Below are 270,074 nucleotides of genomic sequence, written 5' to 3' on the forward strand. Positions count from 1 at the left end.
GGTCCTACCAAGGATGCACCAAACTGGTCCACAGGGAGGTTATTCTGTCCAAAACATCATCCCTAACATTTTAAAATGAGAACTCCTGTGCTGACTCAGGCTGGTGGATCCCTTGCCGGTGCCTGGGTGAGGCCAGCCCTGCACCCACACCTCTGGGCACTGACCCACATCTCTCTTTCCTGTGCACCTCTGCAGCACAGCGCACCATGGGCTACTCCGCGCCAGGGGCCGTGGTGGCCGTGGTGCTGAGCAGCACCTTCCTCATCAAAAGCATCTACCACCGCCACGGTGAGCAGAGATCCTCCAAGAACACAGCTCGTGAAATCCCCACATCCCTTCAATTCAGCTGTTGGACCTCCAAAAACAAACCCAACAAACCAGGAGATTCGGGGAAGTGAAATCTTGGCGGGAGCAAAATCCGGTTTCAACATCGTCCACTTATTTTATTTTCTATCTTTTATGTGTTTGTGCTTTCATGGTGGCAACCTGCCTTCCTCCTTTCCCTGCCCCTGCTGTTCTCTCCGGCAGCAGAAGAAGGATGCACGAAGTTCATGGACGTGACCATCCTGGTGTGCACCGCAGCGGCCGTGACGGCCCTCCCGCTCCTCGCCATTGGCCTCTGCTGTAAGTCTGCTCCTCCTTCCCCCTCCAGCCCTTCCCAACGCCTCGGGGTCCCCATGCCACCCAGCAGCCATAGGAATTGTTTAAAAGTGGGATATTCAACTTTTGTGAAGCCTCCGTGTTTAATGGTTCCCGCTGTTTCCCTCCCCTGGGAAGCCCCAGGGACTGTACCCCAAATACAGCATCCCAGGGACTGTATCCCAAATACAGCACCCCAGGGACTGTATCCCAGATACAGCATCCCAGGGACTGTATCCCAAACACAACACCCGAGGGACTGTATCCCAAACACAACACCCGAGGGACTGTATCCCATACAACACCCCAGGGACTGTATCCCAGACACAACACCCCAGGACTGTATCCCAAACACAGTATCCCAGGGACTGTATCCCAAACACAACACCCCAGGGACTGTATCCCAAACAACCCCCAGGGACTGTATCCCAAACACAACACCCCATCCTTGGTGCCTCTCACACCTTCTCCTGATCTGGGGACAGATTTGTCTTTTGCGCATCAAACGACGCAGGGCTGGAGCAAGGACTGTGATGTCTGTTGGATGGACAAAGCCAGGTAGGTCCTTTGTTCCTATTTTTCACATAAATTCCTATTTCCCACATGAATTTGCACATCTTGAAGCAAAAGAAGCGGGATATGGAAACTATCCTGTGTTTAAGGCCCAGAGCCCAAGGAAGATCCAGCCCAGCACTGCCCTCTAGCCCCTAGGTTCTTGCTGGGTTCAGGGGGAGGCTCTGGTGGGGTCCCCATCCAGCAAAGCACTTGAGAGCCCACTCAAAACTCCCCTTTATGGCCTCAACCTGAAGGTTTTAAGACTTCATTCCTCCTGGATTCATGGATTAACAGAATGGTGTAGGTGGAAAGGGAATTCTAAGATTATCCAGTGCCACGCCTGCCATGGGCAGGGACAACTTCCACTGTCCCAGGATGCTCCAAGCCCTGTCCAGCCTGGCCTTGGGCACTGCCAGGGATCCAGGGGTAGCCCCAGCTGCTCTGGGCACCTGTGCCAGGCCTGCCCACCCTGCCAGGGAACAATTTTGATGCTCAACATGCCCCTCCTCCTCTTCCTTCCAGGTCCTTCGAAATGTCTCAGCCAGGCACCAAGGACACCATTCCCTGCTGAGATCCATGTGGGTGTCTCTCACTTCGCTAAGCCAGCCCAAGCCTTCCCCCAGGTTTAGTGCGTTCAGGAGTCTCAGTTTTGGTTCCTCCGTCATCTTCATAATAAATGTCCACGAAATTAACCTGATTCTGCCTTTTTTAATAATAAATCAGACCCAGGGGAGATGAAATGCATATTTCCCCCTTTCTTTCTGCAGAAAACCAAAGCCTGAAGTAGAGAAGCCCCTTTAGCAGCAGCTGCAGGAGTCTCTCACTGGTTTATCTTTATTTAATGTTTACAACAATTTAGAGCTATTTGTGTAAGATATACCTGGGAGTAGCATGAAATACTTTTCTGGGAGTAACCCTGTAGTAACCTGAAATAGATTCTGGCTTTACCAGTAGTAAAGGCGGAGGAAGGACATGAGGCACAAAAACCAGGGTGGGAGGAGGTGGATGCTGTCAACAGCTCTTCCTCAGGTCCATCCCAGGGCGTCTGACACTCTCTGGGATTTATTTACCCCGTAAATCGTACTCAGCCTGTGCCAGGGGCTGTTTGTCCCGGCTGTCACAATGCACTGAGCTCTTTCCTGCAGCCCAAGGGAGCCTTTCCCAACCACAAACAGCTCTGAGCACAGCCCTGCACCCAAAGGCCCCCAGATGAACCCCAAACCTCCCTGGAAAGCCCCCCTGGGGCAGCCCTGACCCAGCTCCTTCAAGGCAGCTCCTCCCCAGGCACTGCCAGGGCAGCTGCCAGGCTCCCATGACTCAGGGAACGGGGCCAGGTTAAAAATACCCTCACCCAGATTTGGAGCAGAGTTGTTGGGCTGTTCTTAACCCCAGCTGAGTCCCTCAGGCTGTCATTGCCACAGGAGCAGGTGAGGGAGGGGATGGGGATGCAGGAACCCCATGAGGGGAGAAAATGATGTCCTCAAGAGGGAGGGATCATCTCCCAGAGCCGGACACCGGGACAAATCCAGCATTCCCAGGTCTGCCACCAGCCACGTCCCACCAGGGGCCGATTCCTACCCCACTGCTACCCCAGGCTCCAGCTACCCCAAGGGGGCATTTCCCACCCCAAACATCACAGCAATACCCTCTGGGATAACACACACTCTTTATTAGCAGCAACAGACATCAACAAAACACAAAGTCTCCAAAACCATTCACAGACAACTCCCCAAAACATTTAGAGAAGTATTTCTTGTAAAACGTGTGGCTACGTTTTACACCCTCAAGTGCAACAGAGAACATGACAATCTGCCCTGCAGCTTCCAACAGGGCTGGAATCTCATTTATTCCACCCAAACTCCTCTGCTTCCTTTAAAGGCTCCACAAAACCCAAGGCTGAGATGGCCCCTTGCTAACAGCCCCTGATCTCCCAGTGATCTCTCCCAGAATCTTCCAGTTTGCTTTTGACAGGTCCCCAGCCTGCTCCAGAGGTGCTGGGGACTGGCTCAGGGAGGGCCCTGGACCTGGGATTTCCCCCTCAGATTAAAAGGAGGTGCAAATGTCCCAGGGTGACCAACAGTGGGGTCCAGCACCTGGGAAAGCATCAGGTCTCTCTAGGCTGGGGATGCCTGCTCTGCCTCCAGGCTCAGCTGAAGGAGTAACATCCCCTCCACAGCAAAGCCCAGGAGAGCCCTGCAGTGGCAGCACGGGGAGGGACAGGACAGCAGGGGACAGGAGCAGGGCTCCCTGCATCTAGCCAGGCCAAGGCTGATGTCACCCACAGGAGCAGCAAATGGGAAGGACAAGCTGGCACCAGCACTGGCACTGGGAAGAGGAGAGGATGTCCCCAGGGATATCCCCAGGTCCTGCAGAGCCCAGGGCTGGAAGAGATGGGCTCAGGAGCATCCCCACCTCAGCCAGCTGCAGGGATTTCCTTGGGATCTGCTTTCAGGAGCTGAACTCCTTTGCTGCTCCCCCATTCCCTGCCAGATCCCGCTGCCTCTGCTCCCTCCAGCTGCACACCCAGCACAATCCTGCCCTTTCTCCTCCCTCCAAGGGTCACACGGAGCAGGATGCCCAGAGCCTCAGCCCCTGAGCCCCCTGGCAAATCCCTGGCACAGCAGGACACCGGGAGGCCCCGGGGAGGCAGGGCTGGCACTGTGGCACCTCCCAGCAGCCCCAGGACTGTGGATTTGCCCAGCGGGGACAGTGGCTCTTTCCAGAGCCAAGAGCCCATCGAGGCCTCTGGAGGAAGCCAGGAAGGATGGAGGGAGGGAGCAAGTACATCCCTCTCCCCAGGGATGCACAACAGGAAGATCAGGACAACATAGAAATAGGCCAAACCAGTGTTTTCCAAAAAAATATTTGCAGGTTCTGGCAGCTTGAACATTTCACGAGTGAGCCCAGGAGAGGCTGGAATGGGCTGGGATACCTGGCACTCCCAGCAGCACCCATCAGCAGGGTCACCAGGGAAGGGCAACAGCAGGGCTGACCCAGCTCTACCTGCAAGGAGAGAGGGCCTCAAGTGAGCCATGTCCTGGGCACCTGGAACCCTCCAGGGCCTCAGCCAGCTCAGCGTCCCACAGTGGCAGTGGCAGCACCAGGAGGTCTGGACTTCTGTCCTACTCCAGATTCCAGGAGCCACCCTGGCCAATTTATCTGTCTGGAGTTCCCTGGGTTCTGGCAGCACAAGACACCTGAGAGCTCCTTGTTCGTAACCCGCCGCCTCATGGGATGGGTTTTCCATCCTTATCCTCTCCATCCTTACCCTCACCCTCCAGGAAGCTCCAGTGAACAGCCTGAGTGTGTTTGTGGTCACAGAGAGGGAGTGATTTCTGAGAAAATCTTGAGAATCGCTCACTTCCCAGAAACCTCCGGAGTATTCAAAAGCCCACCCATTATTCAGAGCTAAGGTAACCAGGAGTGTCAGGCTCTGGGTGGAGGAATCAGGAATATTTCCAGAGTGGGGATTAAATAGAGGGGACAGCAAACCCTTTGAGCCTCCAGGGTGGGAGAGCAGCCTCTCACTAGAGAGGCTGGAATAGCGCCCTGAGCTCGCCTACTTCTCCAGCTCACTTGGATCCAGCCAAGGATAAGTTTGGGCTGGTAGAGAGAAAATTTTGGCTGGAGCAAGGGGGCCACCCCAAGAGGGGGCTGAAGGCATCTTACCAACAGTTGTCACATGAGTTTTCCTTCTCCCTTCTCTGGTACCAGACAAAGACACCTGGGGATAAAGCAGCAGCATCAGAAAATCCCAGAACTGTTTGGGTTGGAGGGACCTTCAAAGCCCATCCAGTTCCAACCCCTGCCATGGGCAGGAAGAACTTCCACTAGCCCAGGCTGCTCAGAGCCCCACCACCATCATCATCAATGGGTCAGCATGACCTCCTTGGACTGGGGACACCCTGCTGGAAACAGCAGCTGTGACAAAACCCAGCCCCTGCCCACGGGATGCCAGGGTGGGAGAGCCAGGTCCTGGCAGGGATGTGCCACGTGGGACCCTTTCACCCACCTCTGGTGGCCACAGCACCCACCAGCCAGAAACTGGGCAGAGTCACCTCAGCACCCACCTGCCCACCCCAGCACCCACCTGCAATCAAGCCGATGATGACACAGGTCATGACCACAGGCAGCACCACGTTGGTAGAGTCTGCAAAGGGGACAACACAGAGCCTCTGCACCAGAGCAAATTTAACCTGAATTTAACCCACCCACAGCCTCCCAGCAAACCTGCCTGCTCAGCACAGGCAGGGAGAGAGAATCTGTCTTGGTTTAGAGCAAAATTTTGGGAGAGAGAGAGAGAGAGTCTCTAGAGGGGCTCTAGTAGGAGGATAAATTCAGTCGGCTCTTCTTCTCTACAACTAGTCTGGGAGAAAATACTTCTTTGAAGAAAAGTGGAAAAAAGCTGTTTATTAAACAATAGAACTTAACAATATTAAAACAATAAAACTTTTTGCTGCTTTAAAAGAGATGACTAATTGAGAAAACTTTTCTTCGGTTGCAGCTTAGCTTACTTAGTCTCTTATTAGTCTTTCTGGTGCTGGAATTCTCACAGGCCAGGCCCGGCCTGGCCCGGTGGCTACAGGTGTGAGCTGCCGGTGCTTTTCTGGGTGTTCAGTTTAGAGCAGGTTTTAAGAGGTCTAAAGAAAAGGAAAAGAAAAACTACAGTCTAGGGACTCTTCTTTTGCTTCAGCTAGCTAAAATTAACTACAAGTAAAAGGAGAGCTTTTTGTCTTGCTGTTTGTTTGTTTGCAGACAACACAGTCTTGGAGCAGGAATGTGGGGGAGTAAGTGTAATGTTTGAGCGAAAAAAAAAAAAGAACTGTGCGATTCTTCTCTCTTTCTTTTCACTCTCTGCAACAAGTCTTAAAGGTGCAAAACTTATTATTATTCAGCATAAACTAATGAGACGATTTGGGGATAAAAGCATCATATAGTCAACTCAGGACATTCTACTTTTTATCTCTATATCGTCTGCTTACTACTAAAACTAATATAAATTTAACTCTACAAACACATACATTATACATCTATTATACAGCTATACACAGACAATGGTAACAGCATTTAGCAAACAGTGATATTTACACATAGGTCTTACTTAACAATCAGATTTCTTTGAGGTACACATCGTGTTCTCTTATCTCTTTGCATTATCTACTATGTGTAACTTGGTCTTTGAGCAAAAACAACTTTACGAATGGGTTTGTCTGTATTCGAGGCAGAATTAATCTAAACTGTCTTCTTTAACAAACTTTTGACATGTACTACTGGGACTTTGTCTCTATTTACTCTATGCAAAGACTTAGATTGGGCAGGGCTCACTCGGTTAGTAGAGCTTCGGGTATTAACTAACTAGGTGGCTTTTGCTAGATGCTGCTCTTAGTTTTTGAAAGATCTCTTACTTAATGCTTTCAATGTGGTTTTTAACAGTCTGTTGTACTTCTCTACTTTGCTTGCAGCTGGTGCGTGGTAGGGGATGTGGTACACTTACTCAATACTATGTTCTTTAGCTTAGGTGCTGATAAGGCTGTTCTTAAAATGAGTCTCGTTGTCTGACTCAATCTTCTCAGGGGTACTATGTCTTTACAGAATTTGCTTTTCTAGGCTTAGGATAGTGTTACGGGCAGTGGCATGAGGCACAGGGTAGGTTTTCAGCTATTTAGTGGTGGCTTCTACTATTGTGAGCACGTAGCGCTTGCTTTGGCGTGTCTGGGGCAGTGTGATGTAGTCAATTTGCTAGGCTTCTCTATACTTGTACTTAGACTACTGCTTACTATACTACAGGGGCTTCAATCGCTTGGCTTGTTTGATGGCAGCACATGTCTTACAGTCATGGATAACTTGAGAAATACTGTTTATGGTTAAATTTACTTTTCGGTCTTGTGCTTACTTATAGGTGGCATCTCTACTCTGATGGCTTGAGGCATTGTGGGCTTATCGAGCTAGGAATAACTCTCTTTTATGTTGCTAATCTAAGTCTATTTTTGACACTTCTATTTTTGCAGCTTGGTCTACTTGCTCATTATTTTGGTGTTCTTCATTAGCTTGACTCTTGGGGACATGGGCATTAACATGACGGACTTTCACAGGTAGCTTCTTTAACTGAGCGGCAATGTCTTTTTATTTATCAGCAGCTTAGATCGGTTTTCTCTTACGCTGCTAGTTGGCTTTTTTCTACTTTTCTAGCTATCTCTACAGTGCATTGGCTACTATCTATGAATCAGTGTAAAGGTAGAGCTTTGGCTACTTCTCTCTCTCAGCAATGTCTAGGGCCAGCTGAACAGCTTTGAGTTCAGCAAGCTGGCTTGATCTACTTTCTCTTTCGGTAGCTTGTGCAACTTGTCGTGTGGGGCTCTATACGGCTGCTTTCTACTTTTGGTTCATTCTCACAATGTGGCAAGAACTATCAGTAAAAAGAGTGTATTGTGTATTTTCTGCTGGCAGCTGGTTGTATGGTGGAGCTTCTTCAGCTCGTGTCACTTCTTGTTTTTCTTCATCAGTGAGACTAAAATTTTCACTTTCTGGCCAGTTTGTAATTATTTCTAGAATTTCAGGGCGATTTAGCTTTCTAATACGGGTGCGCTGTGTGATAACAGCAATCTATTTGCTCTATGTGGTGCTGGTGGCATGGTGCGTAGAGGGAACTTTTGCTTTGAACATCTACTCTAGCACTGGTAGTCGGGGTGCCAGGAGGAGTTGTGCTTCTGTGCTTATTACTTCTGAGGCAGCTTGGACTCTTTCATAGGCAGCCAAGATTTCTTTCTCTGTTGGAGTATAGTTGGCTTCAGACTTTCTGTAGCTTCGACTCTAGAATTTTAGCGGTCGGCTTCGAGTTTCACTAGGCACTTTCTGCTAAAGGCTCTAGGACAAGCTATGGTTCTCGGCTGCAGAGTAGAGCACGTTCTTCACTTCTGGTCCCGTCCTGACTGGGCTAAGGGCTACTGCATGGGCAATCTCTTGCTTGATTTGTGCAAAGGCTTGTTGCTGCTCTGGGCCCCAGTGGAAAGGGTTTTTCTTGCGGGTGACCAGGTAGAGAGGGCTCACAATTTGACTGTACTCGGGAATGTGCATCTTCTAAAAACTTATGGCACTTAGGAAAGCTTGCGTTTCTTTCTTGCTGGATGGTGGAGACATTGCTGTGATTTTGTTGATGACATCAGTGGGAATCTGACGCTGTCTGTCTTGCTACTTCACTCTCAGAAACTGGATTTCTTGAGCAGGTCTTTTGACTTTGCTCTTCTTGATGGCGAAGCCGGCTTTTAGGAGAATTTGGATGATTTTCTCCCCTTTTCTCAAACACTTCTGCTGCTGTCTTCTCCCACACAATGATGTCATCAATATATTGCAGATGTTCTGGAGCCTCACCTTTTCCAGTGCAGTTTGGATCAGTCTATGGCAGATGGTGGGACTGTGCTTCTACTCTTGGGGCAGTCGATTCCAGGTGTACTGCACACTTTTTTAGGTGAAAGCAAACTGAGGCCTGCATTCTGCTGCCAGAGGAATGGAGAAAAATGCATTGGCAATGTCAATAGTGGCATACTACTTCGCTGCTTTGGACTCCAGCTCGTACTGGAGCTCCAGCATGTCCGGCACAGCAGCGCTCAGCGGTGGAGTCACTTCATTCAATGCACGGTAGTCTACAGTCAATCTCTATTCTCTTTCAGATTTACGCACAGGCCAAATGGGGCTGTTGAAGGGTGAATGGGTCTTGCTGACCACCCCTTGGCTCTCCAGCTCACAGATCATTTTGTGGATGGGGATCACAGCGTCTCGATTTGTTTGGTACTGTCGGCGGTGCACTGTTGAGGTGGCAATCAGCACTCGTTGCTCTTCTACTTTCAAGAGTCTTACTGCAGATGGGTTTTTTGACAGTCTAGGCAAGCTGTTCAACTGCTTGACACTTTCTCTCTCTACAGCAGCTATTCTAAATGCCTACTTGAGTCTCTTTGGGTCTTTGAAATACTCACTTCTGAGGAAGTCTATGCTTAAAATGCATGGGGCCTCTGGGCCAGTCACAATAGGGTGTTTCTTCTACTCATTTTTAGTCAGGCTCACTTTAGCTTCTACTAAAGTGAAATCTTGGGATCTCTTTGTCACACTAGCAATAGAAATAGACTCTGTTTCTACATGTTTTGATGGAATTAATGTACATTGTGCACTAGTATCAACTAAAGCTTTATACTCTTGTGGTTCTGATGTGCCAGGCTAACGAATCTACACAGACTAGAAAACACGATTTTCTCTAGCTTTTACTTGGCTAGAGGCAGGGCCCCTCTAAGCTTGGTTATTTTTCTTTCTCTGGGCATATGCCTTGGATGTTTTTTCAAGGAGATTGGACATGTCATCATCATCATACCTGGCAGTTCGGCTACGGGCAACTGGAGCTGCTTTTCTTTGGTGGAATTCTCTCTCTTAGCTCTGTCTTCTTTCAATTCACGCACTCGTCGTGCCAGAACAGCAGTAGGTTGTCTATCTCACTTCTTCATGTTTTCTCTACAATCACGCAGGTAGAACTACAACTCAGCTCGTGGGGTGTACTTTCTCTCGCTATCTGGGAAACGTCTGCTTTGGATACTAGAACTTCTGATCTGTACTGCCGAGATTTGGAGAAGGTCTTCTTTAATCTCTTCTCTGAGCTTCTTGTGGTTCTCTTCTATCTTGTCTTCTAATTTCTGCAGACGTGATTCTACTGCTGAGATTCTGGCATGTGTTGGGCCATGCACAGCGTCTGCATATGCTCGGAGCTTCTTTGCCATATCTAGTACAGTCTCATCCCTCTCATCCCTCTTCATTATGGCTAAGGCAGAAGCGTATTCATGTGGCCCAAGTCGTACAAGTTTTCGCCACATCACAGACGTGCATGGTACTAAGTCTGGGTTCTTAGTTGTTACATCATCTGAGAAGATAATCTCTGCTACTGCCATTTCTCTTAGGCGTTGGATCTCTTGCTCTATGGTCTTCTACTGTGTTTGTTGCATATAAAGATTATCTGCACACAGGTATCTTTGTGCAACACTTTCTAAGACCCGTGCCCAGAGGCTCTGTGGATTAGCCCCCCTCATCATTCTTTGATCGATGACAGGGTCTTGTGACAGGGATCCCAAATGCCTCGCTTCAGTGCTGTCTAGAATTGTGGCCTCACCTGCAGCATCTCAGAGACGGACTAACCAACTAATTATGGATTCGTCAGGTCGTCGGGTGTAATCCTTCCATAGTCCACGAAGGTCTTTCAGGGAAAAGGACTCAATATTTGCATTGGATCTTGCACCTGCTGCTTTGACTCTTGATTTTATGTCAGGAGGCATTGAGGTTCTTTCTTTTGTATTATTATCTTCATCATCTGCTGGTTGGTTGGTTTTGTCCGTGCATTTCCCACTTCTAGTACTGGTAGCAACAGCCATTGGTTTGGCTGCTGGCTTTGGCTCACTATCTGGTTTGGCAGCTGGCTTCGAGCCTGGCGTGCTGGCTGCAGCCTGACTGACTGGGATAGCTGATTTATCTCCCTGCCCCCCTGCTTCTGTCTGCTGCCCTACAGTATCTAACAGAGTGCGATAAGCATAGGCCAGGGCCCAGCTTATTGCAATTAGCTTTTTCTCGTTCGAATCGTCATGGCACTTCTCCTTTAGGTATTTCCCCACTCAGCTGGGTTCTGAATTTGTTCCCATGGAAAATCTCAGCTTACAGGATCAGAAAATTCTTTCAGGGTTTGGCTTATATTTTCTTATTCTCTACACTACTCAGGATTTTTTACGCTTGCATCTGCTTCTGGGTCAGGGGTCTCACTAACTTTTCTGGATATCTCAGCTTTCATTCTAGAGAAGCTGCAGACTATATAGAGGAAGCCTACCAGATTAAATACCAGAAAGATGGTCTCTTTAACATTCAGGGGAAACTGAACATTCTCAAACAGTGACATAACAGCTTTAAAGGAGAAGAAGGAAAAGAAAGGCTGGAAAGCTTTATTTTCGGCTCCTCCTCTAACAAATTGGGTGCAATTACTAATAAATTCTCAAAACATACTACTGGAACTGGGAGGCAGGGTAGGACGAAACATATCGTAAACAGACGCTAGCATCTTTATAAACGCTCTATAAATCATTATTACTAAGGCTAGCACTAGAGCTATTTTAATTTGTGCTCTTTTACTGTAAAAATTACGTATTATGGACAATAATCTAAGTGACTAGAATGGTATTGAAACTTTAAAAAGGTCTAGAGACTAGAACTACATGAAGGTCTCTACTGCAAGAGATGTTACGAATTCTAGCAGCATGGCTATTGACTGCTTTAACTCACTAGCTAACTAACTAGTGCACAACTAACGCACACAATAAGCTTTTTTCTACTTTCTCTGGCCCCGTGTTGGGTGCCAAGAGATGTATCTGTCTTGGTTTAGAGCAAAATTTGGTAGAGAGTCTCTAAAGGGGCTCTGGTAGGAAGATAAATTCAATCGGCCCCTCCCCCCCACAACCAGTCTGGGAGAAAATATTTCTTTGGAGAAAAGTGGAAAAAAGCTGTTTATTAAACAATAGAACTTAAACAATATTAAACAATAAAACTCTTTGCCGCTCTAAAAGAGATGACAAACTGAGAAACACCCTGTTTCTGGGTTGCAGCTTGGCTCACTCAGTCTCTTATCAGTGCTTCTGGTGCTGGAATTGTCGCAGGCCAGGCCCGGCCCGGCCCGGTGGCCACAGGTGTGAGCTGCCGGTGCTCCCCTGGGTGTTCAGTCCAGAGCAGGTTCCAAGAGGTCTAAAGAAAAGGAAAAGAAAAACCACAGTCCAGGGACTCTTCTTTGCCTCAGCCAGCTAAAACTAACTAAAAGCAAAAGGAGAGCTCTCTGTCTTGCTGTCTGTCCGTCTGCAGACAACACAGTCCTGGAGCAGGAATGTGGGGGAGTAAATGCAGTGTCTGAGGGAAAAAAAAAACCTGTGCGCTTCTTCTCTCCCCCCTTTCACTCTCTGCAATAAGTCTTAAAGGTGCAAAACTTATTATTATTCAGCATAAACAAATGAGACTATTTGGGGATAAAAGCATCATATAGTCAACCCAGGACAGAATCCCTTTTCTGGGGCTGTCCCCGTTTTTTCCCCGGGCAGGGGAAGGAATGCACTCACGGTGGACCTTGAGCAGGAAGGAGGTCTCGTTCTGGCTCACGGCGTTGCTCACCACGCAGGTGTAGTAGCCGCTGTCGCTGATGGACACCCGCAGGATGAAGAGCGTGCTGTTCTCCACAAACTGGATGCGCTCACTTCCCACGAGCAGCTGCCCATTTTTCTTCCACCAGTAGGCGTCTGCCATCCCGTGCACCACACTGCAAACCAGTTCGGTGTTGCCTCCTGCCTTCACCAAGGAGTTGCCCACAATTTGTGGCGGGGACAGTGGTTCTGGGAGAGGCAGAGGCAGCATCAGCGCTCAAAGCCATGGCAATCCCGGCTCCCAGGCACGGAGGAGGGCTGGTCGTGGCACCCACCACTCACCCACAACGTGCAGATAGAACCAGGCCGTGGCCTCCTCCTGGGCCCTGAGGCGGTACAGGCGGCTGTCCCCGTGCTGCAGCACCAACTGCAACGACAGGTTGGACTCGTTGAACGTGGCGCGGTTCTTGTAGAGCCGGGACACGTTGAGGGGGTGACGGAAGCTGTAGGTGAGGATGACCCCCTCCTCCGAGCCCACTCGGTACTCCCAGGCCACGGCCCGGCTGCCCCGCAGCGCCGGGGCCGTCAGCAGCACGGTGCAGCCCACGGCCGACACCAGGCTGCCCACGGCCGGGCGCAGGTCGGCCGAGTAGCAGGGAGCGAGCGTGCGGGCTGGAAGAGAAACAGGAGTCACCCCACAGCCGCGGGGATCCCACCTCATCCACCTGGGAGGTGCTGCAGGAGCCCTTCCTGCCTCAGCTGTGGAGGGAATTATTTATAGAACCATGAATCATGGAAGGGTTTGGGTTGGAAGGGACCTTAAAGATCACTCAGTTTCATGGGCAGGGACACCTTCCACTGTCCCAGGCTGCTCCAAGCCCAAATGTCCAAACTGGCCTGGAACACTGCCAGGGATCCAGGGGCAGCCACAGCTGCTCTGGGAAACTTCTGCCAGGGCCTCACCAGCCACACAGGGAAGAATTTCCCCCAGTATCCCATCTAACCCTGCCCTCTGGGAGCGGGAAGGCATTTCCCGTTGTCCTGCCCCTCCATCCCTCGTCTCAAGCTCTCCTGGAGCCCCCTTAGGCCCTGGAAGGGGCTCTGAGGAGCCTGGAGGGGCTCTCCTGGATCCTTCTCTTCTCTGAACACCCCCAGCTCTCCCAGCCTGGCTCCAGAGGAGCTCTGGGCCTCCGAGCAGCTCCGTGGCCTCCCCTGGGCTCTCTGCAGCAGCTCCAGGTCCCTCCTGTGCTGGGCCCAGGGCTGGGGCAGCTCTGCAGCCGGGGTCTCACTGAGGGGCAGAGCGGCTGAATCCCCCCCTGCCCACGCTCCGGGGCTAAAGCCGCGTTGGCCGGGCCCTGCTGAGCTTTTCACCCACCCACAGCCCCAGATCTTTCAGCAGGGCCATGGCAATGCTCCCTCCTGCTTTAGGGGGCACAGACGGAGCTGTGGGACCCCCGGGCACAGCCCCCCCCGCGGGCCCCTGCCGGGAACCCGCGCTGAGAGCCGAGAAAAGCCGCAAGTCCCTTCCCGACCTTCCCCTAAAAGCTTTTCTCCGGGATTAAGGCGTGCCCGAGCCTGGAGTCGCCTTCGCGTCTTAAATCAGGCGCCAGGAAAAGCTTCCCAAAGCCGGGAGTGGCTCCATGAGGGGGGGGACAGGGGGTCCCGCCCGCCTCCCCCCGCGGCCCAGCCCGGCCAAAGCTGCCCAGAACGGCCGGGACAGAGCCGGGCACCCGGGCGGGACCGACCGGTCCCGGCCACCCCGGCCCCGGGGCTGACACTCGCCTGTGACCCCCGGGGCGGCCGCGGCGCTGCCGGGGGCGAGCAGGAGAGGGAGGAGGAGGGGGACGGGGAACATCTGCGGGGCCGCCGGGCGACAGCTCCGCCACCAGCCTGGGGCAGCTCCTCTGGGCGGGACCGCGCGGGGCCTGCCCTCCGCCCCCGGCTCCTCTTCCCCTCTCCTCCCCTCCCCTTCCCTGCTCTCCCTGCCTTTCTTCCCTTCCCCTCCTCGCCTACTCTCTTCTTCTACTCCTCCTCCTCCTCCTCTTCTTCTCTTTTCTTCCCGCCTTTCTCCTCCTCTCCGTTCCCCTCTTCTTCCCTTCCCCTCCACTCCTTTCTCTCTCCCTCCTCTCCTCTCCCTTGCTCCCCTCCTCCTCTGTTCCTCCTTCTCCTCCGTCCCTCTGCCCTTTCCAGGACTTCCAAACCCAACCCACAGAACCCCCCCCAGGTGCTGCCTCCTCCCGTCCCTCCTCTACCTGTCACGGTGTAAAACCCCCAAATCCCAGCTCGAGGGCACCGGGGGAATGGCCTCACCCTGTCCCCTCTCCTCAGGGTCCCACCTCAGCCACAAAAACCGGGGCTTTAACCTGGAGCAGCCCTTCCAGCTCCCGGCAGGGCTGTGGGAAGGACGGGACATGGCTGGGGCGCTGCTCCCGCAGGAGATTCACCTCGGAATCTCCAGGCGCCATCGGGACAATGTTTTTCTCCTTCCCCAGGAGGTTGGGCAGCTTGGGAGGTGCTGGGGGCTTTGTGGCAGGAAAAAAAATAAATCCCATGGGGAGGTTCTCCGGGAGGACATCAAGAGGAGGAACGGGGACACAGGTGTGGGCAGGCAGGAGCCCACGCAGCCATCCCAATCCCACTAGAGGGAGCGAGGAGATCAGCTGCGCCAGGAGCCGCTGGGACCGGGGAGCCCAGCCCAGGGAAGGAGCTGCAGCAGAACTTGCCTCTCATTGCCTGTCATTGTGTCTGTCACTGTCTGTCCTGTCATTGCCTGTCATCCATCGCCGCAGTGCGGGGACGCTCCTGGCCGGGGCGTGGATGTCTCGGGACCTGCTGTCCTGCCTTGGGACGTTCCAGAGGCTGCTGCTCCTCATTCCTCCTGGGAAAGCTCGCGGGTCCAGGGTTTTATGGGGCTCCTCCATCCATCCCTTCCCTGCCAAACTCCCGCCAGCAGCACAGGGAGCGCCCCTGGGTCCCCACAGGGCCCTTCTGCTCCTCTTTTCCCTCTCTCCCTATGCCTTGGCTCCCAACCTCCACCAGCGAGGGGCCAGGAAGGGCTGTGAGGATCAGCTTGTGCCCATCCAAGCCAATGCCACCCAACCCTCCATCCCTCCAGCTGGCACGTGTGAGGCTGGAGCAGCTCTGAAGCAGCTCCGATGCCACCAGGCAGGGAATGTCTCCACCTCCTCTGTGATAACAGGGACAAACAAACGCAGCCCACGGGCAGGAGACAGCCAGGGAAGGGCTGGGGTGCTCCCAGGGTTGGAGGGAGCAGGTTGGACGCCTGAGCCTCCCACTGGAAGTGTGGTGTGATGAGGAAGAGGTTTTTCCCAAAAAACATCTCAGCACAGGAACCGATGGGTTCTGATCGAAAGACAAACATCTGAGGGCACATTCCAGGGAGGTTACAGCAGCTCCTGAGCCACACGCGATGACTTCACGCCGCAGGGGCTGCTGTTTCCTGAGGGAGGACCGTGTGGTCAGCCCTGTTCGGAGTCATCAGCCGCCGGAGCCAGTGCCGGGCTGGGCTGAAAGGAGCCGGCCCTGGGACCTCCCCGGGAGGAGCATCCTGCACTGATCCAGCTTAGGGGTCTGCCTTGGCCATCCCAGGAAACGTGGAGAGCAACTAAAATTGCACGTTCCACTACCCGGCCTGAAGCAAACTGAAGCGAACCCAAGGGACGGGCTGGGAAATCCCAGACGCAGCTCCATGTCCGTGTCGGCATCTCCTGCCGAGTTTCCCCCATCCCAGCCTCACTGAGAGCACCAGGAAACCCCAACAAACCCCTCTCCTGCTCCCCTGCACTTGCTCTGCACCACAGGCACTGAGGAAACAGATTTCCAGGCTCTGCCTGACCCGGCTCTCCCAGTGCACAGACCAGGAAACATTAGAAGTGAAAAACAACTCCTCAGCCAGGATTGAGGCATGCTTTTTCCCCTGGCCCCCACCCAATTTTCTCTGCTCAGCTCCAGTTCTGGTCTGCCCTGACTCACAGACAAACCTTCTCTTTCCAAGAGAGCAGCCCCAGGCTCCAGTGTTCTGATTGCTCCTGGTTTCCCTCTGCCCCTCAGCAGAGCTCAGCCGTGCCCCTGTCCCATCCCACGGAGCTGCACAGAGAGCAGTGGTCCCAGGTTCCTTCAGCACAAACATCTATGCCCCAAATGGCAAATCATAGAATTGTGGAATGGTTTGGTTTGGAAGGGATCTGAAACCCATCCCATTCCACATTCTACCCCCTGCCATGGACAGGGACACCTTCCACTAGAGCAGGCTGGCAGCTGTTCCCCAGGTGTCCCCTTTGCAGCTCTTCCCCCCTCACCTGGCTCAGCAGGTCCTGAGCCCTTTTCCTGAGAACAACCAGGAGGGTTGAGTGTTCAGGGGATTTTTTTAGACATAATTAGTCACCTCCATCCCTCCCTCCCAGATCAGCCCCCTTCCCAGACTCCAAGGAAGACATCTCGCCTGGGGAAAGATCTCCGTGCCAGGGCAGGGATGTGGCTCTGGCACTGGGTAGGCACTGAGCTGGCAGAGAGGCAGGGAAATCAGTCCTGAGCCTGGCAGACGCTTTGGGGTGGGAGATCCCCTGCTCTGAGCCCCTGGGGCTCAGAAGAGCCCCGGCTTCATGGTGCTTCTGGGGACACTGCAGGGTCAGATGTCCTGGGGAGGGGACAGCCCACGGGGCAGCCACCTCCATGATGGTCTGGGGGCTGCTGAGCTGGCTGTGGCCTGGGCTGAGGCCACCCACCCTCCCCTGGGCCCAGCAGGACAGGAGGGAGTGGTTCTGCAGGGACACCAGTGCTCCTGTGCTTTCTCAGGTCTCACTTTCATTTCACAGGTAACAGCACTGGGAGCCACAGGCTCACCTGAGCATGGAGCTGCCACGGCAGCACCAGGGAACAGCAGCTTGTCCCGCCTTCCTGCTTTCCAGCCTGCTCCACGTTTCTGTTGTGGAGCAATGGGAATGTGACCCAGCAGCAGCACAGAGCCTGGGGCTCAGCAGGGATGGACAGCCCTGTGCCCAGCCCAGGAGGGCAGAGCGGGCACAGCCCCCCCAGCAAGGCCTCCAGGAGATGCTCAGCAGCTCTTGCCCCCCTGTCCTGCAAACCTGCACCTCTCTGAGCCTTTGCTGATGGCCAGAGCTGATGTGAGGCCCATCATCAAAACCTGGTTCGGGTCGTGTCCTCCAGCCCTAAGACCCTCTGTTCTTAGCCCCGGAGTCTTCTCACCTGGGGTCACCCCAGCAGCTCCCACACTGTCCTGTGATGGTGGCATGAAGCATATTCAGAAATCATGGAATGGCTTGGGTGGGAAGGGACCTTAAAGCCCACCCAGCGCCACCCCTGCCATTGCAGGGACACCTCCCACTGTCCCAGGCTGCTCCAGCCCCAGTGTCCAGCCTGGCCTTGGGCACTGCCAGGGATCCAGGGGCAGCCTCAGCTGCTCTGGGCGCCTGTGCCAGGTCTGCTCCCCTCCCAGAGAATATGTTCCCAATATCCCATCCATCCCTGCCCTTTGGCAGAGTGAAGCCATTCCCTGTGTCCTGTCTCTGTGTGCCCGTGCAGTGACACTCTGGGGCTCTCTGGGGGCACGCACCGCCCCCGCGGCCCCGCTGCCTCCCGGGCTGACCATCGCCGCCGGTGTCCCCTCGGTGGCCACGGGAGACCCCGCCCCTTCGGCCCCAGGCCACACCCCCAACCCCGCCCCCCGCCCCGCCCCGCCCCGCCGTCCGTCCGTCCGTCCCGCCGCGCTCGGGCCCGGGGCAGCGGGACCGGGACCGGGCCGGGCCATGGCCCCGCACCCGCCCGGCGCCGGGCAGTACCTGCGCTCCGACAGCGGCGGCTCCGACACGCCCATGCTGGCCGAGGGTGCCGCTGCCGGGCCCGCTCCCGGTCACTGTCCCGGTGCCGGTGCCGGTCCGGACGGCGGCCCCGGTGCGGCGCGGGGGCAGCGGCGGCGGCGGTGCGGGCCGCTGTGGGGCAGCGTGGCCGTCATGGCTATCCTGGCGCTGCAGATCGCCTCCACCACCGGCCTCTTCGTCTACTTCACCATGGCCATCTCCAAGGTGAGCTTTGTCCCGGGACCGGAGCGGGGCTGCGGGCCCGGGAGTCCCGGCGGCTGCGGGAGGGCTCTGCCCGCTCCCGGCCCTCGCTTCTGCCCGTCGGGCACGGCAGCGACCGGCGCCGCCTCGCCGCGGGTCCAGGTGCGGGCTGCGGGGCGGGCACTGCCCCAGCGCCCCAGGGAGCCGCGGGTCCAGATGTGGATTGGGGGTGGGCACTGCCCCAGCGCCCCAGGGAGCCGCGGGTCCAGATGTGGATTGGGGGTGGGCACTGCCCCAGCGCCCCAGGGAGCCGCGGGTCCAGATGTGGATTGGGGGCGGACGTTGCCCGAGCTCCGCCCGGAGCTGCAGATCCAGCTGTGCAGGCGGGGGCGGAGGGGTGGACACCGTCGCCGATGCAGATGTGGAGAGACGGCGCCTTTGTCCGGGCCCCGCCTGGAGCTGAGGTTTGCACTGCGAGAGGGGGGCTCTGCCCTGCGATCCCATCACAGTCTCCAGCTGCAGATGGGGTGCGGAGGGACTCCCCTGGCCTTCAGGCCCCACTGACCCCTGGTTCTGGCTTCATCTCTCCCTCCTCCCATTCCCATCTCCCCTACACTCCAGGACTCCCAAATACTCCTCACCCCCTTTGTGAGATGCTGGGAGCCCCATTCCAGCAGCTCTTTGCTCGCTCCAGTGCAACCCCACCAACTGTGCTAGGATCCCGCCATTCCCACCTCCCACGGGGTCAGTCGAGCAAAACCACTCCCAAACTTGGCCGTGACGGTCTGATCCTTTCAACAGCCTCGCCAGCCCCTCCCCTCAGGGCTGATTCCGACCCACAACAACCCCTCAGCACAGGGAGGGAAACGCCAGTCAGGAGATCCGTGAGTGGGGGAAATTCGGGGCTGGCAGCAGCTCCGTGGAAGCCGCCCTCATCCCTGAGGGTGCGGCAAGAAAAAAAAAAAAGGGTCCTGCAGTGCCAGACATTCCACAAAACACACCAGAGACAGGGGAGAAGGAAAAGCCCTGCCACGGATGCAGGGGGAATAAACAGCCTGTCTGGATCCAGCGGAGCATCCTTCGGAATGGGCTCCGGCCCTCCTTCGGCCTTTGTCTCCATCCCCGGGTCACATGAGGTCCCGCTGTGAGGCATTTACATGAAAGGCGGGGAGAGGAGGGGAATGGGGAGACACTGCCCCAAGGAAGAGGCGGAGGGAGGAGAAAACCACTGTAGTGGAGCAATTTGGGCTAATTTCAGCGGCCGGTCACTGGATCTGTGCTGGGAGTAGGGAGTCAGTTTCCTGGAGCCCCTTCAGGCCCTGGCAGGGCTCTGGGCTCTCCCTGGAGCCTTCTCCAGGTGAACACCCTCAGCTGTCCCAGCCTGGCTGCAGGGCAGAGGGGCTCCCGCCCTCGGAACATCTCCGTGGTTTTCTCTGGAGCCGCTCCAGCAGCTCCCCGTGCCAGGCTGGCCCCGGTTCCGCGGGCGGGCTCCCGCCGCAGCCGGCCCGGGGCAGCGGCCCTGCCCGGACACGCACCCGCCGCGGGCATCCCAAGGGAACAGCCCCATCCCGGGGGAACGCGCTGCCACCCGGGCGGGCAGGTGTGTGCAGGAACAGCCTGCGAGCCCTCCCGCTGCCCTCCCGCGGGGAATGGCCCGGGACAGGGCCGGCCGGGGGACCAGGAGGGCAGAGAGGAACCCAGATCCTTCCAATCTGACCTCACAGCGCTGTGCTGTGGGTACAGAGGCTGAACTGATCCCAATATCCTGGTTGTTCTCTGAGCGCCCGGGTGCTGGAGGAGCCGGGCTGAAGGCGGCTGCCCCTGCTCACACCCCGGCAGGATCCCGGCTGCTCCCTCGCTCTGTCCCGGTTTGCCATCACGCTCTGTTTCCATCCCAGCTGAAGTCCCAGGCTCCGGGCAGCGCAGAGGAGCTGCGGTGTCTGCAGGTGCTCAATCAGCAGCCCGAGGGCTCCAGCCTGGAGAAGCTGAGCAGCAGCCAGGGCTGCCTCAAGCTGGCCAGCACCATCAAAGCCTATGTGGCCACGGTGAGCCCGGGACCGGGGGCAGATGGGGAGCTCCTGGTTGTCCCCGTGCCTCAGTTTCTCCATCCGCCTCACGAGAGCAGTGGGAGGGGGGAATAGCCAGGATGGTTCAAGGTGGGAGCGGGACTCAGGCCCTTCACAGGGAGGAGGTGTCAGGGCCCAGAGACAGCGTGACAGGGGAGGTGATGGAGGCTTGGAGTAGGAGCTCAGGCATGGGGACCCCCCGTGTAACCTTTAACCAGGGAACTTTCTCTTCTCTGTGGCACAGGTGACCGAGAACATCATCCGCAGGAGCGCTGTGAAGGGTGAGTCCCTCCTGGGCCAGAGCCTGACCCTTGGGAGCTGTGATCCATGGAAACTGTGACCCGTGGAAACTGTGACCCATGGGAGCTGTGATCCAGGAGAGCTGGGATCCATGGGAGCTGTGATCCAGGGAGCTGGGATCTATGGGAGCTGGGATCCCAGGAGAGCTGGGATCTATGGGAGCTGGGATCCCAGGAGGTCAGCAGGGGGTGGCAGGGGCAGTCACTCCTGGGGCAAACTCCAGTGCTGTAAGCTGGGGCAGGAGAGGGGGGAGCCAGGATTGTTACTGGCCATGACAGGCACATGTTCTGGGAACAGGCTGGGGGACAGCCACGTCCATTTGTCTGGAGGCTGGGGAAGCAGGGCTGTGGCACTCACAGATGTGTTGGTTGATGATTGACAAGACTTTTCCATCCCTCAATAACCTTTTCCTCTGGTGGGTCAGTGGGGCATTCCCTGCCCTGCTGGCATGGGGCCGGGTGGCCCCACACTGTTCTTACAGCATCTGTCCCTTTCCTGCAGAGGCCTGGCGGAACTACTTCAACACCTCAGAGGGGCAACTTCCTCCCAAAACAGCTGGGAAGCCCTCAGCACATCTGACCCTCCGCCCACAGAGCCTGGCTCAGGATGGTGAGTTGGGGAACCCCTCTGGGCACTGCTGGCTCTCCAAGATGGGAAAGGGAGAGATCAAGGGGACCAGGACGGTTGGGCAGCTGATGGGGAGAGGTGTCTCCTGTTCACTGCAAGACCACCAAGCCCCAGCCCTCCAAGGTGGATGAGTGGGAAGGAGTCAGAGCCACCCCGTTCCCTCGTGTGACCGCGTCGGGTCGCTCCCCTCAGCGACTCTCCCTTCCCGCAGGACGCTCCCAGCGCTCCGGGAACCTGTCCCAGTCGTGCCGCCACGCCATCACGCACTGGGGGCACGGCAGCCTCGTGTCCCACGTGCAGAACATGACGTACCGGGCCGGGCGGCTGCGCGTGGAGCAGCCGGGCAAGTACTACGTGTACGCGCAGATCTACTTCCGCTACCGCGGCGCCGGCCGCGACTCGGGCCCGCAGCTGGTGCAGTGCATCCAGTGGCAGCCGGCCCACAGCCCGCCCGTGCTGCTGCTCAAGGGCGTGGGCACCAAGTGCTGGGCACCCGAGGCTGACTACGGGCTCCACGCGCTCTACCAGGGGGGACTCTTCGAGCTCAAGGCCGGTGACGAGCTCTTTGTCTCCGTCTCCTCCCTGGCCATCGACTCCGGTGACGCAGCCGCCAGTTACTTCGGGGCCTTCCGGCTCGACCTGTGACACCGCCTGCGCTCCCACTTGCCCCTGGATTGTGGCCAATGGCCCGGGGTGGCACAGGATTCTTATGGCTGCGTTGTCCCTTGTGGTGAGGGATGAGCCAAGAGGGGCACAGGGCTGGCTGCCTGCAGGGCCCTGCTGTGCTTGGTGCCACCCTCCAGCCGTCAACCAGGAAGGGTCTCCGAGGGCCTACAAAGGACAGGCACAAGGAGGGACATCCTAGCCCTGGTGGCACAGCACCTCTCTGCAGCAGGAAAGGCACCAGGGCCACATCTGCCGCTGCAAGACAAAGTGTCCCCATGGCAGGGTGACATCCATGAGTCTGATGCTACCTTGGGCAGGGCTGTAGGTGCCAGGACCTGGGGCTGGAAGCGCCCTGGGACACAGGGCTGGCACCCCTGGGGCACACCTTGTGGGGATGGGGCAGGTCCAGTGTCGGCCTCTGGGAGGGAATGAAGGAGTTTCAGTTTGGGAGAGGAAAGCCTGGGGCAACAGCAGCGATGGTTGCAGGGAGGGCAAAGGGCAGGACCGTGACACTGCAGCAGTCGCCAGCCCTGGCACCACACCTGGCACGTGGCACTGGGGCACGTGGTGACCGAGCCAGGCTGCACAGGACCAGGAGCTCAGCACGGCTGCTGACCAAGCACCTCTTCCCGTGTGGATTTTGTCCCCTCCAGCCCTCACGGACAGCGCAGTCCCCACTTCCTCACACCTCCAGCCCTGGCAATCCCCGCAGGATTCCAGCTCTGGGTGAGCCCAGTGGTCACAGCAAGACCTTGGAGGGACCAAACCAGCCCTGGGGTGATGGATGCCAGCCCAGAGGCCAAAGGTGGGTTCAGGCAGGGCAGAGCAGGGCCCAGCTGGCTCAGCCCATGGACACTGCGTGGGCACAGCCCCCTTCTCCAACTCCCCCTGTACTCTCTGTATCCTGTTAAAACTGGGGGGATTTACACAGTGGCAGTGTGGGCTGCCACAGGCATGGGGCTCCCGGGGACGACGGAATAAAGCCTTGTACTCCAGCGCAGGTCTGGCCCCTTTGCACCCAGGACACAGCCCGGACAGGGTGGACCCAGAGCCAAGTGGAGCAGGGCTGGGGCGCTGCCAGAGCTTCAGACAGAGCCCAGCAAAGTCTCCTGCTCATCCTGCACCCACAGCACCTCCAGGGGCTCTGCAGCTGCCAGCCCCCACGGACACCCGAGGCAGTCCCAAGGGGATGTGTTCCTGCTTCTCAATCCAGAGCCTGCATTCCCGCTGGACTCAGCTCCTGCAGAGACCCCATGAAATCTGAGCCCACCCCAGTTCCTCCCCTGCACCCATCAGCTCCCAGGGGGTCCCAGTGCTCCTCCTCTTTGAGTCTGGGATTGCCGAACCCAGCGCAGGAGGCAGCCCGTCCCCGGGGTCACCGATGGGCTGTTCCTGGGCTGTTCCTGGGCAGCTCCTGCCATCCCTCCTGCAGCTTCCCAGGCCTGACTGCCGGCCGGGGCTGGGGGCCGAGCCAGGCAGTTCCCACATCCCCCCACCCCCAGCTGCTGGGCATTCCCACTCTCCAGCCCCCATCTCCTGCGGGCCCCTGCCACAGGGGGGTTGATACAAACCCCACAGCATGGTGCCACCCTGGCCCTGCACACAAGCACCTGGACCGGCCCCCATGCAAGGGAACATTCCCCAGCTCATCCAAAAGCTCATCCAAAGCCAGAGAGCACCAAGAACAGCCTCCTGCAGCCTCCAAAGGGGTGACAGGGCTGATCCCCCCTTGGCAGGGCCCCATTTTCCCAGTCCCCTTGGAGGGATGGAGGGAGCTGAGCCGAACTTTGGCTCTGCAGCGCTTGGCCCTGGAGCACACTGGGCTCTTGCCCAAAGCCAAAAAAGCACTCCAAACCCCTCCATTCTAAAACCATCCCCTTTCCTCCAACTCTCATCCCCCCTCCTGCTGTCCCAGCCCCCTCGGTGACCCACAGCAGGGTCTTGACACCCTGAGGTCTCAAACAGCCGCGGGAGCACCGAGCTCATCCCGCCTCTGGCAGCAGCCATGGGAGAGCAGAGCTGAAGCAGGGAACAGGGGCTACAGGAAATGCAGCAGGTGGTTCCAAGATTTCCTTTGAAAGGGAGTTTAACACGGCCCAAGGGAGCCAGCAGAGGCTGTGTTTGCCGTGGAGGAAGCAGGGAAAGCAGTGAGTGGGGAGAGCTGGGCTCGGTGCCAGCGGGCAATGGCCCACCCCGCTTTCCTGGAAAGGAGAGGGCTCGTGGGTGGGTGGATGGGAGAAGGAGAACTCCAGCAGCATCAGGGCAAAGAGCAGCCTCACCCTGTCTGGGGAGAGCCCAGCTGGAATTCCTCACTGTGAGGAACTGGCACAGGTTACCCCGCGAGCCTCAGCCCCTGTGGCCCCTCTGCCTCCCCCATCGCCCTCCCTGTCCTGGTGCTTCCAGCAGGAGGACTGGACACCCCCAGCCTGGCCAGGGCCGGGCTCCCACCTGGACACGGGGATTGGCCACCAGCAGGAGAACCCAGCAGCATGAAAACCTGGCCTCCACAAAAACTGCCTGAGGCACCTGTGCCAGCAGTGCCTGTCCCAGGACGTGCTCCAGGAAAGAAAGAACAAAGTGTGGAAAGACCTGGATGAGGACACACCACTGTTCTCTGACTAAGGAAACAAAATCTGCTGTGCAAATGGAGTAAAATACTGAAGACTTCTCATACAAATTTTCTGTTATTGTTAAAATTGTTTATTAGAAATTACAATGTACTATTTTAATGCGTGTATTGCTGACAAGTTCACTGTAACTCCTGCTCGAAAGCGAAGTCAATGGTCCCTAAACCAACTCTGCAGCCTCCTCTGCCAGCACCTCCCTCAGGCTGGGGAGAGCCAAAAGAATAAACAACTCCCCATTATCCCTTCTGACCCTGTCCCCCAAAACCGAGTGCTCCAGCTCCCCAGGCAGCAGCACATCCCTACAGTGTCCCTGCAGGGACAGAGCCTCAGAGCCTCCCAGCCCTTCCTTAACACCTCAAGCTGAAGGAGGACAGGGTCAGAAGGACAGTGGGGAGAAATTCCCTGTGAGAGAGGTGAGGCCCTGGCACAGGTGCCCAGAGCAGCTGTGGCTGCCCCTGGATCCCTGGCAGTGCCCAAGGCCAGGATGGACACTGGGGCTGGGACCAGCCCGGGACAGTGGGAGGTGTCCCTGCCAGGGCAGGGGTGGAGCCAGACGAGCTCCATGGCCCTTCCAACCCAAACCATTCCGGAATTCTGCGATTCCCTCCTGCTCTAACCCAGCCTAGGAGGTGGGGGGGTGATTGCAGCACTAATAAAATCTGCACACTGACCTGATTTCCCATGGCCTCACCCTGTGGATTCAATCCAGACACAAAGTGCTTCCTGCAGCTGCTGCCAAAGGACCCTCTTATCTCCACTGCCGTGGAGCTGCTTTTACCTCAGCCCAGGGCATTCATAGCCCTGAGCCTTCGTGTCTAAATAAATCCTGGGCCAAAGGCTCTTTTTTTCCCTTCTTTGTTGTTATAAACCAGCTCATCACTATTTCCAAATCTCCATCCCTGCCCAGACACGATCTCGTTTTACTTTTAAGTCCCCAGCCTGGCTCGAGTTCACAGAAGGGAGAGGAAATCCACGCCGAAATCCACGTCACCCCGGCAGGAAATCATTCCTTGGGACACTGTAAATAAAGCACACAAAGAGAGGCAGCAGCGGGTGCGGTGTGAGCCCAGCAGGGCCCCTCGCTCTGCCCCAGGGCACCTCACCAGCCACCGCTCCCCCGAGGGGAATTCAGCCTGGAAGAAGAGGGGAACAAAACAGAAGCCTCTTTCCTACAGCACGGAGGATTCATGGAGCTGCGGGATGCTCCCTAAGCCCTCAGGAAAGCATTGATGCTGGGCCGCTGTGAGCGGGCAGGGGAGGCTCAGCGCATCCCTGGAGCAATCCCAGACGCTTTGGGTCGGAAGGACCTTGAAGGGCCCTTTAGTGCAGTCCCATCCCAGCCGTGCTGCTCCCAGCCCCTTTCCCGCGGCCCCACTGAGACCCCAGGGGGAAGAAAGGGATTTCTCTCCTTTCCAGGAGCAGTTGTTGTTCCCGGGGCAGCCCGTGGCTCCCAGCAGCAGCGGGGCCGTTCCCCGCTTCCCTCTCGCTCTCGGCAGCCCCGGCCCCGCTGTGCCCGCGGCGGAGGGAGCGCAGCACAAGGGAAGGAAGCGCCGAGCCAGCCCCAGCCGGGGGCGCGCCTCCCGCAGCACTCACCACGCTTTCTCCTTTTATTCCCCCATGAGACAAGCTGGAGACATCGGGAAGGAATAATTCCACATTTAAAGAAAATTCCTCATTTTTTGTCCTTTTCAAATCCCTGCATTATTCCGCAGAACCAAGAAATCAGACTGGTTTGGGTTGGCATTTAAAGATCAGCTCAGCGGGAGGCTCAGAGTCGGCTCCCCGCAGTCCCATCCTGCCCTTGCAGCATCCGACAGCCGAGGGAATCCAGCCTTGTCCCAGAGAGGTCACCAAAGTCTTGGGCCATAAATGGGATATTGCAAACCCCCCCACCCCCCGGTCCTTCCAGGTCACTCATCCAGCGGATGCAGTGGATGGACCCCCCGGCTCTGTCCTGCATCCCGTCTGTCTGTCTGCCGAAGGGAACCCCAGGGCTCCTCCTGGAGTGAGGAAATGGAAGAGCAAGAACTGGACTGGGCAAAGCCCCTCTCAAGAGCTGCAAGTTTGGCACCGTGAGGACTCCAGATCCTGCTGGCACCCAAAGGGAGCCTCCCTAAAGCCCGGCCCTACTGGGCTTTCCCTGCCCTTCCCACTCCCACCCTCCCGGACCGGACTTTCTCCAGACAGCATCCCCAGGAAACCTCTCCCACTGAAAAAACCATCCATGGGACAGACACAGCAGCAGCTGAGGAGAGCCAGGAGCTGCTGGGCAGGTGTTTCCTGCCCCAGGCTCCCATCCCCATTTGGCAGAGCAGCTGCAATTCCCTCTGACAGCTGCTCCCTGCCCTCCTTCCCCAGGAGCAGCTGGAATGAGCCAGCAGCCAGCTGGGATGGTCCATCTGGGATAACCCTGCATGGATGGGGTTTCCCTTTTGGCACCTCACCTTTGCACTGGCTGCTGCAGCCTTCCCACAAGGAGAGGAATCCACTCATGGATCATGGATCTAATTGAAGCAGGACCACATTTCCCAAAGCTGGGACCCTCCTGAGGATGGGAAGGCGAGGAGAAAATAGAAAAGCTTTGTGTTTCTGGTATCCCAGGTGTGCCACAGGAAGAGAAGTACACAGGACAGGCATTCCCAGAAAGGAGCTCCCAGGGGACTGGGAGAAGGCAGCTTCTTCCCTGAACTCAGCCCCAGCTCCCAGGAGCATCCACCTGCCCTCCAAACAGAAAAAAAGGGCATTTAAAGGCACAACTGCTGCTGGCATGGGCTGAGGCAAAACATGAAGAATTTCAACCATCTCCTGCTGCACAAAACCAACACAGACCAGTCCAGGCATTTATTTCCCAAGCAGAAGGAACTGGATCCATCAGTGACATCTCAGGTTGAAGCAGCTTTGAGCTGTACAAGGATTGAGACATCAGGTGGAAGCAGCAGAGCAGGGACTGGCTGCTGGATGGCTTTGGAAGATCAAGAATCTGGCTTTTGCTCCTTGGAAAGACAAGGAATTTGTTTGTATCAGAGAGATTTTGAGAGGGACCCAGCCAAGTCAAGCCAAAAGTCCCCACTGCCCACAAACATGAAACTGAGGCCAGGATGAAGAGCATCAGTCTTCCAAGGCATCCAGAAGCCTCCCAAATTCCAGTAAATGGGCACAGTTTTATTAACGGCAAAATCATTTGGTCAGCGCTGGGACAGGGACTGAGCACAGGAGGCTGTGGTAGGAAGGGTTTCTTGCATAGCTGTTGGCCAAAGGAGACCTGGGAATTCCCTGCTGGGAATCCAGGGACAGGAGGGAGCAGGGAACAGCATCTGTGCCCCAGGCACCGGGCTCTGCAGTGGGACAGGGTGAGGAGGAGCCACCTGTGCCACATCCAACACCACCGCGTTTGGGGAAGGGCAGGGATTTAGGACTCAGCCTCTGGGATTTCAGTGCTCAAGGGAAATCAAAGAGAAGGAATCCTTGGGAATGGATCAGAGAAAGGCAGCAGGATGGGAAGACACCTGTGAACTCTTCCTATCTCCTCCTTGGGGTTCTTCTGACAAGGCAGTGGCAGAGTAATTAATATATTCACTAATTAATCAAAACCAGCATCTTCCCAATCAGAAACTGGGCCCCATTTTAAGGAGATCTGATTGGGGGGGAGGGGGTTGGTTTGCTGGGTTTTTTTCCTTCTTTCAGCCAAGCAGCCTCAGCCATCTAAATTTTATTTTTCTCTCCCCTATTTTGGCTTCCCAAGGTTGTGATTTTTCCCAAGGGGACAACTGGGAATACACCACCCTGAGCCCAGCCCTGTCCCTTTGCCACCACCTGAATACTGTGTGCAAAACCATCCTGCTCCTTCCACGCCTCTGGAAGTGCACAAACACCTTGGCTTTTCCTCCCCACATTTGTAACAGCAGTTCCAACAAAAGAAGAGGAGGAAATACAATTCTCTAACATTTTGCTTTTACTCCTTCATGGAATCTTTCCAACGCAACTTCACAAAAGCAACGTAAATAAAGTCTCTTTTTTTTCTTCTAAAAAGAAGATCATGTTCCACAGATTCCGTAGTGCAATTCGTTATCTGGTAGAAAAAAAATATCTTCTTCAGCTCCATGGAGGAAAACGCTGGAAACAGTTCCATGGTCTCAATAAAAATAGGAAAGTCTACCCAGGATGGGCTAGAAAGTTCCAGGTATGTGGGACACACAATCCCTACAGTCTGCCTCTAGTTGAAGAGGATGGAATCGGGGTCCTGGTTGGCCATTTGTGCAATGTGCTTTAGTACATCCTTTTTGGTAATGATCCCCAGCAGCTTCCTGGAAAATGAAAAAACACTTTTAACGCACCCACACTGCCAGAACGGGCCCTGGCAGGGCCACTTGAGCCCCTTGCAGGTGCTGAAGAGTCTTTTGGGATTCAAAGTGACACCCCAGAGAAAGTACTGCACCCTTTGAGGGTGGTAAAACACTGACACAGGCTCCCAGAGCAGCTGCGACTGCCCCATCCCTGCAAGTGTCCTGGGCCAGGTTGGACAGGTCTTGGAGCTGGGCTGGATCCCAGTCCCCTTTGTCCTGGGAGCAGAGGGGGTTCTGGCCCCAGGCCCCAGGGCTCCTACCCGTTGTGAGTGACCAGGCACTGGCGCAATCCCAGCTTGCGGAAAATGTCCACCACGATCTCCATGGGCGTCTCGTCTGTCACCGTGAAGGGACTGAGGTCCAGGATGCTCCTGAGCTTCAGCACAGACGGGGAGCTCGGAGGCAGGGGGGGACAGTAGTCCGTGAAACAAATAATTGAGGTGCTCACGATCCCATCCTGCTTCTTCCGGGCGTTTTCTGCAAAGAGAAATATTTGAATCAGTATCAGCACTCTTTTCCTTTCCCAAACAGAAGAGCATTCCCGTTCCTCAGCTCACATTTAATGGCCTTAGAAGTCCTTTCCTTCCCTTTGCCAGAGCTGTTCCCACCCAAGGAGGGTGTGATGGGTTTCCAGCCTTTCTTCTAAGTGAACCATGAAATCATTAAGGTTGGATAAGATCCTTAAGACCATCAAGGTTAACTGTCAACCAGCACCACCACCATGGTCACCACTAACCCATGTCCTCAAGTGCCACACATTTTTTTGAACACTTCCAGGGATGGTGACTCCAGGGCAGCCTCTGCCAGGACTGGGCAACCCTTTCCATGAAAATACTTTCCCCAATATCCAACCTAAACCTCACCTGGGCACAACTTCAGGTTTTGTCCTGTCATTCATTACCTGGGAGAACCTCCAAGATCTCCAAATTTCCACTGCAGGATCAGCACATCAGCTTTGCCCAAAGCCAAGGCTGGTGCATCTCATTGTACTCTGGCCAGGTAAATACAAGCTCTGGAGACCTTTTAATTCCCCAGTTTTTAGAGGAGGTAAATAAAATGCTTTGTACTTTTATGAGTCACTGATTTGGGTCCCATGCAGAGCAGTTAAAGGACGATTTTTAAGCACTCAACGACTGGCACCAGCTCTATGGACGTCATGAGGGTCAGGAATGGAAAACAAGTCAAGTACTGGCCATCCCCCAGACCGTCACAGCAGTGCACACACAGGTACTGAGGGTACCTGCCACACTGCAATCTGACATCAGCCTTCCAAGGCCTCCTGGGAAGGGCCAGGTTCGGCAGCCCAAACACCAGGCTGGATATTCAGAATACTTCAGAATATTTGGAATATTTGATCATGAAAACCCAAATCCCATCCTGTGCATCACTGTGCACAGCTTGGGGACAGGACCACTGTTAATGAATCCCTGGAGATTCCAAGGAACCCAAGTGCAGAAACTCATGCTGGTACCACAGAAGGCAGGCAATGCACATAATATCCTGATGCACTTGTTCCCCTATTTTATTCCATATCGTCCCAGGCAAGCAGTGACAGGGCAAGAGGACACAGCCTCAGACTGTGCCAGGGGAGGTTCAGGTTGGACATTAGCAGGAATTCCTTCCCAAGAAAGCTTGCTAACATTGGAAGAGGCTGTCCAGGGAGCTTGAGTCCCTATCCTTGGAGGTGTCCAGGGAAGGCCTGGATGTGGCACTCTGTGCTCTGGGCTGGGGACAAGGTGGGGATCTGACACGAGTTGGACTCAATGATCCTGGAGGGCTTTTCCAACGTAAATGATGCTGTGATCCTGTGACAAGCCACCCTGTCCTTCCCATCCAAGGCAAGCAGAGCCCACCCACACTGCTCAGGGATGCACCAGCTGGCCCAGCCACCAGCACCAGGAGTGTGTGACCTCTCCAGGTCAGTGACAGTGGCATTAATGACAGCACCTTCACCTGGGCAGTGCCACCCCTCACCGATGGAAATGATGAGGTCTCTCCTGAGGACAAACCCCACCAGGCGCTGGGATGCCCGGGACACCACCACGGGGTAGCCGCTGTAGGTGGTGCTGGTGACGATGGTCTCCACGTCCTCCACGGTCATGGTGTCCTGCGTGATGACCGTCAGCGGAGGGTCGCTCTTGCGCGGCCGCATCACGTCCATGGCCCGTGTCTTGTGCGAGAACTCCTCCTTGGCCTCCAGGAAGGGGTACCCGTTCAGGCGGATGTGGGCGTCGTAGATCCCCTCGCGGCCGATGGCGTCGGCCACCCACTTGCTGGTCATGGCTGCTGCCATCAGGGGCACGATGTACTCCAGCCCCCCGGTGAGCTCGAACATGATGACCACCAGCGACACGGTCATCCGGGTCACCCCCCCTGCCAACACAGCACAGCTCAGTCACCCTGGCACTGGGTCACACCAGCCCCGCCTCTAGAGAAGGGTGGTGCCAGCACGGCTGGACTGCCCCGCTCAGCAGCACCAAACACAATCAGAACAGCACCAAAGCCTCTGTCCTGCCACAGCACCACGTCCTGACATGGAGCTCAGGTCTCTGCAGGGTTTTGTCTTGGCATGCTTGAATTACACGTTTGAGATTCAAGTCCCAAAACTACTCCCAAATATTTTACAGGAGTTTTGTTCCAATATCCATTCCCCAAAGGGGCACAGACCCTTCAGTGCTGCCCAGCAGTAAACAGAAACATTAATGAAGTTGAAGTATATTTATCTTCCATCAATTACATGCAAACAATCCCACAAGGGTCTGGGTTTGAAGGAACCTTGAAGTCTATCTCATTCCAACCCCTGTCACGGGCAAGGATACCTCCCACTAGATTGGGCTGCTCAAACAAGGTGTATCCTCTCTAAAAAGGCCAAAGATGGGGTTTGGTGGCATGTTTTTAGAGGAGAGTTTGTCCTGATAAAGTAGTCCACTAGGACTCCTGTACTATTCCACGGATGAGGGGACTGGGAATTGTGAAAGTGAAGTTCAGTCACATGCACCCAGTCTCTCCAAGTCAGCCAAGAGGAAGAAGCGTTACCGAAAAACAGAGCACTTAAAAGCAGAATTGCATCACGAGATTTAAGGCCAGAACAGGAAGTAAAATGAATTAAAACCCCACAGGAAAATTCAAGTCCCTGGGCAGCCTCAACTGTTCTGGCCCCAACTCAGGAGCTCCCCACTGCAGCTGCTGTGCCCAGCACTGGGCTGGAGATGGCAAAACAACACCACCAGGGTGAGAAACACATGGCATGCTCTATTACAGTTTCCTGGGATTCCTGAGGTGACACCAGCTCTGATGGTCAGTCACAACCACAGCTCTTCAGCCAGGGAATCACTACAGGGTGGACGGAGATTGTCTTTAAGGTCCCTCCCAGCCCAAACCATTCTGTGGTTCAATGATTAAGGCAGGGATAACCTCTAAGATCAGGGAGTCCAACCATTCCCCCACCACAGCACCTCTCCACACGGCCACCACGGCCCAGCCCCAGCTTACCCAGACAGGCGGCGGCGCCCACCATGGCGTAGAGGCCGGGGGTGATGCAGTCGGCGCCCGGGCTGCACCAGCCGCTGAAGATGGCCCAGTCATGGTGGTAGAAGGCCAGCTGCTCCACGGCCACCCCCAGCAGCCGGCCCGCGATGGCCCCCACGGCCATGCTGGGGATGAAGAGCCCCGAGGGCACCTGTGGGAACACGGGGCAGTGAGCAGCAGAGCCCAGGGACTGCACAGAGGAGTGGTGGAACCTCAAACCAGAGTGAGGCAGAGGCTTTGCTGGAGCTGAGCTGGAAGGGACATTTGAAAAGTCATCTAGTCCAACCCCCCTGCAATGAGCAGGGACATAAAAACTGTCCATCAGCTCACACCTGGGAACTACACCTGCAGCTCCAGAGGCTGCACCAAACAACTTCCAAACCCTCTGAGCAAGGAACAGCTCCAACTATACATTAACAAATTAAGACACTGATTGCTTTGCAATTAGCTCTTTCATCTAAATCACATATTTATCAAAAAAGCTTGAGGCAGAACAATTTAGGAGCATTCTGTGTCTGGAAAATGGGATGTGGAACCCTGAGGCACCAGTTTTGTGACTGCATTTGGTGCCCACAGTCAGACTGGAAGGTTTCTACTGCCCTCAGGTCCAAGCAGCAGGACAAACAACTGCAGTCTGTCCCCTTCTGACAGAGCTTGGGGGAACACATGTCTGGTTAGAGAGGAAATAAAACTTTAAGGGTCCTGAAGAGCACGGGAAGATCATGAGCTCCTTTCCAGGAAACCCTCACCTTCATGCCAAAGGTGAAGATTGTGATGAAGACCTTCATGATGAGGGCCAGTGCCAGCTGCCACATGGCCGTGTACACGCCGGGGCCAGCGGCGCGGTCGGGCAGATCGTCCCCCTTGGTGCTGTTGAAATCGTTCACGTACTCGCAGAGCTTGGACGAGTCCAAAATCCCACAGTCATTGAAGAGCTCCGAGATCAGCTCGCTGGTGCTCATCCTGGTGTACTCGTTGGGGAAGGCCAGGATGGCCGTGATGGCCGTCACCACGATCACCTCCAGAACGGGGTACTTGCCCAGACGCGTCGTCTTGCGCCGCCTGCACCAGGCAATGTTGCTGCGGATGAAGAAAGCTCCCCAGAGCCCACCAAATATTCCCAGCAGGATGAAGGGCACCAGCTCCAGCAGATGCCATGGCATGTGGAACTCCACGTAGAAGAGCACGAGGCGGCTGTTGCCGAAGGGGTTGATGGAGCGCAGGGTGAAGGCAGCCACCAGTGCGGCAAAGAAGGAACGCCAGAGGGTCTTCAGAGGGAAGTAGTAACTCACCTGAAGAGGAGAATGAAGCACATTTGGTCACTTGAACACTTAGCATGACCCCACTGCAGGGAGTAAAGCCAGGACAAAGATCCATGAGCACTGGCTCATTCCCTGCTCTCCAGCCAAGCACCCCAGGCTTGCTCTGGAGCTCCAGTTCAATGAGGACTTCAGTGAGTGGGATGGGCCCTGGCTTGCAGCACGTGCATGTGTCCTCTGTGATCCCTGGAGCGACTCACTTGGGTAATAAAACCTGTCACACATCAGCCATGAGCTGAATTGAGAGAATTCTGTAGCTCTGCAAGGTCCAAAGTACCAAACAGCAGTGCCTGCCATCACTGCCACCAACTATTGCTCAGCTGAGCAAATCCATCCCTGCCTTCCTCTGAAATCCATCCCAGCCCTCCTCTGAAATCCATTCTGGTACTCTCCTGAGCTAAACAGCAATGGTCCTTTCACATCCAGATCAACAGATTAAGGATTAGGTGGTCCTTGGGAAGAAAAGAGGATTGATAAACCAGAGAAGCTTGTTCCCACCTGTAGGTGTAGAAGAGATTACAAGTGACCTTGCCCCTGATAAATCACAGTAGTACTAATTACCAAAGAAGAAGAAGAACAGCCCTGCCCTTAATGGGCTGCAGCTGTGAGTAATAAAGATAAGTGTGATAAAACGGGTGGGTTGGCCAGTCAGGGAGAGCCTGGACGAAGAGGATCTTAAGGGAGAAGACCTTGCAGAGGTAGAGGAGCCCTGAGGAAGAAGGAACAAGGAAGAGAGCTGCTGCCAAAGATCTGCTGTGAGATCAGTCTGGGTCTGATAGACTCAGAGCCTGCTGTTGGAGCCTGCAGTCATAGCTGAAACAGGTAAAAGCCTGTGGTCAGAGGCAGCAAGGAAATACTTGCAGTCATCTTCCAGCAGGAAATAGCCAGCAGTCAGAGTCTGTCAGAGAAGCCAACAGCAGGAGTTTGCTGTAGTCACTCAGGATGGCTAAGCTATAAAGAATAATAAACTGGAACCCTTTTCATGTTGTTAAATGAGAGTCTGTGTCTTGGCTCATTTCTACCTCTAACAAGAGATCTGCTGCAACACCCAGGTACCCTGGGACACAGCTGTCAGGAGAATGGACAAGGGAAAATGGCCTCAGGCTGTGCCAGGGGAGGGTCAGGTTGGACATCAAGAGGAATTTCTCCACGGGCTGTGTTTCTAACTCACAGCATTCCAAGGTTACCTCCTCCAGGCTGAAGAGCACTCCTCCAATAGGAGCTCCAAAAGCCACAGACACACCGGCGGCAGCAGCTGCTGACAGCACCTGAGGGACAGACAGAGGCACTCAGACTCCTCAGCCCTCCCAACCACCCCCTTTTCTGGTTTGTCTTCACTTAAGTTTGTACAATGTTTATCTACAGCACAGTCAGCTAGGTCTGACCTGCTTTAAGGTAGCAGGGAAAAGGTGGAGTGAGCCAATTCCCTAAGAAGGAGCTCCAAAAAAATCAGTTATCATGACAGGACCATTTAACCCAAAACAGAACCACTTACCCTCAGCCCCAGAGCCCCAGGCCCAGCTGCCCTCCCCAGACTGGTGTCCCCACGCACCTCCCTGCGCTTGGCCTCGTTCTTGCGGTACTTGGTGAAGAGGTGGCACAGGATGTTCCCACAGCAGCAGGCCACGTGGACCAGGGGCCCCTCCTTGCCCAGGCTCAGCCCCGAGGACACGGCCAGCACCAGGGTGATGGTTTTGATGACCAGCGTCCACTTGCCCAGGTAGCCTCTAATGATGAAACCACTTAAGATAGTTTTGATCTGGAAGTCAAGCACACAAAGCTCTACAGGCTTTCATTCAAGCCCTGGTCAGAGCTCCTGATTTACTGGACGTTCCCAGTCCTGCCCTTTCCTACAGCTTACAAGAGTTCCCCTGAGCTATCAAAAGTGAGAGTCCACAAAAATATCTCTCCAGGCAAAGGCAGGAGCAGCTATCTGAGTCCTTCCCTGAGGGCCACTATCCCTGCTGGAGGAGCACCTGAGCAGTCCCTCCCGCAGCAATGCTGGAACATCTGATTTTCCAAGGGACTGCACGGAGACTTAATATTAGACATGTTTCAAACAGCTTGGAAAAACACCTATGTATGAAGCCATCACCTAAAGTGGAATCTATTATTCCATAACATGGATGTGTAAATTTTGGGTGGTGGATCCCTACCCCGCCTGAAAAACAACCCACTCTCATTCTCACTCACCTCTGGGATCCCTGAGCCACAGGCATAGGGAGCAAAGCCCTTCACCAGGAGCACAGCAAGGAGGGAGAACATCAAGGCCCAGATAACATACATTAAGTAGTTGAGGATATATGCAAAGGCCCCCTGAAACACAGAGGAAATAGGCAAAATCAGATGGTTTCAACTGAAACCACATCAGACCTGGGCACTGAAGCGAGCACAGGGAATCAGCAGGACACCACACAGAGTTATCAGCTAAAAATGGAGGGACCTGCCCTAAGTCTGAGGTTTCAAGGCCAGGTTCCATTTTCTGGGTTATCAACCATGGCATTCTCCCAGAACATTCATGGGCAAAATACCCTCTAACAGCACATCCTGGACACAGCAGTGGCACACTGCACCTGTAAATGTGGCAGTGTTTTGCCTCCCCACATCCTCTCCAAGGACAACACCCACATAACCTGTTTATTGACACCCCTTTAGGGCCCCAACAATAAACCACTGAACCACCCAGAGCTTGGACTCCTGGCATCCCCATCACCCCAGGGATGCTATACAGGCTGGGCAAACAGGGAATTCAGCACCAAAAGCAGTTCCAGGCACCCATCACCTCTCCATGGCCAAGGATCAGTTGGGACCAGCTCTTCCACTCAGGACACTTGTCCCTGTCGGTGAATGTGGTGTTGGATTTCCAGCAGCAGTGCTCATGGTTGAACCAGAACCCTGCCAAACACACTCCTTCCTTCAGATCTGTCATCCAGTGGGCAGAGATGTCAATCAGACCTGCTAAGGAACCTGGTTTAAAGGGAAAAAAACCAAAATAATTTAATGAGCAGACTCAAACACCTGAAGGTCACAGTCTGCCCCACCAATTTTGGACTCGCCTCCCAACACATAGAGCAGTGTGGTATTTCTGCCTACAACTCACTTTTATTCTATGGAGAGCTAAATGAGAGGATTTGCCTAGTTTTGAAAAATTGCAATATATTGAAAAGAGCAAGTCAGGAAACAGAGCGTGGCTGATGATGTTTCAAAGGTTGACTGTGTCCAAACCCTGCCCTGCATCACCAGCAATTAATTCTTCTCAATAACTGTTTGTTAAATACAGCACAGCAGTGGGAGGGCAGAGAGGGATGTCCCACATTCCTGGGGGACTCAGACAAAATGTGTCACCAGGATCCAGGAGCTGTACCAACAACAGCAACACTGTGACAGGAATAACTCTGAATTTGGAGAAAACATTTCCAACCCTAATTTAAAAAAAGAAAAATAAAGGAGGGGAAAGTTACAACTGTGCCAAGTAAAACAAGGCAAGTGGAGCCAGCACAGAACAGAAGTCAGGTTTTAAGAGGAATCTTCAAGTCACTTTTGTTAATAATTCCTCCAATCTCAGAACCCCCACAACAAGGCAGAGGCCAGGGACCTCTAATCCACAGAAACAAGTGGCAGCACAAGCTCCAGAGGCTGCAATAAACATGCAGCAAATCCCCCAGTTAATGACCAACTGGCCAGCAGCCTTCCTGGGTAAACATTAACACAAGATTTCACTCCATCCCTCGTGACAGATGCTTGCTGCTTCCTATCAGGAAGATTTGTATCCAAGTGATTTATTCCCGCTGCCCTGGGCCAAGGTTTGGTTCTAAGTAATATAAGAGGTCTCAGACAGCTGAATTCTGAAAGACACCTGATTTCCAAACACCTCTCCCTTTTCATATCAAAGTATAGACAGAAAAAACCCAAAAAATAAGAAACTTGCCGGCAGCCCCTAAAATTAACCCTTTCAGTACCCATGAGGAGCATTCAGCACAGACATTCCCAGTGTTTCAATCAGCTCTACTTTAATGAATGTTTTTTATTCATTTCAGAGTTCTATGCCAGCAGCAGACCCAGAGCAGTGTCCAGGACATCTCTCAGCCCCAGTTTTGTATTTTGGTTTTGCACAAACATAGGCTCAAAGCACTTAAATAATTCCCTGTGAATTTACAAGGCAGCAGCAGAGTCCTTGGTGTCAGCACAAGCCCTTACTCCAAAATCCTGCTGCTCCAAGGACCTGCCAGGGCTTGGGGAGGAATGGATCCTGATGCTGCAGTGCAGGAATTAGTTTTACCTGGAGGTTTGCTCTCACCTGCCAACAAACCAATAAGGAGCATCAGCAGCCAGCCAGAGAAGGCGTCGCTCACGCTGTGCAGCAGGGCCCAGGTGGACTCTTTGCTTCTGTTGGTGATCTGGGAAAGGGTTTGCAGAAAAAAACCAAAACCTGTGAGGATTCTGATCCACTGTGGCGTAAATGCTCTAAAACTATTTGGTGACACTGTGACTCTGCTTTGAGGAGGGAAAGAAAAAGCACCTGACAGTGGCTGCTCCTACAGCTGCTGCAGCTCTGGGTGTGGGCAGGAGGATCAAGGATCATGGAATCCCAGAACGGGTTGAGTCAAAAGGGACCTTAAAGATCAGCCTGTACCACCCCCTGTCATGGGCAGGGACACCTTCCACTATCCCAAGCTCCATCCAACCTGGCCTGGAACACTTGCAAGGATGGGGCAGCCACAGCTTCTGTGGGCACCTGTGCCAGAGTCCGAACGATACGGACAGAGATTGGGGTCACAGATTTAATGCCAGCAGAGAGGAATGGTCCACCTGGGAACTGGGCACTGGTGGCACTGGGAAGTGGGACTCAGCCCTGTCCCAGATGCCCAGGATGGCTGAGGCCTGTCAGTCTCACTGCTCTTGACAGGCAGACAAAGGGTGACAGAACAGCCATTGTGTGCCCAGCTGCCTCTCCCAAGAGAAACGTTCCAGCTCAGCATCCCTGTGACAAAGCAAGGCAGGAGCAGCCTGGGGACATGGGTGTTTCAGCTAAAGCCCCCCTTGCACTCTGAGCACATTCCTTTGATTGCAGAGTGCTGTAGTCCTGGGAAGGAATTCTGGAAGAATTGAACTCAGTCTTCTCAAACAAAAATATTCCCATAGAAAGAGCACCATTCACCAGTGCAAATGTGCGAGCAGTAAACCAGACTGGTTCTGCTCTCCAAACCCCCATTTGGATCAATCAAAGCCTTCAAAAGAGAAGCAGCAACCAAAAACCTGCGACATGTTGGATTTAGTGCTCCTTTTCCTCAAACTGAAGTCTCAGCTCCCACCCTAAGAGCAATCCCTCCATCCCAGGGGTCTCCAAGAAGAGCCCCCCTACCCCAGCAAGAGTCACACATGAATTGTCCTGCACTCAGAGCCAGCAAGGAGGAGGAGGAGGAGGAGTTTTTACCTCCCTGTGCCTGTCTCGATCCCTGGACTTCTCTCGCACCCAGTCTATGGTGTTAAAATCCTCGTAGGTGCCCACGCCAGGCAGAGGCTCCTCCAGGAAATCCATCATGGTGCTCGTGCCGTTCATCCCTCCTCCATTATATGAGGAGAAGCCTGGTGGGGGAGGAAGGGGGAAAATTGAGCATTTCTTAGTTTTTCCTCTTTTTATAAAAAACCAAAAGTCATTTAGGAGGAAAACCACAGATTTCAATGGAAATAAAGAGCTACTGAGGTGTTTCCTGAGCTGAATACCACGGGCACATGTTTCCAGGTGATCTGTGCCAGGGACACCCTCCCCAGGTTCAACAGATCACCTGGAGATGGGGTTGCTCTTAGAAATGACTGTTCAGAGCAAAGTAAATCACCATCAGCATCTAGATGGTGCCTTTTCCCCAAATCTAGGACTTGCCATAAGGATATTTTGCCATCTGAGGCAAGCAGATGGGAGAGGAGAAAAGGAATATTTAGGACTTCCAACAGAGCTGAAGGGTATCCCAGGCAGATCTGGCAAGGATGAGAGCAGGATGGGCAGGAAGGCATGATGGGAGCAGGGAAACAGGGAAAACAAAGCATCCAATGGGGCCTGGAAAGCAGAAAGTGGTACCAAATGGGGGCTTGGGAAAACACCAAACTGGAACTTGCAGCTTCCCTCAGGTGAGAACTCAGCCAAACAACTGGGCCTCCTGTCTAACCTGTTCCAGCCCATGGAAAACAATGCTTAGGTTGGGTGTACATTCCCCAAATTCTGGTTCTGGAAGACACTGAGTTTTTGCAGTCATTCAGAGGGGAAAACAGAAGAGCAAAAACCAAAATCCAGTCAAAACTGGAAGGTGGGGGGAAGAGGAGGATTAAAACTCCCAGACAGAAGGATAATGGTTGATACTTGAGCATATTTAGCTTGCAGATATCACGGGGGCAAAGGTGTCTCCAGATGGGGAAAATAAAGAATTCAAAGAGCTGCCCTCTGCCCCATCATCTGAAGCAGGAAGGGAAAAGAGCTGTGAAGTCTTCCCAAGCCCATCTCCCAGATTGCCACAGCTGCAGGAAAACAAGATGAGTCATGTACAGAACTGACAGCCACCACAAAATAACCCACTTAAAACAGCTCCTTGCTTCACCTGGGACAAAAACGAAAAGATGGAGCTCTGCAGAGCTCTTCCAAATGCTGAGTGCACAGGCTGTGAGACCCAACTGCACTGGGAGGGAAATGAGGCACATTTTCCGTGAGGAATCCCTGGTTTTAACAGCATTTTTGAGACCAGAAGCTTGGAAATGCAAAATTAGTATCAAGGCTTCCAGAGATTTCCCCACTGAAACATCCCTGCAGGAAACCCTAAATGCTTCTCTCTAAATCTGATGGATCAGAACCTCCTGGAATAAACCATCCTGACAACAACATGAGCAAGGGGAGAACATGGAACACTGAAGTGCCTGGAACTCCTCCTGCCACCTGGCTGGTGCTGCTCCAAGGACATGAGAGCCACGTGGCACAGGTATTCAGAGAACAAGCAGAGGCCCCATGCTGGTCACCTGAACAAGTCCCAGCTGCAGCCCAGAGCAGGAGCTGGGTTTGCTCCCACAGGAATGACCCATCTCCCAGAAGCCCCCCAATCATCCCTGACTCTGTGCTGCAGGCTCTCTCTGGCTATTCCCTCTTTTTTTTTTTTTTTCCCTATCTACTGAATCTTTTCTAAAGATAAAAGATACAGCTGTCCTCAAGAAAAGTATTCATGAAGGAGAGTTAACCAAGCTAATAGAACACCCTGAGAAGCATTTTCCACAAGAAGATGAGATCAGGCACATTCCATGCTCACTCTCCTGGAATGACTGCCCAGACCAGTGACTTTGAGCTGTCCTGCGAACACTCTCCCAGCCCAAAGCTTGCCCTGGAGCACCAGGAACCAGACCCCGAGGCACAAAGCAAGCACAGAGCTGCAATGACAGAGGGGCTGCAAGTCCTGGTACCCCCAGCAAGACCCTGATGGCACCTGCAGGAGCCCTCAGGCACAGCCCCTGTGATCCCATCCACAGCCCCAGTGAGCCCAGGGGCAGATGGGATGGGCTGATCCCACTCCAGACCAAGCAGGTGCAGGTTGGAGCCTGATCCTGCTCTCCAGGATCCCCGCTCAGCCCAGCCTGCCCTCCTACAGCACCAGGATTTTTATTCCCAAAGGAGAATCCCGAGGTCTCCAGCCACAGACAATTGTTCATTTGACAGATGATACTGAGAAAACATCTTTATATTTTTTTTCAGGGGTAATCCAGAACTATGAAATGGCTGACAACCATAAATATTTATAAAGATCTTATTTCCTGCCTCAGCTTGCTGCAAATCAAGGATCCTAGGATTCCCAGATAGGAATAAAGGAGGAATCAGCTCCATGATGAGCCAAAACACATCCAAGATGATTGCACAGATCTCCCTGTTTGTAACATCCACATCTCCAAATCAGAGACAGTGAGTGAAAAGTGACCCTGTCACAGCTCATTTCAAACAGAGATTTCTCAACGTTCTGATCACTCCTCAGAAGGGGTTAATTAATGCTCCACTTCAGACCCTGCTGAGCTCAGGAAAACCAGGCTGCACCTGGTGAAGTTCCAGGCTGTGCCATGTGCCACCCCACAAAGCCACAGCATTTGCTGCCTGTCCTGCCCGTGCCAAGGGGACAGCCACAGCACCTGGAGAGCTCCAGTGGCTGCTTCCCTGCTCCAGCAAATCCCAGAAATGCGGGGGGTTCACAGGGACAGTGAACAAACAAGCATTACAGAGCAGAAATCCCACAGCCCACCCAGCCTGCTCCACCACCCTCCGCCTGGCTCTGCTGCCCCACGGCGCGCACGGACACAGGGACACATTCCCACGGCTCACATCTCCTTCTCCTCCTCACCCCGGCTCAGCCACTGCCCATCCCGCAGGAGCAGCTCCGGGGCTCTGTCCGTGCTGTGGCCGGGTGCAGGGGGACATTCCCGGGGCTCAGAGCGGCACTCCGTGCATCCTCCTCCTCCTCCTCCTCCAGGCTCCTCCTGGCGATCCCGCAGCGCTGCTGGGACCCTCCCCGCCCCTGCCCCGCCCCTGGCGTCAGCGGCACCGTCACCAGGGCCAGCCCCTGCAACGGCCGGGGACACTGTCACCGGGGGGACACTGTCACCAGGGGGACACTGTCACCAGGGCCAGCCCCTGCAACTGCCGGGGACACTGTCACCAAGGGGACACTGTCACCGGGGGGACACTGTCACCGGGGGGACACCGTCACCAGGGGGACACTGTCACCAGGGCCAGCCCCTGCAACGGCCGGGGACACTGTCACCAAGGGGACACTGTCACCGGGGGGACACTGTCACCAGGGCCAGCCCCTGCAACGGCCGGGGACACTGTCACCAGAGCCAGCCCTGCAGCCACCAGGGGACATCTCTGGACCCACTCCCGCAGCTCCAGCTCCTCCCTGCGCTGGGCCCCAGGGCTGGGGCAGCCCTGCAGGTGGGGTCTCACCTGAGCAGGGCAGAATCCCCCCTCCCCTGCTGCCCACGCTGCACGATCAGCCCAGGGCACAGGGGGTTTCCAGCATCATGGTCAGGGCAAGTTGAGCTTCTGATCCACCAACAGCCCCAAGTCCTTCTCCTCAGAGCTGCTCTCCATCCATTCCCCCCCCCGCCGGCTGGATCTGTTCCTGCCATTATCCCAACCCAAGTGCCAGTTCTGCTTCACCCAACAGCCCAGCCCCAAGGATCCACCAAACCCAAACCTTAACCATGGAGGGACACCCAGACACGAGCACTCTGCTCACCACCTCCCACACGGGACACTCCCTGCTCTGCAGCCCTTTCCCAGAGCTCTGCCCCAAGTCACGATGCAGGACAGGAAAGCACATTTATCAACAGTCTCCTGACAGTGGTGGGTCAGTCACTGTGTACTGACAGACAAACCCCTTTCTTTTCCCACCCAGCTGACATTTTCCTTACTTAATAACTCCCGGGAACGCTCTTTGCTCCCTGTCTTTCCAGCAGGCAGGCACTGAATTTTCTTTTGTCCTCTGGGCACAGTCAGACTTCAAAAGCTCTCCCAACACACAGCAGCCTTTATCTCACCTTTATTCAGTGCACACAGAGCTCAAAGGGGCTGGTGATTAAGTTCCTCGGGCTCCAATTTGCTGGTGATAACTTGTCATTCAAGCATTGTCTGGGAGGCTGAAACTCTGCACACTCCCCACATTGACTTTGGTCTCCCTGATAAAAGCTCCCGGGTTCTGTGTGAGGTCAAGGAGGAAGGCGGGTGAAGAAAGCAGGGTAGATGAGCCAGCTCAAGGCTCCCACTTCAATTTTAATTTAATTTTTAATTTGAGATGGAGAATAACTCGCTGCTAAATCCTGTTTGTGCTTATAAGCACCAGGGAATCATTGAGGGTAAACTGGGCACTCAGACCTCTGATTATGGAGTCACAGACAGCTTTGAGTTGGAAGGGACTTAAAGTTCATCTCATTCCACCTCTGCCAGGGGAAGAGACACCTTCCACTGTCCCAGGCTGCTCCAAATCCCAGTGTCCAACCTGGCCTTGGACACTTCCAGGGATCCAGGGACAGCCACAGCCGCTCTGGGTACCCTGTGCCATGGCCTGCCCACCCCCACAGGGAACAATTTCTTCTTAACCTAACCTCAGTCTTCCCTCTCTTAGCTCAAACCAATCCCTGTCACCACCTGCCTCGATTCTTGCCTTTAAAACTCAAGGAGAAAAAACCTTTTAAAATGCCACCGAGAAAAGGAGACCTTCCACCACTGGAACACTTTTGAGTCTTCCTCTGAATGGAGGAGAGAACCTCGGCCACCCCCTCCCAGGCGGGCCCCCAGAGCTTCAGGTTTCACACTGGCACCCCAACATCTGCCAGCAAACATCTGAAGTCAGCAGGGGAAGTTCACAGGGAGAACTGAAACTGGCATTTGGGCAAGAAGCCCTTCCCCCTTTAAAGTTTCCTCTTTTACTTCAGTGTCACCCTCCCCTGAGGACCTGAGCACTTGTCAACAGAGAGAGCCAGGGGAAGCACCCCTTAGAGTTCAGCATATCCATGTGGATTCACCCCTTCTCCATGAATTTCACTGCTCTGACTCCAGGAGGAGGAGCAGATCCTCTGGCCAGACAAGGGGTGGCATGGGAAGCACCAAATCCTCTGTGCTGCCGCACAGAGAGATTCTCTCCACCACAGAAAACCTCCAAAATTACAGATAAGCAAGAAAGGAAGGGAGGGGACAGTCTGTGCTCATATCACAACCCTCAGGAATGGCTGAGTGCTGCAATTTCATGGCACTCACATCCCTCCCTCCTGCCACTGCCAGCTCTTCTCCACAGCAGCTACTTTGGAAAACTCCAGGAAGGATTCTCCTGGAGCCAGAGGATATGCTCCATGTCACAGCCCAGGAGCCACACAGACAGGGACACAACCCAACACGGAATCCTGCAAACTCTTCACCCTGGTGCCAGGAAACACCAGAGCCATCCTGGGCAGAGGCCAGCAGGACCCACACAGCAAATATTCCCATTAAATCCTATCCAAAGCCATCTGGAACAACAGAAAGAGGAGAGCTTGTGGGTGTTACCTCCCATCTCCCTGTCGAGTGGCGGGTCATCGTCGGCCATGGAGAAATCCATGGATGCTCCAGCTATTTCCAGCATATCCTCATCACTGGTGGCACTCTGGAAGCTCCCCCGACGAAAGCCCTTCTGATCCATGGCCAGAGCTTCCAAACCTGCCAGCAAAGGGAAGCTTTTTAGAGCACAAGCAGGAAAACTCATTTTCACACCCAACTGGACTGACACTTGACCCTGGAGACCCAGAGGCTGCACTGCTCTTCCCATGGGAAGGCTGGATGCAGTGATGTCACCTGAAGTTCAGGCTGGAATTCCAGTGTTAGCCAGGGCAAGAGCCACTCCATATATTATTATAATAATAATAATTATTCAATCATTATTAAATAATCTCCACATGTGCTCTCAACAGGTTTGCAACAATTTTTTTTTATTGGACCCCACCAATCTCAAGGAGCTGCCCATGCCACACCATGACAAGAGATCCATTGTCTTTCCTCCTCTTTTCCAGGACAGCAGAGGAAGTACAAAAGCACGAGCTCTGAAAACATAATAATAAACTAAATAGGGGGTGAAAAGTCAGATATGAGCCTCGAAAACAGCTCTTGCCACATGGAAATGGGAATCTTTGCATTTCCATGAGAAGACAGAACCACAGAATGGTTCCAGTTGGAAAGGACCTCCAAGACCATCGAATCCAAACTGCCAAACCCCCACCCTGTCCCCATCCCAGAGCACCGAGTGCCACCTCCAGGCCTTCCTTGGACACCTCCAGGGATGGGGACTCCAAACTTCCTTGGGCAGCCCCTTCCCATGTTAGCAAGCTTTCCTGTGAAGAAATTCCTCCTGGTGCCCAATCTGAACCTCCCCTGGCACAGCTTGAGGCTGTCCTGGTCCTACCGGCCGCACCGTTCTTGACCCAGGCCAGGTTGCCCGCCTGGACTCACTGCTGGCCATGTGCACTTTGCTCTTGCAAACACTGATTTTCTTCCAGAGAATTAAGAGAGAAACCAATTACATAGCTCAGGCCTGTTCCAGGAAGGGAAAACACCAGCCAGCACTTCCCAAGAGGCTGAGTTACACACTCTGCAGAAAACACTTCCTGTTACACAGAAGAGGCCATCACAGCACACACAAAAAGCCTTGGCAGCGCACAGGGTGCTCTCTGCTGAGCCTCACACTGTGGAACACCATGTTCCTTAACTTTTACACCATGTTTTCTCACTAAACAGCCACAGAAGATCCTGGCAAGGGGGGAGACAAGGGGAGCTGGGTGCTTGGGAAGGCACACGAGCAGCTGCACACCCTGAGAGCACACAGACAGTGTGGTCCAGAGAGCCAAGGGCAGGAGAAACCCAGGAATTCAAAGTTATTTGCCAGCTTAACAATGAAAATAATTCAATGGCACTCAAGTGCTGTGATGCTCTTCCAGTAAACTGCTTCCAGGGAGCACAGAAGATCCAGCTCCCAGCCTGGGAGGCAGGAATGGCCCAGTCAGCCTGGCAGAGAATTAAGGGAACTGTGCTTGTGTGTCTCAGGGCTCGTTGCAGCATAACATGGTTTTACAGATATTTTCCAATAAGGCTCGGTGGGTGTAAATATGTGGGAAATGGGGCTAAAATATCTCTGTATTTATACAATCCCAGAATGGCTGGGGTGAGAGGGATCTTGAAGTCCATCCCACTCTACCCCTTGCCATGGGCAGGGACACCCTTCCACTGTCCCAGGCTGCTCCAAGCCCCATCCAACCCAGCCTTGGACACTTCCAGGGATCCAGGGGCAGCCACAGCTGCTCTGGGCACCCTCTGCCAGGGCCTGCCCACCCTCACAGGGAAGAATTTCTCCCTAATATTCTATCTAAAGCTCTCTGGTTTGCAGAGAAATCAGCAGTTCCTGCAGCACAGGCAGAGCAGCAGCACCTCCTGCTCCCCTCAATCCCTCCCTGAGCTGGTTCTCATTGACAGCTTTAAAACCCAAAAGCACAGCAGCAAACACAGCACCTTCCAGCCACAGCAGAGCCCAGAGAATGCTTGGCAGCACAAGAAGGACACACAGGAGGGTAATTCCCTGCTCACTTCTCCTGTCAGATCGAGACAAGACGTTTAAGACGCTTTTTCTTACCAAAACACTCCCTCTACAGATGCTTTCCCAGGCACAAGGAATAAAGTTAAATAAAAATTAGCCCATTTTCATGCTTATCTGGTTGTTCATTTACCCCAGTTCTCCATCGGGCAACAGCTGCCTCTTTGCACAGGCCCTGGCACTGCCAGAACCCCCGGAGCACTCGCACATACCCCAGGACTGCCAGTGTCCCCAGCGCCCATGTGACACCATCCTCCTCCTCCAGCTGCTGCCATCCAGCTCCTCTGCCCTTCTACTCATCCTGGTGCTCCCCGTGGCAGTCAGAGAAAGGGAAGCAGCAAAGCAGAACCCGGCAGGGTCCCCAGGCCACCGCCTGGAAGTGACTCAGTGACAGCGCTGGCAGCAGGAAGCCGGAGCCTTGCTGCCATTTCCAATCCAAAACCCAAGCATTCCAAGGTTTTCTCCTAGCTCCAGGCTGGGTGTCACCCAGATGGGCTCCCTCAGTCTCGCTGTACCACCATGGCAGCAGGGGACGGGACCGGCACTGCAGAACTCCAGCACCCCACACTCACAGCGGCCCTTCCAGCACACAGGCTGGAGGGTTTCCCGGTCACAGCATGGAAAAAGCTCCCATAGCATTTTTTCCTCCTTGTCAGAGGAGAGGCTCGACCCCAGCTCCAGCAGCACCACACGGAAATCACACCAGGAGCACCCTGCCAGCAGCAGGCAGCAGTCCCAAGGAGCCACTCCTGCTGTGGGAAGGAGCAGCTTACCACCTAGTGGCTGTTCACTGGGAAACCAAAACCTGCATCACGAGACTGGGGCTCCTTTAAAGATCAGCAAATCTAAGCTGAGCTTTGACAGCTCAGGGCTTTCCTTCCTTGCCAGCCCCACGTGGTTCTCAGGCACATCCCTTCCCCCAGGTACCAGACCACTGGTGTATAAACTAGGAAAAAACTGCAGAATAAGCCAATTTTAACTGAATATAACAAGAAAGGAGAAAAAAAAAGTAGCATTTGGCTGTTGGGTCAATGCTCCTGGTGCCTGGCTGGGAGCCAGCAGAGCCAGGCTTTCATAGTCCTAGAATGGCTTGGGTTGGAAGGGACCTTAAAGCTCATCCCACTTCTACCATGGGCAGGGACACCTTCCATTATTCCAGGTTGCTCCAAGCTCCATCCAACCTGGCCTTGGACACTTCCAGGGACAGGGAGTCCACAACGTCTCTGGGCAACATCATCACTCTACAGGCTTCCACCAACACTAAAAAATCCCCACATTTCCCATCCTAAACAGAGGAAGGGACTCCATGAGGGTGAAACTGCACTTATGTGTGAACTGAGAGAGCTGGTTTGGATTTTGCTGTATTCCAGCCCTCAAGACATGGAACCCTCTGCAGGAGGAGCTGAACTGAGAAGCCTGGTGCACAGTTGTGCTGCCAAATCAATACCCCAGGGAGGGGCCAGCCCTGTGTCCCCATGCTGTGACAAAAGAGGCAGTGATTTGCCTCAGGCAGTTCCCAAGACAATGTTATTTTCCAAGCCATACTCTCCTCCAATTCCCTGTGCTGTATGAAGCGACCACAAATGGTCCCACATTTGGTAGAGAGGAAACTACACCAAATTTCCAAGGGCCTGGAGTGACAGGACAAGGGGGAATGGTTTCACCCCTGCAGAGGACAGGGTTAGATACTGGGAAGGAATTCCTCCCTGTAACAGTGGAGTGGCCCTGGCACAAGCTGCCCAGAGAAGCTGTGGCAGCCCCATCCCTGGAATATTCAAGGCCAGGTTGAACAGGGCTTGGAGCACCCTGAGATTGTGGAAGGTGTCCCTGTCCATGCAATAGATGGTCTTCAAGGTCTCATCCAGCCCAACCCATTCCAGGATTCTCACAGCTCCATTCCCGGGGTGACGCAGAGGACGCCGGTGCTGCCCCAGCCTCGCGCCAGGGCAGGAGCAGGATCCTGGAGAAGCTGTCCCTGCTGTCCCAGGGGCACAGAGCTGGCCCTGGCACGAGGCTGACCTCCCCAGGCAGCCTCCTGCCCTCGGAGGCTGCTCCAGCACAGGCAAACACATCCCGGGAATGCTGCCTGTGCTGGCCAGGGCTGTCCAGCCACGCCAGCCCGAACAATAGGTTTGAGAGAAACTGGGAATTCTACCAACACAGGCTGAACACAAAGACTTGCATTGTTTTAGGGCTTGTTTGGGGCTCTTTTGCTGTTCTCTGACACACACCCTCAAAGGCCCTGGGAGCCAATATTGCAGGCTCTGCTCTGACATCCCTCCAGCAAGGTAACGGGGCTGTCATACATCAGCAGTCACAGCAGAGAGCAGCACATGAATCCTGTGGCAGTTTGGGTTTCCCAGGCAGCCGGGCTCACAGGGTGTTGTGGGATTCGCTGCCATCCCGGGATGCACAGGCACACAGAGCCCTCATCCTTCCATCCACACCAGGACCACCTCTTCTGGAACAATCCACCATTCCACAGAGCTCCGTCCCTCAGCCCAGGACACTGGAATACTCAAACAGAGGCAAACAGCAACACATCCATCCCAACACCATCCCAGCAACTGCTCCAGCAGCAGGTACAGACCGAGGTGAGTGCACAGATGTGCCTGAAGACACTGCCAGCCCTGTTCAGAATCAGCACCAGTCCTCAAAAGCCAAAATAAACTCTGTTTAACACTAATCCAGCTGAGCTGGGAGCACTGGTACATCACAACTCAGAATCAAGAACACATCTTGATTACTTATTCACAGTTATCTGCCCCATCCATTAGTTTCACCACAAAACCTCTTTTTTTTCCTCCTAAACTTTCCATCTTTACCATTTTAGCTCTCACTCAAAAAGCCACAATCTCTGCTCAGCCACCTCTTCCCAGGAGTTTCCTCACAACTACTGCCAGCTTCCTTTCCTTTTTGCTTAATGTTCTGACTAAAAGCAGCTCAACATGAAAATGCCCAGGACCAAATTTACAGGTAGTTTGTGACCAGTTGAGGGGAGGTTGCTACTGGACTCTAAACTGTATTTTCCAGACGAAATCCAGTTGTTTACAGCAGTTTCCATACTCAAACACAATAACAGCTTCTTTGCCATTCCTAGCCTCTTTGGGAATCCACGATGGTGTCACAGCTCCGTGTGGGAGGATCACCCTGTTTGCCCAGCATACTGTGAGAATTTATAAAATTAAAGGATTTTGGGAAAGCTGCAAAAGGCAGGCCTCAGAGACAGCAGAACTGTGATTAGAGTTAAGCAGTAGCTATGAGATAGGTCAGCAGAAAAATTATGTAAGAAGTAGAACAGTAAGGACAAATAGAACAATGGTTTGTGTATTAACATTTGTCTAGAATAATTGTTTAAGTTGCAGAAAAGTATATTTAGCAAGCTATTAGGAAGTTTTAAGTTTAATAATGGAGCTGTGGGTATTGTGTTTTAAGGCTTACAAACAGGTATTGTATTTGAAATAAGCAAGCATTGTTTTCATTGAAACCACGTGTGCTTATAGCGATTGGATAGAACTACTGTCAACTACTGCTTTTGTTTTGTGTGATTTGTCAAAAAACTTTTAAAGTAAGTTGTATCATTGAGTTACAACAACCAAGTTGCTGTAAACAAAGTTGTTTACAGCAGTTTCCATACTCAAACACAATAACAGCTTCTCTGCCATTCCTAGGCTCTTTGGGAATCCAGGACGGTGTCACAGCTCCGTGTGGGAGGATCCCCCTGTGTGGCTGGTAAGGGATGAGGAGCAGGTGCCCGTGGGCAGCCTGGCCCAGCACACCCTGCCCACGGCCCAGCACCGCTCACCCAGCCCCAAGTGTGACCCACACAGACCAGGGGGCAGCAGCCTGAGCTAACAGGGCTGGTCTGCACCGGGGAGCAGCTGGGACAGGGTCCCGAGGCTGCAGCCCCACCGATTCATCCCAGTGCACAGCAGAGTGTGAAAAGAGCCCCAGCACATCTGCCACAAAAGCAACTGGAAAATGGCCTGGGTGCAAATGAGATGTTAGTAGCTAGAATCATGGAATTCCAGAATGATTGCGGTGGGAAGTGACCTGAAAGTTCATCTCCTGCCATGGGCAGGGACACCTTCCACTATCCCAGGTTACTCCAAGCTCTGTCCAACCTGGCCTTGGACGCTTCCAGGGATGGGGCAGCCACAGCTTCTCTGTGCAATAAGAGAATTCTCTACTTCCCAAATAAGTAAGTTACTGGTTTGTGCATTTGTTCTGTAGTGTTTTGTAAGCTCATTTCCACTTTCCAGGTTATAAATGTCTCTGCTGAACTCACACACTGTCCATTCACCAGCACAGAGGATCTACACCTTTGGATCACATGCCTTACACTTATCCCATTCTTCCCATATCTGCTATGTTTAGTTATTCTCCTGGAATTCAAAAGGATAAAAGATCTGCTGTTACAGATCTAACAGAGAAAGCTGATGCCCAAAACTGTGCCAGACAGAAAAAAGCCAAATAACCACTGTTAAAATACCATCTCACCTCAAAAATCACCTCTTTTTTCCCATTTTTCTTTCTCCTTTAATTGTTTTAAGGACTACCACGGTTACAAAAGCAAAACTTCAACAGATATTTTCAATGATATTTTATAGTCCAGTTTAGTGTCACACTTGCATCGAGTCCCAGCCAGAAATCTGTCATTCCATGCTTTGTGAACACTGGATCTCTTCCAGCAGAACACTTTCCCCTTTTGGTGTTCTTTTCAGGAGACACTTCTCAGCACACCCCAAAATCCGAACAGCACCACATGGAACCAGGTCCAGACTCATGCAGATAGAACTAGGCTCTGCCTCTTGCTCAGCAAGGTACAAAACCCCACCATACCGAAATATGGGCTACAACAGGTTTAACAGGGGATTTTCAGGTGCATAGAGTAGACTGAACACCCAGCTTGCACAAAATCCTAGGAGAGAACAGGCTGGGAAAGCCTCCCTGAGGTGAGGGGAAGGGGAAGAGAGCCAGAGCCCAGGCTGGGGCTGCTGCTGAGCCCCCGGGGAGCCACGTGGCTGACCCGGAGCTGCTGCCAGCTGCAGTGGGAATTACACAGCGAGAGCTGAGCACACCAGGTACAATTCCAAGCCCTCCCTCTCCACAAAATCCATCCCAGCTGCTCAGCACACACCATGGAGATGATTTTATATGTTTTTATCAAACCACAGGATCTCATTCCACTCACAGGCACCTCCCTGACCTGAACTATAAACTCTCCTTCCTTGCCGATGGTTAAGAAACAAACAGAAGTTCCTGAAGAAGGAATGAATAAAGGCAGCCCTTTGGAAGTGCTGGATCACAGCCCAGCAGCTCTGAACCCCACTGCACTGAGGCAGAACAGGCTGGCACAATAGCACAGAGCCAGCGCAGCACTGGAGCCACTCTCCAGGCTCATTGAATTTCCAGGGATGGTTCCAACCTCCTCCCAAAGCAGGACACACATTCCAACCTCACCTTCCACCCGGCAACAGCACAAACTGGGACATTTTGGGTCCAAGTATTCCGGAGGAAAAGCCATGAAGAGGAAAAGGGACTATTAAGAAGAAAATCAGGGATATGATGGAAATATCCCGCCCCAAAACGCCACCAGTGGCTCTGTCAGACCAAAGTGCTCAGCTAGGCTTGCTCCTCTCCCCAAACTCCAGGGAGGCTTACAGCATCCTTTTTCCAACTAAAACACATATCCATCCACAGAGAGCAAGGAATGGTGGCCTAAACTGCCAGAGCACAGGGGGGATATGTGGGATACAGGGAAGAAATTCTTCCCTGTGAGGGTGGGCAGGCCCTGGCACAGGTGCCCAGAGCAGCTGGGGCTGCCCCTGGATCCCTGGCAGTGCCCAAGGCCAGGTTGGACACTGGGGCTGGGAGCAGCCTGGAGCCCCTGTCCCTGGCAGGGGGTGGGACTGGATGGACTTTAAGATCCCTTCCAAACCAAAGCATTCCATGACCTATAAAACCAGGGCTCACAGTCCCTCACAAACACCTGCTGTGAGGCTGTGCTGCAGCAACAGGAGGGGGTTGTTATCCCAGAGGAAACAATTAAAGGCCTGATGCACAGAACCATTCCCACCCATGCTGTCACCTCTGCACTCACACCCAAATCCAAGCTGCTGGACAAACCTGCTGGATGAGTCCGTGACCAGACCATGGCAAGGTCAGTCAGTGCCAGCCCTCACCTGCCTGGGCAGCCTGGGGCTGCAGACATCCTGGCCAGCTCCCAGAACACCCAAGGGACGTGGGGTACTGTGTGGATGAACTCTGTGTGAACATGCTCCAGGTGAGAAATTTGGGGCCAACTTGCCTTCCTTTACTGGCAGCCACATCCAGCTGGAGACACAGCTGGTGCCACCTTGCACAACAAGGAGGGAAGAAGAAAATGAGGGACTGTGACAGAGGGAAAGAAATTATCTGGGATTTTGGGACAGGGGCGGTGAAGGTACATGCAAGGTACAGGAGCACAAATTCAAATCTCAAAAGATATTTTGGTGCAGCCAAGTGTGAGGTCACACTCCCCAGCCCATTCCCTGCCCGTGCACAGGGTGGGGGCCATTCCCAAGGGGGCAGCTCAGCACAGCCAGAGGATGATTTGGCTGCTGCATCCCAAAGAAGTAAAAACAATTTTCTATTCTACACAAGCACCACCCATGCAGCCGTGAAAACAAAAGCAATCCTGGTTTTCAGTCCTTGTGGGAATAACGGGAGTCAGAAGAGCAGTAGTGTCTGCCAGCCATGTCCCCACAGCCTCCCAGGGGCTCCCAGTCCTGTCCCATGGACTCCTGAGCCTGGAACAGAACCACCAATGCCTGGAAAACTCCAAAGTGTGCATTCCATAAACACCTGCTCTGAACAGATGCAAAAAGTTGAATCATTCATTTCATTCTGGCTGCAAAAACTTGAGGAACAAGATCCAAAATTAAGGAAGGCTGTAAAGCCTGGACAAGGCAAAGCTCGCAGCACCCAGAGGCTGGGAACACAGAGTATCACAGGATTCCCAAATTCCAGCTGCTCTGTTTCTCACCCTCTCTATTCTTGGAGGTTTCTCCAGACATGAGTCCTCCATGAGCACCCAAACAGACCCAGAGGGACACCAGCTCCACTCCGTGCACTGCAGCAGGGACAGACAGGAGGGAATCCCATCCCTGTGCTGTCCCACCCCATTCTCTGCCCCCAGCACCGGCATTCCCCACGGAGAGGTCAGCAACCATTCCAGAGGGTCATTTATCCATCCAACAAGCTGTGTCAGTACCTTCTGCCAAGGATCAGCTGATCCTGCCGTCACTCTGGCACCTCCTGAAGCTGCTGGTTGACAAAGAGGGTTTCAGGCAAGGAAGCCCGGCCAGGACACAGGGCCCACCCCAGGCTGAGCCCGCACCTGGCACAGGGGGGCTGCTGGCACTTCACACAGGGGGCTCACAGAGCCACAGAAGGGCTTGGGATGGGAGCGACCTCAAAGCCCATCTCCCACTCCCTGCCATGGCAGGGACACCTGCCACTGTCCCAGGCTGCTCCCAGCCCCAGTGTCCAGCCTGGCCTTGGGCACTGCCAGGGATCCAGGGGCAGCCCCAGCTGCTCTGGGCACCTGTGCCAGGGCCTGCACACCCTGCCAGGGAACAATTCCTGCCCAGTACCCCAGCCCGCCAACCCTGCCCCCCGGCAGCTGGAAGTCACTGACTCCTGCCAGCCACGGGCACGTCCCTGCCCGACGCGGGGATCCGCAAGCCCCGGGTCCCGTCACTGCCCCGAGCTTCTACCACCGCCTCCGGCAAAGCTCCCGGTGCGGCGGCCGCGTTCCTCCCCACCGGGGCGAAGGGCAGAGGACGCGCTGCCGCCCTCTGAGCCCCCGCTGGCCCTGCCCCGGCCCTGTTCCCGTACCTCGGCCCGGTCCCTCCGGCCTGGCCCGTCCCGGGCCCGGCGCCCGCGGCCCCTCCGGCGGCTCCTCCGGCGGGACGGGCGGAAGGGGCGGGGCTAGCCGTGGGCGTGGCCTGTCGAGACCACGCCTCCGCAGGCGCCTTCGAACACGGGCGGAGCGCGCCGCCGCCATCTTGGGTGAGGGCACCGCGCTCTTAAAGCGGCAGCGTCTCCTTCTGCACGGCGGGGACAGTGGGACGGTCCCCGGCCCCGTCCTCGTCCTTGTCCTGCTCTGTCCCTGCCCCTGCCCTGCCCCGCCCTGCCCGCTACCTCCCACCGCTCGCCCCGGACCTCGGACCCCCGTCGCTGTTCAGCCCCACCCTCGGTCCCCCAGCAGAGATTGCCCATCACTGACCCCCCCATTGCTGCTGACCCTCCATCGCTGACCCTCCATCACTGACCCATCACTGACCTCCATCGCTGATCCCCCCATCTTTGACCGTCCCTGGCCTCCCCAGAAGAGACCCCCAGCAGTGATGCCCCCTCCTTGTCCCGCCCTGTGTCCCGGTGCCCCAGCGGCACCTCCGTGTCCCCGTGTCCGTGCCGGGGTCACCAGAGGGCGGCAGAGGCCCGGGCAGGAGCCTCCCGGAGCTCCGTTACCCCGCGGCTGCCTCAAAAGCCGCTGGTTTCTCCTCCGGGTCTGGAAACGTGGCCGGTTCCTCCTGGGAGACCACCCAGAGGAGCACGAAGCCCTAGAGTGATCACAGATCCATGGAATTTTGGGTGTTGGAAAAGTTCTCCAAGATCCCAGGACTGCCGAGGCCACCACTAGCCCATGTCCCACGTGCCACATCGCAAGGGCTGTTTAACCCCTCCGGGGATGGGCACTCCACCACTGCCCTGGGCAGCTGTGCCAGGGCTGGGCAGCCCTTCCCATGAAGGAATTTTCTCAATATCCAACCTAAACCTCCCCTGGCACAATTTGAGGCGTTTCCTTTCGTCCTGCCAATTGTTACCGGGGAGAAGCAATCCCCACCCGGCTCCACCCTCCCTCCAGGGAACGGCAGGGAGAGGAAAGGTCTGTCCTGAGCCTCCCTTTCTGCGGGCTGAGCCACCCCAGCTGCCTCAGCCGGCGCTGAGCTGCTCCGGGGGGAGGAACACAGACCCACAGACCCCATCCCCATTTCCTGCCCATTGTTTTCCACGCTCAGGAGCACCGCCAGAAGGAAGAACAAATCCCCCTGGCTGGATGGAACCCAGCCCCATCCCAGCAAGGCAGGGGCAGCCCCAGGCTGGTCCCAGCCTGCCGGGAAGGCACTCTGTTGAGGGAAATAGGAAACCCTGAAATAGCAGAAGCTGGAAACACGTGGCCAGGGGGAGCTGGCCAGTGTCCCCCCAGCTCCCTGCACAGGCCCTTGGCATCACTCCAGCATGAACCCACTGCCCTCTGCCTCTACTGCTGTGGCAGATCCTCATCTCCCACCCACCTGATGCCAGCAGAACTCGGCCCAAAGCACTCCAGGAGCTCCAGGAGCCATCCCTGAATGTTCTGGGCCGCCCTGGATCCAGCACCCCACTTGGAGAGGGCATCCAGGGGAGAGGTGCTGCTTTCCCTGCTGCTTCCCTGGCTGAGACAAACCAGGGCAACCCTCAGGGAGGACAAAACCAGCTCCTGGTGCAGCCCCTACTGCAAGTGCCGGGCCAGAGCTGCTGTCCCAGAGGGATTGGAGGGGTCTGAGCTGACACAGCAAGAGCAGGCAGGGAGGAGGGAAGGAGGGATGCTCCAGAGCATGCACAGCTGCAGGGATGAGCAGCAGGATGCTTCATCCCCCTGGCCTCTGCACAGAGGGGCTGCCAGCACCGGCCATCCAGGGCTGACAGCTGGAACACAGCTGGAGCCAGCAGAGAGCCAGGGAAAATGGCTTCAAACAGAGGGCACACAGGATATTGGCAAGAAATCCTTCCCTGTGAGGGTGGGGAGCTGTGGCTGCCCCTGGGTCCCCTGGCAGTGTCCAAGGCCAGGCTGGACATTGGGATTTGGAGCAACACAGGACAAGGGGGGAAGGTGAGAAGGTGTCCTTGCTCAGGGCAGAGGGTGGAACTGGATCTTTAAGTTCTTTCCCAACCCAAACTAGTCTTGGATTCTTATGAACATACCCCAAAAAAGTAAATATCACAGCCACATGGGAAAAGAGCTGAACTTTACAGTCTGAAGTATCCAGCTTTACCAGCTGAACCTTGCAATCTAAACATTCCCCACAGGGGTTGGACAGGCAGGACACGAGAGGGACAGGTGGACACAGCAAGGAAGGAGCCCGGCTGGGCATGGTGCTCCCAAAACAAGAACAAGCAGATATTCCAGGTCCAAAGAGCACTGCTGGAGCAAGCTGCTGGCCTCTGGGCACAGAAATCAGGGATTATGGTGAGGAGGGTATTTGCAGGCTCAGCCCCTGCCTGAATGGAGGCTTGGAGCCAGGGAATGGTGACACAGGGCTGGATTCTCCTGGTGTGGGATTAACCGGTTCAGTTCTGAGGTTAATGCCGCTAAGGCAGCAGGGAGCCCGGCCCGGTTCAGCCCCGACCCCGCTGTTCCTGAGCTCGCCCTGAGCCGGCTCAGGCTCGTCCCGTCACACCCAGGGCTCTGTCTGCGATAGGAACGGGGCTGGTGGCCTTAGGGCAGCTCCTGGCGGAGCAGAGGGTGGCAGGAGGGACAGGATGACTTCTCCTTGTCCCATGCCATGCCCCAGCCATGCTCCAGCCGAGCAAAGCTCCAGCAGCCACCGGCTCATCCCTGCCCCTCCCGGGGGACAGGCCGGCCAGGGGAGCAGAACAATCCCGGGAAGTGACCGGACCGGGGGGACACGAGGGGACAGGATACCGTGCTGGCCACCGCCACCGGCATTGTCTCCTTGGATAGCTGCGGGATGAGGTCAGAGGCTGAGCGGGGAACAGGGGCCGGAGGAAGCAACACCAACCCCTGATGACAGTGCCCGCACGCTCTGAAGCTCACCAGGCACTGCGGGGAGGCTCTCTCCTTCCATCCCTGGGGGCTGGGGTCCCTGCGAGGGGGAACTCTCCTGTCCCCTCCCCTGGGCAGCTGGAGGTCACACGGAGGCTCCCCAGGGACACCAGGAGTCGGTGAAGTCCCAGCACTGTGGAGGATCCTCCCAGCCCTGAGGTGCAGCAGCAGCCCCCCGCAAACCCAAAAGGGCCCAAATTCTCCCTGTCCTGTAAATGGGGAAAAATCGCTCCATGATCCAAAGGCTGGAGCCTCTCTGCTCTGGAGCCAGGCTGGGAGAGCTGAGACTGCTCACTTGGAGAAAAAGAAGTTCCAGGGAGAGCTCAGAGCCCTGCCAGGGCCTGAAGGGGCTCCAGGAGAGCTGGAGAGGGACTGGGGACAAGGCATGGAGGGACAGCACACAGGGAATGACTCCCACTGCCAGAGGGCAGGGATGGATGGGATATTGGGAATTGGGAATTGTTCCCTGGCAGGGTGGGTAGGCCCTGGCACAGGTGCCCAGAGCAGCTGGGGCTGCCCCTGGATCCCTGGCAGTGCCCAAGGCCAGGCTGGACACTGGGGCTGGGAGCAGCCTGGGACAGTGGGAGGTGTCCCTGCCATGGCAGGGGGTGGAACAAGACGGGCTTTAAGGTCCCTTTTCACCGCTACCATTCTGGGATTCCAGAAAAATATGTGAGGGGGCTTTGCAGGACAGAAAGCCTGTGACATCCCTGGGGTTAGGCTGTCTCCCAAAATAGTTACAGCCTCTTCCACTGTCACAGCCAGACCGTCTGGACTTCCCCTCCCCAGAGAGCTGAGGTTCCTCTCCAAATTGCAGAGTGGCAACAACTTCCTTTGGGGAACTCTGCCGACTCTTTCTACCCCCTCAGTGGCTGGGGAGATCCTTCCAGGTGGGAACAGCTTCACTGAGCTGCTCCAGTTCCATCAGCCCCCTGGTCTGTGCATGGCAGTCCTGCCTTGAGGGACGCATCCCTCCCTCCCTTTTTCCTGGGGGTTTGAGACTGGGGGAAAGCAGGGGGATACAGGCAGCACCTGTCCTGAGGTGGTCCCTGCAGTGGTGCCCTCCATGCACTACAGGAAGGAGGTGACTGGCTGCCAGCCAGGGCCGTCTCCACAAAGCTGTCACCTCCATGTCCCAGCAGGTCCATCTGGGTCCCCAGGAAGGCAGGAGATCTGCTCCAAGCCAGAGCTGCATCCCCCAGCCTGGAAAAGGGGCTCACAGGGGACCATGGGAGAAAGAGTGTGGGACACACACCTGCCTGCTCTGCCAGCAAACATCCCTGTGGGCTGCAGGGGAGCCACAGGAAGCCGGGCTTGGGGAACCCGGGCTTGGGGGAGCTGGGCTTGGGGCAGCTGGGCCTGGGGGAGCCGGGGTTGGGGGATCTGGGCCTGTGGGAGCTGGGCCTGTGGCAGCTGGGCTTGGGGGAGCCAGGCTTGGGGGAGCTGGGCTTAGGGGAGCTGGGCCTCGGGGTGCCAGGCTTGGGGGAGCCGGCCTGTGGCAGCCAGGCTTGGAGGAGCTGGGCTTGGGGGAGATGAGATTGTGGGAGCTGGGCTTGGGGGAGCCGGGCCTGTGGCAGCCAGGCTTGGGGGAGCCGGGCTTGGGGGAGCGGGCCTGTGGGAGCAGCCGCGGGCCCGCGCAGCCGCCTCACTCGGGTTAGCCACTTCCCGCTGCCGCTGCTTCTGAGCAAACCCCCGGGGGCCCTTGGGGACCGCAGCAGGGAGCAGTGACAGCCTCGCTGGTGGCCCTGTGCAGCAGCACAGCCCCACTCCAGCCTGGCCAGGGCTGCCTTGGATGCTTTTCCTGCTGTGGGGAGCAGGACCCTGGGGAGGAACTGCCTGTATTGCAGGACGTGCGTGTTCGCTCTGATTGATTTTGCAGCACCTCCAGGGCACGTGCAGGGCCACAGAGCCTGCAACCCACAGACACTCTGATCTACAGACATTCCTACACACCAGACCCTCCCTCACGGACCCCCCAGCCCCCCAGCCTTGTATCCCCATGAGTGTGAGAGCAAGGTCAGGGTTCCTGCTAGGCTGCACAACAGCCCTTGGACAACTGCTCCTCCATGGATCGGTGGATGTCACAACCTCCATCTCAGGGCCACTCTGGTGTGTCCCCAAGCTCTTGCTGGGGTTCCCAGGAAAAAAAATCCACCCCTTGTCCCTGCAGAAGAGCCCCTGTGCCCAAAGGGGGTTCTGTACATTGCTTCAGCAAGGTGCAGAAGCCACAGAATCATGGGATCATTTAAGTGGGAAAAGCCTCCCAAGGCCATCGAGTCCAACTGTTCCCCCAGCACAGCAAAAGCCACCATTAATCTATGTCCCCAAATGCCACATCCACATGTTTTTTGAATATTTCCAGGGGTGGGGGTTCCACCACTGCCCTGGGCAGCCCAGCACGGAGGTTTTAGGATGATCTGCTGTCAGCACAGGCTGGGCAGGACAGGGCTGGCATTAGGGCCTCTGTCACCCCATGCATAGAACTGGCACTGTGGAGTGCCCAGTGACACCCCCTGGGCCCCAGCCCCAACCCGAGCAGATGCTGAGGTCTGTGGCACTGGGGCAGGAGAGGCTCCTGTGCTGATGGGACAGCTCAGCCATGGGGCAGCTCCCACCTACCCATCCCCAGCGCAAGGGGCTGGAGGAGCCCGGGGTGACACCCCAACCTGCTCCTGGCAACCCCCACAACAAACAAACGCCCAGAGCGTCACCAGAGCTGTGCTGTGGCTGCGGGGGTTATCACCCTCAGCAGATTTGGGGCTGGAAAATATTTATTTCTGTAGCTTGGCAACATTTGCCACTGCTGCAGGGGTGGAAGGGGGCGAATGGGACCCGGGGAGAGTGACAGCCCGAGCATTGCTGTCATCATTGCTGACCATCAGGACCGTGCTGGCTGGGGTGGGGCTAAAGCCCCTTCCTGCACAGGCTGGGGAGGAGCTGGTGCAGCCCGGGGGCAGAACAGGACCGTGGCGGGAACAGACACCAGAGTCAGAGCAAGACAGCGAGGGCGAAACGCTGACTGCAGTGACTCAGAGGGGAAAAACGCCCTCAGTGACACAGGGGTTGCTGCCATCAGCACAGTGGGACAGTCCCCACACCACCCTGGCTCCAGTGATGGGGGCTGTGTGTCCCCACAGAAGGCCACAGGCAGATCCCTGAGTGTCACAGACATCTCTGGGTGTCACCACCTTGGCACACACTCACTCCCATCTCCTAGCTGCCCCTCGGGGTCCACTGGGGACAGACATCAGTGGTCACATCACACAGCATGGGGATAGCAACAGCCCAGAGCGTCTCCTTGCCAGCCCTGCCCAGGGGCTGCCACCCTCGTGCTGGACCAGCACTACCAGGCTGGGATCTGTGTGTGCTCAGAGCCTCCTCAGCAGCACTGAGTGCTGGGGCTGGCAGAGGGGGTGTCCAGCATCCTCCTGCTCAGCACCCATGCACCAGGGGTGAGGGCACAAACTGAAACTGCCCATTTCCTGCTCAGACAAGCTGCAGCAGAGCCACACATGCCCCTGCTCCACGTGAGGATCACAGGGAAAGAGGGGGACCAGCCACAGGTTCCTCTTCTGTCATCCTGGCACCTCCCAGGACGGGAAACTCCCGGGGGAAAGACCAGAGGGGAATCCCAGGGGGACCCATCATCCCATCCACGGCCAAACCTCACTCAAAGCTCAGCTTGGCAGAGGCTGCAAACCCACATCCCTGGGCCTTGTTCCTGGGCTGCTGACAGGGGCAAGATCCAGGGCAAGTGGCACCAGAGCCCCTCCCTTTGGAAGCAGGAGCCTGAGAGCAGGGCCCTCCATGCCAGAGGGATGACAGGCAGTGTCCATGTCCCTGGGCAGGGGAGGAAGGCACACACTCTGCACCCTCTGCCACCCCACACTGTCCGAGTGCCAAGGGCAGGCAGGACAAGGGATTCCTGATATTCCTCTTTAGCCAGGCTTGTGCTGCTATACTTGCTTCCCTGAGGTTTCCCCCTTCTTCAATGCCAGTCCCACCAGCTGGCAGCCCCAGGCATCCCTGCTCCCACCCCTGCCAATGGGAAAAAGATGGACACAGACAGGCAGATGTTTAAAATCCTGTTCACAGAACCACGTCCCCTTTGTACAGCACAAAACATATTTTTTACAGTATTTACAGCAGCAGCTGAGGCAGAGGCACCTGGGGGGCAGAGAGGGGCCCAATTTGGGGCTCCCCAAGCAAAGCAAAGGTCAACAGTGACAGATGCCACCAAGGAACCAGGCTTCCCATCCTGGAGGGGACACTGAGGTCATGCTGATGTCCTGCAAGCTGATCTTCCCCACAATTACTCTGGGGGCTTCAGCAGCAGCCCAGCTCCCCCCCCAAAGCCCTTGGAGCCACCAGACCCCGTGCAGGGCAGGGCCAGGTCCCGCCCAGGGCTGGCCTCTCCTGGCACTGGCAGGGCCTCGTCACCATCGTCCCGCGGCCGGATCCGTCCCCACTGCCCGTCCCTGTCCCCAGAGCCATCCCCACCCCAGCCAGGGGTGCAGAGGCAGCATCAGGGAGACTCAGGGCTGGGGCTGCTCCTCTCCAGACTCCACAGCACAGCTCACATCTCTGCAGGATGACACAGAAGATGGTGACAGTCTGCAGGGTTAGAGCAGAAATCTGGGGCAGGGGGTCAGCTCTGGTCCCCTCCCTCCCTCCCTCCCTCCCCCTCCCTCCCTCCCTCCCTTCCAGCATGGCTGGGGCCTGCAAAGGAACACTTCCCACCAGCCACCTCATTTTGCACACCAGGGATGGGAACAGATAGCAGAACTGTGTGCTGTTGCCTGCGTGGGGGGAAATGGTTTTTTAACCAGGTTCTCTCTGCCTCCAGCCTGTCACGCTGCAGGAGGAAGTGGCCTCTGCCTCGGTTTCCCCAGCACAGCAGGCACTGGGGAGCAACCAAACTCTCCAGAGCTGCTGGGTACAGCAGCCAAACTCTCCAGAGAGGCCAGAGATGCCCAGCACAGCATCACCCCCTCTCACAGGGACATCCCCAGGCTCTTACCAGGAGGGAAACATCTGGAGGAGGAGAGCATCACCAACAGGCTGGGACTGCCCTCCCTGCTGCCACACAGACCCACTCTCCTCCCTCCTGATGGGGTAGGTTAGGATACACCACAAGGGAAGATCCCTTCTTTCCTCCTGCTCACCTTCCCCCCCAAGTAAAGAGCAGCCTCTGAGCAGCAGCTGGAGGGAGGCCGCAGGCAGAGGAGCACAGGTCTTTGTGCATCTTCCCAAAACCATCACCAGCTCTGCAGGCTGTGCTGCTGGGCTTCACTGCCAGGACTAACCCAGCCTTCATGTCCCCAGTCCCCTCCCCCAGGCACCAGCACTGCGCCTCACTGAGGAAACTGAGGCAGCAGGGAGGGGAAGACACTTAAGCCGCAGGATTTCTTTCCAAGCTGAAAGAGTTAGAAGAGGGAGGTGACATCCATGAGCCCGTCCCCAAAAGGAAGGATGGAAGGGTTCTACCACTGCAGCCAAAATCAAGTCCCAAGCCCCCTGCAGCAGGACCCCCAGGCAGAGGAGGCGCTGGCCAGGCTGTGCCGAGTCAGGGGCAGGGGAGGAGCCCCAGCCCAGGTGTCCCATCCCGTGGGAAGTGCCAGGATCAAGGCTGGGCATGTACCTTCCAAGGCTTTATCCAGGTCTGCGATGAACTCCTCCAGCTCCTGTGTGTCTCCAAGCTTTGCTAGTGGGGAAAAACACGGTCAAGTCTCCCCATTCCCCCTCTCACTGGGGAGAGGAGAGACCCCAACCCCTTGTTCCTAGCACAGCTGCTCCAGCTGTGTTTGTCCCAGCCAGTCCAGCCTTAACTGGGAAAATCCCAATCCAACTTCTGCCCCTTCCAGGCTCCTGCCAGGACACAAGGGCTCATTCCCACTCTGCAGGGCTCCATTGGCACCCCCCTATCCAGGGCTGGCAGTCATTGCCAAGCCCAGCTGAGCACAGAGAAGGAAGCCCTGCAAACCCCTTTGGGTGGGGCCAGGCTCACCTTTGGGGGGATAAGTGTCAGCTGGGCTGTTGAGGCGCTCCTCACTGGAGCTGAGGCTGCTTCCTGGGGACATGCTGGCACCTGCAGAGACAGAGCATCAGTCCCTGGCCTGGGCACAGGCACCTGATGAACACTTTGCAGGAACACGGTCCGATCATGCCCATGGTACAGGGTGGCACACTCTTGGAGACCCCATCTGCTCCTCCCCTGCTTCTAGGAATGCTTGGAAAAATGGAACATTCTTTCTCAGGTCAAAGAGCACCAGAGGTTGTCTGGGCACAGTTACAAGGACAGGGTTATTACAGAGAACCAGGTTATCCCCAGCCCCTCAGGGTCCTGCAGCAGCCTGCCTGGCATGAGGAGCCCTGGCAGATGTTGGCAGGTCCTGGGCCAGTATCCAGGGGTCATCCCCCCATTGCTCATCCAGCCCACCAGGGCTGAGTCAGGCAGCATCAGCAGGAAGATGTGCTCCGTGGAGGAACCACAGAGCTCCCACCCTGGCAGACACCATCCTCCCCAGGGCTCCTCACCCCCAGCCCAGACTCACTCTCCAGCTCATCGATGCCACTGTCATACACACTCTGTCCCGCTTTCCTCTTCAGCTCCTCCAGGTGCTGCTGGTACTGACTCGCAGGGCCCCGGTCAAAGTCCTCCATGACCTCGTCGAACTCTCTCAGCAGCTCACTGAGCTCCTCAGCCATCGCTGGGGGCAACATGGGGGTGTTGGGGTACCCACCTGGCAGGCAGGGCCAGCCAGAGCCTCTCGGGAGCAGCCCAGGCTGGGGATGGGGCAGAGCCAGGCTGCAGGTCCCGGCTCTGCAGGCAGTGCCAGCCCCGCTCCGAGCACACCCGGCTCCTCGGACAGCTCAGCCTTCCCCCCAGCTCATCCCACAGCTGGCCCAGTAAGAGCTGGTCCTACGCAGGCTTGATAGAATCCCAGAAGGGTTTGAGCAGGAAGGGAGCACAAAGCCCATCCCCATCCCAGCCCTGCCATGGCAGGGACACCTTCCACTGTCCCAGGCTGCTCCAAGCCCCAACGCCCAGCCCGGCCTTGGGCACTGCCAGGGATCCAGGGGCAGCCCCAGCTGCTCCGGCCAGGCTGGGGCACACGGAGGAGCGGAGGAGGGCACAATCCCAGGCCGGGGCACTCCGGGAGGCCCGGCTCCATCCCGCTCCCGGAGGGTGCCCGGTGGCTGCGGGGGGACACAGGAGCGGAGCCCCTCGCGGGTTCCGAGGGGCAGCATCCCCCGGTTCGGTTCGGTTCGGTTCGGCACTCACCGGCTGCTCGGCTCCCTGCGCTCCGGTCCCAGCGGCAGCAGCGCCTCCCGCTCCGCTCCCGCCGCTTTTGGTCCCGCACCGGGGGCTGGGCGGGGCCGCCGGGAGGCTCCGCCCCCAAACGGCTGCGCGGGACCGGCGGGGGAGTCCCGGGGTCACCCCCCAAACACCTCCAAAGACCTCCGATAAAACACCCCAAACACCCCCGAACAAACACCTCCGATCAAACACCCCCGAACAAACACCCCGTAAAAAACACCCCCGAATGCCCCCAAACACCCCCGATCAAACAGCCCCGAACACTCCCAACAAACCCCCCCGAACGCCCCCGCCCGGTCTCGCTCCCTCAAAGCCCGGACAGGAGGCGGAACACGGGGGTCGGGCTCAGCTCCGGGGGAACCAGGGACAGACGGCCTCAAGCTGTGCCGGGGGAAGGTCAGGTTGGATACTGGGGAAAATCCCTTCATGGACAGGGCTGTCCAGCCTGGCACAGCTGCCCGGGGCAGTGGTGGAGTGCCCGTCCCTGCAGGGATTTCAAAGCCGTGTGGATGTGGCACTTGGGGACATGGGTTGGGGTGGCCTTGGCAGTGCTGGGTGATGCTTGGACTTGGTGCTCTTGCAGGGCTTTTCCAACCTCAGCGGTTCCACAGTTCCTTCCCACAGGTTTCCCAGAGAGTTCTCAAGCCCAGAGCTCTGTGTCTGGGCCCTGCCATGGATGCTGGTCAGCAGCGTGAGGGAGACGCGGGGGTTTTAAAAAGAGGAGCTCGGGCTCTGCTTTCCTTGCTGTTGACTGTAAACCCACCCACGGATCCGAGCAGCCGGTCCCACTCCTGCAGATTCTCCCGGTTGTACCCCCACACAAGCCCTAGGCCTGGCTCTGCCCCACCGGTCTGAGGGGCTCAAGGGGCCTTTGGTGGGGCTGGAACTAAAAACCAGCCAGAATCTCCCCAACAGCAGCAACTGCCCCCAAAACCAGCAACTGCTGCCTAAACAGCAATGACCCCTCCAAACAGTGATCAGCCCCAAAACAGTAACCAGCTCCTGAGAGCCACCATCCCCCAAAAGCAGACTGCCCCAAACATTCGCCACTGCCCCAAAAGCAACCACCCCCCAGGAAGAGACCCCCAACAGCAGCAGCCCCTCCTGTGCCAGCACTGGGGATCCGGAAGGATCAGGGCAGAACCTTCCCTGTCATTTCTGAGGTGACCCCCAAGGCTTGCAGGGGCAAAGAGCCCGTGAGAACAGAACCTGGAGCAAAAGCCAGCCAGCCCCTGCAGAGCGGGTCCAGAGCAACGCCAAGGCTCCATGAATGAGATGTGCAGCTGGCCGGGCAGGGCGTTTATTTCGTGAGGCTGGAATGGAGCAGCTCCGGCCGAGTCTCGGTGCAGCCGCACGGGGGCCGGGCCAGGCCGGTGCCGGGCTGCCCTCAAGCGGAGTTTGCAGCGATATCGCATCAACGCTGCCAGGGATAAACACCCTACGGCGACTTGGACGGCTCTGTAGCAGCCAGAGAAAGCTGGTGCTTCCCAGGGAGCTCCCCGTGCCCCCCTGCCCCCGTTATGGTGCTGGGAAAGTGAAATCCAGCAGGACTTTTCCTGCAAAGAGCTGCCTCCTGTGTCAGCATCCCTGTTCCATCCTAGAATCATGGAATCACAGAATGGTTTGGGTGGGAAGGGACCTTAAAGTCCATCCAGTCCCACCCCCTGCCATGGGCAAGGACACCTTTCACTATCCCAGGCTGCCCCAAGCCACATCCAACCTGGCCTTGGACACTTCCAGGGATCCAGGGGGCAGCCACAGCTGCTCTGGGCAACCTGTGCCAGTGTTTTACCGCCCTAGGAAGGAATTTGAAAGGCTGGGGGCTGCTCTTGCAGCAGGTACAATCCCACCCAGAGCAGTGGCTGGACACAATGTTGGTTTCACAGCTGACATTCAAGTGTTCCTGTGGCCTCTGGAACCTTCCACAGCCTCATGGTGTCCCAAATTTATCTGCTCCTCCAGACACAACAGCTCTGCTGCTCTGTGGAGCTTATCAGCTCCCAGGGGGTCTCACCAGCTATCTCACAGCACAGGCTCCTCCTGGAAATGCTTCCCCACCCATCCCAACTGTTCTGATCTGCAGGGAAGGGACCTTTGCAAAATAAGAGCCCAGCCATGAGCAGGGCACCTGAGAAGGTCTGGGTGCCTTCATACCAGGACTGGGTGCAGGCTGTGGTGGAATATGGAATACTGGTTGCAGAAGTACTGTTTTGTCCCCAAAAGTGCCCTGCTGTGGCTGCCCCATCCCTGGAAAAGTTCAAGGCCAGAAGGCCAGGCTGGATGGGGCTTGGAGCAGCCTGGTGCAGGGAAAGGTGTCCCTGCCTGTGTCAGAACCTCACCACCCTCATGGGGAAGAATTTCTCTGAATATCTTATGAATATCCCAGTTTCTCTCTCTGGCAGTGGGAAGCCATTCCCCTTGTCCTGTCCCTCCAGGCCCTCACAAAAGCATTTGGGTAGATGGATAAGGTCCCTCTGAGCCATCTCTTCTCCAGGCTGAGCAGTCCCAGCTCCCTCAGCCTGTCCTCCCAGGAGTGCCTGCAGGTGTAGGGATGGCGCTCCATTCCCAAGGGGCTGTGAGGAGGAGGTGGCAGGGGAGGCTGTGCTGAGGACGTGGCAGTGGCTGGACCCGCAGGGAGGTGCCAGCCTGGCAGGTGACCCCCGAGTACAGCTCTGCCCCCAGGGCACCGGCACAGGGGCTGCCCCCACAGTGAGGAAGGGCTGGGTTTTGTGGGAAAAGCTGCCTGGTTGTGTCCAGAGAGCCTGGGCAGGGCTAGATGCCAACATGCAGGTTTAGGAAGGAGACGCTGCTGTAGAGCTCCGAGCAGAGCGAGCCTCGCTCCAGGCTGTGTGTCCAGCCGGGCAGCGCGCACGGAGCCAGCTCCTCCCCGGGATCCTCATGCTCTGGGCTCCTAAGGAAGCAAAAAAGAGAGAGAGGCTGTTTGCAAATGCTTCTACTGCCTACTGCACTCCCAAATGGGCTCAAGCAGTGATCCCAAAGACTGCCATCTCCAGACAGTCCCAAAAGGAATGTGAAGACAAACAAGAAGCTGTAGCGTGGATCACAGAATCCCAGGTTTGGGTTGGAAGGAACTTTGAAGAGCATCTAGTCCATGAGTCACCAGCTCTACTGAAGGCTCTTGAGCATCCCCTGCTTTCAATCATTCCCTACTTCCAACTCCAGGGAGCAAACCCCCTCCTGCATTATGTGCTATGGTGTACCCAGCTCATGGGATGTGAGGTCCTTTCAGCCACCACCTTTAACCTTAGGGAAGGGCACGAGCTCCAGTTCTGAGCCTCAGTGGGACTGTCCCATCTTGCACCCAAAATGTGGAGGTATGGACTGAGCTGGTAGCCCCACACAGACACCCGGGGCAGGCAAAGACTGCAGCGAAACACGGACACCAAGGACGGATGGGGTTTGGAGAAGGCTGCTGGTGGAGCAGGAATCAGTGTGTGACACTGAGAGGCAGGAGCAGGCCAGGGGCTGGACAGGAGCTGTGTGGATACCAGAGAGAGCTCTGGAGAGCTCTGGAGAGCTCTGGAGAGAGCTGGCACAGGCTGGGGAGCAAAGAGGGAGAGCAGGGAGCTCCGAGGGATGGGAAGGATGGAGTGTGAAGGGCTTTTGCTGAGGAGCTGTGACCAGAGCGCTGTAGGAAGCAGTCTGGAGGAAGATGAGCAGGGTGTGCTGTCACTTGTCCCTGTGCCCTGAGGAGCCCTCGGGCACTTACGGCACGTCAGGGAACTTCCTGCGCAGCAGGTACTCGATGACATCGGGGTCTGTCTGGAACAGCCTCCTCAGCACGTCACACTGCATCTCTGGGGACACCTGGGGAGACACGGCCACACCACTTGTGGGGCCACTCTCGGCTGGAGGCTGAGCAGAGGCAGCCAAGGAAGGAGCCCAGGACGTGGTCACAGACCCAGCACACCCCACACACCTCCCAGGGTCTGCAGGATCTCAGCCTCTGCTTTCCCTCCACTATCCCCAGTCCTTTGGCTCCCTGCAGACCACAAAATTTGCTATAAGGCTTCCTGGGGACCTGAAATGTCACATTCCAATAGACCTGAGGGAACTCTTACTGCTGCCTGCGAGTGCCCTGTGGGAGGGTGGAGAGAGGATGGAGCCAGAGCCTTCCCAGAGGATGGGCACACACTAAGGTGTGCATCTCTGACAGGGACAAAATCCTTCCCCTGCTGCTCTTGCAAGAGTTCAGAGGGAAGGAGGGGCTGGAGGGGCTGCCCTGAGGAGCCCCACGTACCATGAACAGGGAGTGGTGGTGCTCAATCAGCCTCTGGAGCACCAGGATTATGGCAGCACTGTCCTCAAAGTTCAGGGCACCAGCATCTTTCTCTCCAGGCTTCTCCTTCTGCAGGATGTTGGGACCAAAGACTGTAGCCAGGTTTGACGCTGTCATTTTATTCCCAGGGATCTACAAGGAAGCACCAAAGGAACCTGTGGACTGTGGGTGTAGTGGCATGGGATGTGCCAGGATGTCCTCACCCACCCCAGGGCAGGAACACAAGGGCGAGGTGAGGGTGAGGTGTTGCTCTGGGTCCAGTTTGGTCCTCTCTGAGCTGGTGGCAGGGCCAGCACAAAGGGCTCGAGGTGCTGGAGCACACACTCATCCCATTCCCACCTTTTCCAACCACAATGATCCCGGGATTCCGTGAAGGATTTGTTTTCTCCCCCAGGCTTCAGCAGCCCCGCTCAGTTGCAGCCACAGCAGCCCGAGCACCTTTCCAGGGCAGCCCTCGGGAGCAGCAGCCTCACCTGGCGGCCCTCGGGGTCCCAGGAGCTCTCGGCGTGCCGGGCCACCTGGGCCAGGAAGCGCAGGAGGCGCAGCAGGGTGTCACTGTGGCACGGGGGCAGCAGGAACAGCAGCAGCTGCAGCGTGTCCAGCTGGGCCTGCCCCTCCAGCGCTGGGGAGAGCAGTGTTAGTGAGGGTCCCAGCCCACCAGGCACTTCCAGCCCTCCTCCACATGCTTGGGAATGAGCCCTGGTGGGAGCCAGGCTGCTGTCCCACCCTTCCTCCCATGGGATGGAGAACCCAGCAAGAGCTGTGGTGTTGTTGGATATTGCACAGCCACACAGCCAAAAATTGTCACAGAGCAGAGGGATTTTTATAGTCCAATTCAAAAGAAATCAAACAAAAGCCCCACCAAATCCACTGATTACAGTAACTGCATGTGGCAGTGCCAGGGAGCACAACACCCATCCCAGAAGCTTTGGAAAAGAAGGGTGGTGAGGAAGGATCCATTCCTGGCAGTCTCCAAAGTCAGGTTGGACAGGACTTGGAGCAACCTGACCAAGTGACCAACATAAATCCTCCTGTGGCTGTGCAGGCTCTGCTCCACAGGTACTCACTGGCTGTGCTGAGGAAGGCTCCATAGAGCTCTCTGGGAATCAGGGAATCAGGCATATCCCGGAGAAACTCTTTGAGCAGGGCAGCCACATCATGAACACTTTGATGCTCATCCAAGAAAACATCCAGCCCTCGGTCAAACTCTTCTCTCAGCTTGGAGATGGAAGAAATGGAAAGGATGAAAATCACAGTCAGTTCTAGTCTGTTTCAGACCTCTCCACACCAATGTCAGCTCTATCCATCCCCATCCACACGAGCCTCTATCCCCCACAAGGCACAGCCAGAGGATGCAGTGAATGCCTCCCTTTACCTGCTGGACTCTTTTCTTGGAGCTTCCAACACGGAAGATGCCAACAGTTTGGAGCCCTGGGGGACAGAGAGGTTAGTGCTGTGCATTCCCACTGCTCCCTGCCACCCTGGCTGCCCCTGGGAGCACCTCAGCACCGTGGTAGGGCTTCTCTTGCATGGCTTTCCCTTCTCCAGGCAGTGAGGAAAAGGAAAGGCTGTGGAGCCATGAGATTTCCTTGGGTTGCCTGTGGGAAGGGAGGAGATCCCATCCCTACAGTCACTGTGAGCAAGGGCTGGATGTGCAGCAGAGGTTGAGGCACCAGGAGATGGTCACTGACACACACAGTGACATTCCCTCCTCAGTGACATTCCCCTCTGGTGCTGCATCCAACCCAGAGGACTCTCCACAGGAGGCCTTTTGGAAGATGCCCTGCCCCAGGACTCACAGAAGCATTCAGGTTGGGAAAGACCTCTAGGACCATCGAGTCCAACCTTCGGGCGAATCCCACGGTGCCCATTAAACCTGGCCTTCCTCCCACCTTGGGGGTGGTCAGGCCAGGATGTCCTGGTGGCCACACACAGGGAGTTTTTCCAGCCCTTACCGTGCGTCTCAAGGTGAGTGCAGCACCTGTCCACAATCCGTGGCACCTGCCAGGTGATGGGGTTCAGGCTCAGCTGTTTCTTCTTGCCACGGCTCCTGCGGGGGTCCAGCTCATGGGGGTGTGAGAGCTGCAGGGCCTCCAGCAGCTCGGAGGCATTGTCACTCAGGTCCGTGATGGAATCCACGGACATGGCCCCCTGTGATGGAGCAGAGGGCATTTGCAGGTGGCAGGAATGACCCCACAGATCCATCACTGCCGTGACCTCACGGGTTTCTGGGAAAGGGCAGCATCCAGTGCCACCCCTGCCATGGGCAGGGACACCTTCCACTGTCCCAGGCTGCTCCAAGCCCGTGTCAACCCTGACACTGCCTGGGGTCCAGGGGCAGCCACAGCTGCTCTGGGCACCCTGTGCCAGGGCCTGCCCACCCTCATGGGGAAGAATTCTTTCCCAATATCCCATCCATCCCTGCCCTCTGCACCCTTAAATGTGCCCCTGGTAACCTCATCTCCATAAGAGCTTTGCTAGTGAGGGTCCTCCCATTCCTCACAGTCCATCTCTGAGGGGGCTGGGGACATCACCATTTCCCCAAGGACAGACTGGGACCGGCTCAGCCTGGGACACCACCCACTCAGTTAGTAAGAAAAAATCCTGGAAAATCCCATTTATTGCCAAATTCCGACGCCCCCATCCCACAGCACCACCACAGCCCATTTTGGGGACCATACCCTCCGCTGGCTCCAGGAGCTCTTGTCCACAAGTGCTGGGCAAAGCGGCTCCTCTGGGCAGCCCCCGTCAGGTGCCCGGATGCAGCTGGTGCCCATTGCCAGCCTCCTGTGCCTCTGGGCCCGGAACCTCGTCACCGTGGCCTCCACCTCCAGGCAGAGGCGGCGGCTCCTGCCCACGGCCTCCTGCAGCTGCCGGCAGGCGCGGTCGTTGGCGATGACCTGGGCGAGCGGCACCCCGAAGGTGTGGGGAGAGCAGTCTGGGGGAACGCGGCAGGGAGGGAATTGCAGCGAGGGATCTGCAGGGATGAACCCGCGTGTCCTGCCCCCAGGAGCCAGGCAATCCCCGAGGGAGCTGCTCCTCCTGGAGAGCAGGAAAGGTGTGGGGGGACCCTGGGTGCCAAAGAGCCAAGGGGGAGGGCACCCCATGGGAAACGGGGTGCTGGGGGGACAGGGAGGAGACACAGGGCCCTGCTCTCCTCTCCAGCAGTGGGCTTGTTGGAGCCCATCCCAGATTTTCCTGGAGTTTCCTTCCTTTGACTGGCTACAGCCCCATGAAGACGCCATGGCATCTATGAAGCAACAACTTCATAAATCACCAAAAGATCCTTTCCAAATTCTAACTGTGAGAAATGGATTTGTAGAGAGTTCTCAGGGCCTAACAGAAGGCCCACACAGTATACATGTGTATGCAAACTTTGAGACAAGAAATGCTGACTTAGAAATACCATGGAATAAGACAGATATTGTTGAGAGAAAAATGGAGCTAGAAAAACTTTCAAAAGATGACCTTACAAATAAGACTAGATACTTTAGAGAAATAAAACTGTGAAAAATGCATTATATTAGGACCCACGAGGGGTAGTTTTGGATGATTAGCTTTAAGGCGTGGCAAAAAGCTGATGGGCCAAGAAACGCTCATAGTGTATTGTAATTAGGAAGTAATTGGTTTCTGATTGTGATGGCGTGAATTATAACATCTGTGCTGTCTCACCCTTCTCATGAGACTGAAAATGGAATAGAAGTTTTTAAAACACCTCTCAGCTGCCCCATCTTGAGATCAAGAAGAGAGTATTGTCCAACAAACTGGTGCCCTGTGTGAGGAGCAGATAACTCAACTAAACTGTCTGACCTGCCAGAAAGCCCCGAGGTCATTTTTGTGAGGTGTTGCTGAGACAAGCACGGATCCTGGGATCATGACTCTTGCAAGAAGAGAGAAGTTGGATTTCTGCCCTTGTCGCTGGCTCGATCAGGACAGAGATCCAAGGACTTGCCTGTTGTTCAACATCAGGTAAGCCTCAGGGAACATGTTAGGACACAAGATGTCCAATTTGCCTAGAGATACTTATAAAACCTTAAAGATCTGGTCAAATATAATTCCTGTAACGTTTCAAAATCTGAGTTAAAGGACTTACTATTATGCATTCAGAAGGGGTTTCCAGCTGCAGATGAAGCTTCTATGTTATCATTCCCTCTCTGGGAACTTTTAGGATTGAAACTATACAATGCTTTTACCACAGACACAGATCAAACAGCTACTAAGTTCCTACCAGCATGTTGTACAATGATTGATATGTTTAAACATTCTACTAAGTAAAATATGAGGCATTAATTTCAGTAGTCTCCTTGAATGGTTTTGTACTGGTGTGGGGAAGCTCATTGCCACCTGGCTGTGCTCTAGGATTCTCAGTAGCCCAGGGTTGTCACTGAGGTCCTTCAGGGGATGCTAAGATAGAACTGGAGGTAACAAGAGTGGGGCAAAATGGGCAGATAGACACATTTGTAGGTGTTCAGCTTGAAAATGCATTTCACACTGCACATACTCCACACACCTTTCTGTCCTTCCAGGCTCCATCAAGCTCGTGCCATTCCAAGAACAGCAGAACTGCTGTGATGAAGCATCCTACTGGATTCGGGTACCTCCCACCCCACCCCACCAAAAACCACCCATTCCCCCTGAGAGCAGGGACCAAAGCCCAGGTAAAAGTGAGGCTGCTCACCTCTCCTCTCCTTCGAGAAGCTCTCCAGCTTCTGCCGGATGGATTTAATGCCTTTGGAGCCTTCTAGGAGGAAAAGGGGAAGGTTCAGCACCAGCATCTTGGGGCTGGCTCAGCATAGGCTCCCTGTCCCTCTGCAGCCTCCAGCCAGGGGACACTGCAGTGACAGCCACAGCCCTGAGGGGATCCAGGAGTGCCCTGGGACACACAGTGGGCAGCAGCTGCCCAGGGACCAGCCCTGGAGATGGACATCGCTGCTTGGAGAACATTCCCAGAGATGGGTACCAACCTCTGTGGGTGAAGGGGTGGAGGGACCCCATGGCTCTACACGAGCAGTGAGACCCAGAAAGGCTTTTGGGAATGTTTTACAGAACACAGACATTAAAAGTTGTACAAAACACCATCACAAATCCCATCCTGCTCTGTAGGACTCCCACCTCACACATCCAGCAGCAGTGAACTGAGAATTCACTCACTGCCCATCCTAAATCCTTCCAGGACACATCACCCTATTCTGGCTCATACTCTTCATTCCTGAAGAATTCTCTTCCTAGGAACAGCTTATATCTACTTGTTTGGGTTATTTTGTAAGACTTAGAGGAAAGCTCTGACAGCTGGAATGAGGAACATGAGTATAGAAGCCAGCATAATTTATCCAGCAGCACACTGACCAACCAGGAAGGAAATACTGGGGTTTGGGGCTTTTTTTGGCACTGCACGAGTCCCTAGAGGAGCTGCTGCTGCAGGGTGTCACTGCAAGCTGGATTACAAACAGTCCAAAATAAAACAAAATAGAAAAGGGATCAGGATGTTTGTGGTCAAAGTCCTCCAGGGCTGCAGCCTGGAGCAACTGGGAGTTCTGGGAAGGAGAGGGGAGCTGACTCTTCATGACGCCGTTTCATGGCATGAAATCTTTGGGATATTAAGTGAGAAGCCAGACTTGGGTGCCACCTCAAGCAGTTGGTGCTCAGTGTGAGGCTGGGCACTGGGAGATGCCCCATCCCTGGGAGAGGATCCCGGAGACCTGGAGCCTCCATTGTGCCCTGGGGTGCCAGGAGTGGAAGGGGGGCTGGAGACCCCCAGGCTCCCTCTGCACCCCCAGCCCCAGACCTGGTGAGCTGGTGGCATCCCCTGCCCTGCTGGGATGCCAAAATACAGCCCAGGGCACAGGAGGCACATCAAATGGATAAGAAGTGGATTTGGGAAGGAGTCTGGGAACCACAACTCTCTGGTTTGCTGGTGGGGACACAGGCAACCCTGAGAACCCTGACAGGGCCTCTGTGCTCAGTTCCTGTGGAGCTCCTAAATTTATCCACCCTTTTATGTGCCAGTGCATTATCCACTCTCCCATGAGCCTCTTTCCAGCATCAGGACGTAGTGCTGGCCATGGATCCAAACAGCAAATCCCGTCCCACCCCAAGGGCACTCAGACAATCCCTGTGGAGACCCCGCCAAGTTGTCACATCTGGTTTGGGTTTGGGGGTTGGAGGGTCATGTTCTCACACTGCTGCAGACACACAAACCCCTCCACAGGCTGATCAGGCCTTCAGGGCTCAGAATAAAGCAGGAATGAGAAACAGAATGGACCAAAATATGTCACAAATGTCTCTCCATAACCATCATCCCGGGCTGTGGTGCGGCGGTGAGCAGCACGAATGGCTCAGCCTCAGCCGCCCTTGGCAGGAGCCTCCTGTCCTTCCTCTCCCATCCTGTCCCTCCTCTCCCCTCCTCTCCCCCTGTACCTCTGTCCAGACTGAGATGCCCCACGGGCAGCCTCTCCTGCAGCTGGAACAGCGCCAGCTCCTGCAGACTGGCCCTCTCCAGCTCAGACAGGCTCTGCAGGGCCACGGGCTGCATCCCAGGGCTGGGGCCTGGCACAGGGGGCGAGCCAAAAGTCCTCTGGAAAACACACCTGTGTGAAAGGAACACATGGCAGCGACACCTGCTTTAGGAGAGAAACTGCTGGGAGCACCCCAGGGAGTCTTTGCAGGAGACATTTGTCCCTCTGTCACCTCTCCAAAGAGCCAGTGGGGCTGCAGAGCCCCAAACACATCATCTCACTTCAACCTTCCAAGCAAGGGCCTTGGAGGGACCAGGAGAAGATATTTAGATTTGATATTGGGAAGGAATTGTTTCCTGTGAGGGAGGCCCTGGCACAGGGTGCCCAGAGGAGCTGTGGTTGCTCTGTCTCTGGAAGTGTCCATGGCCAGGCTGGATGGGGCTTGGAGCAGCCTGCACTGGTGGGAAAGGTCTCTGCATGGAAGGACACAAGCTTTAAGATCTCTCCCAAATTCTATGATTTATCTCTTTTAAATCACAAACAACTGCACGTGACCAGAGGTGCTGAGGCCCTTTACCCCAGGCACAGGCTGGACCACAGACCATGGACACACCCTGGACACCCCATCTCCTCTCCCAGAGCTTTGGGGAGCCCTCCCTGTTGTGTGCAGGCTCTGGGGGAGCCCACACAGGGACCTGGTTCCTCACACTGACCTGGCTGCCTCCAGCGGTGCCACCTCCTCCTGGTGCCACCTGTGCCACCACCCCAGCACCACCTGGCACAGTGCAAAGAGCAACAGCAGCCCCAGAGAGAAGAGAGGACTGAGGTCAGAGTACGGGCTCTGAAAAGAACCTCCCCAAAGAGGCTTAAGGCAAGAATGAAAAATAAATGCCTGGAAGTCTCAAGGGATGCAGTGAGACCCCCAGGAACGGCACAGGGCTCCTGTGTCAGTCTCTGCCCCACCCTGTAGCCCCTGAGACTGGTTCCTTCTGGCCAGGTTTAAAATCTCAGTTTCTAAAGGTTAGAAATTAGAAATTTAGAAATTAGAATTTAGAAAGTTACATAAATTAAAGAAGAAAACAAATATAAAGGAGTTGTTCAGAGTTCCCTGTAAGTGGACACTGAAAAGGGAATTCACCTACATCGAGAATCCCACACTGGTTTGGGTTGGAAGAGACCTCAAAAACCATCTCATTCCACCCCTGCCATGGCAGAGACACCTTCCACTGTCCCAGGCTGCTCCAAGCCCCATCCAGCCTGGCCTTGGGCACTGCCAGGGATCCAGGGGCAGCCCCAGCTGCTCTGGGCAACCTGTGCCAGGGCCTGCCCACCCTAGGAAGGAATTCCTTCCCAATATCCCATCTATCCCTGCCCTCTGTCACATTAAAGAGGTACCATGCAGGGATTTTTATAACTTCCATCCTGCTCCCCTGGGACAGCGTGGGGCAGAAACTCCTTGGCTGTCACAGATGAAAGCATCTCCACAATGCCAGGGACAGCTCCGTGCCTCTGCTGCATCGGGAGCTCCCAGCAGGGCGGGAGCAGCTCTGCTGTGCATGGATGGATGGATGGATGGTGATGGATGGACAAACCCCCAGAGAGACACACTGCAGGGAATTACCTTTGTGCAGGTGAAGCCCCACAATCCAGCAGAGCTCACGGCCACATCCCCAGCCTGAGCAGAGCCCTGGGGGATGCGGCCGCCATGGGGTGAGGAGGAGGAGGAACCCCAGTCAGAGAGGGAGCAGCAGAGGGAAGGCAGGAAGAGAAGGCAGGAAGAGAAGGCAGGAAGGAGAAGGCAGGAAGGAGAAGGCAGGACAAGCTGCTGCTTATCTGCCCAAGCGCAGGCGCCACTCAAGGAGCCCTGTGATGTGCCACCACCACTGGTACTGCCAAAACTCACCCTCCAGGAGTTAACCCCAAACACCTGTCCTGCTTCTCACCCCAGGTGTGGATTTATATCCCTGGGAAGAGCTGAGATGGGGACCAGCACCTCCAAGCCAGAGGCACAAGAGCAGCGTGGGTGTCCCTGCAGGGGACAGGGATCAGTGATCCCTGTGAATCCCATGGGACAGGAGAGCTCACTCAGCCTGGACAGGCACCAGGCTCCCCATAAGGAAAGAAATGCTGGCCCACAGTGGGGGCAGAGGCAGAGCCCCACAAAAATCCTCCTTTGGAGGGGATGCCAGGGCAGGAATCTCTCTAACTCAAAAACAGAACTGGTGCTTATTTCAGGAAATCTCATGGGGAAAGCTCAGTGCAGCTGCCCCCTCCATTCCCAAGGAGCAGTGGCTGCTCCCCCAGTCTCAGCTGCAGTTTCTCTCTTCCCAGCTGGAACAAAGGGCCCACATTTACCTTGCCTGTGTGCTCCTGCAGCAGCACCAGCAGCTCCTGGAGCTCTCGGCTCTTCCTTTGGGACAATGACTTTCACAGCAGCATCTCCTCAAAGGCTCCAGGGGCCCTTCCAGCCCACAGGCGGGAGGAGAAGTGGGGAAGTGATGGAAAGGAGCTGCCACAGCCGAGGGGAGGAGAGAGGGGATGAGAATGTGAATTTTCTGCCAAAGAAATGAGAGCCAGAAACAGCGTGTGGAGAGAGGGCAGGGCTGGATGGAAGGAACTGCTCTTCCCACGCTGGACACGGAGCCTTGGCAGGGATTGCTCATTGCTCAATCCCCTCCATCCTCAGCTTTCCCCGCTCCCATCCATGGGCAACCAGGACACCCCCAAAGCATCAGCTGTGCTGCCAGGTGAAACCTGAACTGGGAACATGCTGCCTGGGCTGGTTGGGGAGGGCCAGTGGATGATTCCCACCTCAGCTCTCCGTGCAGACCTTCCTGGCGCTCCACCAGGGCATCTTCCCTGTGACAGTGTCTGGCAGGGTCTGGCACAGGCTGGGCACATGGATGCTCTCCAGATCCAGGGTCCCTGCAGAGCTCTGCTGTTGAGGAGCTCACAGACCTCATGGGGTGGATCTACAGCTCAGGTTGTTCCCAGAGGGTTACAGACCTTGGAGAGCCTCCCAAACCTCTATCAACACCCAAAATTGGCACTTCCTTGCCAATTAACGCACTCCTTGCCGTGAGCCCTTCGGGGGCCACAGCTGGGCTCCTGGCCCATGATCATGGAATGGTTTGGGTTGGAACAACAAAGAACGCAGCAGGCCCAAGATTTGCCCATAAAAAATGTTTATTCCTTAAAAATACAGCATTCATCTGCAGGGACACAACTATTCAGAGCATTTTTTAAAAGGGGTTTTATCTGCTCCCAGTGTCGCAAGCGCTCAGTGTTGGGAGCAGGGAGAGCAACAGTCCACGTGGGAACAGTCTGGTCCCAAGGGAAGAGCTCTGTCACCCATCCCTGGATGTCACCTCAGCAGCCCATCTGCAGGATGGATTTCTCCTGGGAGAAACCTCAGCCCCTCTGGAAAGGCCCTGGGACAGGGGAAGCAGCAGGACCCTGGGGTGCTCTAGCCCTGAGTCACTTTCACAGCACCAGCCATTGCCCCACAGGTCCTGGCTCCTCTCCCTTCTGCTGCCCCATGGAACAACCTGCCTGGTCTCTCCAACCGCCCCAGCCCCCTCAGACCCCCAGGAGGTGGCTCTGGCTGCCCACGGTGCCCTGGCCCCATCCCAGCTCCCACCCTGCAGCCAACAGAGGCTGGGACCCAGCCAGTCCCCACCGAGCCCACGCCTTCCCTGCCTCCGGGTGCTCCAGCCACGGCTGCTCTCAGGGCTCTGCAACTGTCCTGACTCCTGAAGTTTCTTCCTTCCTTTTCCCAAGGAGAGCTCTCACTGAGTACACACCACCCTGCTCTCTCTCCACCTGGCTGACCCCAAGGGACAGGTGGCACAGGTGCCACATTCCCACCTAGCACAGCAGGGGTGTCTCCCCTGAGACCAGCCTGGCTCCCCCAGTGCCTGGGGAGAACTGGTGCCAGGCTCTGCCAGGGGGAACAACAACGAGGAGGATGATTCATTGGAGCTGGAGGATAAAGGTGCAGGAAGAAATACAAGGGATCTGGAGAGACCTCAGAGCCTTGGGGCGAGTGGGAAAGGGAGCAGGAGCACAGGAAGTGCTCCCCTCTGTCCTTCCTATTGCAGGGAATGGTGAGGGGAGAAACAGAGCCAGCAGGTCAATAGCTGGCTCCAAGCCTGGCTTCACCAGTGGAATTCTAGAGTTTTGGATGAGGAATTGGTTCACACACCATCAGGTCTCTGTGCCAGGTACACAGAACACACCAGAAATGTCTCTGTACTCACCTGGGCACTACCCTGGCCATGGCACAGGGTGGAGAAGCACCGAGGAAGATGACACCAGGGTTGGGAAATACCTGAGAACAGGAACATATGAACTGGGGCTTCTCCCCCAAAGTGAGGTGGGATCAATAGCCCAAGTGAAGGGCACCAACACCTGGGGCGTGGGGAACAAAGAGGAGAGGCTGGAGCTGTGCCAGCTGCCGTGCTGGGAGCACATGGGGATGTCTAGCAGAACAGGAATACTGCACGGGGTGCCTGAGAGCTCTGCAGGTGACGCCAGGCTGGGAATGTGAGGCTGCTGCGGGCAGGAGGATCCAGAGGGCTCCAGGCAGGCTGGGATGGGCTGAGCTGTGCTAGCCTGCACCTCTGCACAGCTGGGCAAGGGCATGGCATGCACTGGGAACATGAAGAACAGGGCTAGCAAGGATCAGGAGCAGAGGAGTCTGTGCTACTTGAGCTTGGTCTCCAAAGCAAAGTAGGTGAAGGAACTGAGTGGTAAAAATCACCAAAAGTCAGGCTGATGTTGCTCTTCTCCACCCACATCCCCTGAAAATTAAACACCCTTCCCATGTGGAAGATTCTGTACAGACTGACCCAGAGCATGAGTGGCACTGCCAGAATCCCCCTCAGCCCCCACACCTCAGCTTAACTGCTAACAGAGAGAACAGCAAAAAAAGAAACAATTCCTTGGCTCAGAGGCCCCTGACACATCTAAATCTTCTCTTTAAACATACCTTGGTTTTTACTAATAGAAATATCCAAAAAATGCCTTTTTTTTTCCCCTTTTGGTGATCTAGAAACCAGAAGATGCCCCTTTGTTGTTGCTTCAGGACAGTCTGTGGCTGTTCCTAGCAGAAGGAAGGTAGAGGAGGAGGAATTTGGGCACACAAGCACATACAACATTGGCAGAACACAGAGTCAACAAGCTGTGCTTCAAAGGGTCAGGCAGGAGCTTTTTTCCCCAAACATATTGAACAGCACTTGCCCAATAACAAATAACTGATCAAAGCAGCTGCAGAACTTGGAAGTTCTTCCCGTGCTGCTCTGGACTTGGTTTCACTTTTACACTTTGTACCCCGAGGCCGTGGTGTGAGGGAATCATCAGGAACAGAGGAAAGAGCATCCCAGGTTTTCTCAGCATCCATATCCCACTGTTTCCAGCGTTAAGTCAAAGCTCAAGTCATTTTCAACCCATCAAAGCCACAAAACTTCCACCTCTTCTCCAGGCTGGCCCCAACCCCGCTCAGCTCCTGCCGGAACGTGTTCTGCAGTCGTGTCATGAGCACTTCCACCTCCGCCGTGCAGATCTGGGGGAACACAAGGAAAACAGCACTGAAAGGGAAGATGGAAGCCCTGATGGCTGCTGATAATTCAAACTCAAACAGTTACATGGCTGAAGCTCATCCAGGCTTTCCCTGAACTCCTGGGGATAATGCTGGGACACCAGGAGCTGTGACAAGAGCTAAGACTGGGGTTACACCACTGCACAGAAGGACCCTGAGGTGAGCCCAAGGTCCTGCCAAGCCACGCTCAGGGCTACAGGCAACTTCTGAAGGGCTCTTCCATGGCTCCAAACCACCTTGGATCTTAATTCTTGTGCTCTCTGCTGATCTTCTTGGTGAGAATGATGGACAGGGAACAGGGGAAAGATATTCCCCTTCCTTTCCTGTTGGCAGCTTCAAGAAATCAGGTTGTACTTCCAAGTACTCCCCCTCCTCCTGCCTCACCTCAGGCCCAAATATCTGCTCAGGGTTAAAAATAACATCCCAAACTAATCTGAGCTCCTGCAAGAGTCAAGGAGGAGACAGAAGAGCTCAGAAGGAACACAAAGGACAATGGAAATAGCTCTAAGTGTGAGTGAACACGAGGAGACTGATGCCATAGCACAGGTTAAATAAAGGGTGGGCTCTGCACAGGGGTTCTCCCAAGCAGAAGCTCACAGAAGCCCTTCTCTGCACTGTGGATACCAAAGAGGAAGTTCCAGAAGGCAGCTGAGTGCTATGATGGCAGTTCTATAGGAGTTCCAAACCAAAATAAAGGGAGCTGGTGGCCCCACACACAAATTTCAAGCTAGAATGAGGAGATAAAATTATTAACTCTGTCTTTATAAGGCTGGAGTGAGCAAGGCCAAGGAGCCATGTTTTCTTAGGAAAGGGTAAACTAAACACTCATTTTTATACACAAGCAGCTGGGTAAGTTCCAATCCAAAGACAGAATTCCCATGACTGTGGGGCCTCCTGTCCCAGGGGCTCTTTAAGGAAGACAGCTGGAGACCGGGATAGAGGACAATGAGATGTAATTCCTTCCCAAAGGAATGAGATGTAATTTCTTCCAGAAGCCTCTGCACATTTACTCCGAAAAGTAGCACAAAGCCAGCGGGACATGGGACTGCTTGGGGGTGTAGTTAGTGGTGAACCCCAAAGCTGGGCTGCTTTGGGCAACCTGGAATAGTGCAAGTGTCCCTGCCAGGGCATGGAACTGGATGGGCTTTGAGGTCCCTCCCAACACAAACCATCCTATCATCCTGAAATTCACCCCATCCCCCATTCTCTTCCAGCAGATTTCTGCAGGGAGCAGAGCCCAGGCCTCAGCGTCCAGGCCAGGCTGTCCCACACCCACCTTGCTGTCCAGGCGCTGCAGGTAGGAGCAGATGTACTCAATGCTGGCTCCAAACGGATGCACATGGAGAAACGTTGAAATTATCCCTGGGGAAAGGAACACCACAAAGGTCATTGTCATGAGACAAAAGCCAGCTGGGAACACCAGCCCTGTGCCCCTGCAGGCAGCCACACCCTGACCCCAGCAGAGCCCAAGGTTTTCCTCAGTTCCAGGACTCCCACCTCCCTTGGGATAACCAAAGGAGGCAGAGGTGGGCAGAAGGAGTGCAAGGTCACCTTGAAGCAGGTCTCCCCAGCTCAGGTCTCTGGAATCACCACCGAGCCAGCAGAACTCACCAACTAAGAGAACTTCTCGTTCAGATTTCACAGGGCTGTTGCTCAAGGTCTTCTCCACTGGACATTCTTTCTCCTGGCTGCAGGCACAAACTCTGGACATGCTGCTCTCCTGCAAAAGCCACAGGACACGTTCCAGACAACCTGGCACACCAGGGACTGGCTTGGGCAGGCTCCACAGAGCATGCAGGGGTGTTTTCCTGGTTTTCTGAGTCACTGCATCCATCACTGCTGCATCTGAAGTTTATTTTCAGAAATGCTCCCAACAAAGCACAGCTGTGTCCATGGTGCTGGGCGTCATCCACCAAGTGAGATGAAAAGGTCACAAAGTTCAGCAGATGCCACCACACACCCTGCACCAGCCCTGCTCCCTGACATGACACATGCTCCACAAGGGCCTTGCTTTAAACAACAGAATACAAACCAGACCATGGCCTTGCCAAGACTGATTAAGCTGCAGAGGTTTATTTTTCAAATTTGCCCACATTGACACAAATGGGATTAATCAAGTGCCATGGGGCTGCACAGGGCTTAGGATCAGACTGTCCCTGACTTGAGTTTGTGGTACTGAATTAAAACAGAATTGAGCATAATTTATTATCCCTGACATAAACACAACAATGCAAAGACGGTGGCTGCGCTAAAAGCAGAACTTGCTTTTATTCCCTAGTTTTATGTGGAATTCCAGTGGCCTGAGAGCTGTGGACAGCTATAATTGGGAAGAGTTTCCAGTGACCACTGAGATGGGCTGGAGGGAGGCCAGTGACCAAGATAGAACTGAACAGTCCTCTGGGTTTGCTCAAATTCTTACACCAGTGCAGTTCTCAGCTCACAGGGCTGAGGCTGTGCCCAAATGGCCTGAGCTTCCACATTTGCTTCTAGAGGAGAAAGAGCAGCTCTGCCCTGTGGAAGCTGATCCAGGGACTGCAGCCCAGCAGCTACGCTGCAAACCCACAGCCTGCCTGCTCTTGAAGATCATAGAATCGTGGGATGGGTTGGGCTGGAAGGGACCTTAAAGCCCACCCCGTTCCACCCCCAGGGACACCTTCCACTATCCCAGAGCAGCAGCTCTTGGACTTACATTCCCTTGGCAGTCAGCTGCATCTCCCTCCTTGTCCTCTTCATCTGCCATGCTCTGCTATATATGGACAAAGAAAGGAAAGATTACTGATGATAATCTGTTATTTTTGTTTCGAAGATCCTGCTCTGATCATTACTGGAATACACAAAACCATGTTTAGTTAGTAGAAAGGCATTATCTTCCCTGGCTCCTGGCACAAAAAAGTGGGACTACAGATGGAAAATGAGATAAACCCAGTATCTGGCTCTGTGGGCCAAGGGGGAAGTGCTGCCTCATGCTTCTTTTGTAATTGTGCCCATGCTATAGAGGAAAGAACCCAGCAAGTATAGAGTCAAATCCACAATCAAATCAGAGGGGATCAAACCTGAGAAGCAGCACTATGGATTTCTGTTTGGAATACTGCATGGATTTTTGTTTGGAATAAACCCAGCAAGAATAAAAATATTAAAACACTCACAAAAATTTCCAGTTCCAAAGTGTTTTATGGAGGGCAGATCAAAACATGCTCCTAAACCACAGTTGTAAATATCAGTGTCTGATAACTGAGACCTTTGTTCTTGTCTTTTAAAAGCTCAAGCTGCAGAAAACCCCATCCCAGCTGTGATGCCACTGTACACTGTTCAGTGGCAGTCCTATTCTATTTATACAGTTGCTGAGATTGTCTCACAGGTACATGAAGCAACTGCAGGTCCATTCCTGACAGACATCCTGCAATTTGACAAGTAATTTTTCCTCACTTTCCAAGGACAACTGCTCAAAACCAGGGCTGGGCATTCTCACCAGGATGTCCTTCACCACAAAGGTGAGAACTGCACAAGGAAGACCTGCATGGCACATACCTGCTCCTTCAGGTTTTCTAGTAATGTTTCTATTTTAAGTTTGTCTTCTTTCACTTTTTCCAACTCAGCTTCTCTCTTTTTGTACTCCTCTTGGACTTTCAAAAGATGCTGGAAGAAAAAAGATAAACTCTTAACCTGCCTTCCACCTTCTCAACCTGCCTTCTACCAACTATTGTTCAAAGACCATAAAATTTAGAAGGGCTTTTCCAAGAAGACCAGACAGATCACATCCAGAACCACTACAAGATGAAATATAAAAGAAGGATCCACCTTAGAAACACCTTTGCCTATTAGCATAGAAAAAACCACATTTGTGTAAACATGGAGCAGTAATTCCATCCCCAATGGATGGGATTTCCCATTTCCCAACTCAGCTGGTTATGGACAGGTCCAAGTACCAAGACTTGGTACTTTGGAAATCAGAGTAAAGAGCACACAAGGAATCCTACAACTATGGATTGCTTCCATGGGACTTATCAGCTCATCCACAATCCCTGGTATCAATATTTTCTTTGGGTTTTTTTAGCAACACTGGACACAACAAAGTTGCTCCCCCCTGCCAGATTGGATCCTGCTAAAATCCTGCTAAAATGTTTTCCCAAGTGTTTCTGCCACCCATCCCAGCCTCTTTCCCCTGCAGCACAGCCCCAGCTATGAAAAATTCCAGGCCCACCTTCTGCATGCCCTGCAGAGCCTGCTGGAGGAGCTTCATCTGCTGCTCCTTGGTGGTGTCCTCATCCCTGGAGGCCTTGCCCTGCTCCTGCTTGAGCAGCTCCACCTCGTTGCGATAGGCGTCCAGCTGCCAGCGCAGGCTGTCGTTCTCCTCCTTCAGCGCCTCCACCTGCGACACCAGCGCTGGGGACAGCACAGCCATCAAACCATGCACAGCAAGGAACCCCTGGCTGCTCTCCCCACCCGCCACACGGGCTCAGCTGCTCGGGTTACAAATCCTGAGCACACAAAGGAATGGCTCCAGCTGCTTGGGATATCACAGGGCTGGAGCCCCTCTGCTCTGCAGCCAGGCTGGGAGAGCTGGGGCTGTCCAGCCTGGAGAAGAGAACAATCCAGGGAGACCTCAGAGGGTCTTCCAGGGCCTAAAGGGGCTCAAGAGAGCCAGAGAGGGACTTTGGACAAAGAATGGAGTGACAGCACAAGGGGAATGGCTTCCCACTGCCAGAAAGAAACCACTGAAGAGAAGCACATTATGAGCTGTAAAAAGGGATTTTACCTGACTCTTCTGTTTCTTTCATCTCTGATGGATCTTCTATTTCTTCATCAGACATTTCCATCTCCTCCTCTCTCCGAATGCCCATCAGCTCATCATTGTGGATGTTACGGATCTCCTGGGGTTCAGAAGCAGAGAGGGTTTCAATACAGATTTCAAGGAACAGGTTGGCTGACTGAAAAGTTCCTGAAATCTAGATCTGCAAAAAACAACTCCAGGATATGACTTAAAAACTGGCACAGATTATTAGATCAAGGGCAATATCCAGCACAAGTCACTCTGGCAGAGCTACTGGGATTACAGACCCTTCCATCTCCCTTCTGCTCTTGTGATGAGGCAGCTCAGCCTTGCTGTGCAAACCATGAGGAACTGGAGTCAGCCCTAATTCTCTGGAGCCAAAAGTCTCAACCTGAGCTGGGACAGAGCAAACCAAGCTACAGTTGCACCTTTGCAGGGACCTCCTCAGGGTGACCCCAAAAGGCTGAGAGACTCTTTAGCCAGCATCTGATATCTACAATGAGGTAAGAGACATTTTAAATTTCACCTAAAAATGTACCATATACTAGCAGCATTTTTATAAATATATAAGTATCTGCCAAAATCTGTATCAAAAAGCTGCATCTTGTGGCTTCCACCTTCCTTTAAGAGCAGTCCCTAAGCTGGGGGAGAGCAGAAGCTGAGCCTGGCAGCTGAAGTGCTCCTGAAAGAAGCCTCACCAGTGGTCTCACAGTCTCCTCCTATTGGGAGAACTTACCTTGGAACAAAAGACAGCTCCGACTGGAGAGAGAGCTCCCACCCCAGCCACAGCCAGTGATCAGAAGGCAGGGAAGAACGGGAGCACTGGGCTCAGAGTGAATCTGAATCAGCACTTGGCTTCTCAGGTGCAAAAGAAACCTTGGCTCCTCTTTGAGCTGCTACAAAGGTTTGACTCACTGGGATCTGGAAAGTCCCATAGGTACAGTCTCATGGGGAGATCACACCTGGAAACTTCCCAGGACAACGTGGGCATTCAGTGCTCAAGCATGGTGGAGGATTAACCATCTGCTTGGTAGCAGCAGGGCCCTGGCTGGGTCTGATCCAGAGCCTTCCCAGGCTGCAGCTTTGCAGGAAGGTGGCCTGGACACCCCAGTCCACAAGGATCACAGGCTTGGACACCCTAGTCCACAGGGATCACAGGCCAGGATACCTCCAGCCCAAGGGGATCCCAGGCCTGCACATCCCTGGCCTGTGGTGCTTATGGATCAGCAGCCTCTCAGCTTTGCTGAGATTCACTCTGGATGTTAAATAACCTTAAAGGTGAAAGACACCTCCTGGCTTTGCTGGGATAGACTTGCTTTCCAAGTTTGTAGTAAGGAACTCAATATCCCAGACAAATCCAGAACCACAGGAAGATTTACACTAGGGGTAAGCAATGACAGCCAAAGGGAACAGGACAGGGTGGAGGAGTGGGATAAAACCTCATGAGAATCAACAAGGCCAAGTGCAAGGCCCTGCACCCCCAAGGTGGCACTGGCAGCATGGATCTCATCACAGCCTCCAGGACAAACATCTCCCCACCCATCACCTTCCAATGGACACCCCTTCTTTACCTTGGCTTCCTTATTTCTGACATTCTGCCTGACTCTCTTATCTGATTTTATAAAATCTTACTTAACTAAGAACTACTCTTCCTCCTGCAGGAAGAGCAGTGGGAGTGACAAGCATTATTCCATCAGTTCCTTTCTGATCACCATTTTTAAACCATACATTTCATCATGTCACTTCACGGGGTAAATACACAAACATGAGAACATCCTCCCTCAAGCTTTCCAGGCTGTTCATCTGCAATTATTTCCACCTCAAGGTGGAAATATCACATAAAATGTGATAAAAGATTCTGACGACACTTAAGAGTTGCTGGTTTTTTAAATCTCTCTAGAAATCCTTCTTGCTTTAATATAAAATCATCAGAAAAATCAACATTGATCATCAGTATTATGACTATTATTGTGCACAACTTCCATCAGCAGACAGGTCTTGATGTATTGCTACTGGTGACACAAATACCAAGAGAAAATTTATTACCTGTACCACAAGAGCCTCCTGAGTGATTCCCACCTCACACTGTGAAGGAAGGTGTTGTTATCCATGCGAGCATCGCGCAAACTGAACATCAACATCCTGACAAGCAAGAGACCGTGCTGGAGGATCTAACACAAGAAAAGATTACCAACCTCTGCTTGTTTGCACCACACGCTGATGTTCTTACGCTGAGCTTTCGTGAAATGGTCCCAAGCCTTTTGTTTGGAGGCAGAATGGTACACGGCCACTATCTGCTCGACTGGAGTGGCAAATCAGCAGCAAATCGGGCCCGAATAGCATCCAGAGAGGGCGAACAAGAGGAGTAAAGGAGTAAAAAAGTGGAATCAGGCAGGTGGTTTGGCTCCCCTTTTCTCATAACACTGCACTGTGCTGATGCTACACTCAGGGAGGGGGCTCAGTGTCTGGAAAGAGCCTTGTGGGCTTCACCAGGCCAGTGCCAAACGCTCACAGAGCAACGACCAACTGGGGCATGGGCTCTGCTCTCAGCTGGGAAAAAGGCAGGACATGTGGAAAAAAAAGGCAGCACAGGTGCTGAAAAATATCCAAATATGCTGTGTGAGGCTGGCTGGGAGTGTAAGTTCAGAGGGGCAGGACTCACCTCTGAAATGGGGCGATGAGCTACAACCATGAGTTGGCCTTTGGACAGTGAGCTACAGGAACACGACCAGGACCAAAGCAAAGGCACCAGCCATCAACTATTCTGGGTTCTGGGATTTATTCCTCCTGCTTCTCTAGAAAATTTAGAGGATTTGGAATACACAAAGTGTTTCTCCTTGGCTGAGAGCTCACCCACAGCACAGAGCACATCCACTTGATTTTTTCTATGCTTGTGATGCAATACCCATAATTCTCATAAAATAAACACATCTCCCTGCTCGTTAGAGTAACCTAAGAGTGGCTGAGATCTCAGTCTTGGTTTCAGAGGGTGGAGATACACACTAGTCTCTACTACTACTTACTCTGCAGTGCTCATTGTAAGTCCCTCTGGACCGTGTGCCCGTAGTTTTTACCATTAACAGAATTTAAAGGAAAATAATAATTTTTTAAAAAACAAGTAACAGCTAAAATTACTATATACAAAACCAAAAGTTAAGAATGTTCAAAAGCTAGGCAAGGGGCTCAAAGAAAATTAGTACAATTGTGGAGAAGGTATTTGAAATGAAGTAAAAATATTCAGATTACTAAAGCAAGGATGTGTAAGTGGCAATGAATGGTCTGAGAAACTATTACAAATCACATCCTGGAATTAATACAGTCCATGACTCTTCCTTGATTTCCTGGTTTTATTAAGTACTGGGATTTGAAAGACCCAGGGTCTGCAACAGGGTGTTGGAAGCACTCTGCTGCTCCTACCTTTTGCGAACAAATCCTGCACACTTCGCTGAGGCACCAGATTCCCAGGAACTTACCTTGTTTGTGCACAGGAGGGGTTGAAAAGATGACAGAACTAATAACAAGACGATAATTAAGAGGAAACAAAATCAGAATTCATTCTCTCCTCCCCCCAGATGTGGACTCTTACTCCAGTAAAAAGTACCACAAGATATTTTTGCCAGGTTAGTGCCATGTGATTCCAAATCAGCCAGAGTTGCACTGAAGCGACTGCCACTTCTTTTCCCAAAGCCCTTTTAGCGGGGCCTCTCCAGACTCTGGAAATTAAGAGTCTTCCCTACACCACACAACCAACATCCAGCTTGGAAACACTACTCACACTGCACCAGGATCCCTGAGAGAGCCAGTTTGAACTTCTCTTTAGCTTCTTCCATCTCCTTCTCGTGAGCTGCCTTCTCGTTGATGAGCCTGCGTATGTGGCTGTTGGCTGACTGGATCATGGAGTAGAAGTTGTTGGCAGTTCTCCTGTTCACTTCCCCGCGTTCTATCCAGGTCAGCAAGGTCTGGATGGCTTCCGAGAACTTGGTGTCATCTGCAGGAAGAAAGGACAACTTTACACCACAGCTCTGGGGTGGCCTGGGCAGCTTTCAGGTCCTTTCCTCAGAGCTGAACTGCTCCTTCAAAGGTCAGCATCCTTCAGGTGACTCATCACAACTCCTGGGAGCAGGGAAGGATCTGAACACGTGGCGTACAAAGGAAGGCAAGTCCAGCACCAAGCTGATGAGCAAATCACCTGCTGAGGTGCAGCAAGAGGAGGAACAAGCACTAGAAACTTACTGGAAAACATCACATCTACTGAGATGGAACCTTTTGTGAAAGGAGATGACCTCCAGCTCCAAAATCATCAGACCACACATGAATCTCAGGCTTCCAAGAAGGTCTTACATTAGTCCTTCCAACCAAAATTATGTGGAAGAAACTTGTACTGAACAGTTTTGATTTGCACAAGTTTCCTGCACTCAACAGGTTTGTTCAGCCTTGGGAAAATAAGATTTAAGGGAGACCTCATCACTGAGTCCTGGGGAGGGCTATGAAGATGGAAACTCCTCTTTCACAAGAGAGGCGTGTGGAAAGGATGAGGGGGAACGGGTACTCCTGGAGACAACTTTTCACAACAGCAGCATTGTCAAAGTGCTGGACTCCCCAGTACCAGAGGCTTTCAAGACTAGGTTGGGCAGAGTGTTGGGCCATCTGGTCTAGACCATGCTTCTGCCAAGAAAGGTCAGGCCAGGTGAGCCTTCAGGTCCTCTCCCATCCTGAGATTCCACAATCATGACTCAAGCGCAGGGGTGTTCCAGATTGCAAGGCAAGATGTATTCTATTACCATCTGCACACCAGTTGTCTTTTGTCAAGTGGGCAGTTTGCCTTATCTCTCTCTTTGAGTGACCACATTCACACCTCCCTCGGGAGGGGGCATCTGCTGATAACAGCTATTGAATGTCACTGCATGGCTGATAAGAACTGTAACATCCCATTGGGAAATGTGAGCCCAGAGGGAGGAGCCAAGCATTGCTACCCAGATATAATCCAGGGGTTTTGAGACACCAGCACGGCTTTCTCCCCTGGATGCCCCAGAGGAACAGCAGCTGCCACTTCTTCCACTGGATCTTCGAAGGAAGAATACATCCTTCTCTACAGGATCCCTGCTCCAGCAGAACCACCCCTGACACTGCAGGAGGGCTGCAGCCACATTTCCAATGGGACTGCTGCCAACACCCTGACCCACAGGGTGTCAGGTTGGGTTCTGACTCTGTCAGTGTTGTTTTAGTTTACTGCATTATTTATTTTATCCTCTTCTTTTTCTTCCCTATTAAAGAACTGTTATTTCCTGCTCCCATATTTTTTGCCTGAGAGCCCCTTAATTTTAAATTTATAGCAATTCAGAGGGGTGGGAAGGGTTTACATTCTCCATTTCAGGGGAGGCTCCTGCCTTCCTTAGCAGACTCCTGTCTTTCCAAACCAAGACAAGGGGGTTTTTGACAAAAGAAGGAAGATGGCGGCAGAGCTGCTGTGTGCTGACCCCTGGAGAAGACAGAGCTCTGCCCATCCAGCCCCTCTCACCTTTGAGCTTCTCGGCCACCACGCTGCACTCGTGGTCGGAGTAGTGGACGACGGGGGGCGGGGAGGGCGGGCGGAAGCGCTCCTCGGCCAGGCGGCGCCGGTGCCGCTCCTCGCGCGCCAGCATGCGCTGCTTGCACTCCCACTCGTACAGGTCATCCCGCGCCTGCGCAAAGTCCACGTGCAGCCGCCCCGTGTCCTTCTTGTCCGTGCTGGAGCCCAGCCGGATGCGGTAGCCTGGCAGGAGGGAGCCTGGTCAGTAGGGCAGGGGACTTACCTGAGGCTCCCATGGCTAAAGGAGCCCAGAGGGTTTGGCTAACAGGGAAAAAAAAACCACCAGGACGAGCCAACCAGCCAAATAAAACCCCACCAGGACAAGCCAACCAGCCAAATAAAACCCCACCAGGACAAGCCAACCAGCCAAATAAAACCCCACCAGGACAAGCCAACCAGCCAAATAAAACTCCACTAAGGCAAACCAACCAGCCAAGTAAGTCCAGTCCACCAGTCAGCAAATTAGGAGCAAATGTCCATTTTTTAGGCACTATATACAGAATTAGCTGGATACTTATCCATGTAAGATGAAAATAGACTCTGCACCTCAGCCCAGTGTTTTGTAAACATTTTCAGGTGACAAAGCACTGCTGCCTTTCCTCTCAAGAGCTGTTTTCATATATTTAAGCAGAAATGCAATGGCAGCAGAAGGCAAACTGACACAGCATCAGAGAAATCTGCCCCAATTCTATTGTTCTGCCTATAACATACCACCACAGTCTGTCCCAGAATTTTAAGCTTCCCTCTGAGCCAAACACACCCACCAGACAGGTAAAGTGCCTTGTCCACCATGAACTCCTCAGCAAAGCGGATGTGGCAGAAGTTCTTCTTGCTCTTGCGGATAGCTATGACCTCCCCACACTGCTCAAACACCTCCATGATGATCTGCTCCGTCCCGTTTTCCGGCAGGCCTCCAACAAACACTGTCTTGCACCCTGGGGGCCTCTCTCTCGTGGCTGGAGGGGGAAGATCTGAAGAGAGAAAGCAGAGCAGGTCAGGTTTTGGGTTGCCAGAACACACTCCTTCCACCTGCTCCTCTCTCCTGAGAGATGACCACACCTTCCTGGCTTCCTCCCAACACACTCCTGGCTATGCCACACTCAGATTTACGGAGTGGATCCATAGCACTGCTGAGGTGCTGGATAAAAATAAGCACATTCACCAGCATGTTTGCAAAAAGAAGATCTTGGGAATCTAGAGCCCTCCAAACACTCTCCTGAGTGCAGAAGGTTCACTAAGCTGCTGTCAAAGAACATAAGCAGCACCAGGAGCTCCCAACTTCATCGTGGAAGGTGCCTCAAAATCACAGCTTAAAAAACTGTCCTAATGTAAATAACACATAAAAAACATACTCAGGAGATTCTTTGTGCTGCAACTGCACACACTCCAGACTTGTGTGCTTGAGCTACACCTCACACTGCACACGAGAATCAAACCATGAGGACTTCAAACACTCAGTGACTGGAATGGCTTCTTCCCCAGACCTTATAAATCTAGCAGCTGAAAAGGCTATTTCTGAAAATGGCAAACAGTGACAAGACCAGGCTTTTCCTGTTGCTCTGTCACCCTCTTGCCAGCAGTGAGTCCCAGGAATGGCCCTTTTCTCACACACACACGTGGGTTTAGATAAACAAAGGGATACCCTATAGAGACAAAGCACAAGGAGACAGTTACGTGGGTTAGGTGGGAAGAGAGTGCAGCTCTTGCAGTGGATGATCTCCTTCACAGCCGGCATGTCCGGAGGGATGGGAGGTGGGACAATCCCCAGGCCTGGCATCATGGGGTTGATTGGAGGGATTCCAGTCATCATTCCAAGAGCAGGATCAAAATCTAAATGGGGGAGAGAATAAGGGAGTCAAGCGTGGGGGGTAGAGTCATACAGTGACTGTGAGCTCTGACAGCAAATGGGGAACACTCCCACGCGTGCCGGTGAAAATCAGCAGCATGCCAACATCAAACTTTAGATCTGCGCCCTTAAAATAATGTTTTAAAACTATTTCATTGCTCATTGCCACAGTCATGTAACTTTTCTCTGTTAAAATAAATTGTTTCCTTCTCTCCTCTGTAGACACTGGCTCCCATCTAATGTCCAACCCTTCCCAGAGAGGTCTGTCCACAAAAAGACACCTGTGACATATGGAAACAGTGGAAAACCTGACCCAGTTTGGTTGCATTAAGTAGTTCAGCAGCACAGACAGTTGTGACACAGGCTTAAGGGCATCAGGAAGAATTTGTACATGGAAAAGGTTGCCAGGCATTGGAAGGAGTGGAAGCCCCATCCCTGGAGGTATCCAAGGATGTGGCACTCAGGGCTCTGAGCTGTTGACAAGGTGGGGATCAGTCACAGGTTGGACTCGATGTGGAGGTCTTTTCCAATGTAAATGGTGCTGGGATTTAGGGCATCATCTCACCAAGCAGACAAGTGCAGCAATTGCAGCAGCTAAGAACCTGCCATTTCCTTGGTACTTTGAAACACAATCACAGCAAAACCACACATCTGAGGCCAATCCTCTGCCACCAACCGGCGTTTTTGGAGGAAGGAACAAGAAACCTTCCTGTTCCAACTGTGAAACATGGATGTAGGACTACATGGGACTTGTATCCTTATCCATGGGATAGGCCTGTGTTGATTTTTCCTTCATGGAAGAATGTCAGTAGGAGAATGACACAGAAACAGCATCTCCACAGCAAAGCCAAATGTGAAACAAGGCCTTGGGAACAGGAGAGAACTCTATTACTGTGGAGAGAGTTGGGGCTGTTCAAACTGGAGGAGAGAAGGTTGTGCTGTCTGCCAACACAGACATTCCCTCCCCAGGTGAGCAGACAGGTCTTATGGCAGGGAAAACATCCTTCTTAGTGCAGCAAAGCACTGGAACAGTCAGTTCCATTCAGGACTTTGATGTCCAGCATCCTGCACTGCTGGGAAACCAGGCACAGCTCAGCTCTGTTCCTGCAGGAGCTCTTTCATCCAGTACAAGATGACTCAGTCATGCACATGTATTTCACACTACAAGATGGTCATTTCTGGACCAGAATTCTCCATTAATTTCTGCCCTATCCATTTTGCTACCCTGTTGCTTTCCTCTTCATCTTCTTCCCTTTCTTACCAGCCACTGCAGTTCAGTTTAGAGTAACATGCTCCTGGATACCACTGGTTTCTTGACCTCTGTGTGACATCCTCCTGCACCACTGCAGGATACCTAGCGGTACCCCACAAAAACTATTATTTCCATCAAAATACATGTATTCTCATGTCCTCTCAATTCAGGTCTCTAAATAGATCACTTGCAGCATGAATGCATTTCAAACACAGGTCAGTGTGTACATGGTGGGTGTCTACCCAGCCACAGCGCAACAGGCTGTTCCCACAGAGCTGTGAAGGCTCAGCTCACCAGGCAGGAGGGGCTGTCCTGTCATGCCCATGGGAGCCATGCCCAGGTTGTTCATGGCGGTGGCCCAGGCAGTCGGGTCGGACATTGGCAATCCCATCAGAATGGAGTCCAGGCTCAGATTTCTGCCACCATCTGTTGAGAGGAACATAAAAGTGATTAAGGGCTTAGAGCAGATCTCAGCTCTGCCCAGCTAGGCTCTGCAGTGTCAGCACCCAAAACCAGAACTAAACCCACTCTCAGGGAAGAGACAGTAAAAAAAAAACCACCAGTGCTGTGAGTCTGGAGCAGCTGGGTCCTGGAAAACGCCTTAAAGCACCTCAGTTATGGTTCATCCACTGCAATTAACAGCTCTAAGGGACCTTGAAGGAGCACTGATTAAGGGTAAGGAGACACTGATTCCTCACAAGAGATTTAGGAACAAAGGACACATCCAGCAGGTATAAACTGTCAGACTGCACTGAACTGAAGGGAGCTGTCCCAGCAGGATCCTCCCACTGCCATTGAAGTGCTCTGTCAGCTCTTCAAAACCATCCTTGAACTGTGCTGTAAAGTCCCTGATTCTCCTTCAAGGACTTTTAACTGTCCAGGGAAACAGCTGCATTTCACCCTCTCTTTCTGCAGCTGAGGGCTTTGCACATCACCTTCTTTCTTGTTGGGGAAGATGAAACAGGAAAGCCTTACAAATATGATTGTCTGGCAAAAGATTTTGAGAATATTGAAACTATAAGCAAGATTGAAATGAAAGCAAGCTTTGAGATCCTTTAGTTACTGACCAACTGGAAAACAACGGTGTGGCCGACTAAAGGTAATCCCCTTTTGATGAAAAAATACCCTCTGCTTGCAGACAGGCCCAAGGGTCAGAGCAGACCCTGCCAGCTTGGCAGAAGGGGCCCAAAGAGGAGTTTTTAGGGTTTAAAATGTAACACAGTGTGGTAATGTAGTGATTCTTATAGGCTGTATGTAAATGCTATAGGATTTGTATATTGTACTAGATTGGTTAGTGAGAATTAGAGTATTCAACACAGAAGAAGATTTATTGTATTGTAATGGGAACTTTGCTCTCTAACCTCTTGTCTCTTAGCTCTAGCCTTTTACACTCTTACCTCTCTTACACTCTTACCCCTTTTACTCTCTTACACTTTACTCTCTTACCCTCTCATCCTCTCTCCCCCTCTCTTCTCTCAGCCTGCTCTGAGCTGTGGCTGGCAGCTCCCAGCAGGGCCCTGCACCCAGGCCCTTTGCAATAAACCCCAAGTTCCTGACCTGGCTGCAGAGATCTCTCGTCTCCGTCTGTCCCAACCATGCTACCCCTCATCAATCCTACACCTTCTGCCTCAGGTGCAGCCTCATCCTTCCCTTCTGCACCTGGAACCTCCCTAGGGAAGTTCCCACCTCATTCCCACAGACTGCTCTGTGCATGCTGTAACATCCCACCTCCATAGCACAAGCAAGTGCCACATTTCCCCAGTCACACTGGTGGGGTTGCAGTTTTCAGCCACAATATAATCTGCAAAGGCATTATTCTGTGTTCCCTTTTTTCCCAATGCTCTGTGAGAAATCCTGAAGCTGGCATCTAGGAAGTTTTCCTTGCAAGACTCCTTGATCTGACATTACAATATCATACAGTTCTTTTAACACTTTGTTTTTATGACATTATCTTAAATGTGAATGTCTCCAGTCATTCAGCCTGAGGGGTCTTATCCTGCTTTTAATTAAGGACATGATTTTAATCTTGAGATTCTGTTCAATTAGGAAAATACATCTATTTGGACAAGTATAGAGAATCACAGAAGGGTTTGGGTTGGAAGGGACATGAAAAACCATCCCATTCCAACCCCTGCCATGGGCAGGGACACCTTCCACTGTTCCAGGCTGCTCCAAGCCTCACCCAACGTGGCCTTGGACACTGCCAGGGATGGAGCAGCCACAGCTGCCCTGTGCCAGGGCCTACCCACCCTCACAAAGAACAATTCCCTCCCAATATCCCATCCATCCCTGCCCCCTGGCAGTGGGAGGCCACTCCCCACTCTTCTATCACTACATACCCCTTGGGGAGACCCCACAGTCCAAGCCTGGCTCCAGGCACAGCGGTGGGGCTGCAGCAGCACACAGCTCCCCCTGCCCACCCTGCACAGCCCCAGCCCTGGATCCAGGCCACCCTTCACAGAACCCTTGAGTCCTGCCAGCAATGGAGCTGGGAGCAGCAGGAGCTGGGAGCAGCTCACCTGGGGGAATGCTGCTCCTCTTCCTCTTTCCCGGGCCACTTCCATCCTCAGCCGGGCTGTCCGACAGCCGCGGGCCAGCGGTGCTGCCCAGCCCCAGGGACTCGCTGCTGGCAGGGTCAAAGGACAGCTCGTTTAAACCTGAAAGAGAAAGCACACTTAGGGACTTAAAGTGGTTTGTGATGCTTTTGGATCACTGTAGTGAGAGAAATGCCCAGTTCTGGGCACAAGTAGCCCTCCAGGCCTTGAAGGAATCCTGACTTCTGGCCCCTGATCTGAATGTTACACAACAAAATATTACTCACCAGCACCAATTCTACCACCCACACAAATCAAACTGCCTGAGTGTAAGCCAGGGGTGCATCTTCCCTGGGCTGAGCAGCATTTCAAGCCTGGAAACTCAAAGGACAGAATTTTTCCCTATTTCTTCAGTCCAGAAACACACTGTTAAGAGTTATTTCAGTTTCACCAGTTGAGAATTCAGCAGGAGTGATTTACCACCAAAAAACAAGGCACAACTGAGAACATCTTCAAAATGAGAAGATGCTGTTGGAATTTTTGTTCAAGGAGTCTGCCACACAGCTGCTCTTGGTCACTGACATGGAAGGAGCTCTGGGATGCACATTCCAAAAAGGAGAGCTCCAGACCCCCCCTGGCTGCACCCTCCTGTCAAGGAGCTGTGGAGAGCAAGGTTCTCCCAAGAGCCTCCTTTTCTCAAGGCTGAAGAGATGGGTCCAGTGCCCTGAACTGACCACTGAGTTCCTCACTCCACCTTCTGTCACAGCCAGCACTTGCAGGAATGCAAGGCTGAAGGAGCATTGAAATATCAAGTTTGATTTATCTTTGTCTCAGCAAATTCACCCTGAACAGCCAATACAGCGGAAAAAAAGAAAAAAACAAATATTTTTTGTGGACCCATATAAAGTGATAAAAATTACCACATTTCTAAGGTGCCCTATGTTCCCAGGGAAATCAGCAGAATTGAGAGCAGCAACAATGATAATTCCCATCCCAGGGTACTGATGGGCCAAGGCATTTGTACCAAACCTTCCTCCAGCCCCTCTGCAGCGTTGTGATTTCTGTTCCAGAGGATTCCAAGAACTTAACAAACATGGCTGCTGGGTCTGGCTGTAAATAGCCAAGTGGGTACAGGGAGCCTGGCAGGCTCCTCTCCGAGCCACTGAAAGCTGAGAACGCAAGAAGCAGCCAAAAACACAAGGACTATTCAGCTGGCAACAACAATAGTCACGCCCGGCCACGCAGGATGCCTACAATGCGGTGTTAAATATTCCAAAGTCAAAATATCATGGAGGTCATGAGGGCTCAGGAAAACAAATCTGAATGCAGCAGGTTAAAAATAGAGGGGTCGGGCCCAGGGAAGACAGCAGGAGAAAAGAAAAGGAGCAGTTCTACACTTATATTGGTATTATCCATGTGATAGAAAAGGCAAAATTGAACTTGAACAAGAGTTTTCCTGCATTTGGGAATAAGGAAGGATGGAGAGAAGCAGTGGGACAGCTGGACACTGGTGTAACCAGCATGGACAGACACCCTGCTCTGGCTGAAGACAACACTGTGGAGACACCTGGCACTGACCAGCACCTGAATGGACACTGCTCCAGCCGCTGCTTTCCAACCCACTGGGGAACACAGGCAGCCACTCACTCCAAGGATTTCCAGCCCCACTTTGAGTGGGAATCTCAAATGCACACAGCATGTCCCCAGGGCCAGTTGACAGCCAGAAACAAAGCAGCATCAGCTGGAAGGCTCTGGGTGGAGGCACCCGTGTGACCTGGAGCAGGAGCCTTGTCCTCAGGGCTCGCCAAATGAGGACCAGCTGCCACCCACCGGAACCTAACAACAAACATCGAGCAGAAAACGCCTTGGGAAAGCTGTGCTCTCACTTCACCAGGATGGAGAAAAAGCAAATGTCCCAGTAAAGAGCAGTATGGAAAGTGGGTGATGGAAGCTGTAAGCAAGGGACCTTGCTTGCTGCTCTCTAGCAGCAGTTTGCTCCAAAAATTAAAACAAGCCAGAGAGAAGATTCCCAACACACTCTGGAGTAAGAAACCCCTCATTGTGTTAGATTTGCCACCCCTACACAGGATAAATGCTGTGGATAGCAGCCAACTTTCAGACCCACCTGCCTCTCTCCTGTCATCTCAGCGAGCAGCCAAAGCTCCAGCCACACCCCACTGGGTACGGAGAACAGGCTCAGAAGAAAGCTGAAGCTGCAGGAAATCCTCTCTCCTGAGCTCTGAGCAGGTTAAAAGCTGGCAGGTTAAAAGCCAGTACAGCCAGGAGGCACAAACAGGAGCATCCCTCTGTCCTTTGTGCCAGCCAGAACAAGGTGTCCTTGGCCATTCCAAGCTGCTCTGCTCAGGAGGGAAGGCACCAGCACAGGAGCAAACCACAGGGGTTTGCTCAGCATTCCTGTAGTAAGCCAGCCTGGAAAGGCCAAAATAAGATTTCTGCATTTGCTGGGAAATGCTACACAGAAGGTAAGGGGGGAGGAGAAAATCTGGGTTTCCAGCAAGTGTCAGAACTGGTGTCAGCACTTCCAGAGCCATATGTGGCACAGGTGTCAGTGTGCCCTTCATCTCCCTGTTCCTATCCCCAGGGATTTTCAGAGGAGTCCATTTAAAAATTGAGTGACACATGAGGCACTGCCATAATGCAGTGACTAAACATTTAAAAATAAAAACTAGAAGATTCCTCAGCAGAAAAATGGATCAGGGAAAGAAGGGGGGATGCTGAAAGATGAGCAGAAGGCGACTCTGAGCAAGGCCTCTCCCACAGCACAGCGGGTTCTTGTGGGTGGTTTTCCCCTCTGCAAACAGGTGCTGAGCTCTGCCTGACGGGAAGAGTCCACAGCTCCCACTAGCCTAAGCAGCACTGACAATGCACAGCCCACTGTCCCACTGGGCTGGGATCAATCCAGGTCTGAGCTGTGGCTAAATACGGCTGCAGCTTCCACAGCACAGCTTCAGAAAGGGGCTGGGGAGAGAGGAAAGATCTCAATGTTCCAGGCATAAATCAAGGGAAGTATCCATCCTCACTGGGTCCCATGCCAGACCCAGGACAGGACTCGGTTTTCCAATCCTAACAGAGCTGGGCCATTTGCCTTAATGACCAGGGGGAAAATAAACTCCAAAAGTCCCCAAGGCAAACTGAAAAGGCTGTTTTAAGATCACTCCCATTACCAATAGAAAACAACACTGGAAATCACAACCAAAACACAGGATTGTGCAGCTCCTGTGAAACACTCCTGGGACCACTTACAAATGACACAGGAGCCACAGGGCTGCCACCTCGGGATTTGGGCAAATGTTCCCTGCTGGGTTCAGGTACATTCAGTTAAGTGGTGGCATGAGCTCTGCCACAAGCCTGGCACTGCTCTGGAGCCACAAGCTCCAACTGCAGCCTCACTCTGCCCAGGAACTGGAACAGCTTTCCTGCCACTCAACCAGTTTATAAACAGCAGCAACATAAACCTCTACCCCAAAACTCAAATGACAACTATTACCAGGTACTCTGACACTGTCACACACCTAAAAGCCTTTCAATTATACACTCAAAAAGCCTGTGCAGGCTGGTGCTTGTATGGTCGTATTTTGGGATGTCCTGGAACCCTATGTGCTACGCTGGGTCACACTTGGGGGTGCCCCAGGTCCCTCTGCACCCCTCAGGTGACATTTTGGGGTCCCCTGGGCTCCTCTGAACGCATATTAAGCTTCTCTTACTGAGCATCAGGGGAACTTCAGAAATGGGCTGACACAGGCTTTACTATAAATACGGATTTACCTTTTGCCAACATTGGCAAATTTGGGGAATAAGCACTGCTCAGTCTGAGCAGGGTGCCTGTGTTTTTGGGAATAAACTGGATTCCAGGATACACTGTGCCATTGATTACGCAGTTCTCATTTTAAGCCCTCAAGAAATGAACTTGAGAGGACACCAAAGTACATCTGCAGCAATCTATTAGAACACAAGAGAAAAGAGACCAGCAGGGAAGGCAGAAGAGAGGGATACCAAAGCTTTGAAGTTACATTTTGATCCCAATCATTTCCTTTTGGAAAATAATTTCCAGGTTCGAAAACTACTGCTGGGCTCAAGCATGTTCCTCTACCATACTCCTGGCTCAATTACTACTGGTAGAGCTTCCCAAACATCAGTCTGAGCCAGGAGCTGGCCAGGCACACTGATGAGAGCAGCACAATTTTGACAGTGACTTCTGTCAACTCCAGATAATCCTGCAGGGCAGCAGGAGCCGTGCAGGGAACCCCAGAACCCCCCCACGTTACCTGCGAACTGCACGAGGAACATGGCAAGATGCTCATCGTAAGGCAGGAGTTCAGACAGCTCTCCCACTGCTCCCAGCTTGGCTTTGTGTTTGAAAATCCAAGTGCCAGGCTGAGCTCCCTCACTCAGCTCCCAGCACAACAGAAAGGCTGGGACCCAGTGACAGTAGAACTGCCCTGGGGCAGGCAGGACAGCCCAGGCATGAGAGCCCAAGCTGGCCCGGGGCTGGCACCCAGCAGCTCCACGTGTCACCATCCATCTCCCGGACTGACACCCAGAGGCAGATTCCAGCATGCAGGGGACGGAGGTGGATGAGCAGGTGGGGAGGCAATTAACAGCCAGAGCATCTGAATTTGCCAGGGATTTCATCCATCACTGCTCTAAGCACTGGCACGCAGCTCAATAAACCCTGTTTGCATGCCCGAGATTAGCGGCCTTTGCACTGAAAGATTAATTCCTGGTAATCCTTGATGGCAAGAGGCACACTGCTCGCTTTCCTTGATTCTGGAAGCTTGCATTTGAAAGAAATATATTAATTTCAGGCAGCTAATTATTCTAGCAGGGCTCTATAAAATCAAGAGACACAAAGAGCCCCTTCCTCCTTTGTGCCTGAGAATGCAGCAGTCAGCAACCCCAGTCAGGGACACCAACCTGCAGAGTTTTCACAAAAATACAGCCACAGCAGCAAAAACAGGGGAATTTGACCAAGTCCTGTATGAGTTGTGCTCTACACTCAATGTTGTAACCCAAAACAAAGGAAAAAACCAGCATGTGTGTACATGTATGAGTGGCACCAGCAGTGACCCAACACAGCCCTCGGTGCTTCCCAATAGTGAAATCTGCCATGTCCATGCCAAATTATTAAATACTCCATGAAATGTTTTCAAAATGCTCACAAGGCTCTGCCAAACCAGCCTGCCTCTGCACACACATCTAGGAATTCTAACCCTGGCATTTCCAGGGGGTGAGCTGCCCGTGCTCCAGAGGATGCAGAGCAGGCAGCTGCAGGCAGCTCAATCCCATCCCCTCCTGTCCTCCCAGACTCCCTCAGCACTCCTGGAGAGCAACATCCAGCAAGTGCCACCTCTGAACAATGCTCAACAGCTCCTACTTTCAGAAATATCTTTTGGAAAAGCTAGGAGAAGAAAGCTGATGGGCAAAAATGCAGAACTAACTACACAGAGCACTGGGAAAGAAAAAAAAAGGGGGAAGAAGGAAAAAAGAAGAGGGAAAAAAAAGGGAAGACACAAAAATAAACTCCAGTAAAGCCAGCAGTCAGGATCATCAGAAAATCCCACTGCAAAAGGTTGGACTAATGGGCAAGAGAGCCTTGTGGAAAGCCAGCATCAGCGTGAGGAACTGCTAGCTGAGAGTGGAGCAGCTGGATGGAACGGACATGCTGGAACTGAAATAATGTCAGCAGAAAAGCTGGGGATTAAGGGAGAAATCTCACACCATCTTTGGAAGGTATACAGAATACCTCAGTAACAACACCTGATCTTTGCAATGACTTGGTGATTGAACCTCATCCCTGCTACGAGCTCCAAACATATGACCTTCAACACAGAAACCTGACCTCACCCCAGGTCCCACACAGCTTTCAACAACTCAGCTCAAGGGCCTTTTTAATTAGATCCTCAAAATTCCTCAAATAAGCCTTGAAGAAACAGAGAATCGAACCCCTTGGCTTCCACCCCAGGGAGGAGTATGGCTGGAGTAAGAAGGAACACAAGCTGGAGGGATAAACTCCTATCCCAGGTCACCTCCATGCTTTCCCACAGTCTCACAGCTCTGCTGCAACTTTTTGCAGGAAAATATGGAAAAATACAATGGCTAATTAATGTAGCTACAGGGGAGGTAGGGACAGTGCAGACTAATGAGGAGCTTACCCAAGGATTAATGTTTGTGTAACAAATACATGGCACTAAAAAACATCTCCACGCAGCACGACACTGACAGACGTTACTGGTAACAGCACACAGCACCAAAATATGAGGAAAATAAGAGAGTAAGAAGCACATAAACCAAAGAAGCTCAATATAAATGCTCAAGGAACCAAATAAATGCATGCATGTGCATATAAGAGTTACAGTCCAGGGCTGTGGGAGAGCTGCAGCCCACGGAAGCTGTGGGCACCAGCACGAGCATCCCCAAAGCTCCCTGTGCTGCCCACGGACCATCTGCTGTGGCACCACAGACCCAGCACAGCCCAGCACAGTGTGAGGCTGGGGGAGAGAGAGCACAGCCAGGTGCATCCCACCTCGGGGGAAGCTGCTGCCACCTTCACCCCCCACCCCTTCTGTAAACTGCTCATTCTTGGAACACCAGAGTAATTTCTTTACATGCAGCCAATTTCTCCTTGTGCCAATTTCACAGGACCACTGGGATTGAAAGAGACCTTCAAGGTCACCCAGACCCACCAGCACCACCACAATAACCCCTAAAACACACCCCCAAATGCCTCAACACTTTCAGAGATGCTGCCTCCACCCTGAGCAATTTATTCCAAGGCCTGACCGCTCTGGTAGGGAAACGATTGTTAGTAATTCCTAACCTGAACCTACCCTGGCACACCTTGAGGCCTTTTTCCTCTCACCTTGAGCAAACACGACCTAGCACAAGGTCCCGACCCCGCCGGCGGCTCCTCCTGTCAGGGCGTTGTGCAGAGACACAAGTTCCCCCCTGAGGTCCCTCCTTTTCTCCAGGCTGAGCCCCTTTCCAGGCTGCTCCGGGTGCTCCACACCTTTCCGTAACAATCTCCATCTTTTCTGATGTAATTTTAATGTCGTTTTTGAAGTGATTTTAACTACCACTGAACCCAAATAGCGGCACAGACACTTCCCACATGGAATAAACTTTCCCACACAGCCTCCCCACCACTCAGACGGACCCGGAGCCCTGCGGGTGTCCCCGCCAGTCTTCCCGAAGTCCCGCCGGCTCCCACGAGGCCGTTCAGGCCCTCCACAAACTCCCCGGCTGCCTCGGCCGGGCCGCAGGTGCGGAGGAGGCCGCTCCTGCCCAGCGAGCCCCGCGGCCGGTCGGCCAGCGGCCCGGAGAGCAATGGAGAGCGGGGCGGCCCCTCCGCACGCCTGGGCTCCGGCAGGGGAGCGCTCGGCCCCGGCTGCTCCCGCTGCGGGCCGGCCCCGGCCGCCGCTCGGCCTCTCCCGCCGGGGCGGGCCGGGGCAGGGCACGGCCGCACCTGCTCCCCGCAGTCAGGTTCCCGGGCCGGCTCCCCCCGCTCCCCGCAGTCAGGTTCCCGGGTGCGCGCGCCCCGCTCCCCGCACTCACCGCCCGGCTCGGCTCGGCTCGGCTCGGCCCGGCCGCTCCTGCACGCGCCGCCGCTTCCGCCGCACGCCCCGCCCCGCGCGCCACCGCTGCGCGCGCCCATTGGCGGGGCGGGTGCTGCGCGCGCACCGTGACGGGCACGTGACGGCGACCGGCGGGGGCGGGAGCGCGCGGCGCCAGACCGCCCCCACCGCCCGGGACCGGCCACACCCCTCCGGGACCGGGACCATCCCACCGGGACAGGCCACACCCCTCCGGGACCGGGACCATCCCACCGGGACAGGCCGCACCCCTTCGGGACCGGGACCATCCCACCGGGACAGGCCGCACCCCTCCGGGACCATCCCACCGGGACAGGCCAGACCCCTCCGGGACCGGGACCATCCCACCGGGACAGGCCGCACCCCTTCGGGACCGGGACCATCCCACCGGGACAGGCCGCACCCCTCCGGGACCATCCCACCGGGACAGGCCAGACCCCTCCGGGACCGGGACCATCCCACCGGGACCGGCCACACCCCTCCGGGACCATCCCACCGGGACAGGCCAGACCCCTCCGGGACCGGGACCATCCCACCGGGACCGGCCACACCCCCGGGACCGGCCACACCCCTCCGGGACCGGGACCATCCCACCGGGACAGGCCACACTCCCCCAGGACCGGCCGCACCCCCCGGGACTGGGACCATCCCACCGGGACCGGGAACATCCCAGCAGGAACATCCCACCGTAAACAGCTCACCGGGACAGGGCCGGCCCCGCAGCCGCGGCTCCGCTGCTGTCGCCCTCCTTTCCGCCGCCCCGGTTCTGTGCTCGCCCCCCGCGCCACTGCTGCTTCCTGGCCTCGGGCAGAGCGGCCCCCAGCTGTCCCCGGTGCCGCCCCGAGCCCCCGGTAGCGGAGCAGAGACCAGCCGGGCACAAGGGCGTTTATTCAGCGCAGGGCAGCAGTGGGGCAGGCGCCCCCCATCCTCGGTCCCGGTGTGGAGCAGGATGGCTCCGTCCCCCTCCCGCCATGGGCGCCCTGTGCCCCCCTGTCCAGCCGCTCCCGCGCCGCTGCTCGGTGCCGCGGTCACCGCAGGCTGGAGCGGGACAGCAGCAGGGGCTCTCTGGGATGAGGGATGGGAGCAGGCCCGGCCTCACAAGGACCGGCTGCCCCTCCAGGTTACCCGGTGGGAGCTGGAGATATATCCGGGGATGGAGCCCCAGCCGTGCCGGCCTGTGAGCCCCCTCAGCCATGGCTTGCAGAGGGAGGAGAGGGGTCAGTGCCACAGGGAGATGCCCAGGAAGGGACACTCCACTGCAGGGGGAGTTCTGCCTCCAGTTGCACCTTGTCCCCCACCTGCACAGTGTCACAGAATCTCAGAATGGTTTGAATCTGAACGTAAAGCCCATCCCATTCCAACCCTCTGTCATGGGCACCTTCCACTACCCCAGGCTGCTCCAAGACCCAGCCTGGCCTTGGCCACTTCCAGGGATCCAGGGGCAGCCACAGCTGCTCTGGGCACCCTGTGCCACGGCCTCCCCACCCTCACAGGGAACAATTCCTTCCCCCTATGCCATCCAACCCTGCCCTCTGGCAGCAGGAAGCTATTCCCCCTTGTCCCATCACTTCAGATTCTTGTTCAAAGTCCACATTCTCCATCTCTCTTGTAGGCTCCCTTCTAGTGTCCCCTGGAGGTGCATCTGGAGGTGTCCCCTCTCCCATCCAAGGCACTGCAGTGTGTTCGTGGCACTGAGCAGGCTGCCTGAGCTCTGATCCCACTTGGAACGAGCTCCTGCCTGGCCAGGGCTCCTGCTCCTCACGCCAATTCAGACCTGCAGCCTGGCCATTCAGTGGCAGACTCAGGTGGCAGAGCTGGCAGTCAGGAAGCTCAGGAAGCAGCACAAGGCCCATGTCCAAAGTGTCCCTGTTCCCACTGGGACCTGCTGCAGGAAGACGTTGGAGGGAAGCAGAGGCTCAGCGAGGATGATCAAAGGCACAGCCGGCAGAGCTCAGGCATCACCAGGAACAGGCAGCAAATCCCCGGTGCAGGGAGATGATGGGCTGAGCCCAGAGTGAGTCAGGCTGGATCCACCCACCAGATCCCTACAGCAGCCGCCAGAGCCAGCCTGCTCTGGGCAGCCCTCCCCCAGGGTCAGTGCCTCCGACACAGCCAGGAACGGTGTCTGCCTTGTGGGACCTGGTCCCAGGCCTTTCCCTGGCAGAGGGGGATGCCACAGAGGGCCTCTTGTTTGGAGTCTTTTAAAGACACTGTCATTTTTGCCTCTTTCTCTAGGATGGGGAAGACCTTAGCTTCATGGCAAGTTCTGGATGCAAGTGGATACAGCCGTGAGCCTTTGTGTCTGCTAGTGGGGCAAGGACAGAGGTGGCAACAGTTGCTGTTTCGTGCAGAGCACCCTCATTTTCAGCGTAATGTACTTTTTTAGCAAATAAACCTCTTCTAAGCGAAGTTTTCTTGACATGTGGATGAAATGAAATTATTTTATAAGAAGCAGCTAAGTACCACTTTAACCTCTGGCAGGGGCAGCCATCTGGCCACTAGGGCAGAAGGGGGGCTCCCATGGGCAGGGTGGGTGTGCAGGGATCCTTCCAGTCCCAAATCCCGGGTGGGACACAGCAGCTGTTCTTCGTGGGGATCTCTGAGGCAGCCAATCCTCCCTCTCCTTGTTAGCCAGTTACTCATTGACTCACTTTACAGCCTGGGTAAACAGTGACAGCAGTGCCCAGGTTGTCCCCCTGCCCTGGGGCTGCCCCCCCTGCCCGGGGTTACACCACCCCCCACACAGGCATGGTCACTGCCAAGCCTCTGTGTCCCCATGCCCAAACTCACCTCCTCACCTCTGCTCCATGTGGGCACAGTCCAAAGCAGGGATGGCCCTGTGTAGAATTGAGAGGTGGGTTTGAGAAGGGAGGGAGAGCACCTGCGCTCCAGGAGAGCTCGGGGATGTACACAGCCTGCCCAGTCTTTGCTGCCAGGGCCAAGGGGACAGAGCTGTCCCTGTGCCCACACCTACCTCAGGAACGGGGGGTTTGTTGCCCATGGAGCAGGGGGTGCACACCTGGCAGGGGAAGCTGGGTAGTGATGGGCAAAGGGTCTTTGCCTGCAGAGCGCGTGGGAGAGCATGGTCCAGCAGACACGGGGCTGCTCCAGCAGAGGCTCTCCAGGGAGCACCTGCAACCTGGGCTGCCTGGGGCTGGGGTGAACTGGCTGTGCTGGGGGCTGTGGGGCGGTGGGCAGGCTGGAATCCTGCCATGATGGTGCCTGGAAGTTAACATCCAGACTGGTCCCACCCATCTGTGATCTTCTTCACAGCTGGCAGGCCCCGAGTTCATGGTCACAGTGCAGGAGGAGAGCTGGCAAGCCAGAGACAGCCACTCCTTACCAAGTCAGTCCTGGAGCTCCAGGCAGGACACGGCAGGAGGAGCCTTGGTGTCTCTGCCCGGGAAACAGCGGCCATTGCCCAGGTGGAGCAGGACCCTCCTCTTCACAGCTGCAGCCAGCTGGGAGAGCTGGAGCTGCACGTCCCTCTGCCAGTAGGAATAGAGCAGTGGGTTCAGGAGGGAGTTGCCCAGCGCCAGCAGCCAGAGGAAGTTCTCGATGACTTTGTAGGGGAAGCACTCAGGGCAGGCCATCTGCACGGTGCTGGCGATGAAGAAGGGCAGCCAGGAGAGGGTGAAGCACCCGATGAGCACAGCCACCGTGCGCATGGCCTTCATGTCACTGGTGGCACGGGGTGGGGGACAGCTGCCACCCAGCCCCGCCTGCTCCACCTCCTGGATATGCTGCACATGCACCGAGGCGATTTTCAGCATGTCACAGTAGAGGTAGAGGAAGAGGAAGAGTGCGGGGAAGAAGCCGAGGCAGGACATGGTGAGCATGTAAGAAGGCTGGAAGAGGTTGAAGAAGGAGCACTTCCAATGGTTGGAGATCCTCTGGAAGCGCAGGATGAAGACCGGGAGGAAGCCGATGATGGCAGCCAAGAGCCAGAGTCCCACCAAGCACAGCCCAACCCGCGGGCCTGTCACCAGCTGGAAATAGTGGAAAGGCTTCCGGATGGCCAGGTGCCTGTCACATGCAACCAGGATCAGGGACAGGATGGAGGCAGCACAGGAAGAGGTCACAAAAGCCATTCTCAGGATGCAAAACTTCTGGGAAGCATGAAAGGGCTGGGAAAGCTCATCCACGGCCAGGCCCATGACTGTAAAACCAACCATGGCATCCGCCAAGGCAAGATTGAGGACGAAACACAGCCCCTTGGAGCCACTCTTCCGGATGTGGCAGAGGAGGACAATGGCCACCAGCACGTTGGCAGCGATGATGAGCGAGGCCAGCACGGCGAGGATGGCTCCCAGGGCCCAGCTGGCCGTGGCTGCCTCACGTGAGACACGCCACAGGGATGGTGCATCCCCAACACGATTCTCAGCCATCACTCACCTGGGGCCTCTCGGCAGGTGCAACTCGGCAGCAGGCACAGCCCCTCACTCTCCAGGGAGCAGCAGGAGCCTGGGGAGCAGGGGTGTCTCTGGGGGAGCAGGGGTGTCTCTGGGGGAGCAGGGGTGTCTCTGGGGGAGCAGAGCTCTGCCAGCAGCTGCCCGTGGAAGGGACTGCTGGACTCGCTGCTGTGCCCGCGGAGGTCCCTCCCCTCCAGCCACGTTTCCAGACAACCCTGGAGCAGGGGCTGAGCAGGGAGCACCTGGGCAGGAAGCTGCCACGGTGGCACACAGGGCGGTGGCTGTCCCCCCCAGGCACCAGGGGCTGGAGCAGAGCAGTGCCTGCTCAGACACAGGGGCTGGGAATGGGGACAAGCACAGAGTTCCCAAAGTCTAGCACAGCTCTTGGGGCTCCTGGGTGTCACTGCCAGACCCAGGACAGCTTCTTGCTGCTAGGACCAAGGGAACACCACTGACATCCTGCTGGAACAGCAGCCCTGAAGGTGACCTGGTTACAATGAGGAAAAGCACTGACAAGGGACGTGTGCTCAAACAGATGGAGAAACATCTGCCAGCCTGGGACAGCAGCATTCACAGCTGGGAACCTGCAGTGCCCTTGGCAAGCACAACAGGGAGCCCAGGGTATCCTTGGAGAGGCTGAAACCAAAGAATTGCTGGAACCTGCAGGGCAAAAAACCACACAACCTGCAGAGGGGCCTCTGATCCAGGCAGACATGGACCTCTGAGAGCTGGTGTCTTCTGCCCACTAATGGATCCAAGCAGAAGTAACTGGCTGCTGCCCCAAAGAGCCTCTCTCTGTCCTGGAGCTCCCCTGCACACCCCTGCAGATCCCCAGGCACAGCAGGCTGGCTCCAGGCTCCATGACACAGCTCATATCTAAAGGGAGACCTTGTCCATCATTGACTGACCTCACTCCTGCAGGAGTCTGATGAACTTTGCTGTGATGCTTCCAGTGAAATCTATGTGAGTGCTACTAACAGTAAAAAATAATGATTCTATGTACACACACACTCACTTTGCTAGTCATGAGTGTATTTACCTAACAGTAACTTGTAACAAAGAAATTAATGAAAGCAAAGCCTCTGCAACCTTGTGCTACAGAACCCCCCAACACCCCTGACCCCTCCCGGGGGGCTCCGACCTTCCCAGGGTCTGACAGTGACGGCTCCAGCCCCTACACAAAGTGTCACAAGCCTCTCCTGCCTCACGAGCTGGAAAGATCCCAGGTGCCAGGAAATGGGCAGGACTGAGCACGTGTCTGTCAGACAGTGACTGGGGAGAGGGCAGCTGGGGCGGGAGGGGCAGTGCTGGAGGGCAGGAGCTCGGCAATGAGGGCCCTCCAAAACACCCAGGCTCTGCACTGCGTGCGGTCACGGGAAGGGTGGTGGTGGCCTTACACATCCTCTGCTTCTGTTTGCTCAGGGAGACATTTGGGGAGCCTTTGCCCTGATGCTGGACAGAGTCCAAACCCCCAAAATGAGATCAAGGACCAGGGAGAAGTGGCAGGGCAGTGAGGAGCAAGTACAGGCTGGAGCCAGTGCCTCCCTCTCCTGCTTTACTGCCATTTTTAGCTTTCATGTATCAGGAGGATGTGTATTTCTACCTTGAACACCTGGGGAGGGCTGACTGGTTCCCAAGGAGCCTTCCATGTTGGAGTTCCACCCCCAGCCCTTGCTGTGTGTGCAGGAGCAGGCTCCCACACAGTGCGGGGCACAGCCTGCTGAGCTGGGCTCTGCACAGAGAGCCCTGCTCACGGCAGGATTTCAGCCCAAGCGCTCAGTGGAGTCACCTTCCCTTCCCCTGCAGCTTCTACAGGCAGCTCTGACTTTGTAACACCAATTCCCTCCCATTTTTCCCAGCGGGATTTGGCTGAGCATTCCTCGTACGACTTACACACACGCTCAGCTCACAGCAGGCTCAGCCAGGACATGCTGCTGTGTCACCAGGGACCTTCATCCAAACCAAAGCCACCCCACAAACAGGAAAGGGAGCAGGAACATAAAAAACATTTGCTTCCATAGCCATGAACATTAAAAATAACCAAAAATCAGAAGAGGATGACCAAAATATTCTCCTCAGCACCAGAACCACTATTTTCAAGTGCAGAGCTCACCTTTAAAGCACAGTATCTGTCTTTACAAATTATTTAAGCAAAAATAGTGTAATAATAAGCAGGAATTTAAGAGACTGAGGTTTGGCAAAATTGAGCTGAGAAGGCAACAGGGTCATTTTCTGATACTAACAAACTTGGGTTTAGAAACATCTCTACTGAAATGAATCCTACAGATTGTTTTTATATAAATATATGGAGAATAAAGGGGTCTATAGCATGGTGAAAACCATACTTCTGTGCTCTACAAGGGCAGATACCCCTGCAAGTGAATGAGCACAGACCCAAACTCAAGCCATCCAGTCAATAAATAATTTAATGGAGTTACAAGTTCTGCAAGAAACATGATGACAATGGCACCTTCACAGGCCCTGCCCCACGGGCACGGGAGGAGACCCACACCTGCCAGCCACGAGCCCCAGTGCCCCAAAGGCCACTGCAACACACAGATCTTCACAGAAGATATTCCTGCAGGCCCAGGCACACAACACCTCCGGGTGGGAAACACGTGGCTCCCGCCTGCGCCAGGCAGCTCGTGCTCCAGGGACCATGCATGTGGGGAGAGCCCAGCCCACAGGGACCAAACACCACAACATGGGGACAGTGGGATGAAGAGGGAGGCGGCAGCACAGCTCTGCTGCCAGCCCTAAGGATGACTCTGGTAAGATGAAGGCAGCTCTCAGAAGGGGAGGCGCTTCAGCTGCTCGTATGTGATAAAAAACTGAAGGTAGCGTCAAGGAATTGGGACAGATGTGAGGCAGCTGCCTGGCAGGGTGGGTAGAGCATTCAGCTGGGCTGGACACCCATCCAGGGGGCTCCTTAAACCCACCCATGGAGCTCCCTGTCCGGGCAGCACAACCTGACGTGCCCAGGTAGAACAGAGCTGGGGCACAGCGCTGCCAAGAGCGGGGAGAACGGACCCAGAGCAAACCCAGCCTTGCCCAGACCACTGGGAGAGGGAAGTGGCTCCAAGCCCAGACTGGGAGCTCTTCACAGTGAACTCCCTGCCCAGTTTCAGCAGGCAGAACGCTCTGGCTCAGCACACAGCAGCACTGCTCCTGCATGGAGTCAGCACCTGCCTCAGCAGCAGAATGTTCCCCACGACTCCCTCCCAGACAGGAGCTCATCCAGGAACCTCCTGCAGCCCAGGCCACGCAAGGTCTCAGCCAAGCCCTCAGAGGCTCTACAGAGACCATCAGCATTGCCCATCAGGGTCCCGAGTGCACCCCACTGGGGTGTCAGCTCTGCCCTGCCCTTCCCAGCAGGGTTCTCCCCTTGTCCCACCCCACCTCCCAGCAGCACAGGGAAGGATACGATGATGTTCCAGGGACCCAGACGAAGCCAGTTGGGCCAGAAGCCTTTGTAGAGTGCAAAGAAGCCCTCACTCTTCCATGTCTGGGAGGAGAGACAAATGGATGAGGAGACACACCAGGCCCACGCCCTGCCCACGTCCCTCCCCACGTGTGCCCTGCTGGCCCTGCCCAGCTGCTGCAGGGAGCAGACAGGCCCCTGTGCAAGAGTGTGAAGCATCACCCACAGTCTCTGAACCCAGGTAATGCGTCATGGCCTGGATTTTGTTCCAGGAGGCTGGGAGGATGCTCAGGCTGACAGTGGCCTCAGGAAAGTGACTCTGGGCCCTCTCCCACCTCACTGACGACAAACTGTGTCACTGCAGGATCTCACGGCTCCCATCAGTGTGGTGCTGAGACCTGGCCAGCCTCCCAGGACAAGGATGTGCCCACCTGTTCCCTCACCTTGACAAGGCCATCCAGGGTGCCCTTGTAGAGCTCGGTGCTGCCCACGATGGCGCGCTGGTTCATCATCCGCGTCCGCACCACGTCCACGGGGTTGGAGGCGATGGCTCCCGCCAGCCCGCACGTGAAGCTGGAACTGCACACACCAAATCAGGGCAGGAACAGCCCTGGACACAGCCACTCCCGCTCAGACAGACACAAAATACCTCCCACTGGACATCAGCAAAGGCATTTAGCAGTGGACAGGAGGTGCACTACTTGCTCCTACATGGAAAAGGGGCAGAGGCGGTGCTGCCACAGGACCCTGCGGAGCTCAGGGGAGGGAAATGCTCAGCTAAGCCAGACCCTCACCTGAGCCCACAGCTGGTTCCACAGGGCACTGGCAGCCCTGCAAGGGTCCCAGGTGCTGCCCAGGTGACACAGACCTAAGGCACCCCTGGGAGTGCACATCCTTCCCACCAGAGCAAACATTGCTTTGGGAAGGAGGGAGGAAGAGCAATGCCACCAGAAAGGACCACAGAACTGCCAGTCTCCCCCTCCACAGAGGTCTAGTGCTCCTCACCCTCACCCCAGCTGGCAAAGCCAATGGAAGCACTGCAGCATCTGCAACACAGAGGTGAAAAAGGATTCCAGAGTTCTCTGCCAGCCCTGCCCAGAGCAGCTGACTGCAGCACTGACTGCTCTGGGTCCTGCCAACTTTGTGCTTGCTCCTCTCTCAAGGCTCTTCCAGCAGGGGCTGCAAGATCACAGGGTCTGGACAGGTGAGGACTAGGGACTGGAGCAGCTTCTGAGGAACTGCTACATGTAGCTACACATGGATCTCCTGCCTGGCTCATACCAGGACACAGATGTGGGGCAACATTTCTGTCATTAGCCAGCTGAAACCAAGCTGGCATTTCATGTCACCAAAGGATTTCTGCCAGGTCCTTCCCCAAGGAGGTCTCTGGGAGGTGGGGATGGATTAGTTTTGGCCTTAGCAGTGCTGGGGAAACGGTTGGATTCAATGGTCTTGGAGGTCTGATCCAACCTTAACGATTCCATACCTGCTGCTAACTCTGAGCTGCTCCAGCTGACAGAGCAGATCCTTTGGAAGCACTAAGCCTGCTCCAGAGCCTCTGGAAGCACTAACCCTGTTCCCTGCAGATCCAGACCAGTCGCTCCATGAATGGTCTCTCCCCAGCCCTCACACAGCCCCCCAAGCCTGCAGCAGGTACTCACACGAAGTGGGCAAAGATGGTGTCCCCCATGAGGCCCGACAGGATCAGATGCTTCTTGGTGATGTCGTAGACTGGCAGCTCCACCCCCACCACGATGGCCGCTCGCTGGGCCGTGGGGACAACACCCTGTGCAGCACAGACACTGTCACCAACTGCAGCCACATCCCCCAGCTCCCTCTCCTGACAGCCTTTCCTGCACCTCCCCTGCAACCACACCACCTGCTTCCCAGCTTTGCTTCAAAGCCAAGGAGGATAACTCCACCCTGGCAGCGTTATTCCAGCTGGATTAACTCCACACTGCTTCCCTGCTCCCAGCACCAGCACATGGGAACTAGGCTGTCACCCCCTCACCTTCTGCACCATTTCAACACCAGAAAAGATTCTGTCCCACAAGAGCAGCAGTTTAAGGGGCCAGGAGGTGTTCCAGGTGTTCCTTGCTACAGAAGAGCAGGAGAACACCTGCTTCCCTAAGATTTGTCTTAGTTCTGCTGCTGCTGGGGGATTCTAGGAGTTGGTGCTCACCCTCCAGAGGCCTCGGGTACCTTCCTGCTGGTAGATGTCAATGAAGCTGCCAATCATCCCGCCCTGGAACAAGCTGCCCTGAGCCTGCATTCGGATCTGAAAGAAAGGAAAGAGTCAGCAGGCAGACGTCTACACCCGTCCTGACACCAGCACTTGGCCACAGGGCAAGGACACCAGGGACAGCAACTCCATGGAACTCCTGGGAGAAGGAACAGAGCAGCTCAGAGCACACACTGTTCTCCACGTCCACCTCCCTGCAAACCACACAGACAAGGATGGCAGCAGGCAGGGGGCAGGGGCAGCAGCAGGGTGGGGGCACAGGAACATGAAGAACAAGGCCTTCCCCCTGAAAGCAGTCCCAGAAGGGGGATCTACAGGGAGAAGAGTGGGGAAGTTCTCCAAGCTCTCTCCGCCCAGAGCAGGGCTACCCTGAGCCCAGGGCACCAGGCAGTCCCCACTGGGCTCTGCTCACTCCATGTAACAGGCAGGCCCTTAGGACAGTGCCAGCACTGTGACCCAGGGGACAGGAGCAGCTGGCTCACCTGGCCCAGGTCAGATAACAGAGCTCCCACCCCTCACCAGTACAAATGTCATATTGCCCAGAGAAGCTGTGGCTGCTCCATCCCTGGAAGTGTTCCAGGCCAAGTTGAACAGGGTTTGGAACAACCTGCTCTAGTGCAAGGTGCCCCTGCCTGTGGCAGGAGGTGGAAGGAGATGTTTTTTCATGTCCATCCCAACTCAAACAGGTCCAGGATTCTGTGATCTTTAAGAGCTGTGTTTTTAAACATCTATTAATGACCCTGGGCTTTGGTCCCCATTCATTAAAAAAACCCAAACAAGCAGAACTGGTGGCTCAGGGAGAACTGAGCTGCTCCTCTCCCGGGTCCCACAGCCAGCCAGAAGCAGCCCTTACCTTCAGCACATCTGTGGGATTGGCCAGTGCAGAAGAGATGACCCCCGAGACCACCCCACAGATCACATTGATGAGCAACGTTTCATCTGCAACCAAGGAAAGAAGGTCAGACCCTCACAGGAGGGGGCACAGAAGGAGGGAACAAGGGCTGGGTTGAGCAGCTCAGTTCTCAAATCAGACGGTGAAGCTGCAGGAGCAGGGCCTGGGCAGGTGCCACAGCCCGTGACAGGTCTGTCCCCACACCTGTCAGGGACAGAAGGTGGCAGCTGAAACACTCAGCAATGCACTCTCAGAGGGTCTGACTGATGAGAAGGAAAATCCTTGGACACGTGAAAATTGTGAACAATTATTTGAGGTTTCTCATTGCAGGGATGAGCCAGGACAGAGGCAGACAGAGAGGGACAACCCAGTGTTTCCCCAGGCCCCCTGGATTTGCCTACACGCAGCCACTTGGAGCCAGCCGAGAATCGAGAGCAGGCAGGGAGTTAGATGTGATTAGTGCCAGGGAATAACCCCAGATTCCAGGCCCAGTGTTAGGATGATGGTTACATTGGGAAAGCACACAGGCCTTTGCTGGTACTGACCACAACACTTCCCAGAGGACACCAGGCCACTGGCTGCCCCAGGCCTGTAGGGAGACAAACATTCAGGCATGGAGCTCACAGCTGAAAAGGCTGGAACAGCGAGGGAGGTGTGGGGACTGTGTGCACAGACAGAACCAGGCAGGGAGAGGCCTTACTAAAGCAGGACAGCAGCCCTGGAAGGACCTCTAGAGTCACAGAATCTCCTGAGATGGAAGGGTTCCACAAGGATCATCCAGTCCAACACTTGACCTGGCACAGACACCTCAACAATCCCACCCTGTGCCTGGGAGTGCTGTCCAAACACTCCTGGAGCTCTGGCAACCTTGGGGCAGTGCCCCAGCACCCTCTTGGGAAAAAAACCTTCTCCTGATATCAATCTAAAGCTCCCCTGAGACAGCTTGGTATCGTTAGTGTGCTGCATTTCCCCCGCCCATCCCGCTTTCCCAGGTTGGAACGGTGTTACACCATTCCCTCATATCACAGCAGGGATGGAAATCTCACCTGCAGATCTCAGTGCTCCCTCGGGGAACATCCACCAGACTCTTGCTGCTCCACTCCCCAGGCAGGAGCTGCAGAGGGCACAGGTCAAGGGCACTGGTGGAACCTCACCTTTACAGTCAGGGCCAAAGCCAGAGAGCTGGACTGCACAACTCCTATCCAGAATGTGCCTGGCTGTGCCAGGGGAGGCTTAGGTTGGACATCAGGAGGAATTTCTTCATGGAAAGGGTGGCCAGGCATTGGCAGGGGCTGCCCAGGGAGGTCTGGAGTCCCGACCCCTGGAGGTGTCCAAGGAAGGACTGGATGTGGCTCTCAGCACTCTCGGCTGGGGACAAGGTACGGATCAGATTCAGGTTGGATGTCTTTTCCAACCTAAAGGATTCTGTGATTCTCCTATGATTCTGTGAAAGGAAGGAACTTGGCTGGAAGGAGATGTTTGGGTAGGAGCCACAGGCAGTGCAGAGCACAGTGAGGTTCCCATCAGGATTGAATCCAATCCTTGCTCTCACTGACAAACAAAACCACAGCACCCAGTAATGGAGCTCCATTCCTGTGGGAATCTTGGGGTGGAAAGGACAGAGCAAGGAATGAGCAAAACACACAGCCCAGAGTGTGAGGCAGGGGAGCTGGGAGGTGCCCGTGCTGCCCTTCCCCAGCACCCACCTTCCATGCGATCCACAAAGAGCCGCTTCAGGCTCTGGTAGATGCCGATCTTGATGGTGCCATAAGACGCCTGTCTCAGCAGTGCCGGGGCGATCCTGAGGGGGAATGGACCCTGAGCATCCCTGCGGGCCAGCCCGGGCCACTCCCCACCCGCCCTCAAACTGCCGGGGCCAGGCACAACCCTGCTGGGGCTCCAAGAATGCAGTCCTGCCCGGGTTATCCGGGATTGCCCCACGCAGCCCAGCGCCAGGAGATGGCAACCACGCAGCCCTGGCCTTGCTCCCCGCCTCGGGAACACCGGGGGGCTCCGCTCAGGGAGACAAGGCAGGGAAGGATCCAGGGTGTCACAGCAGCGTACAGGAAATGGGGGGCCGGGATGGGCAGCGAGCAAGGGAGCAGAGGGATGCCGTGACAGAAGGTGGAAGAGGGGACCCGGGCTGGGGAGGGCGTGCCGGGAAAGAGGCAGGGCAGGGCAGGGCCGGGGCGGGCAGAGGGAAAGAACCCGGGATGGGCGGGGGGGACCCGGGGAAGGCAGGGGGAGATGCCGGAGTGTGGGAGAGGTCCCGGAGTGGGCAGTGGGAGGGCCTGGGGTGGGCGGAGGGAGATGCCGGGACGGGCTGGTGGGGGTGAACATGACAGACGGGGCGATGCTGCGGGCGAAGAGGGAGCCCAGCACAGGCGGTGGGAGCTCCTGAGCCAGAGGAGAAGGACCCGGGGCAGGCGCCGGGGAGACCCGGGTGGGTGCAAGGAGGCGCCGGGCCGGGCGGAGAACCCGTGGCAGATGGGTGGGTGTCCCGGTACGGATGGATGGGGACGGCATCCCCGGGGGAAGCGGCACCCGCTGCCGATGGGCCCCGGCCCCGAGGGGCCCGGCCCCGGTGCTCACCCCGAGTACAGGGCCCGTCCGCCCTCCTCGCGGCAGATGCGGAAGAGCGCGTGGAACATGCCCCGGTACCGCACCTCGCGGAACCGCGCGTCGGTGCTCTGACCCTGCACCTGCAGCCGCGTCTTGGTGAGGTCCACGGGGAACGTGCCTGCGGGGATAGCGGGGACACCGGCCTCAGCGCCCGCCGGTACGCTGCCCGTCCCGCCTGTCCCGGTCCCGCCCCGCCCCTGCGCCTCACCGAACTCGGCCACGATGGAGGCGAGCCCGCCATACACGAAGGGTTTCCAGTTGAGCGCGGACATCGCATGGCGGGCGGACACCGCCGCGCGCGCCGCCGCCACCGGGCCGGGACCGGAACCGGAACCGCGACCGGAACCGGGCTCTGCACCGCCGCGCCGCGCCTGCCCCCTGCCGGCACCGCGCCGGGACCGCCCGCGCCGGGACGGTGGGAGCCGCAGGGGCCGCCCGCACCCCAACCCCGCCGCAGCCCCCGCGGCTGTCTCGGAGCGGCCCCGGCTGCTCCGGGGAGGAAATTCCCCCTTGCGCCCAGAAGCGGCGCGGACCCGGACCGGAGGGATCACTCGTTATAGAAACCAAATCCAGCTAAAGCCCCTCCTTTCTCCGCCCTGCGAATCCCACACTCTGTCGCTCCCGGTTTTCCAGCCAAATAAGCCTAAAATCAGCGTAAGAAAAACAGATGACACCTCCTCCCTGACCCACCCACAAGAACACTGCTCCCGGGACCAGCTTCTCCCTAACAGGAACTTTTATTAAGAAACCTTTAAACAAATCCATGATAAATCACCCCAACACAGCGATGCAGCCCTATGGATTCATCACAGAATCCAGAAGATGCTGGGTGGGCACAGGGCCCAAACCCGGCCCACGAGGCCAGACGGGACACCCAGCAGCCTCTGCCCACGGTGCAAGAGGGGGACACCGCCCCAAGGGATTTAGGGAAGGGGAGCATCCTGCTGCTCCCAGCCTTCACTGCTTGACACCCCCCCCGGTCGAAGGACAGATCCCTGTCCCAGCCAGCAGCACAGGGAGCATGGAGAGCCCCGGCCCAGGGTGGGATGAGAGGCAAGGGGAAGCTCCCAGGTGAAAGGTCCAGCCATGGCATCCCAGGAGCTTGGAGCAGGCTCGGGCAGGCTCAGAGCCTCCCTCACGCCAAATGCTCACACAGGGCTCAGCAGCGACCGGAGTCTCTGCCAGAGCCCCGCTCCCTGTGCCTGGAATGGGGCTCCCGAGACCTGCCTCCCCTGGGGGATGCGTCCTGCCGGCTGCTGTGCCCGTCGCCCCTCCTGCCAGCCTCCTCCCTCTTCTCCCGCTCCTCCCAGGAGCCGCTCTGGCCCCTCTGCTCGCGGCAGTTCTTGTCCCCCCTGCTGTCCGAGTGCCGCTGGTGCCGCCGCTGCTCCTCATCCCGCTGCGTCCTGCTCCCGGCGTTCCTGCCGGCGCTCCCGCCAGCATAGTGCTCGTACCCCGGGTCCTCCTTCTCCTTCTTGATCTTGATCCTGGGATGGGGCTCCTCCGTGCTCCCCCGCTTCCCAGCTTGTGGGCTCGACTTTGACCGTTCTACTCTGCTCCGCTGCTTCTCTGGAATTAGGGTTCACATTTCGGGATGGACCAAACTCCAGGAGCAACTTGCTCCTCATGGCTCCCCTGGCACCATCCCAGCTCATCTTCCATTACAAATTCTCCCCCTCCACCCAATTTCCCAGCCTGCTTCCCCCTCAGGGAGATCCCAGTTCACTTCCAATCACAACTTTTTCTCCTCCAGCTGCAGCCACCCCACTTCTCTCTTTAACATTCACATCATGTTCTTCCCAGCAACTCTGGGCATTTCCACACCACTTGGAATGCTGAGAATTTCCAACTTTGCTTTCATTCCCCTTCCTCAGTAATAATGTGATCCATTTGGTGAAAATTACCTCTCCAGACCTGAGGACTCCTCCCTCATGGTTCTCCTTCTCCCTCATTTTTGAGCATCTCCTCAGCACTCTGCAACAACATCTTATTCCCACCCTCATTTTGTACCCATTTTTGTTTCTCCAACCTTCTCTCCACGCCGACTCCAGCCCCCAAACCCTACCAAGGGCACGTCCACCTGGGATACAGCCTGCCAGGAACACTCCTTACCTTTCTGCTTTTTCACGAGCACATCTTCATCCTCAGACGGGGAGTCGGACGAGGTGTGAGGTGGCGTTTTGACCCCGCAGCCCTTGGCATGGAGGGCTCTAGTCACGTCATCCCAGTCCTCAGACTCCTTGGGGGGCCGGTAGTTGGCCACATGGTCCACGCGGATGGTCCGTCCTTTGATCTGCGGGGCCGGGCTGTCACCGCCGGCTCCCGGCCCCAGGGCCGCTGCCGACGGGAGGGAGCACTCGGGGAGCCACGGCAGCGCCGGAGCTCCACTCACCTTGATCCCATTGAAGTTATCCACAGCCAGGATGGTGCTTCTCTGGTCCTCATAGCACAGGAAGCAGAAACCCTTGGACTTCCCGGTCTTCTTGTCCCGCACGAGGTTGATGTTGACGACCTCGCCGTACCTGTGACACACACACCGTCAGCACGGCGGCAGCGCCCGCGGCGGCGGGGCCGGGGCTGCGGCACTTACTGCGAGAACACGCAGATGACATCACCCTCGGTCAGCGCGTAGTGCAGCCCGCCTGCGGGAGAGGGAAGGGAAGGAACGGGTCAACAGTACCAGTACCGGTACCGGCACCGGTACCGGCACCGGCCCCCGCCCCTAGCCCGGTCCGTACCCACAAAGATCCAAGCGCTGTCCTTGTACTCCGCGTGCCACGACACCGCCTCCTGCACGCCCAGCTCCGCCTCCCGCGCGTTCAGCTCATTGATCAGCTTCACCTTCGTCAGGGGGCTGCGGGCGAGGCACCGTCAGCCCCGGTACCGGCGGGACAGGGCCGAGCCCGGCCTGCGCCCCCGCGCCCCCACACCTACTTCATGGCGGCGGCAGCGCGCACTGCGCCTGCGCGCTGCACCGCCCCGCCCCGAGCCGAGGCGAACGTAGCCGATAGCAGCCGAATCGACCGATTATAGCCGAATGGGGCCGAGTCGAGCCGATTGTAACCGAGTCAGCGCAATAATTACCGAGATAGCCCGAGCACGGCCGAACAGGGCCGATTGCAGCCGAATCGGGCCGACTGCAGCCGAACGCTGCACGCCGAACCGGACCGATTGTGACCGAGCCGAGCCGATCACAGACGATTACGGCCGACTGGGCTGAGGCGCAAAGCAAGAGTCGGAGCGCAGGGGGCTCAGAGCCTTTATTGGGGTCCGGGCGGGTCCCGCTCAGCACGGGCAGGAGCCCTTCCCGCTGGCCTCGTCCAGCCGCCGGGGGTGCGGCTGGGGCTGCGCCGGCCAGCCCTCCGTGTCCCGGCAGGGCAGCGAGCGCTGCGCCTTCAGCCGGCACACCAGGCACATGAAAATCGCGTCCACGTTCTGGCTTTCCTGTGGGTCCTTGGCCGAGGTCTCAAACAAAAGCATGTTGTGAGCGTCGGCGAACTTGAGGGCCAGGCTGGATGGCACCTGGATCAGGTCCTTCAAGTCACACTTGTTCCCCACGAGCACCCTGGGGACGAGCGGGGGCACCGCGTGCCCATTGCACTCCTCGATCCACGTCTTGAGGTTGGTGAAGGAGCTCATCTTGGTCACGTCGTACACGAAGACCACGGCGTGCACGTTGCGGTAGTAGTGCTCCACCATGCTCTTCCGAAACCTCTCCTGGCCAGCTGTGTCCCACACTTGCACCTGGGAATTGAAGCAGACAAGAAAAAACGCTACAGGAGTGTGGAGCATGGCCCTGGCAAGGCCATGGGGAAGGGGTTGCAAAAGGTCTTCCTGTGTCTGGGTTTCAGAGAGTCCCAGCATGGTCTGAACTGGAAGGCAACTTAAAGATCATAGAGTCTAACCCCCTGCCCTGGGCAGGGACACTTTCCACTATCCCAGGTTGCTCCAAGCCATGTCCAACCTGGCCTTGGACACTTCCAGGGATCCAGGGGCAGCCACAGCTGCTCTGGGCAACCTGTGCCAGGGCCTCCCTATCCTCACAGCCAAGTATTTCTTTCCAATATCCAATCTAAACCTGCCCCCCTTCAGTTTAAGGCCATTGTCCTGTTCCTCCACCCCTTGTCCCAAGTCCCTCTCTAGCTCTCTTGGAGCCCTTTCAGGCACTGGAAGGGGGTCTAAGGTCTCCCCCAAGGCTTCTCTTCTCCAGGCTGAAAACCCCTGCTCTTCCAGCCTGACTTCAGAGGGGCTGCAGCCCTCTGAGCATCTTTTCAGCCTCCTCTGGACTCATTCCAACAGATCCATGTCTATTTGCGCACCAAATCCTACGCCATGAACGAGAACACTGATGATTTCACAGAGGAAAAGAGAAAATGAGGAGGGAGAGCCACCCTTTGTGTAGGAGCACAGTGGGAGGGCCAGGAGCTCTGTGGGGATGGGTGAGGACCCAACAGAGCTCATGGGGGAGGATTAGAAAACAAAACATGACAGATGACATTGTAGGGGGTCTCTGCTATAGACCACCTGGCAGAGGAAGCACATGAGGTGCTCTGTGGAGAATGAGCAGCAGCCTTGTGTTTGCAGCCCCTGGTTCTCACAGAGAACTTCAGCCACCCCAACATCTCATGGAAGGACAGCACAGCAGGGTACAGGCAATCCAGAACATTCCAGGACACCATCCTGACCCAAGTGACAGAGATGGCAGGAGGTCTCTGGGCTGGATGAGCAGGCAATGAGGTGGGCTGGGAACTGGCTGAGTGTCTGGGCCTAGACAGTGCTGGTCAGTGACACCAAGTCTGGTTGAACACTGGCAACCAGCAGCATGTCCCAGGGGTCAGTCTGGGTTCTCCTGGAAATGTTTTGTAGCCTGAAGTGGCAATTCCCAGTTAATCCAAATTGCCCTGTACCCATGGAGACAGGACCTGCCTCAGAGTCTTTCCAATTGAAAAATGCTGGCAAAGCAGAGCTGCTGCTCAGGCCTTTCAGGGCCAGTCTCTCCCAGGCAGAGCAAGAGAAGAAGGGTCCTTGTCCCTCCTCTCACCTCCTCTCTAGGATACATATCCCAGGAAAAGGTCGGTTTGCTGCATTACCTCCCACTCCTGCCCACTGGAGCTCAAGTAATATCCAAAGGTAGAAAACCTGGCAACATTTTCCAGATAGTGGCAGCAAACAGGCTCCATGCCAGCCTGCACCACAGCTCACACCGGCACAGCTCCATGGGGCTGGACAGAGCCAGGGAGGGCAGGGAGGATGAGCACCTCTAAAGAAGAGAGGGAAAAACATTCATGGAGAGCCTAGAAGCACAGCTAAAGCTCTCACCCACCAACACAAGGTCTGGTTTCATTGTGAGTTCAACTTCTGATCAGCCATCTGTCAGTACAGCAGTGATGTTTGTTCTTCCAGCACCAGCCTCAGGGGCTGTGGGTGCTGATCCCCACAGCTGTGCAGGCCAAGCTCCACCACAAACTCTGCTCCTGGGTGGTTCCTACCAGTGCCAGATTTGTTCTGACACACCAGCCAGAGCTCTTCAGGTCTGGGCTGATCATTCTTTACAGGTGTCACACCAGCCTTCATAAGAAAATTCATCCTGCTGCAATCACAGCTCCAGGTGCAGCTGGGAGCAGGTTCCTGCACCGTTGCTGCCACAGCAGCCGAGCGCACTGCCGCTGGCCCATGTGAGCCCTCAGCCTTCCAGTGTGGCTGCTGCCAGCCCACCGCCCCCTGCCCCTGCAGACCCCCTGGCTGTGGCACAGAGTCCTGTCCCCCATCCCAGCGCAACTCTACCCCTCTGCTGGTCCAGTGTCCGGAGCTGGAGCCACCCCAATGCTGCGAGGATCCAGCTGTGCCCATCGCAAGGGTGGCGGTGACTCACCCGGAGCCATCACTTCTGATCTCTGCATGCTCAAGCCAACCCCAGAAATAGTGACAAGGCAGCAGGGACTGGTCCAGGGCCATCTCTGCAACATAGGGACGAGAATTCTTCCCTGGCCCTGTTCCCTCCCTCCAACTGGGATGAAAGGAAAAGCCCCCAGGAGGGGTTTGGCAAGAGGCAGGGATGGGGGACTGGCTGCCATCGCTGCTGGGGCTGCAGATCGGGGCCGGTGCAGGGCCCACCGGGGACAGAGTGGGGCTCACGGAGGGTAGAGCACGGCCCACTGGTACCGGTGTGGGACCCACCGCGGGCTTAGCGGGTCCCTCCGGGGCTGGTGCCAGCCAGCCCGGAGCCGGTGCGGGGCCCACCTTGATGCGCTCCCCCTCGATCTCCACCGTCTTCTCGCGGAAGTCCACGCCGATGGTGGCCTCGGTCTTGCCGGGGAAGGTGCCCCCGCAGAAGCGGAAGGTCAGGCACGTCTTGCCCACGTTGGAGTCTCCGATCACGATGATTTTGAAGATGCGGGTCTGCACGTAGGGCTCCAGCGCGGGGTCGGGGCCCGGCGGCCGCCCTCCGCCGCCGCCCGCCGCCATCCCTCCCGCACCGCTGCGGCCTCACCGGCTCATAGGGGCGCGTCGCCCCGCGGACCGGCTACGGCACTGCACGGCACCGGGTCCGCCCCGCGGACCGGCACCGGCACCGCTCGTCTGCGCCCCACGCCCCGGCTCCGGCACAGCTCGTCCCCGCCCCGCGGACCGGCACCGGCACAGCACGGCTCCACCCCACGCACCGGCACCGGCGCAGCCCCGCGTAGCGGCACCGGCACAGCTCCGCCCCACACACGGGCTACGGCACTGCACGGTCCCACCCCGCGGACCGGCACCGGCACAGCACGGCTCCACCCCACGCACCGGCTCCGGCACGGCCCGTCCCCGCCCCGCGTAGCGGCACCGGCACCGCGCGGCTCCGCCCTACGCTCCCGGCTCCGGCAGCGGCACTGGCCCGGCTCAGAGCTCCGGCCCCGGGCCAGCCCTGCGCCGCACACCGGGCACCGAGTGCCTTCAGCCCGGGCCGGCCCGAGCGTTCCCAGAGGAGCGGCGGGGACCGGCAGGGCTGCGGGCAGCGGGCCTGGCCCCTGCCGGAGGGAGCAAGAGACCGAGGGGCACAGCGAGGCCGTGCCAGACAGCGGGGACACCAACATCCGTACGGTGCCAGTGCCAAGAGGTGGCAGTGAGATCACAACCGCCGGTGCCAGAATGACCCTCTTCACGTCCAGCTGGGCAGCCACAGCCCCCGTGTGCCAGCATCAGAGAGACCAGGAAGGGCATGTGTCCCTTCTGCCCCAAGAAACAGGGCAGTGGGGAGCCACCACCCACGGCACGAGGGCACGGGGCTGCAGTAGGAAGCACGCACACAAGGATTGCAGAAGTCAGGGGTGCAGGTGACAATCTGCAGGAAGAGAGGAGAGCCATGGCAGGAGGGGATGAGGGGACTCAGGTCAGCTGGACTGGGACAGCATCAGGCAGTGGCACAGCAACAGTGGCATGGGGACCGATTGGAACATGGGGCATAGCTCCTGCTCACACAGCCCAGGTGATCCCAAAAGAACCCAAAGACCCCCAGAATGAGCCTCTGGAAGATGACTGCTCCAGTGCTAGCACTGATGGGACCTGCAGGAGCCAGAGGCTGGGAAGGATTTACCAGAGACTCCCAGTGGTCACCACCACCCCAGAGTGTCAGTGCTCATCTGCTTCCAGCAGCATGGACATAAAACAGGGTGCACTAAGCCTTGCAGCAACTGAAAAAGCCTTAGAAAGCTGAGTCTGATGAAACACATGCCCCCCCTTTCCCATTCTGGTCATGTCTGCCGGTCCTGCACTGCTGAATGAGACACACTGTCTGACCATGGTACTGTCCTGCCCTAGGAATAAAGAGCAGCCACACAGGATTGTCCCCATTGAGGCTCACTCAGACTAGTTTTGGCCCACAAAGGGAGCTCAGTTGAGAGACCCAATGGGCACCAGGGTCCCCCAGAACCATTTCTGACCACTCCCAGCTACTTCTGACCTGGCCAAAAACCTGTGGACCAAAAGTGAGATGAGGACATTGCAGACCGACCCTTCCTCCATCTCCCTGTGCAAAGACACAACACCAAGGAGGCCCAGGACCAAGCCTGTCTCTCCTCAGGGCTTGCTTGATCCTCCCTGCTCAGGCCAGTTTCCCACCCCTCCACACCACCACCAGGAATGGGAGGAAAGTGCTTTTAACAACGTTTTCCAGGAATTCCTGGAAGTTTTTATTCACAGAAGCTGTTTGTCAGGGACTTGAGCTTCTTGCTTTCTCTTCTTCATAGTTTCCAACTTGCCCAGCCTGTGGAACAAGATGCCAGTATCAGGTCCGAGCTGCCTCCCCTCAAAGGGACATGACTTTCCATCATAGCGTGCTAGGAACGTCAGACCAGAGAGGCGCCTCTCCCCTGGCCTGACAGCCAGCCGGGACAGCAGCTTGTCTGCCATGTGTGGGACCACGGGCTGCAGGAGCGTCCCGTACACGCGCAGACACTCCAGTGTGACATGCAGGATGGTGTCCAGCCAGAGCTGCTCCACAGCATCCCTTCGGTCAAGCTTCCAAGGCCTGTGCCTCTGGAAGAAGCCGTTGGTCTGCCTCACACACTGGGCAATGCATTCCAAAGCCCTGTAGATCTGGAAGCCTTCAAAATAACTGTCCACCTGCACAGGCAGCGAGGCCACTGCTGCCACGAGCCTGTAGTCCTCAGCACACGCCCTGCCTGTGCCTCTTGCCTCTCTGGAATCCAGGACCTTTGGGAAACAGGGCTCTGAGAAGCAGGGGTAGGTGTTACTGGGGTTAATGCTGGGGGCTGTTGAGCGATTGAGCAGCCCCCCGAGCGCATCTGCCAGCTCTGAATTCACCAACTTCACCACCTTCTCATCATAGTAGTCACAATCCCTCTCTGGGACGCCCTGCCGCAGCAGGAAGTACCGGAACCCATCCACGCCGTACTGCCCCATGCACACGCTGGGGTCCACCACGTTGCCCAGGCTCTTGGACATCTTCTGGCCCCGCACAGTCCAGTGGGAGTGGACCAGGATGCGCTCAGGGGGCTCCAGCCCTGCCGCCAGCAGCAGCGCCGGCCAGTACAGCGCATGGAACTTCAGGATGTCCTTGCCCACGACGTGATGCACGGCCGGCCACCACGCGCCGTGGCTCTCAGGGTACCCCACCACGCTCAGGTAGTTCACCAGAGCATCCACCCAGACGTAGATGGTCTGTGTGGGGTCGCTGGGCACGGGGATGCCCCACTGCAGCCGGTTTCGCTCGCGGGACACCGACAAGTCTGGCAGGTCCTCGTCCAGCCAACGGAGCACGCACTGGTAGAAGGGGTCAGGAAAAATGGCACGTGGGTTGTCCCGGAGCCAGTTCTGCAAGGGATCCCGAAATGCTGAGAGCCTGAACATGTAATTCTCCTCCTTGGTCCAGTGCACCTGGGACAGCAGGAGAAGAAAGGATTATGGCCCCAAGAACAGGCTGACAATTTGCACACACCATTCTCAGCATGGAGGCTGTCGCACACTGCCTGCGTCTGGGTGTCCTCCCATGCCACGGGAAGCTGTCAGCACCTTTCCGTGACTAGTAGCAACCTTCTTACCCAAGATGCTGCCTCCTTGGGATCCCCAGGAACACACCTGAGGACTCAGGCACCTGGGATGGTTCAGCATCCTGCTTCTAAAAACACTTGTAACCCTGGGAAGGACTACCTGCCAGGCTGATGTGACATCAGAAAGGAGTTAGGGAGATGAGAATACACCTTCTTAACAACATAGTTTTGCAGTAATAGTGGAAAATAATGAAAAGACAAAATGACACTGTAAGTCCTGCCCTACTGCCACTCCTGGTGCCTGCCTTGTTCTCCTGGGACCATACTCCTCTTTTTCCTCAATTTATGCTTTAATGCATCTAAGTCACTAACTTTGTTTGCTTACAGCACTGACAGCACTTCTCCCCCACAGTTAAATCCATTAAATGACACATTTAGCTAAACCAGTGAAAACGTGGTGGGTGGATGTGGTACGAGTGAGCTGTGTAAGGCACTCAGGGATCCACGGCTGGGTCAGCAATCTTGAAGTGTACAAGGAAGACCTAAAGAGCATCATCAAAGACAAGCTGTACGTCCTCAGCCCCAGGCTCCACGAGATGCCAGAATCCACTCACTCACCAGAAGTCTGCGGTTTATGGCATGTGCAAGCTCCCCCTTCTCCTTCACAAAATTCCCAAGGAACAAACTGCCCAACTGCCTCTTTCAGGTTGGAAATAAACCCTCCCATCCTTGCTCACCACACTGCAAGAGCTTCTCTGCTCCATGAACACTCCTATTTCCTTGGACAGTTCAACACACAGGCGAGGCCAGGAATTGTTCTCAGGGCATTCTTGACTTTGAAGTCTGCTGACTGTTTTAAGTCTAAAGAATGATTACTTTGCCTGGAAACGTATCTTTTTCCCAATTATATCTTAGGTGCTTTCTCGAGAGTTACTATTTGCCAATATAGCCTTTTCTGTGTGGACCAGTGCTCCCACATCCCAGCCTCATACAAATAGCACAGGAGCATAACCTGTGCTGAGCTCTGAGCAGCATTATCTGTAGCTGCTGGATTAAATCATGTAACTCCACACCTTCTAAGAAAACAGTGTCAGAGAGACGCTTGGGAAGGTACCACACTCCTGGGCACGCCCATCCTGGCTGACAGGTGATGTTACAGTGCTTTAGGCAGGGCAAAACCCATTCAAGAGATGGGTAAGTGTCCAGAGGCCAAACTGAACTGTGCCACAAAACAGGTCTCAAAGTTGGAACCCCTCAGTGAAATACACCCTTATCCTCCTGTTCAGCTTCTGTCATCACTCCTGTAGAACACCATTCCCAAGCCAACAGCCACAGGACTCAGGAGGGGCTGAATCCTTCCTGTCGCACATAGCTGCAATGTGCACCTGCCAGGTGGGGTCTGGCAGCTCTCTGACACTCCACTGAAATACAGGTGAGTCTCGGCCAACACGAATTAATAAAAGGCTACGGGAAGCATTAAACACCCCAAATCTGGCCGGAGCAGACCGGCAGGTGAGCGCGCAGTGCTCCTGCAGCCCGTTACCTCATGGCCGGTCTCCAAGGACACCTTGCAGGGGCGGCCCTGGGCGTCCGTGCCCTCGGCCAGCTGGCTCTCGGGCAGGAAGCTCTCCTCGGGCGTGCAGTACCAGCCCTCGTAGGAGCCCTTGTAGAGCACCCCTCCATCGCGGAGGGCACCCCAGAAGTGCCTCACGGCTCGCTGGTGCCGGGGCTCGCTGGTGCGCGTGAAGTCGGTGTAGCCGACGCCGGCCTGGGTCAAGGCCTGGCGGAAGAGCCCCGAGACCCGCTCGCAGAGCTCCGCGGGCGACGTCCCCGCCGCGGCCGCGGCCTGCTGGATCTTCAGCCCGTGCTCGTCGGTCCCTGAAACGGAGAGAGGCCGCGGGACCGTGGGGAGAGGCCGGAGCCCGCAGCCCCGCGGGGACACAGGGGCCCTGGGACACGGGGAGGGGGGTCAGCCCCGGCAGAAGGGGTCATCCCCGGGGAAGGGGGCTCGGACCGGGGGTCTCGCTGACCCGTGCAGAGCCGGGCCGGGCCGGCGGCGCGCAGGCGGCGGTGGCGGAGCAGCGCGTCGGCCAGCAGCGCCGAGTACAGGTGCCCGATGTGCGGCGGCCCGTTCGCGTAGAAGATGGGGGTGGAGAGCAGCAGGCGGCGGCCGGGCCCGGTGGCGGCGGCGCGGCGGAGCGGGCGCGGGAGGCGGCGGGGCGGCCGCCACATGTCGGCAGCGGCACCATCGATGCGGCGGCGCGGAGCGGCCGCCCGGAAGCGGCGGGAGGCGCGTGCGCGGCGGGGCCGGGCCGGGCCGGCGGGGCCGCGACCGAGGGACCGGCGACCGGCGACATGTTCCGCTGCCGCGCGGGCCCGGCGCGCGCCCTGCGCCCCCGCCGCGGGGACGCGCCCACGCGGGTCAGTGCCGGGACCGGGGCCGGGGGCACCGGGCGCGATTCCCGCCGCTGCGGCACAGGCCTGGGGCCGATGGCGGCCGGGAGCGCGGTTTGCGGAGGGCACCGGGCCGGGCGGTCATCCCGCGGGATCGGTGCGGGCACGGCCGTGCCCGGGGCGCTGCGGGAGGGGCCGCGGGCGGCGGAGGTGCGGATGCTTCGGGAACGTGTTTGGGACAGCGTGAGTGACCCGGAGCTGGTCGGGACCTCGGTCTCTTTTCGGGTGCTGCCGGCTTTGCTGCGGTTTTTGTCACAAATAAGTGCCTTCAGGCGGGGGTGAGGCGGGTTTTGCTCTCACCGGGCGGGAGCAGGTGGAGGCGGGGATTGAGAGAGCCCGAACCTCTCCCGGGAGCATCGGCCGCGCTGGGAGCGGCGCTCGGAGCCGTCCCCGCCATCGCTCCATTCAGGCATGACCTGGGCCGGCCGCCGGCTGTGATTTGGTGATGGAGAAATAAAACGCGGTGCAGCGGCTCAGCCGCGGGTGCTCCTCGTCCGGCTTGCGCGGCGGGAGATGCCTGCACCTGCATCTGCTCATTTTCACCGGGGATGCCCTTTTTGCCAGCAAAACCCCGTTCCTTGCTGGAGGTTTATCCCGGTGGAATGAGCTGTGTGAGCAGAGGGAGTTTGGTGCCGGTGTCACCATCCCTGCTGCCCACCCTGGCCTGGCTCCTGCTTTTGCTGGAGCCAGGCGCATCCTCGGGCAAAAGAGGCCTGGAGAAGGTGTTGGAACCACTAAGACACATCTCTGTGATCGGCCAGCCCAGAGAGGCTGGAGGCTCCAGCTGCAGGCAGCTGCCTAGAGATGCTCCTGCTATCAGTTCAGTTACCCCTTGATCTTACAGATAATCTGGTCTCCACAGCTGCCCAGAGCACACTGTCGTGGCTCAGGATAATGCCCTGCAGTCGCTCAGATGTGGGGCTGGGTTTTCCAAACAAGGAATTTGTTTGGGTTCAGAACTGACTTAGTCTCTAAATTTCCAGACTTACCTTTGTATTGACGGTGTTTTTGTGTTGTTTTTCCAATAAATTGTGTTCCTTAGGCACGTTGTTGCAGCGCTGGAATGTGCCCCCAGACCTGCAGCTGAGCAGACAAGTGGCTAGCACAGGCGTGCCTGGGCAAAAGGGCAGTAATTCGGTTTTTGTCCTTATTGTGGGCTTGTCCACCTTAGGAGCAGGTGCCTATGTAAGTAGAAAGGTGGTTCCTGGGAAGAAGCTGCAGTCCATCTCTCCTGTCGAGCATTTGCTGTATTCCAGCTCTCTTAACTCAGCTTTTGATTTCTGTAGCTTTATCTCTGTTTCCCCCTTCAGAAAACTTCAAGGGAGAGCTAAATGGAAAGTAACTTCTTATGATTACTTGGATTTTAACTGTAATTTCAGTTACCTTTTAAGTTTTTTACCTTAAAGGCACTCTTGGGTTTTTTTGTTATGACCAGACACAGCTCTGTCTGTTGTCTTGTATGAGACAAACAACTCCTTGCCAAATCTCAGTTCAGAACATTTGTTTAACTTGTGTAAGTTTACCAAATCAACTCCCAGCTGGGGGGTATTTATGTTCTACTTAAAAAGAATAAAGATTTGCAGCCTCACTGAAAGAGTAAATGACACTCCCAGAGAGCTGAAGAGTTTCAGCATTGCCTGGGAGTGGATGGATCCCAAGTTTACACCACACAAATCTTTGTTTCCAAGCTCTTTCTCTAGGAGGATCATATTCACTAAAAGTTCCAAATTCCATTTTTCTCCAACGGAAGCTCCTGGAAAGTGGAAAAAAAATTCAAAACAGTGCATGGAAGAAAAATATTCTTCTATTTCCTTTAAATATAATTCTTTCCTGTGCCCTGCTGCCCATTTTTTTTTTGGCAGACAAGGTAGCTGAAATTACAAAGTGCACTCTGCTTTTCCCAAGACCTGTTTAATCAAGAATCCTTCCTAATACTCAGCTCTTTCCCTCTTCTCTTCCATTGCCTGTCTTCCCCTGCAGTTTTGCAATGCCATCAGCTAAGATGCCCTTCTAGATCCCTGACGTCTTCAGGTGTTCCTGGCAAAGCTGGCAGCAACCTCTTGTTATACTTAATAGTGGGAGGAACAGTCACTGGGACAGGAGTTTATGTAAGATGCTTCACTAAAGGTGTTTGTGGGGTGGGAGGGTGGAGGGTGGGCACCTGTCTGTACCTCCCACCCTGTAGCCCTTCACTTCCAGCCCTCTTTGTGCTCCCTGCTCTCAGGTACTTCATTTCCAAGGGACATTGCCAAAGAATTTAAGGTTACAAATTGAATATTCTCAGATGGTGCAGTTCTTAGTGGAGAAACCTGCCTTAGAATTAACCTTTCCACATTAAGGAAATCTAAACTCAAACTGGCTGTCTTTGTTTGTGACTGTCTAAGGGCACAAATTATTAATTAGTGCACTTCTCATTATATCAGTAATGTTGGCATGCAGAAAAGGAAATAATACCTAAATATAAGTGTGCTAAAGGGAATGAAAGGAAACTTGTCCAACTTGGTGATTTCCTCATGGAGGAGCACTGAAACATCACCCCATGTCCTGGCAAAGTATAGTTCTGCTTCTCACTAGAAAGAACTTGACATTGTCCCATTGGAAATATTTATCCTCAAGGGCTGATCTGATGTTCTGCCTGTGCATTATAGTGTTTTTTTCCTAAAGGATCGGATTTAATTTGCCGTATGCTGCCCTTTGGACTCGCTTAAAACCTTCCTGATTCTGCTTGTAAAAGCAGAGGTGGTTTGTAAACCTTGACTTTTCTGTCTTTGAGCAAAAGGCTTTAAAATACCTTTATCTTAATTCTTCTAAACACTGTCAAGTTCTTGTTTTCTAGTATTTCCAGCATTTCTCCAGTTCCCTGGACAGCCTTTGTTCTGTGCTCTTTTTTGTGCCTGGCATTAAATTCCTCCGTTCTTGTTTAAAAGAATTTGCTATAAAACACCAACTTATGAGGATTGGCAAATAAAATTTGATGTCATGCACATGATGGAGATTATTATGTGCAAAGGTTTTGCCCCAAAGAAAGGTTTGCTTCCCTTTATTTTTTTTACCCTTGGGGAAAAATACTGGACTCTGAACTGCTCCCAGCACTCCCAGTGTCTTCAGCTCCTGTTCAGGAGAACCCAATTTTTCTTGTAAGTTAACGTGATATAAGAGATGTTCCCTCCTTGTCTGTACCAGTAAATTGTACATGCAGGCTCTGCTTATGCTGTATCCTGAGTTTCACAGTCAAATACGCAGGTCAGGATTCAGCTGGAAGAGATTCCACATCCAAGGGCCAGTGCCTGGAACAGCCCCGCTCCCGTGGCTCAAGGCCCTGCTAATGTCAGGGCTGTCCTGCCACCACCATGCCTAGAGAAAGCCAGTCAGGTTGTTGGCTCTGCCCAGCTGCTCTGGGCTTTGGAAGGTGGGAGATGCTTTTTCTTTGGATTTGTCTTCCCTTTCTGCAGTCTCGTGTTGTGTCATGGCCCAGCTTGCATGTCATCTTGGGGTGGTTTGGCTGCATTTCCTTCACTGGAGCTGGTTCCTCTTAGAACAGGTGTGCAGCCAAACACCTGCAGGAAGGTTCATGGCTTCTGGGAAGCAGCCAGACATCCAGGGCTCACCACACCTGGTGGAGCAGGTCATTTTCTGAGGCCATTCTCAATGGGCACCTTGTCCAGGGAGGTGTATTTTGCCTCACATGTTGTCACTGGCTTTTCCAGCATGTGGGGTGGACAAAAGCCTGTCAGGGCAGCAGCAGGATGGTGCCTTGGTGTTGTAAGGTGTACTAGGTCAATGTCTCCTGTGTGTCTGCAGGCATACAAAACAATACAGGAGAGCAAAGAGCGATACGCCAGCCGGCTCGCGACGATAGCCAGGCAATCCCAAGACCAGGAGTCCTCTGCCTCAGGTGGGTACCCTGCCAGGTCAGGGCTGGGCTCTGTTCTTCATGAGCTTGAGCCCTCCAAAACAAACAGAACAGAGCCTCTCTGGAATCACAGACGTGTCTTTGTTGGATTGCACCTCTCAGTGTGTGCCATTGTTTCAAATTCCCATTCAAGGCCAGGTTGGACAGAGCTTGGAAGCAGCCTGGTCTAGTGGAAGGTGTCCCTGCCCATGGCAGGGAGGTGGAACTGGATGAGCTTTAATGTCTCTCCCAGCCCAACCCATTCTGGGATTCTGTTGTTCTATGACTTCCCAGCACAGAAGACAGTGCTGGCTCCATGACCCAGAAGAGGCTATTTTACAGACCATCCTGAGGATGAAGTAGGATGTCTCCTGGGGCTGATTTCTGTCATTTACTCCTTCTGTGGTAAAAAGAGAAAAAAGTGTGCCCTGCTTCTGGCTTTTACCTTTGCATAGTCTGGCAAGGAAGGGCCTCCTTCCCTGGCTGGTGGAGAGCCTGTGCATCCTGGAGTGAGCCCTGAACTGCAGCTCTCAAACTACAGCCTGTGCTTCGCTGACGTAAGCCATGTCTTTCTTCCCTTTCGGTGCAGGTGCTGCTCCTCAGGGCACAGCAGGTGAGTTCTGGTGCCAATACTTAACTGCCTGCTTTGTCCCTGCCCACGGATTAACCGCATGTTTCTCAGCAACAGGACTTGCCTGTGGGAGGAGGTTCTTTCTGCACGCAACTCAAAAGTTGTCTCCTTGAACAAAATTACCAAAAAACGTGCCTTGGCCTTTTGGGGAACTTCCCTTTCTTATAAACTACTCACTGGTTGGCCAGTGCAGACTTTTGGGCTCGCTTAGAAAAACCAGTTTGTTAAATCTGACTGATTCCTGCAGGGAGCAGCTTTGGGGGAAGCAGCAGCAGGGTTCTTGGGACGGGTACTGGTGCAGAAGGAGGACAATTTCCAAAGGAAGTCTGGATGTGGAAGGCCTCTGATGACATACTCTGTGCCCTGGGGCTGGGCCGTGTGCCTGTATTTGCAGTAAGTTGTCCCATCTGTCACCTGCAGCTCCGGTCACTCCTCCCAAGGTCCCATCCCACGTCCCTTTCCTGCTCATTGGCGGAGGAACTGCTGCTTTCGCTGCTGCCAGATCCATCCGGGCCCGCGACCCTGGCGCGCGGGTAAGCGCTGTCCTGCTCCATCCTGTCCTGCTCTGTGTGCTCCCGTTTGCCTGCTCTCGCTCCAGCTGATGTGTTTCCTGGCCAATTAAAGGTGCTGATTGTGTCTGAAGATCCCGCCCTGCCCTACATGCGTCCACCCCTTTCCAAAGAACTGTGGTTTTCCGATGATCCCAAAGTGACAGAGACGTTGCGATTCAAGCAGTGGAATGGCAAGGAGAGGAGGTACATGGCACTGCAGGTGACAGGGCACAGGAAGTGGTTAGTGACAAGGTGACAACGACCAAACTGTTCTTGGGAGAGAACCACCAGCCAGTGGAGCACTGAGCGTAGGGAAGGGGGTGTTGGTGCTAGCAGGGGTTCAGGAATTCTGCTTCCCACCAGAGCTCGCTCAGTACTCGATGCCTCTTGAACTTTGCTGTGATTCCCCTTAGATATGTCCCTCTGTGGGCAGGAGTCCTGGGAAGTAAGTTAAAGGTGAAGCTCCACACGTTAGAACAGAGGTCCAGGGACACAGGATCACACTTGATTTTTGTGATTTCCGTGATTAAGCCTTACTTGGTGGTTGGACTTTATGATCTTTTCCAACCTGACCAATTCTATGATTCCACGATCCAAACCCTAGAACTTCAACAGTGTGAAGACCCTAATACTTAAAAATAGATAAATAATTGTGGAGCTTGTTAGAGAAGCACAGAGCTGTCTTTATCTCGTCGGAGTTGCTGAACAGCTGGATATCTGGTATCCCAGAGCAAGGGGAACCTGTTTGATAATGGAACTTTTCTCAGTATCTATTTCCAGCCGCCATCTTTCTATGTGCCTGTCGAGGACCTGCCTTCTGTGGAAAATGGTGGGGTGGCAGTTCTGCCTGGCAAGAAGGTGGGTACAGCACTGGCTGTTGTTCCCACAGCTCTTCTTGAACAGAACCTGCACTCTAAGCTGGTACTGAACCACTGGAGTTGGAGGAGGAGTTGGCTGGGAAGGGGAATTTGGATAAGTTTGGGAAAAATGTGATTGAGCAGAGATTATGCTAATCTGAATTGAAGTTTGAAAGTGGGAGAAGCCAAGAGGAATAGCAGTGAGCTGAGGGAAGATGATGAAGAAGAGAGAAGGATACGTTTGGAGTCTGGGCATGGGACAAAAATATGTAGACCTTAGAGACAGGGTGTGACAAGTGGGAACTGGGCTGTGTGGGCTGGAAGGTGAGGTGAGGAGAGCACAGAGATAAAGGTAGTGGGTGATAAGGTGAGCAGGAGCACTGTGCTGAAGCAGCAGGAAGGTGGAGAAATATATGGTGAACCTTCTAAAATATTTATATCCTTGGTTGTTTGTATGTTGCTATGATAAATGTCAGTGATTCCTCTTCTGCTGAGATGTGCTGTGTCTGAGCCCATTTCACACTCAGACCTTGGGAAGATCAACCTGAGTTATGGTGACTCCCAAAGAAGTTGTCTCAATTCCCACTTCCAGTCCTCTCACTTCCCCACTCCTACCCCTACCCTAAACCTAAAGGTAGGAGAATGTTAATTGCAAGTTTGTAACTCTGCTCAGTAGTTCATGAAGTTAAGAGTTCGAGCTCAGCTTGGTTCATCTTGCAGGTTGTGCACATGGATGTCAGAGGGAACACAGTGAAGCTTAATGATGGGACCCAGATATCCTACGACAAATGTCTCATTGCCACTGGTAAGTGCTGTGGTTTTTTCTCTTGTTCCTGGTCCTGTGCCAGGCTTTTTATTTCAGTGACATTTAGCTAGACATAAATTCTCTAGAGTACCTCCCCTGTGGAGTCAAGCTGGGAGAGCTGGGGGAGTCCTGCCTCAGAAAGAGAAGGCTTTTGGGAGATCATTGAGCCTTCCAATGCTTAAAGGGGCTCCAAGAGAGCTGGAGAGGGGATTTGGACAAGGAGCTGGAGTGACAGGACAATGGGGAATGCCAGAGGGCAGGATTAGGTGGGATACTGGGAAGGAATTCTTCCTGGGCACAGGTTGCCCAGAAAAAATGTGGCTGCCCCTGGGAAGTGTCCAAGGCCAGGCTGGATGGGGCTTGGAGCAACCTGGGATAGTGGAAGGTGTCCCTGCCCATGGCAGGGGGTGGAACAGGATCAGCTTTAAGGTTCCTTCCAACCCAAACCATTCCATGATGCATTGGTTCTATTTGAGAAGAAGTCTCTGCAGTGTCAAACATGATGTGGAGCAGTCACACGAAGGACAGTTGTGCAGACAGCCATGCTGCGTTTTTCACCTGCCTTGCATCATCAGATTTTCTGGGACATTCAGGCAGCAACAGGGATACTGGGATATTCCCATACTGGAACAGTTTGGGAAGCACAACTGAGATCCAAGACAGCTTTGCACTGTCTGGATATCCAGTGCCATGGCTGTGGTGTCACTAGTCTCCTCTCCTTGTTGTGCACAGGGGGATCCCCAAGGAACCTGCCTGCCATCGAAAGAGCAGGAAAAGATGTGCAGAAAAGGCTGACCCTGTTCCGAAAGGTAACCTCCAGGTGCTGCCAGCCCCAGTGAGGCTGAATAAATCAGAGCCATTTACCACTCTTCAGTTTTTAAACTCTTCTGCTTTGGGTTGGGATGGTCCTGCCTTGGCTCAGATGCTTCCCTCAGATGATGCCCAGGAATCAATTGCCTGCTTATTCTTTTTCCCAGGCAGGAAACCAGGGTAGAGTCTACTCAACCTGCTTGTCTCAGCCTGAGAGCTGTAACAGTATGTGGGATTATGGGGTTTAGGTGTTTTTTTAAATTTTCCCTCCTGTGTGACTTTGCTGCACCTTCCAAAGTGAATAAAAGCCATTGAATATGACCAATGTTGCCATTGCTGTTAGGATTGGAAATGGGGGTAAATGTTCTTTCAGATCGAGGACTTCCAAAGGCTGGAGAAGATTTCCAGAGAAGTCAAATCCATCACAATTATTGGTGGTGGTTTCCTTGGCAGTGAGCTGGCCTGCGCTCTGGGAAGGAGAGGTGAGCGTGTCCCCAGCTTTGACAGGCACTGAGTGGCAGCAGCCTCACATTAGAAACTTCTTTTCAGTCCCAGCTGCTCAGTTTTTGCACAGACTCTGTGTTTGCTTAAAGGAAACAACACACGAGTGTCTTGTTGCCTGTGTGGCCAAGGTTTTCCCAGTCTCGCCCTCTGACCACAGAGGTGAGAGCTCTGCAGGCCAGTGCGAGCTACAGAGTCATTCCACCCTCTCAAAAGTTACATTTGTTCTCTGTGCTCAATGCCACCCTCAAACTATGATTTTGGGGTTGGAACTGGATGATCTTTAAGGTCCCTTTCAACCCAAAGCAGTCCATAATTCTGTGATTTCAAAGAGGTGGTGAGCAGCTGGATTCTGTCAGTGTGTGCGTAGGACCTTTATGGTAATTTTTAAAACTTTTTGCCAAAATACCAATATTTTCCCTAAAAGTCTGTTATCTAGACTTTGCAGGTATATGTGAAACAGTAGTCAGTCACTTTGTGACTCCTTGGGAGTCAGAACTCCCAGATTTGGAAACTTCTGTCAAGCTCCTTGTGTAAAGTGTGTGTGTTCCAACATCTGCTGCTGCTCTTCATCTTGCTGCTCCATGCTTCCCTTCCAGCACGAACCCGAGGCCTGGAGGTGATCCAGCTGTTTCCAGAGAACGGCAACATGGGCAAAGTCCTGCCCGAATACCTGAGTAACTGGACCACGGAGAAAGTCAGAAGAGGTGAAGCTGCTGAGCGGGTTTGGGCTGGTGGCTGCCAGGCAGCTGCTCCTGGGGACATTCAGCTCCTTTCTTTCCCTGGAGCCTTGGGAGGTCTGGGCCCTGCAAAGTGGCCTGGGTGCAGCACAGGGGAAGTTGCAGTTCAGGCAGCTTGGGCAGCACAAAGCTGCCATGAAACCTGGGCTTCTTGACAGTTCCTCTGGGGAAGCTGAATAAGCAGGCTTGCTGATATCAGTGCAGCTTTCCTTCCCTGTGGCTGTTTCCCTGGAATGATCTCTGTGTCCATGCACACACTTGGGTCAGGCCAGATTCAGTAGTGTTTAGCTGATAAAGTCAGTAAGATCCAAAACACCTTTTTCCATTTGCGGCATTAAGTGCAAAATAATCCTGTGCATTGGGAAGTGGAGAGGGAGGGAGGAGGAATGTCACTGAGGTGTGGATTGCAGGGCCTGATAACCCACAGGTCTGAGTTACTTTCTTTTTTGGAAGCTGCATTGTTGGACCTCTGGCTCTGGCTGTGGCACAGCAATAGGTAATTGAGTGTCCTTAGTTCCTGAACACTTGTTTTAGGGAATTCTTTTGGATATGGCCTTGTCATCACATGAGATGTACTTTGGATTGTCTTTTAAGCAGCTTTCAGACTTTTTATCTGGGTTTCTCCTGGTCCTTCCCCCAGAGCTGCACTAGCACATGCAGCAGAGCTCGAGTGGGCTCTGTCTTGGTTCCTCACCTGGCATCTGTCTGCACCAACCACCTGCTGCAGGTGGGATCTGCCCAGCCCTGAGCAGGCAGTGAGGTGTCCTGTGCTCGTTTCCAGAGGGTGTCAATGTCCTGCCTAATGCCGTGGTCAAATCCGTCTCTGTCTCCGGCAACCGGCTGCTGATTAAACTGAAGGATGGCCGGAAGGTAAATGGGAAAGCAGGGAGAGGGTCACGTTTGGAGGAGCACACAAGAAATTAACATCCTAATTATGCATTCCCAAACAGGTGGAGACAGATCACATCGTGGCTGCAGTGGGGCTGGAGCCCAATGTGGAGCTGGCCAAGTCAGCAGGGCTGGAGGTGGACTCTGACTTTGGGGGGTTCCGGGTGAACGCAGAGCTGCAGGCACGCTCCAACATCTGGGTGGTGAGTTGTGGGCACAGCCTCCCACAGCTGGGCGGTGAGTGTGGGCACAGCCTCCCACAGCTGGGCGGTGAGTGTGGGCACAGCTTCCCACAACATCTGGGTGCTGAGTGTGGGCACAGCCTCCCACAACATCTGGGTGCTGAGTGTGGGCACAGCCTCCCACAACATCTGGGTGCTGAGTGTGGGCACAGCTTCCCAGTGCTGCTGCTGCTGTAGTGGGACACACAGTGACAGGAGGAGGTGAAGGGGGTGAACAGGAGCGAGTAAGGAGAGCAGTTGTAGCGCAGGCCCAGAGCCTGGTCAGGCGCTGCAGCCACCTCGTTGCCGTGGTAACCACAGCAAGTTTGGAATATTTATGCTGTGTAAGAGGAGTTGGGGTAACCTAAAGATAGCCTGGATCACTTGCTTGCATAAGAGTCCCTTGGTGGGCGTTGATACTTTGATTCCTCTGGAAAACGTACCTCATGCTGTATTATTTTTCCAAAGATCGGGGAAAAATGCTGAGAAACTGGGAGTTGTGTAGTCCAGGGAGTGGGATGAGGTAGTGGTGGTGTTTGGGGTTTGTCAGAAAAACTCAGTTCCTTGTTCCATTTGTTCTGTTCCTGATGTTTTTTGTTCGGGCACTGGTGGAAGCTTTGCCTGTCACGGTGCTCACGGCATGGTTCTCTCCAAGGCAGGGGATGCTGCCTGCTTTTATGACATCAAACTGGGCCGCAGGCGTGTGGAGCACCATGATCATGCCGTGGTGAGCGGGAGATTGGCTGGAGAAAACATGACAGGAGCTGCAAAGCCCTACTGGCACCAGTCCATGTTCTGGTAACAGTCCTTTCCTCTTTAGGGGTTCCTTGTGTGGCCATGTTGCAGGAGTTTGGACAAGATACACCTTGAGAAGTGTCTGTTTCCCACGGGGAGTGAAACCACCTCAGCAAACACCTGGCACAGCTTCATGTTCCTAAAGCTCAGGGTGGGGGAGGTGTTTGAGCATTTGCTGCTCTGCCCTCATCCCCCTCAAGAGCTTTCCCTTCCTGCAGATGCGAGTTTCTCCCAGAACGAGTCCCATTCCGCAGAGCAAGGAGCAATACAGAGCAGCCCTTTCCTCAGAGCAGACCGATTTACAGGTTGAATTTAGCAGCAACTTTTCTGTGATGATTATCTGAAGTTCCCCAGCCCAATCTGTGGGTCTGAGTGTTGCACTTTGCTGAACTGATGTTTTAGTGGCAAAGCATTGCTGCATCCAGGTGTACCTGAAAAGTTGTTTTCCAGAGAGAGGTATCAGGAAAATGGGCAACTTGGCTATATTTTCCTGAAGTTCTTTTTAAAACAAAATGAATGAGAACAGAAAAATGAAACAAAAAAAAGCCCCCCAAAAATTAAAATCCAAAAGGCTGTTAGTTCAGACCAATGAAAAATCCCAAATCCTGTTTATTGACAGGATTTCAAATATGGGTAAAAGAGTTTTAGTTTTTTTCAGAGAAATCCCCATAGAAAAAGTTATTTATGACTTGCTGTCACTTACCTGAACTCTTGGTCTGTCCTGCCTGGATTCAGGGCCCAGAGCATTTCTCACTTCACTTCTAACAAGAAACGTAGAGCCACAGAATCCTTGAGGTTGGGAAAAACTTCAGAGGTCATCAGGTGCAGCTAAGGACAGAGAAAGCCATTTCCCAGGGGTGCTTTCTCCTGGGATGCTCTCAGCCATGACCAGATGCAGGTGAAGGAGGGCTGTGAGTTGCAGCCCTGTGTTTGTTGGCAGGTGTCACACTATGCCAGCCCTCGAAGAGTGACACTTCCATCCCCCGTGCTGAAAAGCTGGGAAATGACAGGAATTCCTCATGCATTTTGTCAGCGTGCTCAGGATCCTGATCCTCTTGGAGAGAAGGTTGTGTGGAGACCTCACAGCGTCTTCCAGTGTCTGAAGGGGCTGCAAGGAAGCTGGAGAGGGACTGGAGTCCCTCCTCCATGACAAGGGGGAGAGGCTCTGAACTGACAGAGGGGAAATTTAGGTTCAATATACAGAAGAAATCCTTCCCTCTGAGGGTGGTGAGGCCCTGGCACAGGGTGCCCAGGGAAGCTGAGGCTGCCACTGGATCCCTGGAAGTGGACAGGCCTTGGAGCAGTCTGGGATAGTGGAAGGTGTCCCTGCCCATGGCAGAAGAGTGGAATGAAATGGGTTTTGAGGTCCCTTCTAACCCAAATCATTCCATGATCCCTCCTGAGCTCCAGATGATCACAGCTGCCACATTACTGGTGTTTCTTGCAGTCACCCCAGTCTGTGCTGGAGGATTCTGGCCAGGGAGGTCATGTTGTACATAGATTCATGGTTTGTGATGCACCTGTTTCCTCAGCATCCTGGGAAACACTTCAGACACTGCTGTTTACTGGTCCCAAACCACAGCTGCTTTATCTACTATCAGCACCCCAGTTCAGACCTGGGTGCCCTGTTCAAGAATGTGTTAAGGCAAGGTTTCTTCTCTTTAGTCTTTTCAAATGCTCTCAAAAATATACACTGAATGACTGTCCATGCTGCCAAGCCTGGTGTGGATAACAGCGCTGCCAGAAGCTGGGAAGCCTCCAGCTGCCTCCCAGGGAGCAGGCCTGAAGGATTTCAAAGTTTTGGCCAGTGAGCTCGTTTTTCTCATGGCTGTGGGCTTGTCATGTCTTGACTCCTTGTTCCACCTGTGTGTGCAGAGGAGACTCCGTGTCTCAGTCAGTGTGTCAGTGTCCAGCATTGCCCATAGCATGCTGGGGTAAGGAGTGGAGCAGGGATGGATAGAACTGCCTTGGATTTGTCTCTGCTACTGCTACAAATTACTTAATTCCCATTTCATTCCTAGGAGTGATCTGGGCCCCAACGTGGGGTACGAAGCCATTGGCCTCGTGGACAGCAGTTTGCCCACAGTGGGAGTGTTTGCCAAGGCGACAGCGAAGGACACGCCAAAAAGCGCAACAGAACAGTCAGGTAGGGACTGGGGAGCTCCTGCACGTGCTGGTGTGGGGACCACGGAGTCACCCTGACCTCTGAGAGCACGAGGAAACAGCAATCTGCTGTCTCATTTCTTCACCAAGCTTTAAAGGCTGGCTCTTGTATTAAAATGTGATTAAAGCATTCCTCCAAGAAGGTATCATGGAACATGTCTACTGCCAGGCAGATTTTCTCAGGGAAGTCTGATTTCCTTCTTGGCAATAAAATGATCAGTTTGGGACAACAGAGACTCTGGATCCAAGCATGTTTATTTTGTATCTACTGCCTGGAGGAAGCAGACTGCTCTCCTTTGCATTTGGGGGTAGAAGTTGGGGATTCTTGGTGTTATGCTCCATGTTGGGATAGTTTCATCTTTGTGTTAATGAAACTTAACTTTTGGGGAACACAACTCAAAGGGAAACACCTCAGGCTCCTGCAGAACATGCTTTTGAGTCTGCTCCCATCATCACATGTCCTGCACTGGGTGCGTGACTCCTCCTATTTCTGCCTTAGGGACTGGAATTCGATCTGAGAGTGAAACAGAAGCGGAAGCCTCAGAAGTTCAGATCTCTCAAAGCTCTTCACCAATGCCTCAAGTCCCAAAGCAAGGAGAAGATTACGGCAAAGGTGTCATTTTCTACCTCAGGGATAAGGTCGTGGTGGGAATTGTGTTGTGGAACATCTTCAACAGGATGCCCATTGCTCGGAAGGTCAGTGCAGGGAGGATGACGGACAGGGGGGTTTGTTAGAGCAGGGCTTTTCTTGTGGAAAAATCAATGTGTCAATGCAAAGTGAGGATAAATAAAGGCAGAAGCTCTGTCTGGTGCAACATCCCATGGGAACACTGTTCTGGGTGAATTAGGGGAACTGTCCCTGTGGTTTTTTTGGATGTTTGCAAAGTTTTTACACAAATAACTCGAATCGGGTGTGTGCTCCAAGCCTTGCCTTGGCATGGCTGAAATTCCAGGTTTGTAGTACAGGCTGGAGTCACAGTGATGGCACAAGAGTGAAGTGTCCCATTTTTGTGCTGCTTTGTCTCATGTCCAAGTATCTGAAAAAGTCTCAAATGTCACCATCCCAGAAACAGCCACCATGGCAGGGCTGGAGCAGCCCTGAGCAGGGGCTTGGTGTGTCCCCACCCCTGTGGCCTGGCCCAGACCTCTCAGCTCAGCTAAGCCAGACCCAGGTCAGGTTTTAACACCTCTGAAGAATTTTGGTTGAACCGTGGGAGTGATCCCACACTGCCCTCGGGTGATCTGTCCCAAGACAAACTATTCATGGTGGAAGTCTTTGTTGATATCTAAAATGAAGATGCAATTGAAACATGTTGCTTCTGCCATCCCCTTGGGACATCCTGCCTTCCTTCTTTCCTGCCTTCTTCCTTTCCTTCCTCCCTCCCTCCCCTTCCCTCCCTCCCCTTCCTTCCCTCCCTCCCTCCCTTAGCAGTTCTAAATCCGTAGTCTCTTCATCTTGTCTAAAAGTTGCAGGTTCAAGCCAGGTATCCTGGCTCCAAGTCAGGGCCAGGCTTACCTTTGCAGAGCTGAATCTCTTTTTAAAACACTTGTTCTCCCTGGCTGTAAAGCAAAACCAGAAACAGGGACAGGAGGTTGGTTTTCCTGCTGTTCCTGTAGGCAGGTGATGGTACATTTAAGACTCCCATGTGAATTTGGGTGTAGAAAGTGCAGTTGTGTTGTGGCTGTCTCAGTCTGGTGCTTCAGAGAGGATCCAAGGAGTTCCTGGCTTTGTCTGTGACAGTCCTGCAGCACTGGCTCCCTACAGGATTTGCAGGATTTAATGTGTTCTCCTCCTTCCAGATCATCAAAGATGGGGAGGAGCATGAGGACCTCAATGAAGTAGCAAAGCTCTTCAACATCCACGAAGATTGAACTCCACAGCAGGAACACCTGGAGGGAATGGGCTGCTGGCTGTGTGCATCCCTGCACCTTGGGCAGCTTCCTGGGAGCACTTGGGAATATTCCACTCACCCAAGCCCAGTGTTTGCACCAATAAAGTCAGATTGTTCTAGTCGCCTGCTCCTTCCTGCACCACTGCCTGGCTGGTGAGGAAAGGGGAACGTGCTGCCCCACTGGGGTCAGTTTTCCCTTGTATGAGCCTTGGAGAAGCCTGCAGAACTCCCTCTTTCCTTGCAGGAATTCCCACTGGGGAGCAAGCAGGCCTGCAGGCTCTCTGCCTGTATTCCAGACTGTCGAAACAGACTCAACTTGGGAAAATCAGTTACCAATTAAAATCAGAGCAGGATGATGAGAAGTAAAACAAATCTTAAAACCACTTTCCCTCCCTCCCTTTCCTTGCTGAGCTCTCCATCCTCCCTCCCATTGTCACAAGGAGAACAGGGAATGAGGGCCATGGTCCGTTCATCACATGTTGTTTCTGTCCCTGCTCAGGGAGAGGGGTTGTAGTCCTTCCCCTGCTCCAGTGCGGGATCCCTCCCACAGGAGCCAGTGCTCCATGAAGTTCTCCAGTGTGAGTCCTTCCTATGGGCTGCAGTTAAATCTTTTATCCCCGAGGTGTCACCACCATCTCTGCTGGGCTCAGCCTTGACCAGCATCAGTGGGTGCATCCTGGGGCCGATGGTGTTGGCTCTGTCAGACATGGGGAAAGTTGTGGCAGTTTCTCACAGAAGCCGCCCCAGTAGCTCCCTTGCTGCCAAAACCTGGCCATGCAAACCCAACACACCTGACAACTGCATTGGGTGATGCGGGGCCTCATGGTGCCCTTGGGCCATTGTGACACAGCAGGGCCACATCCTCCCCATGGGGTGTTTAAGGAGCCTCTCTGGGCTACCAACTCAAGCAGAACACCTTGCTGAGGAAGTAGCAGCTTCCCAGGACACCTGTGGAAAAGGAGCCATGGAGGAGCAGAACCCCAATCCCCAGAGCCCCAAGGAGAGGCCCCAGCTGAGAGATGGAGGGAAAGGCCAACAGGAGGATGGCACCAGGTGTATCAGCACCCTGCCCAGGAAGCTGCCTCCATCCCACACCTCTTCCTCCTCCCGCCCACAGCTGCAGCAGCCTCGGGGCAGCCAGGGCCGGTCCCTGCGCTGGCTGACATTGCCCCGCAGCTCCCAGGGCACCCAAGGCCGGTCCCTAACCCGGCTGACATCGCCCCACAGCTCCCAGGGCCGGTCCCTAACCCAGCTGACATCGCCCTGCAGCTCTCAGGGCTGGTCCCTAACCCGGTTGACATCGCCCCGCAGCTCTCTGGGCCGGTCCCGGCCCCGGCTGACATCGCCCTGCAGCTCGCAGGGCAGCCAGGCCTGGTCTGTGTCCCGGCTGACATCGTCCCGCAGCACCCTGAGCTCGGCGGGTACCGAGCAGCCGCCTCAGCCCGGACGCGGGGGGCCGGGAACAAGGCCCGCAGGGGCGCAAGTCCCGCCCTGGTGGCTCCTTGCAGCCGGCCATCCTGGCCAGCAGAGCCGCAGCCCGTGGCCAGCTCCGACCCGTGAGGAGCCGCCGGGCCCGCAGCGGCCTGGTGGGGCCAGAACCGGTGAGGGCCAAGCACAGAGGGCCAGACGAGGCTTTCCCTGCCCACAGCGCTGCAGGCCCAGCAGCTCCAGCGCTCCTGTCCCAGCAGCTGCTGCTGGGGGAAGCCCAGTGGCCTCTACAAATCCCCAACTCTCCTTCCAGGCCTCCACAAGGAAACCAATTCCTGGCCCACGGAGAAAGGCCTCTCACCGTGTGGATAAGGAAGCCCAGACTGAGACCTGGGCACAAGAGGTGGATTCAGCTGTTCAATATGCTGAGCAGGAGACACAGACAGATACTGTGGCAGAAGAGGAGAAAAATTCAGCTGCTCCCCTCATGGTTGACCAGGAGACAGAAACTGAGACTCCAATACAAAAGAAGAGTTCAGCTTCTTCTCAAATCACTGATGAGTGGACACAGACCAAGGCCCACAGCTCTGCCCCCTCCACAGGCACTGAGGCCCTGGCTCACCAGCAGCCACCCTCCCTGTCCTGCAGGGCATTCTGGCGCTCCTGCACGGCTCGACAGCCTCATGCTGCCAGTGCCCTGCAGGATCTCAGGGACAGCCGCTGCTCCAGGCAGCCACTACGGCCTGAGCGCAGCACACCAGAGAAGTGGGGATGGACAGCACTGCCGCCCTACTCTTGGCCATGGCTCATTGAGATGAACCGGTTTTAATAAAATATTTCATTTCTCTAATTGTGCCCACCTTTGCCTGGTCTATCAGGAGAAAGTCGGCTGCACGTGAGGCCCGTGCAGAGCAGGAAGCCCCTGAGCTCCTCCAGCCAAGCAGAGCCTGTGCCCTTGGCCTCCGCCAGGCTTCAGGTGCTCCAGCTCCTCTGGTTGAGATCTCTGGGCTGGTGCTGGTGGCTAGCCTCCAACTGAACCCTGTCAGCTCCCTCCCACCCATCTGCTTCGAAGTGAACATTTCAGATCATTCATTTGGTGAGTTTTCCCTGTGGCTGCACCTCCTTAGGTTCACGAGGAACCTCCCCAGTGTGGGAGCACCTCTCCCCTCTCTTTTTAAGGTCTGCCTTGACTGCTCCTGTACCACTTTGGGGAGTTCCTCTTGGTGGTGTGTGGGCAAAGTTTTCCTCCTAGTCCTGTCATAATGGCATTCCTGCTGTCCTTCCTAAGGAAACAACAAAACTACAGCACTGCCCCGAGCACCCTCTGCTCCCACAGAGGTGAGAAAGCCAGCCAGGGACCAGCTGCCCCATGAACAGGCTGGGGGTGCTGGGACCAGACAGGGCTACCATGACATCTGTGTTTGGGGATCGCTGGGCTTGGCTGCAGAGTTCCCAGCACCAGGGTCAGGCAGGAAGCTGGGAGGAGCAGTGGAGTCTCCCTGGTTTTCCAGCTGTGCAGACACATGGGCCTTGCAGGTCCCAGAGGCCACTTCCCCTCTCCCTTCCCTGAGCCACAGACTCAGGCTGACATGCATAGAAATCTGCCTGGACACGAAAAGAAAAGGCAGGAGCCAGGGAGCCTGATGCAGGTTTTTTCTGTACATCAGTGTTTTTGACACCACAGCCTGTTGCTGCATATAATAAAACAGAAATCAGAAAGAGCAACCAGAATACACACCCAAAGGCAAAAAAACCCTTGGCTTAAAGAAGGTGCTGCCGGGCCCTCGGAGGGAAGGCTGGCAGCGGGGCTCCAAGGGGGAAAACGCCTGCCCTGGCTGGGAAGAAACACAACACAAAGAAAAAACGAACCAACAAAAAAACTCACCCAAAGCTCCCGCTGCGGAGCGGGGAGAGCCAGAAATCCCCCGATTGTCCCGACCTCAGTCCTGTTAGCACCTGTACAATAAAACTGTACCGGCCCCGAGGCAGAGCAGCCCGCCCGCACCCGCTGCTGCACAGAAAGCCGCTCCCGGGACACCGGCGGGGCGCGGGCCAAGGGGGCGGCTCCTGCCGAGGGGACAGGGCCTGGGGCGGGGCACAAGCTGCCGAAGCGGGGACGCGCTGGGGCCGCGGGCTGCGCCTGCCCGGGCGGCACCGCCGGGGACAGGGAGCTGCAGCACGAATGAGATGGAGGAGGAGGCACGGGAGAGGATAGAGCAGTGGGGCTGGCTCCCGGCTGGGGCTGAGCGCTGGCAGCAGGAGCCAGTTACAAGGGCAAGGGAAGGGGCTGTCCCCTGGCTTGTTGCCAGGGAGGGACGGGAACCCCTGGGCCCGGCTGGCCTCGGGGCACAGTGGAGAGGGGCGGGGGACGGCCTCATCCCACAGCCCGGAGCTCACCATCACAGTGATACAGACTCAGCAAAAACAAAGAAAACATTACAAATTAAATACTAATTAAATAAATACTATGGAAGACATTGGGAGGGGGAGGGCAAACGGAGAGGCGCAGTTCCGTAGGGTCCGGTGGGGAGGGGCGGCGGCTCGCACCCCTCGCTGAGCCCCGTGCAGGGGGTTCCGTCACCCACCGGAGCTGGATGAGGCGACGGCGGCAGCGACCGCCACTGCTCGTGGGCGGGGGACCTTGGGATGCCTTGGAGGCGAGGGTCCTCCCTCCCCAGCTGGCGGAGACCCTGAGGAGAGGAGGAGCGGCTGCTCTAAGACTCGGGTCCCTGCTGCTGGCGCTGAGAGAGCTGCTTCCCCTTGGTCCTTATTATTGCCTCGTGATGCCGGGAGTGGCCTGTCCCCGTCAGCTGCTCCAGGCCTGGTACTCCACCACCGAGCCCAGCAGCTGCAGCAGCTCGGGCTCGTAGTGCACCAGCTCCACAGTCTCTGCCGCGCCCGGCGCCAGCTCGGGGCTTGCTGGCACCTCCTCCTGCGCCAGCACCTGGCTGAGGGACACCTGGCGCTGGAACTCTGCCCGGGGCAGCGTGGCCACCTCGAAGTGCGGGAAGCGGGCCTGGAATATGCGGGAGGACAGCTTCAGCCGCTTGAGCACATCAGAGAACAGGAACCAGTTGCAGGGCCTGCGAGGATGGTAAGAGCACGGTGGGTTATAGGGGTGGAGGGGGCTGCAGGCACGGTGCCCTCCCCCCTGCCATGCTGGCTCTCCCCTCTGGCCCTGGCACTGTTCTCCATGTGCTGCTTCCCCTCAGGAGCCCACGGACTGGGGTTTGATCATGGCCTCACAGGTCACAGCTTTTTAAAACACTCACAGCCAGGCAGGGACAGTGATGTGAAAAGCCCTGCCTTCAACAAGGTCCTGGGAGCTTCCCTGCCAGGAATAAGCCACATGGTCAGGAAATGGAGCTTCTGGTGTGGTTTATTGCTGGAGGGCATGCTGCATGTGTCCCTCTGCATGGACAAACACTGGCAGGCACAAAAATTTGTTGCAGAGAAGAGTGGTACTTTGGTTGCTGCCTCTTCTAAGTCACCCTTCTGCCCCACTGTGTCACAGGGGGTGCAGGTGGGAATGGTGCTCCCGTGCTGGAACTGATTTAGCCATGATGGAAAGGAAACAATCTCAGAGCCATAAGTGTGAGCTGCTGCTGAAGGAACACAGGGCTAGAACTAGCAGGATCACAAGGATGAGAGAGGGGAGCTTCCTGACAGGCACAGCACAGAGACACTCAGGGCAGCAGTATGTGCCTGGCCATGGAGGGTGGGGGGAACCCTGATGAGCCTTCCCTGAGAACATTCCAGGCTGTGCCAAGCCAGGCACTGCCTCCCCAACTTCCCCAGTGCCACAGCCACAACTTCCCTTTGCTGTCCAGAGCAGCTGTGGCTGCCCCATCCCTAGAAGTGTCCAAGGCCAGCTTGGATGTGGCTTGGAGCACCATGGTCTAATGGAAGGTGTCCCTGCCCATGGCAGGGGGGTGGAATGGGATGAGCTGTAAGGCCCTTCCCAACCCAAACCATTCTGGGATTCTGTGATGATTCTATGAAAAAAACCACCTGAGATACACGAGCAGCTATTAACCCCACTGGAACAACCAAGGTGCTGCTGCCCATGCTGGGGCTGCAGACCCGTGTGGTCCTGCTCAGGGCTCAGGGAAAGGCACTCACCCCCGGGACACGGACACTTGGAGGTTGTAGCTGGGAAGCAGCGGCTTGTCTGAGAACTCAAACATGAAGTTATCTGCTTCTTGCTCCTCTTCCTCCTGGTCTGAGCTCCCTGGAGGGTTGAGCAGCAGGTCGCAGCCGATGCTGTCCTTCCCCTCTGCAACAGGACAGAGGTTGGCAGTGCTCAGTCACACACCAGCCCGTGCTGGTACTCCCTGGCCACTTCCACAACCCCACGGGCACCTTCCCACAACATTCCTGCAGCCATGTGAGAACTGCACCCCTCCTGCTCCCCTCCAGCCCCTTGTCCCAGAGGAACATGGAGCAAGTGCTGGCTGCTCTGCATAGAGATTGCTCACTGGCCAGGTGAGGTGGGGAGAACATCTCGAGTCGTGGCAGGAAGCTCAGGTGTGCTCTGGTCCCACAGGTGGGACAGTGCACAGTCTGCACCATCAGCCACCCTACTGGTAGACCTCAGACTCTCTCCAAAATGACCTTGACCCCTCTCCCATGCCAGCACAGATATCCTCAGCCTGGAAGAGCCTGGAACAGCAAGGAGGGAGGTGGATGTAGAGAGGCTTTGCCTGCACAGGCCCTACCAAGGAAGGCACAGCGAGCACTCTGTTCCTCTAGAGCTTCTCCACCCAAATCCCACCCTCAGAACCTCTGGCAGGTGATCCAGGGCAGCCATCACCCATCTCAGTGAGGACAGCAAGGCTGTGCCACCAGACACTAATCCAACCAAGCAACAAGCATGAGGGGAAATTTAAGGCTGATATACAGAAGTTCTGCCCTGTGAGAGTGGTGAGGCCCTGGCATAGGCTGCTCAGAGAAGCTGTGGCTGCCCCTGGATCCCTGGAAGTGTCCAAGGCCAGGTTGGATGGGACTTGGAGCAACCTGGGATAGTGGAAATTGACCCTGTTCATGGTAGAAGAGTGAAATAAGATGGTCTTTAAGGTTCTTCCAACTCAAACCAGTGCATGATTCTATGACTTAGAGAATTTGCCTGGGTGTTCCAGGAGGCATCTGAGCTCCAGCAGGATCTGTGTCCAGAGGGGATGGAGAACAGCAGGCTAGATCTAAAACCATTTAAAAACAGGTTATTTTCCTGTTTACCAATCTGAAAAGCTCCTGTTGAAGAGAAGCTTGCTGCCTGGATTTTATTATGAAGAGGTGTGAATAGTCTTAAGTTTGAAGAGTGGTGTTGTCCCACTGAGATAATACAGGAGAACTCCAAAAACTTCCAGATAAGAGAGTTTAGATTCTACAGAGAGCAGCAAGACCCAATGTGTCCCTAAGCAAATAAACCAGTCATGCAAAAGTTCAGCCCCACGCACAAGAGAAAAGGCTGAAAAGAAGAAAATCTTCTGGTGTGCTGCACGAGGAAGCTTCACACACCCAGCTGCTCACCCAGCACGAGTAGGATTCCAACTGAGGAAAACAGCAGATGACAAGGGACACTGGCTTAGCCAGGGTCTTGGGGGAAAAACAGTTATTTCCTAGTGCTGCCAAGGAGGAAAAAAGAATCCCTAAGAAACAGGGTGCTGAAATCATCCAAACTTGCTATAGAATAGGACAAAAATAAGTGACGTGATTATTGATTCAATGTTGCTGCTGGCAAAGCTCGGATGCCATCACTGAAAAACCTCAGATATCCTGAGCAACTCAGAAAAAAATAATTAAATGCATTTAATGTGGCAAAAATAGGGTTCACTGTCTGTCCTGAAAGCTCAGTCCTGTCCGTCTGCCCGTGCAAAGGCTGCGACAAGGACAGGAACATTCTGTACCACTGAGGGAGACAATCAGGCACAACAATGCCTGTCCCAGGTGCAGACAAACCCCGGACTGGGACTTTCTGTCTGGAGCTCCAGCAGCACCAAGTGCAGGACACTGATGACTTTTCCACACCTCAGAGATCCCACACCCTGGCTTCCTTCATTATCCTTCTGCCCCCAGAGAGTTGCAGACCTCAAGGAAAATGTGGACAGCATTCCTGCCTCAGAATAGGAACAGCTCAAGCAGGGCTTGGGATTTCTCCTGTATCCTGAGGGACATACAGTGCTTCACCTGGTGGAGCTGATGGAAAGGGAGATTTCAAAGGACTGATCCACAGGAGGAGGAGAGTTGTTTGCTGCCTGTGATGATTAAGAGCAGCTCCCTTATTCCAGAGCAGAACCAGGTACTTCCCTGCCCTGGGTTGTACCTGTTCCAGGTGACCCGAGGTGACTGCTGAGGGACCTGAGCCAGAAAGGGACATTGCAGGACACACAGTAAACAGGCTGGAAAGAAAGCAGCCCATGTCTCAGGCTTGGGCATCCTGGTTTTTCTGCGGCTCTGGCAGTGTCTGGCAGCAGTGCCTGGCACAGCACAGGTGATGAGGGGCTGGCACCTCAGCTGCTGCTGCTGTAAACTGATCCCAGGAGGATGGGGAGGAGGGTGGTCCCTTCCCGTGCCTGCTGGAAACAGACCTGGCAGGGTAAAGGATCACTTCCCAGCTGTGTTAGCTCCTGCCTTGCCAGACAGCTTCCCAAAGGCAACACTGGGAATGCCCCATGGATGGGGCAGCAGGAAATCAGTGATGAATCAAAAGGGGTAGTATCTTTAAAAATATTGCAAAGAACACCTATTTTTCTTTGTAAAGGCTTGTGGCAGCTTTGAGAGTGAGAAATTCTGAGGAAGGAGGCTGAGGTTTGAACTGTTCCCTTGGCAGGGCTGAGGTGCAGCAGCCTACAAACAGTGCTCTCAGGAGTGAAGAATTTCTCCTGTTCTGGAATGGAAAGACCTCAGGGTCCTCCAAAGACAAGTCCTCTTCCAAGAGCACCCTCCTGAAAGTATCAGACTTGTTTTTGTTTCTAGAAGGATGTTGGAAGTTATGGAGGTGAACAACTACAATCAACAAGCAGTCTCTCAACCTGAAGTGTAAATGCTCCAAGTCCTTACGGAGGGCTTGGGAGCACTGAACTTGGAAGAGGCTGGAGGGACTCCAGTGTGCCACATGCCCATGCCAGACCCAGAACATCTTCCATTGTAACCACGGTTTTGAAGAAGTGACAGTAAAGGCAGCAGTCAGCCCTTCACTGGGAAAAATGCCTGGTGTTGTAAGAACAGGACTTCCCCTGGATGAACATCTCCCATCCAAAGCAGGGGAGAGGGATGGGCAGTTCTGGGAACCTGGAAGTTCAAGACTTCTACACCTTGAAGGAATGAGTATGTCCTTCACCTTCCTTGGTGACCAGTTAGCAGGGGAGCAACAAGAACTGCTACAAGAATGACATGCTTGGGATCGACAACCAGAGACCCTCAGGAATCAGCAGCAGCACCTGCAGCAAAGTCTTGCATTTGAAGAGATGCAAATATTCAACTTCTCAAAGAAATCCCTCCCAGGAGCAACTCCCAGCATGTGTCACCACAGCAAGGTCTCTACCCAAAGCATGAGTAGAGATGGATGTGGCCAAACCCGAGGTAATGACGTGTTTTCCACAGCCTCACCTCCTGCTCTGCTGCCACCGACCCAGCCCGCGCTGCACTCACCGAGCACGGAGCTGCTGTAGAAATCCCAGGCTGTCCGAGGGTCTCCGTCACTGCGGCCCTGCAGATCTGACAGGTAATCTAGAGAGAGAAAATCCAGACAGTTAATGGCTTGAAGCATCATCCTGGTGCGCACATCCACAGATCCAGGGGGAGCTGCTTCACCCCTGCTGCTTCTCCCACTTGGGCATTATGGCAAAAGCTGAACCACAGCTGCAGGAAGGGTGTCGCTGCTCAGGAGTGGGCATCACCCCAGGCCCCCAACCAGGAAATGGGAGCTGAAAAGGGAAAACAACAGACAGTGTGAAGTGGCTTGGAAAGAAGGATTTGTAGAACAGTCCTGAGCTCCAAATCACCATCCTCAAAACCTGTGTGAGTAGTTGACCCTAGAGGAGCTCACACAGCAGTGGGAAAAGAGAGTTTTGTCAACACTGGGGATTTTCTGTCTTGTCTCTGTCTGGGAACCACCTCTGGCTGTCCCTTCCTTGCTGCTGTGGAGAAGCTACAACACTCATCTTGCTTGTACACAAATGGCACCGAACGCAACCATAAAGATCCAAAACAGCCCCTTCTGCCAGCAGCAGTATTTGGGCAGGGCTCTTTTGCCATAGAAGGCAGCATTATTTGGCAATAAAAATCTGCTCCCTTAGGTTAAGCAGTAGAACTAGGGACTGTGGAACAGCATCTCCAAGCAGAGCACTGTCTTCAGTCGTGTGACCACAGCACAGCCATCTCCTTGCACACTGAAAACTGACTTTTTTCTTATACAGGAAACACATACAATTTTATAATTAAAGTTTGAGTGGTAAAAACATGCTTCTGTGACAGGACAGAGTTAAAGACTAAGTCATTTTCTGCTCAGGCCCTTTCACACCCAGATTTGGCCCTGCCTGCTGCCAGAGGGGAAGGTCTGGAGCACTGTGACCCCAGGCCTGGCACCTACCACAGAGGAAGCTCTTCATCACATCGCTGGTGGCCAACTTCACTGCTGTCTGCCCAGAGTATGTGGCCAGAGTGGGATCAGCACCATAGGAAAGGAGAAGCCACATGGTTTCCAGGTTGTCATTTGCTACTGCATCATGGATAGGCCTGCAAGGGCAGAAAAGGGACCGGGATTTTGCTAAGGAAATGCTCTGGTTTGGGTTAAGATCAATTCAGTGATGACCAACCTCAAGAACCCACTGTGCTCCCTGCCCCATGCTGCGCTGGCTCACCTGGTGCCGTCCTGGGCGCTGCAGTTGACGTTGGCGCCGTGCTGGAGCAGGATGTGCAGGATGTCAATCCAGCCACGCGCGCAGGCCTCGTGCAGGGCCGTGTACCCCGCGTTGTCATGGTGGTTCACGTCACTGCTCTTCTTCTGCAGGCAGTACAGCACCACGTCCTGCACAGCAAGAGCACAGCTGTGACAACCTGCCCCCGGGCAGGGCAGCGGGGGCACAGGCAGGAGGGCACAGGACTCACCTTGTAGCCCAGGCGAGCCGCTCGCTGCAGGAGTGTCTCCCCTGCGTTCTTGTTCACAATCAGCCGCCGAGCTCCGGGGGGAACATTCTGGGCTGGAGGCAGCTCAGGGGAACTCCCTGGGCTGGCCCGATGGGACTTACAAAGTGTCCACAAGTCCTGGGGCTTCTTCGGAGAGCACATTTTGGGCTGGTTGCAGCAGCCTTTCCCCTGGGAAAGAAAGGAATACAACTCCTTGGTACATGTGGCCATGACTCGTGGGAGTCTCCTTCTCTCCTCACATGTTCAACCCCTCATCTGTTCAAGCCATACCTTCCCCTCATCACAGATCCCTGCCAGGTGTTTGGTTTTACATTTGCGTTTTCCTGATGGTTTCTCTAGCTCTTCTTGGACAGGAGAGGTGTCGGAGTGCTCCAGGAAGAAGCCATTCCGAAAGTCCGTGTGTCCTTGAGGTTTCCGGGGGGATGGGGATAGCCTGCTCCTCAGCTGCAGCTCTGTGCCTTTGCCCTTCCCAGACTCCTTCTGCTTCCGGTGCCTGCAATCTAAAGGAGAAATGTGAACGAGTGTGGAGCTTCTGTAGGTACCACACTGAAGGTCACCCAGACCTCTGGCACCAGGCAAGACAAACCACCCATCTCTGAGAGCTGCACAGAAATCAGAGAAGTTGTGGCTGCACCATCCCTGGAAGTGTCTAAGGCCAGGCTGGACATGGCTTGGAGCACCCTGGGATAGTGGAAGGTGTCCCTGCCCATGGCAGGTGTGGAACTGATGAGCTTTAAGGTCTCTTCCAACCCAAACCTTTCTGGGATTCCATGATTCTAAATCCAGCCCCAGGGCAGGGACACTGCAAGAAGGAGAAGCAGAGGGAACACACAGATTCTCCCATCTGGGATGAACTCAGCATGTACATGAGACACCTACGGAAAGATGGGAGCAGGATTCATTGGGATATGTCTGAGAGGGGCAGGACACGGAGGAGCTGTCTGTGAACACTCAGTGCTTGCTGCCTAAACATAACAGGCCTGCTTTGCCCTCTCACATCTTCCCCTGAAGTTAAGGAGCACATTTAAGTTTTCATTAACATGCATCCAGTTAAGAAGCACCAGGATTTCTCAAGGGAAATCCAGCCTTGTCTTCCCCGAATGGAGGAATCCTGCTCACCCAATCCTGCAGCACGAGACTTACAGGCACTCCATGAAATGAGTAAGAGATCAGTTAAAAAGAGACAGAGGAAAGGACTTTGCACTGCATGGAGAGAACTTCAGGACTCTACTGCCACTGGAGGTAGCTCAAGGCCACAACTTCTGAATCCAAACTACAGCAGGTCCAGCCTCTGAGGGAAGCTGCACAGACAGACAGAGACTCATAACATGTGTGGTAAAGCTGCTGGCAAACCCTCCTGAATGCCACTGCAAAGCTCCTTCCAGGCTCCCATTCTGAACAGGAGGCATCCCGAGAGTGCCTGAGTTGCCAAGACATCAGGAAGCCAACTCGAAACTTTGTTCCTGGTCTGACAGAGGCTCCCAGACACCACAGGATAGTGTAACGCTGTGCTGGAGCAGACATCAGCTGCTGGGAGGACAGCAGCCACCTCTGCTCCCCACAGCATCTCAGCAGCACCTGAGGAGTGCCAGTCTGAGCTCCAATGTGGCAGAAGGCAGCAGGGCCATGGCCACTTCATGCCCTCCAAGAGCACAGCCCAAGCATGCAGAAGGCTGGCACAAGTGCTGCCCATGACAGCTTTCCCCCCCCGTCACCTGTGTGACTTTGGACTACGAGCCACAGCCAAGCGGCAGCACGCACCGAGCACGGCTGGACAGGTGCCACAGCCTCGACTGTCCCTGCACAGGGAGAGGGGACCACAGAGACTGCTGCCCTCAGGGATGTGCTCATCATGGATTTAGGTTTCACGGAGGGTCTGGCAGTGGCCGGGGAAGGTGCAGGAGCAGTGGCAGAGCAGAGGTGAGCACAGGCAGGCACAGCGTGTTCCTCCTCACGCCTACAAGCCACAGAGGGGAATCCCCCATCACTGCACCCTTGCTAATCCTCTCACCCTTGTGCTCCCTGGTGCAAGTTTGCAAGTGACCCTCATAGAGCAAGACAAAGCCAAGAGCAGCCTAGTTGGATCAGGATGGCTCCACATCCCCCTGTGTTAGCACAGATAGCTCCCAGGGACCCTGCTTGTCCAGAAATCCACTGTGCTACCTCATCCCATTCTCATTTTCCCATGCCCTCTGTCTTAAGCCAAGGGTAAGATCAGTGTCTAATTAGCCACATAAATTGCTGTTTACTGCTTTGGAATTTACTGTAAATGTTTTTGAAAGATGAGTTGGTCAATTGAAGCAGCCCATTCTACAGCCACCAGGTCATTAAAAGTGAGGGAGTTTCATCATTACAAAAAAAAATAATGAAAACCAAATCCCCCCAGAAATTCCACACATAACAAAACAAAAATTTCCTCCTCTGGTCCCCAGTTTAGTACCTGAACCCCCTTCCCAGGCTGTACCTGCTTTGGATTTCCGCCTCCGGTGGGGATATCCCACTTGCTCCTCCTCCCGCTCAGTCAGGTATTCCCCTGTCTGGTATTTCCGACTTTTCTGCCGTCTCCTTTTCTTCCTTTTGATGTGGCCATCCTCCTCCTCCTCCTCCTCCTCCTCGTTGGGCTCCCACACCTGCCTGGGTGATTCTGCTCTCCAGGGCAGCTCCCGGGTCCTCCTTGTGTGACAGCTGCTCCTCTCAGACACAGACCTGTCCCTGTCCCTGTCCCTGCGGCTGTGGCAGCGCGATGTCCTGTGGGATTTGCGCAGCTTGCGATGTTTCAAGGATGTCTCCTCCTCCTCCTCTTCCTCCTCCTCCTCTTCTTCTTCCTGATCCTCCTCCAGCAATGGCAAAATCTCCGGACCACTCACATCACACTCTCCCGTCACACCTGCAGAAGAGCCAGCAATGCTTCCTGCAAAAAAGTGGGATTTCTAGCTGACAAAAAAGCCAAGAGGATCCACAAGGCAAAGCCTCAAAGCAGGACAAAATGCACCGACAAGGCGACGTGAAAAGGGAATGCTCCCAAGTCCAAGCAGGACTGTCACCGGGAGCCTGGGCACCAACTCACCCGACTGACTGCGCGTCCGGCTGCTCAGCACCACTGGAATGAAATCCCGGAAGTTGTTCTTGGGCTTCTTCTCCAAGTAACCTGTGAAGAAAACCAAACCATGAGAAAACAGATCACAGACCTGTCATGTGGGAAGGGCAGTGCAGTGTCATCATAGCAGGGGCTGCTGTGATGGCCCAAGGCTTTAAACCAACAGAGGCTGGTTTAGACTGGACATAGGGAAGTTTTTGAAAAGGAGGGTCCTAAAACACTGGCACAGGTTCTCCAGAGAGGTGGGGGATGTGCCATCCCTGGAAACATCTAAGGCCAGGCTTGGCCAAGAGCAACTTGATCTAATGGAAGGTGCCCCTGCCCATGGCAGCAGGGCGGATAAAGATGAGCTTTAAGGTTCCTCCCAACCTCCTCCATTCTGGGAGTCTGATCACGCTGCAGCTCTATTTTGGATCCCAACCCAGCTCCAGAGCCCATTTGGCTTCAGGAGAACAGCAGTTTGGCCTCTAGGGCAGCCTGATGCCACAGGAACCCACTGCCATTCCCAAGAGTACCTTCCTCGTGGCTGTCTCCACGGTGAGCCGGAGATGGGCACTCTGTCTTCGCTGGCCTCCTACGCTTGCGCTTTACCCCGAGGCTGTTGTGATCCGTGATGGAACCCGGGCCGCCTCGGCCTTCCCGGCCTGCCTGCTTGCCAAGCTCATGTGGATTGTCGTGGTGTTTTTGCCACTGTGAAAGGAGGACATGGGCTGAAGCTGGAGCTTCCCACTGGCTGAACTGGAGCAGCACAAAAAGGACAAAACTCTATCTCCACTGATTACGCTGGCACCCTCCCGCTTTTTTGACAATCCAGATACATTTCTGCCCTGGACAACCTGCAGCACAGGTACTTCCCCCACAGCTAGGCAATGCCCAGGAGCACAGGTAGAAAGCCCTGTGCCCTCAACTGTCCCCCCATGAGAGCTCCTTCCTCTCCCCCAGCCCCACCTTTGCCCTGACCCAGCAGTCCCAGCCCATCCTATGCACCTTCCGGCCATGCACGCTCCAGCTTCCCGACTTGCTTGGGGACTCCTCACTGTCCTGGCCTTGGCACTTCAGTCTCTTGTGGCTCTGCCTGGTGTCCCCATCGTGCTGCCGTTTGGCCTTGCAGCGTGTGCCACCCTCCTGCTTGATTTGCCCCGTTCCTTTGAGCTTGGCCTCAGCGAAGGCCTGGGGAGCTGCCCCAGCATGCAGGCAGGTCACTGAGGGAAAGGACACATCACACTCCACTCGTTCCTTCTTGACCCTGCACAGATCCACCTTCTGCACACACGGGACGGGCTCCGTGACCGATGGCTCCTGGGAGCCCTTGCAGCCCAGCTCCTTGCGCTGGCCATCTGTGGGCACCTCTGGCACCATCCGCAGGCCTTGCTGCCCAGCTGCTGGCAGGTCATGTGACAAATACGCTGCTAACACTTGATTTTTGGGTTTTGCATCTGGCTGTTTGAGGCTACAGCTCCCCTGGGGAGCCTCAGTCTGTGCGTTGCTCTCCTGACCGCAGTCAGACTCTGGCTGAGTGCACTCCTGACTCTTTGGAGCATTGTCCAGCTTCCCTTTCCCCCCTTTCCCATCCAAAGCACTGGTATGGAAAGCTGGACCTGCCTCCGGTGGTGCTGGGTTGGTCGGCTCCTCGCAGGGCTTGGGCAAGGCCCGGCAGCTCTTGCTCTTGGCTGCAGCATCTTGTTCGCCCTCTGGCAGGCTCTGGGCGGCCGCACTGGGCTCGGCGGGCTGCACGCTCGGGAATGCCAGCAGCTTGCCTGCCCCGGCTGTCTTGCAGGGGCTGCTCTGGTTCAGGGGCAGCTGTCCTGCCGTGGAGATGCCAATGGAAAGCAGTGGGGTTTGATGGTACGGAGACCAGCCCAGAGGCAGAAGTTGAGGATTGGAAGGTTTTCCATTGATGGGGCATCGCGGGTACACGCTTCCCTGGACAGGATTCCAGGTGGCGATGTCCTTGGACTGACACAAAGGAGCTCCTGGAGCAGCTCTACCATGAAGAAGTTTCTTGGCAGGATCCTGCTGTCCTTCCGTGCCAACCTGGTTGGCTTTCTTCCCACAGGGAACACCGGCACTCCGGGGCTCGCCCTGGTCAATGATGGAGATGGGCTCCTGCTTGGGCAGGTGGCGTGGGTCCCTGCTGAGGCTCACACCGACATCCTTGCTGAGCAGCAGCGAGGCTGGCACCGGGTTGGCGACACCAACATAAGTGCCGGGAATGGTGCTGATGAGCGTGGTGTTCTTCATCCAGGAGCCCTGCTCGCCGTTGCGCAGGAACTCAGGAAAGATGACCAAGGGTGGGGTGGTGCCGAGGCACGAGGTGACACTGCTGCCCGTGGCCTGTGCCGCACGCTGGGACTTGGAGAGGACAGTGGTGAGCAGCGCTTTGCCACTGGTGTGCACGGGGGTGAGGATGGGCATGGGAGGAGTCTTGCGCTGGCTGGGTGGAGGCAGTTTCTGGCGGTTGGACTTGGAGGAGAGATCAAGAGGCATCTCACTGCACTCCGGGGAGGAGACCATCTCACGTTCTAGCTGGGGAGGGGACTTCAGAGGAGACAGGGAAGTGGCAGCCCCCGGAGCATGTGGCTCGGGAGCTGCCGGGGCTCTGGCCTGCACAGCTGTGCCAGAGGAGGGAGCAGCGCTCCCCCCTGGTGCTGGTGCTGCCGGCAGAGCCTGGCTGGAGGGCAGGGCCAGGCCGGTGCTGGACAGGGGAGCGCTCTCAGCAGCAGCCTGGGCACTACTTCCACCCGAAGGTGGGGGGCAGCTGAGCTGATTCACCTCCACAGACACCACTTTGGCATCTGAAGCCAAGGGCCTGGTGACAGAGAAGGTGTAGGGGTAGGAACGCAGCTCTGGGGAAGCGATAATACCCGGTAGGCAACGCTCGTGCAGGTAGGAAGGCAGGACGGGGAAGGTGAGTGTGGAGGAGACCCCCAGAGTGGCTGGGAGTGTGGCCACGCTGAGCGGCTGCCCACAGCTGGGAGGGGGGATGTACACCAGTGACTGGCTCGGGCTCAGCACAGCCCCAGCCTGGAAGGACAGGGGCAGTTTTTGCATAGCAGGGGCCTGAGAGGGGGGAAAGCAAACCCTGTTCAATGTGAAGGTGGCGGGACTGGAGGCAGAGGTGTTGCAGCTGGAGACAACCACAGACAACGTCCCTTCTGCCAACACGCCTGGCCCTTGTGCTGCAGTGCTCGGGGTGGTTTTCTCGTTCCCAGCAGGCTCACTCTCTGGAGCCACAGAGCAGGCTGGGGCAGCATCAGCCTGCTTGTCGCTGGGAGGATCTGCTGGTGTCCAGGCAGCATCAGCACCACTGCTCTCCTGCTCCACAGCTCTGGGGGTTGCTGGCTCCTGCCCTCTGCCATCCCCCTGACCTGCCAGAGGGCCCAGGGCGTCGTCTGTCACAGTCTTTCCCACACACTCCAGGTTTGGGTTGGGATCAGGTGGTTGCTCCTCCAGTTTGGGTCCAAGCTTTTCCTCCACCTTGCCATCAGCATCCAGCCCCTGGGCACTGCTGCCACCACCGCTGACTGCTGTGAGCTCCACCTGCAGCAGGAAGGGAGAAAGTGTTCCTGGGAGCTGTGCAAGTGGCACCCAGGGAAGCAGGAAGGATCTGCCCACCCTGGACCCAGAGCCAAAAGCAGCAAACAGCTTTGCCCAAAGGAGAGCACGACTTTGCCTCACTGCATGTCTCTCAAAAAGGAGTCGATGAATCCATTAGGGAAAATGCTCCTGCTTGGCCTATTCCATCAGGGAATGGCCTTCTTGGACTCAGCTGTGCAGGCAAAGAACTCACCTCGGAAAGGCTGCTGCTGACACAAAACTCTTGAGACCCCAAGTGCTGGGAGCTGCTCGTTTTTGACTCCTCATCAGAAATGGGGGCTCTCCTAGGTGAGGAAGAAGACACAGCATTACGAAACCCCAAAATACCCTTCCAGAATCCCACCCCTCCCTGTGCCTGTGTGGGACAGTGGAGCAGCTGTACACCTTCCTTACCCATGGCCACCCAGCCTCCTCGTGGGCCAGCCCAGCCTTCCCCAGTGTCACCACAGCCTGGTGCCACACACCTGTTCCTGTCCCCTTCATTTCCCATTCTGCCCCATCACACCTTTCCATCCTCCCTTGAGTCTCATCCTGCTTGTCTTTTCCCCAACAGGCACCTCCTCATTCCCATTCCTTCTATTTCCTCCCTATCCTAGGACCCCCTGCCCAGCCTAGCTGCCAGTGGGGTTCTCCCTCTGGTGCCAAAGCACTCTGGGCTCAGGAGGCCTGGACAGGAGCAGAGAGTGTCCATGGCCATCCTGATGTGCCATGTCTTGCTGGCCAGCGTGTCTGGACCCTTCATCTCTGGAATGTGATTCCTCAGTGGAAAGTCTGGACAGGACAAGGACAAGGACTGTGACCTCTTTGGGACACTCCTTCCCCAATGGTATTCATCAGACAGCCCTTCCCCACTGTTTTGCATGGGACAAGCTGCTAGTGCAAGCACAAAACCGATCAAATTTGGATTCTGTTGATGACATAATTTCAGATGGATTTGCTTCCTATGTCCTGGGTTTTCACAGCAGTCACAGACACAGAACTGTGGGCACACGATTTGTCTTTGGACTCAGTACCCCCAGTGCTGGGGCCCTGTTACATACCCTTAGCATCAGGACCTCATTCTGGGCTGCCTCAGCCCTAGGACTCCGCTTCGTACCCCCAGCGCCAGGAACATTCTCTGTACCCCTTGCAGCAGGACCCTGCTCTGTTCCCCCAGTGCCAGGAACCCGCTCCGTATGCTCAGCCCCAGGACGCTGCTCTGTACCCCTACTGCTTGGACCCTGCCTGGGGCTGTTGCGTGCCATCCCCACCGACCTTCCGGTCAGTGACAGCCCGCTCAGTCCCTCCAGGGGCTCCCCGGCCCGGCCGTCAGAGGCCGCGGGGCGGGGATGGCGGCCGGGGCCAAGCCGCCTCAGCCGGCAGCGGGGGTGAACGGGACGAGAGGCCGGAGGGTCTCGGGGTTGCCGGGGCCGGAGCGGGGCCGGAGCGGGCGCGGGTCCCGGGCTCGCCGCGGGGCCGGAGCGGAGCGGGGCCGGGGCCGAGCGCGAGGGGGAGCCCGAGCGCAGCCGCCCGCCCGCGGCCCCGCGGGGCCCGCCCGGGCACGGCGCTCCCGGCGCTTCCCGGGGATTCGCGGCGCTTCCCGGTCCGAAGCTCACCCGCCGCTACCCGCAGAGCCGACGGGAACCCCCTGCCCAGCTCCCCTCGGCTGCCCCGGAGCAGCCCTGAGGGTGGTGCGTGGTCTCCGCCCGGCCCTGCCGGGGCTGCTCCCGGGGCAGTGCGCGATGCCACCCGCACAGACGGGGCCCAAGGAATGAGATGAGGATCGGGGACAAGAGAGCGCCCGGGCGCAGCCCCCCGGCCTGCCCAGCCATCTCAAAATTTGACGCCTATTGTAAGCTCGGAGCAGCGCCGAGAGGCTCGGCGGGTATCGCCATCGGAGCCCTTATCTGCGGGACACAGAGCGCCCGGCGGTGCTGCATGTGGCAGATCGGCTCTGCCCGAGCCAGACCCGGGGCTCGTCCCTGCCCGCTGCTGATGCACCGGCCTCGAGGGACGCCCGCCAAAACCCTCGGCACCCGCGGCCCGCAATGACAGCCACACGCTGCCTCTGTGCACATAAAACTTCCCTGGCTTTGGCAAATGCATGGAACAGACACGGTGGCCTTGAGGAAGCCACAAACTAGTCAGTTCTGAGAATAAGACCCCGAGCCATGGGAATCAACAGGCGATGCAAAGCGACAGAGCTTGGCTTGATCGATCCTACCTCCCAGCCACTAATGCTCCCTAATCTCCTCTTTGGTGGCAAGTCACCCTCCCATCTGATCATCTGGTTGGCACAAACCCTCCTGGGTCACCAAAAGCTTTTAGTTCAAGCTCCTTCCCTTCCTTGGCCATTGAGAGCACAGCTCTAGTGAAGCCAATAGCACATGCAGACAACTTGGTCTTGTCAGCACCAAAGCTGTGGAGGTAACGTAACCACACATGGGCAACAGATCCTCTGCCGAGACCTCCAGCACACTCCTTGGTGGAGCAGAGGATGTGGAGACCCTCCTGGAATGCCAACATATCCAATACATCCAACTCCTCCCTGTGGCTCATTTGCACGTTGGGGCATTTTAGATCCCAGTAAAAAGGGGTTCAGTCAGCACCAGCTCCCTGCCCACAGCCTCTCCAGATCCCTAACCGGCTTCCTCGTGCCTCCTTTCCCCTGCCCGCCACCCACGCACCTCACCTCTCCTCGTTGAGGCCACACATGCGAATCCGCTCTGTGCTGGTCCAGTTGTGCACCCCGCTGTAGAGAGGTGCTGTAGAGATCATGACAGCTGCTCCTCACCCTCCAGGATCTGCTGGGGCTCCAGGGACCGCTCTGTCTGCAAAAGGAAAACAGAAGGTTGGGAACTCTCCTAGGCTGATCGATTCAACCGCCCTTTGAGAAAACTCGTCCCCAGCTTTGCTGCCAGGCAGATGGGGAACAACACCCCGGGATGCCACAGGTCTGGAAGAGGGCTAGGAGGAATTAGCAGTGCCTTTGGACAGAATCCGCCATCCACTCATCCTCTCAATAAACAGTGTTATTGCCACTGGCTACCATGAGAATTTCACACAAGTGTCTTCACACACTCTCAATCCTTTGAAACATTTCCCCCACTTTTCTTCTCCCTCCAGAGGAACCTCCAGCACCAGAAGACACCAAACAGAGCTGTACAAGGTGATGGTCCTTTACAGCACTGAACCTTCAAGGCTGCACAGGACTCTCCCAAAGCAGCCCATGGCAGGTCCTAGGGGCAAAGCCGCAAACAAGGAGGGTCTCTCCACAACTGAGGGCTCCTGGAGGGAGCAGAGGATTGCCAGTAGTGCTACCAAGGGTTTATCCCCTCCTTCTGTGAGGAAGGTGCTGGTTTTCTTTGGAGTTATGAGTGGAAAATATGAGGGAATCCAGAGATTCAGGAGCATCCATGAGGCACTGTCAGCTGGGTGGAGCTTTTCAGGGGAGAGCATTGCAGCCAATCGTGCAGCGCTGGGTGTTGGAGCATTGAGAAGCTCTGCTGCTCCAGGGAAAAGGCAGAGGAAGAGAGGATCTCCTGTGCTAACAAGTGGACTCGGCCAAACCAAGCAGGACTGACTGCAAAAGGGAGAGAGATGCTGTCAAGGAGGTTCAGGGAATTACTAAACCCTGAAGGTAAAGCAGGCACAGAGCCACGGCAACGCTCTCAGTGCAGCGGTGGGAGTGGGAATTAGCTGGAAGCAGCACGTGATCCCCAATCTCTGCCGGTTGTCTTTTGCCTGACAAACTCCTGGCGACACCAGCTCTGCACGGGACGAGCAGCAGTTTGTGCCGTGAAAGGAGCCCCACAGGGAGCTGCCGGCCAGCAGCTCAAGGGACGAGCCACAGGGCTGAGGGCTCCCCCGAGCGCAGCTGCTGCCGGGTGTCCTCGCTGCAGCCGGAACGTGCCGCTGGGGATCCTCCGAGGAGGAAAAAGGGGCCAGGCACACGGCAGAAATGGGGGCAAGGCAGCTGGTGTGCCAAAGAGAAACCGACGGACCCATCTGCACGTACGAGGGCACAAGTGCACAAACAGTGTACGGAAATCAGAGGTCAGGGGAAGAGGGGAAACCTGCTAAAAACACACACTGTGAGACGGGAGAAATCCTCCCGATGGGGGAGACGGGCAGACGCCAAGGCAGAGAGCAGGGTCATACCCAAAGAGACCGAGGTGGCTTGGAGCAGGAAGGGGAGGAGTCTTTCGATGCTTGGAGAGAAATGCAACATAAAGGAAATAGGGGAACAAACAATCTGCGGGGATTTCACCATCTTAGGCTAAACTGAAAGGAGGGGAGGAGGAACGTTCTGCCCCCAAGCACAGCAGCAGGACAGATGTCCCAGGAGGAATCAAAAGGGACCTTCTCTGCAACGGGAGAAGGGGATGTGTGCAGCTGCACGATGTGGAGCTGGGGACAAGCAGAGATCAGGCATGACCCCGGAATAGGTCTGGCAAGGGAGGAGTGATAACGGGGTGCCATGAGGAGCTGGAAGAAACGGCACGTTTCGAGTGCTCAAGTAAGAGCTGGTCAAAAGGGCCGGAACGACGGCCACAGGAGGGGAGCTGGGAGGACACAGTGACAGAGATCAACACTGTTTCGTGGATTCTTGGCCTCTATCCTCTACAGACGATGTGGGACACATGCCAAAGACAGGCATTTCACAGGGAATGAAGAACAGAAAAGAAAAATAATCCAGAAATGAACTCAGAGAAGGAATAAAACAGGGGCCAAGCACCAGACGTGGGTTCAAACACAAACCAGTGGAGCAACAGCATTCTTAAAAAGGCAGACCAGGAAGTTTATTGGGAAATGCAGGGATGAGCAGCCTCCCGATGCAACACTGAACCACAGAGAGCAAGTGCAGCCTCCCTGGGTCAGAACACTCTTAGCCGAGTCGGCACAAGGAAAGCGAGCAGATCTCCCATCTACACTGGTGCAGTTGGAAGCAACATTAAAGGGATGTAATTAAACTCATAGGAAACCCTTGGAGAACACAACTAGGGCATGGCTTCACATGCCTGTCTTCAAGCAGAAGAAGCTGTTGAGAAACTGTTGAAGCCCTTCTCTCCCCTCACCCCTTCAGTCATGTCACTGAAGCCCTGCAAACCCGTAAACCCGACCAGGGAGTTGATCGCTGTTTAAAAAAACTTTTCTTTTTTTTTTTTTTTTTTCCTGGCTGGACTGGTTTTAACCCATACCAGCTCCTAGATCAGCTTCACCAAGACGGAGAGAGGGCAGAGCCTGGCACAGACTCTACTTAATCCACAACGTCTGCCAAAGGAAGTGTATACGAAACCACAGTCTTATTTTGATTTAGCTAAATAGGTGCTCAGCCAATTCTAATTAACGCCAAAGAAAACGAGTTTAGAATGAAGTAAGAACATCGAGGCATTCTATATGGGGAAGCTCATACGGTATTAAAGCTCCTTCACCTCCTGAAACAAAGCGTGCCCTAAGAACTGCGAGCAAGGAAGGTGCTGAACACGCTCGCCTCCAACAGCAAACCCTCTGAGAGGTTTGCAATGAAACTACTATGGCAAATTAAAAGAAAAGGGGATTTTGTTCATTAAGGCAATACATCTCATCGTTTCGCAAAAGGAAACGATGCTACTCCACAAACCCGCCTCTTCCAGGCTCCAGGAAAAGCAAAGCAGATGTTTTCCTTGCAGTGAAAGTGTGCTGTTACTCAGGTTAGTGATGACTTGGCTACCCATGGAAGCTCCCTTGGATTAAGTCAAGAAATTACTCTTCTGAAATATTGCTGTACAGTGATGGAAACAAGTTTCCAGAGATTAAGTTCTTCAGGGATGGACATTTTTAAACCATTTTCTATTGACAAGTCCTCCTTGCAATGAAACCCCAACAGCGCCAAGACAACCATCATTTCAGGGCATGCTGAGCAAAGGTTCCAGGACAGGCTCCCCCAGCATTCACCTACCAGCTCCCACTGCTGACAAGAATTAAGCCCATGCCATCTCCACGCTGACCCCTGTTAAACCCTGTCTGTTCCCTGGCTCTTGGGGATCCCAACTTGAGCTGCCTGAAGTGAGGCTGCCTAATTGTTTCCCGCAGCCCCTCAAAGTCACACCTCCCACCCCAGCATTAGTGCAGCAAAGCGGTTGCAAAGTAGATTCTGAAGCCACCCCGCTGCAAGCCACCCTCTCCTCCCAGTGACAGCAATCCCTTGGCCCGATCAGGTCCCCAGCCTCAGTTTCTCAAGCGCTTGCATTGGCAAACAATGCAAAGCAACTTCTCAGGCTGGCATCAACCTGCCAGTCACAGATAGCCAAGGGTTTGCTTCTCACTGGGGAGTTTGGTGCTGTTGGTGTTTGCCCTCACAGATGTCACAACTATGTTGCCACCTGGTCTAACTCACTTTGATCAGATTACCCAGAGCCATGACCTCCTCCAGCATCCACCTTATGGCACCTGTAGTGGAGCCAGGCCTACCAGGGCGGGAAGGGGGCTTTTCCCTGCTCTTTCCAGAGACAGCCTGTGCCAATCACTTCTCCATGGTGCAAACACATCCCTCTGTAGGACCATGCTGCCTTGATCTCCCACAAAAGGCTTTCCATGTATTTTCCTGCTCTGTGCATTTCCAAGTACTAAAACCACGTGGATTTCAAGGCACTTACCCTTCCTCTCTACCATGCCAGCCCCAGCACATGAGCTACACACCAAGAGATGGACAGTGTCCCGCTGCACCCTGCCTAGGCAGGTGGGAGCTGACAGTACTGAAACACCAGCAGCCCCCCCAGCACAAGGATTCCCCCTGCCTGCTCTGGGCAGGCACATCATCCCCAACACAGGTGGGAGAGCACCAAGCAAAGACCCAACAGGTAGCAACGTGCTCCACTGCTGGCAACAGGAACTCAGACAATGGCATGAGTTCACCCAGGGAGAACATCAGCCTGGCATTTCCCCCTGCCTGAGTGGCAGCCACAGCATGAGCTGCTCCAGAGCCTTTCTGGACACAGTAAATGCTGCCCAGTCGGTGGTGCCTCCGTCCATGCTGGCATTGAGTGGGCCAGTGGCACAGAGGAAAAAAAAGGACTTCCCAGCCTAGGGTGTGGAACAGAGAAAGGCTACCACATCCCTCGGCAGCAGGAGATGGGGAGGATGCTCTGGTTGCCCTCCCACAGCACCACGTGGCTCCTGTGGCCAGGGGACACTGCGGAAGGCCGGGAGCAATGCACTTTGACCCTGGAAACACACCCGCGGGAGACACCTTTGAAACATTCATTCCCAGAGCAGCAAAACCTGTAAGGAAGGGGGTTTTATCCCCTGGATGGCTACAAAATATAAAATGAGGTCAGCTGCGGGAAACTCGGGTGGGATTCAGCGCTCAGAGCACAGCTGGCCGCTTTGGCAGGAGCGGGAGCAGCGGAATGAGGTGCAACGTGCCCTGCAGCTCTCCCCGGAGGTCAGGTGGGCCAGAAGGGAACGGTCTGCACAGACAGGCAGGTCTCCTTCCCTTGCCATAGTTTGTTCACTTTGGCAATTCTTCGTTGCCATTAGTAACGCAGGCAAGGAATTCTATGTGTTTTGATATGGGATGGTCTGGTGTCCATCAGAGGTGCAGAGGGCTGGAGCAAGCACTCATGCCCCCAGCACCTCAGCTCTGAGCACCACTTTGGAAAAGCCGGTGGAGTAAACTGATGGCAAAAAATTAACAACTAAATCAAAAATTAAATCAAAAAACCTATGATGGCCCTATCACAGGACTCGCAGCGGGCACGATATGCAACGAGGGAAAAATTTAAACAAGAAAACTAAAAAAAAAGAGAACAGACTATCTTACGTTATATTATCACTCATGCAGAGGTCAGAAACTGTAGGAGAATGGACCAGGAATGACAAGAGTGGCACAAAATCCAGCAAGGATGGGCCAGGCCACCTCTGGGGCTGTCTGGGCAGAGCGGTGCCCGGCGAGGGCAGCCCCGAGCCGGGTTTGGTCCCCGCTGCCTGCACAGCCGCCCGGCCGCTGCAGAGCTGAGCCAGGCTTTGCCTACACGCATTTGCTTAAGCTGATTTAAAGACACAGTAACACCACACATAATTATAGATCCTCGGCACGATGAATTGGAAATAAAAAAGAAAAAATCCATCCCTATTTCAGAAAAAAATAAAAGTTTGCTGTACATTGGGCAGTGCTGCGATAATTGGTCCCAGCTGCTGGACAACTGGTGTCACTAAACCCTGGCTTGTCTGCAACAACCAGGCTGCCCCCACCAAAGCCCACAAATTTTTAAGGATTGAAAAAGAGCTATTAAGGGATGATAATATTAAAAAATGTCCCTGACAAGGTGCACATCATCCAAAACCCCGAAAGCAGAGCACAGCCTCCCATACCTGGGAGCCAGACTAGTGCTCCAGAGCCCAGAGGTCCCAAGGGCAGCTCTGAAGGCCAAACGCTGCTGGAGCCTGGGCTCTGACACCTGGAATGCGTCTCCAGACCCAGGTGACAGCAATGCAGTCGGTGTCCTCGACTGGCGCCACGGAACCTCCAGCCAGTGCTGGCACTGGGACCACCCAAACCCAAAGGGTGGCCAGGGCAATGGAAGCACAGCGGAAAGGGAAGGAAGGCAAGAGAAGACAGGGAAGGGAAGGCTGCTACAGACAGGGCCAAAAAGATGCAGAGGAGCTGCGAAGGGCACGGGATGCACCGGCCCTGCCCTAGCACTCATCGCTAGACTCCAGGGGATGAGGGTGCCAGAGAGCGGATGCTCTGTGACAGGAGAAACTCACTTCGTCTCTATTTTAGCCTGATGGACCTTCTCCCGGCGCTGCTCTGAACCGGCCTCACCCAGGCTGGGATGAGGGGACCGATGTCGCTCGCCGAGGAGCCAGGATGCCTCCCGGTACCGGCACGCTACCGCGGGAGGGCTGGTTTCCTCCCCGGTGAGGGCGGCAGGAAGCGCCGCCTCCCTCGCCCGGTCCTGCCGCTGCCCGGCCATCACCGTGGGCACGGGCGGGGGACCGGCCGCCCCCGCCGCCCCGCCCCGGGCGTCGGGGGGCGTCGGCACGGAGCGGCACCGCCCCGGCCCCGGCCGCAGCCCGCCCCGGGTCCGGGTCCGCGCGGGTTCCCCGGCGAGCCCCCCGCCCGAGGCGCGGCGTGTCCCGCTCCCGAGCCCCGCGAGGCCACGGCACGGCCCACGGCCCCGCGCCGCCGCCGGGGCCCCGCGGGGCGGGCAGCCTCCCCTGCCCGGGACCCGGCGGCCTCGCAGCCGCTCCGGGGGCTTCGCCCCGCACCCCGCAGCCTTGCCGGGGGCTAGGCCCCGCCGTGCTGCCCCGCGCCCGCTCCCGCAGCCCCCGGCTCAACAGTTGCCCCCGGGGCCACTCCCCGGCGGAGCGTCCCGCAGCCCCAGCAGGCGCGGCCGGGCCCCCGCGCTGCCGCACCGGGGCAGCCCCGGACATGGAGGTGGCGGCGGCCGCGCTGCCCCCGGGGAGGGCTCTTCCGCCACCGCCCGGCACCCGGCCGGCCGGCACCCGCAGCCGAACCGGCCCCGGGCACAGCGGCGGCCGGGGCGGGCTCGGGCCACGCCGCCAAACTCCACGAGCGCCCGGCACCGCCGTCCCACCGCCGCCCCGGGAGCGCCGCGCTGCGCGGCCGCCCCGCCCCGCCGCGGGACCCCCGCACCGCCCCGGCAGCGGCAGGTGCCGCCGGTGCCGGAGCCGGAGCAGCCGTGCCGGGCAGGGCAGCGGCTCCGCCGCGCCGTCGCGGGGCGGGGAGCGGAGCCGCCGCCGCCGCCCGCTGCCCCCCGCCCGGCGCTGTCAGTGCCCGCCGCGCCCCCGCCGCTGTCCCGCCGCAGGACGTCGCCGGTCCCCCCGGCCCGCTCACCCCCCCGCGCCGCCCCACCGCCGCCCCCGGGGGTGTCCGGGACCGTTTCCATGGAGATCCCGTCCGGACGGCCGGAGGAGGGGTCGGGCCACCCGCTCCCCTCCGCTTGCCCCCGTGTGCCGTGGGTGCGGGGCGGCGCGGGCCCGGGGTGCCCGGGCAGCGGGGGCCGGGGTCCAGCGCGGGGCGGCGCGGGGCGGTGGGTACGCACCTGCTTCCCGAGGCGGGCGGGCGGCGGGGGGCGGCGGGCCGGGGCGGGCCCCTGCCCCAGGCGGCGGGTCGGACCCCGGGCGCTGCGAGCGGCGGTTCGGCGGCAGCGGCGGCGGCGGAGGAGACACTGGCAGCGGCAGCCGGAGTGTGAGGGCGAGAGCGAGCCGCGGCCGCGCGGGCTGCCGGGAGCCGTAGTCCGTCCGCCGGGGCCGGGAGCCGCCGAGCCGCCCCGCGGACTGCGGGTCCCGGCGTGCCGCGCGCCCCGGCCCGCGCGGGGGGGCCGGTCCGGAGAGGGAACGGGCGGGCGCGGGGAGGGAACGAGGGAGGGAGCGCGGGGAGGGGAGGGAGGGGCTCCGCGCCCGGCGCGGCCCCGGGAGGGGCGGGGGTCGGGAGGCCGCCGCGCCCGGGGTTCGGCACGGCACGGAGCGGAGTGGCTCGGCACGGGGGGAGCTCAACGCACACACGCCCCGCACACACACACGCCCGCCCGACCCCGCGCCGGGGCACCGGCTCCCGCACCGGGGAACGACGCTCGCTCCGCGCCGGGGGGAGGAGAAGGATGGAGGAGGAGGCGGCAGCGGGGGCGGGCGCTCGCTCCACGCCCGGGCAGCGCCGGGCGCCCGACAGCGGGCAGAGCCGGACGGGCAGCGCACGGCGAGCGCGGCGCACGCAGCCCCGTTGCCCGCAGTCCCGATGTTCCCAGCCCTAGAGTCCTCAGTCCCGGTCCCCGACGCCCCGCTGTCCCCCGCCCCGTTGCTCTCCGCCCGGTACCCCCCGCCCGGTGCCCACCGCCGGGCGCGGCCGCGGGAGGGTGGGTGTCCCCGGGCGCAGCGGGGCCGGCCGGTTGAGAGAACGCGGACCCGCCTGTCCAGCCCAGGTGGGCGTGTGGCCCCCACCTCGGCGACGCTGCCGCTGGGTGACCCCCCAGGGCCCGCTGCCCCTTCCGGCTCGATACCGCGCGGGGCACGCAGCGCTGCGGGGCGGGGGTCGAGGCGCCTCCCCCGCGCCATGCGGGACATCGAGCGGCACGGCACGGTGCGGCGGCCGCAAGTTTGTCACCGGTCCCCGCCCGCGGCACTGGGGCCCGCAGGCCCGGAGGCCGCCGCACCCCCCGTGGTGCCCGGCCAGGCCCGCTCCGCACCGTCCCGCACCGCCCCGGCGCTGACAGCCTCGCCCGGCCCGGGGCCGCACCGCCGCCGGCACCCGCACGGGCCTCGGAGACCGGCGGCCTCGCAGCGCCCTGGCGCGGCCCCGCCGTGCGGGCACCGGCTGCCCGGCCCGGCCCGGCCCTGCCCGGCCACGCCGCCCCGGGCTGTGTCGGGCCCCGCGCAGCACCGCCCCGTGCCCGCTCCTCTCCCGCGGCCCCTCGCCCTGGCCCCGCCGCCCCCCTCCGCCCGGCCCCCGCGTACCGGCAGCTGGGGGGCCGCGGGGTCCCTGCTCCTGCACGACCCGGAGGGGAGGGCGGGACCCCCCCCGGCCCGCGGCGCGGGGGCTGCACGGGGACGGGCAGGAGCGGCCGGTCCCGGGGCACGGGGAGCGATGTCGCCACGGTGTCCCCCGTCCCCGTGCGGTGGCACCGCGCTCCGGCATGGAGCGGCCCCGGGGGCGGGCAGGGGCCAGGGGCTCCCCGGGGCCGGGCCCCGCAGGGCTGCGTGGTGGGCTCGGAACGGGGCTGTGCTGCGGTGACCGCGGCCGCGATCCCGCGTGGGCGCTGGGGTGGGAGCTGGAGGATGTCACCGTCCCGCGCCCGTGCCGTGCTGCTCGGACCCCTGTGGGCTCCGTTGCTGATCTCCATGGGCTCCGTGCTGCCCTCACCCCTGCAGGACCCGCTTGCTCCGCTGGCTTGGTCCATCCGATGGCGATGGCGAGGTCTCGTCTTAGTTCAGCGTTGCCATGACCGAGGCCTCCAGGAGGTGGGCATGGGCTTCAGCGTGTGGCCACCCCCAGATGGCACATCTGGGTTGGCAGCCACACCCTGGTGTCACCTGCCGGGGGAGTCCTCTGCAGCCTCAGCTCCAAACCTTTTCAGTGCCTAAGGAGAGGAAAAAACATCTTACACAGAGATGGATCTCTATTTTTTGCAGAAAAGGCCAGAGCAGCCTGGGGCAGGAGACGGCCTGTCCCTGTTTTGGGGCTGTGGGGGCTTGGAGAGCAGTTTGAGGCAGAGGTCTGTGGGCAGATGAGTGCTGAGCTTGTGGGGCATGAGATTCGGGAAGTGTAGACAGCACTGAGAGGGGTGGCAGGGTGAAACACGGGGCTGCCAGAACCGTGGGAAGGCAGAGAGCCAGGGCTTCACGGAGGAAGGCCATGAGGGAGGAAGCTCTTCCTGCAGAGGGGAATTACTCCACTTCTCCACATTATGTTGAACCTTTTCCCACTGTTGCCTCCAGCTAGACTGTGGGTAAAAGAGGTGCTCCAAGAGGCATTTCAGGCTGGGTGATGGTCAGAAAACCAGGCTGGCACAGCCTGAGACAGGCACATGACCCCAGGTTCATAAAGACCTGCCTTATTTGCATCCTGGTGCAATTAAAAACAGACAGTTTGAGTAGCGGCCTCATCCTGCAGCTGCCTCACCCCATCCCTGCAGGAATCGCACCCAGAGTTGCATGGTGCTGACTGGGAGAGCTCTGCATCCCACCATCGCATCCTCCGACATGTTACTGCTTCTGCCCCATTTAATTAGAACCTTTAAAATCTTCAGGATGGGATAATTTACACCAAAGGACTTTAAAAGGTGGTGGTGAAAAATTCTGCGGCTCTCATGTTCCAGGGAAATGGAAAAGTCTGGGGAATGAGGGGCATTCTCCATCAGGGAGTGGAGCTAATCAGGCACCAGTCATGGACTAACTTGAAGAAATGCCAATGGGAATGATCTGTCGCAGCGAAAATACGATAAAGAGCCCTTGTTGGTAATTCCTCAAGGGAATCAAGCCGGGCCTTGTGCTGCAGGGGGAGCTGGGGACTCCTTTACCTCCCCTCTATCCTGGGGACACATCCCCCAGGACCCCCCAGCTGTGGGCAGCCCCAGCTGCTGCCTCGCCTCAGCATTTCCTCCACACCACCTTCCTGGGCAGCAGGACTTCTGCCGAGCTCCACAGGTCCAAGGGCACCCATGAGCCCTGAGTGCTCAGGGTAGCCCCGGACATGTGTGTGTCCCCTGCCTGCTCTGGTCCCCTGGGCCACCAGGGCCTGAGCGCTCAGCTCTGACCTGGCCTGCAGTACTGTTGCTGCTGCTTTTGTCATTACTGTTCCATTTTGTGTCCTTTTTTTATTTATTTCTCCTCTCCCCGCTGTTTTTGGGACAGAATCCACATCATTGCCCCCTCCCCGACCAGAAACCAGAACATGTTGGCTAACACAACCAGCTGGGCATGGCACACTCTGCTCCTGCCAGGCTGCTGTGGGGGGACCCTGACCCTTCTGGGAATCACATTAGTGCCAGCCATGGTTGAGCAGTTGAGCAGCCAGGCTGACAGGCATCTCTGGATGAGCTGGGACCATGGAGCCTTCTCCTCTGGCAGGGTGGTGACAGCTGGTGGCAGCAAAGGTGGCCTGTAGTTCCTGGCACCAGAAGAAGAGGAATGAGGTGATGCCTCATGTGCTCCATGTCACCTCCATGTCCAGGGCTGGTTCTTCCCTGGACACCTCAGCTTCCACTGGGAAGGTGGAGCTGTGACTGCAGAGCCAGGGGATGGATGTCTCATTGGGAGGAACAGCGTGTCCATTTCTATGGGGTCTGGAGATTTCTCATTGAGTTTCTTGGACTTTTCTGAAGAAGGAACCTTCATGCTGCTCCCTCGGAGGTGGGCAGAGCTCACCTGGGTTTGGCTGGTGCAGTGGCACTGTGGAGAGGTGTCACCTCTACCTGCAGCCCTTGTCCTCCCACATTCCACGGGCTGTCCCACTCCGACAGCAAACACTGGTAGCATGGGTGGCAATGCACATAGAAGGCGACGGTGTCAGAGTGGCTGCCTTGTCCTTCCTGCTGGCAGTCGGGGACGGGGAATGGTGGGCAGGGAGGCCAAGTGCTGCAGGGCACACGACAGGCCAGGCTGCTGCCTGCTTCCTGCTGTGCAGCCCCTCTTCCCCCTGCTCCCCAGGGGACACGGCGCTCAGGAGGGACATGGGACAGAGTCCCACCTCCTGCGAGAGAAACTGGATCTGTTATGAGTTCAGAGGCTGACATTTTGAACCCAGCTGCTGGGGCCAAAACAAGGCTGCTCCTGCCTCGGGAAGGGAATTTAATGGATTGATATTTTGGGTGGCTTCCTCTTGGACCATCCAAGGGAGTTTGGGATTGGCCTCTTCCTCCGGATCCACTCCAGGTCTCCGCACTGGCTGAAGTGTGTATTGCCCATGGTGAGCAGCACAGACAGGAGTCAGCAGGCACACGCTGTCTCTGCTGCCCTCCTCCTCCTCCTCCACATCCCAGGAGAAGCACTGGGCTGGGAGAGCACCGCTGACGGGTGAGAATGTGGGATCACCAGGATAAGGCAGGGAGGAACCATGTTGTGCCTGGGAGCCAAGGGAATAGCTGGCAGCCAGGGCAAGGCCAAAGTGATGGAGGGGAGGAGAATACAGTGGGTGAGCAGAGGTTGGGGTACCAGGGGAGCCCCAGAAATCAGGTGAGGAACCCTGCAGAGCTGGCAGGGGTGAGAGGGGTGACCGCATAGAGCCCTGGCCCCACTCCAGCCCTTTTCAATGCAGCACGAGGCTCTGGAGAGTAGCTGGCTATGGGCAGACCAGGGCCTGCCCCTGCTCTCAGGCTGCCATTCCAGATTCCAGCTCCTTTAGTGTCTGTCCCTCAGCCCTGAGCTTCTCAGGTCCGGCCCCGGTAGCCACCGGGGGGGCTCCTAATTATAACAGCAGACAAAGAGCTGGGCTCTGACCGCAGTGCTGCATCTGACAGCCTGTGCCTGGGGACGCTGGAAGTGCTGCTGGCAGTCCTGGCAGTGGCCAGGCTGTGTGGGGGCTTGAGGCCCCCCAGGAGTTGGAGGCTGGAATGGCTAGCAGTGCCCAGCCTCAGGCATCATCCCCAGGCTCCTGGCTGCTGCTGCTCTGCCCGCTGAGAAGCCCCCATGGAGGCTCCAGATGGCCTTGGCTTGGGCAGGACAAGGGTGGCCAAGGAAGGTCCAGTTGGGAGCAGAGGTGGAGCAGGAACATGGAGGGGGCTGAGGCAAGGAAGGACACAGGGGCTGAACCAGCCCCACATCTCCCACAGGCACCGAGTGGGCAGGAGTGTGTCCCAGCATGTCCCAGCGTGTGCCCCAGGGGCATTCCTGTGCTTCTCCCCCGTCTCTGCAGCAGGAGCTTGGGGTTTGCCAGAGCTCTGCCGTGCGCAGAATGGAAGGTGCCACCTCTGCGGCAGCTGTGCGCAAACGAAGCTGCTATTGTAACACTGGCCAGGGCACGCGTACACACAGCTGCCTGCCAGGAGGACATCTGCCTCCGCTCACCCTTCCACTTGGCCTCAGTCCTGCCCTTTGAGGCCCTTCACGTTCCCCCTGGGAAGTTTTTGGTGCGCTGGCTGTGCTGGAACTCAAGCAGGTGTCCCCCAGCCCTGGGATGCTGCTGGTTTGGGTCTGGGTGCCTCATCCCCTGGCGCAGGAGTGCAGCACGGTGCCTGCTTCCCGCCTGGTGCTGCTGATATCCCACCCTGACGAGTCACTGTGGGAGCTGCAGGGTGGCAGCTGGGACAAAGTCATCAGGGGACACGGGGATTTCCCCTTTTCGTCTCCAGGCAGCTGGGTACAGGCAGGGAACTGCCATCTCTTGGAGACCCTGACAGAATGTGACAGTGCAGCCCGAGTGAGTGGGTTCCCGCTCTGGAGGGTGACAAGGCTGGTGACAGCTCCCCCAGGATGTTCACAGCTGCAGGTACTGGTGTCCCAGCGCTGTCACGGAACTGGTGTGAGGAGCGGCGGATAACACCACGGGCACCGCCGAGCCACAGAGGGCCCGGCCACCCACGTCCCCGGGAATGGCCCCGCTGCGGGGCGAGGGTCCCGACTACAGCACCTCGGCAGAATCTCCGGCTCAGGTTGTGCCGTGCTGGATACGGCATCTCCATGGAAACCCCCGGCTCGGGCGGTGCGGGCTTGGGAGATGCCATCTCCACGGAAACCGCTGCGGCGCCCGGATGCGGCCGGGATGCGCCGGGCACCGGGTACCGCGGCGGGAGGAGCGGGGTGTTAGCGCGCCCCTGGTGCGGGGCGATGGCGGCTGAGAGACTCGGGGAGCAGGGACCACCCCTGTCCCCGGCACGGGACGTGTTGGGGAGAGCATTTCTGAGCCTGACGTTCCAAGCCCAGCCTTGCCTCCCCTGTCCTGTTTGTCCCGCACTGTGCCAGGCTGAATCTCTCGCCTCCGTCCGGTCGGGAGGCGGTGCTCAGACCCTCTCGCACCCCGGGGAGTGGAGCTCGGGCCCATTCTGGGGAGGACCGTTTCCAGCCCCTGGGGGCTGGAGGTGTTCGGGGACGTGGACATTCTCTGATCCCAATGGGCAAAGGTACAGGACCCCAGGGATCCACCCCGGGGATCCAGGGGTGCTCCATGACGGCCTCAGTGCTCGCATTCATCCTGAGCTTGGGAAGCCAGAGGGACAAGATTTCAGCTGCAGAAACAGCCCAGACGAAATATTTTACAGGTTATTTATAGCCTGCATTTAAAAAAGATAAAAAAGAAACAAAAAAACCCCAACCCCCCCCAAAAAACAGCGACCAAAAGCCTTTTGTTTGTTGATTTTAAATCTGCCTTTTACTCCATCCCGCTCCCACTGGCCTCCCGGGACGCCGGGCGCAGGAGCCCGGCTGCACCGGCAGCTCCCCGGCGCTGAGCGGCCCTTGCTCTCGGGTGGGTCCCTGCCCCGGGGGACCTCGCGGTGGCCGTGCTCGTCCCGAGCGCCACGGCAGCGCCGCCGGCCCTGCCCCGCTGCCCGCCGCCCGTGTTCCAGCCAGGCCGGGCGGCCCCGGGCCCGGATTAGCCCCCGCTCCCCGCTGGCACCGGGAGCAGCTCGGCCGCCCTTGCCGCGGCTCGCTGCTCCGTAAGCCCGGCTTTGACGTAGCCCGGAAAGTAGGCCAGTAAGAGCAACCGCAGCCGCTCGCGGCTCTCGGGGGACGCGGCGCTCGGGCTGCCGAGGGAGGGCTGCGTGTTCGCACCGCGGCTCCGGGGCTCCCGTGGCCCACGCGGTGGCCGGCGACAACAGGGCTTTGTCCAGGTTCTCCTCGACTCGCACCCTGGCTGGCAGCCTGCGGCCGGCCCTGCTGTCACGGGGAGAGCGACGATCAGGCTGGGGAAGTCCCCGCGGGGAGCCACCCCAGCCCGCAGCCGTGCTAGGTTCCCCGGCCCGTTTCTGTCCCCTTGCAAAGGGCTCTCGCCCCCTTCCTCGCCGAACTGGGAGGCTGCAAGTGGGCATCCCTGGCATCCCCCTTTCCTGCGGCAGGCTTGGAATGGGTTATCAATTGAAAAACCCCAATCTGCTGTGCCCAGTGAATCCATTTCTGCAGAGAAGTCAGAGTGCGAAGTGTTGCCTCGATGTGGGGGCTCCAGAGAAGCCTGTGCTGTAGCAGGAGCCTGGAGGGGCGGGGATGACAGCACCAGTGGCCACCCCGCGCCAGGGTCCCTCCTGTGCAACCCAGCAGCTCATGCTAATGCTGTCCCCGTTTATTTTTGAAGCATCTCTGGATAATGGAAGCCCCAGTTCAAGCCAGTCCAGTTCACTGCTGCCGTTCCTCACAGGATGAGGCAGCTCCAGATGTGTGGCTACAGCTGTTCCCTCCCACGCTGAGCATCACCCCCACTCAGGCTGCCAGACCCACCAATCCTGTGTGAGGCAGGGATCCGTTCAGGGATCTGCACCTCGGCAGGTCTTGTCGCTGCTCCAGGTGATCCAACTGTGACAACTGCAGACCTGCTTGCTCCAGGTCTGAGCTGGTGTTACACCTGCCGGCCTCGGTCCTCTGCAGGATCTGAGCACTGCCCTGGTGCCACCATCTCCCCGGCCCTGGAGGGAGCATCGCATTGGATCTGGGGAGGTCCCAGGTCAGGCCGGGGCAGGGCCAGACCTTGCGGGGCAGTGCTCCCCTCTTCAGGGACACAGGCGACACCACGCACGGCAGCAGCATCCTTTGCCGTGGGGTGGGCCAAATTCGGGGGCTGAGGGCACGTGGGGGGCTTCCCCTCCCTGCAGGGAGGCAAACAGCAGGTCAGCACCCCGCAGGTCCTGCTGAGCCCGAACCAGCTCTGCTGTAACAGGCCCCCCGGACCGTTTCCAGCCCGCGTACCCTGAGCATCCCGGGGCTGGAGCCGAGGAGGCGGGCTGGGTGCTGGAACAGCCCATCGTGTCTAGCCAAACACTGTCCGGGCTGGGGAGGAGGAAGGCAGAGCCATTGGCCAGGGCACGCGAGGGAGGGCCCCTGCAAGAGGGACAGGGACAGCGGTGCCGCAGGGATCTCCTGGCCTCAGTGGCCGGGGCGGCTCTGGGGGACTGCAGGCAGGTGGAGGCGCTGGCAGGGGACGCTGCCTCCCCCTCTTCAGGACGCTTCACCTTTTATTAAAACAAACACGACCCCCCCGCCCTTCACATCTCCGAGGCAAAGGTTTCCCATGGCAGAGGGACGCAGGCTCTGCTGGGGCCACCATCCTCGCGAAGGGCTCTCGGCATCACGGCACGAAAATGCTCTCTGCTTCCTTTCTTTTTTTTTTTCTCCCCCAAGCAACACAACCGTGGCTCCATCACAGGCCAGCGCCCTCTGACTCCCCGGCCCCGGCTGCTGCAGGGGCCAGAGGCACTCGGGATGGGTCCCTGGCAAAGCTGCGAGACCTGCCCCACGTCAGCTCCCAGTCCCCTCCCAGCCTAGGAAGGGCCGTGCGGGAGTCTCGGATAGCCGCAGCCAGCACGGACGGTGCCTGCGCCCCGACCCCACAGCACGACCCCCGTTTCCTGCTCTGACCCAGGGCAGAGGAGAAGGGCGGCCCTGGGGACAGCCCGTGCCCAGGGCGGGCTGCAGTGCCAAGGGGGGAGGAGGCGTCCTTGACACGAGGGACGTTTCCTGGGATCAGCAGCAGCTCCAGCTCCTGCGCTGGGGCCGGGAAGTGTTTCTCCAACTGGTGCTGAGCACAGGCCACGCTGTAAGTCAGGGGAGAGGCCTGGAGGGTCCCTGCCCAGTCCGTAAGGCTCTGGCACATCCCTCCAATTGTGCTGAATGCACCAACCACCCCCTGAGAGGCACCTCACTGTCACACTCTGAGGGCTTGCAGATGGGCAGCAGGAGTGGCGGCTGCCCGTGGACAGAGCCAGCTCCCAGGACGTGCAGAGCAGCAGAAGCACCTGACAGAGCCATTGCCAGGTGATCAGGTTTATTAGGGCTGAGCAGGTACCTTGGGAGTGCAGGTGGGATCTGAGAAACACTCCTGAGGCCAGGCTCAGCATGACAAGGTGGGGAGAAAGCCCCTTTGGCCAAGATTTAAAGATCTATATAGGTACAAAAATGGGGATGTAAAAGACAAAGGACAGGATGTTGGCAGCTATTCCAGTCCCTCACCATGCACCTAGATGTGCCCCACTATGAACTCCTGACCAAGCTCTCGCCCTCAACTCAGCCAAAGCACCTGACCCTGCATGGACCCCAAGGAGAGGATGGAGGGCCCAACCTAGCCCTGGACACTGCCAAGGCAGCCATGCAGACAGCACAGGAAGGGCAGCCCTGGGTTTTATTGCAGAGAAAGAGGTAGAAGGAACTGGACAGAATCAGGAGCTGCTGCTGCTGCTGCTCCTGGTTCCTCCACTCACTCCAGTTTGAGCCCCCAGGCTGCAGACAGCTACCGTGCTCTGCAGCACCAGGGCTATGCCTTCTCCCCAGGCACAGCCTTCCCCTGGACACAGCCTTCCCCTTTGACACAGCCTTCCCCCTGGACACAGCCTTCTCCCCAGGCACAGCCTTCCCCCTGGACACGGCCTTCCCCCTGGACACGGCCTTCTCCCCAGGCACAGCCTTCCCCCTGGACACAGCCTTCCCCTTTGACACAGCCTTCCCCCTGGACACGGCCTTCCCCCTGAACACGGCCTTCTTCCCGGGCCCAGCCTTCCTCCTGGGCATGGCCTCCCCCCCAAGCCTGGCCTCGCTGCCAGGGGCTGTGTCGGGGACGTCCTCAGCCGAGATGGGCTGGATGATGTGGCCAGTGCGGGTGATGACTCGAGGGGCTGTCAGCTTCTGGAAGGCCCGCTGAGTGTTCCACGTGGGGCCCACGGGCGTCCGCATGCTCTGCTCAAACTGCTGGTGCTGCTCGAAGGGGAAGGGCAGCTCGCTGACCTGTGGGGACATCACAGGGGTAATGGCCCTGAGCCACCCAGTCCAGCTTTTTCAGCCTATGCTGCTCCCAATGCTCACTGCTTCCCACTTGTCCAGGACCCACTCACACTCTGCTTCCCTTTCCACTGCCAGCAGAGCCCAAGAGGGCTGGAACAACCACCACCACCAAGGGAGCAGTACTGTACATCCCTCCTCCTTCAGTTCTGAGCTGTTTAAGCTGGAGGCTAAGCTTTGGGCAGGGATTTCAGGCAGGGATTGTGGACGTTTTGGGGAGGATCACAGGAATGCCCCAGGCTTGCCCAGGTGCTGGAGCTCTCATGGAGACCAGGTGTGCCCCACCTGATGTGCTGCCGCGTGGATGTTGCGCTTCTCACTCATGATGACGTGGGGCAGGTGCTGGTCCTTCCGCGGAGGCACCGGCGGCGGCTTGATCAGGAACCTGTAGGCACATCAGGGGTCAGGGCTGGCACGGGGCTGGGCGCAACCCTGAGCTCTCCCCCACTCACCTCTTGACCTTCCTGGCGCTGGGTTTCAGGCCCGTGCCGCCCCACTCGCCCCAGCCTGGCAGCACCAGGTTCACCGGCTGCGGCTTCCCCGCCTCCTCTGCCTTGCGCTTCTCCCGGCGGAAATCAGCGACCACATCATCCCCAGCAAAGGCCTCCGTGATCATCCCGCGCTGCTCGATGCCACCCTCCTGCACGAGGACAAGTCTGAGTGGGTTTAACGGTTACTGGTGGAATTTGGAGAGATTGGGACAAATTGGAAGGCACTGGGAGAGGGTTTGTGGGTACTGGGGAGAGTGGGAAGGGGGTGAAAGCTACTGGGCATTACTGGAGGGGGTTTGGGGTGTACTGTAAGAGGGTTTAGGAGTACTGGGAGTTACTACTTTGGGGCTTCTAATTACTGGGAGGAGGTTTAAAGTTACTGGTTTGGGGTTACTGGGAGTTACTGAAAGAAGGTTTGGGGTTACTGGAAGGAAGTTTAGGGTTACCAGGTGAGGGTTTGGGGTTACTGGGACTTAAAGGTTTGGGCATTACTGGATGGGTGTTTTGGGTAGTGGGGAGCACAGGGGAGACACGTCCCACTCACCTCCTCCTCCAGGACTACAGGCAGGCTGGGGCAGTCCATCACCTGGGGCTTCCCATCCAGCACAGCCTCCAAGCTGATCATCTTCCTTTTGGCCGGTGCTTTCTTGGTATGTCTGTCCCCAGCTCTGCCTTCCTCCTGCTGCTGTGCTCGCTTCCCTGCTCTCAGGGCTACCAGCTTCTCCTGCTCTTCCACAAGCTCGTCCTTAGCCAGACTCTCCACATCCTCCATGGTGTGCACGCGGCGCAGCTGCTCCGAGAGCAGGAGCTGTTCCTGGGCCTGAGGGGGAGGCTCTGGCCCTGTGCTCACCAGCTCCTCAGCACAGACTGGGAGAACTGGGCTGTCCCCCAGCTCCTCAGCACAGACTGGGGGAACTGGGCTCTCCCTGGGCTGCTCACCACCAATCTCAGTCTCATCAGCACCTACATGTTGAGGGTAGAAATGGTCACTCCACAGAGCAGAGAGTAAGAGCAGCTGTGTGAAATCAGCCAAAAACTGTCCCCAGATCCCCCTCCCTTTGTCCCAGCCCCCAGCACTCCCAGCCCACCCAGCTCTGGGCCTTGAGCTCCTCACCATGGTCTCTGCCCTGCCCCTCAGGGCTCCCTGCCCGCTCCCGTCGCTTTTGCTCGAAGTCTTGCAGCAGAGCTTCTTCTTCTGACAGCTCCTCTTCCTCCTCCTCCATCTCGTCCTTGCTCTCCACAGCACCAGGCACTATGTCATCTCTTGGACCCTCCTGTGCCTCAGGCTCTGGGGCCAGGCCACTGGGCTTGCCCAGCATCCAGGGATTAGCCCCGCTGGGCATGGGCAAGGCTGTGGTGTCCTCCTCGGGCACCTCACACAGCTCCTCCTCGGGGGGCTCCACCTGCACCTTCTGCATCAGCTCCTTGTTCCTGGCCAGCTGCTCCTGCATGGCCTTGCGGGCCTGGGAGGCACCGAGAGGCTCTAACATAGGACAGAGAAAACATTCCCAACCTTCCCTGCCCACCTCAGCCTACCCCCCTTCCCCAAGCAATGCTGAACACCCTGTCATGGCATTCCAATACACAAATGGGATTATAAGAGATAGAGAGACTTTATACTGTGGCTTGGAGGGACAGGACAAGGGGGAATGGCTGAACTCTGACAGAAGGCAGGGATAGACAGGATATTGGGAAGAAATTCTTTCCTGTGAGGGTGGGGAAGCCCAGGTAGAGATTCCCCAGAGAAACTGTGGCTGCCCCATCCCCAGAAATGTTCAAGGCCAGGTGCAACTTGGTCTAGTGGAAAGTGTCCCTGCCCATGGCAAGGGGGTGGAACTGGATGGGCTTTAAGGTCCCTTGTCACCAAACCATTCTGTGGCTCCATCTCACCTCGAGGTCATACTTAGCCATAATGGCCCTGGATCGAGCCCATTTTCCTTTGTTCTGATGCTTAAGGCTCATCCGCTCCTGTGGGAAGAGAAGCATCACACAGAGCTCCCCAAGGAGCAGGGCCCTCCCGAGGGGTGAGGCAGAGGTGCCAATGCAGCACCTGCATCCTGAGCTGCTCCAGCTCCTCCAGCCGTGCCAAGGCGGCCGCAGGGTCCGATTTGTGCAGCTGCTCGAACTCCTTCAGGGCCTGGCGCCTCCGGCTCTTCTTGAGCACGCGGTGGTACCTGCGGCACAGGGGCGGCTCAGAGCCGGGCAGGCCACGGGCGAGGCAGGGCCGCCCTGCCCTCCCAGCGTGCCCAGCCCAGCTCAGAGCCGGGCAGGCCACGGGCGAGGCAGGGCCGCCCTGCCCTCCCAGCGTGCCCAGCCCGCAGCCGGGCAGGCCCGGGGCAGGCCCCCTGCCCTCCCAGCGTGCCCAGCCCAGCTCAGAGCCAGGCAGCGGCCGCGCCGGCCCTCCCAGCGTGCCCAGCCCAGCTCAGAGCCAGGCAGGCCACGGGCGAGGCAGGGCCGCCCTGCCCTCCCAGCGTGCCCAGCCCAGCTCAGAGCCGGGCAGGCCATGGGCGAGGCAGGGCCGCCCTGCCCTCCCAGCGTGCCCAGCCCAGCTCAGGCACAGCCTCACTTCTTGCTCTTGATCTGCTTTGCTCGCCGAGCCTTGGCCTCATAGTAGGACTGCACTGCCCGGGCCTTCTGCAGCTCTGCCCGCCGGCGTCGGGCCTGCCAAGGGCAGGGGTGAGGGATGGGGAGCACGGGGTGAGGCATGGGGCCAAGGAAGAGGCCCGAAGAGCCAGGCCCCAACGGGGTGAAGCCTCACCTCCTCCAAGCTCATGGCCTGCACTGAGGCCATCTCCTCAGGTGTCAGCAGCGGGTCTGTGATGGGTTGCTGTGTCTTGTGGAGCAATCCAAAGATCTCCTGCTCCAGTGGAGTTCGGGCCTGTTGGGACAGTAGACATGGCAAGAGGATGAGGAGAACTGCAAGGGCCAGTGCTCCCCTGGATGTCCCCAGCCATTCTCACTGCCCCCAAGTTGGTCTGTGGAAGGCCCAGAGAAGAGTCCCCCTGCCTTGGGGGACTGAGTGGTCACAGCCCCACTCGCAGGTCCCACACCACAGCCCTTGGGCACTCTCCCAGCCACGTGGCCAGGTGAGGGCAGGCAGAATTCCTCCCACATTAGAAAAATGGCCTCCTAGCAGCCAGGCAGCGCTGACCAGGGGGCACCACACAAGAAGCATGGAGCAGGAGTTCCAGGCCACACAATGCCATGTCCCTCCAAAACACAAAGGGACTTTTGGGCAGATCAGTGTGAGTGACAGGTTTGTTGGGAATTCAGCAGGGGCTGCCCCTCTCTCACCTGGGCTTCCGACAACTCCCAGGGATAGCAGTGGATTCCTGCCAGCAGCACAACCCAACAGGAACTTGCATTCAAACCCAAACATATCCCTCTTTTGTAAGGAATGTTTCCAGGCATGCAGGATTTGGCAAACCAATCCCCTCTGTCTCCTATGCCATCCCCTATGGCCAAGGCATACTTCCATGTGCCTGGCCCTGAGAGGCTACAAGGAGGAGAAAGGACAGAGCAGGCTCCAAACCCTCTCACCTGGCTTGTCCCAGATGGAATTTACACACCTGTGAGACAAACACAGACTGTCCTTCTAACCTTCCCAGGCTTGGTGGGCACCTGCCCAGTGTCACCGCTGGGCTGGGCCTGCCATCACTGCCCCCAGCACAGCCAGGGGACATCGACCTGCCCTAGCTGCTCCTGGAGCCACCCTGGCTGCCCCCTCAGAGCCACCCAGCCTGTGACCCACAGTGGCCACCTTCCACGCCGAGGTGACTCTCTCCAGAGGGGTGACAGTGGCGATGTCCTGCCGCAGGGGGAACACCAGCTGCTCCGCGCGCCGGTTCTGCAGCACCACCTGCTGCCACTTCCCCACGTCCTTCGAGGTGGTCACGTAGGCGGCCTCCCTCACCACCTGGAGGGGAACACGATGGGCAGAGAATGGTGATGCCGGCGTCAGGGAGGAGCACGGGGGTCCTGGGGGCTCAGCTTGGACCCCCTTGGCTCCCTGCACTCACCCTCTTGGCCTCCTCTTTGCTCAGTGGCAGCTCCACCGCCGCCTTCCGCTTCACTCTGGCCAGCTCCTTCCTCACACTGCCCAGCGTGGACTTGGGATGAATGGGCTGCAGCAGCTCCGACAGGACCAGCTTTTCCCCAGCACCTACGCACAGGTGTGGCACTGCCAGGTGAGGGAGCTGTCCCAGCCCTCACAGTGGCTCTCGGTGGGCAGCGCCACACCAGATCCCCGAGCCCTGCTCAGCTCCCTGCCTCACCTTTGCAGGTAACATTGAACTCAGACACCTGCCCGCTCGCCTCCGAGCGCTCCGCTAGCTTCCGCCTGCGAGACAGAGACAGAAAACAACCCCAAAGGTTCCTCGTATTCCCCCGGTGCTCTGGAGGGTTTGGGGCCGGTGCCGAGGGCAGGGGCCGAGAACCGTCCCCCCTGCCCCCCTTCCTGTGCTGCCTCGCGATGCGGCTGCTGCAGGAGCCCCCGGGCCTAAACGCGGGACGCCCGTACCCCCCACTCACCGCTTCCGTCCGGACAAGGCGCTGATGGCCTCCAGGAGCTGCCGGTGCCGCCGCTCGCCATCCTCCTGCCACACAGCACACGCGGTCACAGACCCAACCTGGCAGAGCGCGGGGATGGCCCCAGCGCCCGCTCCCACGTGCTCCTCGGTGCCCCCACGGCACCGCCCGGGCGGGCCCCGGGCCCGACATCCTCGGCCCGATAATCCCGGCCAGGCCACGCCGTCCTCCGCTGCGCCCATCCCGGCCAGAAGAGCGCCCAGAGCCCCGCAAAGTGCGGTGGAGGCCGCTCGGAGAGTCCGTCGCACTCTTCCCGGCCCCGCTCACCCCCTCCTCGCTCTCGCTGCCGCTCCCCGCCGCCGCCGCCGCCGGGTCCTCCTCCGCCATGGCTCCGCACGCCGGTACTGCCGCAAAGCGCCACCGAGTGTCGCGCCGAGCGCTCGCGCCCTGCCGCAAAGCGCGCCCCTATGACGTCAAGGTTGCCATGGCAGCGGGTCCGGCGGGCGGGGTGGGAGAACCGGAGGGGAGCGAGGGGGGCCCGGGAGGGAGCGGGGCACGGACAGCGCCGTCCCGGCCTCGGGCGGCGCCTCCGGGGGCTCCGGGGCGGCTCTGGCGCTCCCGGGACGCCCCCGGCTCGCCGAGCAGCGGGAGCTGGCGGTGCCACCGCGGGCCAGAGCAGCTCTGAGGGTCTTCGCTCCGTCCGTGACCCTCGTCGGTCCCTCCGGCCCCAGGGATTGCAGGATTCGCTGTTTCCCCCTGGGACGCGCCAGTGAGCTCGGGGACGGAGCTGCCGCACCTACGGTTCCTCCCAGCCGGCCGGACCCGGCTCCTGGGAGCATTTTTGGGGTAGATGAGATCCAAAGGATCGTTGGAGCAAATACACGGACTCGTCAACCACGAAGCGGTGTCAGTGCCTGTCACTGCGCCCGCAGCATCCGTCCTCCTCGTCCTCTTCGTTCTTCTCCTCCGTCCCGAGCTGGGCGCGCAGGGCGCTCGGGGCAGGAGGGAGAGGGATAACGAGCTGTTCCCGTCTGCTCCTGTCTCCATAGCAACAACCGCGGGAAAAGTTCTGTATTTTCCCCTCGGGTTTGACGCTCCGGGCCTTGCCTTTGCTGGCAGCCGCGTGCCCAGCGGGAGCGCTGTGTGTGGGATTCCAGAGAGGGCTGCCGGGGGTGGGATTCCAGGGATCGATGGGATGCCGGTGGCAGGCTGCCGGCGATGGGATCCTGGGGGGCTCCCCGAACCCAACCCCACGGTCCGGGTGTGCAAAACCGTGGGAAAACTACTGTGCGAAATGTGAGAATGTGCAGATGGGGTGAGAGGGGCGGGGAACCCACGGCGGGAGCATCCCGTGCGCTCCCCGCGGCGCTGGGGTTCGGAAGCCCGGTGCTTGTGGGCATCCCGTGAGAGAAAACGAAAAAGAGGAACGGGGGGCGGCGCCAGTCGTGCCCCGCCGGGGGCTGCACCAGGAGGTCTGGCGGGAGACGCCGGCGGGCACGGGCCGGGGCGAGCCGAACCAAACCGGAGCGCCCCGCCCCGCCCCCACACGTGCCGCGCCCCGCCCCCACCCCGCCCTCCCTTGTCCGCACCGGGGCGGGGCCAGCCACGCGGAGTGGCAGCGCGTACGGCCAATGGGCCGGCGAGAAGCGGCGGGGAGGGACGAGTGGCTGCGAAGTGACAACGCTGGTAACCAATGAAGTGGCGAGAAGCGGCGAGATGGGAGGATCTGCGTCGGACTGACAGCGAACACACCCAATGGGAAGGCGGGAAGCGGCGGGGCGGGTCGGAGGGCGCGGCGGGACCAATGGCCGCGGCGGCCCCGCCCCGTTCGGGCGCGGGGCGTGGCGGCCCCTCCCGGCGCGGTGGGAGCGACCGGCGCGGCCCGAGCGGCACCGGCACCTGGTGAGCGGCGGCGCGGGCCCTCCCGTCCTCTTCCCTCCCTTGCCGTCCTCTCCCGTCTCCTCTCTAACCCTTCCCTTCCGCTCTCTGCCCGCCGGCTCCCGGCACGCCCGCAGAGCCGGGGCTGCCCTGCCCTGTGCGGCCCGGCCCTGCCGGGTCCCCTCCCGCTGCGGGGCCGCCCAGCCGAGGGTCTTCCTGCCACGCCCCGCGCCCCGCGCCCCCCTCCCTGGTGGATCCCCACGGCAACGCCCCTCCCGGGCGCGGGGTTTCCATGGCGACGGCGGCCGCCGCCCCCCGTGCCGGTGCCGCCGCCGCCCTGGTGCTGACCGAGCGCTCTCCCCGTTCCCTCTCCCGCAGCCGCCGGCCCGGCCCAGCCCAGCTCGGCCCCGCGGGGCCCCGATGATGCTGGGCGCGCGGGCGGCGGAGGAGCAGCAGCAGCGCCCGAACGTGCGGCGGCCGCTGCCGCCCCAGTGACGGCCCCGCCATGTCGGTGATGGTGGCGAGGAAGAAGGTGGTTCGGAAATGGGAGAAGCTGCCGGGCAGGAACACCTTCTGCTGCGACGGCCGTATCATGATGGCCCGGCAGAAGGGCATCTTCTACCTGACACTCTTCCTCATCCTCGGCACCTGCGCCCTCTTCTTCGCCTTCGAGTGAGTTCCCCGGGGACCCCACGGGAGGGGCATGGGGACGGGCCCGTGTGCTCGGGGCCTTCGGGAGAGGGAGGGGCGCCTGGCACGCTGCAGCGTGGCGCGGAGTGTGCCTGTCCCTGTCCAGATCTGCTTCCTCACCCTCAGCAGACTGACCCTGGAGGTGCTGAGGGGAATGGGCCCTGCCGAGCCTTGCCGGGGGGTGACGCTGGCCCTGCTTCCCGTGGGTCACCTTCTGTCTGGGACTTGGCAGTTCCTTGTCCCGAGTGTTCCTGGCTCCAGGGTAGCTGGAGTGCAAGGGTACTGCTGCTGCAGCCCTGGGGCACAGCCTGTGTCCCTACCCACGGGGGGACGTGCAGCCCCGCATCAGCCCCACCAGGGAGGTGACCCCAGCTGGAGGATTAATAAGGAGTGAGCTTGGGGGTCCTGCCAGTCCTACCCCCAGCCCCAGGCTGCACTGCAGCCAGAGCCGTGCTGGTATTTGGGAGGATCCAACCACCCCTTACATTACCTTGGCAGCCTAAAGACCTTCAGCCAAAACCTTTGATCCTGATGAAAAAGAGGGATTTGCCCTCTCCCCTCGGCTCTCCCTGGGAGCTGGGCTGGGGAGTTGGGCTGGCCTTATACTAATCCTAAAAAAAAAAAAAAAAAACCAAGCAAAAAGGGAAAAGCCTATGTTTGTCTGGGCTGATGCTGTGGGAGGGGGCAGGATACCTCTGTTGTCTAGCTAGAGAATGAACCTGGATCAGCCACACATCTGAAAAACTTCCCTTCCTTGGTCTCCATGGGCATGTTTGTGTTCTGTGGCAGCAGAAGGGCTGAAACAGGGTTGGATGACACAAAAGGTCACAAAGCCAAGAAGAACGAGTGGAAGGACCTGCTGGCTGGTTAAGCCCTGGCTGTTCCTGCAGTTCCAAAAAGCCCTTGGCCCAGATGCTGTCCTCTTCAGCATCGTTCCTAAGCCAGGGAACTTGTTTCCACATTCCCTGGCCCAGCGTCTCTCCCTAGTTCCCTGCTCAAATTATCCCTGGCTCAGTCTTGAGATACCAAGTGACACCACTCTTGGTTTGATATTTGGGGTTTTTTCCATCTGAAAAATGGAAAGGCTGAGCCTTCCTGCCTTGCAGGAAGAAGTAATAAGTGTTGCTGCTCCAGAAACGCTTATTGCTGCACCAGAAACACCGATTTGAGGTTTAATTGCTCTGGCTCCCTGTGGATCCTGTCCGTAGCAGGAGAGTGAACTCCATCCCGCTCTGCCGTGGCTGCGCTAAGGCAGAGTGAGCCGAGGCTGTTTTCCAGACCTAGGCTGTGGTTAGTCAGGAACGTGACTGGAAATTCCTTGAGAAACCCCTTTCCATGCTCTGGCAGGCAGAGGCCTGTGGAGGAGTGGCTTGCACTAAGACATCCAGGCCGTGCCTAGACCTGGAGGGTGGGTTCTGTGGGGGGAATGCTGCTGGGAACAGGATCACCTCTGAATTTTAGTTAAATCATCTGAGGGAGATAAGGAGAAGTTTGGGAAAATCCAAATACCCATTTGATTATTTCAGTGCAGAACACCTCAGTGTTTTTTTTTTTTTTTTTTTTTTTTTTGTTTGGAAGAGAGAGGGTTGTTTTGAACTTGTTTGGGGGATTTTTGAATTTGGGATAGGGATGAAATGTTGCCTTCCCAGCTGGAAGCACTCCCCAAGGTCTCTGTTTCACTGATCAGGCCGAGATAAGCAGCTTGGCTTCTCAGGAGCCCTGCCTGCCCTGCATGTGTAGGGAGCTCTGGGTGAGGATCTCAGCCTCGATCTTTCACCGTGTTGTCCGTTTGTCTCGGTGTTTGGCAGATTCTTTAGTGTTTGCATGGAAATTCCTGGTTTCCCCCTTGAAGCTGGTGTCTGGATGTGGAGCGCGGCAGCCGGCGGTGGGCGGAGGAGCCTTTCCCTGGCTGCCCCTCACTGCAGGCTGCCCGTGCCGTGCTGCCTGCTCCATTCAGCTGAATCACTTGCGCAGTCACACCTTGTCTGAGCACGGCTCCGGGGTGCCTGGAGCCAGGATCTGTCTGGCTGCTCGCCCTGCGCCGGGCTGGGCTCGATCCCGGCGCTCCGGGCCGCGCTGGCTCCGGTTACAGCTGAGGCCGGTGGGGACCGGCACCCACGGCGGGAGAAAAGCCACAGCCCTTCCTTCCCAGCCCTGGAGCGATGGTCGCACTCGCGGGGCTGTTGCTGGTGCTGGTTTTTTCCTCCAAGTTTCTCCAGTGCTGCCAGTTGCTCCGCGGTGTCCGCAGGCGAGCGGGCTGAGCGCCTCAGCCTGTGGGTGGGAATTCTGTGCGTTCATCCCCAAACCGCAGCGCTGTGTTCTGGGACTGGGGAAATCTCTCCAGCCAGGAGCAAACAGGAGCCAGAGGCTGGCAGAACTCAGAGCTGTACCTGAGATCCGACTCCTCCCTCTTAGATAAGGCGGAGGGACGGAGCTGTGCTGGCTGGAGCTGTGCTGGCTCTCGGGAAGGGCTCTGCAGCCACCACTGGAGTCCTCTGCCCAAGGGCACCTCTCAGCGCTACGGGAGCAGCTCCCGCGGCTTGGGGCTGCTCCCTGCAGAGTCCCAGACCTGTGCTTAACTGGGTCTGCTCCACAGCACGTCCCATAAAATACAGTTTCACATCCTCTTGGCATTATTTCAGACTCCTAATGGTACGTCAGCCTTGTGGTTGGGCACTTAGCTGCTGTCTGCTTGAGGTGTTCCAGCATGAGGAGACCAGATAAAGCACTTGTCAAAAATGCCTTTAGGAGCTGGGATGATGGGATGCAGTGCCTGCTCTCAGGCTGGGAGTTCCCTTTGCAGTTCCCGTCTCTCCTGGAGTTCCACGCTCAGCTGAAGGAAATGAGATTTCTTTTGTCTCTGGCTTTTCAGCACAAAACTTGACATCTGTAGATGTTAGAGGCATGATAGCTGGGTCCTCATGGGAAGGGGCTGCTCTTGGATCTTCCAGTGTCCAGGCATATTTGCCACTTTCTTTTCCCTACTTTTTTAACTTTGTATAGGTGAAAATGTCTTTGTTTTCTGATGAGTTGAAAACACCTACACTGCCCTTCGTGTGACTTTATTTTTTAGTTTTGATTTCCAAAGCCCAGAGACCCAAGACTCAGAGAGGGGCCTCTGAGCTGGCATTACCTCTGGTTAGATCTGTGTCAAGCATGGTCAAAACTTACATGTGAGTTAATTCGTGCTTTTTAATCACTGTAATTTCTCTCAATAGATGTGAACTTTTTGGTGTCCAGAGTTCAGCTGGTTTTGTTCGTGTTTCTGGGGGAAGTGGCCACTCCTGGGGTTTGGATTGACCTTTTTTTCATATGTGGGCCCCTTCTCAGGAGATGACTTTGCCCTCTCTGCAGCCTCCACATCCTCTGTGGCACCCCCATTCCTGGGTGGATGTTGGGGTGATTTGTCTGTGCAGAGATTTGAGATTTTAGCTGGGAAAGGAGCAGTGACATTGGCATAACACACCTGTCTCCTGCCTCAGTTGTGTCAGAAACACATGGTGTGTGCTGACAGTTGGTGTGTCACTGCAGGCAGGTAGGGAGAGGTTCCAGGGAGAGCTCCAGCCCTGCCTGGTGCTGCTGGAAAGGGCCTGGACACAGTGGTGTGGTGTGGCCGGGCTTCGGAGCAGCTGCTTCCACAGTTACTGCAAACACAGCAGCTGCTAGACACCATCCCTTCCCTGGTGTGAGCGCCCGGCACAGCCAGGCTGCAGTGAGGGTCAGGCACTGGGAAAGATACAGCTCTGCTGGCACCCAGACCAGGCACACGATGTGGCTGTGCTGTAGCTGAGGAAGGTTAAACAGGTGATTTGCAGGTGAGATGTAGGTGAGTGATGCTGTGGAGCTTGTGCTGAGCCCTGGTGGGGCCTGCCTGGGGGATGTGCTGCCCTGTGGCCGTGGCTGTGCAGTCCCTGTGGCTTTCCCCTTCCTCCAGAGCTTTGCTCAGTGTGCTGATTACAGCAGACCTTCCCAAGCGGGTGCAGAATAACGGGCCAAGCACCATAACTCATGGCACCTCCCAGCTGCTTCTCCCCCTGCTCCCCATTCCAATGATCCCTTTGTTCAGCTTTCCTGCCTCAGCCCACCCCACTGTGATGATGAGTTGTGATAGTGCTGTTATTGTCTGCTTTTTGGTGACAAAATGCTCCAGAGCACAGAAATGGTGCTGGGAATGGGGGAGCAGCATCTTCACAGGCCAACAGAGCATCTCTGTTGGCTCTGAGCTCTTCCAAACAAAAGATCTTTAAATGTATGTTTCTGAGCAGTGAAATCATCTTAGAGACAAGGCGTAGACTGAAGATACCGCAGTGCTAGTGAGTGCCTGAGTACCAAGTCAGGACCTTGTGTGGCTGCTTTCCCTGCCATGGACGAGTTCCCTGGGAGTCACCTGAAGAGCGAGGCCCCATCAGCACAGGGAGGGTGGGAGGTATGTGGGGGGCTCCACGCTGGGCTCCACGCTGGGCTCCACACTGGGCTCCACACTGGGCTCCACGTTGGGCTCCACGCTGGGCTCCACGCTGGGCTCCATGTTGGGCTCCACACTGGGCTCCACACTGTGCTCCACACTGGGCTCCACGCTGGGCTCCACACTGGGCTCCACGCTGGGCTCCACGCTGGGCTCCACGCTGGGCTCCACGCTGGGCTCCACGCTGGGCTCCACACTGAGCTCCATGTTGGGCTCCACGCTGGGCTCCACACTGAGCTCCATGTTGGGCTCCACACTGTGCTCCACACTGGGCTCCACGCTGGGCTCCACGCTGGGCTCCACGCTGGGCTCCACGCTGGGCTCCACACTGAGCTCCATGCTGGGCTCCACACTGAGCTCCATGCTGGGCTCCACGCTGGGCTCCACGCTGGGCTCCACGCTGAGCTCCACGCTGGGCTCCATGCTGGGCTCCACACTGTGCTCCACACTGGGCTCCACGCTGGGCTCCACGCTGGGCTCCACGCTGGGCTCCACACTGAGCTCCATGCTTGGGCTCCACGCTGGGCTACGCTGGGCTCCACACTGAGCTCCATGTTGGGCTCCACGCTGGGCTCCACACTGGGCTCCACACTGGGCTCCACGCTGGGCTCTGCGCTGGGCTCCACGCTGGGCTCCACGCTGGGCTCCACACTGAGCTCCACGTTGGGCTCCACACTGAGCTCCATGCTGGGCTCCACGCTGGGCTCCACGCTGGGCTCCATGCTGGGCTCCACACGCACGTTGGGCTCCACGCTGGGCTCCACACTGGGCCCACGCTGGGCTCCACACTGGGCTCCACACTGAGCTCCATGTTGGGCTCCACGCTGGGCTCCACACTGAGCTCCACGCTGGGCCCCACGCTGGGCTCCACACTGGGCTCCACACTGTGCTCCACGCTGGGCTCCACGTTGGGCTCCACGTTGGGCTCCACGCTGGGCTCCACGCTGGGCTCCACGCTGGGCTCCACACTGAGCTCCATGTTGGGCTCCACGCTGGGCTCCACACTGAGCTCCATGCTGGGCTCCACGCTGGGCTCCACGCTGGGCTCCACGCTGGGCTCCATGCTGGGCTCCACACTGTGCTCCACACTGGGCTCCACGCGGGCTCCGCTGGGCTCCACACTGGGCTCCACACTGGGCTCCACGCTGGGCTCCACACTGGGCTCCACGCTGGGCTCCACACTGGGCTCCACACTGGGCTCCACACTGGGCTCCACGTTGGGCTCCACGCTGGGCTCCACGCTGGGCTCCACACTGAGCTCCATGTTGGGCTCCACTGAGCTCCATGCTGGGCTCCACACTGAGCTCCATGCTGGGCTCCACGCTGCTCCACGCTGAGCTCCTGCTCCACACTGGGCTCCACGCTGGGCTCCACGCTGGGCTCCACGCTGGGCTCCACACTGGGCTCCACACTGGGCTCCACGCTGGGCTCCACGTTGGGCTCCACACTGAGCTCCATGTTGGGCTCCACGCTGGGCTCCACACTGAGCTCCATGCTGGGCTCCACGCTGGGCTCCACGCTGAGCTCCATGCTGGGCTCCATGCTGGGCTCCACACTGTGCTCCACACTGGGCTCCGCGCTGGGCTCCACGCTGGGCTCCACACTGGGCTCCACGTTGGGCTCCACACTGAGCTCCACGCTGGGCTCCACGCTGGGCTCCACGCTGGGCTCCACGCTGGGCTCCACTGGGCTCCACGCTGGGCTCCACGCTGGGCTCCACGCTGGGCTCCACGCTGGGCTCCACGCTGGGCTCCACGCTGGGCTCCATGCTGGGCTCCACGCTGGGCTCCACACTGGGCTCCACGCTGGGCTCCACACTGAGCTCCACGCTGGGCTCCGCGCTGGGCTCCACGCTGGGCTCCACGCTGGGCTCCATGCTGGGCTCCATGCTGGGCCTGGCGATGCAGTTTCACCGTGGTGGGGGACTCCTCTGGCTCTCACCTCTGCCCTCACCTGCAAGGGGCCACAGATGCCAGCCCAGCTAAGGGAAGCTAAGCTAAGCCTGTGTGGAAGTAGGAGGGCCGTGCCTCAGCTTTAACACAGCTCATGGATCCATATTTAAACCCACGATATATGTTCATGTTGTCACAGCAGTTCCAAAAGCTGGACAAGGGTCAGGCTGCAGCCCTTTGGGGCAGGCAGTGTCCAGCTCTAAAGGAATAATCACAGAATCATTTAGGGTGGAAAAGACCCCCAAGACCATTAAGTCCTGTCACTGGTGACCACCTTGTCAACCAGACCAGAACACTGAGTGCCACATCCAATTGTTCCTTGGACACCTCCAGGGATGGGTAGTTCACCACCTCCCTCGGCAGCCCCTTCCAATGCCTGACAGCCCTTTCCGTGGAGAACCTTCTCCTGATGTCCAACCTGAACCTCCCCTGGCACAGCTTGAGGATGTGTCCTCTTGTCCTGTCACTGATTGATGGGAGAAGAGGCTGACCTGCACCTAAATCCATGTTCCATCTTCCTAACCCTGTATTTCTACCCCAAATGGGCTCCAAGGTTTTTGTTTACTTGCTGACTGACTTGCAGCTGTCCCTGGACTTTGCCCTTGCAGAGGGAATGCAAAGTTATCTTAGGCTGCCTGAAGACGATAAGCTTGGCACTCCAGTTCTTCGTCTGTGGGCAGGGCTGGGCACAGGGACATTGTTTTGGGGAACAGCAGAGTGTGCAGTGTCTGAAGTGAAGGATGTTGGTTTAAGGCCCAGGCCCTTTGTGTTGCTGTGGGCTTCTGGTGTTGCAGCTGTGACTGAAGCGTGCTGTAACTTCAGTGTGCAGGCCTTCTGTCCCTGCCACACGTGGGGGACAGCGCTGGAGTCAGGCAATGGCCCAGGAAATGTTCCTGCAGTGGGCCTGCAGAGCCTGGTGCTGCCAGCTGGAGCTGGAAACTGCATTGTGTTTGGGGAATCTGTGGTGGGAATGCTGTCCAGAATTAAATAGTGCTGTGGAGGTAATGGAAATGGCCTTGCTTGGGATGGCAGCCCCTCAGAGAGGGTAATACCTGGCCCCTCACCGCAGTAGCCTGATGTCCCATGGAAAGTAACAGTGGAACAGCAGGAGTCTGGGTTGGATCCATCCCTCACCAGCAGGGATAAAGGGTGGATCATAGAAAGCCAAGTGCCTGAAAGCCTGGGTGCCCAGCTGCATCAGGAGGCTGGGGAAGGGATGCGTGCGAGGAGTGGTGACACATGACACAAGTGGTGGGATTTAGGTGGGGTTTCCCTTAAACCATAGCAAAGCTCCATAGGAACTTCACCTCAACATCAGTAAGGTTTTCTGAAGGAATCAGGGTAAAATATGGATTTTTTCAGCCCAGTATGTCTCTAAATTCTGACTTCTGCCCAGGCCTCCCACACAGCTAGGGCTGCAGCACCTCTGGGGACATGGCTGTGAGTGTCCAGGAGCAGCATGGCCACGGTGAGATGGGTCCCATGCTCCCTTTGCATCCTCTTATCATCAGGATCAGCACCATAAACTCCTCATTGGGCCTTGTTGTATTTATAGAGGAAACAAACCTTGTTCCCTTTTGAGCTGGGGGAGTCTTGAAGCAGGAGCCTTTCTGCTTTATTTGGAGTGCTCTAGTCTGTTGTCTCAGGAAAGCCAAAGGAAGCCAGATGTCTTCTTGCATGGGAATGTTGCACTTCCACAGGAATCCATTCCTAAGAAATACAGGATCCACTTAATCCCAATAATTTCTGTGATATGGGAAGCTCCTGCTCTTTAGGGGTTAGCCAGAGATTCCCACTATCCCCACAGGCTTCCATGCCTTCCAGCTCTCCAGGTATGGGGTCCCTGACCAGGCCTTGGGTACTTCTCCCAATGGTCTGGCCCATCCCTTGGCAGCAGGAATGTAATGGACAAGGTCTCTCCCGCTGCCTGGTTGTGTTTCTGGCATTGCTTAAAATGGGAGCTGAAAACAGAACAAATGCTGGGAAATATCTGTGGCTAGCTGGTGGAAAATGTGGAGATGCTGTGATGGTGCCTGGTTGTTGGAGCTGCCTCAGGAGTGTTCCCCTGCGGTGGTGGGATCAGAAGGATGTTCTGAACAGCTTCTGTGCTCCAGATCTGAGCAGTGCTGCGGAGTGCCCGGGCTCTGACGCTGTGCCAGGCGATGAGACTCTGACTCATTGTCTCCTGCCCCGTGTCCGCAGGTGCCGGTACCTGGCGGTCCAGCTGTCCCCGGCCATCCCCGTGTTTGCAGCAGTTCTCTTCCTGTTCGCCATGGCCACGCTGCTGCGGACGAGCTTCAGCGACCCTGGCGTGATCCCGAGGGCCCTGCCCGATGAGGCAGCCTTCATTGAGATGGAGATTGGTGAGTGAGTGTGGAGTGGCCAAGCTGGTGAGGGCTGGAAAAGCCTCCCTGTTTATGGCATATTTCTAGGTTACAGTCCCTGCGAGAGCTTATCTTCCTGGCTGGACCTCCAAAAGTGAGGATTGCCCCAATCTGCTGGCTGACCGTACTTGGCCAAGTTTCAAGAAGGCAGCACGATGTACCTGTGTCCCTCTCTGGGAGCCGTTTCACCTGCTGCTTTCTCTCCCATAGCCGTGTACATACAAACTCAGTTTGCTTTTGAGAAGGGGTGCAAAAATCTTGGAGTGGTCCCCTTGATCCTTCAGGGAGGGAGGAGGTTTGGTGGATGCAGGTGATAACACCCAGCCCACTCTCAACATGCCCATGAAAGCTCTGGCATCCCTTTTCCTGCCTCCAAGCTGCCAGGTTGGCTCTGGCCTGCGTGAGCAGAGCTGCAGCCTCCGGCTCCAGAGCCAGTGGGCTCTGATCCTGCTGGTAGGAAAGGCAGGGAAGCGAGTTGTCATTTGAGGCCTGTCATGTTGTAGCAGCAGGTCCGACCTGTGCCCGGTTCTCTCTGGCAGAGGCCACCAACGGGACCGTGCCGCAGGGTCAGCGCCCGCCCCCGCGCATCAAGAACTTCCAGATCAACAATCAGATTGTGAAGCTCAAGTACTGCTACACGTGTAAGATCTTCCGGCCGCCCCGCGCCTCGCACTGCAGCATCTGCGACAACTGCGTGGGTGAGTGGTGCTGGGCCTGGCCTGGCCCTGCTCCTCGCAGAGAGCCTTGGCACAGGGACAGACCTGCGCCCAGGCTCGTGCTGGGCGGCTCTGGGCTGGGGCAGTGTCCAGGCTGCCTCGTCTTGTGCTCCAGGAGCTTGAGGTTTGCTCAGAACCTGGAGCCAGGTGCTTCCTCTTTGCCAGGACGTATAACCAGGCATAACCGAGTCCAGCTGCTCTGTGTACATGTGCAGCCCATTTTTGAATCCCACTGGACTCTGGCCTTGCAGGACTGGAGGGTTCCAGTGGAGAGTTGTGTCTCGGGTGACAGCAGCTCCTTCATCAGCACAGAGATTGTGCCATTCTCTGGGGTGCCCTGGTTGTTGTCTTCCTTCTGTATATGTAACTGGCTCATGTTCAGCATCACTGCTCCAGGCAGAAATCCTGTCCTTTTGGACCCCCTTTCCTCCTCTTCAGATTCCCAGCCTTTGTGTGTTTATGCAGTTTCTTGAACCTTCTCCTGATTATTCCAGGGTAAGAACATGGGGACTCCCAGGCCTTCATCTAACCCATGTGCTGTGGCTGTTGTACTCCAGGGAGAGAAGACACATGGGGGGAGTCAAGCTCAAATTCTCTTTTAATGTGCAAAATGACTCATTATAAAACAATTTTGGACTTTTTGACCTCCTGAAAAGAGGCCAGGATATGGGGTCCTGACTGAGCAGAGGGTTGAACTTGGCAGTTTTTGTCAGCCTGGGGGATTTTTGAAGTGGGAGCACAGGGGCAAGGATCTAGACTTGAGCAGGCCCATGCCAGGGCAGTGCTAATTTTCATCTTGGCTTCCCCAGAGCGCTTTGACCATCACTGTCCCTGGGTGGGCAACTGCGTGGGAAAGAGGAACTACCGCTACTTCTACCTCTTCATCCTCTCGCTCTCCCTCCTCACCATCTACATCTTCACCTTCAACATCGTCTACGTAGCACTGAGTGAGTCTGCCTGGAGAGCTGGAGAGCTGGGAGGGAGGGAGAGAGGGAGTGGGGCTACAGATGGTGGTGTGAAACCAGAGTTAGGGAGTGGGAAAGGGAGCTGGATTCAGTGGGATGTTCCAGGTGAAAAAAATCTTTCTTTCTGTATTGCAGAATCTCTGAAGATTGGGTTTCTGAACACGTTGAAGGAAACCCCAGGGACATATCCTTCCATGGTCCCAAGTGCTTGACTTCTTCACAACTGGGGGTTAGTGGGAGCTGCACTGTGGAGTGGCTGCTTAGGCCAGTCTGAGTCTTTCCGAGCATTTTCCCCTGGATGACAATGTGGGGAGCAGTTTCTTGGCTCTTGGGAGGAGAATAAAACAGAAAACAGGGGCTAGGAGAGGAAGAGAAGTTGATATTTGTGGGGGCAGTAACAGGTGGGCTGGGCCTGCTCTCAGGTTGTTCCCAGTCCTTAACTGTTCTCACTGTACTGGAGGTGCTCATCTGTTTCTTCACGCTGTGGTCGGTGGTGGGGTTAACTGGGTTCCACACCTTCCTGGTGGCACTGAATCAGACAACCAACGAAGACGTAAGTAGAGCCTTCCTCTTCCTCTTCCTCTGAGCTGTCAGCGTTTCTCAGTGTGTCAAGGCTGTGCAGAACGCAGGGATCTGGGGGCTGGGGCAGGGTGGCCTTGGAGTAAACCTGAGTTTGTGCCCAACTATTTCAGATTAAGGGGTCCTGGACTGGGAAGAACCGTGTGCAGAATCCCTACAGCCACGGCAACATAGTGAAGAACTGCTGCGAGGTGCTCTGCGGGCCCCTGCCCCCGAGGTGAGCTCTTGAGGGGCCTTGACCTTTGTCTTCCAGCAGCATTCTGCTGGGAAGAGAGGTGAGATTTGGGGAGACGTGGGTCTCTGATGGCGTGCCTGTGTTCTTGCAGTGTCCTGGACAGACGGGGCATCCTGCAGCAGGAGGAGAGCACAGCTCAGGAGGGGTCGTGCCCGCGGGGACCCGGCACGCAGGAGCCCCCGGCCATTCAGGGCCCTGGGCAGGCCCAGGAGGGTGGCATGAAACAGCAGGATGGCAGCATTCTTCCCCCCAGTGCTGTGAGTGATCCCCTTGGGAGCTGGGGGGGCCCTGGGAGGGTGGGAGAAAGCTGAGAGTATGACTTAAGAAGGACAAAACTACGTGAGGGGCCATGTGAGAGGCTGCTGCTGAAAAGCTTGTTTGCTCTGACCCTGGAAACCAGCATCTTGGTTTCCTTGGATTTCCTAAAAGAAGATCACAGCTGGCTGCTGTTTTGGGGATCAGTCCTGCCATGAGAGCACTCAGGAGCTGTTGCCCATGGAGCTCGGTGGGGCTGGGGAGGGCTGAGAGGTTGCAAACATCTTGTTCTGGTTCTGCATGTGAGCTGCAGGGCTGTCCCTGGGATCTCCGTCTGGGGAGAAAGCTGTTGTGGCCCTGAGCAGCCTGCTGTGTGCTTGAAATTAGTCCTGCATTAAGGACACAGTTTGACAGGACACATCCAGAGTGCCCTTCCCACCTAAATTATTCCATTAACATGGTGGGAAATGCCTCGGCTTGCTCCTGCTTGGGCATGAGCTGCCCTTCCCTAGTGGACATAGTCCAAGACACCTTCTGCTGGAGCAGTCCAGTGCTCCAGTTCTTCCTGAAGCTGCTGTGTTGCCTGTTGGGTGGCCCCTGGTTTTGGTTTCTCATTTTCCCAAGCCCACCTGAGACTGCTGCAAGTGGAGCTGGAGGTGGAAGTGGAGCGGTGGGGCCTGTGTGCTTGGGCTCTGCACTGGGGGTGTCCCTGCAGGTCACTCTGTCCTCTCTCTCCAGGTCCCTGCCCCGTCTGTGAGTGACACCGAGATGCCAGAGGAGAAGCAGCGAACGCCTGGGGAGCTCCCGGTGCCCTCCCTGGACGCTGGGCGAGCGGAGCACTAGCATCTGCTTGGAAGGGAGAACTTTGTTGTTTTGTCTAATCAAAGCTGGAAGTGGTGGAGGAGAGGAGAAGGGCTGGATGGCAGGCACCTGATTCCCCATGGCCATTTTGCTTTAGTCATTACTCACCGCGGTGCGGGCAGCGCTGGCCTTGCGCGGTGGCACCCCCTGCTCACCGTGGGGCACTGCCAGCACCAGGTCTGCCTGGGGCCGGGCCTCTGGCTCTGTGGGCTGTCCTGGGTGCTCCGTCCCAGCTCAGGGCTGGGGCTGTCCCTCCGCCCGGGCCCAGCTCTGACAGGGTGAGGCTGTCAGGGCCAGCCTGCGCCCTCCTGCTGAGGAATCCCCAAGGACGGGGAAAGCAATCGTGGCAGCAAGGTCCTCTCTCCCCTCCTCCCTCCTTCCTCTAATCCGTGGCGTTGTTTTGTGGTTGGCGTGGCAAGGCTTGTCAGGAGACGTTTTGGTGCCCCAAGGACCCAAACAAGTGGGAAGGAGTTCTGCTGGCAGCGGTTTTTAGGTAGCTGTCTTCCTGTGCTCCTTTCCGTGTGATGTAACAAGGCAGCAGCTGTGAGGGGACCCTCCTTCCATCCTGCCCTGGTGCTCACACCACCCTGGGCTTCGAGGGAGGGAGAAGGCAGCCAAGGTGGACAGCTGCAGGGAAGGGTCTGCCTGTGCCACTGGCTCCTGGCTGGTGCTGGGGCTGCATTTGTTTCTGGGTGTCTGGTTTCTGCATTGAGCCCTCCCCAGCAGCTCTGCAGAACCTCAGCCCCAATCTGTGTTGTGTCATTGCATCCCCATGTCCCCCCCTTGCCTTGCTCTGCTGTTCTCAGCTATCCTAGACTGGCTTTAGGAGCCTTGGATCTTCCCAGGATTGTACCAGCTGCTCAGGGCTGGGCTTGTGTGTCCTCAACAGAGGAGGAGAGGCTGGGGGGATGGTGGGAGAGCTCTGTGCCGTGGCAGGGCTCCCCCACTCCACAGTCCCTGTCCTGCCCTGGCAGGACCCTCACGCCTCTGGGATCCCTGCAGCCGTTCTGTGCCCGGGCAGCTCCGCGTCCCTTGTCACAGTGCTGGGCACTCAGTTCCTCCCGGCAGGTGTGTGGTGGCTGCTGGGGGGCGTCCTGCCGGTCTGTGTGTCCGTGATGCTCCTGGCTGGCAGTGAGGGGTGTGGTGTGAACGTGGCACCGCACTGCCCCCTCTCCCGCGGTGCGGGGCCTCTCCTCCTGGGTGAGAGGGCAGAGCTGCCACAGCTGCTCCCAGCTGGAATGTGGCTGGGAAGGAGCCCCGGCCGCCCTGCCACGGCCCCCAGCCCCATCCCGTTCCATCCTCCGGGGACAGGGCTCCTGTGCCCCACCCTGTGGGAGTCGCCCCAACACGCTACTGACCAAAACTCCAATTCGGCGTGAAAAAGTGTGTATTTTGGCTTTGCTGCTCCCTGTTCCATGAGGTGTGTGGAGTGCTGCCTGCCGGGACCTGCCTGCACGGGTCAGGGTCTCCAGAAGGAAGGAAGGGGACTGGGTGAGGGCTGGGTGTTCTTTATTTTTTTCTTATTATTTTTTTTAATTTTAAAACAATGAAGGAAACTTAATTGGTTTGAAAATGGCTGAGCTGTAGCCCCTGCGTTTCTGTGCTGCCCCAAGCCAGCTGCCTCTTCCCTGTGCATTTCCAGGACTCTCCATCTCACACTTCCAGGGTGTCTTAGCTGTGTTATTTGCATCTTGCTGTCCCCCATGGCAGGTGGGGGGGGGGGAGGGTCTCTCTGTGTCCATGCTGAGAAGTGACAGTGTCCTGGGCAGGCTTCAGTTGCCTGTACACACGGCTTCCATCCCCAGCTCCCTTCCTGAGCCTGCTGGCAAACCTGGGGAAAGCAGCCAATGCCTGTGCTGTCTTGGCGGGGAGTGCGATGCCCCAGCATGCCCAGAGTCCCTGCCTCGGGGCAGTGGTGCCAGGCAGTGCCATGCAAAATGTCCTGGCATCTGGCTCTGGTGCAGGGGCCAAGCTGGGCCCTGAGGTGCCACCACTGGGGCTCCCCTGTCCCCCACCAGCAACTGTCCCCTCCAGTCCAGCCCCCCTATTAGGGCCAGAGTGGAAAGTGGCGGTGCTGGCGGGCTCAGGGGGATTCTGCCACGGAGAGACCCCCCAGCTGCTCCTCAGGACCCCCCAGCTCGGCCTCCTCCCGGCTGCCATCCAGGGTCTCTGATCCCTCGAAGCAGCCGGAGTCCCGGGGAACGTCCCCTTTGGGCTCTGAGGGTGATGGCAGGGCCTCAGTGCTGTCACCATCCTCTGGCTCACTGGCTGCTGGGAAAGGGGCCATGGTGTTAGTGGTGCTGCTGGGGTGCCCAGTGAGGCTCCCCGCCCCTCCCCAGGACTCTTACTGTCGTAGTCCAGGAGGAGCTCGGCAGCCGTCAGCAGCTTGGCGCGGTGCTGGGGGTCCATGATGTGCAGTTCGTTCAGGTGGCTCTCCCGCAGCTCCTTGAAGTCCTCCAGGGTCTGGTACCCATTCAGCAGGAGGGTGGGGGTGTGTTCCTGGGTAGGGGGTGTGCGTAGGGGTGAGCAGGTGGCTTCCCTGGCTCCTCCTGACCCCCAGTGCTGGCCTGTAGCTCGCCCCTCAGTGGGTCCACGGTGGGCACTTAGCCCACATTACCAAGAAATGCCCCACATGTCCCCTCTGTGCCCCTGGGTGCTTGGTGGAAGGACCCATGAGGTGTGGGACAGTGAAGGGGAGAGGGGTTGGTTGCACTGCTGGTCCCTGGGTGCTGCTGGGTGCTGGGTCCCTGGACAGCTGGGTGCTGCTGTCCCCCACAGCCCCTGTCCCTCACCTGCAGGTTGATGCGCTCCAGCAGCTCATGGAGGGTCTTGGGCTTGAGGCGCTTGTTCCGGCTGGAGCTCCGGCTCCTGCGGGCAGGGACCGTCTCCTCAGGGATCACATCCACGTAGATGAACTTGAAGGAGCCCACCCTGTTGTGGAGCAGCCCGGTCCAGGTGCCCACAGGTGGCTTCTCGATGATGCCGATGATGTCCCCTTTCTAGGCCAAGGGACATGGGAGGGTGGGGGACACAGGCTTGGGGACAGCCAGGGAACACCCCCAGCTCAGGGGGTCCCCAGCCACCCTCCCTCCCTCCCCAGGGCCACGGTGGCCGTGGCTCACCCGCAGCTTCAGGGAGTCCTTGTCATAGGGGCTGGGGGTGAAGTCGGTGTGGACGCGGGCCCGGCCACAGAAGGGGCCAGTGTAGGCTGGGACGGTCTCCTCCAGCTGCTGGCTGTCTCTGGGATCGCCAGGGCTGGGAATGTCGCTGCCTGCAGAGAGGAGGGGGTCAGGCAGGATATGCCCGGCTGGGGACGTGGGACCAGTGTCCCATCGGGGCTGGCCTCACCGCTGGACATCTGGCGTCCGAGGGCTGGGCGCCCATCCTCCTCCTCCTCCAGCTCCAGGTACGACAGGGGCACCTTGTCATGGCTCTGCTCTTCCACGCTGCTGGCTGGGGACAGGGGGCACGGCCTCTCTGCCTCCACCTCTCCCTGCTGGGGGTACCAGGGTCAGGCCGAGGGAGCGGGAGCTGTCCCCCACTCACCTGTCCGTGTCCCCACGCCCCCTGCTCACCTTGCCCTCGGCCAGCGCTCTCACAGCCATCCTGCCCATCTTGCGGTTCATGGTGCGGGAGATGACCGCCCGCCACTTCCTGCCCAGCTTGGTCGCGCTGCTCTGCGCGGCCTCCTCAGCACTGGCACTGCTGGCATCATCCTCAGGGATCTGCCAGAGGGATGGAGAGTGAAGGCAGAGCCCCCCACCCTGGGCAAGCCTCAACAGGGTCACACAGGGACTGTGAGATCCCAAATCCCACCAGTGCTGACACTCTGGGGCTGCTCCGTGACATGTAGGCCACTGGTAAGACCAGGAGTTTCAGGAAACCAGCCCTGAAATGGGCTGTTCCCAGGGGAGCAGGATGTGTCAAGGGGTGCTGGGAACTCACGTTCTCCTCCAAGTTGAACTCCTCGCTTGACACGGGGGAGCTGACCTTGGACTTGTTGAAATCCTTGAAGCTGCTGGAACGCTGTAGGGAAAGCTGGGAGCAGGGGCAGAGGTGTGAGGATGGAAAGATGTCCATCTCCCGATGGAAAGATGTGATATGGGTTTCTTCCTGCATTCCCTGCCCCAGCTCCTCTCTGCTCTTTGGGCTGCTCTGCCCATCCCAGGGTAATGCCAGGGCTGGGAAGAGTATTTTGCTCTCTTCCAGGAGCTGCCATGTGTCATCAACCCCCCAGGACTGGGATTGGAGCTCTTGGTGCCTGTGCCGCTGCTTGGCACAGCATTCCCAGGGCAGGGATGCTCTAGTGTGGAGCCTGGCACTGCTGTGCCAGGAGCAGCCCAGAGCTGTGCCATGATGCCACCCTGGCACATGGGCCAGGGCATGGGGGCGCACAGGGGTCTGCATCTCCTCTCAGCACAGGTGGGCAGGCAGGGAAGGGCAGGTAGCACCAGAGCAACCATGTCCCTGCTGCTCCCCACAGGGTCAGCTCCAGGACAGAAATCCTGGAGCATTCATCACAAATCCATGTTTTCCACCTGTGAGTGTCACCCCATAGCCCAGAGAGCACACCCCCAGCATCACCAGCTGGCTTGGTGCCACCTCCTGCCTAAGCCATCAAAGCTGGGTTTGGATCTCACTCCTGGTACACCTCTCTGTCCCTTGCCCCTTTTAGTCTTTCCTGTGCCCCCTGCCTGCCTTTCTCTCCATGGCCTAAGGTGCCTGTCTCACATGGAAGGGTGTCTCCATGCCAGGAACGTCCTTGGTGCCAGCACAGCCACATGGTCCCAGGTGTCCCTCATCCCTGGATGCCAGCACCAGCGTGCTCGCACACTGGGGCACGGTGAGCTCAGCTGCCACTGCCAGCACTCCTGAGGCCCTCAGAGCACACACCACGGTGCTTGCTCTGCCACCACCACAACCAGGGATTTCTGTTCTCAAGCAGCTCTGCCAGCTCCTGTGGTGGCTGAGGCCTTTCCCAGCCCTGCACAGCCTGGCCCTGTGCTGTTCCCTCTTTATTCTCCTTCTCATCAGCTCCACCGAGCACCCCTGAGCGCTTGGTTTTGCCATTCCTTGCAGAGGGCTGGCTCATGGAGCCACACGCAGCTGCACACCCACTGTGGCTTCATGCCAGCTCCAGGTGCAGCTGTGCAGAGTGGATGCTGGCTTTTGCCCTGCTCCCGCCCCAGCGCCCTGAATCCACCATATCCAGGTCCACTGAACCTCCCAGGGCTTCACTGCTGAAATAAAACAGCTCTGAGATAGAAGTGCCCCGGGGCTGGGGGAGCCATGGAGAGCCTGGCAGTGGGATGTGAGTCAGGGCGGCCGGGCTCTCCCAGAGCAGAGCAGGAGGGGGAAGTGAGAGTGGCTGTCACTGGGCAAGGGCAGGGGATGCCCACTGGGACTGGCCTGGCTGGATGGGCCACCCCCGTGCAGGGAAGGGGACTTCACCCAGGTTTCCTGGCGGAGCTTGGCAGCACGGAGGAGCTGCCATGGCAGCATTTGTGCCTGTCGTGGGCAGGACCCTGCCACCAGGCACTGCCCCTGCTCCCCGTGGTGACTTGCTGATGTTGATGCCAGCCCAGCAAAGCTTGGCAAGAGCTGAAGTGCCAGCTGGTGCGAGACCTGGCGGGGGATGAGGAGCCAGTTTTGGCCCCCACTGGTGACTTCAGCCACAGGGTGGCACACGGCCGTGGCACGCAGGGGGCTCTCGAGAGGCCGTGGCACTGGCAGCTGCGCTCCTGTGGCTCGCACCTCGCAGCGGTGCTGCCGGAGGAAGCGGCTGGCGCACGTGACGGAGCTGCAGCCCCGACCGCAGCACCTTGCTGCGCAAGAGCTGCACGGCCGCCCCCGCAGCCATGGCCCCCAGGAAATGACAGGCGGCCGCCCACGCCCGGGGAGGCCATGGCGGGGCGGGGGGCACAGCCGCCCCCAGCAGAGCTCTGCGGGTCCCACCGGCACCCGAGCCGGCACCCACGTCGATCCCGGGTGCTGTGCATCCCAGCCACACGTCCCAGCAGGATGGAAGGCGGAGGGGGAGGTGGACAAGGCCAGGACCACGCGCTGGCGAGGCCACGGTGGCTGGTGGCAGCACAGACGAACTGATGGCAGGGCAGCTGCCGTGCCATCCCAGCCCCCGGGGCCCTGCCCCAGCCCTCCTGCTCAGCATCCCACGGCAGCCCGGGCTCGGACAGCTCTGGATGCACCGGGACATCCGCGGTGCTGAGGGCACCTGGATGCCGCCAGGACTCACCTTCCTGTGTCCCGGCTCCTTGTCGCCGGCGTTGGAAGGCTTGCGGCGCAGCATGGCCTGGGGTCGGTGGCGAGGGCTCAGCGTCCGGCAGCGGCGAGCGCGGCCCGGCCCGTCCCGTCGCGGCACCGGCACCGAGCCGGGAGCGCACAGGAAGCCGGCGGTCACATGAGAGGCGCTTGCAGCCGTGCTCGGGGTGGCTGGCGAAGCGCGGGCTGGGGCAGGAGGAAGGAAACCCTCCAGCGAGCTGCTGCCCTGCCCGGGGCCCCTGGGTGGGGACGGTGTCTGCGCCCTGGCACTGCTCGGCCGTGCCGCCCCTCGGTGATGCTGCCCGTGCCCTGCCTCCCCTCGGCAGTGCTGCCGCCCCTCGGTGGTGCTGCCCCTTGGCCATCTGCACATGGGCATCCTGTATCCCCCCATGGAGAAAGTGACAAACCCCAACCCCACTGCCGTGCCCACCCCCGTGCCTGCTCATCCTGCTGGGACATGATAGCCAAGCCCTCTGAGGGACACTTGGTCTGGGATGTCCCCTGTATCGCAGGTCCTCCCGGCTCGGCATCACACCCAGGTGGGATGTGCTCATGATCACCCCGCTGCTACCACCCGCGGGGACATCCGTGGTTGGCTGCCCTGCATCTTCTCACTCCAAATCCTCCAGCTTTTGTCCTAGAATTATAATCTGCCCAAATCCATCTCCTCGCTGTCGGCGTTGGCTTGGTCGCCTCAGGGCTGGACAAGGTGGCACAAGCAGGATCACAGGGGTGGGCTTGGGGACCGGACTCCAGCCCTAACTCGCCGGCGAGGCAGCGCGCAGCACATCGGGCACAGCAGGGCCCGCCTTGCTCATGTTTAATCGCAGACAAGCAAATAGAATACACCAAAAAAAGGAAGCGAGGGCGGGGGAAGACCCGGCCGTGGTGGGGGGTGGGGGAGCGGGGCCACGGGTGCGGGATCAGACCCCCAGCCCGCTGAGCAGCACCGAGAGCAGCGAGGCGAGGGCCAGCGAGCCCGCGGCGGCGGTGCCGGCGCTGCTCACCGGGAAGGGCTCGGTGCTCTCCTGCAGCCACGCGTACGCCTCCTCCAGCCGCTGCCGCCGCAGCTCCGGCCCCACGTGTGCCCGGATCCTCTCGTAGTAGGAGTTCAGGTACCGGATCTGCAGCCAGGCACCACGGGGAGCTGCCGGGGGTGGCCTGGGTGTCGCTCCTGCCTTTGGCCTTCCCCATCCAGCTGCCCCACACTCCTACCGCTGGCCCCACCTGCAGAGCTCATTGCTCCTCTTCATCCATGCACTCATTCTTGCTCTGTCCTCATTTACCCACTCCAGCCTCGTGCCACGGTCCTGGTTTTTCCTGCATCCACCCCCCAAGCCCCTGTGCTGACCTTGCATCCCTGCTCTGCTCCCCACCCTGAGCACACGGCCGTACCTGCTCCGGGGACAGGAGGCTGAGGTCGATGAGGTTGCGGTCATAGGGCACCAGGGACACCACCTCGAAGGTCAGAAAAGGCTTCTCCCCGCTCTGGTGCTGCCACAGAGAGGTGTCATTGCACATCCCCTACCCCTTTGGAGGTGCCTCCACCCCTGACTCAATGCAGGCCCCCATGGTGTGCCACCCCTGTCACCCCCTCCCCATTGCCCTACCTCAGTCTGTGCCTCCACCACGAGGGCGACGTCCTCGATGCGGATCCCGAACTCACCATCCTGGTAATACCCGGGCTCTGAGGGCCGGGAACATGTCTGGTGAGCCCCCAGCCCCAGCGACTCCCCCAGCCCACCCCAGCAAGGCTGGATCTGGCCCTGAGTGGGCTGAGAGCTGACAGCCTGTCCCTGGCTGGGCTCTGTGCCCGGGGTTGTCCTGCAGAGCCGGGGTGCCGGTCGGGGTGCCGGGACATACCGATGGAGGTGAACATGCCGGCCTCCAGTGGCACGTTGTTGGACTGGAAACCCACGGGCCCTGCCGGGACATGAGGTGGGTTAGAGCTCTGTGGATGGCAGGCGCTGCAGGGACACCCCAGCAAGGACCACAGAGCCACCAAGGCAAGGACTATGGGGCCACCATGGCAAGAACCACTACAAGGACAAGGATCATCCCAGTAAGGACCTTGGGACCGCCTCAGCAAGGATCATTGGGCCACCCTGGCAAAGACCACAAGATGTTGCAAGTGGGGATTTCTCTGCCCGTTATAGAGGCTCTTCTGGGAAGCCCCCAGTGAGCTCCTGCCCTCATCCCTGTCCCCGTAGCTCAGCCCACATGCCCAGCACCAGTGCTGGTGGCACCTACACTCATGGACTGAGAGGAAGTTGCCAATGCCATGGCCGGTCCCATGGCCATAGTTGAGTCCAACATCCCAGAGTGCCCGGCGGGCGAAGGACTCCACTGTTCTCCCTGGGGAATGAAGAGGTGAGATGGAGGCCAAGGAGCCTCTGGGGCTCCCCTGTGCCATCCTGCTCCCTGTGCCAGGGGTTCTGTGCAGGGCCAATGCTGGGTTGGGCACCCACCTGCTGTGTTGGATGGGAAGACGAGGCGGGAGAGGTCAATGTTGCCCATCAGCACACGGGTGTAGGCTTCCTGTAGGGCATGGCAGGGGCTGAGTGCCATAGGGAGTGCTGGCCAGTGTGGGGATATGCTGGGCATCTCAGGGTTGCCCTGGGCAGTGCAGGGGGATGTTGGCTGACATGGGAGGGGCTGGTACCTTCTGGAGAGGGGTGGGCTCACCCCAGTGCACTGTGCGAGTGATGTCTGTTGTCCCATCCCTGCAAAGGGCATCATGAATGGGGCTGGTGCAGCCCCAGCGCTGGCTTTGGGGGCCCCCGGATGTGGGGCTGTGGTGGGGGGTCTCTGTTCAAGGCTACGTACAGATACTGCCCTCCGGTGTCAAAGAGATACATCTCTCTCGCAGACAGCGTCCGGCTGCTCCCGTTGGAGGGGCTGCGAGGGGAGGGGGGTCAGAGCCCTCTCCCAGCTGCCCATTGCCCACCGCCCCCTGCCCACTGCCCACTGCTGCCCCAGCCCTACCTGTAGTGAGCCAGCGCTGCGTTGAGCCCGCTGGCTGAGATGGACTGGAAGCTGGGCCCACGGCTGTGCTCCTGGGCCCTGGAAGGCAGCAGGGAGGAAGGGGGTGCTGAGGGTCCCTGGCTGCCCTTCCCTGGGCAGGGCAGGCCCGGGGGGCAGCACTGACCAGCGAAATGCATCGATGCGCTGAGCCCCCGGAAACTCGTCCACCTGCCCCTGCGGGACTGTCCTCTGCAGCCACAGCAGGTACTGGATGACGGCCACCGCGTCCCGGACCTGGGGTACGCAGTGACAACGGGGGGGACATCAGCACCCTGCTTCCTCCGCTCTCCCCCCAATCTGCAGGGGACTGTGGGGATGGGGTCAGCCCTTACGTGGGCAGCTCGCAGCATCTCCTGCTCATGGGTGTTTTTCACAGCTTTGGCCATCATCACAGGCGAGTAGCTCTCCTCCAGCAGCTTCTCCTGTGAGGGCAGGCAGAAGGTGACACAGCTACCTGTCCCCTCAGGCGCCAGCTGCGGCCACAACGCGGTGACATGGGGCCATCCCATGTCACCTGCAGGACCCGCATGCCCCACGGGCAGGTTGGGTGCCCACCTGGGGGATGATGGCGTAGAGGCCGTAGGTGGTGTACTCGGTGCCCAGCCACACGGTGACGTTGCCCTGGGCGTAGCGGCGCAGGTGGGCGCTCACCTGCCCGTACTCCTGCAGCTCCACGCAGAGCGGCCCCGGGCAGCCCGAGCGCAGGGACTGCCGCGCCTCCTCCGAGAGCCGGGCCTGCTCCACGAACAGGCTGCGGAGGGAGCGGGGTGGGGCGGGCACAGACGTGGCGGTCACCTGCTGCCTTTGGTCCCCCCAGCTCCGGCCACGCCAGCAGAGAGGAGGGACCTGGGGGGCTGTGAGGGGATGCTGGGCTGGGAACGGGAGAAACTCAGGCTGTGAGGAAAGGGAGTGTGCCGTGCCCTGGAGCGGGCTGGGAGCGGGGGGGTGGATTGGGAAAGATGTGTGGCTCAGAAGGACAGTCAGTGGGGCTGGGCATGGCAGGATGGAGTCGCTCTGGGAATAAGGGGCAACGGGGCTGAGAGGAGGGTCCCATGGGGGCTGGCTCAGGAAAGGAAGGCTGGAAAGGGGGGTGCGTGGTGAGCCCCCTCCAAGCCCTGTGCCCACAGGGATGTGCTGCCCACCTTATGGTCGTGTTGGTCAGGAGGGTGTAGGAGTAGAAGACAGGGTTGTAGGGGATGTCATCTCCGCGGAGGTTGAAGAGCCCTGCCGGGAACGAGAGCTCTGCACCCGCGACTGCCACTGCCCTCCCACCCTCAGGCTTCGAGCCCACGGCCCCTGCCATGCCCCCACGGCCCCGTGCCTTCTTACAGGCCGTCTCCTCCAGCCCCGACAGCAGCACGGCCGTGGGGCGCCGCGCGTGCTGCTCCATCCGCTGCCGGATCCCGGCCACCTTCTCCTGCCAGCTGCTCCCTGCGAGTCGGGCAAGTGGTCGGCTCAGGGCAGGGACCACCGCGGCCCCAGGCTGGGGGTGCTGTGGGTGAGCTGCGGGAGGCTGGGGTCAGACCTGTGAACTCTGCTGGGAGGCTGTAGATCTCGCTGGAGGAGGGAAGGGGTCTCTGGTCACCCCATGCCTGATCAACAAGGTTGGTCTCGAGGGGGAGCAGGGTCCGTCCGGAGCCGTGCAGAGCCCGGCTGTAGCTGTTCCAGGTGTCTGGGGGTGAGCAGCCCGCAGGTTTGTGCTCCTGGTAAATTCACACCCAGGGGCTGCCCTCCCGTGGGCAGGGTGACCCCCAGTGTCAGCCGGCCCTACCGATGGAGAAGAGGAAGGGGTCCAAACTGACGTTCCCCTCCGCGGGAACCACCTTCAGGATCCACGTCACGATGGACTCGATGGAGGCTGCAGGAGAGAGCTGAGTGGCACCGCGAATTTCCACGGCGTCCCAGCCCACGCTGAGCCCACAGGAGGCTGTGGCAGGGGCTGGGGGTGTCCCTGGGAGCGGGGAGATTCAGAAGGGCCCCATCCTGCCCCCACTGACTTGTCCTCTGCAGCTCCCAGTTGCAGTCCAGCTCCCGCTCTGCCTGGGTCCAGTAGCGGCTGTCAGTCCACAGGGCAGCCTCGTCCCGCGTCACCACAGCGGTGCCTGGCACAGCGGAGGGGCTCAGGGGTCACCTCTTTCTCTGTCCCTGCAGCCGGCAGGGACTCCCAGCGGCTCTCAGGGAGTGGGACCATGCCGTGGGCACGGATCCCCAGGAATGAGAACCAGCAGGCGGGTGCCAGCCCCCCGAGCAGCGGTTTGGGGGACGCCCTCACCTGCGGAGCCGGTGAAACCAGAGAGCCAGCCCAGCCGGGCGTCCCGCTCGGAGATGTACTCGCTCTGGAGCCGGGATGGAGCCGTGAGAGGTGGCTGTGGGCAGGGAGAGGGTCCCCGGGGGTGCGGGGCACTCCCACCTTACCATGTGGGCATCCGTGGCGGGCACGATGTAGGCGTGGGCGCCGTGGGTCCGCAGGATGCCCCGCAGCACGGCCAGACGCGCCGTGGTGTTGGTGGCCGTCGGTGGCAGGTACTGGTGGCACAGGGAGACGTGCTGGGACTGGGGGGGACCCTGTGCCGGGGGTGTCAGCAACAGGGCGGGGGAGCAAGGCGGGGCTCACCGGTGGGTCCGCGGAGCAGTCCCGGATGTCACTCCTGGTGGAAGGAGCCAGCGGCGCCCGCCCTGCAGCGCAGCCTGTGGGCACGGCAGCGCCCGGGAGCCTCAGGCTGCAGCCTGGGGGCTCGCTGGACCTTTGCTCCCGCCCGGAACTGCACCAGGCAGCTGTGACCCTCGTCCCCAGCCCCAAACACCAGCCAGCCAAGCTTGGGGCTTTTTGCAAAACCCAGTGGTTTTAGCCCCAGAAAGAGTGGATGAAAAGCAACGCCATCCCCTGGTTCAAAAGGAGGTAAATGTCCTGGCGCCTGTGGGATCATCACAGGGAGCAGCTGGTGCCCAGCACAGAGCACGGAGGGGCTGGCAGGAGCCTGCCTGGAGCATCCCAGCACTGGGGCTGCAGAAAGAACTGGTCCAGCTGGACCTGACCTCTGCCCAGGGCTGCTTGGCGTGGGGATCCACCGCCACTCCCTGGGCTCTCCATCACCAGGTGGCACCTGGCCTCTCACTTTGGGCCAAGGGCACACAGCTTGGGTCCGTGGGACAATGCATGATGGGGTCATCCTCAGCATGAGGGGTCTTGGGTACCAGGTGTCTGCACCCTGGGGGTTTGCTTCTTACCCGTCACTGCCCCGGGCCCATCCCTGGGGCAGCTGGGCAGGGTGAGCCCCGTGACACAGTCTGGCTCCTACCCCGGGGTGGACCCACCTCTGCTTCACCCGGAGCTGCGGCTGGGACATCCCACGTTCCCCACATCTGGATCCTGGGAGTCCCCAGCTGTGCCGTCCCACCCCAGCGCCCCGTCCCCCGTACCGTGGAGCAGGAGCGCCCAGGCTGCGATCCAGAGCGGGGGGGACATGGCTGCCCTGGCCAGGCGCGACGGGGCACCGAGGGGACACTGAGCGGGACAGGTCCCTCCTCCTGCGCCTTTGCCCCGGGGGCAGAGGGATGCGGAATGGGAGGGACGAGGCCTCAGCAGATACAGGGCGTGGGGAGCAGGGTTGTTGTCCCTTTGAAAAGTGAATTCCGCTGCTAAATAAAAGCAAACAGCAAAATCAGCACAAAGTCCAAAGATCCTGCCGGAGCAGAAGTGGGAGCGTGCCAGCTGAGTCTGGCACCCCCTGATGGCCAGGGAGAGGTCAGGGAAAGGCTTTGCTTCCTGAGGAGCCCCCATATTTTGGATCTGTGGAGAGCTGACAGGGGATCTCTGGGGTGCGGGCCAGATGCTCCCCAAGCCAATCAGCCCCCGAATCCATCTGTCCTCCTCCACAGGACATGGAGCCATGCAGGTGGGCACCGGCCCCTGTTCAGTGCCCGGGACCAGCAGCTCTGCTGAGGCTGCACAGGGACCTGTGCTCCACACGAGGATCCTGCTGGGACGTGCCCTTTGTCCCTCCAGGCCCATCAGCTCCACACCTCCGTGCATCTGCCTTGCTAAAACCTCATTATCTTCATCATAAGGAGCCTTGACCCCGAGGCTGTCACTTTGCCTGCACAGGTACTTCCTCCAGCGGCTTTAATGACTCTGCTTGTGGAGAGAAGGGCTGGGTGAGGGGCAGACCTGCTGCCACGGGCATTGGAGATGTTCATCCCTGGCATGGACACAGATCTCCCGGGGTGAATGCACATCCCCACCCTGGACAGGTCATGGAGTCACAGATTGGTTGGGTCTGGAAAGGACATTAGAGACCCTCTCGTTTTGACCCCCTGCCATGGGCAGGGACAGCTTCCACTATTCCAGGTGGTTCCAAGCCCCTTCCAGCCTGGCCTTGGACACTTCCAGGGATGGGGCAGCCACAGCTGCTCTGAGCAACCTCTGCCAGGGCCCCCTGCAACTTCATAGGGAAAATTTTCCTCCCTCTATCTAATCCACACCAACATTCTTTAATTTAAAACCACCCTGCCTTGATCTGCCAAAACATTTGTCCTCACAGCTTCATATCCCCACCCTCCCAGAGCACTTCCTACAGGACCATTGCTCATCAAAGCCCATGAAGATCTTGGGGATGTGACCTCCTCTTCCTGGGCTTGGGGTCCCTGCACTCCAGCTGCCACAGGCTCAGCTCAAGGCTGGACAAAGCTGGATCTCTGTGGGGACCACGAACCCTCCGAGCTGCTGCCTCTTCCCAGTGGCACTTCATGGCCTGTTGGGCACACAGGTGTTTACCCTGCCCTTGCAGTGACTGTCTGGCTGTGTCACACACTGGCTGTCCAGCTGTGTCACTGAACTGTCCAGCTGTGTCACTGTTCTGACTGTCCGGCTGTGTCCCCTCAGGGACTGTCCGGCTGTGTCCCCACACTGTACAGTGTGTCCACGCCTGCCTGTCCAGCACTGTCACCATTCCACCCGCCGGGACACCGCTCCGACTGTCCAGCTGTGGCACTGGGACCCTGCTCACCACGAGGTGGCACCAGGACTGCGCCGTGGAGCCGCAGACCCCTGTCCCGTGTCCCACTGTCCTGTCCCGTGTCCCACTGTCCTGTTCCTAATCTGCAGCTCCGGCAGCAGCAGCGCCGGGGGGACCCCTGGCCATCCGCTCCCTCCGGCCGAGCCCTGAACGCTCATGTCTGAATCTCTCGGGCTGTGTTTGGCATCACCCGCTGGTCCCTGCTCTGTGAGAGGAACCCAGGAAGGGGCAGGGCGGGGACCCCATCGGGGCAAGACAAGGACAGGTGAGAGAGGGACACCAAAGCTGCTGTGATTGTTAGGCAGTTTCCCAAGGATGCCCCGGGGACAGTCAGACAGCACTTTGCTGCCATCCTGTTCGTTAGTGAGAGGCGCTAATGGGGTTTCGTCCTCCCTGCCTGGTTCCTGCCGGGGCCGGGGATGGGGGCTGCACCCATCACCCCACAGCTGCACCCCGGCGGGTCCCCAGGGCAAGGGAGGTCCCCCCCCCTTTATTCCTGCCCTTTGAGCTGCACCCCGCAGCGCCTCACACCCAGCGCCACTCCCGGTGCCATGGCCCGCAATGGCAGCCCCCTCGTGGCCCAGCCCAGGTGGCACGGGCCGTCCCCGGGGACCCCCAGGGCCGCGTGTCGCTCCGAGCCAGCGTCAACAGGACGAAGCTCCTTGGCCGCCGTGCGTCCGGTGGGGCCCGTCCCTCCCGCGGGAGGTTTCCTCGAAGACGAGCCGGAGGAAGGCTTTGGGGGACATCCTCCCTTTGTGGGCTATTGTTGGCCTTCCGTCACCTGCAGAGGCCGCGGGTGACTCAGGCCGGGGAGACGCGCCCGGCAAACAGGACGCGGGGCGGGCGTGCGGCCGCAGGAATGCGGAAGCCGGCGGTGGCACCGGGATGCTGCCAGGATCCCTGAGGTGCCCTGGCAGGCAGGGTGTGCCCAGTGATGCCTGCCCAGGGATGGGCTGGGGCGTCCTCCCTGCACCACAGAGCTCGGCAGCCGGGCTGCGGGCATGAGGCTGCAGCTCCTGCTCCCGCTGAAGAAGCACCTCCACTTTGGGGGTGCATAGCACGGGAGGGGAGTGCTGGCCCCACATTGCGCCAGAAGCGGGGGCTGCAGGAGAACCTGGCTGGGGCGAGAGGCTGCAGGCAACAGGGCTGGAACAGGTTCAGAGGATGTGCCCCTCCTGTGGTACCACAGACGTGCGGGGCTGTGACATGCTACCCACACACCGGCTACAGCCCCTCCACACATCCCCCCGCTCCTCCTGTAGCCCCTCCCAGAGTGCCCCCTCACAGCCCACTGCAGTCAGCAGCCCCTCCTAGAGCCCCCCGTACACCCACGCCCCCACACAACTCCTCCTGCAGTCCCCCCATGCCTCCCTTTGCCCCCACACCCCGTCTGGGCCACCCCCCCGCTGGCAGGGGCTCTCTCGGGGCGCAGTTGTGGCTGTGATCCACCTTTCTGAGCGGTGATGACCCCACCTTTGTGGAGGCTCACCCTGGCCAGGTGCCCCCAAAGCTACTGCGTCACTCCCTCTTCAACTGAGCAGGGAGGGAAAATGCAAGGAAAAGATCAAGCTAAGGACCAGTATACATCACCAGATGCAGGCATGGGTAAAATAGACTAAATTTGGGGAAATTAATGGAAATTCATAAAATAATGGAATAATGGAATGGTTTGGGCTGGAAGGGACCTTAAAGCCCATCTTGTTCCAAGCTCCTACCATGGGCAGGGACAATTTCCACTATCCCAGGTTGCTCCAAGCCCTGTCCAGCCTGGCCTTGGACACTTCCAGGGATCCAGGGGCAGCCACAGCTTCTCTGGGCACCCTGCGCCAGGGCCTGCCCACCCTCACAGCCAAGAACTTCTTCCTAATATCTGATCTAAATCTCCCCTTTTATATAATTATCACCAATCAAATCAGAACAGGGTAATGAGAAAAACCCCCAAACCTTAACCCCTTTTCCCATCTCTTCCTTCCTCTTGGGCTCAAAGTCATTCCTGATTTCTCTCCCTTCTCCCCTCTGCACTGGTGGCTGTGGGCAGTTCACCAGACCCCTCTGCAGACACTGCCTGCCTGGGGGGGCTGGAGAGGACAGCAGGCAGGACAGGCCCCTGTCTCCTTGGGTGCCGGGGGAACTGGGGCACTGGGAGGGGTTGCATGAGCCAGAAGGGTCCCAGAATCTGAGGGTCACGCTGGGAGAGGGGTCTCAGGACTAGGGTGGAAGGGGACATGCTGGATCCAGGCTGTGCAGGGGTCCCAAGCCAAGCTGGCCGCAGTGTTAGGGTCTGAGGGCCATTCTGGGTTTGGGGTTCCAGCAGCATCCGGGGTAGGGAGTCCTGGACCAGGCTGGGCAGAGAGGCCGGGCTGGGCTGGGAGCGGATCCCAGATTCGGGCTGGATGGGGGTGCCCGGACAAACTGGGGTGGTCTCAGAGCGCTGGGGACGCCATGAGGGGACTGTGGAGGGGGGAATCCCCCGGAGGATGCGCCGGGAGGGGATCAGGCAGCAAACCGGGATCGGGGGAAACCCGCGGAGGTGTCCCGGCGGCGGGGCGGGGCAGGGCAGGGGGCGGACACCTCCCCCCCATCCCGGGGACCAGATGACGGGAGGCGGCGGGGCCGGGCCGGGCTCTCACCGCCTACAAATGCGGCTCCCCCGGCGGCCGCCCCCGCCGCCCCCCGCCATGGCCGCGCCGCGCCGGCTCCTGGCCCCGCTGCTGCTGCTGCTGCTGCTGCTCGGGCTCGTCCTGGCCGCCCCCGGTGAGAGCGGAACACCCGCGGGGACCCCACGCCGGCAGCAGGGGATAAAGGGAGGGAGCGAGGAAAGAGAGGACCGAGGGGACCGGGCCGGGGTGGCCGTGGGTTGGGGGGGTCGGGGGGACCGGCACCCGCCCGCACCGGCGGAATCCGCTGCCGCCGGGCTGGGGAAAGACAAAGCGCTTTCTTTGGAGCCAAAACCCTCCCGGTCCCCGTGCAGAGCGGGAGCGTCCGGAGCCGCGGTGACAGCCCCGGGCATCGCCGGGTCCCGCAACCGGACCCACGCGGGGCACGGCCCGGGCCCCGCCTGCCAACCGAGCCCGCGGGGTGCCGGGACAGGAGCTGGGACTAAAGCATCCCCGCCAGGCACCCAGGGTAGCGGGACCTGGGAGTGCTTAGGGAGCAAAGCATCCCGGCCAGGGGCTCCAGGGCCCCGCGGGAACGGAACCACTGGAGCACCAGCACCAGGCACGACGGGGATACGGGAACCGGCTCAGGGTGAAGGGCTGAGTGTCTCGGTGGCATAGAGAAGGGGGTGGCTGTGGGGAGGGCTGGGGCCAAAAGCAGAGGCTGAGCAGCCCCACGCCCCGCTGCTGGCCATGTTTGGCACAGGTGGCAGAGTCGTGCCGGCACAGGAAGCGCTTGGCACTGATGGCTCTCGTGGGGGACAATCCAGAAAACCGGCCGGCCCAGGGCCAGGCAGCCCCACGGTACTGCTGTCCCTGTCCTGCGTGGGGGACACGCGGCTAACGCTGTTTCTGATCTCCTCAGGGCCGCTGGGGAAGGCGCCGGACGGGAAGGATGCCCAGGATGGTCTCACCCGGAGGCTGGTGCGGCCGCGGGGCGCACGGCGTGGGCCCGGCCAGCGGCCCGGGGGCTGGCGCAGGTACCGGCGGCCCCGGCCCCGGCTCTCCCACAAGGGCCCCATGCCATTCTGAGCCAGGTGAGCTGCAGAGGGGCACGGGGGATGCAGGGAAACATGTGACCGTGCCATGAGGGAACTCATATGTACTTGGGCTTGCTGTCGTTGCAGGGCTGTCACCAGCCTTCCACGGACACGGCCTCCATTGCTCGCATCGTGTTCTCGCCTGATCTGCTCGTCCTCCGGCGCTGAGCCTGGGCTTCCCCCTGTGAGCCCTCGGCCGCCCCAAGCTTCTCCCGGCGCTTGGCCCTGGCGGCCCCAGTGCCATGTCTGGCGCTGTGGGTGCATTCTGCCCCTCCTCACTGCCTCGCAGGGCCAGCTGCATCGGGGTTGCCCACAGAGGGGCCAGGGTTGCCACGATGCCCTGTCCCGGTGGGCACGGAACTGGCTCGGGCATCGGCCCGCTGGGACCACAGGCTTTGTGCAAAGCACTTTGTCAGGCAGAGCAGCTTCTCCTCAGGAGCGTGTGATCTCCCTTGGGGTCCTGCCCCAGCCCTGTCTGTCACCCCCACGCCAGGGGGAGCACACAGCTTGTCCTGGGTCTATTTATTCCCATGGTGCTCATCCCACACCCTGGGTGAGTTGCCCACCCTTTCCTGCTGGCAGACTCACCTCGTGGGGGAGTGGGGTGCCCATGCAGGACGCACTGTGGGGCCCTGGGCCCCTCTGCTTCATGCCATGGGACAGTAGGAATGGGGGAGCACTGGGGTCTCTGTCAAGCTCTGCCATACACCAAAGGAGGGGCCCTGGCTCTGAGCTGGTCCCTGCTGATTGTCTCTTGTGTCTGTAAAGATTTATTCCATGTAAATACATCTTTATAATAAAGAGTTATGATTATTAACTCAGTTAATGCTGATTTCTGGAAGGGCAGGTAGGGGTTGCTCTCCTGCTGGTGGGGAGGGATCTCAGGTCCCTCTGCTGCCTCCTGGGGCTGTCTATAGGCACTGGGGGTCATGGCTGGGGCCATGGCAGCCCCTTTCCCAGCTCAACGATGGCAGAGAAGGTGCTCAGCAAGGAGTGAAGCCATGTGCTGATCCTGTGGAATTGGCAAGGAGGGTGGGAAAACACAGGGTCAGAGGGGCTGGGAGATGGAGGAGGGGATGCTGGAAGGGCACAGGGATGCTGGTCTTCCTGGGCATCCCTGTCCCTTGTGTTCAGTCACTGCTATCCCTGGCATCCCTGTTTCTGGTGTCCCTGTCCCTGGCATTCGTGTCCCCACCCCATGGGGCTGGGTGTGCGCAGGACCCATATGGGGGGCGGGGGGTCAAAGCTCAGGGGACTGAGGGTCCCAGAAGGACTCTGCAGATGGAGAGGAGGAGCTGAGCCCTGCAAAGGGATGGGACCCCACGGGACAGGACACCCCCCGCCATGGCTGGGACACTGGGACAGGGGGTGCCCTTGCGGGGCCTCCAAACCCCTGACAGTTTGCAGGGGCTGCCCACGTCCCGGGCACGGGGCTGCGGGTAGGGGTCGGCACTGCCGGCGGGGAGCGGGTTAAGGGGCTGAGGAGGAGCGGAAGGGCTGCAGCTGCGGGCTGGGGAAGCGCCGGGACCCAGCTGGCCTCCATTAGCTCATCCGCCGGGACCGGGAGGGATGCGCTGCCCGGCCCCGCGCCAGCCGCCGCGCCCGCCGCACGATCGCGAACCCCGCCAGCCGCGGGGCCCTGCGAGCCACCGCTGCCCCACGTCCCCACTGCCAGCTGCCCCGAGAGACCCTGCCACCCCCGCGTGGCTTCACGGCCACCCCACGAGTTACTGCCAGCGTCCCCACGATGGTCTGGGCGGCTGGGCATGGGTTGCCTGCCCACTGCCCAGTCCTGTCCTGCCCCCATGCCCAGTTTTCCAGAGCCAGCAGCCTCCCAGAGCTGGAGTGGGGCGGGACATGGTGCCCCAGCCACAGCCCCCTCCAGCTGCCCCCAGCTCTAGGATGTTGGGGGGTTATTGTTCCTCCACTGCCAGTGTACAGTGCTGCTGCTACCGGTTTGAACTAGGAGGCCCCTACACTTCAAATTGCTCCTCCATGCCCGTGCTCTGCCTCCCCAGCTGCAGCAGCAGGTGCCTTGCCCAAGAGATGTGGCGAGGTCCCTGCCTGGGCACAGGCAGGACTGGCAGTGGGGGGCCCAGTAGACCCTTGGAGGAACTGCTGTGGCCATGGCAGCAAGGCAGCGATGTCCCACGTCCCCCAGGCATCGCCCAGCCCCAAGTGCTTGGGCTGCAGCCAGGGGCTGCACAGCTGAGCCCTGACCCCAGCCCTCCTGCACCAGCCTGAAAGGAGGAGGCCAGGGAGGACCTCCTGGCTGGTCTGTGGCCAACCTGGAAGGAGGAAAAGGCTTCTGGACCGGGAGACCTAAGGAATCTCTGGCTCTTCCTGGCCTGGCTGGCTGCCCACAGGCAGGTGGGAGCTGCTGAGCTCGGCTGTGCTCCCTGTGCCTCGTGTGCCACGGCAGTGCCAGAGCTCCTGTACTGCAACAGGAGGTGCGGCAGAGCGGGCAGTGGGCACAGGGGCAGTGCTGGGGACATGGGCAGAGGCACGGGGCAGTCCTGTCCCCCTTGCTGTGCAAGCAGGGTCTGTCCTGGCAGGGCAAAGATGGGCTCTGCCAGGTCCCAGCTCACTGAGCGAGGAAAGAGGGATGCCAGGGGCACAGGAAGAGTGCTGAGCCGTCGTAGGAGCCCTGTGCTCCTTGGGGACCTCTGGATGTCCCCAGGGGGGACAGGAGAGCTCACTGCCCACCTAGGGCTGGCAAGGCATGTTCTGTGTGGCTGTGGGACAGCACCAGCTCCTCCACCACCACGACCTGGGTACCACCAGCATCCCTCAGTGCCCATGCTCATGGTGGGCTGATGCACGAGTGAGACCCCCGGAGCTGCACCCCAACAGCCTCCAGGCTCCCCCACAAGGATCCCTGCACCCTCCTGAGGAGGAGGATGGGCAGGCCGAGGCTGTCCCATCCCCAGGGAGCATCAGAGCTTCCCTCTTGCTCCGGCATTTCCGCCGGCAGTGGCAGGAATGTGGTGGCCGCGGGAACAATGCCGGCACCTAGCGCTGGTCACCTCGGTGACAGCACAGGAGCAGCTGCCAGGCACAGCCCTGCTCCCAAGGAGCCGGCAGGAAGCAGATGGAGATGACACCGGCCGCCATTTCCTGCAGCAGGACGTGCGGGCTTTCTCCACCACGCTCCCCTTGCTGGCCCAGCAGGGCCTTGGGCACACAGGCATCACTGCTCTGGGCTGCCAAAGCCGTGTGCCACACCCGGGCACCAGCACCCTGCTGCACCCGGCCAGACCCAGTGCCATGCCCATCCCGGTGGGGCACATGCCACCACCCACTGTGGGACGGGCACTGGGCTGCAGTGCCAGCACATCAGGGCTGCACCCAGGAGCTCAACCAGCAGGAACCAGCGGCACGGGACCTTCTGCCACTGTCTCCACCTGTGCCCAGCACACTCCTGAAGTGGCTGGGGGAGAGCCCAGCTCTCAGCTGCCCCCAGAGTGAGCCTGGAGCTCCAGGCAGGGCTCCATGACAGTGCAGAACTGCATGAGGAAGGGCAGGTGTGCCCTGCACAGCCCCCAGGCCTTGCACAATGGAGGTTTATTTGGAACGAAGAGTTTCCTAATAAATTATGTAATTTAAAAATTTTAAGGATAAGAAAAAGGCAAAAGGGAGGGGAGCCTGCAGCAGCTCAGCCAGTGCATGGGGACCACAGAGCCACAAGATACCCTGGGCTGAGCCCAGGCACCGGCGGGGCTCTGTGACCCCAACCTCCTCCCCTTGGCTTTGGGCCTCCCTCACCTGAGGCCACATGGCCCCACAGCCTTAGTGTTTCAGTGGGACAGGCCACTCTTGCACCCTCAGTCACCAGCCCCAGGGCTGTCCCCTCAGCCAGCTGTGTGTGACCCTTGCACAGCAGCTCCCGTGCACAGCCCCCCCAGCTACTCCTCTGGCCCCTGAGGAGCATTTGTGGCTCCTTTCACTCCCCCAAAACCCACACCCTCTGCTAGCACCCCAGGAAGGAGACAACGGACTCCAATGTCCATTGGTGACCCAGCCTGTCCTACCTCCACACTGTAGGCTGGGTGAGAGGGACAGTGGTCCCATCCTGCTCCAAACGCACAGGACAGCCCAGGAGGAGCAGAGGGCAGCTCATGGCTCTACCCTGGTCACTGCAAGCCGCCCACCATCCTGTGTCCTTGGAAGAAGCTGGGGCAGGCAAGGGAGAGGAAAGTGAAGGCAGAGTGGGGGGTGCAGGGACAGACTTGTGTGCTGAGGCCCTGTGTCCTGGGAGGGAGGGGAGAGGGGAAAGGCCATGCCGAAGGGGAGAGGCCAAATGTCCAAACAACCTTCCTGGGTCAGCACGGTCCATAGCACAGTGATGGCATCAGGGCTGGCACGGCTGTGTGGCAGAGGGTGGCACATGTCCCACAGCAGTCTGGGGTGATGTACACACCAGCACACATACCTGGCACTGGAGGGACGCAGTGTGCCGCGACCTCCAAGAGCACCAGCCATCCCCACCTTTCTCTACAGCAGCTCTTGGGAGACGGAGGTGACACAGAGAGAAGCATGACCTGGGAACTGGTGATACTGCCACGGGACGATGGGTTCTGGCACAGTGCTCGGGTATCGACAGATCCACCTGGCTGCCACGGGGAAGCCGGAGGCTCCAGAGGTGGATGGCAGTGCAATGAGCATGCAGGTCCTCTGCAGCGTGGGGTATGGCGTGGCAAGGAGGGGGAACTGTCCCTTCCCACTGTAAACACGGCACTTGGAGACCTTCGAGCCTTTACCCCTCGGAGCTGTCAGAGGCCCGGCTGGAGCGCGGGCCCGCCTTTGGCACACGGCACGAGTCACTCCTCGTCCCCGCTGAGCAGGAAGCTGTAGAGGAAGTTGATGGCACGCTGGCGGTCCTGCTGGGTCTGCCTGGCCATCAGGTTGGGCGGAGGGCGCAGGAGGAGGCTGGAGAACAGGGCAGCTGTGGAGGCAGGTAAAATCAGTCACTGGTGAGGAATGAAGACCTTGGGAGGCACAGAAGAGGCTGGGATGGAGCGAGGGTTGCAGAGGAACAACACTCACCGATCATGGTAGCACTGATGTTGTTGTCCTCCGAGTACTTGAGCAGCTCCCGCAGGAAGGACATTAGGTACCGAAACACATTGCGGTGGCAGCTCGGCAGCTGAAGGATCACCTGCAAGGAAATGGTGTCAGGAAGCTCTCCCAGCTCCCACTGCTGCAGCCTGGGCATGTGTGGCACTCTGGGTGCCACAGCAACTTACCCACAGCTGCAGCCTAGAACTGATGGCACTTGCGGGCTGTGGCTCCTGGTGACACTGCTTCAAGCAAAGCTGTGTCACCAGGAAAAAGTTCCCAGTGCCCTGTGGCTGCTTCCTGCTTATTTCCAGTTGGATCCCAGCTCTCACTGCCCCAAACCTTCCCCATCTGCTCAGGGACATGCTTGACCTGGCCTGCTGCCCCACCAGCTGCTAAGAGCCATGCACAGCCCTCCATGAAGGACAGGGATTGTAGCTCTGAGCAGGTGCTCAAGCCCTCAGGACCAGGGGCAGCTTGGCCCCTCCCCATTCCCCATGTGCTCAGGGTAAGACAGGGCTCACTTGGGGTCTCTGGAAGAGCTGCCCACTCTCCCAGAGCCACTGTCAGCCCCCAGGCAGGCAGCAGGGTCCAGGCAGGCCCAGAGGCATGGCACAGCCCAGGCAGCAGGAGCTGCCCTGAGCCGGCAGCAGACGCACCTGTCGGCACAGCCGGCTGCTGTGGGACCCCTCCAGGCACCGCTGGTACAGCTCATAGCAGATCACAGGCTCTGGCAGAGCCTCCAGGAAGATGAGGAGAGCTTCAGCCACAGAGTGATTACTGCCCGCTGGAGGGCTGGGAATCAAGGGTCATGCTGAGCAGAGATCCCCTCCCTCCCCAGGTGCATCTCACAGGAGGTCACACAAGTTCCCTGCCTGTCTAACCTCTCCTCCTCCTCCTCCTTCTCCTCCACTGTCCCCCACCTATGAAAAACCCTGCACTGGCATTTCCCACCCTCTGGCTGCACAGAAGCTCCCTGCTCCATTAGCTTCTTCTCCAGACCATGCTCTTCAGTATCCCAGCTCCTGCACTTGGCACAGCCCTGCAGAAGCTTCCAGAGCCCCCGGCTGCTTTGGCCAGCACAGATTCAACTTTGAGAGAGGTTATGGGGGGACCAAGGGAGCCCATCCTTGCCAGGAACCCTGCCAGGTAAAGGTGACAGACAAGCTCTCCCGAGAGCAAACTCTCCCAGCAGAGCTGAGATCCATCACAGAAGGATACGGATTGTCTCGGGAATGCTGGTGTCCAGGCAGTCAATGATCTGCTCCAGCTCTTCCTGCATGCCTGGAGTCTGGAACAGGTCCTCCTGTCAAAAACAGCACAGGGATGGAGTAAGTCACCTTCCCCACAAAGGCTGAGGCACATGGTGACTCCCAGTGAATGGTGAACCCTGGGACATCCAGCCAGTGCTTTGAGCACAGGCAAAAGCCTTGCCCTGTAAACACCAAACTGGAGCTGATCACCAGGTGTGTGTGAGGAACCAGGTCACCAGGAGAGCTCCAGTGTGGCAGAGGCCCCCTCCTTCTCACCTGGTGGAGGGCATGCTTGAATAGGTGGTCCACCAAGAGCCAGATCTCCTTTGGCACCTGCAGTGGCACCTCACTTGCTTCCTCACTGTCCAGAGAGCCCACCTGCAGGATGGATTTCTCCTGGGGAGAAAGCACACAAGGGCTCAGGGAAACTCAGTCCCTTCTGCCTCACTCCCTTAGTCCCTGGCAGGGAAAGCTGGGACAGGGGAAGCAGCAGGACCCTGGGGTGCTCTAGCCCTGAATCACTTTCACAGCACCAGCCATTGCCCCACAGGTCCTGGCTCCTCTCCCTTCTGCTGCCCCATGGAACAACCTGCCTGGTCTCTCCAACCGCCCCAGCCCCCTCAGACCCCCAGGAGGTGGCTCTGGCTGCCCACGGTGCCCTGGCCCCATCCCAGCTCCCACCCTGCAGCCAACAGAGGCTGGGACCCAGCCAGTCCCCACCGAGCCCACGCCTTCCCTGCCTCCGGGTGCTCCAGCCACGGCTGCTCTCAGGGCTCTGCAACTGTCCTGACTCCTGAAGTTTCTTCCTTCCTTTTCCCAAGGAGAGCTCTCACTGAGGACAGGCCACCACTGTCACAGTTCCTGCTTACTCCTGTGGAGCAGCTGACGTGCTCCGTGGCTCAGATGTCTCCATCACACCAAGCTTTAACCGGATCCATGTTCTTGGCTTGATTTTACTCTCACTTCACAATCACTCACATTCCTGTGACCTCCAAGGAGGAAGCCATGCCCAGCACTCCCAAAGCACCCAGGAACCAGCACAAGCAGGAACACAACCCCGCCACCAGCAGAGGAGTCCAAAAGCCACACAGAAAGCACCTCACACCAGCTGAGGCAAAACTGCCATGGCTGTCCCTGCAGCACACACAGCCACTGAGAGCAGCCAGGGGTGGCTTCCCTGCTATGCCCAGAGACACACCAAGCTGACACAAGCCCTGGTGGCACGGGCAGTAGCCCCAGTTGCCACACAGCACAGCTCTGCCCTGCACAGCACCAGGTCTGACCCTGCCAGCAGATGAGGAGTCACGGCTGCACAGCTGCCTTGCTCAGCCACATGCACTGGCAAGGTCGGGAAGCAGCATGTCAGGCAAGAGCATTACAGAATTCCTCTAAAAGGGAAAAGGGGAGAGCTGCACACCCTCTCCCAGGTCTGTGGACACTCTTCCCGGGCCGAGGCTCTTCTACAGAACCCCCCTGTGTCAGGGCTTCACTGGAGCCAAGCGCTGGAGCAGCCCTTTGCATGACTGGGGGAGCTGTGGAGACCCCCATACAGGAGATCCCAGGTATTCAGAGAAGAGGAGAAGGCTCAAGGTGCCTCGGGCAGACGAGAAGGAAGAGAAAGAGGAGCAGGGGGAGGAGGCGGGCGCGCGTTGGCCGAGCCCCGAGCGCCCTCTCCTGCCGCGTGTGAGGAAGGGAGGTACGCCACGTCCTTCCCACGGGAAGATGCTCCCAAAAATCAAAACTCCTCCCTTCTCCTCTGCCAGGAGGGAGTATGTGAGCTTCATGAGGTTAAACACCCGAGCTTGATCCCCTCTTGGAGAGGGAACATTCCTCCCCTCTCCTGTTGTGTTCTGCCACTGCGCTGACAGCCCAGAGAGGAACAACTTCCTCAGACTGGGAAGCCGGTGCAGAACCAGCTCGAACAAGTTACAAATGTCAGAGCCAGTGCAGGGAGCGTTCATGAACACCCCCAGCATCTCCCACCTGCTCTCCCAAGGAAGTTTTTGCTCCAGCACCAAGCACGGGTGCCAAGGGAAGCAGTGATCCCACTCAGGCATCGCGGCCATCAGAGCCAGCAGCCCCAGCTCCACTGCTTGAGGAGGCACAGAAACATCCACCTCCCTCGGCCTCCACAGGGACACAACCAGATGGAAGGAACAAAAGACCTGAGTTTCCTCCTCCAGCCCTCTTCTCACAGGTCTGAGAGGATGCTGTGGTGAATCCCTCCTTACAGTCAGAGGTATGTCAAAGGCTGCCAATCTTTTTTAGGAATATCCAGCATTGCTGTCAGGATCGAGAAAGTAATTTTTTTCCTCCCAAAGCAAATTTGATGAACTTCAACACTGCAGTTGGGCTTGGCTCTGGGGTCACTCTATGCTTCTCCATGCTCTCATCCAGCCCACAGCTGTGCTAAGAAGCTTTGCTGGCAGCCGTGTCCCCTCTGTGCTCCCCTCCCCTTCGCTCTGCCACAGAAAACAAGGGAAAAGCTCCCATTCTTTACAAACACACCACTGAGAAGCAGACTGCCACGCAGCAATTGCTCGTGTTACCTTTTCTAAGAAGCTGTCTTCTTCCTGAGAGCAGCAGGAAAGAGAGGAGAGGAAAAAGTGTGGTTAAGAGGGAGAAAGCACTCTCGGATCAACTCTTGTGATTAAGCAGAAGCCTAATTTGCATTACAAGAACCCACTGAACACCAGGTCCTTCACACATTTTGCTGACACGGCCAAAGTTAAACCTGTGGTGAGAGATTTGCCTGCCAATTAACAACAATCCTGCTCATATGATGCACAGCCTCATCAGGGTTTCTGGAAAGCCCCCCAAGGGGCTTAGCACTGTTCGCTGGCCAACAGCCGGGCCATGGGCAGGTGAGACGTGTCCACCAAGAAGTAGTTCCCTAGTCAGAATCACTGTCCCTACATTATTTCAGCCATCTTCCCTTGTGACCAGGCCAGAGATAAAACGTTCCCTGGGCTAAATCTGTATTTCTGAGTGCGTGGCAGCTGTGGAGCTCACAGGGCCCCTAAGCAGCTTTCGGTACAGTCAGGGAAATGAGGGTTTGTGCTCAAACCCGGCTGCTGCTGCTGCAGCCTAAGAGCATTAGCATTGCACAGACAGGAGTGTGCCAAGCCCTCTGCCGGCACAGCCAAGCCCTCAGCATCCCCAAACAGCCATCCCTGTAGAGCCAGGGCCGGCCGGACACTGCTCATAGGTCTGCAGGAGGGAGCAGAAGCAGGCTGTCCATGCTGAGTCTTGGCAGATTGACCTTTTGGGGTGGGAACAGCCCCAGCGCATTCCCAGGCTGAGCTGGGAGCAGCTGCAGCTCCCATGGCACAGGGACACCAGGAGGGAGGAGCATCTCAGGGTCCCCCGTGGCCTCTGCAGTGCCTGCTTCCTCTGGAGCCTCCCTGAGCTCTAACAGAGCCACAACAGACTGTCCTCTTCCTGAGAACAGCTTGCTTCAAACAGGAGCTGGCACAGGTTTCTCTCCTCAGGCACAGGGGGAGGGACACAGTGACAGGTTTGGGAGGGCAGAGGGCCACCTGCACGTTTTGTAACGGGTGAGTCATGTCCACCTCACCCCCCCAACCTGAGCCTGGCTGCTCACCTCTCCACAGAATCACAGAGTGGTTTGGGTTGGGAGAGACCTTAAAGCTCATCTCATTCCACTCTCCTGTCATGGGCAGGGACATCTTCCACTATCCCAGGTTGCTCCAAGCCCTGTCCAACCTGGCCTTGCACACTTCCAGGAATTGGGCAGCTCAGGGCAAACAATGCCAGGGCCTCCCCACCCTTACAGGGAACAATTTCTCCCTAATGTTGAGCCTTCAGCACAATCTGCTCCACAAGACTCACCTGTTCCTCACAGGGGTTCTTCAAGAGGCCTTTTAAAACCCAAAATAGGATCCCAAGAAAAAACAGGATGAGCCACTAATACTGAAATCCCAAAGGGGAGGTGCTCAAGTGACAGCAGCCATGTCACCGTCTCCCTCCTTGGAGAACCAGGAAGGCCATTCCCAGACAAACTCCCACCTGCATGGTGCTATCCTGCACCCACCTACCTCAGCCCCTCAGCGACTGGATCTCCAGACCTCTCTCCACTGAAATAGACAGAAGATGTCTAGCCAGGCTGAGGAAGATGTTGGGTCCAGTGAAGGATGAGCCCATGCAAGTGCAGAAGGTTCTTAATGCACACACACTGCCAGCCTCACACAGCCTGAGCAGCACCAACACGCAGGGAACTGCACCCAAATGCTCCAGCTTGCAGGGCAGGCAGCCCCAGCACCACTGACCCAAGCAGTAAGTGCTCAGCTTGGTCTGATTCCAAGGATTTCTCAGCTCACAGGTAAAATCAGAATCAAAAAACTTAAAATATGCCCCCATGCCCATAAGGAGAGCTGTGCCCCTGCTGCAGACCCTGGAGCAGGTGCTCCTTGCTGACTGTTTTGCCTGCTTTATTTCTAGATGTTTCACTGAGTAGCAGGAGAAGGAAATCTATAGATGGAAGGAGAAGAAGCCTCAATGGACTCTTACAAATCTAACAGTGTGTTCTGTGAGGGCAGAGCCAAGAGTCTGGGCCCAAATTCCTCTCTATCAAGCAAGAAGTTGGTACTGAGCTGGAAAAAGCTGGTAGAAAAGCAACCGAGGCCAGTGAAATGTTCCAGACCCACTTCTAGAACAAGACTGACTATAACCAAACCCTCAGAAATCTGAGGAGCCTGAAGCCTGGATCAGTTGTTTGACCTGAGGAGGCAAACACTGTACCTTGCCACCTGCATCCTGCTTAGCCTGATTAGCGTGTTAAAAAGTCAAAATTCTCATATAAAAAGGATTTCTCTGTATACTGGACTTGTGAGAAAAGTAGATACCTACAATAAAAGATGGGAACTGAAAGAGGCAGGGAGAGGCACTGGACAACTGCTGAAGGGATAAGAAAATGTCGAAATAATGGGAGTGGAGGCTGGCAAATCTACAGAGGTGGAAAAGCAGCAGCTTACTGGACAAAAAACCCCTCATGTAAGGGTGAGACTGTGAGATAGGAGAGGTGAGGAAAGGTATCACATGGCAGAGAGACTCAAACAATGGGGCTGAGCTTTCAGGTGGAGAGAAAGAAAGGACTCTCCAGCCTGAACAAGAATGGGGACATGAACTGGCACTCAGGAGCTGCTGCACCTCACTGAACATGGCCAGGTAAGGCAGTAAGGAGAGATGAATGAAACCAGCCTGGAAATAAGAATTACATCCCCAAAATGGGACAACCCCAGAAACAGCTGAGAGTACCCAAAAAACAAGAGGTGACTAGGGCACCACTGCACCCTCTCTCATGCACACAATGAGCTGTGGGAGGAGGAAAATTGATGCTGGGGGCTGGCACAGGCTGGGGAGAGGAACGGTTTGCTGCATCACAGAGAGATCTCTCCCTGATGAGCTATCTCTCACCCGAGGCATTATCTCTCACTGCGGTTGGTGTGGGAGGAAATGGCCAGAGAGGCTGTGACATTGCTCATCTGCTGAGCTGTGTCCTTCAGCACCCCACACCACACACTTTGGTCCTTCTGCTTCTGCTTGCTCCTTCCCCTGAGCAGTGGGAACGTATCCAGAAGGAAAAGGCCTCCAAGGCACTCATGATAGTAAAAGAAGCCCATATACCTTGGATGAGAGGACCCTAATCACATCTCTTATGACACTGCAGTGCCACCCAGCTGAGCCTGCTGGCACCAGTAACGCCAACATGAGGTGCTGGGATCACTTTTTCATCCCATCAAACAATATTCAGAGCCTACTCAGAAAAAAAGGGATAAAGTACAGGCTGTCAAAACCATTGGCTGTGGTAGACAGGAAGATAAAAGAGCACCTCAAGCTCTGTGAAGTCACTCATCTCAGAGCCAGCACAGACAACCTGGCCTGCAGGTACTGCTCCTGCTTTTGGGAGCAATCAGGAGGGAATCAGGCTTCTCTGGGTTAGAAGAGCCGCTTCAGAACTCACCAGGTCTATGAGTTTGGTGACTGGAACTTCTCGGATAGGTCGCTTCATCCGGCACAAGGCCTCAAGCGAAGTGCCAAAGCAGCTGGGCAGGTAGGTCCCACTGATGGTCAGGAAATAGTCCTTCCCTCGGTCCAGGTGCAGGACAAGAATATCCTCAATTTTATCCTCGCCAGAGTTCAGGAGGGTGACTGAGTCCTTGCTGACGTACACGTCCAGGGAGATCTCTGTGCTCTCATCTGCAACACACTGGAGCGCTCAAGAACACACAGACACTCTCTAAAAGGGATGGTGGGGACAAACATACAGTGGAAGGGACAAAGGCCACAAAAGACAGACAAGACTGATGGCAAGGAAGGTGGGACACAGGAAAGACAGGAAGGACTGAATGGAGATGGGATGGGATGGGGGGGGGGTCTACAGCACTACACTCACCTGGCTCCAGGTAACCTTCACAAGGCTCAGCCCGAAGCCATGGCTTGCAGTAGTGGTTGTCATTGAGCTTTGGGATGAAGGAGAAGTGACAGGTGACTTGCCCATTATTGGTAATCTGGAACTTCTGTTTCTGCAGCTGACGGAACTTCACGTTCTCAAACTCGAACTGTAGAGCAAAAAGAAATCGAGTGATATTAGTGGCCAGGATATGGCCCATGGCCAGCCCCCCACAGACTCTACAGTGGCCCCCTGAGGCTGAGAGGAGCCCACCTAATGCAGAATTCCTCATAGAAGTCCTGCCAAAGAGCCAAGACAACATGTCCTCGCTAACCCAATTCCTGATCATAAGATAAAGGATAGAGTTCAATTTTCTATAATCCAGTTAATTGAAACAAGGTCTTTGAAAGAAGTTCTGGCACTTTGAAGGTTGCTGTGGTTGGGCAGAGACAGTGATCCCAGGTTCATCCTCACCTCTCTCCTGCTCAGCTCTAGAGAAGGAAGAAAGTCATTCTCCATCCTGTCCATTATACGAACAATGTCTTCAAACAGCTTCCGATACTTCTGCTCATCCACAACCTTCACCTGCGGGAGACAAAAAATACTCAATGAAACTTCTGACTGGCTTTCACAGGAACTCTCTTGATCATGAGTGAGCTGCAGAAGTGAATTATTTCTCTAAGCACTTGCTTCTGTAGCTGCAAGGCTGAGAGTTCACACACACATGTGTAGTCCCAAGCTGCGTCTGCAACTTTACACAGATTTCACCCCAGCAGGTGTTACCAGGGTCTGTCTGGCCACTGGTCACACAACTGAGAGATCACTGGAGGCAACCTCTGTGAGACAACACTGGCATGCTGCAGCATTCCTCATGATTGTCCATAGGGAAAGGAGAAAGGCTTTTTTTAAATAGACTCAGCCTATTCTACTCAGCGCAGGTGAAGCACACATGAAGTGCTGTGTCTGGTTCTGGGCTCCCCAGTACAGGAGAGACATGGAGCCCCTGGAGTGGGGCCAGCAAAAACTACAGAGATGCTAAAGTGCCTGGAGCATCTCCCTTACAGGGAAAGGCTGTGTCTCCTCTTGGGGCTGTTCACCCTCAAGAGGAGACACAGCTGAGAGGGGCTCTGTCTGTTCCTGACTGCAGGGAGGGCTCAGAGCAGGGCCCGAGATCTGCTCTGTGGGGGCCAGCAATGGCACAAGAGGCATGGGCAGGAACACCTGAACATGAGGAAGAACTTCTTCACTGTGTGGGTGACAGAGCACTGAAATGGATTTCCCAGAGAGGCTGTGAAATCTCCCTCAGTGGAGAGAGTCCAGAACTGCCTGGACACAATCCTGTGCCATGTGCTCTAGGATGGCCCTGCTGCAGCAGGGAGATGGGACCCAAAAACCCATTGTGGTCCCTTCCAACCTGACCCATTCTGTGACCTGAGCCACCCAGGGAGCAGGAGGTAGCAAAAATGGACATGGAGTGTCCCCATTTGCTGTGCCAAAAAACCTGAATTTGCTGTCACTCTCCACTGAAGACATCCAGGTGTGAACCAGTGACACATCCGACGCAGCACAGGTACAGCCAGGTCCAGGCTGCTGCTGTGTCTCCATGTGCAGGAGGGAACAGCAGGACTCATGCATTCCCTTGCTGCCAGATGCAGCACCCCCACAGCAGGCACACCTCAGTTGGGTTCATGTGTCCTCTTGCAACAGCCTTAGCAGAGGTGCCCTGACTCTGTCACCGCCTCCCACAGTATGCCTGGAATGCCTGGCAGTGCTGGGATCCTGCCCCAACAAACACACAGACCTACCCCGATGCGGAACAGGGCACTGACAGGCTTGTGGTCACTGGTCTTGAGGTCCATGTGGCTGCAGTACCGGAGCTGACTGACGTCCCCTCCTCTCCAAAGGATCCGATCACACCACGCTGGCACACGACACTTACCGCTACAAAGAAAAACAGGTTACCAGGGGAATCCAACAATCCTATCAAGCCATCCAAGCTGTTCCTCTTCCCAACAACGCAGTTCTCTCCACCCACATCATCACAGCAGTGATGGCATGAACTCCTATCACTTACTCCAACTTGAATTCTGTTATTTCTTCTGCTCTCTCCCCCTTTCCCAATACAGCAGATAAAATTCCCATCCTTTCCAGCACCAGGAAACAAAATAACCCTCAGTCAAGCCCACCACAGCCTGAACCCATGTGTGCTGTGACCCAAGCTGCATGACTTTCTTGTGCTGCCAGACTTTCTGCCGACAATCCAACCCATCGCTTATTGTTTCCACTCCAGAAAGTCTACTCAGTGACTACTATTATGTTGTGCAGCCTGAATCCTGGGTTATCCTTCTTCAGATTAACTACTGTGGTGATTCATAAACATGGCAAGTCAAGTTCAATCACTACATGGTTTGAAAGCCCTCCTTGGGAGTTTCTCCCTTTGGAGCAGCCCCTGCAGCAAATGCAGCCATGTCTGTGGGAGGCACCAAGCAGGAACCAAAGCTGCTATCACAGTGCAGCCACCCTGTGGGTGTGCAAGTCAGGGGACAGGGTGACTCAGAGAGCCCGTTTCCTTAGCTCTTCAATTCCTTTTTTATACTGTTTGTCTGTCCCTGGTAATAGAAAAAGGCCCCAGTGCAGGGTCACCTGAGCTCACACTTCACCTGCCTTCATCCAGTGGGATCAGCAGCTACAGAGGTTTAAGGGATGTGCCTGCTCAATGTACACAGGGACAGGCAAAGAAAGGAAGGCCAAATGTAACACTGACAGGTATGCAGTTCTAAGAAGCAGGAAATCAAATTTTGTGAGAAAATGTGTTTCATGTCATAGGTAAATACACCCAGTTGCAGCCAATGTACCTGGAGTCCCAGCGATCTGTTTTAGAGTCATATTTATACGTGGGGATGAATTTAATATCTCCCTCCATGAAATCTGCAAATGCTTTCTTCTGAATGCGCTGAATATTCAGCTAAAGCAGAAAAAAAAAAGCTTTAAAAAGAAAAAACCCAAACCCAACCAAACCCAAGAAACCCTCCCTCGCCACAGCAGTGTTAGGGAGCAGATCTACAGGCAGAGCAACCATGGCCTGTGGCCATTCTGTGGGATTCACAGACAACCCCAAACTGCCTCTCAGACCTCACACCTTTAACACACAAGTGGAAAGCTTTCCAAACAGATCGAGTACAAATGGGCATCATACTGCTCACCAGACCATGCAGGCAGCTTCAAGCAAGAGTTAAGGGAAATATTAATTACTAAATGCTTTCATCAGTTTTCAGGCTTAGGATTGCCATCATTAATTGTTTCCCACCAATCATTTTAGCAAGAGCCTCCAGGATTGCACTTGCCTGACAACCTGACACCACCCTCCTTTGCTCCTTTCCTCTTCTGGATGTTTTCCTCAGTAAGACCTAAGCTACAGCTGTTTCCTGAACAAAGCTCTGTAGCACAGCAAAAATGAGCTACAGAGGACAACCAACCAAATTTGTTGTTAAACTGTGTCAGAGGTGACATTGCACCACTGCTGTTCATGTTTCCAGGGTGCAACCCTTCACCTGAAAGGGACCTGCCACCAGCTTCCGTGTGCTGCAGGGAAGTGCTGAGCAGGGAAGGCGACAGCACAGAATTCAGGTCAAACTGGCTGAGCAGATTTAGACTCCAAATCAATACCTCTTTCACAACACTGATTGCAGCAGCTTTTGTTGCTGATACAAATGCTTGTGTTCAGCTTGTAGTTTGTACTTAAGAGGGAGCTCCTGCACTGAGACACAGACACACTTACACAGTGACTGCCTGAGTTACCCAGTTACCCCAGTATGGACAATTTGGTTTTGTTAGGGGGATGTTGCAACCAGCACACCCAGAGCTCTGTCAGGGTCAAGTATCTATGTTTGTGTCCAGACCTTTATTGCAGTGTGCAATGGAACTATGTAGGTCGGAAAAGCCCTCCAAAACCATTGAGTCGAATGGTTCCTCCAGCACTGTCAAGGCCCCAACTAACCTATGTCCCCACGTGCCACCTCTACATGTCTGTTAAATCCCTCCAGGAATGGGGACATCACTGCCCTGGGCAGTCTGTGCCATGGCTGGACAGCATTTTCCATTAAAAAATTTTGCCTAATATCCAACCCAAACCTCTCCTGGCGCAACTTAAGGCCATTTCCTCTTGCCCTGCCACTTGTTACCTGGGAGAAGAGACCAACCCTGACCTGGCTGCACTGTCCTCTCAGGGAGTTGTAGAGAGTGAGAAGGTCCCCCTGAGCCTTCTTTTCTCCAGGCTGAGCCCCTCCAGCTGCTCCTCATCAGATTTGTGCTCCAGCCCCATCCCCAGCTCCATGTCTGCCAGCTCCTCCCTAGCAGAGGCACCTCCCAAACCAAGATGACCTCCCAGGGATGGGGCGAATGTGAGCGAGTTCACTGACCTGGTCATAAGCCAGCAGCTTCTGAAGTTCGTTCCTGCTGATGAGATTCTTCACTTCACTGGCATCCAGCAGACACAGCCTGTAGTTCAGGTCTCCCAGCCAGATAACAACGCTGCAAACAAAGATGCACATACAATCATGGAACGGTCTGGTTTGGAAATGAGCTTAAACCTCACCTTGTACCAGCTGGGCAGGGACACCTTCCACTCTCCCAGGCTGCTCCAAGAGAACAGCACTGACTCTAAAGAAGCAAGACCAGTGTTCACGTAAAATCCAGCTGGTGTTGAGGCTCTTCTCATGTTAAGAAGAGAGCCATGGTGGAGCTCATTAAGCAGAGTCAGCCCATCAGCCAGCGGGACAGGTGAGGCATCTGCAGGGTTATCCCTCATGTACACCCTGCTTTTACCTGTTGGTTTTTCACTGCCTTTCCTTCAACCAGAGCAGACCACTGCTGCACCACCTACTGAGCCAAGACCGCCTGACACAGAATTCGCAGGAGCAGAATTAGGTTCCTGGAGGTTACAACCTTTTGGACGATGTTTCCCATCCCTGCCATCAGCCACACCTCACCAGCACCTGCTTCCACCCTGTTCCTCTCCAGGCTTCCAAACAGGCCTGCAGCCTTCTTGCTATCAGCAGCTAAAGAAGCACTCATGGGACGCACTCTTTACTCCATAAAGGTTTCCTTTAAAGATTAAAATTTAAACCCCTTGCTAGTACCAAAGCTCTTCCTGTTTATAGTCAAACCTCAACATTTCCATTAGTGGATTATCAAGGATAATCTAATATTGTAAGGTTTTTTCTGTACTAATCCACTCTACATTTTTTGTTTTTAAATGGTTTAAGTATTAATTACAGAAATACCAACCATTTGTATTCTGTTTAGGCCTGCTGAAAAGGAAGTTATACACAAACACAAGGAGAGGGACACTGGGCACAGGTGCGTAAGGCACTGCAACAAGGAGGTGACCAGTTTGTCTGCAGGAACTGCAGCACACCACAGCCCTTAGGATTTCAAATTATTTTATTAAGCCAGAAAACTTATCTGCATGAAACCTCCTGTTGCTGCAGTTCTGACTTGGGTTAGTTAACACCACTGCCAAAGGGTACAACTCACTCGTGCTTCATGATGTTGAGCTCAGACAGACAGTCTGAGCTGGGGATCAGGAAGCTCATCCGGGCACAGATGTCCTTGTAGTCCTGGTTTCGACGCTCAAAGTCCTCCACGTGGGCAGCCAGGTGGGAGTTGACAACACAGAACGTGGTGTTGTAGAACATGAACCTGATGGCCACACCACCCTTGTTGCCCTAGGGACAGGAGGGACCAGTGGGGAGTGGGTGGCAGGTGAGGGGACTGGGATGGCACAGGTGAACCAAACCAGACTGTGCCACTTCTTGCATGGATACAGGGAAGCAACAAGCTGGCCTTGGTGACTCACCATCTTTCCCATGACTCCTGTGCCCACAGACTCTGTCACAATCTCTCTGATATTGCTCAGATGATCCTTCTTAGCAAATATGAGCAACATCATCCCAACCAGGCGGACCATTTGCACCTGCAAAAATAAACAGGATCCTGAATTCCCAGAGAGGCAGCAGGAATGCAGTTCTGATCTGCTCTCCCTGATGCTCTGCTGCTCTGGCTCTCCCTGTTCGTAATGTTCTCTACTCAATCTCTAATTGCAACAACAGAACCCAAAGGGTCTCCTGTCCTGAACAGCAAGGTTCTTGGGGTCCATCTGTCTCCGCCCAGGAGCTGTCAGTGGTGCTGAGCCCACTGCATTCCTTACTCTGGTCCCTCCCTACAACAGAGCGGGCAAAGAGAAACTGAATAAATGCCCAGCAAGTTTATGACTCGGGTCTCAGCCCTTGCCGTGCTCTAGCCAGCACAAGCAGAGTGCTCCAGCCAGGCCCAGAGCTGGGGCTGTCCTGGGGCTGCAGATGCAGTGGGAGTCAGAGCCCACCTTGGCTTACTGCGGACTCCAGTGCAGAGGGGAATGGACAGAGATGTTCCTATTTCCCTGAGGCAGACGTGCCTGATGCACGAGGTAGCAAAAGGCATCTCTGAGCTGCACAGACTGACTCATTTGCAGGAAATACTTGTTCCCTAAAGCCAAGGGCCTCTCTGGATCTGAGCAGTTATCTGCTCCCACAGAGCTCAGCCTACAGAGGCTAACACCGTGCTCATGTGCCCTGTACCAATGGGGATCTCAGGTCTGCCGCTGATCTTTTACATGTGCTAAGCCAACACTGTCCAGTCTGTGACCTTCCTGCACCTCCAAAACAGTGGTATCATCCCTGTGAAACAGTGACATCACCACTCTGAAACAATGACAAGGCCTCACCTGCTTGAGCACAGTCTGAATGCTCACCTCTATGCACAGAAACATTCACATGTGTTGGGATTAAGTCTATGGAGTGAGGAAAGAAGCTAAGAGCAGAGAATTTGGCTGCAAGGGCCCAGCACCTGGTGTGCTCTGCAGGAGCAGAATTTGCAGGTGACCATGAGTCTTATCTACAGCTTCAGCCACCTCCCCCTCCTGCAGCCGTATCCTGCACTCTCCCTTTCACTAAACTGGGAGAAATTCACCCAAAACTAAAGTGAAGCAAAGGGAGGAGAGGGAGCAGGAGCCTCTGCAGTTCGGGCCCTGACTCCTGGCTCCCCTTGATAGGTCTCAGTTCAGCAAGATACTCTATTCCCTGTTTCATTTCCTGTAACATCTGCTCAGAGCAAGCAGTATGGGGTGTGACAGCAAACACACAGGCTAAGGAAGAAAGGGAAACCCATTCATGTATTCAGGACTGGTCTCTGCAGAAGAAAGGTTTGTCATAGCAGAGATAAAACCAGTGTCTTGCTCTAAACCAGCCAGAACACAGCCCTGCTGCCACAGCTGAAGCAATTCTGACTCAAGGCAGTAGCATCCGGAAGATTTCACTTCATAAATCATCCCATTCCTTCAGAGAAAATCTATTCATTTAATTTACCAGCTCAGGACACACCTGGCTTCTATAGTACAGGATGAGAAGGTAATATAGGTAGAGAATTTGAACCTGCTGTTTCCCTTACACCTACCTCCTATTTGATAAAGGTATTGTGGTCCCCACCTTTACAAATTTCTACTTCAAAGGACAATATTTCCTACAACTGTGGTGCAGAAACAGACTCTCCAGATTTAACTTGACACATTTGACAGATAACCAGGCATGCACATGCCCAGTATCACACTTGGTTTCTCCAAGCCTCGCTCCTTGGACAGGGAGGAAAAGGGAAGCCCTTTTCCTTTTTCCTTCCTTCCCATCATGCCAGCTCCATGACAAGCCCCCATGCCACTGAGCAGAACTCACTTTCTTGTATTTGGCCTTAGGGTGCAGGGACCTCTCCACAGCAGACAGCCACTCCTGTTCCTTTGTAGAATCAAGGTAGAAAAAAGCCTCCGTGCTGAGGTCCAGCTCCTGGAACCTGGAAACCCAAGAGCTTAGCACCTCCAGCCTTCCTGCACATCCTCCTCTTCCTACAGAAATGTGAAACCTCCAACAACAGCCCTTGGAGGAACAGCTCTTTATGGCCACTTGCTAAATAAAGCAGTAGAATTTCCCCATGTGCCTCTGAGATCCTACCCCAAGCCCCCAGTAACCCTTTCCCTGAGAAACACCACTTTAGGCAGAGGAAATGAGTGAGCTCTGCAGATACCTCCAGGAAAATCTATTGTCATGCTAGCTTTGTTCAACCTGATCCTCTGCCGCATCCAATGGCTTTTTGCCCTCAGACAGCCCCTGTGTGACACAGCTCAGCTCTGTGCAGCCTCTGAGAGCACGACAGGAACCTAAACCCAACCCAGCCCTCCTGGTTTCCCCCCAGCTGCTCACCCGATGCAGTAGAAGTCTGGAGGCTCCATGTCATACACCAGCCATGGGTTCAAGAAGCTGTCAGGAGACTGCCCATTCACATTCCATGTTCCCACAAAGAACCTACAATACAAAAGCAGCTGAGCTTGTAGAAAACACCATTAAAACCACAGCAGCACAGCACTGTTCTGGCTGGAAGCATGCACTATGCTGTCCCTGCATGGAGCAATGACTGCCATGGGGGAACTGAAAGTCACAGAATCATTGAGGCTGGAAAAGACCTCCAGGATCATTGAGTCCAAGCTGTGTCCAATGCCCACCCTGTCACCCAGCCCAGAGCTCCGAGTGCCACATCCAGGACTCCCTTGCACACCTCCAGAGATGGGGACTCCACCACCTCCCCGGGCAGCCCCTTCCAATGCCTGACCACCCTTTCCATGAAGAAATTCCTCCTGGTGTCCAACTTGAATCTTTCCTGCTGCAGTCTGAGGCCATTTCCTCTTGTACTTTCCCTTGCTCCCTGGGAGCAGAACCTGACCCCCCTGGCTGCCCCCTCCTATCAGGGAGTTGGGGAGAGCCAGAAGGTCCCCCTGAGCCTCCTCTTCTCAAGGCTGAGGCTTCCCTGCTCCCTCAGCTGCTCCTCAAAAATTCTCCCAGGCTTGGCTCCCTCCCAGTGACACTCCCCTCAGAGTAAGGCATTCCACCAGCAAACATCTGGCTATTTTAACATCACGTCAACAGGGGCAACACCACGACACTATGGTGGGACGTCTGTCTTCACTTTTTCTGCCCATCTGCTCCAGCTTTACCAAGGCTCAGGAGATCTGACATACACAGAGATAACACAAAAGCAGCCCCATGGACACGAGACTTTTGGCTGTACCATCCTCACTGGCCACCTGAGCTGCAACCCATCACCAGCTGCCAGGGTCCAATCCTGGGTGAGATCCAAGCTCAAAGGAGAGATCCCACAGCTCTGTCCTTCCCTCCCAGCTCTCACCTGAAGTTGTGCAGGTTGATGTAGGCCTTCTCCCTCTTGGCCAGCACATGTTTGATGAGCCCCTCTCTCTGCCCCGACTGTGTGCTGGGCAAAAACATCTTGCGCATCGTGTTTGTCACCTTGGGCTGGTCTCTGGATGCGCCTTCTCTCTCTCGGTGAAATCTAGGAAGGAAGCAAGAGCAGCACTAGCACTACTTCTGCTGTCTAGGAAGAAAAGTAAAAAAGGGAACAGATCCCCCACATTACTTACTGCTTATTCTGAGGGACAGGAGGAGGTGGGGGTTCCCGTCGAGAGCCCGTCTGGTGGTTCTGCATGTTCCTTTTCTCTTCTAGGCTCAGGGTGTTGAAGTCATCCTCAAACCCCAGAGCTCCTGTAATGAAAAATCCAAGAAAAACACCCTGGGAAACAACCTGAAAGAGCTCAGATCAAGAAGGAAAAAAATGTAACTTCACAGAAAGCGAAAAACAAAATGACAGTAGGAATACATCAACTGTGTGACCCTGGAAATGGGAGAAAGGGGCACTAACCACAAGGTAAGGCAGGAAGAAGCTTAACATGCACAAACCAAGGGTGAAAATAGCACTCAGGAAGGAATTAACAGACAAGGAAGCGTGGCCAGACCCAGCTCCTACCCTGGGCACCACAGCACTGCACAGGCCCCAGAGCAAAGCCAACTGTACCTGGAGATAGACCTGTGAGGCTCTTCTCCACCTGATGCCAAATGGCTGAGTCCTTAGGTTCAGGAAGAGATGCTTTCAGGTGGGCTGGAAAAAAACCCATCTCTGTCAGAAACTGGCAGAGGATTCCACAGGCACAGGGGCAACTCTGCTCACCTTCCTGTATGCTCTGCACTTCTGACAGGAATCCCAAGCAGCGCTCCTCGTCAGGGATCTCAAAGAGCCGCTCCGGTGCCTCCCCACCCTGGATCCTGACCTTGCAGCCTGCTTCAAACACACTCACTGAGTCAGCCCAGGCTGCCTCAGAGTCTCCAGGCTTCCCACCCAGCTTCCAGGTGTTGTTTGTGATGGAAACCTGCACCTAAGTTACCCTCCCTGCGCTTCTGAGGTCCCCCCACCTTCTTGGGGTATCCCCAGCACATTCTCCTGGCTTGAGGAATCGTCCCTACCGCAATTTTGCAGAGAAGAGCTCTAAAAGCAGAAAGAAAAATTGCAGACATTTTGACCATTTGCATTTCAAACCTTGTCTGTCATGGCAACTGAGTGTCATGACACAGCCAGATGACAGTATCAGAGGGAAAACCATCCCTGTTTGAGCAGAGGACAAACACAGAGCCTGGGGGAAGACTGGAAGGCAAAACAAGCACCAGTGGCTGTTCCCTGACAGGATCTTTAGCTACACCACTGCCCTTATGAAACTTACTGTTTGTAGCTATATCAATCAGCAGAGTTTCTTCTGCCTCTAGAAAAGAGAAAGCCAGGATCAGTAGAGCTGACGCTGGATGCTGCAGTAATTGAGGACTCATCTAATTACACTACCAGCCATGAGAGAGTCCTGAGAGGAACAAAGAGCTCTAATTTACATCTGTACATTCCTAACGGTTCTGGCTGACAGAACCTGGACAATCACCTCCCAACAAGTGTCCCAGGGAGATTCCCACCACACAGTTCTCATACACCTGGATGGTTTTTCCCCATCAGTGCAGCTACTTTGGGGAAGACCAACTTGACAAGGAACTTCAGAGCTTCCCTACAGAGCAAGACCAGGGGCAGAACATCCCTGAGCTACACACAAGGGAATGAGCAAATTCAGAAAAAAGGACTTTTACTCCTCACAAGGACTTGCCCCAGGGTCACTTGTTGCTATTTAACTTCTTCCAGGACAAGGCCTAAAGCCCTTCTTCATCCAACAGGTGAGATGCTGAGAGCTCGCTAGACCTTAGGAAGTTTAGATGTAAACATGCAGGAAAAGGCAACAGCTCCCAACTCTTGGCATAGCAGAGAACTCTGAGAGACAAATACCAAATTCCAGACCCTGAAACCAGGTTCTGCATGTGTTGGCTCTGTGTGATGCCAGGCCCAACACGCACTGGAGCCAGCCAAGTTCCTCACAAGTGCATGCTGACATGGAATGACAACCTGCCTGGATGAGGAACAAGGGGATGCCATAAAATGTGACTTGCTGTTTCACAAGGAAAGGATTCAATCTGCTGTGGCTCAGGAGACAGGTCAGGAAACACCATTAAATTTAAGGTTTGTGGATGAACAGCAGGGGATCCTCAACCATCCCCCCAGCAGTCAATACCTTGCACACATTTAAAACGGCTATTGATGGGAATATAATCCGGATCAGAGTTTTCTTTCTCCTGGGAGCGAATAACGACCCTGCAGACAGAAGGAAGGCTTATAAAAATCCGGCAGCCATGCACACAAACGGGAGCTGTGTGTACAGAGAGTGTTTGATTTTTATCGTTAAACTTCTGGGGCAGGAGGAGGAAAAAGGCAACGAAGATGAGACTGTGCAGGACGCGGATACCCCGGGGGAGAAGTAAGAGCTGTTGAACTCTGCCTGCCACGGGGCAGGGCCAACACCGGCATGGCAGCGGCTCTGGTTGCCGGAGGAGCATCGGGGAGTCGGGGGGGCACCTCCGCAGCGCCGGTGTCGCGGGTCCCCCCGCCCGCAGGGTGAGGGGAGCCCGCCGGGGCAGCACGCAGGGATCCCGAGAGTCACGTCGGCTGCGGCCGCTCGGCGAAGAACCGAGCTGTGCACGGGCACGGCACGTCCCGCCCCGGCCCCGCCGCGGCGGCACCGACCGAGGCGAGCCGGGCCCCGCCACGCTCGCACTCACCCGTAGCGGCCGGCCCGCCGCTCCAGGCCGAGCACGCACGGCTCCCGCCGCCCGGCCCGCACCTCCGTGCCAGCAACGCTCTGCGCCGCAGTTAAGAAAACCTCCGGTCACCGGCCTGCCCCGCCCCACCGCTGCCCCCCGCCCGCCCGGCCCCTCGCGCCCGGTGGATACGAGCAGGCCGCAGCTCGCGGCGCGCGCCTCCATGGCGCCGCTCGGTCTCCCGGCGACTCCGCTCTGGGCACGGGCGCGGAGCAGAGCGGCGCCCGCCGCCGCCGCCGCGCCCCCTGCTGGCGGGAGGACCCCGCCGCCCGTGCCCGTGACGTGCGCCGATTGCGCGGCAGGAACCGAGAGTACACCGGGAGCGGGGGACCTGTGGATCTGCCGGGTTCCTCTGGATGTCCCGCACCTCGCTTCCCACCGTGCGGCGAGAAATGGACCAGCCGGGACCGGGGCTCGTCCCGGTATTGCCCCAAACCGGGAGGAGCGCTCGATCCCGCCCCTTTCCTCCCGCCCCCGATGTTGATTGGCTGGGAGCGCTGCTGATTTACATGTGGCGCGGTGGAGGCCGGGAAGGGTCGGGTTTGAAGCGCAGGGCGGCAGCGCTGGCGGCATGGCCGCTCCTGGGCCGGGAGAGGCGGCGGCGGCGGCGGAAGAGGAGCGGTACCGGGGGTGAGCGGGGACGGGGCTGAGCGGCTGGGAGGGGCCGCGGCAAGGCCGGGCCGGGCCGGGCCGGGGGTGGCGGTGGTGGGCCGGTACTCCAGGGTGTAGCCCGGGCATGGCCTGGCCACCCGGTGCTCACGGTGACTCCCACAGGCTCGTGACCAGTGCGAAGGCGGCGGCGGCCGACGGGGACCTGGAAGAGGCGCTGCGGCTGTTCCGGCTGGCGGCTGCCATCCGCCCCAGCGAGAAGCTGCGGGGCCGCATGCAGCGGGTGCAGGAGGCACTGGCGGCGGCCGAGCAGGAGCAGCAGCAGGAGGAGGAGGATGAAGGCTTCGTGGACGTGTGCGGCAGCGGCCTGCTGATCTACGGGGAGATGCACAGGAAGCTGTTCCAGCACCAGCGGGAAGGTGTTGCGTTCCTGTACCGCCTGCACCGGGAGGGCAAGCCTGGTGGCATCCTGGCAGATGACATGGGCCTGGGCAAGACCATCCAGGTGATCGCCTTCCTCTCGGGTATGTTCGACGCTGAGCTCGTCCAGCATGTCCTGCTCATCATGCCCACCACCCTTGTCAGCAGCTGGCTGGCTGAGTTCACTCGCTGGACCCCTGGCCTACGCGTCAAGGAATTCCATGGCACCAGCAAGAAAGAGCGCACCAGGAACCTGGAGAGGGTCCAGAGGAAGAATGGCATCATCATCACGAGCTACCAGATGCTCATTAACAATTGGAAGCAGCTGGCCAGCCGCCATGAGCAGGAGTTTGTCTGGGACTACATCATTCTCGACGAAGCACATAAGATCAAGTGCCCGTCAAACAAGACAACCAAGTGTGTGTACGCAATCCCAGCCCAGTACCGCATCCTGCTTACAGGCACCCCTGTGCAGAACAACCTGCGGGAAATGTGGTCCTTGTTTGACTTTGCCTGCCAAGGCTCCCTCCTGGGTACTGCCAAAACTTTTAAAATGGAATATGAGAATCCCATTACCAGGGCAAGGGAGAAGGATGCAACTGCAGGTGAGAAAGCACTGGGGCTAAAGATATCAGAGAATCTCATGGCAATTATAAAGCCCTATTTTCTCAGAAGGACCAAGGAAGATATCAAAAGCTATCATGCTGATAAAGCTGATGCTCCTCTTCCTGAGGATCCAAGTGAGTACAAGGCTCCTGTCATGCCATCTCTCACTAGGAAAAATGACTTTGTTGTGTGGGTGTACCTGGCACCGGTGCAGGAAGAAATCTACAGGAACTTTCTCTGCTTGGATCATGTGAAGGAAGTACTGATGACGACCCGATCACCTTTGGCTGAGCTGACAGTCCTGAAGAAAATCTGTGACCACCCCAGGCTTCTGTCTGCGAGAGCCTGTATCCAGCTGGGCTTGGAAGAGCAGGTGGGCTCTGAGCAGGATTACACAATGGAAGCAGGTGTGTTTTCAGGCATGAACAAAATAGATCATCTCTCTGATGAGACTGTGATCCAGGAGTCTGGGAAGATGCAGTTCCTTGTGGGACTGCTGGAACGGCTGAGAGAAGAGGGACACCGAACCCTGGTGTTCTCACAGTCAAGGAAGATGCTGGATATCATAGAGCTCGTCCTGTCTCGCCGACAGTTCCAGATCCTGCGCATTGACGGCACAGTGACCCACCTGACGGAGCGGGAGAGGCGCATCAACGCCTTCCAGAGCAGCACTGACTACTCTGTCTTCCTGCTCACCACACAGGTTGGGGGTGTTGGCATAACCTTGACAGCAGCCAGCCGAGTGGTGATCTTTGATCCCAGCTGGAATCCAGCAACCGATGCTCAGGCTGTGGACAGAGCTTACAGAATTGGGCAAAAAGAGAATGTAGTGATTTACAGACTGATCACCTGCGGCACCGTGGAAGAGAAGATATACAGGCGGCAGGTATTCAAGGACTCGTTAATCAGACAGACCACCGGTGACAAAAAGAACCCGTTCCGTTATTTCTCCAAACAGGAGCTAAGGGAGCTCTTCACGTTGGAAGATACTCAGACATCTGCAACTCAGATCCAGCTGCAGTCCCTGCACGCCATGCAAAGGAAGTCTGACCTGCAGCTGGATGAGCACCTTGCTTACCTGCATTCCCTGGCAATGTTTGGCATTTCTGACCATGACCTGATGTACACAAGGGAGATGGCTCACGAGGAGCAGGTGGAGAGCGAGGAAGCCCATCAGTACATCCAGCGGAGGGTACAGAAAGCCCACGAGCTGGTCCAGCTAGAGTCCCAGCTCAGTGATCAGAGGATGGAGGGGATCAGAAATGCTTGTGAAGAGAAGTGGCAAAGACCATCGGGATCAGTTTCCAGGCCAAAGAAGTTGTCTCCAGGATTGAATGACAAAAATCACTTCGTTTCACCACCAGTAGCTGATGCACATGAAAAAGACAAAGTTGTTGATCTTACAGAGGATGAAGAGGCCCAGGTGCTCGATGTCAGCTCCAGAATGACAACTCTGACTGTTGGTGACTTGGATGAAGAGCAATTGGCACAAGGTGTGTCCAGTATGGAGACAGAAGTGCTCAATACGAGCAAGACAGCAGAACAATCTGATATACAAGAATCTGAGCAAAATCCTGACTCTAGCATTACACCATCATTCCCTGCACTCGAGAAAGAGAGTCAGAGCCTTCAAGAGAAACAGCATTCGCAGGTACATTCGGACAGCTTGGCCAAGACAAGGAATGACCTGTCTTGGCATTGTCACAATTCCTCTGAGTCTGGCATGGCTGACGATCCTAGAAGCGAGGCAGAATTGTCAGTTCAGGTACTTGACCCACACACTGCCCTGGGGACAGAGCAGAACAATGTTCCTGAGCTGGCTTCTGCTTCTGCAGTGCTGAGTTTATCAAATAATACGCCAGAAATCAATGCTGAGCTCTACAAGTCTCACGTGTTGGAAGACAGCTTGGAGGGTACATCTGCTCCTTCCTTCCAGGATCAAGTTGACTTCAATCTGGTTTTGGAAGAGTCTGAAGAAGGATGGCAGGATGCCTCAAATAGAGGAGAATCAGTGGAAGGATCTCCTGAGAAGGAGAGCTTACAGCTCCAGGCAGAAAGCTTGTATAAATCTCCAGACAAAGAATCTCCAAACAAAACTTGGCCAAGTGAGACCAGTAGCCATGGCAAACCCTGTCCCACAGCAGAGGAAGAGCCAAATGCCTCCCTGCAAGGGAGTAAATCATTGGAGGAAAGCAGTGGTCTCTTTACTTTTGGTAGGAAGAAATGCTTAAACAGAATTGCTTCAGACAGTGAGAGTGAAGAGCAGCCTGAACAAGTGCCCTCCTCTCCCTTAGACAGCACTGGGCACGGACTTCTGGAAGGAATTAGTGCTTCCACCCCTAAATATGACACAACAAGAGCTAAAGCCGTCTTTTCTCCCCAACTAAATAACAGTGGGAACAGGTCTAATGCTTCCAGGCGCTCATTCATCAGCAGGTTGGTAGATGAGGTAGAGGATATTGGGGAAATCATGGGAACCACTGGTGAAGAAGATGATGATGATAGTGATGAGGAGCAAGATGGGCTTGTGGAAGACGAAGCTGAGGAGTGCACTGGGGAATCTGCTGCGCCTGAAGAAGAACCTAGTGGAGAAACACTTGATACAGGTGAAGAGTCCTCCCACACAGACAGCGTGGAATCTGAGCAGTCCGAGGCAGAGGAGATGGAGTCATCTCAGGAAGAATCCACAGGCGACACTGAACTCCAGTCAGGTGAGCAGATTGAGTACTTTACCCAAGAAAGCAGCTCTGAAAAGGACATTGGGCAGAGTTCCTCTCCTGCTGCAGATTATGACTCTTTGGTACACAGTGGGAAGAAACTTCAGAATGATGGAAAACTCCAGGAGGCTTTGGACTGCTTCCTGCAAGCTCTTGACATAAAAAGTGGAGATCCTGAAGTTATGCTTCTGACTCTGAACTTGTACAGACAGCTGGCCCAGAAGTGACATCTATGTGGCTCTGAGAAGACAGTCTGGCTGTTCCTTTTTACCATGTGTCTGCACCACGGCCCTGGGATCCCTGAGCCAGCTCCAGGCTGGTGCCTGCCATATCCTCGCGTGACTGAGCAAATTCAGCACCTCCTGCTTGAGAAAACAGCCCAAACATCCAGGTGTTGGATGCTGGGGAGGGAGCTTCACTGGGGAGTCAACTCACTAAGGTGAAAATGGTTCATGTTCCTGTCTGATTATTCAATAAAAGAATGGTATTGTTGATGTCTAAGCCCCTCTCCGTCAGTTTCTCGAGGTTGGGGTGGAAGGCACTTGAGGAGGTAGCTCATGCTGGGACTCAGGTGTTTATTATTTCTTATCAGCGAAACAGCCTCACAACCATGAGTTCTGCAGCCTTTTATTAGCAAGGCACAAAAATGGCTATCTCTTGTTACAAGGTTTTTTAAGACTAAACTATCCAATTAAGAAATGACACCTAGATTATTTTCCCTTTTAACCCAATAACTGATCTCTCAAAACCTGCAATGCAGACTTTTCTGTCCAATTACAAAACATCACCCAAACACATGAAGAAGAAGGAAGAAGAAGGTGAAGGAGAAGGTAAAGAACAACCTGCCTTGGCCCTAAAACCTCCATCTTGGTTCATATTTATTTCTATATTCTAAGACCTAAAACTCTGAAGTTTTCCACCCTGTGACATTACATACTTCTAACCAACTACACACCCATAATCGCAGTGCTATCCATAAATTTTGGAAGCCTTCTCCACAGCCTCAGGTCAATTGCAGTATTCTCTTGTGGCTCTGTGCCTTTAAGCACAGAAAGTTTAAAATTCTCAGCATCTAGGATTCCAACACCTCTCCATGCTGGCAGCCCTGGATTCACCTTTCTACCCTCCAGGTTTTGCTGCTCCTCTCTCCTGAGAAGATGGGGACAGTACAGTCCCATGGTCACTGTACAGCCCAGCTCTGTGGTGCTGTTGTTCCTCCCTCCTTTGGGTTTTAAATAAGCCAATTTGGGTGCCTGAAGGTCACCCACTGTTTGGGTGCCTTGCAGACCTTCCAGTTCCAACCCCTGCCACAAGCAAGGACTCCTTCCACTAGACCAGGTTGCTCCAAGCCTGACCTTGAAACACTTCCATGAATGGGGCAGCCACAGCTTCTCTGGGCAACCTGTGCCAGTGTTTTATCACTCTCACAAGAAAGAATTTCTTCCCAATATCCCTTCTGTCCTCTGCCAGCCTGAATCCATTACTCTGTATCCTGTCATTCCAGTTCTGGATAGAATCCCTCTCTGGCTCCCTTGTAGGCCCTTTCAGATACTGAAATGTGCTCTGAGGTGTCCACACAACCTTCTCCAGGCTCAACAGCCTGAAAAGCCCCAACTCTCTCAGCCTTTCTTCACAGGCAAGGTGCTTCAGTCCTGTTATCGACTTCATGGCCTCTTCTGGACTTGCTCCAACAGTTCCATGTCCTTCTTATGCTGGGGCCCCCAGAACTGTGTGCAGGACTGTAGGCAGGATCTTGGGAGCAGGGGAGAATCCCCTCCTCACCTGCTGCCCACATTCCTTTGGGTGCAGCCCAGGACACAGTGGGTTTCTGGGCTGGGAATGCTCACTGCTGGCTCATGGTTTTTCATGAGTTTTTTGTTAGCCATCACCCCCAAGCCCTTCTCCCAAGACTGCTCTCAATCCCTTCTCTGCCCCTTCTTCAGCTGTGCCTGAGAATGTTCTAACCCAGGTGTAGAACCTTGTACTTTTCACATGGTCTCACCTCTCCAGCCTGTCCAGGTCCCTCTGGATCCATCCTTCCTTTCCAGTGTGTGACCACACCACGCAGCTCAGTGTTGTCAGCAAACTGGCTGAGAGTGCCTCAGTCCTACAAACCAGCAGCTCAAAAGTTCCTGGTTCTGGCTCTGAGTGACTCTGCCCCTCACCAACACAGCCTCGGTCTGGTGTGCTTGTCCTGCCAGTCTCACCTGGTAACAGCACAGCAGCAGATAGGGATGTTTCCTTGTGCCATGGCATTGCCTTCTGACCCCACACCTGGCTGAGCTGTGCAGTTTGGGAGAGGAGCTCTTTGTATTCGGAACCACAGCAAACGCGGCAGATTTGCGGGTGCAGTTGTGTCAGCGGTTTTTTTGCCAAAAGAAAGAACAGGGCTCTGCTAGCCTGGAAACAAGTGGTTTATTAACAGAGCACCTTTACATGGGGCAGTGTCTGCTCTGGGCAGCCTGTCTGCCCTCCACTGCAAGCCATTCACTGGCTTCTCTGAGCATTCCATACTCAGCAAAACCAACACCCTGAAAAGGGAGGGAAGAGAAGGACCTTTTCTTCTTTGATGTTTCCTCCTCATGTCTGAGCTCTGTGCATGGTGCTCACCTGTAAACAAAGCTGGTGTCTGCTGCTGGAGCTGTGGCTGGTTTCGAGGCTCTGTGGGCAGGAAGGGGATCATGGCTCTGGGCTGGATTCCTGAGATAGCAGGAATCTTGCTGGGCTGCTTCCCTTGCACACCCCACAGCACAGGGGAGCGCAGCAAGCAGCACACAAGTGTTTAGTGGCTTTTTTTCTTATCCAAACCTGAATTATCCAGTCTCTTCCCCCAGCTCTGAGTGGGCAAGGTGGAGCTGTAGGAAGAGATCAGTCTGTGCTCAGGAGAGCTCGTCCTCCCCTCCTTACCCCCGGGTCCCTTCCCTGCCTGGCCTGACCCAGCTCCAGTGTTACCCACCCTCCACTGAAGGGACTGTCCTGCAGCTCTGGAGCACAAAGTGCACCATGGGAGCTGACTGCATCCTCTTGGGGAGGATGGAGACCAAGCCCTGGGGCCCCCTCTGTCCCTTTCTGCATCATTTCTGTTTGCAGATAAAAACCTGGGCACCTCATTCCACTGACAGGCCGTTATCTCCACAGATAATGTGGAGAAGAAGGAGGCTGGCCTGCCAGGCAACAGAGACATCAACATCTATAAAAGGCTCTTATTTTGCCCTTCCCAGGGACACTTTACCTCTTCAGGCAGGGCTCTGCTCTGCTAGCACAGTGGCAAGGACAGCCAGCTGCCTCCAGGCATGTTGCTGGTTGTGCCCAACTTGCTCCAAGGCCAAGGTGTCTGGGACTCGGGATTCAAGCAGTCAACAAGGTCATCATGGTCATTCACATTTTATTTTCTGCCTTCCACCATGATAATGTGGTATCCGAACTTGGTCTTGACAGGAGGGTCCGTGTACACGGGCTTGTCCATGCTGCTCACAGGCAGGGCAAATGCTGCCTCCTGGAATGGTCCCACCATGGAGCCTCTGGTCATCCAGCCCAGGTCTCCCTGCAGCAAGGGACCGTTGGGGGTTAAGCTCTGAGACTCGGAGCAGGGAGGGTGGGTGATGTGGCCGTGGGACAGGCCCTGCTGGTGACGAGCAGGACCCAGGCTCCCGCAGCCGCTACCCGGCCCCACTGCTCTGTCCCGGTGCCGCACTCACCCCTTGCCTGGCCTTGTCCTCGCTGTACTGTGCCGCCACCTCGCTAAAGCGCTGTCCGGACTTCAGCTTCTCCATGGCCTCCATGGCCCGGCCGTGCTTTTCGCACAGGATGTGCCGAACCTGGAGGGGCGGGCAGCGGGGCTGTGGCGAGCGGGGCCGGCGGGCGGGACGAGCCTGCAGGTGCTGGGGCAGAGAACCCGCACCCCGCCTGGTCCCCGACGGCCCCCGCGCTCACCTTGACGGCGCTGCCGCCTCCCTTCGGGCCCTGTGCTTTGCTCTCGCTGCTGCTGCCGCTGTCGCCGCCTGTGAACCGAGCACCCTGACACCGGCCCGGTCCCCGCCGAACCTGCCGGGCTCTGAGACCGGCCCGGCCCCTACCGCCCCCGGGCACCAGCCCGGGCGGTTCCGGTGCCGGCCCAGCACCCCCGCCGGGCCGGTCCCGGCCCACAACCCCAGCCTGGCCGGTCCCGGCCCAGCACTCCCGCCCGGCCGGTGCCGGCCCAGCCCCGCTCACCCTTCCCGGTTTTGCCGCCGCCTTTCCCTTTGGGCGCCATCTTGCCGCCGTAAAGCCCCCGCGCTGCACACTCCACGCCGGGCGGGGCCGCCCCTGCCCCGCGCCGAGGCCCCCGGCTGCCCGCGCTGTGCCGGCATGGAGCTGCCCCGCGGCGCCGAGCCCGGCGGGGGCTGCGGGACACGGGGCCGTGCTCGCCCGGAGAGGGCTGCAGCCACCCGGCACACAGGGCTGCGTTCGGCATCCACGGCCGTACCCAGCGCCCGCCCAGGTTTGGCCCCAACACTGAGGGCTGTCCCCTCGTCCATCCCACCGGCCCCAGGATTCCAATTCCCGGTCCACCCCTCCCCACTCGAAGTCCTCCCCCCGGCCTGTGCCCAGGGCCCAGGGCTGTCCCCAGCTCCCTCCCAGCACGAGGGCTGACCTCAGCAGTCCCCCCGGGCTGTTCTGTCCCTCTCATCCATCCCACCTTCCCCCCGGACGCCAAGTCCGTCCGCAGCCCCTCACACCATCCCCGGGCCCCGCTCCGGCCTGTCCCCAGCGCCCAGCCTGGGCCGCCCCTGACACCTCACGGTGTCCCTGCGCCCCCCCCCGCCCCAGAGCCATGGGGACACAGGAGTGCGCGGCAAACGCTGTGAAAAGCCCCAGCTAATAGGGCCGGTTCTTCTCCCACGGCAGTCAGGGGGGTGCCCACCTCCCCAGCCCCGGTCCCTCAGCAGCCCAAAGAACAGGCACAGGCAGGCAGCAGGGAGCACTTTACCAAGCTGGCGAGATAAAAAGTACAACATTCCGTAGTTGGCACCTTGGCGGCCCCCACGCCGGGGCAGGGCTGTCCTGCCAGCCGGACTCTTCCCGGGAACCCACTGCCTTCCCAGTGGAATAGCTGCAGCCAGGGGGAGCAGGGAGAGAGCGGCCAGAGACGAGCGCTCAGCCAGGAAGAGGCCCAGGAAGAGCACATTCCTCTGGCCAGGGAAATTAGGATCTCCATCCCATGGCCAATCTCCATCGCACAGCCGATCTCCATCCCATGGCCAACCTCTGTCCCACAGTTGACCTCTAGCCCACCTGGATATTTCACCCCAGCAGCATCGGCCACTCCAGCTGCCAGTGGTGCTGGGGGTGTTGCAGGGGGGTCCCTGCCCTGTGCTTGCCCCCAGCCCCCTTTACCGACTCTGTCCCTGGTTTCCTGAGCAGTCATGTGCAAAATGTACCTGTCCCCAGAGCTTCCCAAGCTGTGCCCTGGCCCCATCCCACGCCAGCACGCTGCCACTAGCTGAGGCCATGGGATGGGGGTGAAATGTGGACATTCATTAGAGCTTTTTTTGTGATTTTTTTTCCTGAGTTTCTCAGCCTGGCTCTTAATTACAGGCTTAAATCTGCAGCCCTGGGAGAGGAAAGAGAGAAAGTACCAGGAGGGAGGGGAGGGGAACCCACTGGAGCCTCAGTGGGATCAGATCCAGGGTAGTGGCAAGGATGGGGAAGTGTTTGCCTGGGCTGTGCTCCCCAGGGATGCAGAGCTCCTGGTGGGGCAGAGACCCCCCAGAGCAGCCCAGGCCCCTTGGAGGGGCAGCTGAAGCAGTGCTGTGGTGCCCTGCTGCTGCCTGGACCCACTGCACCGCTCCCCTTGCAGCACAGGAAGGCTGGAGTGTGTGGAAATACATCAAGAAATCAAGCAGAAATTTCCCTAAACACTCTGTTTCCTTGTCAGCCGTGGCTGGCCCTTCCTGTTTCTCTGGGCGTGCGGCTGTGCTCCTGCTCAGAGCTCGTGTTTCCTCCCTGCCCTGCCCTGAGCCTCCCCACCACAGCCTCTGTTACTGGTTGCTGGCCCCCCATGCTGGAGCCTGGCCAGGAAGAGGCAGCTGGGAGTGAGGGGGACAAATCCCACCTGGGGATGTGCAAACCCTCTTCCATGGCCCCGTGCACATACCCTGATGGCACGTGTCCCACTCGGCCTTGCTCAGCTCCCTGCTGGCCAGTGGGCACAGGTGAGGGGTGGGCAATCCTGGGGGGACCCCGGAGTCACCAGGGAGGTGGGTCAGGTGAAGTCCATCTGGATTCCAGCCACCATCTTGGTAGCATCTCAGGACCTCTGGTGGCCAGGGCAGCGGGAGAAGTTGTCACAGGGTCTGTTGTGGAGATGCAGGAGGCAGAGCTGGGGACGAGCTTCCTTCCCGTGGCACAGCACCCTCATTGCCCCAGTTGGCATCTGGGTGCAGGACCCCTGGCGTGGGAGTGGGGTGGCTGCCAGACCCCCTGTGCAGTGAGGCCAGGGGGACTGGTAGTGGAGAAGACCCCAAGGTTTGTTTTTGGACTGAGAGCTGAGGAGCTCCAAAATGCAGCATTTTGGGGGCTTTCAAGGGGTGGGGGTTTGGCTTGAGGTGGTGGCGCTGGCTGTGGACGCCGGGTGCCAGTTCCCTGTGTGACAGGGAGGATGTTCAGGGCAATGACAGGGAACTTCCTGTGACTCTTCAAAAGCAACCGCAGATCCAGCTGAACCCCTGGCATCTTCCCAAAGTGCATCTGTGTGTCCAGCTGAATTCAACCAGGGGATCTCTGCATGGGAAACTCTCATGCAAGGTACAATGTCAAAGGGAAGAGAATCAAACATCACCACCACTGTGCATTAGAAAATCTGTTTAAAGTACCACATGCCGAAGGGACCAAAGAGTCTCAAGCTGCTTTGCTGCAGGCATCAGGCAACACCAGGGGCTGTGATCCTGTTCTGCTTCCTGGGCAGGTGCCTTCAATCCCAGGAGCTGGCTCAACCAGGGCCAGTTCCAGCAACTTCTCCCATGGGAAGGACCCAGAGTCATGAGAGTTTGGGCTCCAGCCACTGCATCTCTGCCAGCAGCTCTCCAGGTAAGGAACAAAAGCAGACGAACCCCCCAGCAGGATACAGGGGCTCCCCAGCAGCCAGGACAGCCCTTTGCAGCAGTGCTCTCTCTGCAGCACTCTCTCCTCTTGGCTGGAGGAGCCCCTGTGTGGTCAGGGCTGGCTTTTGGGGCTGTTTGCACCGTCCAGCTCAGGGGCAAACTCTGTGATGACTCTCCGGGCCAGTGGGTTTGTGGTCTTGAGCAGTTCGGCAGCAGATGGCCGAGTACCAGGGCTTGTTTTGCTGCTCTTCTTCTGGAGCAGGGCTTTAAAATCCTCATTCCTGCTGGAAGACTTCCCACTGCTGCCTGCTGCTGCCAGAGACTCACCAGCTGGGGTGCTTGAAGTCTTTACAGGTGAGTGGGAGGTGGGTCGGCTGCTGAAGGTGTCACCAGGCTCTTTCCGCCCCAAGACCTTCCTCTTTGACCTAGGCACCAAAGGGACACAGGTGGGAGCAGTCTGGGGCTGGGGTGAGGTCCCAGAGCTAGGGGCATGGTAGTGCCCAGCCTGCTCTGCTGGGGCAAGGTGATAACATGAGCATGGCAGGTGGTGCTCCTGGCAGGTAGGACTAATCTGGACTCTCCCTGCTGGTTGCACTCTGCTCAAGGTAGCAGCAACTGGGCTGTCCCTAAGGATGAACATTGGCCCCAGTATGGAAAATGGAGCTGTCATGGTGGAGAGACACTACACCCAGAGCTGTGACAGTGGGTGCAGGGGCTGTCCCCTCTGGTGCATGCACCAGCCTTACCTGTGGATCACTGTGAAGAGATCCTCCGTAGTGCGGGACGTTGTGAACACCTCATCGTCCTCCTCCACGATGGACTCGGCTGTCTTGTCGCTGGCAAAGCTCTTCTCCTCCATGCCGGCTTCTGCTGAGCTGCCTGTGGGCAAGGAGAAGACAGCAGTGAATCCCCTGTGCAGCATGGAGAACCGTTATCCCTGGGGTGATCCCACCACAGTGGTGGAGAGACCCTCACCTTGCTCTGAGGCAGGCTCACTGGCAGGCGTGGTGCCCACAGCCTTGGGGGATGGCGGATCCTCAGCGTCAGGGTCGCAGCAGGTGGGGTCAGTGTCCAGGGTGATGATGGGGCTGGGGGTGGGTGGCAGGTCCCCCACACCAGCTCCCAGCTGTGCTGGGGCTGGGATGAGTGGCAGGTACAGCACGCTGGGCTTTTTGGGCACTGGCGGGGGTACCTTGGCCTTCCTGCGCTCCCCCTCGGCACTGCTCCGCTCTGGCCTCAGCTCATCCAGGCTGCCCTGGGAGAGCCGCCGGGGCCCCGCTGGGGTCAGGGACAAGTGGGGCTCCCCCAGAGCTGAGCTCCTCCTCAGCTCCCCTCTCCGCAGCACCACAAAGGCATCCTGTGCCAGCCCCTTCTCCTTGGTGGCAGTGCCTGGTGGGGACTTGGGGGACAGGGGACCCTCCTCCCGCAGAACTGGGGGCTTGGGCAGGATGCATGGGGGGCGCCTGGCCAGTGGTGGCTTCTCTGCCACAGGTGGCTTCACTTTTCTCTCTGGCCCTGGGCAGGGGATGTGTGCTGGCTCCTCTGTGTGCTCTGGGCCATCAGTGTTGTCCTCTGGCTCTGAGCGGCTGATGGAGCGGAGGCGGACAGAGCGCAGGTCAGACTGTGTCACCACGGGCATGATGGGTGTGATGGGACTGGTCTTCTGGGCCAGCTTGGTGCCAAAGGTGGAGTCAGAGTGGTGCCGGCTGACCTTAGTCTTCCCCTTCAGGGAGATCTTCAGCCCTGAGAGGTCAAGGTGGGCGGGTGGAGTCAGTGGGAGGTCGAAGGACAGCCTGCCCTTGGGGCTCCTCTCCATGGGGGATGTGGGGGGCAGAGAGGATTTCCTCTCAGGGACCAGCGGCCTGACACGCACCTGGTGCGGGGAGTGCCCGAGGATGGTGGAGGTGGGTACGGTGGGGGTTGGGGTCTCCGACTGACTGGAGTACCCGCTGGATGGGGACATCAGCCCTGTGGGCCTGCCTGGTGATGAGGTCTTGAGGTCTGCCTCGGCAGAGAGCTGGGAGGGCGTTGTGGCCCTGGAGACTGAAGGGGACACGAGGGACTCAGAGCTGCCCCGTGTCTTGGCACACTCAACAGCCGTGGTCCCTGTGGTTGTGCTTGAGCCAGAGAGGGACTGGTACGGATCACTGCCAGCCCTCCAGTCTGTGAGATGCCACTGGTGGGGGGCAGTTGTGCTGTTGGGCTCCCTGCCTGCACTCCCCTGAGGGTCGGCGTGCACCAGCCGGTGACCCTGGAGCTCTGGTGGGATGCACAGGCTCTTGGGTCGCTGGTCCTTGGGCAGTGCTGCACTGAGCCCCACATCACCATCCTGCCCCTCTTTGATCAGTGAGACGCTGCGCGTGGGTGGCGAGGGCTTCTTCTTGGCCTTCTTCAGGGAGATGCTCTTGGAGCGCCGCCGCCGCTGCCCCTCGGGTTCCAGCCCCAGGGAGATGTTGTCGGTGCTGGTGCTGCCCTCGGAGCTGGCGCTGGGGTAGCCCAGGGCATAGTTGGCACTGCCCCGCCGGGTCTCAGCATATGTGATGTCCACAGAGCAGAGGGACCCCGAGTCAGTGGGCACTGACAGTGACCGCTCACGGAACCGGCACCCTGCCCGCTCCACCTCCAGCTGCGCTGGCCCTGCCGCTGGCTCCAGCTCCTCTTGGCTTCCTGGCAAGAAATTCCCCTTGGCTCCCTGGATGCACCTGGAGCTGGGGGGGGAAGCAGGCACTGGGCCAGAGAAAAAGCTGGGCCCATTGCTGCCCATGCACTCTTCTGTGGCGATGAAGAAGGAGGTGGAGGCGGCAGGTGAACCTGGGCTGGGTGATGGCATGAAGCTGCCCGGCGAGGTGCAGGTGGGCCCCTTGCCTGGGCCAGTGGTAAGGCTGGGGGGGCTCCCATAACCCAGGGGGGTCCAGGGTGGAGACAAAGGGGTGCCCTGTGTCCCATTGCAGGCATTGGTACAGGGGTTGGCTGTCCCATCCATAACAGCAGGTGGCTGGCAGCGGTGGGCCCCGAGGTCACTGAAGGTCTTCCTCAGTGGGGCTGAGAGGGGCGGACGAGGGCTGATCTCCTGGGGCGTCGTCCCTCTGCTCGTGGTCTCAGGCACAAAGCTGCAGGACAGGGACTCACTGATGGGCGCGTGTGTGCTGGATGTGGGGCCGTTGGCACTGCCTGCGGGGAGAGACACAGCCTCGTGAGCACCATCCCGCCTCCCTCCCAGGAACATGGCCCTCCTCTGCATGCTGTCCCAGCCTGTGGCCAGTCTGGAGGCTGCACCTCTGCCCAGGCATAAAATGTGGATCTGATGGCATGCTGGAATGTGCCAGGGGCAAATAACCAGCCATAGCAGGAGGCTCTACCTATGGGGATATCAGTCCCATGGCAACCAAAGTGTTGCCCTGGTGCTGCTCCATGGTGGGGACTCAGATGGGGTTCAGGAGGAGCCAGGTCAGGCATTGCCGGCTGGGACAGAGAGGGACATGGTGGCTCACAGTGCCACCCCATCACAGGAGCCAGCAATCCCACTCTGAACACCCCCAGCAGACAGGGATGCTCAAGGCTGTGGTGGGCTGAAGGCTGACTGGCTCCAAGGAGGAGCCATGACCATCCTATTGATGGTCTGACCACTGTCATGGGAAGAAACCTTCCTCCTACCCCGTGAAAACTGCCTTGGAGCAGCTGGTGCCATGGCTTCTCTCTCTCTGTCTCTACCTCCCTTCAGAAAGAGGCTGGCTCTGATTTCTCTACACCTTCCATAGGGGACAGCCGGACAGAGCCCCTGAGCCACAGTGGCTGCTGTTCCCAAGGGTCCAATGCCAGCCTGGAAGCACTCCAGCCACTCTCACATGCACTCCAGCCACTCTCACATGGCATGGCCAGCTCGCCAGCCCCAGCAAACACCTTGGCCAGGTGTGTGCCCCACAGCCATGGCAGCCTGAGACAGGGTCTGCCCATGGGGAAATGGGCACAGGGAGCCCTCCTTGTTGGAGCCGAGGCTGGGGGACTCCTGCCTCAGAATCCTGACTCAGGACAAAGTGGCTGTCCCTGATGCCATGCCAGCCCCAGGCCAGCCCAGTGCCACCAGTGAGCCCAGCACCTCAGTGCCTTGGGAGGGCTCAGAGTCAGTGTGGTGCCTGCACCTCCCCGTGGGCTGGGTGTCCCCGGGAGCCTGTCTGTGCCTGGGCTGGCTGCCAGCCTCGGGATGGCTGTGCCACCATCAGGGCACCTCTGGGGGCTGCCAGCCCTGCCCGGGTGCAGCCTGCGCGGTTCTTGCCGTCACCTTGGTCTCGCAGGGACAGGTTAGGGAATCCAATAATGGTCCGTCTACGCCGCAGGGTGGACTTTGGGTTCATCGCAGTCTCTGTGTTAAACAGGGAGTGACGAGCACTCGCATGCCTAGCAAAGTGCTGCCCTGTAGCCAAAACAAACAGCGGTACGCCGCGGTGCCGGAGCCGCTGCTGGGCCGGGAGCTCGGCCCCTCCATCACCCGTGTTCTCGGTGTGTCCCCAGCCTGGGATGGTCACACAGGTGGGAGTGTGGGATGCAGGACGATGGTGTGAGCCATGTGAGGTGAGCACGGGGGAAATGGAGGCATGGTGGGAATGCTGGAGATGGAAGTGGGATGGATGGAAAGCCACAGAGACCAGCCCTGCACTGTGTGACAGGCACTAGTCTGTGCTGGTGAGGCTGGGCCCCACACCACTGTGCTGAGCCTGCTCGGGGATGGGTACATGAGGCATAGAGAGGGAAAGGGACCAATGTGGCCCTGGCACAGCTCTCCATGATGGAGGGAAAGTGCAGAGAGACACCTTTGCCCTTCAGAAGGGGCACCTCACCCAGTCACCAGCCCCTGACTCTGACCTGGGCCAGAGCATGGCACCTGTGTCTGCAAGGACTGGGCAGGACTGTGCTGCTGGGAGCTGCGGCCCTGAGAGGATGAGCAGATGGACAGACAGGGGAGACAGGTGAGACAGGCAGGGTGCACAGTATGTGGTGAGAGCCCAGGTGACAACAGACCTGACTGGCTGGACATGACATCAGGGATGTGAGACCTGCCAGCAGCATGGCCAGCGGACCAGACACACAAAGTTGCAGATGGCACGAGAGATGGCTGGGAGTGATGGATGCCAGCATGGCCCTGCTGTCCCCTCTCTGCCCTGGTGCCCACCTAACCCACAGGAACACAGCTTGCAGCCACAGCCCCCTCCCACCACCCGTCCCCAGCCCCAGATGGCTGCTGGGGTGCATCTCTGCCTGCACCCGTGTCCTCCCACCTTGCCATGGGGTGCTGCCCTACCGGAGACATTGATGGGGACAATGTTGGTCTGGATGGAGCTGGGCTGGTGCCACTGCTTCTCCTCCTCAGGGGGCAAGGGGAAGGCCCTGGGCCAGGGGTGCTCCTTGTCCGGGCTGGTGGGGAGGCTCAGGGAGGTGTCAGGAGGCCGAGCACTGAGCACAGTGCTGCTGGTGGTCTCCTCTTCGGTCGCTCGCTGGCTCGGGGGCTACAGGGGAGAAAGGCACGTCAGCCACTAAAGGGACAAGGGTGGAACACAAACAGGGACTTGCTGCCCGCCCTGCCACCTCAGAACTCACCATAAGCACGAACTCAAGGCGCTTGGCAGGTGGGGGTCGAGGTGATGGTTCAGGGGAGGTGTCGGGGGGCAGATGACCAGCAGCGCGGAAGGTCTGCCCAGTGACCCTGCTCTCGGTGTACTGCTCCTCATACTCCTCTGCAAGAAAAACAGCACCTGGGACCCTGCTCCTGCTGCCAGATCCTGGAGCAGGGGGCATGTGAAGGAATGGTGACTGTCCCCTCTGGCTATCCCCAGCCTAGCTGGCTGTCCCTCCTCAGGACAGGCAACTCAGAAGGTGAGGAAGGGAGACCCCAAGGAGGGGAACTGAAGAAGTACAAAGATGCCAGCAGCTTGCCCCACTCCTCCTGGGGTGCAGTCAAGGGATGCGATGGGTCCCACTGGGACACAGCCCCACTGGGAACAGCCAGGAACTCAGTGCATCCCCATCCTGTAATTGTTGAGCTAATTAATGCTGGTGGCTATGGAGTGGCAGAAAGCAGGGCTGCTCAGGCTGACTTAATGAGATTACGAGCTGGGGGATGGCTGGGCTGCTGATCTCATCTGATGCCTGAGGAGCATCTGAGCCAGGGCCGCGTGACAGCCTGGGCCAGAGACTGGAAGGAAACAAAACCACTGGCCACGTTGATCAAGTTAGGCAGATCAGTGGCAGGTCCCTTAGGCCCTCGTGAGAACTGTGCTGTGTAGGGGCTCGTGGATGCCCTGGTGGCCCCACTGGCATCAGTGGCCCCAGCAGGCAAACGTGGTCCCAGTTGCTTTGGCACCTTGCAGCCGTGACTTGGGAGCAGAGATCAGTGAGGGACTATTGGAGGCTGGGACCCCCAGGACCCAACTACTGCAGCTTGGTGAGGTCCAAGGAATGGCTCGGACATGCGTGTGGGAGATGAGCTCAGTCTCATGGTGGTCACCTAGCCCGGGGAGCACCCACCCACCACCCTCACCCAGCCCACTACTCCAGCCCCTCTCCTTGCTACCTTGCAGCAAGCTCTGGAGGTTGAGCTGGGCCTCCTGGTGCAGCTGCTCCATGCCCGGTGGGCGCCCAGCTGCCAGGAAGACGTTCACAGGCTGCTGCCATGGCAGCTTGGTGGGGGCGGCTTTCTTGCTCTCGAGGTCCAGGTTAGAGGTGGCTGCAGGCAGAGGAGAGTGGGATCAGAGGCAGGTGGGGGGCGGCTTTCTTGCGGGTGCTGCCGTGGGATAGTACGGTGCCAGCACAATGCTCACCCCACCCCAGCTCTCCAGGAATGCCGGGAAGTGGCTGCATCCCACCCTGGCAGGCTGCTGCCTGCTGGGACCAGCCCTCATTGCTGCCACCACTTTGGGGACTGGATGCTGTCCCTGAGGGCTGCCAAGAAGGGAGCTGGCTGAAATTGGGGAAGGAAGCCAGCCCTGCCACCCGTGCCTAACCGCGCCCGGGCGCAGGAAACGCTGCATGCTCTGGTGGAGCAACATCCTGGCTGTGGAGGAGCAGAAGTTGCAACTGAAAGGCAGGAGCTAGGGACCCACCACTTCCATTGCACTGCAGCTTGGGGCCCACATGCCCTTCCCTGGCATGGACACCCCCAAAGCTCTCCAGGGAAGGAAACCTCTGTGAGGATTGCTCAGACCCTCTGAAACACCCTGATGGGTGGAAAAGTCCCTGGGAGCAGGATCTGGGCTCAGCAGATCTGGCTCTGTGGGGATCTGAGCGCTGCTCCCACAAACATGCTTTGCCATGGGAACACTGCAGCCCTGGCTGCGCTGCTCTGAGTGGATGTGGGTTTGTACCAAGCATGGATTCAAGGGAGTGCCACCACTGGCACACTGCCTCCAAAGGGACCCACACCCTGTCAGGCACAGAGTGGGTCTCTGTGAGCTTTACACAGGGATATGGATGACCAGGGTGTCATCCCTGGAGATTTAGGGCTCATCCTCTGCTGCATGGTCTTGTCCCCATCCCCATCAGCTGAGACGCTCCGACTACCAGTGTGTGACAAACACTTCCCCTCCACCACCTGCAGCACAGTGCCCGGCCCCAGGAACACACCACTGCCCTGCTGCCAAAGCCTGCTCTGTGCCAGGCCCCAGCTGAGGCAGCGGAAGCAATCCCACATACCTGGGAAGGGGAATGGCCCCAAAACATGCGTGGGACCCCTAGCACAAGCCACATTACCCTCAGCCCCCATTGGTCAGGCAGCTGTGGTCCAGCTGATCTGCACTTCATCATAAGCATCCCCCCTGCTGCTCTGGTGCCATCCTGCCCCCAGATGCCCTCCTGCCTACAACACCTGTGCCCCTGGGTGCCCTCATGCCCACCCTTCCCCCAGCTGATGAAGCCTGCACAATGCCCAGCACCCAAAGCAAGGTGCCATGTCCCCACCCTAGTTACTCTTATGATTTGTTTCCATAACGACGGGCCTTAACACTGGGAACACTGGGTTTTTTTCCTTTTTTTTTTTTCCCATTCCTCCTCCTCTAAATAATTTGACTTGTTTCCATACCAACCAAGAGGTGTTGGGGCGCATGTGTGCATGTGTGTGCCATGCACAGGGTAAGGTTGGACATCTCCCCAAAAACCTGACCCCCAGTGCCAGGGGCAGAGACCACACCTTCCCCTCTGCAGACTCCAGACCCCACAACCTGCTGGTTTTGGGGAGGTGGGGGATCCAGTGCTGCCCTGTCATTTCTGAGAACAGCCCAATGGCGCACCCCAAATCCTGGCTTGCTGCACCCCCTGCCTGGCTCACGCAGCCCCAGCCTTTGGCCTCAGCACAGGTGATGCTCCTCACCTTCTGCCCATATATCCCCCAGCAGCCACCCCCCACCAAGGGCTCAGGGACATCCTGAGCAGCCCCTGCTGCCCCTGCAGCTCTCCAAGCCCCTGATGCTGTGCCCGGACTACGAGAGCTCACCTCTGCTCCTCGGCCCTGCTGCCGAGTCACCCCTGCCACCCACCTCGGGCGCCGACCACGTGGGGAAACCACAGCACCAAACCCGGGGCCGCCCTGGGCGCGGCGGAAACGTGGCAGCACCCACGCCCAGCACCCTGCCCCGCCTAGGGGCAGCTTCGGTCAGAAGGGAACACGCAGTGCCGGGGGTCCTCCCCTGTGGAGCCTTCCCCTCTTTGCTGACACATGCTTATTTGGGACTGTGAGTGGGGACTGTGAGTGACACAGTGCAGTCCTGAGCTGGTGTGGGCTGTGGTGCAGGCACTGCTGGGCTGCTGGCATTGCCAAGGTGCTGGCATCACCAAGGCATAGGCATCGTGGGCTCCATCTCCCCAGCAGCGGAGAAGGGGTGGGGGCAAGAACCGATGAGCTGATCTCCTGGTGCCCAGATGGCCCAAACGTGCACTGCAAGGACAGCACTGTGCCAGAGTGAGCAGCACCCTGAGGCTTTGGCTCCCTGGGAGCAGCCACTCTGAGGGTGCTTCGTGAACAGTGGCTCTGAGGGTGTTTTGGGAGCAGCACGCCAAGCCAAGCACAGCACGGCGATGGGATGTAAGGAGCCAGCAGTCCTGATTCACTGCCACAGTGCTCCCGAGGGACAGGCAGTATTTGGGAGCAGCCTGATGCAGGCTCAGTACAAGGGCAGGTTTTAGGTGTCCAAGGAAGCCAGGCTGCCACACCCATCTGTGGGCACGGGATGCCCCAGCCAAGCGGGAGTGTCCGGCAAGAGGAGCCAGTGGCTGGCCGGGATAGTGGAGCTGAGCCAAGCCAATGCCCTTGGCAGTGACCCTCCTACCACGCTTATCAGCGACAGACTCAGAGCACAAAATACCTCTGAGGGGCTCCCACCCCGCGGCAAATGCCTGCAGGAGATGAAGGCATCCTGGGACAGCAGAGCCAGAGGGACAGCTCCATCCCACCAAGCCCAGCAGCCTAGACCTGAGCCTGGCCAGCCTTGCTGCAGAGGGAAACTGAGGCATATGTGGTGGAGGGTTCACCATACTCCCTGCTGGCAACAGGCGCCCTCCTGGCCCCAGGGCATGCAGAGAGGAGCAGCCAGCATCCCCTACCCTGCCTGCCAATGGACATCTGCCTGGAATGTTCCCAGAGTCAGCACCATCAGCTGCAGCAGATGCTGCTGCCTCGGAGTCCTGCTGAGTGTGAGCCAGTGTCCAGGCTCAGGGTGTTGTGGCCATGGCAGGTACACAAGGACTGAAGCTGAATTCCAGGGCAGTTTGCTTGAAGGGGAGCTGAGCTCTACTCTCTCCTGCAAGAACGGCATCCCTGCAGGATCCCCAGCCCCTCCGTATCTCCTGAGTCACCCCTGCTCCATGCCAGCATCCCTACTCACCCACAGCCCAGGCATCCCGAATCCACAAGGAGATATTTGACAGAGCCATCAGAGCTGTTTCAATCCAGGCTGAAGCTCCTGTGAAACGATGCCTCTCGCTTGAATTCACTGCCAAACTTCTGCCTCTCAGGCTCGCTCCCCACGTGCAGGAGGTGCCGGGGGCACGTCTGGAGCCGCTCGGACCCTCTGCCAGCGTGGAGCACTGTCAGGAATGATGTAACGGCAGCAGCAGGCGATGCGCCATCAGCAGAGCAGCCATGGCAACGGGTACAGGCACAGCGGCAGCTGCCGCCGCGGGTCCGGAGCACCGAGCACGCCGGAGGGCGAGGGCAGTGAACCTGGGGGCCGAGACCGATCCTGAGAGCACCCCGAGCCCGCGGCCGGAGCCGTGTGCCGCAGTGCCGGCACCGTGTGCCACCAGCTTCAAGCGAGTGCCCGGCCTGCCCTCGATCCTGGGCTGCTCGTTGCCGGCGCGTGCGGCTTGGGGACATTCCCGTGGTACGAGCCAGGCGCATGCTGCTCCACGGCGAGCGGAGAGGAAGTGAAACGAGCACACAGAGGGAGCTGGCAGCGGCCGCAGAAACACCTCCTGTCCCAAGCTCACCCCCTGCCGAACCGGACCTGCCGGACCGGCTCCCTGCGGGATGGGGAGGCGCGTCTGCGTGCAACGGCAGCCCCAGGGCCGGATGCCCACCCAGGTCTGAATGAAATCCTGAAGAGACCCCCAGGCCCAATGCCACAAGGCAGCGGTGCTCACTGAGCAGACCTGCCCCGTGTGCCACTTGCACATGCTGTGCCTGGGATGAGCCCTCACTGGGGAAGCCAAGAGACTATGCCCTCTCCAAATCTGATCCTCTCCAGGACACTTCCCACTGCCACATGTCTGGTGGCACAGCTTCAATCCCCCAGCGAGGCAGGGCCACCTGCACAGGTGTCTGACTTGCTGGTGGTTGAGGCCAGAGGGGCAGGAAGCCTTTCAGGGGTGCCATGCCCAGACCCCAGCTTGGCCATGCCAGGCCTCTGGTACAGCACATCCCCGTGCTCCCACGCAGGTGCCCAGCAGGACCAGAGGCACTGAGAAACAGCACTGTCTCGACACACCCGATCTGCCTGAGGTTTTCGGCTCCTCCAAGCTCCTTGTCTAACAAGGAATCAGTTGTTTTTGTACTGATGGGAGACAAGGGCACTGCAGAAGTTGCTGGTGGCAGGGCAGATTTGACAGCTGTGGGGGTCCCTTAGCTCATGGGGAGAAGGCTGGATTATGTGAGGTTTCTATGAAAACCACTAGCAGCAAACCAGTCAATAAGGTCCCTGTCCGTTGGTGGGACTCAGAGCTGCAGTGTACAAGGACATTCAGTCCCAGCAGTGCGATGGGCCCTGGTCAGGGAGTTTTGGCAGGAGGGGAGGTGTGTGTGCTGCAGGATTTGGCCAGAGAGCCTGGCCCAGGAGGAACCCACTGTGCCATTCGCCCATGCTGTGGGGATGGGAACCGCCCGCAGCTGTGCTGGCAGCAGGGCTTGGCCCGGGACCATGCCAGCCAAGGTGGACTCAGGCTGCTCCCTGACAAGGGGCTGAGATTCACTGCTCCCAGGGCCAGAGCAGCTGCACTGGGGCAGGCACTGGAGCCCCAGAGTCTGGCTGGACCCAGATTCCTGCACCAAGCCCTCCACCATGGGCAGTAGGACCAGTGCCAAGAGCCCTCTCCCAGCCCTGCTGTGGCTCCCTGGGAGCCTGGCAGCCTCCTCATACTGCAACCCTCACTCTCCCATGCTTCCCAGCAAAACTCCAGCCACAAATCTTTCCTGAGAGCCTCAGGAAGCCTGGCATGGCAACCTGTCAGACCCAGCCAGCTCTGGCAGCCCAACATCGCTGCATCATGGCCAAAGGAACCACTGGGCACAGGGTGGCCGTGGCTGGCTGCCCGCCAGCCTTCCCACGGTGATGTCCCAGCCTGGCTGGGACTGTTTGGTGGCACTTGGAAGCCCAGGCAGTGCTCACCACTCTGCCCAGTGTGGGCTGCCTGTGCCAGAGGCTGCTTCCAGGAAAGCATGGCTTCCCCTGTGCCCAGCTGGTTTTACACTCCGCGGGGCCGGGACAATGTGAGGAAGTCGCCTGAGAGGGGAATGTGGCCAGAGGTCCTGGGACAAAGGGGCCTGAGACCTGAAATCAGCTACAGCAGGACTGAGAGCAGTGACAACAGCGAGGGTCCTGGGTGTCTGTGATGTTTGTGCCAACCCACGGTCCATGGTCCCATGGTCCTCCCCCCTGCTGTCAGCAGCACGTGGAAGCTGCCAGGAGGGCACAGAACCACCGGGACAGGCAGGACCTGTCCCCACAGGACTGATGAGTGAGTGGTCAGTGGGACACGTGGGCTGGGAGTCTCAGTCATTCTCTTGCTTTGTCAGAGAAAGGACACCCCCAGAGAAAGGCTGGGGTATGGCAGAAGGATTTAAAAGGGACAGGGACACTCCGCAGCTCAAGTCAGTCTGGGGAAGGTGGCACAAGACTGGTACTGCTGGACAGCCCTGACCCCAGGGGCTATTGCATGGCCTCCAGAGGGTCTGTGCCCAAGAGCTGCCCCCAGCCCGGGGTCCTGCCCTGCAGAGTGAGCAGTGCCTGCAGATCCCACCACCCGCACTGCGCGCCTCAGCCCTCCCCTGCTGCCTGCCTTACCTGCCCGCTGCCAGGGTGCCAGGAGCCACTCCACCTTGGCCATGGCTGTGAGTGCTGGGGGAGCCCGCTCGCTCGGGCCACCCAGGAGCTCCTGCCTCAAAACAAGCCGAGAGCACTGAGCTTCCCCCCCGTCCTCACTGCCTCCCGCTCCAGTGGGGAGAGGAAGCGACCAGGAACTGACTGTTTGAGTCAGCGCCACAGCCCAT

At 57.0% G+C, this 270,074-nt stretch overlaps 22 protein-coding genes across 34 annotated transcripts in view; 5 read left to right on the top strand and 17 right to left on the bottom strand.

Annotated features, from left to right (window-relative positions):
• Positions 1–18,071: 18,071 nt before the first annotated feature.
• On the top strand, positions 18,072–24,667 carry LOC115914925 (tumor necrosis factor ligand superfamily member 10-like). Its single transcript, XM_030967794.1, has 5 exons — positions 18,072–18,397; positions 20,272–20,418; positions 20,684–20,720; positions 21,241–21,348; positions 21,578–24,667. Exons 1-5 carry the CDS (start codon positions 18,122–18,124, stop codon positions 22,009–22,011), a joined length of 1,002 nt encoding a protein of 333 aa, XP_030823654.1. The 5' UTR covers positions 18,072–18,121; the 3' UTR covers positions 22,012–24,667.
• Positions 24,668–28,593: 3,926 nt separating this feature from the next.
• On the bottom strand, positions 28,594–54,915 carry LOC115914939 (H(+)/Cl(-) exchange transporter 5). 3 transcript variants are annotated; one of them, XM_030967825.1, is made up of 13 exons: positions 54,861–54,915; positions 44,909–45,058; positions 39,284–39,435; positions 38,147–38,246; positions 36,632–36,816; positions 36,043–36,165; positions 35,402–35,608; positions 35,037–35,117; positions 33,280–33,822; positions 32,495–32,681; positions 30,977–31,375; positions 29,263–29,479; positions 28,594–28,963 (listed from the first exon to the last, which is right to left on the bottom strand). In XM_030967825.1, the coding sequence occupies exons 2-13, from the start codon at positions 45,039–45,041 to the stop codon at positions 28,873–28,875; spliced, it is 2,418 nt and encodes an 805-aa protein (XP_030823685.1). In that variant the 5' UTR covers positions 45,042–45,058; positions 54,861–54,915; the 3' UTR covers positions 28,594–28,872. The 3 variants fall into 3 exon arrangements, with proteins under 3 accessions (XP_030823685.1, XP_030823686.1, XP_030823684.1); XM_030967826.1 differs by lacking the exon at positions 54,861–54,915 and adding an exon at positions 54,235–54,422; XM_030967824.1 differs by lacking the exon at positions 54,861–54,915 and adding an exon at positions 47,192–47,260.
• A 7,030-nt stretch (positions 54,916–61,945) lies between these two features.
• Positions 61,946–65,347, bottom strand: LOC115914892 (regulator of cell cycle RGCC-like). 2 transcript variants are annotated; one of them, XM_030967736.1, is made up of 5 exons: positions 65,141–65,347; positions 64,410–64,565; positions 63,863–63,943; positions 63,497–63,559; positions 61,946–62,439 (listed from the first exon to the last, which is right to left on the bottom strand). In XM_030967736.1, exons 2-5 carry the CDS (start codon positions 64,561–64,563, stop codon positions 62,432–62,434), a joined length of 306 nt encoding a protein of 101 aa, XP_030823596.1. In that variant the 5' UTR covers positions 64,564–64,565; positions 65,141–65,347; the 3' UTR covers positions 61,946–62,431. The 2 variants fall into 2 exon arrangements, with proteins under 2 accessions (XP_030823596.1, XP_030823595.1); XM_030967735.1 differs by having other exon boundaries at positions 61,946–62,469.
• A 1,649-nt stretch (positions 65,348–66,996) lies between these two features.
• ARHGAP36 (Rho GTPase activating protein 36) lies at positions 66,997–74,471 on the bottom strand. Its single transcript, XM_030967910.1, has 10 exons — positions 74,441–74,471; positions 74,155–74,217; positions 72,158–72,414; positions 71,432–71,627; positions 70,852–70,907; positions 70,544–70,694; positions 69,950–70,098; positions 69,438–69,608; positions 68,907–69,004; positions 66,997–68,087 (listed from the first exon to the last, which is right to left on the bottom strand). Exons 1-10 carry the CDS (start codon positions 74,469–74,471, stop codon positions 67,949–67,951), a joined length of 1,311 nt encoding a protein of 436 aa, XP_030823770.1. The 3' UTR covers positions 66,997–67,948.
• A 4,628-nt stretch (positions 74,472–79,099) lies between these two features.
• Positions 79,100–105,133, bottom strand: ENOX2 (ecto-NOX disulfide-thiol exchanger 2). Its single transcript, XM_030967749.1, has 15 exons — positions 105,075–105,133; positions 97,488–97,625; positions 95,263–95,394; positions 93,545–93,700; positions 92,635–92,841; positions 91,820–92,053; positions 90,077–90,289; positions 88,497–88,603; positions 86,287–86,401; positions 85,732–85,913; positions 85,059–85,166; positions 84,220–84,276; positions 83,142–83,250; positions 82,807–82,892; positions 79,100–81,494 (listed from the first exon to the last, which is right to left on the bottom strand). The coding sequence occupies exons 3-15, from the start codon at positions 95,357–95,359 to the stop codon at positions 81,363–81,365; spliced, it is 1,803 nt and encodes a 600-aa protein (XP_030823609.1). The 5' UTR covers positions 95,360–95,394; positions 97,488–97,625; positions 105,075–105,133; the 3' UTR covers positions 79,100–81,362.
• A 3,326-nt stretch (positions 105,134–108,459) lies between these two features.
• Positions 108,460–109,500, bottom strand: GPR119 (G protein-coupled receptor 119). The gene has a single exon (XM_030967871.1). It carries the CDS (start codon positions 109,498–109,500, stop codon positions 108,460–108,462), a length of 1,041 nt encoding a protein of 346 aa, XP_030823731.1.
• A 2,427-nt stretch (positions 109,501–111,927) lies between these two features.
• On the bottom strand, positions 111,928–119,035 carry SLC25A14 (solute carrier family 25 member 14). The gene is made up of 9 exons (XM_030967461.1): positions 118,910–119,035; positions 118,672–118,819; positions 117,786–117,880; positions 116,041–116,126; positions 115,128–115,223; positions 114,607–114,731; positions 113,389–113,524; positions 112,949–113,029; positions 111,928–112,355 (listed from the first exon to the last, which is right to left on the bottom strand). Exons 1-9 carry the CDS (start codon positions 118,971–118,973, stop codon positions 112,314–112,316), a joined length of 873 nt encoding a protein of 290 aa, XP_030823321.1. The 5' UTR covers positions 118,974–119,035; the 3' UTR covers positions 111,928–112,313.
• A 127-nt stretch (positions 119,036–119,162) lies between these two features.
• Positions 119,163–121,727, bottom strand: RBMX2 (RNA binding motif protein X-linked 2; the record flags this gene model as incomplete). The annotated part of the gene is made up of 6 exons (XM_030967911.1): positions 119,163–120,267; positions 120,811–120,991; positions 121,091–121,220; positions 121,289–121,340; positions 121,437–121,552; positions 121,633–121,727. Coding segments are annotated over 6 exons (981 nt in total), but the record flags the coding sequence as incomplete, so codon positions are not given.
• A 214-nt stretch (positions 121,728–121,941) lies between these two features.
• Positions 121,942–125,464, bottom strand: RAB33A (RAB33A, member RAS oncogene family). The gene is made up of 2 exons (XM_030967509.1): positions 124,939–125,464; positions 121,942–122,442 (listed from the first exon to the last, which is right to left on the bottom strand). The coding sequence occupies exons 1-2, from the start codon at positions 125,161–125,163 to the stop codon at positions 121,984–121,986; spliced, it is 684 nt and encodes a 227-aa protein (XP_030823369.1). The 5' UTR covers positions 125,164–125,464; the 3' UTR covers positions 121,942–121,983.
• Positions 125,465–126,857: 1,393 nt separating this feature from the next.
• On the bottom strand, positions 126,858–130,150 carry MARS2 (methionyl-tRNA synthetase 2, mitochondrial). The gene is made up of 2 exons (XM_030967470.1): positions 129,730–130,150; positions 126,858–128,073 (listed from the first exon to the last, which is right to left on the bottom strand). Exon 2 carries the CDS (start codon positions 128,044–128,046, stop codon positions 126,871–126,873), a length of 1,176 nt encoding a protein of 391 aa, XP_030823330.1. The 5' UTR covers positions 128,047–128,073; positions 129,730–130,150; the 3' UTR covers positions 126,858–126,870.
• Positions 130,151–130,541: 391 nt separating this feature from the next.
• On the top strand, positions 130,542–145,505 carry AIFM1 (apoptosis inducing factor mitochondria associated 1). The gene is given in 17 exon segments (XM_030967469.1): positions 130,542–130,578; positions 130,581–130,607; positions 131,683–131,825; positions 134,442–134,535; positions 135,584–135,696; positions 135,788–135,918; positions 136,482–136,572; positions 137,292–137,376; positions 138,109–138,185; positions 138,560–138,668; positions 139,287–139,394; positions 140,209–140,297; positions 140,378–140,518; positions 141,192–141,334; positions 143,353–143,477; positions 143,994–144,190; positions 145,295–145,505. Coding segments are annotated over 17 exon segments (1,782 nt in total). The 3' UTR covers positions 145,367–145,505.
• A 2,947-nt stretch (positions 145,506–148,452) lies between these two features.
• Positions 148,453–172,713, bottom strand: BCORL1 (BCL6 corepressor like 1). Its single transcript, XM_030967468.1, has 14 exons — positions 172,687–172,713; positions 165,327–165,465; positions 162,849–162,939; positions 160,046–162,598; positions 159,574–159,748; positions 159,029–159,109; positions 158,426–158,872; positions 156,232–156,461; positions 155,923–156,129; positions 155,676–155,842; positions 155,405–155,550; positions 154,465–154,542; positions 150,937–151,090; positions 148,453–149,897 (listed from the first exon to the last, which is right to left on the bottom strand). The coding sequence occupies exons 2-14, from the start codon at positions 165,410–165,412 to the stop codon at positions 149,621–149,623; spliced, it is 4,692 nt and encodes a 1,563-aa protein (XP_030823328.1). The 5' UTR covers positions 165,413–165,465; positions 172,687–172,713; the 3' UTR covers positions 148,453–149,620.
• On the bottom strand, positions 171,955–173,695 carry LOC115915002 (translation initiation factor IF-2-like). The gene is made up of 2 exons (XM_030967912.1): positions 172,687–173,695; positions 171,955–172,583 (listed from the first exon to the last, which is right to left on the bottom strand). The coding sequence occupies exons 1-2, from the start codon at positions 173,693–173,695 to the stop codon at positions 171,955–171,957; spliced, it is 1,638 nt and encodes a 545-aa protein (XP_030823772.1).
• A 7,789-nt stretch (positions 173,696–181,484) lies between these two features.
• Positions 181,485–188,553, bottom strand: UTP14A (UTP14A small subunit processome component). Its single transcript, XM_030967530.1, is given in 15 exon segments — positions 181,485–182,668; positions 182,723–182,995; positions 183,335–183,434; positions 183,502–183,689; positions 184,085–184,503; positions 184,655–185,003; positions 185,431–185,508; positions 185,591–185,714; positions 186,107–186,201; positions 186,299–186,418; positions 187,301–187,456; positions 187,560–187,702; positions 187,815–187,879; positions 188,071–188,135; positions 188,395–188,553. Coding segments are annotated over 15 exon segments (2,721 nt in total). The 3' UTR covers positions 181,485–182,281.
• A 1,360-nt stretch (positions 188,554–189,913) lies between these two features.
• ZDHHC9 (zinc finger DHHC-type containing 9) lies at positions 189,914–204,622 on the top strand. Its single transcript, XM_030967805.1, has 10 exons — positions 189,914–189,969; positions 190,324–190,617; positions 199,255–199,415; positions 199,976–200,134; positions 200,962–201,099; positions 201,253–201,301; positions 201,568–201,670; positions 201,810–201,913; positions 202,023–202,188; positions 202,925–204,622. The coding sequence occupies exons 2-10, from the start codon at positions 190,451–190,453 to the stop codon at positions 203,027–203,029; spliced, it is 1,152 nt and encodes a 383-aa protein (XP_030823665.1). The 5' UTR covers positions 189,914–189,969; positions 190,324–190,450; the 3' UTR covers positions 203,030–204,622.
• Positions 204,552–209,485, bottom strand: SASH3 (SAM and SH3 domain containing 3). The gene is made up of 8 exons (XM_030967806.1): positions 209,301–209,485; positions 206,993–207,085; positions 206,623–206,772; positions 206,396–206,540; positions 206,170–206,318; positions 205,840–206,046; positions 205,396–205,546; positions 204,552–205,318 (listed from the first exon to the last, which is right to left on the bottom strand). Exons 1-8 carry the CDS (start codon positions 209,352–209,354, stop codon positions 205,131–205,133), a joined length of 1,137 nt encoding a protein of 378 aa, XP_030823666.1. The 5' UTR covers positions 209,355–209,485; the 3' UTR covers positions 204,552–205,130.
• Positions 209,486–210,249: 764 nt separating this feature from the next.
• On the bottom strand, positions 210,250–215,831 carry XPNPEP2 (X-prolyl aminopeptidase 2). Its single transcript, XM_030967913.1, has 21 exons — positions 215,771–215,831; positions 214,965–215,038; positions 214,766–214,876; positions 214,623–214,686; positions 214,348–214,452; positions 214,122–214,208; positions 213,876–214,022; positions 213,680–213,781; positions 213,493–213,574; positions 212,906–213,101; positions 212,683–212,772; positions 212,475–212,584; positions 212,312–212,389; positions 212,153–212,224; positions 211,989–212,049; positions 211,795–211,864; positions 211,577–211,681; positions 211,190–211,249; positions 210,937–211,013; positions 210,722–210,820; positions 210,250–210,450 (listed from the first exon to the last, which is right to left on the bottom strand). The coding sequence occupies exons 1-21, from the start codon at positions 215,814–215,816 to the stop codon at positions 210,250–210,252; spliced, it is 2,037 nt and encodes a 678-aa protein (XP_030823773.1). The 5' UTR covers positions 215,817–215,831.
• A 4,128-nt stretch (positions 215,832–219,959) lies between these two features.
• On the top strand, positions 219,960–221,883 carry APLN (apelin). Its single transcript, XM_030967914.1, has 3 exons — positions 219,960–220,119; positions 220,888–221,059; positions 221,150–221,883. The coding sequence occupies exons 1-2, from the start codon at positions 219,960–219,962 to the stop codon at positions 221,052–221,054; spliced, it is 327 nt and encodes a 108-aa protein (XP_030823774.1). The 3' UTR covers positions 221,055–221,059; positions 221,150–221,883.
• A 2,621-nt stretch (positions 221,884–224,504) lies between these two features.
• On the bottom strand, positions 224,505–246,111 carry OCRL (OCRL inositol polyphosphate-5-phosphatase). Of its 3 annotated transcripts, none has more exons than XM_030967501.1 (24): positions 246,028–246,111; positions 245,857–245,936; positions 245,313–245,392; positions 244,431–244,469; positions 243,884–243,991; positions 243,731–243,814; positions 243,300–243,420; positions 243,050–243,211; positions 242,071–242,172; positions 241,549–241,663; positions 239,643–239,759; positions 239,321–239,511; positions 238,204–238,315; positions 236,641–236,750; positions 235,591–235,726; positions 234,260–234,370; positions 233,789–233,954; positions 233,357–233,592; positions 229,923–229,946; positions 227,650–227,769; positions 227,342–227,426; positions 226,780–226,907; positions 226,109–226,220; positions 224,505–226,007 (listed from the first exon to the last, which is right to left on the bottom strand). In XM_030967501.1, the coding sequence occupies exons 1-24, from the start codon at positions 246,058–246,060 to the stop codon at positions 225,883–225,885; spliced, it is 2,697 nt and encodes an 898-aa protein (XP_030823361.1). In that variant the 5' UTR covers positions 246,061–246,111; the 3' UTR covers positions 224,505–225,882. The 3 variants fall into 3 exon arrangements, with proteins under 3 accessions (XP_030823361.1, XP_030823360.1, XP_030823362.1); XM_030967500.1 differs by having other exon boundaries at positions 243,884–243,994; XM_030967502.1 differs by lacking the exon at positions 229,923–229,946 and having other exon boundaries at positions 224,506–226,007; positions 243,884–243,994.
• Positions 246,112–246,459: 348 nt separating this feature from the next.
• Positions 246,460–250,722, top strand: ERCC6L (ERCC excision repair 6 like, spindle assembly checkpoint helicase). The gene is made up of 2 exons (XM_030967503.1): positions 246,460–246,525; positions 246,670–250,722. The coding sequence occupies exons 1-2, from the start codon at positions 246,467–246,469 to the stop codon at positions 250,472–250,474; spliced, it is 3,864 nt and encodes a 1,287-aa protein (XP_030823363.1). The 5' UTR covers positions 246,460–246,466; the 3' UTR covers positions 250,475–250,722.
• Positions 250,723–252,528: 1,806 nt separating this feature from the next.
• PIN4 (peptidylprolyl cis/trans isomerase, NIMA-interacting 4) lies at positions 252,529–255,595 on the bottom strand. 5 transcript variants are annotated; one of them, XM_030967731.1, is made up of 6 exons: positions 255,217–255,595; positions 254,181–254,248; positions 253,946–254,065; positions 253,480–253,791; positions 253,056–253,102; positions 252,529–252,908 (listed from the first exon to the last, which is right to left on the bottom strand). In XM_030967731.1, the coding sequence occupies exons 1-4, from the start codon at positions 255,242–255,244 to the stop codon at positions 253,633–253,635; spliced, it is 375 nt and encodes a 124-aa protein (XP_030823591.1). In that variant the 5' UTR covers positions 255,245–255,595; the 3' UTR covers positions 252,529–252,908; positions 253,056–253,102; positions 253,480–253,632. The 5 variants fall into 5 exon arrangements, with proteins under 5 accessions (XP_030823591.1, XP_030823587.1, XP_030823588.1 ...); XM_030967727.1 differs by lacking the exon at positions 255,217–255,595 and adding an exon at positions 254,460–254,589 and having other exon boundaries at positions 252,532–252,908; XM_030967728.1 differs by lacking the exons at positions 253,056–253,102; positions 255,217–255,595 and adding an exon at positions 254,460–254,589 and having other exon boundaries at positions 252,533–252,908.
• A 1,478-nt stretch (positions 255,596–257,073) lies between these two features.
• Positions 257,074–270,074, bottom strand: part of NHSL2 (NHS like 2) — a 19,274-nt gene continuing 6,273 nt past the window's right edge. For 2 of the 4 annotated variants that reach the window (XM_030967725.1, XM_030967723.1), the window contains exons 2-8: positions 263,895–264,047; positions 262,922–263,058; positions 262,626–262,830; positions 261,609–261,740; positions 258,305–260,500; positions 258,076–258,208; positions 257,074–257,754 (exon numbers count right to left, since the gene is read on the bottom strand). In XM_030967725.1, coding sequence (XP_030823585.1) covers positions 257,442–257,754; positions 258,076–258,208; positions 258,305–260,500; positions 261,609–261,740; positions 262,626–262,830; positions 262,922–263,058; positions 263,895–263,946 — 3,168 coding nt within the window. In that variant the 5' untranslated portion in view covers positions 263,947–264,047 and the 3' untranslated portion in view covers positions 257,074–257,441. Of the gene's footprint in view, positions 257,755–258,075; positions 258,209–258,304; positions 260,501–261,608; positions 261,741–262,625; positions 262,831–262,921; positions 263,059–263,894; positions 264,048–267,195; positions 267,283–269,868 lie in introns of those variants that run through there. The other 2 variants (XM_030967722.1, XM_030967724.1) reach the window with 2 other exon arrangements.

This window comes from Camarhynchus parvulus, chromosome 4A (assembly GCF_901933205.1).
Source record: "Camarhynchus parvulus chromosome 4A, STF_HiC, whole genome shotgun sequence".
NCBI lineage: Eukaryota > Metazoa > Chordata > Aves > Passeriformes > Thraupidae > Camarhynchus > Camarhynchus parvulus.

Bases quoted from the DNA above. Each gene is read 5' to 3' on its own strand.
- BCORL1 (XM_030967468.1), bottom strand. From the start codon at position 165,412: ATGATCTCTACAGCACCTCTCTACAGCGGGGTGCACAACTGGACCAGC. The intron at 162,940-165,326 runs GTGAGGTGCGTG...TTCCTCACCTAG, and splicing joins TGTGGCCTCAACGAGGAGAG to GAGAGCCCCCATTTCTGATG. The intron at 159,749-160,045 runs GTGCATAGGATG...CTCCTTTCACAG, and splicing joins GGAGCGTGCATGGCCGGAAG to TGGCAAAAACACCACGACAA.
- ARHGAP36 (XM_030967910.1), bottom strand. From the start codon at position 74,471: ATGGGGTCCCTCCACCCCTTCACCCACAGAG. The intron at 70,695-70,851 runs GTAAAGGGAGGC...TCCATCTCCAAG, and splicing joins CCAAGAAAAGAGTCCAGCAG to CTGAGAGAAGAGTTTGACCG. The intron at 69,005-69,437 runs GTACGTGGGGCT...GTGTCTCCCCAG, and splicing joins ACCACCACTCCCTGTTCATG to GTGTCCCCAGAGATGCAGTG.
- LOC115914939 (XM_030967824.1), bottom strand. From the start codon at position 47,231: ATGGTGTCACATGGGCGCTGGGGACACTGGCAGTCCTGGG. The intron at 36,817-38,146 runs GTGAGAGCAAAC...CCTTTAAACCAG, and splicing joins CCTTATTGGTTTGTTGGCAG to GTTCCTTAGCAGGTCTGATT. The intron at 32,682-33,279 runs GTGAGGGTTTCC...GTGTTCCCACAG, and splicing joins TCTTCACCTTTGGCATGAAG to GTGCCCTCGGGGCTCTTCAT.
- LOC115914925 (XM_030967794.1), top strand. From the start codon at position 18,122: ATGGCCCCGCACCCGCCCGGCGCCGGGCAGTACCTGCGCTCCGACAGC. The intron at 18,398-20,271 runs GTGAGCTTTGTC...TTTCCATCCCAG, and splicing joins TCACCATGGCCATCTCCAAG to CTGAAGTCCCAGGCTCCGGG. The intron at 20,419-20,683 runs GTGAGCCCGGGA...TCTGTGGCACAG, and splicing joins TCAAAGCCTATGTGGCCACG to GTGACCGAGAACATCATCCG.
- APLN (XM_030967914.1), top strand. From the start codon at position 219,960: ATGACGGGAGGCGGCGGGGCCGGGCCGGGCTCTCACCGCCTACAAATG. The intron at 220,120-220,887 runs GTGAGAGCGGAA...TGATCTCCTCAG, and splicing joins GCTCGTCCTGGCCGCCCCCG to GGCCGCTGGGGAAGGCGCCG.
- LOC115915002 (XM_030967912.1), bottom strand. From the start codon at position 173,695: ATGGCGCGGGGGAGGCGCCTCGACCCCCGCCCCGCAGCGCTGCGTGCC. The intron at 172,584-172,686 runs GTGCGTACCCAC...CACGGGGGCAAG, and splicing joins CCGCCCGCCTCGGGAAGCAG to CGGAGGGGAGCGGGTGGCCC.
- SLC25A14 (XM_030967461.1), bottom strand. From the start codon at position 118,973: ATGTCCGCGCTCAACTGGAAACCCTTCGTGTATGGCGGGCTCGCCTCC. The intron at 118,820-118,909 runs GTGAGGCGCAGG...CTATCCCCGCAG, and splicing joins CTCCATCGTGGCCGAGTTCG to GCACGTTCCCCGTGGACCTC. The intron at 113,030-113,388 runs GTGAGGGAACAG...CTCTCCTCCCAG, and splicing joins CCCTGGATGGCCTTGTCAAG to ACATGGAAGAGTGAGGGCTT.
- OCRL (XM_030967500.1), bottom strand. From the start codon at position 246,060: ATGGAGGCGCGCGCCGCGAGCTGCGGCCTGCTC. The intron at 243,212-243,299 runs GTAAGTAATGTG...CTTCCTTCCTAG, and splicing joins CCTGTCCCTCAGAATAAGCA to ATTTCACCGAGAGAGAGAAG. The intron at 234,371-235,590 runs GTAGGTCTGTGT...TGTCTCCCGCAG, and splicing joins GTGCCCTGTTCCGCATCGGG to GTGAAGGTTGTGGATGAGCA.
- XPNPEP2 (XM_030967913.1), bottom strand. From the start codon at position 215,816: ATGTCCCCCCCGCTCTGGATCGCAGCCTGGGCGCTCCTGCTCCACG. The intron at 212,390-212,474 runs GTCAGTGCTGCC...GCTGCCTTCCAG, and splicing joins CGCATCGATGCATTTCGCTG to GGCCCAGGAGCACAGCCGTG. The intron at 211,682-211,794 runs GTGGGTGCCCAA...TTCATTCCCCAG, and splicing joins CTTCCCATCCAACACAGCAG to GGAGAACAGTGGAGTCCTTC.
- ERCC6L (XM_030967503.1), top strand. From the start codon at position 246,467: ATGGCCGCTCCTGGGCCGGGAGAGGCGGCGGCGGCGGCGGAAGAGGAG. The intron at 246,526-246,669 runs GTGAGCGGGGAC...TGACTCCCACAG, and splicing joins GAAGAGGAGCGGTACCGGGG to GCTCGTGACCAGTGCGAAGG.
- GPR119 (XM_030967871.1), bottom strand. From the start codon at position 109,500: ATGGCTGAGAATCGTGTTGGGGATGCACCATCCCTGTGGCGTGTCTCA.
- MARS2 (XM_030967470.1), bottom strand. From the start codon at position 128,046: ATGTTCAGGCTCTCAGCATTTCGGGATCCCTTGCAGAACTGGCTCCGG.
- LOC115914892 (XM_030967735.1), bottom strand. From the start codon at position 64,563: ATGGCTGAGGAGCTCAGTGAGCTGCTGAGAGAGTTCGACGAGGTCATG. The intron at 63,560-63,862 runs GTGAGCCTGGCC...TTTCCCCACTAG, and splicing joins TGACACTTATCCCCCCAAAG to CAAAGCTTGGAGACACACAG. The intron at 62,470-63,496 runs GTACATGCCCAG...CTAACCCTGCAG, and splicing joins CCTGGATAAAGCCTTGGAAG to ACTGTCACCATCTTCTGTGT.
- PIN4 (XM_030967727.1), bottom strand. From the start codon at position 254,499: ATGGCGCCCAAAGGGAAAGGCGGCGGCAAAACCGGGAAGG. The intron at 254,066-254,180 runs GTGAGCGCGGGG...CCGCCCCTCCAG, and splicing joins GAGGCGGCAGCGCCGTCAAG to GTTCGGCACATCCTGTGCGA. The intron at 253,792-253,945 runs GTGAGTGCGGCA...CCCTTGCTGCAG, and splicing joins AGGACAAGGCCAGGCAAGGG to GGAGACCTGGGCTGGATGAC.
- ENOX2 (XM_030967749.1), bottom strand. From the start codon at position 95,359: ATGGGATTGCCAATGTCCGACCCGACTGCCTGGGCCACCGCCATGAAC. The intron at 83,251-84,219 runs GTAAGTCCAAGA...TGGCTTTTGCAG, and splicing joins CAGCTGACTGCCAAGGGAAT to GAGAGCAGCATGTCCAGAGT. The intron at 81,495-82,806 runs GTGGGTGTGGGA...GTGTTCCCCCAG, and splicing joins TGCAGCGCCTGGACAGCAAG to ATCTGCACGGCGGAGGTGGA.
- ZDHHC9 (XM_030967805.1), top strand. From the start codon at position 190,451: ATGTCGGTGATGGTGGCGAGGAAGAAGGTGGTTCGGAAATGGGAGAAG. The intron at 190,618-199,254 runs GTGAGTTCCCCG...CCGTGTCCGCAG, and splicing joins GCCCTCTTCTTCGCCTTCGA to GTGCCGGTACCTGGCGGTCC. The intron at 202,189-202,924 runs GTGAGTGATCCC...CTCTCTCTCCAG, and splicing joins GCATTCTTCCCCCCAGTGCT to GTCCCTGCCCCGTCTGTGAG.
- RAB33A (XM_030967509.1), bottom strand. From the start codon at position 125,163: ATGGCGGCGGGCGGCGGCGGAGGGCGGCCGCCGGGCCCCGACCCCGCG. The intron at 122,443-124,938 runs GTGGGCCCCGCA...TTCAATTCCCAG, and splicing joins TCGAGGGGGAGCGCATCAAG to GTGCAAGTGTGGGACACAGC.
- SASH3 (XM_030967806.1), bottom strand. From the start codon at position 209,354: ATGCTGCGCCGCAAGCCTTCCAACGCCGGCGACAAGGAGCCGGGACAC. The intron at 206,319-206,395 runs GTGAGGCCAGCC...TCCTCTCTGCAG, and splicing joins CGGACGCCAGATGTCCAGCG to GCAGCGACATTCCCAGCCCT. The intron at 205,547-205,839 runs GTGAGGGACAGG...CCCCCTACCCAG, and splicing joins TGGAGCGCATCAACCTGCAG to GAACACACCCCCACCCTCCT.